The sequence below is a fragment of the Bos grunniens genome, chromosome X (genome assembly GCF_055505025.1).
Source record: "Bos grunniens cultivar Pamir isolate PY7600 chromosome X, Bosgru_T2T1.0, whole genome shotgun sequence".
In the NCBI taxonomy this organism is placed as follows: Eukaryota; Metazoa; Chordata; class Mammalia; order Artiodactyla; family Bovidae; genus Bos; species Bos grunniens.
Window position 1 is genome coordinate 80535325 of NC_141194.1, and position 288358 is coordinate 80823682.

Here is a 288358-nt window from a genome sequence, read left to right on the forward strand (position 1 = left end):
ACTGGGAATAATAAAAGCACCCATGCCACTGGATCGTTTCGTAGATTAAATGAGGATAAATGTCTATAAAGCACCTAGCACACTGAATGGCATTGTGTGCTTAGTCATTCAGTCATGTCCAACTCTTTGTGACCCCGTGGGCTGTAGCCCGCCAGGCTCCTCTGTCCATGTCATGCCCTCCTCCAGGGGATCTTCCCAATCCAGGGATCAAACGAAGGTCTCCTGTATTGCAGGTGGATTCTTTACCAGCTGAGCTACCAGGGAAGCCCAAATTGCATTGTAGTAAAAGCTAATGTTAATTTTCTTTTTCTCTTCCTCTTTTCCACAGGCATGACATTTAGTGTGTGATATACGTTTCCCTACAAGACTTTGGGGCTGTTAGTTGATGATATTTGTTAGATGATGTAAATTTGTAAAATGAAGTATCTTTAATCATAATCAAGTGGTTGATATGAACCCTTGAGCAAAGGCTCATAATTATCAGAAAGATGTGTCAAACTTCAGTATATGAGGTGGGATTTTCTAAGAATGTCTTTACTTTCACCTGTTTTTAAATGAAGACAAAGACTCTCCATGAATCTATCAACTGTTGTGGCACCAAATATTTCTCAATTCTAAAATTCATTTAATGACCATAAAATTCTAACAAGGAGTGTGTTCAGGGAGCATTTTCACTTAAATTACTTGTTTGTTCACTTTTTCAAGTATTTCTAGCTCAGGTGCTAAGAAATATTTGTTACTAAAGACTGTCCAAAGTTTAAAATCACCTCAGTAGATGTTGCAAATTATACATTCAATTGTAATAAAGATATTTGATTATAAAATACTTCACTGAAACACATTTTTATGGATTTTAAACTAATAAAGTTGGAAAGTCTCATCATTCCCCGAAATCCATAGAGGAGGGAAACATTTCTTCAAAGACAAAGTAGTTCTTACAAGTTTTAAAACCTAACAACTTGACTGTATCAGAGTGACTTGACCAGATGAAGTAGTCAAGAGGAAAAAAATTCCAGGACTGGGAAATTAAAAGGATTGTGTTCTAAGCCCATGGTAGTAAACTTGTATGCCCACAGGGGTCAGTAAAATAATGTAAACAAGTGAACTGGGCCAAATGCAGGGCCTCAATAAACAGTTGAACTAACAGTATAACTAATTGGCAGTTACTTGGCTCCAACCGATTGTTGCATGATGGGAATTTGAGTCCAGTATTTCCACATGATCCAATTTAAGAAAATCTGAACATCCAGATTTTTATATAAATTTTCCAATTTTAACACATTTTCAAACAAGTCAAATCTTATAACTTTATGTGGAACCAAAAAATAAAACATCTTCTTGGTTGGCCACTGTGGGACTATAGCCCTTATCTTGTTTAATCATCACTTAGGTGTGTAATCCTAGATAAGACGTCTAAATACTTTGTGCCCCAGTTTGCTTATTTTTGATATGTGGTAGATTGGGAACAGGCAAACTACTGTCTGTTTTGTGAATAAAGTTTTGTTGGAACACAGCCACATTCATTTGTTTGTATGTTGTCTATGGCCACCTGATGTGATGACAGATTTGAGTAGTTGTGAAGGACATGTCAAATAAAGGCCAAAATATTTAATATCTAGCCCCTTATGGAAAAAAAATTGCTGTCCCCTGGGGTAGATCATTAGTTCTTGATGTATTTAAAATGTTGCTGGAAGAGAAAGTAGCAAGTTCTAAACAGGTACACACATGTGACTATTCCTCAAAAAAATTATGAAAATTGTATATTGTATTATTGGCTTCAGTCATTTGACCCTTCCTGTTTCCACCCTCTTTACCACTCTTTGCTCCTTGCCCCTGGATTCAAGCATATGACTTGCTTTGGCTAATTGAATATTAGCACATATGACACAGAGGCTCAAAATAGGCACATGAGTTGGTGCCCACATTTTTCTATCATTATTACCAGGAGAACTGCCAGAGCTGGACTTTTAAACCAAATTTTTTAGGCAAATTTTTTTCTGTAAAGGGACAGATAATAAGTATTTTGGGTTTTACAGACCATAAAATCCTGTGGCAACTACCTCACACTACTTTTGTAGTGAAAAAGCAACTATATACAGTATGTAAACAAATGGGCAGGTCTGTGAGCCAATAAAGTTTTAGTTATAAAACAGGTGGTAGGCAGCATTTAGCCTACTAACCTCTATACTGGAGGAAAAGACACATGTGGAGCATCACTAAATCACCCTGTCTACCCCAGTTGAAACAGCTAACCACAGATGTGTAAGCAAATCCAGACAAGATAAGCAGAATGACTAGTGCAATCTCAGATACATGAACAATACAGTACTTATTGTTTGCCAGTGGAATCTTGAGGTTGCTTGCTGGACAGCAAAAACTAACTGATTATGAAACCAAGTCCTTCTAAAACTGAGTTTCCCTGAAGAGTTTAAGATTTACCTTTCTATCTAAAGTTTTATTCACCTTCTTGTCTTGTTCCTATTCCCCTTAGAATTGAGGATTATCAGAAGGAGGGGTTGAAACTGAGCAGGACCCTGTAGGGCCTTCCCAGGTACACAAGCCCTTTTGTGTTTCCCATTTATTGCTTAAAAAAAAAAAAATAGTCTTCTAGACTTTTTGAAAGTGGCAAAGAGCAGACTCAAGTGTTACCAATTAGAGAGGTGATTAATGCAGAAACAAAGGAAAGGCAATTAAGCAAGAAAAGTAACGGTAGCTTAAACAATACTTCGGTGATAAAACAGAATGACAGGACTTCTAGTTCCTCCTGAAAGGATATACACGACAATCTAATGCATATATTTGAGTTGTTCTGTGGGAAGTAAGAACCCTACCCAGGTAGAGGATAGTGACTATATACCGGGCATAAGCATGTTGATCCCAGACTGATTGAAACCAGAAAGTTGACTAAGATTCCTGAAATATCACTTTGAACACCAACCAATCAGGAAATGGCCCACAAGCTGATCATGTACCCTGCAACCCTCACTCCTAGTGTTGCCTTTAAAAACCTTTCCTTTGAAGCCATCAGGGAGTCCAGGTTAAGTATCAGCTGCCCATTCTCCGTGCCCTGCAATAAATGCTGTATTTTCCTTCACCACAACCCAGTATCAATAGACTGGCTTTGCTGAGTATCAGGTGAGTGAACCTGAGTTCAGTTTGGTAACAATTTTATTAAATAGCCGTCTAAAGGAGAAACTCCTGTGTAAGGGATTTGACAAAACTCAGAAATACATGTACACACATATACAGTGGAACTAAATAGTATTTACAGATACCATATGTCTACACTAGTAAGAGTAATTGAAATTTAGATTGCTTACTATTCTGGATGAAGCACTATGCCAAGCTCTATACATAATTACTAATTCTCAAAACTGCCTTGTAATATAGATTTTAAAAATAATCTGCATTTTCACATGAGGAAATTGATGCTTATCAAGTAAATCTTGGCCAAGGGTGTAGATACATTAAGTATCAGAGCAAAATCTACCTCCAAATTTCTTAAAGTCCAAATGACTGGACATACTATGGGTATCTGAAAAATCAGATACTATTTCGCAGTTCAGTGTTAATCTCTGTATTTCCTTCCAGTATATTATTTTTAAAGTATCTTTTAAGTAGATGAAGTATTTGTAAACATATTGATGGGGAAAATCCTATTAAGACAAAATGTCCATTAAAACATTTCCTACCTTCCAGGATGAATCTTAGGCATAATTGAAAACTGAATAGATTTTCATTGAGTCCAGAATCCTGTCATCAATTGATCTTTTGATAAATCTGTGCCAAAATCTGATTTTTAACTTCTACTGTACAATGGTAGGTCAGTTTCAATTCACATAGTTCAGTATACTTTCTCTGTTATGTTTTAAAAATATATGGTAATGATGCTATTTATATATCCAAAATTTGTATACTTATATTCTTCCAAATAAGCATACAAAAATATATCAGCTATCTCCCAGTTAGTCAGGTCACCCTGGTCTTATGAAACAAAACAAAACAAACAAAAAACACTGCTACAATTATCAAGAAGAACAAACACATTAAAAAGTAAGTAAAAACAGCTCTTGATTAGAGCAAAATTTAAATAGTAAAAATAACTGAGTCTAAAAATATAGAAAATAAGGTATTGAAGCCATCTTTATAATTATTGATCTGTCTTCTGAACCTGAGTTCAGTTTCCGATGTGTCACTATTTTTAAATACACATATATTTTCATGTGTCCACAAGGGATTTTACTAGATTCTAATTTGACTCTACAATTTAGTTGTTTAACCTTGAGCAAATCATTTAACTTCTCTGAGTCTGAATCTCCTAATATATAAAATTAGAAATGAATAACTACTTTAGATTTTGATATGAAAATTAAAATGCTGAGGGATGCCAAGTGTTGGCACATAAAAATTGCTCACTAGTTGTTTTGAACAACAGAATCAGATTCAACAATGGTAGTCAGTTTAGCTGTTTACATGGTGTTAAAAAGTACTTTAAGTGAAACAAATATGTGATTTAGTAAATAATGCATTTGAATATATTACCTTGGACAGAGGGTGTGAGGCATCAAAGTAGCCATCTGTCTGTTTACACAGGGCATTGATGCCAATTGTATACTCAAACATATTTTGGTGTGAATAAAAGTGTTTTTAGAGATAAATGAAAGCTTATGATTGACTCATTTAACTTGTCTCCTGAACAGTAAATTATATGCTATCTGGTTAAAATGTCTAAGGAATAATTATAATGAAGTAATAATGATATGTAAAATGAATCATAATTTTAAGATACATAAAATACTTTAAATGAAATGGATTTTATATAATTAAGACAATAAACAAGTTATTATTTATCTAATGACCACATAATAGGGAGTCAGTGTATAGTGAGGTGGTCTGGAAAAAGTCCAAAACATTTTGAGAATCAGCTATGAATCTAGTTCACCACTTTCGAGCTGAGTGATTTTGGGCATTTTTAAATCCATAGCTTCCTGAATTTTATAAAATGAAAATCACTTCATTCTTTCATTTAACAAATATTGAGAACTGTATGGTGTATACTATAGAGAGAAGGTAGAAAACATGGACAAAACATATATAGATATAGAGATACATAAATATCAAATATCTATCATAATCTACTTAATTTCATACCTTCCTTGGCCTTCCTTGTGGCTCAGCCGGTAAAGAATCTGCCTGCAATGTGGGAGAACTAGGTTCAATCCTTGGGTTGGAAAGATCCCTGGAGAAGGGAAAGGCTACCCACTCCAGTATTCTGTCCTGGAGAATTCCATGGACTGTATAGTCTACAGGGTCGCAAAGAGTCGGACACAACTGAGTGACTTTCACTTTCCTTGTAAAGCTTTTTTCACACTGTCTGGCACTTATTTTGTTCAATAAATGGTTTCATTCTTATTACACCATCTGCTACAAATTGAAAGTTATTGAAAACCTCCAGGGGAAGTTCTGTGTAAATAGTTTGAAATGGTCTGTTTGCATTAAGTACATAACAAAGCATGCCCCAGTTGGTGGTGGGGAACTTTGAATCGTTTATTTTCAGCACACACAAATGAAAAGAGTTGTACTGAGTATATTCTGCTGCTGCTTATTTCCAGATGTCAAGCCCCAAAGCATCTGAATCTGTCACTTCATTACCACGTACTTTGGAAAGGAGCTTGAATATGGAACTATACCTACCAACCCTCTGATCTACAACCTCTTAATTGCTGCAGTACTTGATTCTTTAATGGAACGATAAGTAAACATAATGAAAATTCTAATAAGAGCAGAATGATAATTATTTCTTTAAAAATAACTAACTATACTGTAGTATCATTCTATTAGATTTTGTTTCTTCAAAAGTTTTCTATTTGAGAAACTGGGATATTTGTTCATTTATCCTTGATATCTGATTAGTATAACTGTTGCTGCTACTAAGTCGCTTCAGTAGTGTCTGACTCTGTGCGACCCCATAGACGGCAGCCCACCAGGCCCCGCTGTCCCTGGGATTCTGCAGGCAAGAACACTGGAGTGGGTTGCCATTTCCTTCTCCAATGCATGAAAGTGAAAAGTGAAAGTGAAGTCGCTGTCGTGTCCCAATTTTAGCGACCCCATGGACTGCAGCCTACCAGGCTCCTCCGTCCATGGGATTTTCCAGGCAAGAGTACTGGAGTGGGTTGCCACTGCCTTCACCAGTATAACTAGGCATATTATATATAATAAATATGTTATCTATTTATACTGATAAAATTGGATAAATTGAAGAAAGTGGGGAAAACCACTGGACCATTCAGATATGACCTAAATCAAATCCCTTACTGTTATACAGTGGAAGTGACAAATAGATTCAAGGGATTAGATCCTGATAGACAGAGTGCTTGAAGAACTATGGACGGAGGTTCGAGACATTGTACAGGAGGCAGTGATCAAGACCATCCCCAAGAAAAAGAAATGAAAAAAGGCAAAATGGTTGTTTGAGGAGTCCTTACAAATATCTGAGAAAAGAAAAGAAGAAAAAGGCAAAGGAGAAAAGGAAAGATATAACCATTTGAATGCAGAGTTCCAAAAATAGCATGGAGAGATAAGGACGCCTTCCTCAGTGATCAATGCAAAGAAATGGAAGAAAACAATAGAATGGGAAAGACTAGAAATCTCTTCAAGAAAATTAGAGATACCAAGGAACATTTCATGCAAAGATGGGCACAATAAAGAACAGAAATGATATGGACCTGACAGAAGCAGAAGATATTAAGAAAAGGGGGCAAGGATACACAGAAGAACTATACAAAGTAGATCTTCATGGCACAGACAACCATGATGGTGTGATTGCTTACCTAGAGCCAGACATCCTGGAATGCACAGTCAAGTGGGCCTTAGGAAGCATCACTATGAACAAAGCTAGTGGAGGTGATGGAATTCCAATTGAGCTATTTCAAATCCTAAAAGATGATGCTGATGAAGTGCTGCACTCAATATACCAGCAAATTTGAAAAACTCAGCAGTTGCCATGGGACTGGAAGAGATCAGTTTTCATTCCAATCCCCAAAAAAAAGGCAATGCTAAAGAATGTTCAAACTACCTCACAATTGCACTCATTTCAAATGCTAACAAAGTAATGCTCAAAATCCTTAAAGCTAGGCTTCTACAGTATGTGAACTGAGAACTTCCAGATGTACAAACTGGATTTAGAAAAGGCAGAGGAACCAGAGATTAAATTGCCAACATTCGTTGGATCACTGAAAAAGCAAGAGAATTCTAGAAAAACATCTACTTCTGTTTCATTGATTACACTAAAGCCTTTAACTGTGTGGATCACAAAATACTCTGAAAAATTCTTCAAGAGATGGGAATTTCAGACCACCTTACCTGCCTCCTGAGAAACCTATATGCAGGCAAAGAAGCAACAGTTAGAACTGGACATGGAACAACAGACTGGTTCAAAATTGGGAAAGGAGTACGTCAAGGCTGTATATTGTTACCCTACTTATTTAACTTATATGCACAGTACATCACACAAAATGCTGGGCTGGGTGAAGCACAAGCTGGAATCAAGATTTTGAGGAGAAATATCAATAACCTCAGATATGCAGGTGACACCCCCCTTATGGCAGAAATCGAGGAATTAAAGAACCTCTTGATTAAGGTGAAAGAATACAGTGAAAAAGCTGGCTTTAAACTCAACATTCAAAAAACAAAGATCATGGCATCCAGTACTGCCGGAGTCCAGCTCCAGCAGCCAAGGAATCAACCTGAAGGGGTGAACGGTGTTGGCAGAAGACGATGTAGTCTCTGACTCATAGTAGGGCCTCTAACTCGAAGTATGGGACTACATGTTTATTTCAAGCTTCAGGTTCTCTTTTATACTTTGACAAAAGCATTAGGTCAGAGGTTTGACATTATTTTAGTTTCCCCCACCCAGATTTACTGTACTTAACTTGTGATTACATTGTAACTCATACTACATTCCTCAGTTTATTTCTTATCTTTCTAAATCCTGTTTGCCCCTAGCATATTAAGATCATTATCTCCTAAAAAGGCTTCTAGCTATTCTTAATTAATCCTAAACCCTAAACTCAGCAAACTTCTTTTGCCATAAACATTCCCCTCACAAACAGGTCTCAGATAATAATCCTTCCCATGGCCTCAAGCTTCGGCCTAGGTGCTCATCCTGGGACATTCTTTGTAAAGATCCTTGAACAAATGTCAATGATTATTTTATAGATCATTTTCTGGGCACAACTGTAGAAGGCTTTGTGCTTTCTCATGCTTCTCTCAAGCACCTTAACATTCTTTCCAGCCAACTCCATTGAAGAAAGGAAATAACAAGTCAGAATCACAAGGCCTAACTCCTTCATCCTTGGGCCCTGCCTGGGAGATGAGAGGGTTTGGGGCCGTGCCTCCATTTTGTCAGTAATGCCTAACATGGCTCCTGACACAGTACCATCACTTCATGGCAAATAGATGGAGAAACAGTGACAGACTTTATTTTTTTGGGTTCCAAAATCATTGCAGATGGTTACTGCAGCCATGAAATTAAAAGAGACTTGCTCCTTGGAAGAAAAGTTATGAGCAACCTAGACAGCATATTAAAAAGCAGAGACATTACTTTGCCGACAAAGGTCTGTCTAGTCAAAGCTATGGTTTTTCCAGTAGTCACGTATGGATGTGAGAGTTGGACCATAAAGAAAGCTGAGGGTCGAAGAACTGATGCTTTTGAACTGTGGTGTTGGAGAAGACTCTTGAGAGTCCCTTGGACTGCAAGGAGGTAGAACAAGTCCATCCTAATGGAAATCAGTCCTGAATATTCATTGGAAGGACTGATGCTGAAGCTGAAACTTCAATATTTTGGCCACTGATGTGAAGAACTGACTAATTGGAATAGACCCTGATGCTGGGAAAGATTGAAGGCAGGGGGAGAAGCAACTTGATGGACTTGAGTTTGAGTAAGCTCTCGGAGTTGGTGATGGACAGGGAGGCCTGGTGTGCTGCAGTCCATGGGGTCACAATGAGTCAGACACAATTGAGCAACTGAACTGAACTGATCTATCCTGATGATATAATGGTAAGCAAATCAAATCCAATGTGTGGTTAATTGAGATCTGAAGAATAAATGTTCAGCATTTGACTTGAAGGAAGCAAAGTGGCAAAAGGAGATAGCAACTTGTGCAAAGGTACTGATGTTTACCATGGCTAGAGTATTAAGAGGGAGGAGGAAGACTAGTGAGACATGAAATATAGACGTAGGCAAGGACCAAATCATGCACAGCCCTGTATGGGGAGACACTGAAGGGTTTTAGGTGGGGCATGGCATGATGAAACTCTCATGTCCTGCCTGTCTTCTATCAGAATGGTCTTACTTTTAAATATGCTAAGCCTTTTCATGGAACCATTTTTTTTTTTTTTTTTCCTCTGTTAACAATATTATCTCTGTCAACCACGAAATGGACATTTTCCCTTTTGTCCTCTAGTGTTCCTTTGCACAGTTGATTCTGAACCCTTCCTGACGTAAATTACTTTTGATGAGCATCTGTAGTTATTAAATCCTATGGTTACTGATAAACACTAACTTTCTTAGCTGTAAAAACTTACTGACTTTTTTCATTTATTTCCTTACCATGTACCAAGGCATTAAATGATGTACCCAAGATGCAAAAGGCTTTTTAGAAAAAGCACCCTCATGCCGAATTAAATCAGAATTAAGAAATGAGCACCTTAATATACAATTTTCCTTAATGCTGCCAAGTTCTTTTTAATCTTTTGCTTTTTAAAATTGACCATTTAATGTATATCTCCTTCTATTTTGGCAAAGAAATTATATAGTGATTTTTAGCATTTCTGCCTCTAGCCTTCCCTTCTAGTTCTTTTTTCTTCCTGAAGCTGTGAAGAATCCTCTCTTGTTTCCTGTGGCTTAGTGGTCACTTGTTTTCTGTGACTCTCTTTTCTATGTTGATTTTGGTACATATTTCCTCTGTGCCCCTTTAAACCATCTCATCTGCCCTTCCAACAACAGGAACCCTCCCCATTAGAATCAACTCAGATTTTTTCTATCCATTCTTTGCTGAGGTAACAGGTTTTTTTTTTATTATTATTATTTAATTTATTTAATTAGAGGCTAATTACTTTACAATATTGTATTGGTTTTGCCATGCATCAACATGAATCCGCCATGGGTGTACACGTGTTCCCAGTCCTGAACCCCTCTCCCACTTCCCTCCCCAAACCATCCCTCTGGGTCATCCCAGTGCACCAGCCCTAAGCATCCTGTATCCTGCATCAAACCTGGACTGGTGATTCGTTTCTTATATGATATTATACATGTTTCAATGCCATTCTCCCAAATTATCCTCCCCCTCCCTCTCCCACAGAGTCCAAAAGACTGTTCTATACATCTGTGTCTCTTTTGCTGTCTCGCATACAGGGTTATCACTGCCGTCTTTCTAAATTCCACATATATGCGTTAGTATACTGTATTGGTGTTTTTTCTTTCTGGCTTACTTCACTCTGTATAATCAGCTCCAGTTTCATCCACCTCATTAGAATTGATTCAAATGTATTCTTTTTAATGGCTGAGGTAACAGTTTTTAAAGTTGAGTCAACAGGAAACTTATATATACCACATTTGCTGTGTTTCCCCCTGATAAATTTTCTTATTGTACATTATCTTCATTTTTAAGATCATTTCTTTAGATGCCTTTGATTTGTTCAAATTTAATTTGATGTTTTCTTTATATAGTTTTGTTAACATATAGTAAATGAAATATGTGGTAGCTTGATGGGGAATAAAAATTGGGAAAGAGGTTGGTATGAATATACATGAAGAAGGAAGGAGAGATCCACCGACAGTAGTATATTCAATGATTTAAAGGTTGTAATGGCAGAAAGAATACCTACTTTAATTCTAAAGTAGTAGGATTGGATTGGCAGAGGAAGGAATTTTCATAAATCCCCTTTTTGTATTATTCTTCTGGAGTCTTTCCCTTCAATAAGACTCATTCTGTTTCCCTTTATCTTATTCCCTTAAATGTCTACTGGGTTACTGAATATAGGATGCTCTAACAACTGAGGTAGTAATGCCTGATAATAATGTAATAGATTGAACAAGTCCCTGATAACCTGTTCACTTCAAGCAGTTTCTTCAATGTGTTAGCTTATAAGGAATGAGTAAAGGGAAAAAAATTTACATTTGGTGGCAGAAGTAGTAGATAAATGATATTTATGGACAAAACAATCTTTTAGGTGCCTTACAATTTCTAGCATGTGTCATGAACATGCATAAGTAGCAAGCTGGATTGGCTGTATTCTTTGTCCATATGAAAAAGGAAAAGAATAAGTTGGACTTACTTGCACAAATAGGATGGTAGAGATGAAAATCACCTTGAAGGAAGAAAGAGTATAAAAATCTTGCAAAATAAGAAGTAGAGAAGAATAGCTAGTAACTCAAGAAATCAGTCAATCTTCACCCAGCCTAGTTATTTTCTAGCGTTCAGCCAAGAGGCAGAGCATTAATATTTACAGTGGAATTTAGAAAGATGGTAACGATAACCCTGCCAGAAAGAAAAACACCAATACAGTATACTTACACATATATATGGAATTTAGAAAGATGGTAATGATAACCCTGTATGCGAGACAGCAAAAGAGATACAGATGTATAGAACAGTCTTTTGGATTCTGTGGGAGAAGTGGGGGGGATGATTTGGGAGAATGGCATTGAAACATGTATAATATCACGTAAGAAATGAATCGCCAGTACAGGTTTGATGCAGGATACAGGATGGATGCTGGTGCACTGGGATGACCCAGAAGGATGGTATGGGGAGGGAGGTGGGAGAGGGGTTCAGGATTGAGAACACCTGTACACCCGTGGTGGATTCATGTTGATGTATGGCAAAACCAATACAATATTGTAAAGTAATTAGCCTCTAATTAAAATAAATAAATTAAAAATAAATAAATAAGTAAAAATAAAAGATAAAAAAAGATTTACAGTGGAAAACAATCAATTCTTTTCAGTGAAAAATGAATTTCTACTTCTTCAATCCAAACAATAATTTTCCTGTATATGTTTAAATTTAAATCTCCCAATGTTTACATTAAATGCATATTTTGAAAGTATATAGTTAATGCATATTTTAATTTTGTTTTATCTTGAAATGTACTCAGGCTCTAGAAACTGAATAGTAGATCAACATCAGAAAGAACTAGTTCTCAAAGTATGGTCTGGAAGTGTGACTTTATAATTAGGGGAACATACTATTTTGTACTCAAAAGTTATATTAGGCAAAAAGTTATATTAGGCAAAAATTATATTAGGCAAAATGAAAAAGCATAAAAGAAACCAAGGAATTCTGATTTATAACTCCTATCTTCCTCAAGTTAATTCACAAATAAAGATAAAAAATTAAAGTATTTCTTAGGTTTTAATAATCTGGTAAGTGAACCCCAGGATAACTTGGCAAACTTGCCTTGTCGATACATTGAGATAGAAATTTAAAAGTACATTGTAGAACATTCTGTTCTAAATGCAATGAGGCATTGTGAGTCAAATGGGATCTAGTTCTGTCTCTTCTGCTTCTTCATAAGGGGTGATAGAAAAAATGTCCCTGGGGGAGTAAAGCAAAATTGCTGCAGGGAGGTGTTAGAATTATTTTAACTTAAAGCTATGGCCAAGTTGTAGAAAAAATTTCTTCACCTGTCATCTGTTGCCTGTCCTATGTCACCTGTCACATGTCACCTGTTGTCCATCTGTGTCACATATTGTCTGATGCTTTGTCGAACACCTGTCACCTGATGTCTATGTATCTTTTCTCATTTATCTGTCTATCAAGATATTCCTTGTCACCATTAAGCAGACCTCTGAGAATATCAGCATTGACATGTGCTGGGGACTCTGCCCTTCCTCCTACTGAGCCAAACAGCCTCTTTATCTCTAGACTTTTTCTAAAGTCTACCTGTTTAGACATCTGGTAGTCCCAACTCCATGTTCACTTATGGTAACCTTACTGTGGAGCTTTGTACCTGCCTTTCTAGACCCATAATGTCCCCTATTCCTAATACTTCAAAAGGTCCGGTATCATTTGAAACAGGGATTCAGCATTTTGGTCTTTCAAAGGGCAAAAATTTTCTTTAAAAAATGACAAGTGCCCACACCTTGCAGGGTGATCAGCACATAAATTTGTTCTCATTACTTCACTTGGCAAGCTTTCAACATTTTAAAAGACAAAAATTAAAATTAACTTTGAAGGTTTTTGTAAACATCTGCTCCTGAACTAATGCTGAAAGGGAATTAAATAACTACAAGTATCTAAAGATTAATATTGAGAAAGTTTGGCAATATTTTAAAGAACTATTAAATCAAGACTCCTACAGTGTAGATCTATAGAAATATGTGACAGGATTTGAGACAGCTTAGCAGGGACTAATATATTAAACTCTTTAGTTAGGATTTTTTTGTTGTTGTTGTTCTGCAAATCAGCTTAATTGCCATAGGAAAGAAGCAAAGAAAATCATAACTTCTGTATCAAAGTATTTAATTCACATGGTCAAACAAGGACACTATTTGTGTAATTGCTGTGCTCTCTAAAAAGCTAGAATATTTCCTCTAAATTTATCATGAATTCAACAAGGCAATGTGACTAGTTTCTTACAAGGGGTGGAGAAAAGGAAACTAACAGTCTTTAGCAGAATCTTGTGCTAAGTAAATATCTCTCCCATATTTTCCCAATAAATTCTCATTGATAATTGATAAAATCTGTTGTATTTGGGAAGGAAATAAGCACTACTTTTTATTACATGTAGATATTTTAGCAAATATAAATGAGAGTACAGTGATTGAACTACTATATACTTGGGGTAGGTTTAGGGTTGTTGTATTTGTCAAATAGAAATTCAGGATGATCAGTTAAATTTCAATTTCAGAATAAGCAACAAACAATTTTAATATATATCCCCAATACTGCATGGGATATATACTATATTATTTTATCATTTTTTAATCTAAAATCCAAATTACTGGGCATCCAAAGGCTAAAATATTTATTACCCACATTTGCACTTCTTCAAATAAATCTGGCTATTTTATTCATGAGCTCCTTTGTTTTTATTCCTCTGCATGTGATACTATTCCTTCTGGATGGGGCTGAGATTTCTTTATCTAAGTAGGAATTCTCTGAACCTAATGGTAGAAATTTGGTCTATGCTAGCATATGCGTGGTTTGGAATTACCTTCGCTACATATAGATTTCAAAGCATCCATTAACTGGGAAAAAGATCTAAATTGTATTCAAGTTTCTGTGTGTGTATAGTTTACTATATTGTTCATATGCATGTTGGGGAGTGGTTACTATTATAGATTTTGCTTAGGAACTAACATGATACAAAGTGATTCATTTGTTTTATTTACTTATTTTATAAGATTAGATGCTTTCCTGTTTCTTTACTCCAGATTACTTTTCTTCATTATTATGTAGCGAATTTTGAAATTTTCGTATTAATATTACAGGGATTGCTAAAATAGTCTTAAAGTTAGACACCAATTATGTTTGTATGCTGATTCTTAAATATGAGTCAGCTGAAATATTTGGGGAAAATAGCAGCCTCATTTTCTCTATTTAACTAGTCAGTTGTGACTTGGATTCCTTCCTGAAATAATGAAAGGTATAAGAAGAAGGGCTGCTGCTGCTAAGTCACTTCAGTCGTGTCCGACTCTGTGCAACCCCATAGACGGCAGCCTATCAGGCTCCCTTGTCCCTGGGATTCTCCAGGCAAGAACACTGGAGTGGGTTTCCATTTCCTTCTCCAATGCATGAAAGTGAAAAGTGAAAGTGAAGTTGCTCAGTCGTGTCCGACTCCTAGCGACCCCATGTACTGCAGCCTACCAGGCTCCTCCATCCATGGGATTTTCCAGGCAAGAGTACTAGAGTGGGGTGCCATTGCCTTCTCCAGAGAAGAAGGGAGGAAATAACAATAAGGAGAGATTAGTTTGGATGGTACCTTTTTTCCCCCAAATCGCCTAAATGAATTTCTATTTTGACAATAAATGATATTTATTATACCATGCTGCTACTGCTGCTAAGTCGCTTCAGTAGTGTCCGACTCTGTGTGACCCCATAGATGGCAGCCCACCAGGCTCCCCCGTCCCTGGGATTCTCCAGGCAAGAACACTGGAGTGGGTTGCAATTTCCTTCTCCAATGCATGAAAGTGAAAAGTGAAAGTGAAGTTGCTCAGTCGTGTCTGACTCCTAACGACCCCATGGACTGCAGCCTACCAGGCTCCTCTGTCCAGGGGATTTTCCAGGCAAGAGTACTGGAGTGGGGTGCCATTGCCTTCTCCATAGGAATTTAGTATATTTGCAAAATTTTGTCTGTGCAGTTTTACTAATGTCTCAATATTAGTTTAGGAAGAAAACATTAAATACCTATGAATTTGTTTATGGTATGTAACAAAGTTTTGATTGAATTCCTTCCGTGTGAGGTGAAAATGTATTTAGAGAGTTAGCAAAATAATTAGAAATTTTATCGTTGGTTACAGTATGTTTCTGATAGACACTGTATGGTCTTGTTCAAAAACTATTTTGGGGGGAGTTGGAAAATAGGGTTCTGGCAATGAGAATTTTGTGTCCTCAATGAACAATTTTTATTTTTGCCTAGTTCACTCCTCTTACTGAGATTAAGCTGTTTTAAGTAAATGGTCCCTGGATTGCTTCAGGGCTTTGATTAATTTCCAGAGGTTTGAAAAAATTGTTTTTACCATTTTTTGTTGTTATTTGTGAAGAAATTTTCACTGGTCCCTATGCTGCTGGGACATCAGTCCCAACACTTAATTGAAGAGTGACCTTCTCTGCTGTGGCTAGAGGAATTGTAGAAGGAAAAAAATTGTCTCTCTAGAGCATGAAACAATTATAAGCCCAAGATCCTGTATCAATACCATTAGATACCACCTACAACTTGGTGAGGGGAAAGAGATTCTCTTGTGCATAAAACCCGTATCAAATATAAGTGGGTTTCCTGCCATTGAGATTAGAGGTAAGAATTCTGAGAAAGCCCCACAGTTTGAGGCTCAGGCAATACTATCTGCTTAAGAAGGAAGCTACACAAGGACAACAGATGTTCTTCCCTGTGGCCTCTACCACAAATCTAGCACCTAACAACAAGGTACAGAAGTTTGCTAGTAAGGGAGGGGAAAAAATCAGAATAGTGAGCCACTCTGCACCAGGTGTACAGACATGGTTGGAATCTTAAGACTGAGAACTAACAGTGAAAAGCACCAACTGACAAATCTGCCTCCAGTCGAAGCATAAATCAGTGACAATCTGTGTGTATTGCAAGAAACAATAGCAGCAGCAAAACCAAAACACAGATAAATTTCAGACTAGATTCTTTTAATCTCCTATGCTAGCAGCCTAAACAGAGACATGACTATTTACAGGCAAAAATAACATTTGCCTTAGTCCCTAATATTCTACACATGATATGAAGCATTAAATTTTTAAAAAATTGAGCTCCACAAAGGCAAGAAAAAGTTCTGTTTAGAAAAGACAAATCAGTCAATATAACCAGATACAAAGAAGACATAAGAACTTTGAAACAAGAATATTAACTATGATTAACATATTAAAGGATTTAGAGGAAAAGGTGAACAATTGGATGAACAGATGGGGGTATTTTAGCAGAGAAATAACACCATAAGAAAAATGTCAAATGTAAATTTTAGAAATACAGACATGAGAGATGAATGTCTTCAGTGGGCTGAACACAGCCAAGGATAGAATCTTTAAACTTGAAGATAATTGAGTGGAAATTACCCAAACTGAAAGAAAAATAAGAAATGAACAAAAATAGAACAGAACACCTATGAGCCATGGGACAATATCACAAATTTTTTAATATAGAAGGAGGAGAGAAGGAATAATGCAGAAAAATATTTAGAGATAATGATGAGTAATTACCCCCAAGTAATGAATGAACTGAAACCACAGATCCACAAAGCTTAGAAAACCCCACAAAAGGTAAATAATAACCAAAGCTTCCCATGTTGTGCTAGTGGTAAAGTACCCACCTGCGAAAGCAGGAGACAGATGTGGGCTCGATCCCTGGGTTGGGAAGATCCCCTGGTGGAGGGCATGACAACCCACTTCAGTAATCTTGCCTGAAGAATCCCATGGACAGAGGAGCCTGGTTCAAAGAGTCACAAAAGGTCAGACACAGCTGAAACAGCATCGCATGCACACACATCTAAGTATATTAGCCAGCCAGATGGTTGCATTCAACAACAGAGTGTTTTTCTCCATTTTCTCCAGCTGAAAGTTGGAGAACTATTGTTACAGTTCTCAGGAGGGTCAGGACTTTAGACTTTCTCATTCTGTCCCAGCTACAATTTGCATAGTATAAGTGATGCCAAGACATAAGGGCTCTTTTTTTTTTTTTCTTCCATCCAGCCCCTAATTATAGGGCCTTAAACTCTCCTTGGGTGAAGTGCAATGAGAATACTGAGGCTATGATTGATCACTCTCACCCTGGCTCCATCATAAAGACAACAAAGTTCCCTACTAGGAAGGGCCATTGAAAATATTAGCAAATAGACCTGTTCTACACCCCTGGTTGAGCTCTTATTAACTACAGTGGAAGTTTCACTCAGAAGCCTGCCCCTGTCCCCACCCTTAGCTTTAGGGCCAAGTCTTTGAGATTTTACCAATGGATGGGGAAGACTGAAGATTTCCCAAAAGGAACTTATTTCATTTGCCACAGAGTGTAGGGGAATTCCTAGCCTAAGGAGTCTCTTGAAAACAATGGAAGTTGTGCCAAAAAACAACTGAAGAGGAGACAGGTAGATTCATTAGAGACATAAACTCAACCATAGGCCATCTAGTTTGCCAGAGAGAACCAGAGAATGACGTAGCTAAGAAGAGCCTTCCTAGTGGGAGGACAAATCTCAGAGACTTAAAAAACTATAATTTTAAAGGAGCTTGAATTTAATCAGGTCCATCTGGGAAGTGATTTATGCCCTAGATATTGTCAAAAAAATAAAGCCATCAGCCAGCAATTACTGGAGCTTAAGAGATACTGAAAGAGTCCAGTCAAAACCCTGTCATTTCATAATGACTCTGTACATACCCAAGGCTCAACCCTTCAGTGAAAAAAGTCAAAGTCTTCACACAGGGTGGGAAGGAGTGTCAATACACTTACTAAATAATCTAACCAGACAATACATAAATAAGCAAATGAAAACAAGAAGTCCTAGAAGTTGGAAGACCAGTACTGAGAGTTGCTATGAAGGGTCCAGTCCTCCACCGAAAAGAACCCCAAAACATGAGACATGCCAAAAAATAAACTCATTGTCTGGCCTACACCGAGAGGAACAAAAGACAATGTAAACAACCTGAACATGGATAGATTGGTATTTAACAACAACAACCAAAACACATTAAATAACCAGTACAGTTACAAAAGAATGAAAGGAAACCATACTTAAAAGAGTAAAGGAAGGTATTATATTAAAATCTCATCAAATAGAGAATATCAATAATGAGAAAAATTATTATTATTATTTTTTAAAAGAACCAAATGGAAATTCTGGAGCTACAAGGGATAGTAACCCAAATGGAAATTCACTAGATGGGCTCAACAGTAGATTTATTGGATTTGAATAAATAAAATTGTAGATTGTAGATCAATTGAGATAATTCCATCTGGAAAGAGAAAAATGAATAAGAAAAATGAACGAAGTTTTAAAGAAATGTGGAACGCCATTAGTGTAGCAATACATATGTGATGGATGTGTCAGAAGAGGAAAAAGAAAAATATCCAAGGTAACAACTCATTTTTTCCAAGTTGAAAGCAAAGCTTTAATCCACACATTCAAAAGCCCAGTGAACTTCATGTAGAATAAATACAAAGAGATTCAAAAGCACATGCCTCATAATACAAATGGTGAATTCCAAAGGTAATTAAAATCTTGAATGCAGCAAGAGAAAGAAATTACTTAGCTTTCATTAAATTGTCAAGACCATTAAACAAAGGCACTTGAAATGTATAGCTGACAATGCTTATAAATCACAATAAAATAGTCATTTGAAAAATTTTAGAAAAAGAACCATCACAAACAAGAGGACCTCATTAACAGTTGACTTCTCATTAGAACCAATGTAATCCAAAAGGCAGTGGAACAACAGAGTCAGTGTAGTCAAAGTAAATTGTCAACCAAGAATTCTGTGTCAAGCAAAGCTATATTTCAAAATTGAAGATGAAATAAAGGCATTCTCAGATAAACCAAAAACTGAGAGAATTCACTATTAGCTCACCTGCCTTATAAAAAATACTGGAGGAAGTTCTTGAGGCTGAAAGCAAGTATTCCCAGGCATGAATTCAAACTCACATGAAAAAAGAAAACTGTTGAGGGTAATTGTGTAATTACAAAAGGCACTATAAATAGAGACATCAATAGGATGGTGGATGAGGAGGCTCTAGGCCCTTGTTTCACCACAGAAACACTAAGCAACAAGAAATACACGAGAATAACTTAATAGTAGCTCTAGTAATCAAAGAGCTATGGTAACCAAATCAAAGTCCAATCAAGAAAAACGCCTAGACCTGGTAAAGATCCTTTTCTTTTGGTTCTTTTGCTTGCTATATTTGAATTCCCAGCAATCAGACTTCTTAAGAATGGATTGCAAGTTTAGAAAATTTGAAATTTCTCAACTTATTTGGCTACATATTCTGAATCCATGTGTTATCAACAACTTGAAATGATTTTTCTTGTAAAGATTAGTTTGATATAGTCCAAGTCAACTTTTGTTAAACTTTGTACAGGTGGCTTATCAAAGCTTCCTTTGTACATTTTTCTGCACAGTCCTCAGCAAAACTAGAGAAATGATTCTTGAATTTTAGACTTCTGGTATCCTCATTCTTTGTTTCAGCCTCTTTGTTCCCTATTAAATCCCACAAAACTGTTTTAAAAAGCCCTTCAGATATCCTGTTATTATGAAAGATACTTTTTTGGATCAGATTGACTGTTTCTTAGAAATGCAGACCTAGCAATACAAATAAAGAGCTAATGCAAGGAAGGGAAGGAGGAAGGGAATGAAGGAGGGAGGAGGGAAGAAAGGAAAACAGGGAAGGTAAAGAAAATAATAATGAATGTGTGGGGACTAGCCAACATTCTTTTTGTATTTAATATAGTTATATATAGTAAGAAAGGGACAGGACTCTCACTGCTAGAAAATCAGAGAAGGCAACGCTGCCTTCAGCATGGGACAGAGACACCAATGACTATGACTCATTTACTCATCCACCCACAATCTATTCATACAATTTTTCTCAGTACCTATTATGGATCAAACATTGCAGTAGGTTCTAGGAACACATAAATGAAGTTAAATTATTGCCTAAATGAATTCTTATTTTTTATGAGAAAATATGAACAATAGGAGAAGAATATAATTGTTAAAGATTACACAATTGTGTAATTGCGAGGAAAGATTAAATTTTCTAGTGGATTTCTTATGAAAGTTCATTCTATTCAATTTTAAATAAACCTTACCCAAGTTTATGTTGAATGAATGTCTGATATAGATTTACTTTTCTGTGGTCAACCCCAAGTGTCCTACAACAATAAAAAACATAGATTATACTGAAATTTAGAGGGGGACACAATTTTATTAGCTTGATCATTTTGCTCAGATTCTTAGTACCATATTCAGCTGCCCTTTTCACCTCTGTTTCTTTCAAGGAGGCTGTATCTACTTTGCTTATTGGATCAAATGGATTGTTTAGAAAGCTATGGTTACAATGACACTTCGAAAAATCTAGAAAAACAACTCTTTTGAATGTGAAGACTTTGTTTTCTGATGTCTTTGTTCAAACTTTGCATATGAAGAGAATTGTTGAGAAGCTTTATCCAACACATAGAAATAAGGCAAAAGGAAAGAATGTTCTTTCAATACCATATGGAGGCAATGTTTTTCAGTGTCGTGCAATAATTATTTAAGTTTATATACTTTAACTCACTGCTTACTATTGGTTCAAGGACCCAGAGTTAATGAAATTTCATGTTAATGTGAAAATTTCCTTGGAGTAAGGTCAAGGCTGTATATTGTCACCCTGCTTATTTAACTTATATGCAGAGTACATCATGAGAAATGCTGGGCTGGAAGAAGCACAAACTGGAATCAAGATTGCTGGGAGAAATATCAATAACCTCAGATATGCAGATGACGCCACCCTTATGGCAGAAAGTGAAGAGGAACTAAAAAGCCTCTTGATGAAAGTGAAAGTGGAGAGTGAAAAAGTTGGCTTAAAACTCAACATTCAGAAAACTAACATCATGGCATCTGGGCCCATCACTGCATGGGAAATAGATGGGGAAACAGTGGAAACAGTGTCAGACTTTATTTTTCTGGGCTCCAAAATCACTGCAGATGGTGACTGCAGCCATGAAATTAAAAGACGCTTACTCCTTGGAAGGAAAGTTATGACCAACCTAGATAGCATATTGAAAAGCAGAGACATTACTTTGCCAATAAAGGTCCATCTAGTCAAGGCTATGGTTTTTCCAGTGGTCATGTATGGATGTGAGAGTTGGACTGTGAAGAAAGGTGGGCGCCAAAGAATTGATGCTTTTGAACTGTGGTGTTGGGGAAGACTCTTGAGAGTCCCTTGAACTGCAAGGAGATCCAACCAGTCCATTCTAAAGGAGATCAGTCCTGAGTGTTATTTGGAAGGACTGATACTAAAGCTGAAACTCCGATACTTTGGCCACCTCATGCGAAGTGTTGACTCATTGGAAAAGACTCTGATGCTGGGAAGGATTGGGGGCAGGAGGAAAAGGGGATGACCGAGGATGAGATGACTGGATGGCATCCCCCACTCAATGGACATGAGTTTGAGTGAACTCTGGGAGTTGGTGATAGACAGGGAGGCCTGGCATGCTGCAATTCATGGGGTTGCAAAGAGTCAGACACGACTGAGCGACTGAAATGAACTGGAAAAATGGCAACCCTCTCCAGTATTCTTGCCTGGAAAAGTCCATGGGCAGATGAGCTTGGTGGACTATAATCCATGGGATCACAAAGAGTTGGACACAACTGAGCCAGTGACAGCATGCATGTAAATGCTAAATTTTCTAGTAAAAATGTAAATAATTTACCTTCTATCAAAAATCACCCTTAGAGTTTAGTTTTAATTTTGAAGGACACTCACTACTTTTGGTTTTAACTTAACAATTGTATCCTAGGCTTCTTTTATTAACATTATAGGGGAAGAAACACACTCCAGTACCCTTGCCTGGGGAATCCCATGGACGGAGGAGCCTGGTAGGCTGCAGTCCATGGGGTCGCTAAAAGTCGGACACGACTGAGCGACTTCACTTTCACTTTTCACTTTTCACTTTCATGCATTGGAGAAGGAAATGGCAACCCAGTCCAGTGTTCTTGCCTGAAGAATCCCAGGGATGGCGGAGCCTGGTAGGCTGCCGTCTATGGGGTTGCACAGAGTCGGACATGACTGAAGCGACTTAGCAGCAGCAGCAGCAGCAGCAGGGGAAGAAAACTTTTTCATTGGCCCTTCTTAGGGTCTTTGGGTCTGAAAATTAAACTGATGAAAACTACTTAATGGAAAATCATTTAAATTTATTTAATGTAAGTTTTATGTGACATGGGAGCCTTCATAAGGAAATGACCCAAAGAAACAGATGAGGTTTTTTCATGCTAGGCTTGATGAAGAGTGGACAGATGTGGAGGAATAGGATAGGTTAAAGAGTATGGGGTGAGTATAATAAACTGGGGTAAACTTAGCAAGTTCCGTTTGTTAGAATTCTTCTTAGTCTCCCTTTGTCTTTGGAGATGAAAATGTTCCTTTCCCCCAGGAAGAGGGAGAACACCCTCTCACACGAGGACCATAGGACTTTCTAAGGAGATGGGCAGGGTTGAGGTAGGGGAAGGGGAAGGTCAGAGTGGCCTTCCTGCTTCTGCTGTTCTCGAACTCTTTCAGCTTAAAAATATTCAATACACCAAGATGTCATTTTTGGGGGAGTTGTGGGTTCTGAACCGCATCCACTTGCTTATCAATATCTAGCTTTCCAGATTCTCTTGGAACCAGTTTGCAAACTTACTGGTTCTCACATCAATGAATGATTTGAATAAATATGCGATGTGTTAATTTTACATTTCCATGCATTGTTTTTAAGTTTTGGAATGTTCTAGTTTGTCAAAAAATAAAGGAAAAAACCGACAATGTTTCAAAAAGCTGCCCTGTAAATTATTTTTAAAAGAGCTTCACTTGTTCTAGAATGTGGCCACAGTCGAATTTGTGTATTCATGTCTGAAGAAAGAATGAAATTTAATTTCTCTCCTGCCCTGTATGATGAGCTGCAAGTAAATAGTTGTATTACACAGAAACATATCAGAGAAAAATTGTCCTTTGCCATGCTAATGTCAAGAAAAGTGAATTATATTTTCCTTAGAAGTGAACGATATAATACCAAAATTTTCTATATCATAGGTTTTAAATTTAGAGAGTAGAATAATCAAATCTAAGTTCCCACGAGTGACATTATAAAACAGATTCTATAGGAGTTGAATGCTTCCACTTTAATGAAAACATAATCAAGTACAGAGGTAAACACATTCTACATTATCATAAAATGAAACTCACAATGATAAGAAAAACATGAGATATCTGAAAATGTTGATACTTTATGAATGTTCTTAGATGTTTTTCATGCCAACATTAGTAGGACATCAACTTTGTTTATATTGCTGGAAAAGAAAAGAAAAAATGCTATTGCCTTTAAAACATACAGTAAATTGGGTCTTAGAAAATACAAGTTAACTAGCAAATGTTGTAACTGCCATGTTTTTGCTCAGAATAATAGGGTAAATAGCTTTTATACCAGAAGCTAACTAGTTGATATTTAATATGCATCTTGAGGTACCATTTTTGAGATAAACTACTTTAATAATTAAAAAAAAAAGTTAAGTGTCTGACTGAAGGTTACAAGCCTGACAGCAATACAAATCCTTACTGTTAAATTTTACCTATCTGGCAAAAGAATACACTTCTATTTATAAAACAGGAAAGAAATCTGAACTGAAAAGGAAAATCACTGCCTTTTACTCAGTATTTGTGACCTTGAGAGGAAAAATGGTATCACAAAATACAAATATGAAACCATGTCTTTTCCAACTATATTATGCAAAAGTAGAGTCACTACAATTTGAATAATCAAAATTAAGTATGCCATCAAAGCAGGAAATCCTATAAGTAACTGATCATGATATCCACTTATATAGTCTGCAGTGTCTGTCAGGAGAATGAAATTAGATAATAGGCTTTTTAAGATTTAATTAAAATTACCAATAAAATGATAGGAATAAAGTATTTCCCATATAGCTCAAATGGTTGCAGACATTTAAAAAATATATATTCATTTGGCTGCATTAGGCCTGAGTTGTGGCACACAGATTTCTCTCTAATTGTGGCATGTGGGAGCATGTGGGCTCAGTAGTTGCAGTGCATGGGCTTAGTTGTCCTGCAGCATGTGGGATCTTATTAATAGTTTCCTGATCAGGGATCTAACCCACCTCCTCTGCACTGGAAGGTGGGGTCTTAACTGCTGGACCACCAGGGAAGTCCTGGTTGCAGTCATTTTTCAAAGTTCATTCTCTCATTTAAAAATAATTCATGGAAGCTTAGGAAATAGCCCCTTTGTTTAAAAAGATGACGGAAGTGATACTGCTGCTGCTGCTAAGTCGCTTCAGTGGTGTCCGATTACTGCTACCCCTTAAAGTGAGTATCCTTAGATACTTGCTTCAAAGCATTTAGATTTTGCCTCAAGCCATTTGGAGTTGGCCAACAGTGTACATTTGTACACGTATATTCCATGCTCACAGTAAGGGAGTGTAGAAATAAAAAAATTTCCCTTTTCCCTTCTAGGTTGTTTTGGCTGCTCTAATAATTAAATTGCTATTTCATATTAACAGGAGAAAAATCAAACAAAATTTAATAACATATATACTACTTGTAAACATGAGAAAGACCCAAGAAAACTAACTTTCTGAAATAGCTGAAGCCATTACCATGCATTTGTGCATGCTAAGTCACTTCAGTCGGTCTGACTCTGTGCAATGCTATGGATGGTAGCCCACCAGGCTCCTCTGTCCATGGGATTCTCCAGGAAAGAATACTGGAGTGGGTTGCCATTTCCTTCTCCTGGGGATCTTCCCCACCCAGGGATCAAAACCGTGTCTCTTGCGTCTCCTGCATTGGCAGACAGGTTGGTGCTACCACCACCTGGGAAGCCCCTTCTTCAGCTAAAGGAAAAAGATGTCACAGGTGGGAAGTTAGTTATGGGAAGTGACCATGCAAAGAACAGTAAACAAGAGTAGAGTTGTTTTGCAGATTTAGATCACTACCTTCTCCACTGATTAAAAATTTCTAGAGATTTATTCACGCATCTCTTCCTGGCACGCAGAGGGAGATACTCTTAAAATGGAGATTTCTCTTATAAATATAAATGTTTCTGATAAAAAAGTATATTTCTACCCAGTTTTCACAGATTCTTTAATGTCTGCTGTTTTGCTTTTAAAAACAAGCTTAACATAAACAATACAACAAAGAGGCACATTTTGAGATGGTAAAATTTTCTCCCCTCCAGGAATTTTCATAGGTTTACTAATTGATTAAATTCTACCACTTTATTTGAATTTGTTGTTTTTTAGCCTGGTGAGAAATCTATGCTAATTGAGTAGCAAGATAATATTGAAATCTCTTCCCTCCAACTTATACTATGTTTTAGTTGGACACTTTCTTTTGCTTTTTAATTTTAATTTTTTTTTCAATTTTATTGAGATATAGTTGACATATAACTCTGTATAAGTTTAAGATACACCACATGATCACTTTGCATACATATATTGTGAAATGATTGATGCAATAAGTTTATATCCCTAGTACTTATTTTATAGACCACCTTTATTTTTTTATTTTTATTTTTTAATTTTTTTTATTTTTCTAAATTAATTTATTTTAGTTGGAGGCTAATTACTTTACAATATTGTAGTGGTTTTTGCCATATGTTGATATGAAGCAGCCATGGATTTACATGTGTTCCCCATACTGAACCCCCCTCCCACCTCCCTCCCCATCCCATCCCTCTGGGTCATCCCAGTGCACCAGCCCTGAGCACCCTGACTCATGCATCAAACCTGGACTGGCGATCTGTTTCACATATCTTAATACACATTTTACCACTTTTACTTATTGTCTCCTATTCCACCCATACCCCTGCCTCTCTTAATCCCAAATCTGGTCTGTTTCTCTTGAGTGTTTTTTTTTTTTTTTTCCCTTTAGTTTGCAAAATGTGGTTTTAAATCAGTCCTTTTTTTGAAATTGAAGTATAGTTGACATACAATATAATGTTAGTTTCAGGTGCATGACATACTGATCAAACATTCAAATACATTATGAAATGATCACCACTATTAGTTCAGTAACCATCTGTTACCATACCATACAAATTTATTAGAGTGGAATTGCTGGATGATGCAGTAGTTCTGTTTTCAATTTATTGGTAGCAACAATTTATATTGCCATGAGCAGTGCAAAAAGGTTGCATTTTTTCCCTCCACATCCTTACCAACATGTGTTATTTGTCTTATTGATGACAGCCATTCTGATAGGGCTGAGGTAATATCTCATTGTGGCTTTTATTTACATTAGTTTATTTACATAACTAGTGATGCTGAGCAACTTTTCATGTGTCTAATGGCAATCTGTATGGCTTCTTTGTAGAAATGTATATTGAGGTCCTCTGACTATTATTTAACTGGATTTTTTAAATACTTAATTTTGTGACTTCTTTTGTAATTTGAATATTAAACTACTCTCAGATGTATCATTTATAAATATTTTTTCCCATTTCATAGGCTGTTGATGGTTTCCTTTGCTGTTCAAAAACTTTTTTGTTTGATGTACTTCCATTTATTTATTGTTGCCCTTGCCTGAGGAAACAGATCCAAAAAGTATTGCTAAGACTGATGTCAGATGACACTAATGGTAAAGAACCTACCTGCCAGTGCAGGAGATGTAAGAGATGCCAGCTTGATCCCTGCGTTGGGAAGATTCCCTGGAGTAGGAAATAGCAACCCACTGCAGTATTCTTGTTGGAAAATCCCATGGACAGAGGAGCCTGGCAGGCTACAGTCCATAGGGTCACAAAGAGTTGGACATGACTGAAGCGACTTAGCACACAGCACACAAGACTGATGTCAAAGCATGTGCTGCCTATTTTTTTATTCTAGGAGATTTATGGTTCCAGGTATTATATTTAAGTCTTTAGTTGATTGAGGTTTTTTTTGTATATCATTCAAGGAATGGTCCAGTTTCATTCTTTTACATGTAGCTGTCTAGTTTCCCCAACACCTTTTATTAAAGAAACTTTTTTTCCACATTGTATATTCTTGCCTCCTGTGTCAAAGACTAATTGACCATATAAGTGTACTTTTATTTCTGGGCTTTGTATTCTGTTCCATTGATGTATGTGTTTGTTTTTATGCTAGTACTATTCTGGGCATCCCTAGTGGCTCAGTGGTAAAGAATCTGCTTGTAATGCGAGAGACCTGGGTTCAGTCCCTGAGTTGGGAAGATCCCCTGGAGAAGGGAATCCCCACTCCAGTATTCTTGCCTGGAAAATCCCATGGACAAAGGAGCCTGAAGGACTAAAATCCATGGGGTTACAAAGAATCAGACACGACTGAGTGACTAACACTTTCACTTTTCATACACTGCTTTGATTGGTATAGCTTTGTATGATAGTTTACAATCAAGTAGTGTGACACATCCAGCTTTGTTCTTTCTCAAGATTGCCTTGACTATCCTGGGTCTTTGTGTTTTCATACAAATTTTAGGATTATTTTTTCCAGTTCTCTGAAAAATGCTATTGATACTTTTGTTAGGAATTGCATTAAATCTTTATATTACTTTGACTAGTATGGTCATTTTAACAATATTAATTCTTCTGGTTGATGACCATAGTACACCTTTCCACTGACCTTTGTCATCTTCTATTTCTTTTCAACAATTATAGTTCTTAAAATTACAGGTCTTTCACCTTCTTGGTTAAATGTATTCCAAAGTATTTTTATTGTTTTTGATGCCATTGTAAATAGGATCATTTTCTTTATGTTTCTTTCTGATAAATCACTATTTTGTATAGAAATTCTACAGATTTCTGTATATTAATTTTGTATCCTGCAAATTTTATGAATTCATTTATCCTAATAGTTTTTCTTTTGTAGAGTCCTTAGTGTTTTCTGTATATAGTATCAAGTCATTTGCAAACTGACATTTTTCTTTCCAATTTCAATGCCTTTTCTTTTTCTTATGTAATTTCTGTGGCTAGGATTTCCAATATTATGTTGAAAAAAGTGTTTTGTCTCATTTCTGAGTTTAGAAGAAATGTTTTCAGCTTTTCACCATTGAGTATCCTGTTATCTGTGGGATTGTCATGTATGGCCTATATTATGTTAAGGTTTATTCTACCTATACCCACTTAGTTAAGAGGTTTTTTCACATGTGAATGTTGAATTTGTCAAAAGCTTTTTATGTATCTATTGAGATGATCATATGACTTTTATCTTTCATTTCGTTAATATGGTGTATCTTGTTGATTGATTTACAGATATTAAAATACACTTGCATCCCTAGGATAAATCCCATTTGATCATGGTGTATGATCCTTTTTATATATTTATGGATTCCACTTGCCAGTATTTCATTGAGGATTCTTGCATCTATGTTCACCAGGGATATTGGGATGTAATTCTGTGTTGGTGTGTGGAATCTTTGTCTGAATTTGTTATCAGAATGATAATGGTCTTGCAGAGTGTGTTCTCAAAGCATTATGTATTTACTGGCCCCATCCTGCAAGTTTTATGTTTTTGACAGTATCGTTTGCATCTTTTATTTTGTGTGCTGCTGCTAAGTCGCTTCAGTCGTGTCTGACTCTGTGCGACCCCATAGATGGCAGCCCACCAGGCTCCCCCGTCCCTGGGATTCTCCAGGCAAGAACACTGGAGTGGGTTGCCATTTCCTTCTCCAATGCATGAAAGTGAAAAGTGAAAGTGAAGTCGCTCAGTCGTGTCTGACTCCTATCGACCCCATGGACTGCAGCTTATCCGCTGTTCATGAGATTTGCCAGGCAAGAGTACTGGAGTGGGTCACCATTGCCTTCTCCATTATTTTGTGTATATCTTACTAATTTGTGGATATAATTTTAGTTGTTTCATCTTTTAATTTGCATACTGGTTATATAGTCGATCTGCTAATTTTAGTGAATTTTTCCCTTTACCAGTTATTTTTTTCTTTCATAGTTTTCTTACTTCTAATTATGTTTGTTTTCTGTTTAAAGAAGTCTTTAATGTCTCCTGTGAGGTCAGTTTAACAGTAACTCCTTTAGCTTTTGCTTATCTCAGAAACTCTTTATCTCTCCTTCAACTCTGAATGATAAATTTGCTAGATAGAATATTCTTGGTTGTAAGTTTTTTCCTTTCAATACTTTGAACATGTGCTAATTCCTTCTGGCCTTGTAAAGTTTCTGCTGGAAAGTCAGCTGATAGTGATACCCTGATAACTCAGTTGGTAAAGAATCCACGTGCAATGCAGGAGACCCTGGTTTGATTCCTGGGTCGGGAAGATCCACTGGAGAAGGGGTAGGCTACCCACTCCAGTATTCTTGGGCTTCACTTGTGGCTCAGCTGGTAAAGAATCTGCCTGCAATATGGGAGACATGGGTTCAATCCCTGGATTGGGAAGATCCCTTTGAGAAGGGAAAAGCTACCCACTCCAGTATTCTGGCCTGGATAATTCCATGGACTGTATAGTTCATGGAGTCACAAAGAGTTGGACACAACTGAGCAACTTTCACTAGGTCACTATATGTAACTAGTTGTTTTAACTTGCTCTTTTTAAGATTCTCTCTTTAAGTTTTGACATTTAATTATATTTTATCTTAGTGTGGGTATCTTTGAGTTCATCTTGCTTTGGATGCTCTATGTTTCCTTTACATAGATATGCATTTCTTTCACCAGCTTAGGAAAGTTTTCAATTATTGTATCTTCAGAAAGGACAGATTTTCTGTCCTTTTCTCTCTCTTTTCCTTCTGCTGCTGCTGATGCTGCTAAGTCGCTTCAGTCATGTCCGACTCTGTGCGACCCCATAGATGGCAGCCCATCAGGCTCCCCCGTCCCTGGGATTCTCCAGGCAAGAACACTGGAGTGGGTTGCCATTTCCCTCTCCAATACATGAAAGTGAAAAGTGAAAGTGAAGTCGCTCAGTCCTGTCCGACTCTTAGTGACCCCATGGACTGCATGCAGACTACCAGGCTCCTCCATCCATGGGATTTTTCAGGCAAGAGTACTGGAATGGGGTGCTTTTCCTTCTAGGACCCCCATAATGTGAATGTTACTACACTTGATGTTATCCATGATGTTCCTTAAACTACCCTCATTTTTTGGTTTATTTTTTCTTCTTGTTGTTCAACTTGGGAAAATTCATTAACCTTTCTTCCAGATTTCTGATCCTTCTGTGCCATCTAATCCACTGTTCATTCTTTCTAGCATAGTTTTCTTTACTATGTTCTGCAGCTCTGATTGGTTCTTTCTTATATTTTCTCCTTGTTGAAATTCTCAATCTGTTCCTCCATTCTTCCCTTGAGCTGTTTAAATTTTTATGATCATTACTTTGAATTTCTTACCTGGAAGGTTGTTTTCCTCTGTTTTTTTTTTTTTTTTTTTGTAGTTCTTTTTGTGGGAATTTTTGTTGTTCTTTCATTTGGACCATATTCCTTTGTCTCCTCATTTTTCCCAATTCTCTGTATTCTATGTATTAGCTAAATCAGCTACATCTCCTAGTCTTAAAAGAGTGGTTTTGTATAGAATGTGTCCTGTGGGATCCAATAGTTTGTTCCCCTCAGTCACCAGAGCCAGGTGATCCAGGAGCATCCCCTGTGTGGACTGTATTTGTCCTTCTGTTGTAGTGAGGCCACACTTGTTGCAAGGCCATTATTATGTGGGGCTGTCCCTGAAGCAGCTGGCTGTAAGGACTGGTCACAACTGTCGCTAGTTCTCTGGTGTGCAAGGCTGGCCCTTGGAGGGGCAATGTTGCTATCTAAGGCATCTGTTGGTTCTGGCAAGGTAGGGAGCCCCTTTAGAATGTGGCTCTGGTGCTTGTCAGGATTGATGCAGCATGGGGTTACAGTGAAGGGGCTCCACTGCTGGCTGAGGCTGCCAGCTAGGACTATGGAGATGGGGGACTGTTTTGGAGGGGCTATGCTTTTGATTAAGAACAGCTATTGGTTCCTGGTGGAGTAGGGGGAGCCACTTTGCAGGAGCCCTGGCTGTCAGATCCATAAGTTAATACAGATCAGATTGAGTGGTGTTAATTGATTAGATGGGAAGAGAGAAATTATATCTGCCAGTGCTAGGACAGCTTGGTAGAGGATGAACCATAAATAAACCAACAAAAAATGGTACCCATCAGCTCTTCTGTACCCACAGAAAGTTCCAACAGATCCCTCTGCCCCTTAAGCATATTCTAGAATTAGTCAATGAATCTCCACCTATGACTCAATTGCTTTTCAGACTGCTACCTCTGAGCTAGGATATGGTTGACTGAAGTTTTGCATCTGCTTTTTAAGAACAGAGTCTTGGTTTCCTGCAGCCCTCTGGCTCTCTTGGATGTAAGCCCTATGAGTTTCCAAAGCCAGATATTATTGAGGCTAGTAGTCTTCCTGGTGCAATTTACCTGGCCTGGGGAACCCAAGTACTGCATGGAGCCCTCAGTTCAGAGGAGCCTCTTAAGCTGTGGCATCTCTTCTGCATTATGGGATGCAGTGCTGGGAGAGTGGGGCCTGGCCAGACTGTATCTCTGCCCCTCTTACCTATCTCATTGTGGCTTTTACTTTTTACTTGTGGAAGATCTTTTGTTAGTCTTCAGGTAATTCTCAGAAATAGACTGTCCATATATAGTTGTAATTTTGGTGTATTCCTAGGAGGAGAACCCAGGATCTTCATACTCTACCATCTTGTCTCACCCTCTTGAATATAACATATTTAAAGTTAGTTTTCATTCTTTCCAAATTCTCTTTAAACATTTTGATATCTCCAGTTGTTTTTATAACTGATAAGAAAAATTCATTTTGCACACTCCAATAAAAATTGGAATTTCCCAGCAATGCTGTCTTACTCTACAGTGTCATTTTTCTTAACAGGTACAACATTGGAGGAATTCAAGTTATAATTTTTTCCTCAAACCCCACACCAATAATTTCTGCCTGCTTGAATAAAGCTATTCCATGGCCATTTACCCAGCTCTAGTTGTCATTGTAGATATGGTACTATGAATAGAAAAACATTATTCATTCGTTAAATCATTCCTTTTACTTCATTATCATCCCATACATATGCCATCATACTGGATAGGATTTTTAAAGACATTCTAAATGCTAATGATAGCTTTTTCTAACAGCACTTTGAGTATGTTAAATAGCTTGCAGTTTGCATCCCATCAAAAACACAAAGCAACAAAGTATCACATTGAAAAAAATGTGTTTTTTTTTTTCATTTCCATTATTAAAAGTACCAGTTAGTTCTAAGATATACAAGTGTCACAGACAACTGGCCTGGCCCTAGGAAAAAAATATAGTTCTTTATAGAACTGTAACTCTCTAAAAATAATCTTTAGAAGATTTCCAAGATAAACAGTATATCCCTTTTCTTGAATTTCCCAATTCAGAAAAGTAAAGTTGTTCTAATTTAATCTCAGAGCATCAGAGTATGGCTGATACTTCTTGATACATAAGTATATTAAATATTAGCATATCTTTTTCTACATGGAATTCCAGACCCTTATTAGCCCCTACCCTGAAAAACATATTTGATGTGGAAAAGACAAAATAATTGTCTTTAGGCATAATGTTATAGTTAGTGTATTTTTAGAATGCAGTAGGATCTGATACCTGTGATTTTTTACTTTAAAAATATTGCTTTTCCTTTGGGCTGAGTGAGTATTTGAAAGCTCACTATCAACATTTTGTTTTTAATTTTAGCTCCTTAATGGAATTAGTTAAGAGAATAAAAATAATTTTTAGAGTCTACAATCATAAATGCAAATTTTCAGTCTCATATAATGTAAAAAATAAAATGAAGAAAAAATTTACTGTTGTCCAATATATTTATTTATATTTTCTGTTCATCTTTTTGGTTTTTCTCTCTTTTAGAATAGTTGTTCAGAATTTGTTTTTGATAATTAGAGATTTTTCTTTAAGCTTCAAAAGTTATATAATACTTCATATTATATTTTAAATTCTTATCAAATTTGGAAAACCTGTATAGTTTTTTTCCTATATAAGTTGTAAGATAAAATGGAATTTTCTGCCTACTAGCTTCTGTTGGGCTTCTATTGTCTATATACTAATGGTACTGGGTGAAATAATTTCTCTCCCTGCATTTATGTCATGATAGTTGAGTGACAGGATAAGCAGGAGAATTCATCAAATTCTTCCTACACTGAGACAGTTAGCAATAGCTTAACTATCACCAGAATAATTGGCAAACACAAACATATCCCACTAAAACCAAACTAAATATGTCACCCTATCTGTTACCTCTTCTGAACTGGATTCTAAAATTATCTGGAGCCATTCCAATATGAGGGAAAGTGACAACTAAGTCAAATGACAACAATAAAACAATTTGGTGGCAAGTTTGATATCCTTTATTTAAGGGAAAAAATCCATGAATTGGGAGAGTATATGCCTCATAAGCAGTAGATCAGTCCTCTAGAGGGATTTTTGCGCAAGAGTGAGTTTTACGAGCATTAAAAACAGCAACATGGAAACTGCATCACTGGCTAGGAGGTCAGTGATTTCCTGGTAAGTCTAGTGAGTTCTGTTTTGTAGGGTAAGATACGCCAGCTAAAGTTGAGTTGGAAAATTGTGATAGGGATATACATTTTCTTGACAGGGGCCTCCCATAAACGTAGGTTGACTTAGATTTAGGTTTGTGACATGGTCAGGCCATTGGGGCAGCCTACATTCTGTGTGTTCAAATGTAGGAATTAACTCTATCAAGCAGAATTCTAAGTAACATTGTTCTTTAAACAATTGGAGTTAAATTATCTTTGTAATGCCTTCATTTTCCCTGATTTTTAAAAGCTAAGAGCTCCCAATACCTTCTCTTGATTGTAAGTTAAGTTTTTCTTAACAAAGATATAGCTTTTTATAGGCTACTGCTCTGTATTTGGATTTTCTTTGGTTGGATGGAAGATTTGTCAGAGACTGGTTTCCATTTTATGCTCTTCTCATCTCCATCTTACATTTTCAATACTAACTGGTGATTACTAGAATAATATTCCATACTTAGGCTTTACCTGAGTGTTGCTGCTCAAATTATACATTTGTTACCACATATGAAGCTATAGTACCTCATTTTGTACAAAAATTACCCTTTATCTTTAGGATAAACTGCCCAATTAGATGGGGCCTCTGAGGGCAAGCTTTTCTAGGTAAAGGGAAGCAAAATACCATCACTAGTGAAAAGATATAAGCTTTGGACAATTGTATGGTTGGATAACTTAGATGTCATAGGGCTTAAAATTTATAATTTAAATTTTGATTTTGCTTTATATTTGATTACCAACAGTATCTAATAGAGAGTGACAACAATGATTTTTATTAACCTTAAATTATAAAGGTCTCTTCTTATTTCCCCCAAAGGAGTACCACAGCTCCCTATCAAATTTAAAACTGAGTGCAACGACAAAGTCTGCACAGGCTCCTCTGAGTTCTTTTTCAACTAGACCTCAACTATTAGAGTTCTATGTTCATGTGCGCATTGTCAAATTTTAGTCAGAATCCCAATTAGTTTAACAAGAATCCCCCATCCTCTGTATTTGATCACTCTTGATATCTAGTTGGGTCCCTTATGTTTCACCCTCTCCTGAGTGATGTCTAATCAATCATCCTGGCCTGCTTTCAGCAAGAATCCTGTTAAGTCAGTTTAACCAGAATCACCCCTTACTCATGATGTTTCCTCTAGGTAATTTTTCACCCACTTGATCACAACTTGTTCCTTGACTGTATTTCCCATTTTTTCTTGTATTCAGGGTTGAACCCAATCTTTCTCCCCCACTATAATATCCCTCTACCTATCACAATAGTTCCCCTTTGAATAAAGTCTTCCTTACTATCTTTAGCAAGTATCATGAATAATTTTGTCTTTTACAAAAGTACAATAGAAAAGCAAGGATATTTTGTGGGCATTTGGAATAAAAAAGGGAAAAAAACCACGTATGTAACAGCCAAAAATTATTATTTATCTAAGGTTTTTTGTTTCTATAATAGTGTTCATTCTGTATTCCAGACATTCCTACACACACTGAAGGGATTTCCCAAATCACTGTTCTCTTTAATGTCATTGAAGACTAGCCTTTAACCTCTAAAGTTCTGCCAGGTTTGAAATAGCTTGAATCAAACACTGGTTCAAGGGGTTTAATATAAAGAAGTTGAATCAAAGTTTCAGAACTGAATCTAGATTCAACATCATAGAACTAAGAATATGTTTAGTTATATTTTCTAGCATCTATCTGCCAGAGTATATTGTAAAGATGGGTATCCTTATCATGATTAATAAATTTAAAAGTAAATAAAGTCATAACCAAATTGCTGGCAGAAATGTTTCCAATAAAATCTTTGTGACATCTATTTTTGTGTATTTCAAAAACTGTGTTTGTTTCAAAATGTATCGTTAGGATTCCTGGTCATGAATTTTTCTAAAATAATCTGATTGGATTAGCATAAAAACACAGCAAACATTCAATGAATCATAATACTTATATGGAGTTACAGAAATATTACTTCAAATCTAATAACTTTTAGTACATTATCCCACATTCAGCTATTATACCAAAATGAAATGGTTGTTTCTAAAAAATTTTAGAGAAGACACCACAATTCAAAACATTTTAAATAATCTTTTCTTTCTACATTTTTCTGATTATAAAAGTGATATATTTTTATGAAAATATACTTAAAACAGTGGAGAAATATATAAGGCAAAAAATGAAAAGTAATCTGTAATTTTCACCCAAAATAACCACTTGAAATAGTGTTTCAAACTCTGGACAACAGAGGTAAGAAAAAGCTTAGGAAGCGGATTTTTTAAATTAAAACTTTCTTGCTTTGATTGCTCAGACATTAAGAATCTACCTGCAATGCAGGAGACCTGGGTTTGATTCCTGGGTTGGAAGATCCCCTGGAGGAGGGCATGGCAACCCACTCCAGTATTCCTTCCTGAAGAATCCCCATGGACAGAGAAGTCTGGCAGGCTACAGTCCATGGGATTGCAAAGAGTCAGACACGACTAAGCCGTGTTTCTTGGTGAGATTTGAAGAAACAAAAGCTTATTGAATAAATCAAAATCAATTGTTTTTTTGCTAACACATTAAAATTCATTTTGTTATTTAAGGAATTTCTACCTTTGAAAATGATCCTTGTGTTCTTAATATACCAATATCGAGAAATTGTTCTCTTTAAGCATTAAAATTTTGCATATGACAGCACCTAGGATACACTTTCATTGTAGTATGATTTTTAACATAATGCAGTGATTTTCTAAAGGAAATTTCAATCAAAATGAAAGTAGGACTTAGCAAAATATCTCGATCTTGAAAATTATGAGGCTCTATTTGTAGTTGTTTTGCAACTAGCTTCACCTTTCTCTGGCTCCATTTCTTCATTTTTTTAAATGATAAAATTATCTGCCATGGCCAGTTTATAAAAGTGTTATCAGTAACAGATGAGTTAAAGATTAGAAAATGTTTTGAAATGATTTTAAGGAAAAAAATGAACAACCATAGTCTTTCTTTTAATTTTAATTGCAATATTGGTTATGTTATTTTTGTTACTTGGAGCAAACATTCTATTTGCTAATCTCATTATGCAAATCTAAAAAGTTACAGCAAATGTCCTTAGAGTACAAACATCCAGGAGAGAAGAACTAGTACTTTTCCTCAACATGCAAACCACTATAAGATATAAAAGAAACACAAGATCTCAAGGAGGTGAGTTTATACTCTACCACTTAATAATTATTATGATCTTGGGCAATTCACATTACCAGTAAAGATCTTGACTGCCTCATCTTAAAAAATGGGGATAACTGCCACCTTCCAAACTACCTCAAAAAAGTATTAGAAGGTGTAAATGAAGTGATGTATGAGAAAGCATATTGAGTTCTCCAAAGTGCAGTCCTAACATAAGGGGATTTCAACTCTACAGTTAAAATACTCTATTGTATCCTGTACTCCATGGTGGAAATATTATAGAGATTCTGAATTTCATTTTCCTTTCTCTAAAGGTTACTATTTTTTTTAATATGGGTAAATAGTTGATTTGTCTGAACTCAAAACCTAAATTCAGAAACATTAGTTCTTCTAGCTTTCACTTGGCAGCTTGAATTCTGTCTTATGTATACATTGTTCAAAAGTCAGTCAGAGATTTAAGTTGACCTTGTATATATAATTAGATAGAGCTCCTTATTTATGTTTTTTTCTTTTATGGAATTTTCTCCCCTACTTTTCAGATGCTGTGATTATCCCAGATTTTGTTTTTTGGTTAAGCCAGGAAAGCTGTCAGGTTTCTATGTGCATTTTGGTCTTCCAGCACTAGACTTGGACTTCTTTTCAGGCTAAACGCCATACAAAATGGGATACTCATTACTATTCCTTCTATCCAGCTGTCAACTCTATCATCTTTCTTCATCATAACCTTACTAGAATGTGAAACCGTATTGAAGTCAGAGACAGGGCATTCTGAATAAAGGCAGGAAATACATTTCACTCAGGTGAGAAAAATCTCAGTGGAAGAAACCCTTGCTTTGGCAGGTTAGTGGAAAAAGCAGAGACTTGCCTGAAAACAGATTGCTGCTGGAAATTCCCAAACCCACTCATAGTTACTGGAGAGGTGTAGGCACTAAGAAACCATCTGATTTTTTTTTACCAGGTTTAAAATGAGGAATGGATTCAGAATTCTTTTCTGGATCAATGATACTTTGGTTCCTATGTTTCTGTTTATGTAGTAAATACATAAATAGCAACTGCCTAGTGAGAGTGGCAGAGCAGTAAAGAATCCACCTGCAGTGCAGGAGATCTGAGTTAGATCCCTGGGTCAGGAAGATCCCCTGGAGAAGGAAATGGCAACCCACTTCAGTATTCTTGGCTGGGAAGTGTCATGGAAAGAGGAGCTTGGCAGGCTACAAGTCCATGGGGTCACAAAGAGTTGGATATAACTTAGCAACTAAATAATAAGTGACATTTCCATAGACTCCTCAAAATGTGAGGTCTGGAACAGAATTCTTCCTTTCCTCTTTTTTTTTTTTTTTTTTTTACTGCAAGTTCACTATTCATCAGTATCCCTGCTGCTAAGTCGCTTCAGTCATGTCCGACTCTGTGCGACCCCATAGACGGCAGCCCACCAGGTTTCCACGTCCCTGGGATTCTCCAGGCAAGAACACTGGAGTGGGTTGCCATTTCCTTCTCCAATGCATGAAAGTGAAAAGTGAAAGTGAAGTCGCTCAGTCGTGTCCGACTCTAGCGACCCCATGGACTGCAGCCTACCAGGATCCTCTGTCCATGGGATTTTCCAGGCAAAAGTACTGGAGTGGGTTGCCATTGCCTTCTCCACATCAGTCAGTATCCCTACCTATAGCTTATAGACAACCCAGAAAATTCCATTCAAATTTTCAAGTTGCATAACATCAAAAATCACTACCTAAATATAAAACGATGCTGGCTTGCTGCACAGAGGGCTCAGAGTTTTGTAAACCATAAGCTTTGACTGTGGACATGGAGATTTTTCTGATGTACGACTTACCACTTCACACCTAGCCTCCATCCCCAGTACATGATACATTTGTTTATAGCCTATTTTTGGAAGCTTCCATTTCCTGTTTGAACACATTCCTATCACTATACCCCCATCCCTTAAATCACTCTACTTTCATCTATTTGTTTCATCTATTAGTCCAAAATTTTAGGACTTCTCTCTTCTTTCCTTCAACTGAATCTCTTGCTTCTACTTCTAAAATGAATCCTGAATATAACACTTGTGTTTACACCTACCCGTTATCAAGCCATATCTTTCGCCTTGAGTACTGTAACATCTTCTTGTAGAAGCCTGCCAATTTCTACTGTGGATCATCTTTGTTCTACTCTTCACAAAGTAGGCAGAATTACATACATTTTAAAATTTCTTTTAGTAAATACTTGGCAGATAAAAAATAAATATATGTAAACTTTAAAGAATTACACAAGAGTATCAGTTATGTACCTACTACCCAAATTAAGAAAACAAAACAAAACAGTGTCTCTGTGGTTTCTTTGCTGATCTCATACTTTGTTCTCCTAACTCTGAGGTAATTTACTACTCTGAATTTTGAGTTTGTCATTTCCTCTCACTTATTTTTGTTTATTACAGACTGTGATCTTACTACCCTATCATCAATAAGTGGAGTTTATTTACCCTCCCTTAGATGATGGACTAGTGTTTGTGACTTGCTGAACCTTTATGTGGTAGCAGAAACATTCTGTGACAAATAAGCTTAGTTTGAAAAAATCTTGAGGAGTTTTTTTTTGCCTCTTGACATACTCCTTTTTTTGCTGTTCTCTCTCAGGACACATCCTCTCAGAATCCAGTTGACATGTTGTGAAAAGTTGATGACATGTGAAGTTTTATGCATTCTCTTTGAAAGACAGTCCTCGGTGAACCCAGTCTTTGAGTTGAAACAGTTCTTGCAACAGATATGAATGAAAAAAGACTTCAGATGACTTCAGTCCCCAATTGTTCAAGTTATCCTAGCCATTCAAGTCTTTCAAGTTGAGGCTCCAGCTATCTCAGAGGAAAACTAAGCCATCCCTACTGTGCCTTGTCTGAATTCTTGTCCCACAGAATCCATGAACATAAAAAAACAACAACAACAAAACAAACTGATATCTACTTTTTGTCACCATGTTGGGCAAGACTTTTATGTACGATTTATAACCTGAACATCTTTTTATTCAGTAATCTCTCTACTGTTCTACCACTTTTCTCAGCTGTCATCCTTTTACTGAACTATATTTGGCAGAATCTCCTTTAGTTAGATTCAGTCAGTAGCAAATGTTCTCTGTCTTCTTTTCCACTCTTGAGAAGTATAGATTATATCATCCTCATATCCTTTTTTCCTTATTGCCTTTTGTGTCCCAAATCTGGATAATCTCTAGGCATATATCTTCTAGCTTACTGATTCTCTCCTAAGCTGAGTCAAATCTGATATGCTGTCCATGAGTCATTATTTTGTATTATTATATTTAGTTATACAGATATTTTCCAGCCTGCTTGACTAATTTTATCGTCTTTTACTTGGTAATAACATTTTCAAAAGTTTAAAAATTATTTAAAATTTCAAATATACAGCACATATTTTGAACCTTAGAATTGTACTATCTGAAGATATTGCATGTGTGATTTGCTGTTTGTTTCTGCTGACTCTTGGTCTTAGTATCTTGTTCGATTTTTAAATTTTTGTGTTCTACCTTGCATGTACTGTGGTACTAGTGATTTTTCCTTAAAAAGGTACCCATTGTCATTTCTTGGGTGCATGAGTGAATATGAATTCCTCTAGATTAATTTTTATGGTTGCTTCTGGTCTGGTCATGCTTTTGTGAACACTACCAGTTGTAGAGTACTTTAATTCTAGGAATGAATTGTTTTTAGACCAGAAAGGTAATGAAATTCTGGATAAAAGCCCATACATGTCTTGCTCATGGTTATAAATTCTAAAAGAAGTTATTTCCTTCTTCTGCAATATACTTATCCTTGAAGATCACTGAGTAAAGAAATTCATTTTTTCTATCTCCTTTCTCCCTCTCCGTGAGACTAGATTTTTACTGGTCTATCAAATTTACCATGTCTTTCCTAAACAATCTTTGACCTATTGTTAAGCCTTTGTAGCAAACATTTAAGGTATTTTCTTTTCTTTTTTTTTTTTTTTTCAGAAACCAAGATATTTTATTTAATAGAAATTTTTAGCCTTAGCTATTATTCATGTGTAGTTATAAATTTAACATGTGAAAATAGACTAAGGATAAGGTAAAAATGCAACTAATATCTAAGTCCAAACACCCTTGATTTTTTTCAAGTTTTAGATTTTCCATTTAATTCTTTTTAGTAGTTTCTATTCTTGGTTAAGCTTGCTTATATTCCATATACTGTGTGTATATTTTTATTTATGTACTTGAATATAGTTATAATAGCTGTTTTAAAATCTTTCTCCGATAATTAAAATTTCTGATTGTCTTGGTGTTAAGATTCTTTGGCTACCTTTTCTTTTCATCAGTCTTATTTTCCTGTTTCTTCCTGTAACTAGTAATATTTTATTGTATCTTGTACTCTATGGTTGAAGTATTATAGAGATTCTGGATTTTATTTTCTCTTCTCTGAAGGTTAATAATTTTTGTTTATTTGGGTAAATATTTGATTTGTCTGAACTCAATGCCTAAACTCAGAAACATGTTTAGTTCTTCTAGCTTAGCTTGGCTGCTCGAACTCTGTCTTATGTACACATTGTTCAAAAGTCAGCCAGAGATTTAAGTTGATCTTATATACAGAATTAGAGCTCCCTATCTATGGATTTATCTTTCATGGAATTTCCTCTCTTATTTTTCAGCTGCTGTGATTATCCCAGATTTTGTTTTCTGGTTAAGCCAGGAAAATTGTCAGGTTTCTATGTGTATTTTGGTCTTCCAGTACTAGACTTGGGACTTCTCTTCAGGCTAAATGCCATACAAAATGGGATAATCACTAATACTCCTTCTATCCAGCTGTCAACTTATCTTCTTTGTTCACCTGCCAATGTCTTCAAGTAGTTTTTTTTTTTTTTTTAATGTGTTTTTTAGAGTTTATAGTTTTTTTTCCCTTAATTTTCAGGATGATTAGTCTAACATATTCTATTCAGCCACTTCCAGAAGTACAATCTAGAGATTAAATTAATATTCTAGACTGGCTTATTTCTAAATCTCTCAGAATCGATTTATTTCGTTGGCATTAATGGTTTCTGTGGGGGTCTTATAACAGTCTTTATAATTTGAGTGGGCCCTGAAATTTATGAAATCTAAAGACTGGGCCCTTTACATTTATGAGATTTATGATGTTTAGAAAGCTGAGTGCCAAAGAATTGATGCTTTTGAACTGTGGTGTTGGAGAAGACTGTTGAGAGTCCCTTGGACTGCAAGGAGATCAACCAGCCCATCCTAAAGGACATCAGTCCTGAATATTCATTGAAAGGACTGATGCTGAAGTTGGAACTCCAATACTTTGGCCACGTGGTGTGAAGAACTGACGCATTGGAAAAGACCCTGACACTGGGAAAGATTGAAGGCAGGAGGAGAAGGGGACAACAGAGGAAGAGATGGTTGGATGGCATCACCAACTTGATGGACTTGAGTTTGAGCAAGCTCCAGGAGTTAGTGATGGACAGGGAAGCCTGGTGTGCTGCAGTCAATGGGGTTGCAAAAAGTCAGACACAACTGAGTGACTGAACTGAACTGAGATTTATGACCTGTCTCTTAAGCCCCATGAGGCCATGAAAACTAAAATTCAAGTTCATCATATGTGGAAAATTCTCTTCATGTATAAGTTTATTTCTGTGCTCATCTGTTTCCTACTATCATTAATTTAAAAAAATTGGAGTATAATTGATTTACAAGGTTGTGTTACTTTCAGGTGTATGACAAAGTGAATCAGTTATACATATATACACTTCTTTTTAAGATTATTTTCCCATATAGGCCATTACACAATATTGAGTAGAGTCCCCTGTGCTATGGAGTTGGTTAATGTTGGCTATCTATAAAATAGATAGCCTGAGACTAAGCTAGAACTGTCCTTGAGTGTCTCCTGTGGAGGTACAGGTCAGCAGTGGCCTGCCACAGGGGCAGGAGCTCTGAGTACAGCAGACCAGGGTATGGCATAAGCCCTCCTGGAGGATGTCACCATTATCCCCAGAATGGAGCCACCAGAACTTACACAGGACTGGGAAAACAGACTCTTTGAGGACACAAACAGAACCTTCTGTGCAACAGGACCCAGAAGAAAGGAGCAGTGACCCCAAAAGAGACTGACCCAGACTTACCTGTGAGTGTCCACGAGTCTCTGGGACAGGCGTGGGTCAGCGGTGGCTTGCTGCAGGGTCGGGGTCACTCAGTGCAGCAGTGTATGCATGGGACCTTTTGAAGGAGGTCACCGCTGTCTTCATTACCTCCACCATAGTTTGGCTTCAGGTCAAACAACGGGGAGGGTACAGTCCCACCCATTAACAGAAAATTGGATTAAAGATTTACTGAGCATGACATCACCCATGAAAACAAGACCCAGTTTCCCCTTCAGTTAGTCTCTCCCATCAGGAAGCTTCCATAAGCCTCATATCCTTCTCCATCAGAGGGCAGAAAGACGGAAAACCACAATCACAGAAAACTAACCAATATTATCACATGGACCACAGCCTTGTCTAACAGAGTGAAGCTATGAGCCATGCCAGGTAGGGCCACACAAGATGGACAGGTCATGGTGGAAAGTTCTGACAAAATGTGGTCCACTAGAGAAGGGAATGGCAAACTACTTCAATATTCTTGCCTTGAGAACCCCATGAGCAGTATGAAAAGGCAAAAAGATAGGACACTGAAAGATGAACTCCCCAGGTCGATAGGTGTCCAATATGCTACTGGAGATCAGTGGAGAAAAACTCCAGAAAGAATGAAGAGACAGAGACAAAGCAAAAACAGCACCCAGCTGTGGATGGGACTGGGGATGGAAGCCAAGTTCGATGCTGTAAAGAGCAATATTGCGTAGGAACCTGGAATGTTAGGTTCATCAGTTCAGTTCAGTTCAGTTCAGTAGCTCAGTCGTGTCCGAATCTTTGCAACCCCATGAATGGCAGCATGCCAGGCCTCCCTGCCCATCACCAACTCCTGGAGTTCACTCAAACTCACATCCATTGAGTCAGTGATGCCATCCAGCCATCTCATCCTCGGTGGTCCACTTCTCCTCCTGCCCCCAATCCCTCCCAGCATCAGAGTCTTTTCCAATGAGTCAACTCTTCGCATAAGGTAGCTAAAGTACTGGGGTTTCAGCTTTAGCATCAGTCCTTCCAAAGAACACCCAGGGCTAATCTCCTTCAGAATGGACTGGTTGGATCTCCTTGCAGTCCAAGGGACTCTCAAGAGTCTTCTCCAACACCACAGTTCAAAAGCATCAGTTCTTCGGCGCTCAGCTTTCTTCACAGTCCAACTCTCACATCCATACAGGACCACTGGAAAAATCATAGCCTTGACTAGACGGACCTTTGTTGGCAAAGTAATGCCTCTGCTTTTCAATATGCTATCTATGTTGGTCATAACTTTCCTTCCAAGGAGTAAGCGTCTTTTAATTTCATGGCTGCAGTCACCATCTGCAGTGATTTTGGAGCCCCCCAAAATAAAGTGATGGGACCAGATGCCATGATCTTCGTTTTCTGAATGTTGAGCTTTAAGCCAACTTTTTCACTCTCCTCTTTCATGGAGAAAGAAGATGATGAAGAAAAAACCTCAAAGCATTTCCAAGCAACTGATTAAAGTTTAATTTTTTGAAAGCCATTGTAATTTTAGATTTCTTCATTTTTTTTTTTTTGGTCTTTTAAAAAATTCTTAATTTCTACAAGGAGTTCTTTTTTTCTTTATTAACTGTTGAGATTATTCTTCCATACCTCCCAAAGCAAGGGAATATATATTCTCTTAAGTCAGTGGCCTTCAGATAGGGTATTAATTCTGTCCTTGTTCTTCCATTTGGTGTAAGTAAATTGCTCTATGAGTCATCTAATAGGTTCAATGTGGATTTGGATAACGGAACATTGGTTAAAACAAAAACAAAACAAAGTATTGCTTTCCAATTATGCAGCAAATCACTTTAGCCCCAAGGATACAAAATGTTTACTTAGCAGTTGGGGGAATTTCTTGATGTTATATTAACACTAGGTGGGCTTTCCTAGTGTTCTTTGAATCCAATTATATCTTAAGTGATCAATTTTAATTATATCTTTTCCAATTTTCAAAATGTTTCCATTATGATCATAAAGGAAATAAAAACACTCTCCATTTTATAATCTGATCAGACAGACTCTCTATGAAACTTAAAGGCATCTAAATAACACTTATTATCCTCACCAACAGGAGAGAGAATTTCAACTGTAGTTTCAACCAAGGAATATTTGGATAGATAATTAAATGTTGTAAAGTTAGTGATGAAATTGACAGTGAGGAATAAAATGGAATTTTAAGAATTTCTAGCAAAAGTTTTCAGAGAAGACAATGGCACCCCACTCCAGTACTCTTGCTTGGAAAATCCCATGGATGGAGGAGCCTGGTAGGCTGCAGTCCATGGGGTCGCTATGAGTCAGACACGACTGAGTGACTTCACTTTCACTTTTCACTTTCACTTTTCACTTTCACGCATTGGAGAAGGAAAGGGCAACCCACTCCAGTGTTCTTGCCTGGAAAATCCCAGGGACGTGGAAGCCTTGTGGGCTGCCGTCTATGGGGTTGCACAGTCAGTTGCATGACTGAAGTGACTTAGCAGCAGCAGCAGCAAAAGCATTTAGTAAGTACCATACTATAAGCTAGTACCTAACTCTGTACTTAGTGAAGCCTTTTTTTTATAACTGTACAAAAGCCTTGGAGATAAGATAAATTAGAAATATTTGGGCTTAATCTTTGCACAGTACCATAGTCAGTAATATGGTAATAAAATTTCTGTAAAAAATGGCATACCAAATTAAATCAGGAAAAATTCACAATAAAAAGAAAAATACTCTCAACATATCTGACTGTTGGTGTAGGGAACAGGGAAAGCTCTTGCAAATTCAGTTTAAGAGACTAAGGAAAAACTGTTCCTTGGAGTGGCCAGTGAAAAGGAAGAAATTATTTAGCAATTTGAAGATGGTGCAACTTGGCCTTCTAATATGGCGAGTCACAGTCCATGGCTTACTTGGCTCAGGATGCTATAATAAAGTACCATAGACTAGGTGGCTTATAAAGAACAGAAATACATTATTAATATTGCTCACAGTTCTGGAGACTGGGAAGTCTAAGATCAAGAGGACAGCATGATTGGGTTCCACTGAGAACCCTCTCCTGGGTTGCAGACTGTGACTTGTATCCTCACATGGTGAAAATAAGGCTGACTAGATTGCTGGAATCTTAATCCCATTCATGAGGGCCTCTCTCTCATGAGGTTCCCAAAGCTCCAAATACTATCACTCTTGAGATTATGGTTTCAATATATGAAATATTTTGGGCTTTAATTTTTATAATCACAAGCGAATTGTAATTATTTCTGGTCACTTTGAACAGGGGAATTTAACTGATGATCCAAAGGTGAAGTAGTTCTTATCTTTATTTTCATAATGTGATCCTTATTTTTTTTCTGCCATCTGAAATAAATATTATTAATAAGAACAAATAGTACCTGAGTATGAATTATTAAAAGATAAATGAATGGTAATTCAATTAATTTTAGTATAAGAGCTTCAAGCTTTAATGTATGTTTTAATATTTCATTCAAAAGCTAAAATGTCATTACATGTACATTTTAATTGAAATCAATACACTTAAGCTTTCACTCATGATTTCCTGATGAGAAACACGGTGCTACCTTGACTACTCAACTGTTAACCAATTATAAATTTAAAACTTTATTTTAATTATTATGAATTGCCTAAAAATGTAAATAGTAAAATTATTGTATGTCTAGAATTATTAACAATATCGTCCAGATAAACAAATGAAGGAAGTTGTCTCACGTTGGTATTTTTATTATATTTGTCTTGGGATATAAAGGTTGATTGTCCTAATAATAGCTTCTGAAATAGTGAAGAAGTAAAACTAAAATGTTTCATTGGTAGTCAGAAGAACAGAATGTTATAATATTTTATGTATATATGAAACAGATATGTAAAATGGATATATAGTATATATATAATTAATATATATAACTGATATGTAATATATATATAACTGATAATATATTTTTAAACATAACTATATATATAATATATATATTTATATAAAACATACCAGTTTTATGAATGTATCAGTTCAGTTCAGTCGCTCAGTCGTGTCCCACTCTTTGCGACCCCATGAATCGCAGCATGCCAGGCCTCCCTGTCCATCACCAACTCCCGGAGTTCACTCAGACTCACGTCCATCGAGTCAGGGATGCCATCCAGCCATCTCATCCTCTGTCGTCCTCTTCTCCTCTTGCCCCCAATCCCTCCCAGCATCAGAGTCTTTTCCAATGAGTCAACTCTTCGCATGAGGTGGCCAAAGTACTGGAGTTTCAGCTTTAGCATCATTCCTTCCAAAGAAATCCCAGGGCTGATCTCCTTCAGAATGGACTGATTGGATTTCCTTGTAGTCCAAGGGACTCTCAAGAGTCTTCTCCAACACCACAGTTCAAAGGCATCAGTTCTTCGGCGCTCAGCTTTCTTCATAGTCCAACTCTCACATCCATACAGGACCACTGGAAAAACCATAGCCTTGACTAGACTGACCTTTGTTGGCAAAGTAATGTCTCTGCTTTTCAATATGCTATCTATGTTGGTCATAACTTTCCTTCCAAGGAGTAAGCGTCTTTTAATTTCATGGCTGCAGTCACCATCTGCAGTGATTTTGGAGCCCCCAAAAATAACATCTGTCACTGTTTCCACTGTTTCCCCATCTATTTCCCACGAAGTGATGGGACTGGATGCCATGATCTTCGTTTTCTGAATGTTGAGCTTTAAGCCAATTTTTTTCACTCTCCTCTTTCACTTTCATCAAGAGGCTTTTTAGTTCCTCTTCACTTTCTGCCATAAGGGTGGTGCCATCTGCATATCTGAGGTTATTGATATTTCTCCTGGCAATCTTGATTCCAGTTTGTGTTTCTTCCAGTCCAGCGTTTCTCATGATGTACTCTGCATATAAGTTAAATAAGCAGGGTAACAATATACCGCCTTGACGTACTCCTTTTCCTATTTGGAACCAGTCTGTTGTTCCATGTCCAGTTCTAACTTGCTTCCTGACCTGCATACAGATTTCTCAAGAGGCAAGTCAGGTGGTCTGGTATTCCCATCTCTTTCAGAATTTTCCACAGTTGATTGTGATCCACACAGTCAAAGGCTTTGGCATAGTCAATAAAGTAGAAATACATGTTTTTCTGGAACTCTCTTGCTTTTTCCATGATCCAGAGGATGTTGGCAATTTGATCTCTGGTTCCTCTGCCTTTTCTAAAACCAGCTTGGACATCAGGAAGTTCACGGTTCACATATTGCTTAAGCCTGGCTTGGAGAATTTGAAGGATTCAATAAATTTCAATTTCTCTTCATTTCCTTGATAATACTCTCTGCAAAAAGGGTAGTGTCTTATGATAGTATCATTCCATTTGCTAAAAATATTTTATGTATATTAAGATTATAACATGGGCTTCCCTGGTGGCGATAGTGGTAAAGAACCTCCTTGCCAATGCAGAAGACATAAAGTGATGTGGGTTCAATACCCGGGTCAGGAAGATCCCCTGGAGGAGGGCAAGGCAACCCACTCCAGTATTCTTGCCTGGGGAATCCAATGGACAGAGGAACTTGGTGGGCTACAGTCCATAATGTTACAAAGGGTTGGACACGACTGAAGCAATTAGCACAATGCAAGATTATAACATAAAGAGTATAAATTATAAGTGTATAGTGTGCTGAATTTTAAAAAGGTGAATAAGTCTAGGTAATCAGTACCTGTGTTAATAAACAGAACCCCAGAAAACACCCCCATGCCCTCTTTTATTCACTAATCCTCAGGGATATTTTATATAAATAAGTACATACTCTTCTGTTTTTGACTTTATATTGCCTTAAAATCATGTTTGTTAGATACATCTATGTTTTTTGTAGTTGTAGAGCATTCTTGGTTTTCCAGTGTTTGTACCAATTTATACTCCCACTTTGGCCACCTCATGCGAAGAGTTGACTCATTGGAAAAGACTCTGATGCTGGGAGGGATTGGGGGCAGGAGGAGAAGGGGACGACAGAAGAGGAGATGGCTGGATGGTGTCACCGACTCGATGGACGTGAGTTTGAGTGAACTCTGGGAGTTGGTGATGGACAGGGAAGCCTGGCGTGCTGCAATTCATGGGGTCGAAAAGAGTCGGATAAGACTGAGTGACTGAACTGAACTGAACTGATACTCCCACGAGCAGTGCATTAAAGTTTCAACTTTAGATTGAAAGTAAAATAATAGCCATGGATTAAAATAGAGTAACAAAATGCAAAGCACATTAATTAGAGGCAGCAGGCATTAATGAAAGAACCCTGGAATGACTGGTTTCTTAGGTTCTAGTATAGGCCCTTCCAGTAATTCTCTATGTGATCTTGGGAAAAACCTATTAGAGCATAGATTTAACATCTTTGATTCAAGCATTTGAAGAGTTATGGCTCTTCTCTTTAGGAAAATAATTCACATGCAAACACAATTATAAATATATAGTTTTGAGGGTGGAATTCATAGAGCCCACAATGGGAGTGGTGACTAGGACTTATCATGAACCATGGCTAATAACATCTGAACTAAGGAACAATATGGCTGAGTAGAAAGATCCTGGGCTCACATCCTCCCCTGGACGTGCCAAAACTACAACTAACTAACTACAGATAAACTAATTCTGAGAATGACTTGAGTAAGTAAGTAAGTATTAGTTGCTAAGTCATGTCCAACTCTTTGCGACCCCATGGACTGCAGCCCACCAGGCTTCACTGTCCATGAGATTTTCCAGGCAAGGATACTGGAGTGGGTTGTCATTTCCTTCTCCAGGGGACCTTTCCTGCACTGCAGGCAGATTCTTTACTGACTGAGCTACAAGGGAAGACCGAGAATGACCTGAAGACTAAAAGAACAGGTTTTCTATCACTAAAGATAAAAAGGAAAAGTCATTCTAAGGTGGGTAGCAGGGACAGAAATATAGTCTGGCTAGGACCCACACCATCAGTCACAACTGTGGCTCATTGTTGGAGGAGAGATCATAGTCTTGGAGGTTCCTGTGAAAGCCTAGGGTTCCAACCTCACATTGGGCTACTCAGCCTAGGAAACATGCACTAGGAATATGAGCCCCCATCACACTTGGCTTTGAAAACCAGTGGCACTTATGTCTGGGAAAACTGGAGGGCTATATGAAAAGGATACTCCACTCTTAAGGGGCACATGCAAAAACATTTGCTCCAAATTCCCAACATAGAAGAACCTCTTTGTAAAGCATCTAGATCATATGTGGAGATTCACTGACTAATTGTAGAGTGTGTGCTTGAAGGGCAGGGATCTGTTGGAACTTTCTATGGGTAAAGAGATGGTGGACACCAGTTATTGTTGTTGTTTATTTATTTGTGGCTCACCCTCTGCTTAGCTAGCTCAGTACTGGCAGGAATCATTTCTGACTCTCACCATCTAACCAATGGCATCACTTGAGCTGCCCTGAGTTCAACTACAGATCTGGACACACCTAGAGTTCCTCCAAAGTGGCCCCCTCACCCTGAAAAACCGAGCAGCCATATTTAGCCAGCAGTGGAACCCCACACACACAGCGCCAAGCATCCTTGTGCCCCACCAGTCACAGTTGTCAACATCGGCTAGCAGTGGAGCCCTTCTAAAATAGCCACCTACCCTGCTAGACCTAGTGTATGCTCTTGGTCCATATCAGCAGCCCCATAAATTGGCTCCTGACCTCTGGGTCGACCCTGCACATGTGAGCATTAAACCAGACCAGAGCCACAGCCAGAATTGCACACTAGTGTACCCATAACTAGGCAGTGCAGTCACAGCAGGAGGACACATGCAGCCCACATAGGGGAAATCGTGGAGTTCCTGGCTCTCAAGAGTAGATGAGACCATGCAACTTGGTCCCACATGGCACCTGCTACACAAAGCGACTCCTTCAAGAACGGGAAACGTAGCTGACCTAATAATATATAGGAATAAACACAGGGCAAATAAGGAAACAAATATATTCCAAATGAATGAACAAGATAAAACTTCAGGGGGGAAAAAAACTAATGGAGAAAAACAATGTTCTAGATAAGGGGTTGAATGTAACGATCATAAAGATAATCAGTGAACTCAGGAAAACAGTGGAGGAAGAGAGAATTACAGCAAAGAGGTTAAAAATATAAAAAGAGCCAATCAGAGCTGAAGAATACAATAACAGAAATTAAGAAATACTGGCCAATATCACTGATGAACATAGATGCAAAAATCCTTAACAAAATTCTAGCAAACAGAATCCAACAACATATAAAAAAGATCATACATCATTACCAAGTGGGCTTTATCCCAGGGAATCAAGGATTCTTCAATTATCGCAAATCAATCAATGTGATACAACACATTAACAAATTAAAAGATAAAAGCCACATGATTATCTCAATAGATGCAGAGAAAGCCTTTGAAAAAAAAGCAACATCCGTTTATGATAAAAACCCTTAAGAAAGCAGGAATAGAAGGAACATACCTCAACATAATAAAAGCCATATATGAAAAACCCACAGCAAACATTATCCACAATGGTAAAAAATTGAAAGCATTTCCCCTAAAGTCAGGAACAAGACAAGGATGCCCACTCTTATCACTGCTATTCAACATAGTTTTGGAACTTTGGGCCACAGCAATTGGAGCAGAAAAAGAAATAAAAGGAATCCAGATTGGAAAAACTGGATTAAAACTCTCACTGTTTGCAGATGACATGATCCTCTACATAGAACACCCGAAAGACTTAACCAGAAAATTACTAGAGCTAATCAATGAATAGAGTAAAGTTGCAGGATAAAAATTAACACACGTAAATCCCTTGTGTTCCTATACACTAACAATGAGAAAACAGAAATAGAAATTCAGGAAACAATTCCATTCACCATTGCAACGAAAAGAATAAAATACTTGGGAATAAATCTACCTAAAGAAACAAAAGACCTATATATAGAAAACTATAAAATACTGGTGAAAGAAATCAAATAGTACACAAATACATGGAAAAATATACCAAGTTCATGGATCAGAAGAATAAATATAGTGAAAATGAGTATACTACTCAAAGCAATCTATAGATTCAATGCAAATCCTATCAAGCTACCAATAGTATTTTTCAGAGAATTAGAACAAATAATTTCACAATTTGTATTGATTACAAAAAACCTCCAATAGCCAAGCAATCCTGAGAAAGAAAAATGGAACTGGAGGAATCAACCTGCCTGACTTCAGGCTCTACTACAAAGCCACAGTCATCAAGACAGTATGGTACTGGCAAAAAGACAGAAACATAGATCAATGGAACAAAATAGAAAGCCCAGAGATAAATCCACACACCTATGGACACCTTATCTTTGACAAAGGAGGCAAGAATATACAATGGAGAAAAGATAATCTCTTTAACAAGTGGTGCTGGGAAAACTTGTCAACCACGTGTAAAAGAATGAAACTAAAGCAGTTTCTAACACCATACACAAAAATAAATTCAAAATAGATTAAATATCTAAATGTAAGACCAGAAACTATAAAACTCCTAGAGGAAAACATAAGCAAAACACTCTCTAACATAAATCATCACAGGATCCTCTATGACCCACCTCCCAGAGTAATGGAAATGAAAGCAAAACTAAATAAATGGGACCTAACTAAACAAAAGCTTTTGCACGATGAAGGAAACTATAAGCAAAGTGAAAAGACCGCCTTCAGAATGGGAGAAAACAATAGCAAAGAAGCAACTGACAAAGAATTAATCTCAAAAATATACAAGCAACTCCTGCAGCTCAATTCCAGAAAAATAAGCGACCCAATTTAAAAATGGACCAAAGAACTAAACAGACATTTCTCCAAAGAAGACATACAAATGGCTAACAAACACATATAAAGATGCTCAGCATTACTCATTATCAGAGAAATGCAAATGAAAACCGCAATGAGGTACCATCTCATGATCAGAATGGCTGCTATCAAAAAGTCTATAAACAATAAATGCTGGAGAGGGTAAAGAGAAAAAGGAACCCTTTTACAACTGTTGTTGGGAATGCAAACTAGTACAGTCACTATGGAGAACAGTGTGGAGATTCCTTTAAAAACTGGAAATAGAACTGCCATACGATCCAGCAATACCACTGCTGGGCATACACACTGAGGAAACCAGAATTGAAAGAGACACGTGTATCCCAATGTTCATCACAGCGCTGTTTATAATAGCCAAGACATTGAAGCAACCTAAATGTCCATTGGCAAATGAATGGATAAGAAAGCTGTGGTACATAAACATAATGGAATATTACTCAGCTATTAAAAAGAACGCATTTGAATTCATTCTAATGAGGTGGATGAAACCAGAGCCTATTATACAGAGTGAATTAAATCAGAAAGAAAAATACCAATACAGTATATTAATGCATATATATGGAATTTAGACAGATGGAAACAATGACCCTATATGTGAGACAGCAAAAGAGACACAGATGAAAAGAACAGACTGTTGGACTCTGGGAGAAGGCGAGGGTCAGATGATTTGAGAGAATAGTTTTGAAATATGTATATTATCATATGTGAAACCTATCGCCAGTCCAGGTTCGATGCATGAGGCAGGATGCTCAGGGATGGTTCACTGAGATAACCTTGAGGGATGGAATGAGAAGGGAGGTGGGAGGGAGTGTCAGGATGGGACATGTACATCCATGGCTGATTCATGTGAGTATATGGCAAAAACCACCACAATATTGTAAAGTAATTAGCCTCCAATTAAAATTTTAAAAAATTTAAAAAAAAAAGAAGAACTACACTAGAGGGAACCAACAGAAGAGTAGATGATGCAAAAGAATGGACCAGCAGTGAGGAAGACAAGCTAGTGAAATCATGCATTGGAACAGCAAAAAAAAAAAAAAAATGAGGATAGTTTAAGGGATCATTTGAACAGTATCAAGTACACTAATATTCACATTATATTTTAGGAGTCCCAACACCTAGACACAGTATAATTAACATGTCAAAACTTAAAGCTAAAGATAGAACTTTCAAGCAGTTAGAAAAGGAGAACTAGTTACATATAGAGGAACCCTTCCAAGATCATCAACTGCCTTTTCAGCAGGAACTTTACAGGCCTGATGAGAATGGCATGACATATTCAAAGTACTAAACAGAAAAAAAGAAAAACCTTGCAACCAAGAATATTCTGACAAGGTTATCATTCAGAATTGAAGGAGAGATAGAGTTTTCCAGGTAATCAAAAGAAAAAGGAGCTTATCAATATTAAACTGACCTCACAAGAAATGTTAAAAATATTCTATTTAAAACATCTTTTAATAGAAAACACCAAAAGTACAAATATTAAAAATTATGAAAGGTAAATAATTTCACCAGTAAAAGCAGAAATATATTATATGGTTAGTGGATCAACCAACTATAAGGTATAAACAAAAAAAAGGCAAAATTAGTAAATGTATATATCTAAAACAATTATTTAAGAGATACACAAAATAAAAAGACTTAAAAAAATAACATCAGGAGTGTAAAATGTTGTGTTGGGAGTAAAAATGTAGCGCTTTTAGAATGCACTCAAATATAAGCATGAACTTATACTGCTATATAAACATGCTATATAAGAATCTCATGGTAACCACAAAACAAAAACTTATAATAGGGGGAGGCATCAAGATGGCAGAATAAGAGGATGCAGAATTCTCCTCACAAGTACATCAAGAATACATCTACAAATGGAACAATTCTCATAGAGCACCTGCTGAACATTGGTGAAAGACCTTGGACACCTAAAAGGACAAGAACCCCCCCGCCACACACACACACACACACACACAACCAACTATACTGAAAGAAAGAAAAAAAGGAGAGAAAATGGGAAGGGACCAGTACCCCTGGCAGGGAACTGAAGGTAAGGACAGGTTTCTGCACTCAGAAAAGCTTATTGAGGTGGGGAAATCACCTGAGGCAGAAAGCGACCTTTGGGAGATTATAAGGGAATGGAGCAAACAGACAATGAAAGATAGGACAAAGCCCCAGCAAGTCCAAATTCCACTAGCGAAGCAAATTCCACTAGATTTTTAATGCTCAAGAATAATCTTCTTTGGAAGAAGACCTAAATAGAAATCTCTCTAAAGAAGACATCAGTTCACTTCAGTTCAGTCACTCAGTCATGTCTGACTCTTTAGACGCCATGGACCACAGCACACCAGGCCTCCCTGTCCATCACCAACTCGCAGAGTTTACCCAAACTCATGTCCGTAGAGTCGGTGATGCCATCCAACCATCTCATCCTCTGTCGTCCCCTTCTCTTCTTGCCCTCAATCTTTCCCAGCATCAGGGTCTCTTCAAATGAGTCAGCTCTTTGCATTAGGTGGCCAAAGTACTGGAGTTTCAGCTTCAGCATCAGTCCTTCCAATGAACACCCAGGACTGATCTCCTTTAGGATGGACTGGTTGGATCTCCTTGCAGTCCAAGGGACTCTCAAGAGTCTTCTCCAACACCACAGTTCAAAAGCATCAATTCTTCGGTGCTCAGCTTTCTTTATGGTCCGACTCTCACATCCATACATGACTACTGGAAAAAACATAGCCTTGACTAGATGGACCTTTGTTGGCAAAGTAATATCTCTGCTTTTTAATATGCTGTCTATGTTGGTCATAAATTTCCCTGCAAGGAGTGTGCGTCTTTTAAGTTCATGGCTGCAGTCACCATCTACAGTGACTAAGGAGGCACCAAAAATAAAGTCAGCCACTGTGTTCACTGTTTCCCCATCTATTTGCCATGAAGTGATGGGACCAGATGCCATGATCTTCGTTTTCTGAATGTGGAGCTTTAAGCCAACTTTTTCACTCTCCTCTTTCACTTTAATTAAGAGGCTCTTCAGTTCTTCTTCACTTTCTGCCATAAGGGTGGTGTCATCTGCATATATGAGGTTATTGATATTTCTCTCACCAGTCTGGATTCCACCTTGTGCTTCCTCCAACCCATTGATTTTCATGATGTACTCTGCATAAAAGTTAAATAAGCAGGGTGACAATATACAGCCTTGACGTACTCCTTTTCCTATTTGGAACCAGTCTGTTGTTCCATGTTCAGTTCTAACTGTTGCATCCTGACCTGCATACAGATTTCTCAAGAGGCAGGTCAGGTGGTCTGGTATTCCCATCTCTTTCAGAATTTTCCACAGTTTATTGTGATCCACAGTGTCAAAGGCTTTGGCATAGTCAATAAAGCAAAAATAGATGTTTTTCTGGAACTCTCTTGCTTTTTCCATGATCCAGCGGACGTTGGCAATTTGATCTCTGGTTCCTCTGCCTTTTCTAAAACCAGCTTGAGCATCTGGAAGTTCTCGGTTCATGTATTGCTGAAGCCTGTCTTGGAGAATTTTGAGCATTACTTTACTAGCATGTGAGATGAGTGCAATTGTGCGGTAGTTTGAGCATTCTTTGGCATTGCCTTTCTTTGGGATTGGAATGAAAACTGACCTTTTCCAGTCCTGTGGCCACTGCTGCTGCTACTGCTAAGTCACTTCAGTTGTGTCTGACTCTGTGTGACCCCATAGACGGCAGCCCACCAGGCTCCCCCTTCCCTGGGATTCTCCAGACAAGAACACTGGAGTGGGTTGCCATTTCCTTCTCCAACGCATGAAAGTGAAAAGTCAAAGTTAAGTCACACAGTCGTGTCTGACCCTCTGCGACCCCATGGACTGCAGCTTTCAAGGCTCCTCCATCCATGGGATTTTCCAGGCAAGAGTGCTGGAGTGGGGTGCCATTCCGACTGCTGTTATCCAAATTTGCTGGCATATTGTGTGCAGCACTTTCACAGCATCATCTTTCATGATTCGAAATAGCTTAACTCGAATTCCATCACCTCCACTAGCTTTGTTCATAGTGATGCTTTCTAAGTTCCACTTGACTTCACGTTCCAGGATGTCTGACTCTAGGTCAGTGATCACACCATCGTGATTATCTTGGTCGTGAAGATCTTTTTTGGACAGTTCTTCTGTGTATTCTTGCCACCTCTTCTTAATATCTTCTGCTTCTGTTAAGTCCATACCATTTCTGTCCTTTATCGAGCCCATCTTTGCATGAAATGTTCCCTTGGTATCTCTAATTTTCTTGAAGAGATCTCTAGTCTTTCCCATTCTATTGTTTTCCTCTACTTCTTTGCATTGATCACTGAGGAAGGCTTTCTTATCTCTTCTTGCTATTCTTTGGAACTCTGCATTCTGATACTTACATCTTTCCTTTTCTCCTTTGCTTTTCACTTTTCTTTTCACAGCTATTTGTAAGGCCTCCCCAGAAAGCCATTTTGCTTTTTTGCGTTTTTTTCCATGGGGATGGTCTTAATCCCTGTCTCCTGTACAATGTCATGAACCTCAGTCCATAGTTCATCAGCCACTCTATCTATCAGATCTAGGCCCTTAAATCTATTTCTCACTTCCACTGTATAATCATAAGGGATTTGACTTAGGTCATATCTGAATGGTCTAGTGGTTTTCCCTACTTTCTTCAATTTAAGTCTGAATTTGGTAATAAGCAGCTCATGATATGAGCCACGGTCAGCTCCTGGTCTTGTTTTTGCTGATTGTATAGAGCTTCTCCATCTTTGGCTGCAAAGAATACGATCAATCTGATTTTAGTGTTGACCATCTGATGATGTCCACATGGACATCATGTACTTCAAGTGTTTCTTGACTTCCTACTTTTGCATTCCAGTCCCCTACAATGAAAAGGTCATCTTTTTGGGGTGTTAGTTCTAAAAGGTCTTATAGGTCTTCATAGAGCCATTCATCTTCAGCTTCTTCAGCATAACTGGTTCGGGCATAGACTTGGATTACTGTGCTATTGAATGGTTTGCCTTGGAAATGAACAGAGATCATTCTGTTGTTTTTGAGATTGCATCCAAGTGCTGCATTTTGGTCTCTTTTGTTCCTCTACACAGAAAACCCTAAAGATACCACCAGAAAATTGCTAGAGCTAATCACTGAGTATAGTAAAGTTGCTGGATATAAAATTGACATGCAAAAATCCCTTGCATTTCTATACTAACAATGAGAAAACAGAAAGAGAAATTAAGGAAACAATTCCACTCACCATTGCAATTAAAAGAATATAATACTTGAAAGAATATAATACTTAGGAATACATCTACCTAAAGAAACAAAAGACCTATATATAGAAAACTATAAAAGAGTTATGAAAGAAATCAAATGTGACACAAATTGATGGAAAAATATACTGTTTATGGATCAGAAGAATCAATACAGTGAAAATGAGTATACTACCCAAAGCAATCTATAGATTCAATGCAATGCCTATCAAGTTACCAATGGTATTTTTCACAGAGCTATAAAAAATAATTTCACAATTTATATAGAAATACAAAAAACCTTGAATAGCCTAAGTAATCTTGAGAAAGAAGAATGGAACTGGAGGAATCAACCTGCTTGAGTTCAGGCTCTATTACAAAGCTACAGTCATCAAGACAGTATGGTGCTGGCACAAAGACACAAATATAGATCAATGGAACAAAATAGAAGGCCCAGAGATAAATCAACACACCTATGGAAACCTTATCTTTGACAAAGGAGGCAAGAATATAGAATGGAGAAAAGACAATCTCTTTAACAAGTGTTGCTGGTAAACTGGTCAACCACTTGTAAAAGAATGAAGCTAGAACACTTTCTAACACCATACACAAAAATAAAATGGATTAAAGATCTAACTGTAAGATCAGAAACTATAAAACTCCTAGAGGAAAACATAAGCAAAACACTCTCTGACAAAAATCACCTCAGGATCCTCTATGACCCACCATGCACAGTAATGGAAATAAAAGCAAAAATAAACAAATGGGACCTAAGTAAACTTAAAAGCTTTTGCACGATGAAGGAAACTATAAGCAAGGTGAAAAGACAGCCTTCAGAACGGGCGAAAATAACAGCAAATGAAGCAACTGGCAAAGAATTAATCTCAAAAATATACAAGCACTTCCTGCAGCTTAATTCAAGAAAGATAAATGACCCAATTAAAAAATGCGCCAAAGAACTAAACAGACATTTCTCCAAAGAAGACATACAGATGGCTCACAAATACATGAAAAGATGCTCAACATCACTCATTATCAAAGAAATGCAAATCAAAACCACAATGAGGTACTATCTCACACTGGTCAGAATGGCTGCTATCAAAAAGTCTGCTGTTGCTACTGCTGCTAAGTCACTTCAGTTGTGTCCAACTCTGTGCGACCCCATAGACATCAGCCCATCAGGCTCTGCTGTCTCTGGGATTCTCCAGGCAAGAACACTTGAGGGGGTTGCCATTTCCTTCTCCAATACATGAAAGTGAAAAGTGAAAGTGAAATTGCTCAATCGTGTCTAACTCTTAGTGACCCTATGGACCACAGCCCACCATGCTCCTCCATCCATGGGATTTTCTAGGCAAGAGTACTGGATTGGGGTGCCATTGCCTTCTCTGATAAAATGTCTACAAACAATAAATGCTGGAGAGGCTGTGGAAAAAAGGGAACCCTCTTACACTGTTGGTGGGAATGCAAACTAATACAGCCACTATGGAAAAGGGTGTGGAGATTTCTTTTAAGAAAATGGAAATAGAACTTCCATATGACCCAGCAATCCCACTGCTGGGCATACACACTGAGGAAACCAGAATTGAAAGAGACACGTGTACCCCAATGTTCATCACAGCACTGTTTACAATAGCTAGGACATGGAAGCAACCTAGATGTCCATCAGTAGACAAATGGATAAGAAAGCTGTGGTACATATACACAATGGAATATTACTAAGCTATTAAAAAGAATGTTTTTGAATCAGTTCTAATGAGGTGGATGAAACTGGAGCCTATTATATGGAGTGAAGTAAGTCAGAAAGAAAAACACCAATACAGTATATTAATGCATATATATGGAGTTTGGAAAGATGGTAACAATGACCCTATATGCGATACAGCAAAAGAGACACAGATATAAAGAACAGAGTTGTGGACTCTGTGGGAGAAGGCAAAAGTGGGATGATTTGAGAGAATAGCATCAAAACATTTATATTACCTGATGTTGAAGCTGAAACTCCAATACTTTGGCCACCTGATGCGAAGAGCTGACTCATTTGAAAAGACCCTGATGCTGGGAAAGATTGAGGGCAGGAGGAGAAGGGGATGACAGAGGATGAGATGGTTGTATGGCATCACTGACTCAATGGACATGGGTTTGGGTGGACTCCGGGTGTTGCTGATGGACAGGGAGGCCTGGTGTGCTGTGGTTCATGGGGTCGCAAAGAGTCAGACACGACTGAGTGACTGAAGTGAACTGATGTGAAATAGATTCCAGTCCAGGTTCGATGCATGAGACAGGGTGCTCAGGGCTGGTGCACTGGGATGACCCTGAGGGATGGGATGGGGAGGGAAGTGGGAAGGGGATTCAGGATGGGGGACACATGTACACCCATGGCTGATTTATCTCAATGTATGGCAAAACTGCTACAATATTGTAAAGTAATTAGCTTTCAATTAAATAAATTAATTTTTTTAAAATATGGAATCACATAGTATGTAGCTTTTTGAGATGTTTTTCTCTGTAGCGTTTGTGTTCCTCAAGTTCATTCAAGTTGTTGTATGTATCAATAGTTCATTAATTTGATGTATGACTAGTATATTCCTTAGTAAGAATGAACCACAGTTGATCCATTCTCCCATTGGAAGAAATACAGGCTGTTTCCAGTCTGGGGCTCTAACACATAAAGCTGAAGTGAACATTCATGCTTAAATTTTTATGTGAACATAAGCTTTCATTCCTTTGGGCTAAAAAACTGCTGCCTAATTCAACATCATGAAAATGTATTCCTTTTTTTCTCAGCATTTTATACCTTCAGCTCTTACATTTAAGTCTCTGATCTATTTTGAGTTAGTTAATATTTACATATGGTATAAGGTAGACATCTAAATTCATCTTTTGCATGTGTATATACAATTGCCCCAGCACCATTTTTCAAAGTATATTGTTTGTCATTGAATTTTCTTGGCACCCTTGTCAAACATCCATTGACCAGAATATAACGGTTTTCTTTGGGGCTTTCCATTATGTTCCTTTCATCTTTTTTTCTATTTCTGTGGCAGTGCTAAACTGACTTGATTACTGTAGCTTTGTAAGAAGTTATGAAATCAGAAATTGTAAAACTTCCAATTATATTTTTTTCAAAGTTTGGCTGTTTTGGGTCCTTTGTGTTTCCTTATCAGTTTTAGGATCATCGTGTCATTTTCTACAAAAAGGCCTCTGGGATTCTGACAGGTATTTCATTAAATCTGTAGATTAACTTGGGCAGTATTGCTGTCCTAACAAAATTAAATCTTGCAATCCATGAACATATGATGTCTATTTATTTAAATTTTCCTAAACTACATTCAACATTTTTGTTTTGTAGTTTGTATACAAGCCTTGTATTTCTTTTGTTGAACATATTTTTCCGATTTTTGAATGAATTATTTTCTTAATTTTTGATGTTTTCTGTCTACTATGTATCAGTTTAGTTCAGTCGCTCAGTCGTGTCCAACTATTTGTGACCCCATGGACTGCAGTACGCCAGGCTTCCCTGTTCATCACCAACTCCTGGAGCTTGCTCACATTCGTGTCCATCGAGTTGGTGATGCCATCCAACCATCTCATCCTCTGTTGTCCCCTTCTCTTCTCCTGCCTTCAATCTTTCCCAGCATCAGAGTCTTTTCCAATGAGTCAGCTCTTCGCATCAGGTGGCCAAAGTATTGGAGTTTCAGCTTTAGCATCAGTCCTTCTAATGAATATTCAGGACTAATATCCTTTAGGATTGACTGGTTGGTTCTCCTTGCAGTCCAAGGGAATCTCAAGAGTCTTCTCCAATACTACAGTTCAAAAGCATCAATTCTTCAGTGCTCAGCTTTCTTTATGGTCAAACTCTCACATCCATACATGACCACTGGAGAAAACATAGCCTTGACTAGATGGACCTTTGTTGGCAAAGTGATGTCTCTGCTTTTTAATATGCTGTCTAGGTTGGTCATAGCTTTTCTTGCAAGGAACAAGTGTCTGTAATTTCTTGGCTGCAGTCACCACCTGCAGTGATTTTGGAGCCCCCCCCAAATAAAGTCCAAGTCTAGTACATATAAATACACCTAATTCTGTGCATTGTTTATGTATCCTTCAACCTTGCTGAAGTTATTTTTAGCTTTGGCTAGAACTTCAGTGTTGAAAAGAAGTGGCAAGAACAGACATCCCTGTTTTATTTCTCAGATTATTGACAAATTTTCAGTCTTTCATAATTAGTATGATGCTAGCTGTAGATTTTCTATCAATGCCTTTATCAGGCTTAGAAATTTCCCTTCCAGCTGGTGTGAAATGGTACCTCATTGTGGTTTTGATTTGCATTTCTCTGATAATGAGTGATGTTGAGCATCTTTTCATGTGTTTGTTAGCCATCTGTATGTCTTCTTTGGAGAAATGTCTATTTAATTCTTTGGCCCATTGTTTGATTGGGTCGTTTATTTTTCTGGAATTGAGCTGTAGGAGTTGCTTGTATATTTTTGAGATTAGTTGTTTGTCAGTTGCTTCATTTGCTATTATTTTCTCCCATTCTGAAGGCTGTCTTTTCACATTGCTTATAATTTTGAGTATATATATATTTTTTAGATAATGAAAGGAATTTGAATTTCAGATGTATAATTGGTTATTAATTTTATTGAAGTTGCCTTGTAGTAAGTCTCTTTGCTCTCAATGCTATCAAGATTCTCTCTTTGTTTTTAAACAGCTTGATTATGAACGTGTATTTGTGGGCCACTTTGAATTTACCTCATTTAGAGTTTGTTGAGCTTCTTGGATATATGTATAAATGTTATTCATCAAAACTGGGATTTTTGGTCAGCATTTCTTCAAATACTCTTTTTGCCTCTTTCTTCTAAGAATCTAACTATATGTATGTTGGTGGGCTTGATGATTTGCCACAGGATTCTGAGGCTTTGTTTATTTATCAACATTACTTTTTTTCTGTTCCACAGGCTGAATAATCTTTATTAACTTAAATTCAAGATGACTGCTTATTTATTCTGCCAGCTCAAATCTCAAATTGAGTCCCTCTAATAAACTATTTTATTTCAGTTTTTGTACTTAAAACTCAAGATTTGTATTTTCAAAATAATTTAATTATGTGTGATAAGTTTCTAGTAAACATAATACATAAAAGCCTCTTCAGTTCAGTTCAGTTCAGTTCAGTCGTTCAGTCGTGTACGACTGTTTGTGACCCCATGAACTGCAGCATGCCAGGCCTCCCTGTCCATCACCAACTCCTGGAGTCCACTCAAACTCACGTCCATTGGGTCGGTGATGCCATCCAGCCATCTCATCCTGTGGTGTCCCCTTCTCCTCCTGCCCCCAATCCCTCCCAGCATCACAGTCTTTTCCAATGAGTCAACTCTTCGCATGAGGCAGCCAAAGTATTGGAGTTTCAGCTTTAACATAATTCCTTCCAAAGAACGCCCAGGGCTAATCTCCTTTAGAATGGATTGGTTGGATCTCCTTGCAGTCCAGGGGACTCTCAAGAGTCTTCTCCAACAACACAGTTCAAAAGCATCAATTCTTCGGCGCTCAGCTTTCTTCACAGTCCAACTCTCACATTCATACATGACCACTGGAAAAACTATAGCCTTGACTAGACGGACCTTTGTTGGCAAAGTAATGTCTCTGCTTTTCAATATGCTATCTAGGGTGGTTATAACTTTCCTTCCAAGGAGTAAGCATCCTTTAATTTCATGGCTGCAGTCACCATCTGCAGTGATTTTGGAGCCCCCCCCCCAAAAAAATAAAGTCTGACACTGTTTCCCCATCTATTTCCCATGAAGTGATGGGACCAGATGCCATGATCTTTGTTTTCTGAATGTTGAGCTTTAAGCCAACTTTTTCACTCTCCTCTTTCACTTTCATCAAGAGGCTCTTTAGTTCATCTTCACTTTCTGCCATAAGGGTGGTGTCATCTGCATATCTGAGGTTATTGATATTTCTCCTGGCAATCTTGATTCCAGCTTGTGCTTCTTCCAGCCCCGTGTTTCTCATGATGTACTCTAATTATCAATAACACACATAATGCTAAGAGAGTAAATTTTTAAAATTTTCACTTCACCAAAAAATTTTTAACTATGTGGGGTGATGAATGTATTAACTTTATTGTATTCAGTTCAGTTCAGTTGCTCAGTCATGTCCAACTCTTTGCGACCCCATGAATTGCAGCATGCCAAGCCTCCCTGTCCATCACCAACTCCCAGAGTTCACCCAAACTCTTGTCCATCGAGTCAGTGATGCCATTCAGCCATCTCATCCTCTGTCATCCCCTTCTCCTGCCCCCAGTCCCTCCCAGCATCAAAGTCTCTTCCAATGAGTCAACTCTTTGCATGAGGTGGCCAAAGTATTGGAGTTTCAGCTTTAGCATCAGTCCTTCCAAAGAACACCCAGGACTGATCTCTTTAGAGTGGATTAGTTGGATCTTCTTTCAGTCCAAGGGACTCTCAAGAGTCTTCTCCAACACCACAGTTCAAAAGCATCAGTTCTCCGGTGCTCAGCTTTCTTCACAGTCCAACTTTCACATCCATACAGGACCACTGGAAAAATCATTGGCTTGACTAGACAGACCTTTGTTGGCAAAGTAATGTCTCTGCTTTTGAATATGCTATCTAGGTTGGTCATAACTTTCCTTCCAAGGAGTAAGCATCTTTTAATTTCATGGCTGCAGTCACCATCTGCAGTGATTTTGGAGCCCCCCAAAATAAAGTCTGACACTGTTTCCACTGTTTCCCCATCTATTTGCTATGAAGGATGGGACCAGATGCCATGATCTTAGTTTTCTGTTATTGTATTAACACATATCAAATCATTTCACTGGGTACCTTAAACATATACACTGTTATATATTAATTGCATCTCAATAAAACAGGAAGAACCCCCCCAAAAAATTTATTTAATTTGCAAACAGCAATAGTGAATGCGTGTATATCCGCCCACCCACCAAAATAAAGGAACACATGTTATCTCCATGTGTATGTATAAATGGTGTTTATCAACATAGTGTTTCTACTGTGTATGTTTTACTTTTGGGAACTACATTGATGAATGCTTAGAGAGATTACATATTTTTATATTATAAGCAATATTATATGTGAATATTCCTATATGTGCTTTTTAAAAAATTTATTTATTTTAATTGGATGTTAATTACTTTACAATATTGTATTGGTTTTGCCATACATCAACATGAATTCGCCACAGGTGTACACATGTTCCCCATCCTGAACCCCCCTCCTACTTCCCTCCCCGTATCATCCCTCTGGGTCTTCCCAGTGCACCAGCCCCAAGCATCCTGTATTCTGCATCGAGCCTGGACTGGCTATATGTGCTTCTTTTCATACTTTTGAAATTGTTCTTTGAATGGAATTATCTATTTATGGTAAATTTCTAGTAGAGTTGCTCAGTCAGTGAATCTACAATATTTATACATATATTGCCAAAATGTTTTACAGCAAGATCAAATCAATTTTTACTTTGATCAATACCAAATGACATTGTTTACTTCCTCCTCCTTTTCCCAATATACTGGGTAAAAGAGTAATCACACTCTTGGTTAATCTATATTGATTAGTAATGAAATCAAATAAGTTTATAGCTTTAAAATATTTTTGTATTTTTCTCTTTTTCATTCTTTTTTATACAATTGCCTGTACATGCCCATTGTACATTTTCTGATAAAGTATTTTTCTCTCCTGGATTTATAACATTGTAACAGACTTTTGTATATACAACATAGAAGAGCTTTTTAATATGCAAATGTTTCCCAGATAGTAATTTGCATTTAAATTCTGCTTATTTCCATCTTTGGGCATACAGTATATAGCTGCTTAACATGTTCATATAATACAATGTCTTTTTTGAATTTTTTTCTTCTAATTTTATTGAAATATAACTGACGTAGAGAACTGTATGAGTTTCAGGTGTACGGCATTAAGATTTTACTTATATATATATAATGAAATGATTACCAGAAAAGCTTAGTGAATATCCATCATGAGATAAATACAAAGTAAAATGATTTTTCCTTATAATGATTATTATCAGGATTTACTCTTTTAACAACTTTCATATAAAACATACAGCAGTGTTAATTATACTAAATCATGTTGTATATTACATCCCTAGTGCTTATTCATCTTAGAAGTAAAAGTTTGTTAAGTGTTGACTGCTGCTGCTGCTACTGCTGCTGCTAAGTCACTTTAGTTGTGTCCGATTCTGTGTGACCCCATAGATGGCAGCCCACCAGGCTCCCCCTTCCCGAGATTCTCCAGGCAAGAACACTGGAGTGGGTTGCCATTTCCTTCTCTACCTTCATCTAATTCTCTGTTTCCCAACCCCCACCTCTGATAACCACAAATCTGATCACCTTTCTCCATGAGTCTGTTTTTTTAAGTATAATTTACCTACAACAGTATATTAGTTCCTAGTGTATTTGAAATTTGACATTTGTATACATTGCAAAATCATTACCATGATAAGTCTAGTTACCGTCTGTCACCATACAAAGATACTATATTATTACTGACTACATTCCGCATTCTGTAAATTTCATCCCTGTGACTCATTTCTTTTGTAACTGCTAGTTTGAACATCTTAATTTCCCTCATCTATTTCACTCATCTCCTCACCTTTCACTCCTTTGGCAACTACCTGTTTATTCTCTGAATCTAGGACTCTGTTTCCATTTAGTTATGTCTGTTCACTTGTTTGGTTTCTAAGATACCATATGTAAGTGAAATCATGCAGTATTTGTCTTTGACTTATTTCACTTATCATAATGCCCTAGAAATCCATCCAAGTTGCTGCAAATGGCAACATTTTGTTCTCTTTTTATGACTGAGTAGTATTCCATTGTATATATCCATTTATCTTTATCCATTAATTTATGAGCATTTAAAATTGGCTATTGTGGATAATGCTGCAATAAACATAGTTGTACACATATCTTTGAATGAGTTTTTTTGTTTTCAGTGGATAAATACCCAGGAATAGAATTGCTAAGGTCATATGCTAGTTCTATTTTTAATTTTTTAAGGAATCTCTATACTGTTTTTCATAGTGGTTGCACCAGTTTACATTCCCATCAACAGTGCCAAGGTTTCCTTTTTCTCCACATCCTCACCAACACTTATTTGTTGTCTTTTTGGATAATAGCCATTCTGACAAGTGTGAGGCCGTAGCTCACTGTGGTTTTAATTTGCATTTCCCTGATGATTAGTGTTGTTGAGCATTTTTTCATGTGCCTGTTGGTCATTTGTCTGTTTTCTTTGGAAAAAATGTCTTTTCAGGTCCTCTGCTCATTTTCAATCAGTTTTTTTTTTTTTTTTGATGTTGAGTTCTAGGAGTTATTTGTATATTTTTGGATATTAACCCTTTATCCAATATATTGTCTGTGACTATCTTCTCCTAGTCAGTAGGTGGCCTTTTTATTTTGTTGATAGTTTCATTTTCTGTGCAAAAACCTTTTTAGTTTGGTATAGTGCCATTTGTTTATTTTTGCTCTTCCTTGAAGAAACAGATAAAAAAATTATTATTAAAATTGACATGAAAGATGGTACTGTGTATGTTTTCTTCTAGGAATATGTTTTGTTTCAGGTCTTGGATTTAAGTCTTTAATCCATTTTCACTTTGATTTTGTAAGAAAGTAATCCAGTTTGATTCTATTACCTGTAGCTATCCAGTTTTCTCACCATCATTTATTGAAGAAGTTGTCTTTTCCCCATTGTATATTCTTGCCTCCTTTGTTATAGATTAATTCACCAAATAAGTGTGAGTATATTTCTGGGTTTTTTATTCTGGTCCACTGATATCTATCTGTCTGTTTTGTGCTAGTACCATACTGTTTGGTTACTGAAGCTCTGTAGTATAGTAGAAATCAGGAAACATAATATCTCCAAATTCGTTATTCTTTCTCATAATGACCTTGGCTATTTAGGATCATTTGTGTTTTTACACGTATTTTAGAATCATTTGTTCTAGCTCTGTGAAAAATGCTGTAGGTGTTTTGATAGAAATTGTATTGAGTCTGTCAATTTCCTTGGTTACTATGGTCATTTTAACAATATTAATTCATCCAATTTATGAACAAGATATATCTTTCCATTTGTTTGTGCTATCTTCAAATTCTTTAATTAGAGCTTCTTTTATTTCCTTAATTAGATTTATTCCCAGGTATTTTATTCTTTTGATGCAATTGTAACTGGGATTATTCACTTAATTTCTTTTTGATAGTTAGTTGTTAGAGTGTAGAAATACAATAGACTTCTGTGTATTAATTTTGTATCCTGCAACTTTTCTGAATTCATTTCTTTCTGTGGATTTTTGGTGGCATCTATAGGATTTTCTATACATAGTATCATGTCAGCTGCCACTTCCACTGTATAACTGTAAGGGATTTGATTTAGATCATACCTGAATGGCCTAGTGGTTTTCCCTACTTTCTTCAATTTAAGTCTGAATTTTTCAATAAAGAGTTTATGATCTGAGCCACAATCAACTCCTAGTGTTGTTTTTGCTGACTGTGTAGAGCTTCTCCATCTTTGGCTGCAAAGAATATAATCAATCTGATTTCCATATTGACCATCTGGTGATGTCCATGTATAGAGTGGTCTCTTGTGTTGTTGGAAGAGGGTGTTTACTATGACCAGTGCATTCTCTTGGCAAAACTCTGTTAGCCTTTAACATAAATAGATGTTGAATTTTTGTTGCAAGCTTTTTCTACATCTATTGAGATGATCATATAATTTTTATTCTTTGTTAATGTGGTGTATCTGAATATCATATCAGTCGTTCTCTTAATGGTCTCTATCTTTAATGCCATACATAGAATGGCAGTTGTCTTCTTCTTTATATTTAAATATTCACCAATATTTACTGGCTCTTTATTTTTTTTCATTTTAGCCCTTTGCCTTTTTTTACATCTGGAAATTATTTATATATACTATATGAAAAAGGGATTTAACTTTTGATCAAATTATTAACTAGTTTTCCACCTATTAAATGATTCATATTTTCCCACTGATTTTAAGCTACCTTTAGCATATACTAAGAACTTGCATGTAATTGCAACTGTTTCAAACTTTCTACTCTATTCTAAAATTTTTTCTTGCGGCAATGACATTTTAAGTTTTGTTTTTTTTTCCTTTTATAGTATGTTTTGGAAGTCTGCCACTAATTTTTATTATTCTTAAAAGCATTTCCACACATTTGTTATTTTTCATTTCAAATAAACTTAATCATTTAAAATATTTATGTCCTTTAGTAAAATTTTTAGATCTTTATCATGAGTCTGGCATGTTACCTAGTTTTATATCTAGGTACTTTCCTTTATTTCTGTGTAATATGAAGGAGATTTATTCTATAATTCTGATAAAGAAAAGTTCTTGGTTTTTCATATTTAACTCATATAAAGTACTTGAATTGATTTTAAAAGTTCTTTAGTCTGATTTTTTTTGTGTTTTCCTTGTATTCAGTCATAATGTCTGCAACTAATGGTAATTGATAGTTATATCTTTTATATATTCATGTATTTACTTAACCTTACTGCATTGATTAAAAATCTACAACACATATTTTCCTATAATAATCAAAGTGCTATTATACCCAATTATCTTTTTTCCTTTTTTAAAAATCTTTTCTCCTTTGACTTAATGAGGGTGTCTGTAGTATTTTATAAATAAGATATTGTTTATTTTATGTTTAGAATATGCATTTTATAATATCAAGGATTATTCTTTGCACTCCTAATTTGTCAAAATTTTAATTTTTTTCAACTAAGAATGGATTTGGAATTTATCAAATAGGTTTTTAGTATCTTTCAGTACAGTTTTTCTTCTGTGATATGCTAATATAATTAATCATATTAAATCAGGCTTCCTAATATTTTTCCATTCATGCTTTTATTTTCTGATATGTGTTAAAGAGGTTTTTTTTGTCTTTTTAATTATTCAAACATTTTAAATGTTTAAAAGGGATAACCTTGATATAAAAATATATTGTGAAACAGCAGATGTGCAAATATGATTGCCTTTAAGTTTTATGGAAATGCATAATCAGGATCTTTGCTGGATGAGGTTGATCTGTAAAAGACAAGAGGAAAGCTGGAATATAATGCCATTTCTACCCCTACTTGTCTTCATTTCTTTACCTCTAAAGAAGTGTTCTGTTAAAATATTTCACTTATTTAGATGTTGTTGTATAAGTGGTTGTAAGAATTTGTATGAGTATTTCTGTCTGTCTATGCCTATCTATGTGCATACAATGTATACAGTATTTTTTGTCCTAGAACATAAATTTCCTCTTCTCCTCCAGCCTATCAGTGTTGCTCTCCAACTGATTCTGGGCCCCACTAAAACTTTTTAGGGTTTCCTAGGCTACATGTCTTTATTTATCTTATCGAATGGCTGTACTTCTTTTTCCTAGTCTTAGAAAATAAGAGAATCTAAAAACCAACAGAAGCTACTGTATTGAACACAATGGAGGTTTTTGTGGGAATGTAAGACTGTCACCTGCGATTGACTCAGTTTCTTTTCAACCGTGTCCCACTCTGATCTGTCAGTCTGATCCTTAATCCTTAGCTCATTTATTCTTTTGTAATAAGTTAACTGAGATAAAGTAAGTAAATGATTCAGTTAGCTTTCTAAGTGTTATTCAAGCACCATTATCATCTATATTTTTATTTTTCCCAGTGAATTTCTTAAGTGTTCTTAAGAAAGTTAGCTTAGAATTTATTTAATTTTATAAGGAAAATGACTAAACATCATGGTTTAAAGCATATTATTATTGATAAAACACACATTTGTTGCTGTTTCTTACCCTAGACTTTTTTTTCCTATCACAGCAGATGATTATTGTTGTGGCAAAACATTCAAAATGAACAAATTTCAATGTGATATCTATAAACATCTATGCATATTTTAATTCAAAATGTAGTGCTTTCTTTTCTTTTTAAGAGCTCCAATTATAAATTATTTGTCACAAAATATAATTTAGAAATAAATCCAATTGTTAATATATATCAACTTCATGTTTGTAAAACAAAAGAAAAAACTCTTTGTAAAGGTGCAAGAAAAAGAAAAGAAAAGAAAATGCATTAATATTTATCTTTCATGAGACTTTAATTCTACCTGCAATGTATGCTATAATATCATATCCAATCAGGTAACCATTTAGACTTAAAATAAATTTTAAGACTTTTTTCTTGCTATTTTTCTGTCATTTGTTTAAAACTTCAAGTATAAAAGAAATAATAAATGACTGTGTATATAGGAATTAACGTTCCTTGTTTCTTATGTTTTCTGAGATTGTCAAGAGAAACTAAAACTAAACTGAATCAGTAATATTTTTAATACGTTCTTATATTGTAGTTGGTTTTGATAAAAAAGTAGCAATGACATAATGTTTGTTTAATGGTGATGTATATCACATTTAAAAGACATACTTATAAGATGGCCTTATTTAAATTTGACTTTAGTTTGAAAAAATTCAGAGCTACCTGGAAGCAGATTTATATGGTATTTTTATCACTAGAGCAGAAGATTGTTTTGCCACTGTTGTTAACATTTGTGGTATTAAAAACAAAAGAGAGAGTAATTTAAATTCAAACAGACTCTGCTACAGCTTATTTGTCCAGACAGAAATTACTTCTGAATTTAATTACCTTGTATCAAAGAATGATCATAGAAATTAAGTCTGCAACATCAATGTCAATTACTTTTTCTTTTTAAGGGTTAGCTAGAATACTAAATAGAAGTCATTTATAATAGCATTTCCATTGTTTTTCCAAAGAATGCACATAGAACAATATGAATATAAATAAGCAAAGTATTTCTCACTCATTGTCCCTAATAATTCCTTATTTCTTTTACAACTTTAGCCTTTTACTTAGTGTTTCACAAATTGCTTTGTGATTCACATGCATTAGTAGCACTTAAGGTATCAGTTAAAATGAAGACTTCTGAGTTCTGTTTCAGGTGGGCTAAGTCAGAATCTCTAGATGTGGGCCTGGGAATATTAATTTTTCATTTCCCAGGGTGATTCTGAGACTCAGTAAAGGTTGTGAACCACTCTTTTAACGGTACAGGTTTTGAAAATATCCTCTACGTATTCCTCTTGACACAGCCACACCCATATGTATGCTAATAGCTCCAAAACCTTTATCTGTAGCAAGAATCTCTTATGACAGCCAGACTATATTTAATTCTTTATCACTCCACATGACTCACAGCACACACACACATACATACTGCTCCCCCTTTGATCTGTGCTCCTCTTGAAATCAAATGCCAACCACCCATCACAACATGATGCCAACCACAATGACTTAATCACCAAGTCTTGTCAGTTCTATTTTTTCATGTATTTTAATCTATCTACTTCTCTCTTGATGGATAACATCAACATCTTCTTCACTGATTTCCCTAGTTCTTTTTGGTCCCTCTCCAAAATTTTCTCTAAGCAACAGCAATAGTAATCCTTTTAAAATACAGATATGATCATGTAACTTCCCTGCTTAAAACCCACTTCACTGGTCCCCTATATACATCAAGATAAAAGTTCACATTTACTAAATTCTCATAACTACTCATCATCTTCGTCTTTATTTTTCTGTTTATCTTATCATTCTTCCATCTCTCCATTGGTACATTTTGTTCCAGCCTTAGAGAAATAACAATTTTCAGTTTTAGGAATAAGCTATGCTGTCTCTTTTCTCCATACAAGGTATCAAGTCATTATGAAAATTTCCACTTACTTGTTTCATTTTCTAGATGTAAATTGTTTACCTCTCTGTCCCCAGTGCCAAACACAGTTCCTAATACATAGTACCAGCTCAGAAATTCTTCTTGATTGACTATATAAATGAGTAACAATGTTTATTTGTATATATTAATAATACATAATATAGCATTTAAAGACATGGATTCTGGAAACATTCAGTTAAACTCTGGCTTTGTGACTTATATAGCCTTAAAAAAACTTAAATTTCTCTGTGTGTTATATCACTAATCTTAAAAGAGTTATAATAATAGGCTCTATCCCTTGAGACTTTCATGAAGACTCATATATGAGAAAATACATACAAAATTGTTAGAAAGTGTCGAGCACACAGATGGTACTCAATAAAGTAAAAAGTGAAAGTCTCTCAGTCTTGTCTGACTCTTTGCAACCCCATGGACTGAAGCCCGCCAGGTTTCTCTGTCCATGGAATTCTCCAGGCAAGAACACCGGAGTGGTTTCCCTTCTCTAGGGTATCTTCCCAACCCAGAGATTGAACCCTGGTCTTCCGCATTGCAGGTGGATTCTTTACCAGCTGAGCCACCAGGGAAGCACAATAACTCAATAAATGTTAACTACAATTTTTCTTTCATGCTTCAAGATTTATTCCCCACCTCTAAGATAATTAATCATTTTATCTATTTTAATTTTTTTTCTTATGCTCTCAGCTATCATCTTGGAAAATTCATATTAATTTTAGTCTATCTATTAATATAATAGATGTCTCTCCATACCCTATTTCAGTTTAGAAGTTCTTCTCTGTATCTTTCCTAATTGACATTGTTAGGTATGATGAGCAGAATTTTAAATAATATCCTTGATGAGTTGATATACTCAAAAGAAAAATATGTTTAGTTTCTATAGAATTTCCTGATAGTATGGAATACTTCCTTATCTTGGTAACTATATCAATATTTTGGGGTAATAACTTCAGGGAACAGAATATCAGAACATTAAGATCATAATAATTTCTTGGAGGCATAATTGATAGTTCTAACCTACGTATCAAATCCTGTGCTTGAATAGGAGTTTTGCTGACAACAGAAGGATTTTTTTGTTATTTATGTTGAAGAAAATTAATAAATGTTTCAGTCTTTGGGCAGACCTATCCCAATATACTATTTCTCACTTGGTCAGTTTTTTAAAAGATTTATTAAAGCTAAGAGGTTAAGTTTTATAAGATGAAGGAGATGGAAATTTTATATAAATTTGTATGTAAAAATTTATAGTATTTTATAAGATTTGAATCCTGATTTTGCTTTGCCTATTTCAGACTGTATATTATCATTTCAGAAATTTCCAAAATAATAGTTTCCTAAATAATATACTTTTTAAAATGTTTCACAGAAATCATATAAATTAAAGGTGTTAAGGGACAGTTTAACTTTTTCCAAAACAAATAAAAGAATTAGCAGTTTAGACACAGAAAAGATCTCAGAAATTGTCTATCCCAATTCACAGACATACAGAAAGAGGACCAGAAGATTTTTATGACCTAGCAATGTCACACAGCTGGACAAGCGTCAAGATCAAACTTGTGTGCTCCAAATTTATTGTTTCTGTTAAACAACAATACTAATCATATTGGTTTATTATAATAGGAAATATTTATAATTAGAAACAACAATGGCAGAATTGACATGGAGGGGAGAACGCTACAGCACAACCTAAAATGACCAGGAGACATAATTATAACAAAAGAATTTTTATAATGAGGTAAAGTTTATATCTTGTTAAGAACTTTAGCAATACCCATATACATCAAAAAGTTCTGAAATTGGTCTTTTATTGGGGAGGACAAGCATTTATATGCAGGGCAATAAATAAAAATTATTTTGAAATTTTAGAGGGAGGTTTATTTTTAAAATAAATCTTATAAAATTCTGTAAATAGCAATTATCTTATAAAATGAACAACCACAATCTGAATATGTATCTACCCAAGGAGATTTCAGCATGTCACTTGAACAAATATATATGTGTGTGTGTGTATGAATTTTGTCACAGTGGTGACAGCAGTAAGAGAAACTTCCAGCACCTATCTCCAAGGAAACTGCATGGAGCCAATCTATCCAGAAGTCGTGACCTCTCTCACAGGGAAAAGGACATCAAGTAAGTGCCTTGCTACTCCAGTTGTGTAGGCCATAGCTAGAGAAACCCAGTTCTCACCAACAGTACCCCAAGTACTGAGATGGAACCTCTGTGACTGAAAGGAGACAGGAGTTGAGAGAAAGACAGATGAGAATTTCAAAGGGCATTAAAGGGATTTCATTCTGTCAACCTAGAAGCCTCTGGTAGTAACACATCCTGGGATCTCCCTACTAGAGCACCCCAGAAACTCTGAGTGCTAAACACTTGCCTCACTCAACTTTGTGGATGGCTCCTTGTGCATGGGCTGTGTGGCATGGTGAGAGAGAACTCTCGTAGATAGGGAGTATACTCTTAAATCAGGCATGGTCTGTGAGCAAGGGAGAAACCACAGACTTGAGCTATAGAGCAAGCTTCTGAAAAAAGAGAAGTTTTCAGTAGCCATACTGGCGAGTTGTAAGAATCAGAGAGGACATAAAAGCTTAAGAATTCTGCCACAAAAGGGAACAGTTAAAGTGGATCAGGTATATCCATACAAAGTTGGAGAAAAGGAGGTTCCTTAAGAAACTAAGAAACTAAAAACAGAGCTACCATATGACCCAGAAATCCCATTCCTGGGCATATATCCAGAGAAATATATGGTTCAAAAGGCTACATGCACCCCAATATTCTTTGCAGTGCTGTTTACAGTAACCAAGACATGGAAGCAACCTAAATGTCCATGGACAGATAAATGGATTAAAAAGCTGTTGTGTGTGTGCATATATATATATAGGCTTTCCAGATGGTGCTAGTGGTAAGGAACCTGCCTGCCAATGCAGGAGATGTAAGAGATGTGGGTTCAATTCTTGGGTCAGGAAGATCCCTTAGAGAAGAGCATGGCAACCCTCTCCAGTATTCTTGCCTGGATAATCCTATGGACAGAGGAGCCTGGCGGGCTATAGTCCATGGGGTTGCAAAGAGTTGGACACTGAGGCAACTTCTCACTCTCAAACTTACATTCACTCTCTCTCTCTCTCTCTCCCCTGATGGCTCAGATGGTAAAGAATCTGTCTGCAATGTGGGAGACCTGAGTTTGATTTGTGGGTTGGGAAAATCCCTTAGAGAAAGGAATGGCAAATCACTCCAGTATTCTTGCCTAGAGAATTCCATGGACAGAAGCTACAGTTCATGGGGTCACAAAGAGGCAAACACAACTGAGTAACTAACACTTTCTTGCACTTTCATACACACACACACACACACACACATACATACATGCATATATACTCACATATATAATGGAATATTACTCAGCCATGAAAAAAAAATGAAATGATACCATTTGCAGCTACATGAATGGACCTAGACACTATCAGACTGAGTAAAGGCAAATACTAAGTCAAAGGCGGATATCATATGATATCACTTATATGTGGAATCTTCGTCTAGTCAAGGCTATGGTTTTCCCTGTGGTCATGTATAGATGTGAGAGTTGGACTGTGAAGAAGGCTGAGCACGGAAGAATTGATGCTTTTGAACTGTGGTGATGGAGAAGACTCTTGAGAGTCCCTTGGACTGCAAGGAGATCCAACCAGTCTAAAGGAGATCAGCCCTGGGATTTCTTTGGAAGGAATGATGCTAAAGCTGAAACTCCAGTACTTTGGCCACCTCATGCGAAGAGTTGACTTATTGGAAAAGACTCTGATGCTGGGAGGGATTGGGGGCAAGAGGAGAAGGGAACGACAGAGGATGAGATGTCTGGATGGTATCACTGACTCGATGGACATGAGTCTGAGTGAACTCCGGGAGTTGGTGATGGACAGGGAGGCCTGGTGTGCTGCAATTCATGGGGTCACAAAGAGTCGGACACGACTGAGCGACTGATCTGATCTGATCTGAAAGTGTACAAATGAAGTTATTTACAAAACTGAAATAGAGTTACAGATATAGGAAATAAACTTATGGTTACCAGGGGGTAAGGGGAAGGGGCAGATTGGGAGTTTGGGATTGATATGCTGCTATATTTAAAATGGTTCAGCAACAGAGACTTACTGTATAGCACAAAGAACTCTGCTCAATAGTCTGTAATAACCTAAATGTGAAAGTAATTTGCAAAAGAACAGTTACATGTATGTGTACGACTGAATCTTTAAGTTCTTTTTTAAAAAGACATTTAAAAGTATTAAAATTAAAAATTAAATGGAAATAAAAGACAGGAGACAAAAAATGCTGGGAAGGATGTAGGGAAAAGGAAACCCATGTACACTATTGGTGGGAATGTAAATTGTTACAGCCACTATGGAAAACAGTATGGAGGTTCCTCAAAAAAATTAAAAATAGATCTACATATGAGCCAGCAATAAGTTTCTGGGTATATATCCAAAGTTTTCCAAATTTGCTGGCATATTGAGTGCAGCATTTTCACAGCATCATCTTTCAGGATTTGAAATAGCTCAACTGGAATCCCATCACCTCCACTAGCTTTGTTCATAGTGATGCTTTCTAAGGCCCACTTGGCTTCACATTACAGGATGTCTGGCTCTAGGTGAGTGATCACACCATCGTGATTATCTTGGATGTGAAGATCTTTTTTGTACAGTTCTTCTGTGTATTCTTGCCATCTCTTCTTAAATATCTTCTGCTTCTGTTAGGTCCATACCATTTCTGTTGTTTATTGAGTCCATCTTTGCATGAAATATTCCCCTGGTATCTCTAATTTTCTTGAAGAGATCTCTAGTCTTTCCCATTCTGTTGTTTTCCTCTAATTCTTTGCATTGATCACTGAGGAAGGCTTTCTGATCTCTCCTTGCTATTCTTTGGAACTCTGCATTCAGATTCTTATATCTTTCCTTTTCTCCTTTGCTTTTTGGTTCTCTTCTTTTCATAGCTATTTGTAAGGCTTCCCCAGACAGCCATTTTGCTTTTTTGTATTTCTTTTCCATGGGGATGGTCTTGATCCCTGTCTCCTGTACAATGTCACACACCTCCGTCCATAGTTCTTAAGGCACTCTATCTATCAGATCTAGCCCTTTAAATCTATTTCTCACTTCTACTGTATAATCATAAGGGATTTGATTTAAATCATACCTGAATGCTCTACTGGTTCTTCCTACTTTCTTCAATTTACTTCTGAATTTGAGAGTAAGGAGTTCATGATCTGAGCCACAGTCAGCTCCCGGTCTTGTTTTTGCTGACTTTATAGAGCTTCTCCATTTTTGGCTGCAAAGAATATAATCAATCTGATTTCGGTGTTGACCATCTGGTGATGTCCGTGTGTAGAGTCTTCTTTTGTGTTGTTGGAAGAGGGTGTTTGCTATGACCAGTGCGTTCTCTTGGCAAAACTCTATTAGTCTTTGCCCTGATTCATTCTGTATTCCAAGGCCAAATTTGCCTGTTACTCCAGGTGTTTCTTGACTCCCTACTTTTTAAAATATCACAAAATTTACTGTTTTTAGTCAGGATCAAGTCATTTTTCTTGTATAAACACAAGTTGGATTGATGGAAACTTTCAGCTTTTAGAATTCTGAAAAATGTTGATTTTGACAATTTTTGCCTGTTTCTTCATTGCTTTTATGGAGGAGGAGTGTTTAGACCATTCAGATATGACCTAAATCAAATCGCTTATGATTATGCAGTGGAAGTGAGAAATAGATTTAAGGGCCTAGATCTGACAGAGTGCTTGATGAACTATGGAATGAGGTTTGTGACATTGTACAGGAGACAGGGATCAAGACAATCCCCATGGAAAAGAAATGCAAAAAAGCAAAATGGCTGTCTGGGAGGCCTCACAAATAGCTATGAAAAGAAGAGAAGTGAAAAGCAAAGGAGAAAAGGAAAGATATAAGCATCTGAATGCAGAGTTCCAAAAAATAGCAAGAAGAGATAAGAAAGCCTTCCTTAGTGATCAATGCAAAGAAATAGAGGAAAACAACAGAATGGGAAAGACTAGAGATCTCTTCAAGAAAATTAGAGATACCAAGGGAACATTTCATGCAATGATGGGCTCAATAAACGACAGAAATGGTATGGACCTAACAGAAGCAGAAGATATTAAGAAGAGATGGCAAGAATACACAGAAGAATTGTACAAAAAAGATCTTCACGACCCAGATAATCACGATGGTGTGATCACTCACTTAGAGCCAGACATCCTGGAATGTGAAGTCAAGTGGGCCTTAGAAAGGATCACTATGAACAAAGCTAGTGGAGGTGATGGGATTCCAGTTGAGCTATTTCAAATCCTGAAAGATGATGCTGTGAAAGTGCTGCATTCAATATGCCAGCAAATTTGGAAAACTCAGCAGTGGCCACAGGACTGGGAAAGGTCAGTTTTCATTCCAATCCCAAAGAAAGGCAATGCCAAAGAATGCTCAAACTACCACACAATTGCACTCATCTCACATGCTAGTAAAGTAATGCTCAAAATTCTCCAAGCCAGGCTTCAGCAATACATGAACTGTGAACTTCCTGATGTCCAAGCTGGTTTTAGAAAAGGCAGAGGAACCAGAGATCAAATTGCCGACATCCACTGGATCATGGAAAAAGCAAGAGAGTTCCAGAAAAACATCTATTTCTGCTTTATTGACTATGCCAAAGCCTTTGACTGTGTGGATCACAATCAACTGTGGAAAATTCTGAAAGAGATGGGAATACCAGACCACCTGACCTGCCTCTTGAGAAATCTGTATGCAGGTCAGGAAGCAACAGTTAGAACTGGACATGGAACAACAGACTGGTTCCAAATAGGAAAAGGAGTATGTCAAGGCGGTATATTGTCACCCTGCTTATTTAACTTACATGCAGAGTACATCATGAGAAACGCTGGGCTGGAAGAAGCACAAGCTGGAATCAAGATTGCTGGGAGAAATATCAATAATATCAGATATGCAATGACGCCACCCTTATGGCAGAAAGTGAAGAGGAACTCAAAAGCCGCTTGATGAAAGTGAAAGTGGAGAGTGAAAAAGTTGGCTTAAAGCTCAGCATTCAGAAAACGAAGATCATGGCATCTGGTCCCATTACTTCATGGCAAATAGATGGAGAAACAGTGGAACCAGTGTCAGACTTTATTTTTGGTGCCTCCTTAGTCACTGCAGATGGTGACTGCGGCCATGAAATTAAAAGACGCTTACTGCTTGGAAGGAAAGTTATGACCAACCTAGATAGCATATTCAAAAGCAGAGACATTACTTTGCCAACAAAGGTCAGTCTAGTCAAGGCTCTGGTTTTTCCTGTGGTCATGTATGGATGTGAGAGTTGGACTATGAAGAAGGCTAAGCACCTAAGAATTGATGCTTTCGAACTGTGGTGTTGGAGAAGACTCTTGAGAGTCCCTTGGACTGCAAGGAGATCCAACCAGTCCATTCTGAAGGAGAGCAGCCCTGGGATTTCTTTGGAAGGAATGATGCTAAAGCTGAAACTCCAGTACTTTGACCACCTCATGCAAAGAGTTGACTCATTGGGAAAGACTCTGATGCTGGGAGGGATTGGGGGCAGGAGGAGAAGTGGACGACAAAGGATGAGATGGCTGGATGGCATCACTGACTTGATGGATGTGAGTCTGAGTGAACTCCGGGAGTTGGTGATGAACAGGGAGGCCTGGCATGCTGAGATTCATGGGGTCGCAAAGACTTGGACATGACTGAGTGACTGAACTGAACTGACCTGTTCTTAATGTCTCAGAAGTCCCTATTTCCCCATTCTAGGAGAACCATGGATGGTTATGTTTGGTGAAATTTGAATTTCTCTAATTTTCATTTTTTAAAGTCACATTTATTTTCTTATATTTCTCTTCTAAGTCTTTCTAGTTTTCTTTCCCCTTCAGGACTACTTCCCCTTAGTTCACAAAGCATTGTCATAATAGCTACTATTAGTGGGTTTTATTTATTGGATAATTATAACATTTGGGTCATCTCAGGGTGAATTGTGTTTTCCCTTGAGAATTTGTCAAAATTTCCTTGTCTTTGATATTGAACATATTTTAATTGTCTCTTGGACATTTTTAATATACAAAGATTCTGAGTCTTTAAAAAATCCTGTGAGTTTTTTTAGATTGTCAATTGAACCAGTTAGATTTAGGCCACGTGTTTCAGCTTGCCTTCTTTTGGCTGTGATTCTAATTTAAGTTCAGTTTCCAAAGCTTTAACAGTACTGTTTGGATCTGTCCACAGAGACTTTGGGTATGCTGTATAGGGTCATATATGATGCACAAACAATTTGGATATGAGTCCAGAATACATTGGCAACTTTATGGGATCCCATTTTCAAGTCCCTTCTTCTCCCTGATCTCCCTCACATTCTCCATCTCACAAAGGTCCTGCCTCTTGGTTATTGCACTGTAAAACCAGGGTGTTTTTACTTTCTGCTTTGTCACAAACTTCTATATCTGGCTATGTTTCTAGGGTCAAGTGGCAGGAGGGTAGAGAGAGAATAAGCAACAGACTTGCCCCCACACTATCTTTGGGCCACAGTTCTTCCAATAATAGAGAAGAATTTTCTGTCCTCAGAGTTTTAGGTGCCTGCTTGCCTATTGCTGTACCACTACAACAGTGCTGTAGTACCAGGAATGGGGCTTGTGACATTCTCCTTCCCCTGACTCAGCCCAGAAAGAGATGACTTCTGAACTTCTATCTGTACTTGTTGCAATTCCAGGAAAAGGCCATATTTGAGTCTAAGTCGGGACCTACAGAAGTGAAAAAAGAAGAAAAATTGGTGATTCAGTGCCAGATTGTTCATTCTTCCAGTTCTGATTTTTCCCAGCTCCATCTTGCTACCATTTATTTTTCAGACACCCCACATAGCTTCTCCATTCAATCTAAGGGATTTTAGTTGCTTTCAGTATAGGGGAGAGCCAGAGTGGAGTATGTTTACTCTGTTTTCACAGGAACTGACACTCTGTTATTTTTTGAGACATTGGAAATCATTTCTGTTATTAGTTAGAAATATTCTGTAAATTCATTCAAGCTTACCATATAAAAAAATTGTGTGCAATGAACTTATGATGGTGTAAATAGCATCCTTGATTTTAAAAACTGATTGAAAAACAGCACTCTTAAAAAAAGGAGGATTGAAAACTTATTTCCAGGGACATATTTTTATTCATATGTTACAATATGGGATGAAATAAGTTCTTCTACTCTCCCTTTGCAGTTATGAGTAAGCCCATCCACAATATACCTCTTCTTTAGTTTGCTGTGACTTGAAGTGAAAGTGAAGTGAAGTTGCTTAGTCATGTCTGACTCTTTGTGACCCCATGGACTGTAGTCTACCGGGCTTCTCTGTCCACGGGATTTTCCAGGCAAGAGTACTGGAGTGGGTTGCCATTTCCTTCTCCAGGGGATCTTCTGACCCAGGGATCTAACCCAGGTCTCCTGCATTGAAGGCAGATGCTCTACCCTCTGAGCCATGAGGGAACTGTGACGAGGACCTAGTCAAATAAGTATTAGTCGCTCAGTTGTGTCTGACTCTTTGCGACCCCATGGACTGCAGCCCACGAGTCTCCTCTGTCCATGAGATTTTCCAGGCAAGGATACTTGAGTGGCTTGCCATTTCCTTCTCCAGGGGATCTTCCCAACCCAGGGATCAAACCCAGGTCTCCTGCACTGCAGGTAGATCCTTTACCGACTGAGCTACAAGGGAAGCCCTGGTCAAATAATGCTTATCATTAAATATTCTCCCATGTAATCTCAGACATTCAAAACACATATGAAGACATCTCCAGTGAAATTGTACTGGTAGCCCTAATACTAATAAGTATGTGAGTTTTACACACAAGATCATTATTCTAAAGCTTAAATTTCTCATTTGTGTAATATTACAAATAGGAATTATGTTCTTGGGGAAAATCCAAGGGAGCTCTCACACCCCTAAGTGAGGACAAAATAATCCAAATGCAAACAATGCTCAAATTGATGATTTTATGCAAGTTCAGTCTGAACTACTGCCTAGATTAGTTTTTATCTGTTTTGGGGGTCAGGGACCTTTTAAAAAATCAAATGAAACCTAGGTCCATCTTCCTAGAAAAATGTATATAGATAGGTGTGTATATAATATTTACATACATTTTCAGAGGTTCCATATACTCCTAAAGCCTAGATTAAAAATAAAAAAAAACCCTTGCCGAGACCTGGGTTCGACCCCTGGGTCAGGAAGATCCCCTGAAGAAGGAAATGGCAACCCACTCCAGTACTCTTGCCTGGAAAATTCCTTGGATGGAGGAGTCTGCAGGGCTACAGTCCATGGGGCCCCAAAGAGTTGGATACAACTGAGCGACTTCACTTTCACTTTCTTTCTTGCCCTAGAAATGAAAATTCCATAAATTCGTATTTTCAGCCCCTCTTTCTTGAGTTCCAGACTTTTATTTTTGATTATGTATGAGAAAACTCTGCCAGCTGTTTATGAATACTGCAGCCACCTCAAATTGAACTGTCATACCAAACTTGCCACTTTACCCCATTTTTCTTTTCCCAGTTAATGGATTCACCATCTACCTAGTCACCAAAACTAAAAGCCTAGGAGTCATTTCTACTTTAAAAAAAAATTAATTTCAGCTGTTCCTTTTCACTGTAAAAAAATTATTTACTTGTTTATTTTTGATTGCGCTGGGTCTTCGTTGCTATATCCAGGCTTTCTCTAATTGTGGTGAGTGAGGGCTACTCTTCATTGCTATGCATGGGCTTCTCATTGCAGTGGCTTCTCTTGTGGAGCATGGGCTCTATAGGGCATGGTCGTTGTAGCACATGGGCTCAGTAGTTGTGACTTGCAAGCCCTGGAGTACAGGCTCAGTAGTTGCTCTGTGGCTTGTGGAATCTTCTTGGACCAGGGATCAAACCTGTGTCCCCTGCACTGACAGGCAGATTCTTATCCACTGTACCACCAGGACAGTCCCCTAAGAGTCATTTCAGAATCATCTCACACACACCTTGCTTACAATCAAAACTAGCCCTGTGCATTGTGCCTACTAAGTACAGCCTAAATCTATTCCCTCATATTCATTCCCACGGAAACCTGACAGAAACCCTCATTATGTTCTATCTCATCTATTGTAGAGGGTTCTTAAATTGGCTTTCTGCCTCAATTCTCCCATATGCATAATATCCTTCACACTATTGTCAATTATATTTCTAAAACATGAATTTGAATATTGCATTCTCCTTCTGCTGCTTAAAGCAGTGATTTGCAGAAATAAAATAGAAATCAGCAGATTCCTGTTTATCAAGTGAGATGTCTTGTGGAAGCTCAATATATTAAACAGAAAAAAAAAGGGATAATACTGGTTCAACATATTATTTACCAAACATGCCATATTATGAATCTCCCCATGTGTGGGGAGCCTGTTTAAAGTAGCACTGGTCAAAGACTCACTTTAGTCTTACTCAGGCATAAGTTCCATAGAAACTTAGGGCATAGCAATCCATATGGTTTGCAAGTGCCAGGTGATTTTTACAAACAAACAATTTTGTAGAGGGATGGTATGGGGAGGGAGGAGGGAGGAGGGTTCAGGATGGGGAACACATGTATACCTGTGGCGGATTCATTTTGATATTTGGCAAAACTAATACAATTATGTAAAGTTTAAAAATAAAATAAAATTTAAAAAAAAAGACCGAAAAGGTAAGGAAAAAAAAAAAATACTGATTGAATTAGGCCTAGGCAGCAAATCTAAGTAATTTAAAATGACAGAAAATGGGACATCACAATTTGACGCTGATTTATTTTTTAACCTACTTTCTTTTATGCAGCATTTGACTATTCACAATTCTTTGAATTTTCCACAATGCATCTTGGTTGACATACCTTTGCATATCCAATTTCCTACTCCCAATGCCTTTCCTCATTTGTTGTTTTCTTGTCCTTGGAAAAATGAGAAGAAAGGTCGACTTCTCTGTGAAACGTTCCGTAACTCTTTCTTTATAGAACTTATCATATTATACATCTCAGTTTCTACCATCAGCTTGATGGCAAGTACTATGTCTTATCTCTATTTGTGTCTTTTACACATAGCACAATATTCCAATACATAAAACCACTCAATTTTGCGTGTTAAATATTGAATTCATAAATTCATAAATCAATGAATCAATCCATGAATTGATATTAAGGATACCTATGGATCCTTACTAAGGATCCAACTAAGGATAACAACTAAGGATAATAAATATCTTACTTAAAAAAGAAAATATAATTATTTGCAAAAAGTAAAGCATAGGGCTTACATTATTTAGGCCATAATTTATTTTAAAACACTTTGATATAAATCAAGTAATGAAGACATGGATGTGGGTCAACATTAATGTATAACCCAGAAGGAGTTGGTTAGCATCTGGAGTACTCTTATTTGGGGATCCACATTCCTGTAGTGGAGAGTTATCATTCCAAGGGTATGCTTCAAGTTTTGCAAGTATTTCTATCTAGATGTACAGCATAGGATTCTTTAATTAGCATAAGAAATACGTTTTTTTTTTTTTTAATTTTTAGTCCTTGATGGTTATCCATTTTATCTTTTAAAACTTATTTTGTATCAATGTATAGCTGATTAGAGAAGGAAATGGCAACCCACTCCAGTATTCTTGTCTGGGAAATCCCATGGACAGAAGAACCTGGCAAGCTACAGTGCATGGGGTTGTAAAGAGTCAGATATGACTGAGCAACTAAGCAGAACCAATTAACAACCAATGTTGTGACAGTTTCAGATGAATAGTGAAGGAACTCAGGCATACATATACATGTATCCATTTCCCCCAAACTCTCCTCCCATTCAGGCTGCCGCATAAGATTGAGCAGAGTTCCATGTGCTATACAGTATGTCCTTGTTGGTTATCGATTTTAAATATAGCAGTGTGTACATATCCATCCCAATCTCTCTAACTATCCCTTCCTCCCATCCTTCCCATCTGGCAACCATAAGCTCATTCTTGAACTCTGTGAGTCTTTCTATATTGTAAGTTCATTGGTATCATTTATTTTTAGATTCCACATATAAGGGATGTCATACAGTATTTGTCCTCTGTCTGACTTACTTCACTCAGCATGACACTATCTATTGTTCAGTCTTTCAGTCGTATCCGACTCTTTACAATCTCATGGACTGCAGCACACCAGGTTTCCCTGTTCCTCACAATCTCCCAAAGTTTCCCAAGTTCATGCTCATTACATTGGTGATGCCATCCAGCCATCTCATCTTCTTGGTAGCTTACAGTGAATGGTGTTGGATTCATGATCTCCACAGATTTAACTTCGGGACCAGGGACCAGGTTTGATCACTCAAGGGCTTTTGTACAGCAGAGTTTTATTAAAGTGAAAAGGGACAGAGAGAGCTTCTGACATAGACATCAGAAGGTGGGCAGAGAATGCCCCCCTTGCTAGTGTTAGCAAGGGAGTTATATACGTTTTAAATTTGTTATTGCAATAAATCTAAAGAATGTCTCAAGGTTGTAAAGATTTTACTAGACTCACTCCCACAATATGCATTTTAAGATAACAGGATTAGTCAGAAGGTTTTCAAGAAGCAGAAACTTGTCCTCAAGCAGGATACATTATTGTTATAAATTCTTACTAAGGAATGTAGGAAAAAAACTTTGTCTCTTCCTCCTCCTTGAGAATTTCACACCCCTATCTCCTCCTTGAGAGCCCCAGACCCCTTTCCTCTCCTCAGGGACCCCAGACTTCTTATCACCCTGCCTAGGAATTGATTCTCTCACTCTGACACCATCTTCTCCTTCTGCCCTCAATCTTTCCCAGCATCTGGGATCACTACCTTGTTGTGGCGAAGGGGCTTGTGTAACTCAATGAATTTATGAACCATGCCATATAGGGCTGCACAAGACAAATGAGTCATAGTGAAGAGAGTTCAGAAAAAACATGGTCCACTGAAACTACCCCAGTGTACTTACTGTGAGAACTTCATGAACTGTGTAAAAAGACAATGATACTCTCTAGATGTATCCGTGTTGCTGCAAAGGACATTAAGAAATAAGTTTTTGTTGATAATATTAGAATAGTTCAAAATTCTAGGTGGCTGGAAAGTTGAACTGCAAACAGATCAAACCAGTCAATCCTCAGAAAAATTAACCCTGAATATTCATTGGAAAGACTGTTGGTAAAGCTGAAGCTCCAATACTTTGGCTACCTGATGTGAAGAGCTGACTCATTGTAAAATGCCCTGATGCTGGGAAAGATTGAGTGTGGCAGAGGATGAGATGGTTAGATAGCATCACCAACCCAATGGACATGAATTTGAGCAAACTCTGAGATAGTAGAGGACAGACGAGCCTGGTGTGCTGCAGTCCATGGGGGTGCAAAATGTCGGTCATGATATAGTGACTGAACAATAAGAACAAGAAAGTTGTACAGGAAACTCCAACCCTTGTGAACAAGGATCTGGGAAGCTCAGTCACCTGATCACTTCAAGAAACCTCACTAGATCCAAGACACTGGACTGACACGAATCCTCCACCTTAAATATAGAAATCTTGTTTTATGAAATTAGAAGACTTGCTGATCCTGCCATCAGAACATTGGTGCATCCATTTCTAAAGTAAAATTTACACCTTACGTGCAAAATGTTATCTAACTTTTTTAAGAGATAAATGATAAGGACTTCAAAGTACATGGAAGAACAGATTGTATGACTTTTCTTTTTTGTCTGATAATGTATGGCAGAACTCAGCCAGATACTAGCTTTCATTGTAATATGCCATCTGGTAGTGAGGTCATCAGAAGAATATATATAACTCCTACTTATATTTCCCTACAACTTTTTTATTTTGAAAAATATTGAACTTACACAAAAGTTCCAAGGATAATATAATGAACTACCACATATCCTTCACCTAGATTTACCAGTTACGAACATAAGATTATTTCACATTTGAGCATTTTCTCTTTTTTATATGTGTGTGTCTCCCCAAACCCCATATGTACTTGGTGCTTACTTTGAGAGTATTGTGTCTTGTTCTTCAGTTGCTCAGTCATGTCCAAATTTTTGTGACCTCATGGACTGCAGCACTCCAGGCTTCCCTGTTCTTCACTATTTCCCAGAGGTTGCTCAAACTCATGTGCATTGAGTCGATGATGCCATCCAACCATCTCATCCTCTGTCACCCCCTTCTCCTCTTGCTGTCAATCTTTCCCAGCATCACTCTTTTCCATTGAGTCAGCTCCTCGCATCAGGTGTCAGAGTATTGGAGTTTCAGCTTCAATCCTTCCAATGAATATTTAAGGTTGATTTCCTTTAGGATTGACTAGTTAGATCTCCTTGCTGTCCAAGGGACTCTCAAGAGTCTTCTCCAGCACCACAGTTTGAAAGCATCAGCTCTTTGGTGCTTAGCCTTCTTTATGGTCCAGCTCTATTATCCATAGATGACTACTGGAAAAACCATAGCTTTGACTAGATGGAACTTTGTCAGCAAAGGAATGTCTGCTTTTTAATACACTGTCTAGGTTTGTCATAGCTTTTCTTCCAAGGAGCAATCATCTGTTAATTTGCTGGCTGCAGTCACCATCCACAGTGATTTTGCAGCCCAAGAAAATAAAGTCTGCCACTGTTTCCATTTTTTTTTTCTCATCTATTTGCCATGAATTGATGGGACCAGATGCCATGATCTTAGTTTTTTGAATGTTGAGCTTTAAGCCAGCTTTTTCACTCTTCTCTTTCACCTTTATTAAGAGGTTCTTTAGTTCCTCATCACTTTCTGCCATAAGAGTGGCATCATCTGCATATCTGAGGTTATTGATATTTCTCCCACAAGTCTTAATTCCAGCTTGTGATTCATCCAGTCCAGCATTTCGCATGATGTACTCTGTATATAAGTTAAATAAGCAAGGTGACAATATACAGCCTTGACGTACTCCTTTCCCAAGTTGGAACCAGTCTGTTATTCCATGTCCAGTTCTAACTGTTGCTTCTTGACCTGCATACAGATTTCTCAGGAGGCAGGTAGGGTGGTCTGGTATTTCCATCTCTTTGAGAATTTCCCACAATTTGTTATGATCCACACAGTCATTTTAATCTAGTCAGTTAAGCATGAAGATGTTTTTCTGAGACTCTCTTGCTTTTCCTATAATCCAAGGGATGTTGGCAATTTGATCTCTGGTTCCTCTGCCTTTTCTAAATTTAGCTTGTACATCTGAAAGTTCTCAATTCACGCACTGTTGAAGACTAGCTTGAAAGATTTTGAGTATTACCTTGCTAGCATGTGAAATGACTGCAATTTGTGCAGTAGTTTAAACATTCTTTGGCATTGCCTCTCTTTGGGATTGGAATGAAAACTGACCTTTTTCACTTCTGTAGCCACTGAGTTTTCCAAATTTGCTGGCATATGAGTGCAGCACTTAACAGCATTGCCTTTTAGGATTTAAAATAGTTCAGCTGGAATTCCATCACCTCCACTTGTTTTGTTCATAGTAATGCTTCCTAAGGCCCACTTGACTTCGCACTCCAGGATGTTTGGCTCAAGGTGAGTGATCTCTCAATCATGATTATCCAGGTCATTAAGACCTTTTTTATACAGTTCTGTGTATTCTTGCCACTTCTTCTTAATATCTTCTTCTCCTGTTAGGTCCTTACCATGTCTATCCTTTATCGTGCCCATCTTTGCATGAAGTGTTCCCTTTGTATTTCTGATTTTCTTGATGAGATCTCTAGTCTTTCCCATTTTGTTGTTTTCCTCTATCTCTTTGCAGTGATTACTTAGGAAGGCTTTCTTATCTCTCCTTGCTATTCTTTGGAACTCTGCTTTCAGATGAGTGTATCTTTCCTTTTCTTCTTTGCCTTTCACTTCTCTTCTTTTCTCAGCTACTTTTAAGACCTCTTCAGACAACCATTTTGCCTTCTTGCATTTATTTTTCTTGGAGATGGTTTTGGTCATTGCCTCTGGTACAATATTATGAATCCACCCATAGATCTTCAGGCACTCTTTTAGATCTAATCCCTTGAATCTGTCACTTCCACTGAATAGTTGTAAGGGATTTGATTTAGGTAATATCTGAATGGTCTAGTGGTTTTCCCTACTTTCTTCAATTTAAGTCTGAATTTTGAAATAAAGAGCTCATGATGTGAGCCGCAGTCAGCTCCTGGTCTTGCTTTTGCTGACTGTATTGAGCTTCTCCATCTTTGGCTGCACAATATATCTATCTGATTTGGGTATTGACCATTTGGTGATGTCCATATCTAAAGTTGTCTCTTGTGTTTTTGGTAGAGGTATGGTGTCTATTTCATAATAATTCACTCCTAAATTCTTCACCATGTATCTTCTAAAAACAAGGTCACAAGAGTGACTCTTATTATAACAAGACTATAATAATAATACTTAACACTTTAATATAATACTGTTGTTTAATATACAATCCATACCTATATTTCCTCAGCTGTCCTTTATAGATGTTTATTTCTGTATTAATAATCAAATCAAAGAAGTGTTTTCATATTCTGTTTAGTGTCTTCAATCTAGAGCAGTTACCTAGCCATTTTCTCTTTTTTGTTTTTCTCCCATTTGTTTTTCATGGGACTGACGTTTTTGAGAACTATACACAAATTGTTTTCCATATTATCTATCACTAGTCTAATGGCTTCATGATTGGATTTAGTATGAACATATTTGACAGAAATACACATAGATGATGTTTCACTCTCATTACATCACATCAGGAAGCAATACTGCCCCATTATTGATAATGTGAAGTCGGAGCACTTGATTAATATGGTATCCAAAAGATTTCTCTTGTAGAAGTGGCTTTTTCCTTTGTAATTATTAAGTGACCTGTCAGGTGATATATTTAGACTATGTGAATATCTTGTTCCTCAAGCCTCTGTCCATTGATTTGATATTTTTGACTGAAGCAATTATTACGGTGGTGTTTGTAAAATGTTGGTTTAAAAATTCTATCTTTTTAATATAGTATGACAGAATTTTCTATAAAGAACTTTTCTCCCAACTCATCCCTTTTAATGTCACTATATATTCACGAGGATTTTTTAATTCAATGTGTTTCAACCTATTGCTATTATTATAATTTTTAATAGTCAAATTGCTTCAAAAATGATTTAGTGGATTCCTCTTCAAATTGGCCCCCATAGCCTTATACTACATCACTTCATACTTTCCCTCCCCATACTTTCCCTCCCCAGACTAAATAAGCTCTTTCTCCGAGGGGTCATGGTTCTCTGAATGGACAGTAATATTTAGAAACTAAGATCTGTACAATAGGTGTCCTTAGTGTTCCTGGGATATTATTGCTCTTAGAACTTTTCACTGAGCAAGGCTTTTAGTTCATGAGTTCATACTAATACCTCTAATATTAATCCCATAGCTGAGGATTTTTCTTCTTTATAACCTATTCCATATTTATATTTTCCTTTTCCTCCTTTAGAACTCTATTCCCTCCTAAATATCAATATATTTGCTTAATTCTATAGTTTGCATTTGTTTTATAATTACTCCTGCACACAACTGCCAACAAAAAACCTAGTAAGTGAAGTTCTTGATGTCTTTGCAGTTCTTCATGGTTTTATAATATATTGCAGTGGAAGATATATGTAGTCAGAGTAATATATTCAAGTGTTACTTGGTTTAATTCTATGTGTGGTTTTATAATTTGATTAATAATTGCATCCTTTATTTTATAGCTTAGATGTACCAGCTTTTGTTCAAATAATCTTCCAAATGTGTGCATTTAGGTTGTTTCCAATATTGCTGTGATTATAAATAATGCCACAGTGAATAAACTTGTGCATATGTCTTTTCCCCCTAATCACTGTAGAAATGCCTTGAAGTGGGATTGTTGATTCAAAAGGCAAACACATATTTACTTTTGTTAAATATTGCTGAATTTTCCACCATAAGATTAATACTATTTTGCATTCCCATTGGCATTATATGAGAGTGAATCTTTCCCCACAACCTTGTCAACAAGCTTACTGTCAAGCTTTTGAAATTTTGCCATACTAAGAAATGAGAAATGTTATTCAGTGAAGCTTTGATTTGTATTTCTCTTCTAAGTGGAGTTTACTGTATTTATGTATGTTTAAGGCTAATTGGTTTGGGGGCTAATTTCAGTGTTATTTCTTCCCTTTTTGGATTTCCCTGGTGGCTCAGTGGTAAAGAATCCACCTGCAATGCAGAAGACCCGGGTTTGATCCTTGGGTTGGGAAGATCCCCTGGTAGAGGGCATGGTAACCCACTCCAGTATTCTTGCTTGGAGAATCCCCAGGGACAGAGGAGCCTGGTGGGCTGCAGTCCATGAAGTCACAAAGAGTGCTTAGTAAGGCGTGACTAAGCACAGCACAAGGTACATCTTTTGTATGAACTATCTGTTGGGGTGTGTGTATGTGTTAGTTGTTTGGTCATGTCCGACTCTTTGCGACCCCATGGACTGTAGTCCACCAGGCTCCCCTGTCCAAGGGATTCTCCAGGCAAGAATACTGGAGTGGGTGGCCATTCCCTTCTCCAGGCTATCTGTTCATACCTGCTGTGTATTCCCTATTTTAATGAGTTTTTGATGGTTTCCTCTACTTTATGTTGTGAGACTGATGATCCTTTATCTCACATCTCACTTTCCCTTTAGTTTCCAATGCAGTAAAATATCAAAAGCATTATGAATCGCCTAATTTAGTTAGGCTGATGCAGAGCAAGTTAGTTTACTGATCCTAGCACACTGTGACTTCTAACTCAAATAAGAGGTGGCGAGATCAAGTGGACTTATTAAGAAAACCTTAATTTAAGTCCTCAGTTTGCTTATCTGTCTTGGGGAAAAATGCTGCTTACAATTTAGAATTTTTTGAATTTTAGAAAAATAATAGTTGCATAGAATATATCTTATATTACGTATGAGAGTACCACATAATCAAATACATAAATATTTCTGAAGCAAAACATATGAATATTTATACTACATGGGATACATAAAAACCATAGCTAGACACACATCAGCTCAGGTCAGGTTTTGGAATCAGATTAGTTTAGATAATACCAGGTTTTGCCACCAAATTATTTAAGAGTAAAGTTTCCAGAGGTTTTTTTTTTTTTTTAATTGTGGGTAACAGATTTGTTTTTGTTGTTTACTTATTAAGTCGTGTCTGACTTTTTGTGATCCCATGGACTGTAGTCCGCCAGGCTCCTCTGTCCATGGGATTCCCCAGGCAGGAATAGTGGAGTGAGTTGACACTTTTTTTCCCAGTGGATAACAGATTATAGATCTATAATTCATTGAACCAGTCATTTTTGTGTTGTATTTAGTTCAGTTCAGTTGCTCAGTCATGTCCAATTTTGCAACCCCATAGACTGCAGCACACCAGGCTTCCCTGCCCATCACCAACTCCTGGAGCTTTCTCGAATTCATGTCCATCGAGTCAGTGATGACATCCAACCATCTCATCCTCTGTTGTCCACTTCTCCTCTTGCCTTCAATCTTGCCCAGCATCAGGGTCTTTTCCAATGAGTCAGTTCTTTGCATCAGGTGGCCAAAGTGTTGGAACTTCAGCATCGGTTCTTCCAGTGAATATTCAGGACTGATTTCCTTTAGGATTGACTGGTTTAATCTCCTTGCAGTCCAAGGGACTCTCAAGAGTCTTCTCCAGCACCACAGTTGGAAAGCATCAATTTGGCGCTCAGACTTCTTTATGGTCCAACTCTCATATCCATATTGGCTACTGGAAAAACTATAGCTTTGACTATATGGACCTTTGTTGGCAAAGGGATGTCTTTGCTTTTTAATACGCTGTCCAGGTTTGTCATAGCTTTCCTTCCAAGGAGCAACTGTCTTTTAATTTTATGGCTGCAGTCACTGTCCATAGTGATTTTGGAGCCCAAGAAAATAAAGTCTGTCACTATTTCCATTTTTGTGTATTGTTTGAGAAGGTTGTGTATTATTAAATAAATCTTTAAGAGAATCATTAAAAATTCAGGTAAAATGTCTGTTTAAGGAGGGAGGAGGGAGGGCGGTTCAGGATGGGAACACGTGTATACCTGTGGTGGATTCATGTTGATGTATGGCAAAACCAATACAATATTGTAAAGTAATTAACCTCCAATTAAAATAAATAAATTTATATTAAAAATAATAAAGCAAAAATATTATAAAAGTAAATTATTTAAATAAGGCTGACAGTATTAAATTACTTTGTTAAACCTCACAATCCTACCTAATCATATGAATATGGAATTATGTTCAGTGTTTGCTTAGAAATTTGAAATTACATAAAATATTTTTTCTTATTTGGGACATATTTAACATGAGTTTTTATAAAGATACATAATAACTTTCTTTCCTCCCAAATTATATATTTATTTCATTACTTGTTTATTATTGTTGTTTCTTAAGAGTTATTTCAGTCACAACTGTATCTCTAGTACTTAGAATAATATCTGACTGGCTGTAATTGCTTGACAATTATTTTTGAATGAATTCATAAATGAAAAGATACCATAAAGAGCAGACATAATGCAGGGAAACAGATATTAATTTTTCAACTTTATGTGCCATAAAACAATAGGTTGTAAACAATAATACAAAGAATAATGTTACTTTACCTCTCACTCTATCCCAATTCAGATTTTTCTAGAAATAAATTCATGTCTCTAGAGAGTGACCACATACTTCCCTTGCAAAGAGGAAGAAGTTAGCATTGCTTGAACAGGTGGAAGTTATTTATCTCAAGATGCCCTTATCTTATGTCCTTTTTTCCCCATCATCATCCCTAAAAGTAGATCGTTAGAGAAAAACTAAAACATCAACTTCTGTTATATTTTGGCTATATCTTCGATTTGTTGAGATGCCTTGGTCTACTAATATACCTTTTCTTTCTTTAAGTATTTGCTTTATTTTTCAGATTATAAAATAATACATGTTCATGACAGATTATTTAGAAAAATTATAAACCATTTGGAAAACAAGGAAACATAGGAAGAAGGAAAAGTAATCCACAGTTTTTCTCTCCTCAACAATTCATAGTGTTTTGGTATATTTTCCTCTATTCATTATTCTCAGCATAGTATTTTTAAATATACCATATAACATTTAAAATCTTCTTTAATTAATTAATTTATTTTAATTGGAGGCTAATTACTTTACAATATTGTAGTGGTTTTTGCCATACATTGACATGAATCAGCCATGGGTGCACTATAATCATGTTCTGTATTATTACAAAATTTAAATAAACATAATTTTACTCAAAAACATAATATTCCATCTTATGGAAGTATCAAACATTTCTTAATTTTCCCTTTATCAGACATTTTAGTTGTTTCTGTTGTTCATATATTATAATGCTTTAAAGAAAGTTTTGTAAATATTCTGTTCTTGCCATTGTTCGCTTAGTCTCCCAGATGTGAAATTACTGTCAAAAGGAAGATACATAGACAAGTTACATTCTTAAGAATGTCCATAAAGGCAGGAACTCTGATAGATATCTAGCCCTATGAGGTCATTTTAAATCCCAACAAGTATCTCATAACATGAACCTGGAAACATATCCAAGAGGAATCCCATTACCCACTTGCAATATATGGCATTCTTCTGAACTACTAATTATATCCTTTGAAATTGAGGTAATTTTTGTTAAGCAATGAAGGATCTGAATGCTTGTTTTCAAGACCGTGCTAAAAAATTGCCAGAGATATGTCTTCATGTTTGCGTTTAGTACTTTCAATTTACTCTTTATTTCACTGATAGTGTTGTTATGCTATGTCTTAAAACAATTGTATTTCACTTTTTCAATACAAAGGATCATAAGAGACTACCGTGAATTCTCAATCTATTTGATTTTCCCTGGGGGTTCTGAAAACTGTTGCATTTTGGCTTACTGTTGCACATTTGCCATCTAGTGGCTAAAGTGGGAAATTGCAGACTTACACCCTCTTCGGCTGGGGGAAGAACACAATATTCACAAGAAATCCATAGGGGTGGAAAGCAAAAACTATCAATAATACTCAGTAGGAATGGGTAGGATTGCTTTATAGGGAATACCCAGATTCAGTTAGGAAAAGAGCCTACCCTAAAAGGAGGTAAGGCTCAGAGAATATCATACAGAGGATTTCCCCAGCAAATGCTACTTCATCATCCCTATTCCCAAGCTCACACTCTTCTCAGTGAAATCAGGTTCAAAGGGATATTAAAGGCAGCTTTTAAGTGTAAAACAATTCATCCAAGGCACCATGGTGTGATGGATGGGTGGATGGATGGAAGGAAGTATTTTGCTTTGGCTAGTATTTCCTAGCTGATTGTTTGAAGATGAGCCCAGATCTTGTATTTACCCTCCTATAATGTTTTCTCTATTCTCCCTCTTTGTGTGTGTGTGTGTGTGTGTGTGTGTGTGTGTGTGTGAAGTCGCTCAGTCGTGTCCAATTCTTTGCGACCCCGTGGACCGCAGCCTACCGGGCTTCTTCGTCCATGGGATTCTCCAGGCAAGAATACTGGAGTGGGTTACCATTTCCTTCTTCACCCTCTTTGTAGTTTGAGTTAATTTCTCAACAAGTAGAACATGTGGCTAAAAAAGAGCATTTGCCCAGAATTACTGTTCCTTGTGGTCATGGTTTAGTTGCTAAGTCATGTCCGACTCTTGTGACCTCATGGACTGTAGCCCACCAGGCTTCTCTGCCCATGGAATTGTCCAGGCAAGAACACTGAAGTGGGCTGTCATTTCCTTCTCCAGGGATCCTTCCTGACCCAGGGATCAAACTGGGGTCTCCCACATTGGAAGCAGATTCTTTACCAACTGAGCCACCAGGGAAGCCCTAGTTTTCCTTAGAATTAGATATATCTGGTAACTTTCTCTCTGCTCCTTAACTTTTTTCATATTATCCCAAACTAGTGGAATGACATAATTCTGAGAACATGGGTCATGCAAATTATGAGATTCTGTCTATTGATATGCAATAAAATGCTTGGATTTAAATAAATAAAGGTAAAGAGGCAGGTGAAATACAAGTAATAAAGGGATGAAGTAGTGAGTAGATGGGCATTCTTTCAAAAATTGTGAAAAAGGCTAAGAGCTGAACTGATGTTCAAATTTGACAGGACTTTTCCTTTGCTTTCAGACATGTAGGCCTGGGGAAGGATGAAGAAAATATTATATGTGGGTTAAGTTAGAGGCAGTGAAATGTTTCAATAACAGCAGATTTATTAAAAAAATATAGTGTTTGAACCATTTCTGGGTAGACAGTTACACATGGTTTTATTTACAAACTATGAAAAAAACAGTAAAGTGGTCAAATGCAGAGGTCCTCACGTTATCACCCCAAAGTATTTTGTTACATGTATTCCAAAATCATTCACCCATGCATTTATTCATTCAACAAGGACCTACTAAGTTTACTTCAAAGTTAAAACAAAAAACAGACCTTTTGATTCAACAAATCCATTGCTTAGAAATTACTCCTTGACTATACTCACAGACAAGATATGGTGATCAGTATTTTCACTGAACACTGAAATAGCAAAAAACTGTAAATGATCATCAGTGATGATTAGGTTAAACTAAAGGTAAAATAAAATTTATCTTAAAAAAATTTATCTTAAAAATCAAAGTACAATAGAATACTTTGCCCCTATTAAAGAGAACGGAGCAGAGTTCTGTATGCTTATACAGAAAACTCTTTAAATTGTAAAACATGAAACCAAGGCAATGAATACAATAATATTTTTGTACATATGCATACACAAATATATAACCATATGGTTTCAGACATTCATTATGATAGTTTCTCACTGCTGGAGGTTACTTAAAAGTGCAAGAAGTAAAACCAGGACAAAGCCCTATTAAGTAAGATTATAAAATTTAAGACTGTTAAAGCCTAGTTTACAAAAGCTTGATCTGTTTACCCCATCTGTACCATCTTTGAAAATAAAATAGTAAAGAAAAATATGAAGTATTCACAAATACTTTTTTGAATGAACTATCATGTCTAGAAGAATAGTAGCATTTTGACAGGATGAACTAGGGCTCCAGGATCTGATTTTAGCACTTAAAATGGGACCAAAATTCAGGTGCTGGCGTTTGTAGCCAGCATCTTCTTATCATGGGGCTTCCTAGGTGGCTTGGTAGTAAAGAATCCACCTGTCAGTGCAGGAGATGTGGGTTCGATCCCTGGGTCAGGAAGATCCCCTGGAGGAGGAAATGGCAACCCATTCCAATATTCTTGCCTGGAGAATCCCATGGACAGAGGAGCCTGGTCCATGGGATCACAAAGAGTTTGACAAAATTGAGCAACTGAGCATGCATGCATGAGCTCACATCTATTTTTTTTTTTTCTCTTTGAATTTTTATTGGAGTATAGTTGATTCACAACTTCTGCTACTTTCTTCTGTACGGCAAAGTGAATCAGTTATAGATATACACATATCCACTCTATTCTAGGTTCTGTTCCTATATAGATCATTACAGAATATTAAATAGAGTTCCTTGTGTTATACAGTAGGTCCTCATTAACTATCTATTTCATATATAGTAATGAAAAGCTGAAACTCCAGTACTTTGGCCACCTCATGCAAAGAGTTGACTCATTGGAAAAGACCCTGATGCTGGGAGGGATTGGGGGTAGGAGGAAAAGGGGATGACAGAGGATGACATGGCTGGATGGCATCATCGACTCGATTGACGTGAGTTTGAGTGAACTCGGGAGATGGTGATGAACAGGGAGGCCTGACGTGCTGAGATTCATGGGGTTGCAAAGAGTTGGACACGACTGAGTGACTGAACTGAACTGAACTGAATGTGTATATGTTAATCCCAATCGCCCAACTTATCCCTCCCCTTTCCCCCCTGTTAACCATAAGTTTGTTTCCTACATCTGTGTATGCTTATTACAATTAATATTCATTGAAAGAAATTGAATGAATAATACTTGCTGATTGCTTATTTTAGTTACATGTAATGTGCTAAGTACTTAATCTTTACAACTATCCTATGAGATAGATACTATTATGATTCTTACTTTACAAATGAGAAAACACACTGTCATGCCCTAACTAGTGGTGACTTCTTCAAGCATTATAACTATGAACTAGACTCAGTTTGCCTCTTTATTCTTTTATTAAAATGTCTCTGTCCTATGCATTATTCTTTCAGGAGCGTGTAGATTTTTTTCAAAGGTGATAAATTACTCTGTATGAAGTTATTTAAGCTTGATTGGAGGTTAACATGTCATTATTTACTTATTTAACAGAAGGTTGTACAAACACATAATATATTTAGTTGTGCATTAATTGATCAATTTACATGCTAGGCACTAGAGATCTCTCTTCTTTTGGCACTTACAGGTTTGTGACGCATATAGACATTAATCAAATAATTCACAAAAACATATAACTTTAAACTCTGATAAATGCTATGAAAATAAAACAGGTCAGTCAATGCCTGTATGGAATATTAGATAGAGCTTTCCTGGAGAAGCAAAATGTATCTCAACATATGAGGGACAAGTAGAAGTTAACTAAGCATATTGGAGGTGAGGCCATTTCCCTCCTGAGAACATCAGGGGCAAAGACTCAGGAGTGGCTGGAAGCCAAGTGATCTAAAAAGAAAAGGCCTGAGCACTACACTGAGAATTGTGAGTGAAAGAGACTGGAGAGGTAGGCAGAGACTGAAACCCATATGCAACCTGGGAGAAATAAACCCAAATCAAGCAATTATACAGATAACTATAGCTCATTTTGTTAAGTGCCATAAATGAGATAAATACTACAGCAACATGTAAGGGAAAACTGTAAAACATGCTTTGAGATTCAGGTAAGACTTCCCAGAAATGGGAGCTATGAAGGATAACTAGACTAGAATGAGAAGAGGTAGAAAGGCCTGGATATGGGAGATAGCATGGTAAGTCTAAGAAACTGAGAGTGGCCTTATTATAATGAATGCTGACTTTGGCTGACAGTAGGGGAGGATGTTTGGGACATGAGTGGATATAGGAAAAAGGCTTATGGGGTCATTCAGGCTGAAATAAGATGAATAAAGGCAGTGACACAGCAGGGGAAGAAAATAAGTGACAGATTATATAGATAATAAACAGGAAAAATGACTGCTTGGTGAATTATTGTGAAGGAATAGTGTGAAGAAAAAAGAGTCAGATTTCCAACTGGAGTTACTGAGTGTCTTGAAATGCCATTCATTGTGTTACAGTGAATGGGGAACAACATAGGAAGTATGAGTTGAAGGAATTTGGGGCATGTTAAACGCCATGCTTCTATGGGACACTCATGAACGTGTCCGATTGAGAGATCTGTATCTACCTCTGCAACTGAGAATAGACATGGAGGCAGGAGTTAAAGGTTAGGCATCATCCATATATTGAAGGTGTGGAAATGAAAGTATTCATGAAAAAAAAGAGGGTTTAGAATAAACATTTGAAAATAATACCATTTAAGGGATGGGAAGGAAATGAGGAGCTGTTGAAAGAAAGGAATTAAGTAACTAGAGAAAAACTAGGAAATGAGTCGTCATATAATCTAAAGAAGACATTGTAAGATAGATGGAATGATCAACATTGATAAATGTAGCAGAGAAGTCAAAGACGATAAGTCCCCTACATAGAAACCTTCAAGTGTGTTCACGTGTCCAATCAAGTAAGTTAGTTCACATTGTCTACTGTACATTGTCATGTGTGTGCATCCTCTACAAGTGGTTTTGTGCTTTTGTGTACTTTACTGCACAGTACTGTATAGAGTACAGTAGTACAGTATCCTTATTTCAAGCCCATGATGTCCAGAAGCAAGCATAAAAGCAGCAATGATGTAGCTGGTACTACTACGAGTCCCTCTTTACCAGCTGTTGTACTGTACTACTGTACTTATAAAATTACTATACTGTAAGATTTAAAATGTCTTTATTTTTTGTGTTTGTTTTTTATGTATTATTCGTGTGAAAAGTGTTATAAACTTGTTACAGTATGGTACTATATAGCTGATTATATTAGGTAGGTACCTAGGCTAACTTTGTTGGACTTAACGAACAAATTGGATTTATGAACTTGCTCTCGGAACAGAACTTGTGTGTATGTAGGGGACTTACTGTAAGGTAAATACAGAAAAGTAACCACTTGTACACAAAAGAGAAGTTTTACGTGACCTTTACATAAGCAATATCATAGAAGTAGCTGACACTGCGGGTAGTGGGATTAGAAATAAGTAGGAAGGAAATAAGACGGTGAGAATAAATAACCCATTCATAAAGTTTGGTTGTAAAAGTTATGAAGCACAAGCAGTGGAATTTCCTTCTCTTTCTCCTCTCCCTGTCCTCTTTCCTTCTTCCTTTCTGTTTCTTCCTTTTTCTTGTTTTCATCTCATTTCTTACCTTTCCTTCCCTTTTCTTTTTTAAATATATAAATGATAAGGGAATATATAAACAATAATGGGAAGGAGTCAGTATAGAAGATGGTGAAGGTCAAAAAGAGAGAAGGATAAATTGATTGTTGAGATTGGTTGCTGAGAATGATGGAGTGAACTGAAGTCAAATTATAGATGAAAAGATTGTTACTAAGAATGCAGGGTTCTGCTTTGATTCTAAAAAGTGAGGCGGAGGAAAATATACTGCTAATATTTTAGATTTCACGGTAATGCCTTAACAGAATATCTTTCTTTTCTTTTCTCAATAAGGGAAAATTCATGTTTATCAAAGGGAGACTAATAGGTGGTGGCAGACATTTGAGGAGAATGGACTAAAGGCCCTCTGGAGAATAGGAGAGAGGGAAAATGAAGGAAAGAGAAGTGTTTGGTAGTGTTTATGGCTCAGTTTAAATTGGAGACTTTAAATCTGTATTGGAAGCAGGTGATATGGTAGTGTGTTTTATCTGATGTTCAGGAATCAGAAAACAATACAGAGAATATTAAGTTAGATCCAGGTGTGGAGACAGCACATGACTGTGAAGTTTCATTAAAGTACCCTAGAAACATTCACATTGTAATCTAAACAGCATAATTTGTGAACAACTTGCAAAAGCATGTACAATGGCTCTGGCAAGACTGGTTCTTGCCAGGTGAATGCGGTGAAAGGGTAAAGAAGAAGGAGGGTGGAGAATATTCTGAAGACAGTAGAATGACATTCCATGGAAACTAAGCTAGACAGGGAAGGGGTTAATGACAGGAGGGGAAAAGTAAACGGCTAAAGCATACTGGCTGTGCCTATGAGGACAAGTGTAATGAACATTCCCATGGTATGTCTTGTGCATCTCAAGAGGGCAATTCCAATATTCCCTTCTGAAGGCCCTAACACTGTCCCTTGACCTTACTCATTTTGATATATGGCATGGTGCTGGGTCTCAAATAAGATATTGCTAGATACCAAGTAAGCTTGCAACATTCAAAGAAAATGACATTAAAGGTACAGCCTCTGAAGAAGAGAATAAAAAAGCAAACAAAAAAGCTGAGGATTTTGGAATAGAGTATCTATATAAATGAAAAAAGGGACCCCAAACTTTGTCCTTCAGTTTTCTCATTTTCAAATGCTTAATTACTGTAGTTTCAGAAGTGCAATAATTTGGCAAATGCTTCATTTGTCAAACTTATCTCCCTGTTAAAATGTGAACTTAAAGAGGTACATTAGACTTAAAAATAAATAAAAACAAAAAATCTGTATTGAGTTTTCAGGAAGATAAATGTAAAGTTATTAATCAAAATATGTGATTAAGACATTTATCAGCCAAATTGGTATTATTTGCTCTATTGAGATTTATGAATTTATTTTCAGAATTAAAATTCTCAGTATGATGGTGAAGAATGATAATAGACCTTAAAAACATAATTCAACATACTTTTTAAATTGGGAAACATGATTTAGCATATCACTTTTTTAAATTTGTAGTCTAAAATGTTTTGAGTATATGCCTAAATCATTTTGCTGTTCAATTTCCTTTGTTTCTGCTATATGCAAATAAACTATCAATCAAGGATTTCACAGTCAATTCCTTTAGGTTGAATGGTTGGAGAGCCTAAGATGGGATTCTGACCCTCGTATCTTTATCCAAATCATATAAATCATACCTGTGGATTTTCTTCCCAACTACCACTAATTTAGAGTCACAGTAAAATAATTGAATCGTTAACAGTTTGACAAAAATCATTTATTTGAAGTCACACAGTTCAAAAAAAAAAAAAAGAAATTTCTCTAAAAGAGAAATTGAGTTATTTTGTGTGTATGTACATGGACCAAAGATAAAATTCATTTTCCTACCTTTAGTCTCTCTCAGAATCTTAGTAAGAGCTGAAAAGAACATGGGAAGCTCTTTTTTTGTTGTTCAGTCGCTAAGTCGTGTCCAATTTTTTGTGACCCCATGGACTGCAGCATGCCAGTCTTCCCTGTCCTTCCCTATCTCCCAGAATTTGTTCAGATTCATTTCCACTGAGTCGGTGATGACATCCAAGTCATCTCATCCTCTGTCACCCCCTTCTCTTCCTGCCCTCAATCTTTCCCAGGATCAGGGTCTTTTCTGATGAGTTGACTCTGCATCAGGTGGCCAAGTATTGCAGCTTGTTTCAGCATCAGGCCTTCCAATGAATATTTATGACTGATTTCCTTTAGGATTGACTGGTTTGATTTCCTTGCAGTCCAAGAGACTCTCAAGAGTCTTCTCCAGGACGACAATTTGAAAGCATCAATTCTTCAGTGCCCAGCTTTCTTTATGGCCCAACTCTCGCATCCATACATGGCTACTGGAAAAACCATAGCTTTGAATGTATGAACCTATGTTGGCAAAATGATGTCTCTGCTTTTTAATACACTGTCTAGGTTCATAACTTTCCTTCCAAGGAGCAAGTGTCTTTTAATTTCATGGCTGCAGTCACTGTCCACAGTGACTTTGGAGCCCAATAAGATAAAGCCTCTCACTGTTTCCATTTTTCTCCCCATCTATTTACCATGAAGTTATCTGCTACTGAAAGACCAGTAAGAAACTCCCAAGTAAACATTTTGTGTGTGTATAAAATGTTTGAACTTAATCCTGTTTGACAATCTTCCTCAATGTGCGTTAGAATAATTTGAATGTGTAAGCAATAAAGTTCCCTGGAACACAATAATATAATTTTCCTCACTAGAACTAAATGAAGTAAAATGTCTGGTTGGTGGGAATAGAAGATAATCATTTAACAATTTTAGAAGGTGAGTTTTACATACACTATTTGCCAATTTGTATATGTAGTAGTTTACAAGGAAATGCAAAAGAGAAAGCCATAATCTTGATTTTCTCCCTCTTGCAGATACCTATATCTACAACTTTTCATGAAGCTTTTGTTGTATATAATTTTCAAGTTTTTTGACCGTGGCTTGGGGGAGCTTGTAGGATCTTAGTTCCTCAACTAGGTATCAAACACATGCCCCTTGCATTGGAAGGTGGCCTAACCACTGGACAGCCAGTGAATTCCCTGAGCTATTTTCTTAAATGGGGTTTCAAAGAACCATGTGGTTGTATAAGTCACTGAGAATATACTAAAATTGAAGAAAAATTGTTCAGCATATGTGACAAAGACCTTCCTTCCTTTTTACAACCCTAGATTCTTTTCTTCTCTGATTTGAATTGTCACCCACAAAGAAATATATCTATATGATTGCTTTATATATACCTATACACATGCACCAGCATGCACATACACACACATCTACTTTTCATTAATTTTAATTTCCTTCTAAGGACATCAATTTTATAATTTGGAAACATAAACTAGTAGAAGGAAATTGTAGTTGAATTCCAGCTGGAAATCCTACTTTATTAAACAAATATCTTGTTACACATCTTTAGCTTGTTTACAGTTCTGTCCAAATGTTTGTATGGCATTGTGCCGACTCATCAAATCTGCCAGTTTTACAGAGGCACTTACTGTTCAGAAAAGATGGATCCAGATGGGTTATCTGGATAATGGCATGTCAGGGAATGTTTAACAGGAGGATTCCTACTTGCTGTTTCTCACAAGTCCTTTGTTTCTTTTCTTTTTTTTTTTTTTTATGTATAACTTTATTTTTTTTTCTTTTCTTTTTCTTCCTTTATTTTATTTTTAAACTTTACATAATTGTATTAGTTTTGCCAAATATAAAAATGAATCTGCCACAGGTATGCATGTGTTCCCCATCCTGAACCCTCCTCCCTCCTCCCTCCCCATACCATCCCTCTGGGTCGTCCCAGTGCACTAGCCCCAAGCATCCAGTATCGTGTATCGAACCTGGACAGAGTGAAGTAAGCCAGAAGGAAAAACATAAATACAGTATACTAACGCATATATATGGAATTTAGAAAGATGGTAACAATAACCCTTTGTTTCTTTTTAAGCAGAACAGCAGGATGCTCCTAGAAACTGGGGTCATTATGTGAGACAGGCTTGAATCTCCTTTAGTAAACATTCTCTTTAGGATAAAACTGCTTAGTCTCGATCCCCTTTCTTGAGATATGGATTGTCTCCTGACCTTGTGACCATCATCATCCTTTGTTCCCTTGGTAACCGTTACTGTACATTTGGTTTTCTGATCTTTATCATTGATGAAAGAAACTTCTTGTACTACAGCCTATATATACTCACAGAAAAATCATTAAAGCACCTTTGCTCCATCAGAGCTAGGGTCCCCGTGTCTATCTTTCTTTCTTTCTCTCTCTCTCTCTCCTCGGCTGATTCCTTGGAGCGCAGAGACCCGTCTTGCTCACTCTCCTGCCCAGGCTTCTAAAACTCTCTCAAGAAAGCACCCTGTGCCTTCACCCCCCTCTAGAGGGCGCCCGGTGCCTTTGTGAGAGACGCCAAGTCCTGTGTCAAGGACTTCATTGGTTTTCTGCGTAAACCAGGGAGTATCAGCCTCTTTCTCTCTTTCACTTTCTTATCGTCGCCTCTGAACCACCAGGTTCCGGTCCATTAAATGACCCCAACAATGGCATGCATATTATCACCTTGGAAAAATGCCATCTGTCTGTGATAGACTCACATTGGTAGCCTGTGTTTTCTTAATTAGACCTTTGTTGTGTCACTGGCTACATATATAATCTTTCATTATCAGGGTGAAACCACCATGGGTTTCATGATCACTTCAACACAACTTAGTCTGGAACTCTAAAAAGTGCATGGCAAAACTGTGCATAAAGAGCATATATGTAAGAAAATATTACAACTTTGTGGGAAAGATAAATAATAATTTACAACAAACCAAACAATATGGGTTAGGAAGATCCCCTGGAGAAGGAAATGGCAACCCACTCTAGTATTCATGTCTAGGAAATCCCATGTATAGAGAAGCCTGGTGGGCTACAGTCCAAGGGGTCACAAAAGAGTTGGACATGACTTAGTGACCCAATAACAACAGCACACAATAAAGGTCCATGACTGCCACAATAGCACATGGTCTCCATACTCATACAACATTCTTTGGTGGCTTTTTGTTTGGAAGAGGAACAAGGAGGAAGGACTACAGATGGACTTTATGTAATTTGTATGAATCTGAAATAAAGTTCAACAGGAACAGAAAGTGAGCTTAAGCCTGTTACGTTATGAAGATAGGAAGGAATATATAATGGCACTGTCAACTTGCAATCAGTAATGTTGAATCCAACACTTCCCTCAAAGGCACTGTATCAAATCTATTTCAAAGAATTGGATGGTTTGTTTTCTAATCTTTCGTACATCTATTGAGAGTTGCTGACCATGCTGAGAAATGTCTTCATTTTTTAAATGTATTTTTAAAGTTTGTGTTTTATATGTAGAAGTATAGTGATTTACACAATATTGTGTTTCAGGTGTACAGCAAAGTGACTGCTATACATAAACAAAAATCTATGCTTTTTCAGATTCTTTTCCCATATAAGTTATTACAGAGCATTGAGTTGAGTTCCTTGTGCTATACAGTAGGTCCTTGCTGAACCTACTACAGTGTGCCTATGTTAATCCTTAACTCCTAATTTATCACACCCCCCACACCTTTCTGCTTTGGCAACCATAAGTTTGTTTTTTAAGTCTATGAGTCTGTTTCTGTTTTGTAAATAAGTTCATTTGTATCAGTTTTTAAGATTCCACATATTAGTGATATTATAAGGTATTTGTCTTTGTCTGACTTCACTTAGTATGATCATCTCTAGGTCTATGAATATTGCAGAAAATGGCATTATTTCATTATTGTTATTTTTTTTTTGGCTGAGTAATATTCTCTCTATGCTAAGAGATAATGTCTATTTCTTTTCTTCTAAGAAATACAGTTATATTCTACATTGGCATATTAATGTATAAGATTACTCTGAGCATTTCATATCAAATACTGTTGTGGTTCAGTCACTCAGTCATGTGACTCTTTGCCACCACATGGAATGCAGCACTCCAGGCTTCCCTGTCTTTCACCAACTCCTGGAGCTTTCTCAGACTCGTGTATGAGTCGGTGACGCCATCCAACCATCTCACCCTCTGTTGTCCCATTCTCCTCCTTCCTTCAAGCTTTCCTATTATCAGGGTCTGTTCTAATGAGTTGGCTCTTGGCATCATGTGGCCAAAGTATTGGAGTTTCAATTTCAGCATCAGTCCTTCCAATGAATATTCAGGAATGATTTCCTTTAGGATTGACTGGTTTGATCTCCCTGCAATCCAAGGGACTCTCAAGAGTCTTCTCCAACACCACTATTCAAAAGCATCAGTTCTTCAGTGCTCATCCTTCTTTATAGTCCAACTCTCACATCCACCGATGACTACTAGAAAAACCATAGCTTTGACTATACAGACCTTTGTTGGCAAAATAATGTCTCTGCTTTTTAATATGCTGTCTAGGTTGGTCATGGCTTTTCTTCAAGGAGCAAGCATCTTTTAATTTCATGGCTGTGGTCATTATCTGCAATGATTTTGGAGCCCAACAAAATAAAGTCTGTCACTGTTTCCATTGTTTCCCCATCTATTTGCCATGAAGTGATGGGACCAGATGCCATAATCTTCATTTCTTGAATGTTAAGTTTTAAGCCAGCTTTTTAACTCTCCTCTTTCACTTTCATCAAGAGGCTCTTTAGTTCCTCTTCAATTTCTGCCATAAGGGTGGTGTCATCTGCATATCTGAGGTTATTGATATTTCTCCTGGCAATCTTGATTCCAGCTTGTGCTTCATCCAACCTGGCATTTTGCATGATGTACTCTGCAAATAAGTTAAATAAGCAGGGTGACAATATACAGCCTTGATGTACTCCTTTCCCAATTTGGAACCAGTCTGTTGTCCCATGTCCAGTTCTAACTGTTGCTTCTTGACCTGCATACAGATTTCTCAAGAGGCAGGTAAGGTGGTCTGGTATTCCCATCTCTTTTAGAATTTTCCACAGTTTGTTGTGATCTACACAAAGACTTCAGGTTAGTCAATGAAGCAGAGGTAGATGTTTTTCTGGAACTCTTGCTTTTTCTATGATCCAATGGATATGACAGATTGATCTCTGGTTCCTCTGCCTTTTCTAAATCCAGCTTGAACATCTGGGAGTTCTTGATTCATGCACCATTGTAGCCTAGCTTAGAAAATTTTGAGCATTACTTTGCTAGTGTGTAAGACAAGTGCAATTGTGTGGTGGTTTGAACATTCTTTGGCTTTGCCTTTATTTGGGATTGGAATGAAAACTGACCTTTTCCAGTTCTGTGGCCACTGCTGAGTTTTCCAAATTTGTTAGCATACTGCGTACAGCACTTTCACAGCATCATCTTTTAGGATTTGAAATAGCTCAACTGGAATTTCATCACCTCTGGAATTCCAACACCTCCACTAGCTTTGTTCATAGTGATGCTTCCTAAGGTCCACTTGACTTTGTACTCCAGGATGTCTGGCTCTAGGTGAGTGATCACACCATCGTGGTTATCTGGGTCATTAAGATCTTTTCTGTATAGTTCTTCTGTGTATTCATGCCACCTCTTCTTAGTATCTGCTGTTTCTGTTAGGTGCACATATTTTCTGTCCTTTATTGTACCCATCTTTGCATGAAGTGTTCCTTTGGTATCTCTAATTTTCTTCAAGAGATATCTAGTCTTTCCCATTCTATTGTTTTCCTCTGTGTCTTTGTATTGTTCACTTAGGAAGGCTTTCTTATCTCTCCTTGCTATTCTTTGGAACTCTGCATTCAAATGGGTATATCTTTCCTTTTCTCCTTTGCCTTTCACTTGTCTTCTTTCCTCAGTCACTTGTAAGACCTCCTCAGACGACCATTTTACCTTTTTGGATTTCTTTTTTCTTGGAGATGGTTTTGATCACCACCTCCTATACAATGTCTTAACCCCCGTCCATAGTTCTTCAAGCATTTTGTCTATCAGATCGAATCCCTTGAATCTATTTGTCACTTCCACTGTATAATGATAAGGGATTTTATTTATATCGTACCTGAATGGCCTGGTGGTTTCCCTACTTTCTTCAATATAAGTATGTTCAACCCAATATACTGGGCTGAATTAAAATATGTTTATGCATATCTAAGTCAGATTGAAAACAAAATAGAGCCTTGGATGTCACTCAAGTTTCTCATTATCGAAGAGAAAGTGTTTAGTAACTGGTCACAAATTATTTACCTAATTTATATTTGTACCCCCTTATCCTAAACCAACTTTTTAATATAGATGATTAAATTAGCTGTAACATGTCTAATATTTTAAAAAATTATCTTCCTGGGGTAAAATGTCATGTTTGCATATTTGTATGAATTAAAGATATTACTTATGAGTGAAAGTCTTTCAGTCGTGTCTGACTCTTTGCGATCCCATGCACTGTACAGTCCATAGAATTCTCCAATCCAGTATACTGGAGGGAGTAGCCCTTTCCCTTCTCCAGGGGATCTTCCCAACCCAGGAATTGAACCCAGGTCTCCCACATTGCAGGTGGATTCTTTACCAGCTGAGCCACAAGGGAAGCCCAAAAGAGGTTACTTAATTCTCAATAACTGTAACTTTTTAATAAGTAGAAAAAATTACACTTCTTAAGAAATCTTAGAGGATTCCATACCTGGGCATGATCCCCAATTCTGGCCAGGGTAGGAGCCTTTTCTCCTGTCTCTGAAAAAGTCTCCTTTAAAAATTTTCCTCATCTTTAAGCTAAAGACAAAACTGTCACAGCATTTTTTATAATACATTGGGTTGGCCAAAAAGTTTGCTCATGTTTTCCATATGATTTTGTAGAAACCCAGTATAATATCATACATAATATAATATGCCTGTAGGTATACTGTCATTCAAAATAAATTTTTAAAAAATAATCTATGTATTTAATCTCTTCTTTGCCAAAGACTATTATTACAAAAATAAGTTAATAATCAAGTGATCATGAAATTATATATATATATATATATATACACACACACACTGTTTTATATTTATTTTTTATTTATCTGACACAGGTAAAATTTGCTGAAAGCGTAAGTAAAAGTTTCATAAAGAAAGTGAAATTTAAAAATGAGTAGAGATTTATTAAGCATAGAAAGGGAAAAATAATATAATTTTGATTATGTTAATATATTTACTTTAAAATTTTATGAAATTATTAAGTTTGTGACTTGCACGCTTATGAAAGATTTATTTTAAGTTGATATAAGGCTCATAACATAATTTGATGAACTTTTGTTCTTTGTGTAATAATTGGGAAAACAAAGTGATAATGGTAAAACTGCTTGAAACAACGCCTCTTTCAGTGACTTGAAAGAGTAAAACTTAGTTTCTACTGTGAGATAAAAACAGCCATGACTAGGTATCTCTGAATCTTAATTTTGCTGTAGAATTTTGTTTGGGGAAAATTGCTTTATAACTAACCTAACACAACAGAATTAAAAGACGCTTACTCCTTGGAAGGAAAGTTACAGAGACACTACTTTGCCAACAAAGGTCCATCTAGTCAAGGCTATGGTTTTACCAGTGTATGTATGTGAGAGTGTATGTCATGTATGGATGTGAGAGTTGGACTATAAAGAAAGCTGAGTGCCGAAGCACTGATGCTTTTGAACTGTGGTGTTGGGGAAGACTCTTGAGAGTCCCTTGGACAGCAAAGAGATCCAACCAGTCCCTCCTAAAGGAAATCAGTCCTGAATCTTCTTTGGCAGGACTGATGCTGAAGCTGAAACTCCAATACTTTGGCCACCTGATGCAAAGAACTGACTCATTTGAAAAGCCCCTGATGCTGGGAAAGACTGAAGGTTGGAGAAGGGGACGACAGAGAATGAGATGGTTGGATGGCATCACCGACTCAATGGACATGGGTTTGAGTGGACTCCGGGAGTTGGTGATGGACAGGGAGGCCTGGCGTGCCGTGGTTCATGGGGTCTCAAAGAGTCAGACATGACTGAGCGACTGAACTGAACTGAACTGAACACAACAGGATTACTGATCTCAAACATGGCTGCCTGTAAAAAGATTATTTAGTGGGCTTTTCCAAAAAATGAGGCTTTTTACAGAGCCTCATCAACAGATATTCTAATGCATAACCAAAGTTGAGAACCACTGGTCTAGATGATCTAAAACCTCTTCTCTTTTGAACAATCTAGTATTGTATGCTGTGTCAAATTAATGTAAAATATATTAGTAAAAGTTATTTACATGTGAAATTCAATTAAAAATGCTTATAGGTTTCTCAAATATGATAAAATCACTCCCTTAGATCAGTTATTTGGCAAAGGTAGTAACTGATAGAGTTTCTTAGGAAAATATCATTTTCAGTTTCCTATTCTACCACTTCATGGAAAAATTTTGTAGTATTACCCAGCTAAATTGGTACAAAAGTAAAATTCAGTTATGTATTCAAATTGAGAAGCAAGTAGCAAGGGTAACTTAATTGAGTGGGTTAGTTTGGATTCTCTCTTTTGTGTTAGTATATGTTCAACTTATTAATAGCTAAAAATATGCATCATTTTCCATAAAATTTACATTCTGAGAAATTTTCCTGGAAAATTATTAGTACAAAGATTTCAGTTCTCTCTTATTTTCTGTTTAAACATGATTCTGCCTCTACATGGCAGATAAGCAGAGAGTTGTCAGCAGCATCAACATGAGTATACAGCCAATGTTATTCACCAATGGTCAACTATCTACTTAGAGGTTAGGGTAATGAGGCTACTAAATAAATAATTTTAAGCTTGCAAAATAGCTAAGTGGTTCTTAATATGTTATATACACATTCCTGATGTAGTTCTTGTAAATAGACAACTTTAGGAGTAAAAGTTTCCCCTTGGTATGTATTAATTTTCTTGGCTCTTCTCGTATAATACTTGCTGGAATTGAAGAAGATGCTTGGCAGCCGCTGGGTCCATTCTACCTCAGAGACGGTGTATATAATTGGCAGTAGATTCATTGTCAAGAATTTGGACATTTTTCAGTCAAGCTGATCTACCTGACAATATTCCTAATATTAATTTCATTTTTCAACCAATGTTTTTGATTGCCTGCTATGAGTGAGACATAGTTAATGATATAAATCATGACTGAATCTTTAAACACATATATTTTAGAATCAGAAAGACCCAGGTTAAATTCCTAGTTCTTCCGTTTATGTGCATTTGTTCTTGACCAATTTGCCTAAATTATTTGACCATTTCCTCATCTGTAAAACTAGAGATTAAAAATAACCACTTCACTATGTTTCTGAAAGGGTTTAGAAAATGTATGTGACCACACACAGCAGAGTTTTTAACACAAAGCAGACATCCAATCAATACCAAGTTCATTATTTCTTATGAAATTATCTACAGTTTTATCTTAGAAAAATTTTATTCAACAAATCAGATAATTTGTTTAACCAAGTTTAGTAAAAATTAACAGTATCATCTGCTAACCAGTACTTGCATATAAGTAAGTATTGACCCATTCCAAACAGCACATGAAGGAATAATGTCTTTAGTATAATAAAGAAATACTTAAATGAGAAGAAACAACATACTAGGGAAAAATGGATGTGAACAAGAAATTCAAAGAGAAAAAACATTTATGGATAATAATCATATAAAATTATTCAGTGTAACTGAAAATTAAAGATAAATTATTGGTAAGGATGTCAGAAAAATCCCAATATATGTATTTTGCAAGCAGTATAAACTGGTATAGCATCTTTGAAGAGAAATTTGGCAACATCTGTCATGTTATAAAATGTGTATACACCTTTGACTCATATATCTATGCAAGGATATTCCTTGCAGAAATGTTTGTAAGAACAAACATTAGAAGCAACTACATGTCCAGCAGTAGAGGATTAATTAAATAAGATAAAAAGGTGCATAAAGCTAGGGATAAATCCAAATCATGTTCTATCAATTTAAAAAATATTATTGAACTTTTTGGAGTATACATTTTGGTCCTTTAAGAGCTATAATCTGAAAAGAGCATATATACATATTTCTATAAGAAATTTAATAAAATTATTAAACATCTATAAATAAATTAAAATTAGGCATAAGGAAATATTTTTATAGTGAGTAAAATCATTATATTTAGTGAAAAATACTCTGCCAAGGTTTTAATATTCTAATTATTCCAATATGGTAACAGAACGCAGCACCCAATGCTTTTATGAAAAAGGAAGTTTTAGAAAGTCCAATAGGCTAACATTATATTGGTACTTTTACAGGGTAAGCATCAAATAATTCTTACAAATTGCATTTCTATTTTTGAAATTTAGAAACAATTCATTAAAATGCTTATATTTTTATAATCTGCTTTACTTATTTAAAACCAAGTCATATTGCCAAAATTTAAGAGAAATTACATTGGGGACGTTAGAACACTGAAATTTCAGTTCATCCTACATCAAACAGTTGGAAAGGTTAACACAAATGCAATACCATTAAATATTTAGTTCCTTGTATTTTATTTCACAGTATGTGTTCATATCTGTCAGATTTGAGTAATAGGATAACAGGATAGGTTTGTCTTCTGAAACATGATACTGACCTAGAAGTCATTATGTAAATGTCAAAAGCTAACAATGTGATCATACAAAATTAATTGTTTCTCAGGGCCACAGTTATCAATAGAAAAAAATCCTAGGATAACTTTTGATATGATTTCTTATAAATATTTCCCCAGTTTACTTGTTATATAAAATGATTTGGATGATATGGAGAAAAACAGACTGTAAGAAAGTGAAGCTTTTAGCCCAATTCTGTTTTCTTTTTGACTGGTTGCTTTATGGCTGGGATTTTAGAAAAGATATCTTTAATGAGGACTTTTGGGAAATGTCACTATTTGTTGCGGGTCACAATCTCCCCTCCCCTCATGTCACAGATTAAATTTCGATAAATTCTGGAAAAAGTGATACTTATCTTTTTAAAAAACATTTATTTATTTTTGGTTGCACTGGGTCTTCATTGCTATGCACGAGTTTTAGTTATGGAGAGCAGGGGCTACACTTCGTTGCAGTGCATGGGCTTCTCATTGCAGTGGCTTCTCTTATTGCAGAGCACAGGCTCTAGGCACGTTGGCTTCAGTAGTTGCAGCATGTGGGATCAGTAGTTGCAGCTCACAGACTCGAGAGCACAGGCTTAGTAGTTGTGGTGCACAGGCTTAGTTGCTCCATGGCATGTGGAATCGTCCCAAATCAGGGATTGAACCTGTGCCCCCTGCATTGACAGGTGGATTTTTATCCACTACGCCACCAGGGAAGTCTGGCAATACTTATCTTTAATGGTCTCAATAGCATTATTATATCTTCCTGTTCATTTCTGCCTCTCTTTCAATGTCTTGCTTCCTCTGTTAATGTCTAATCCTGTCACTCTGTTCTACATTAGGTGTCTCTGAGAAGCAGTATTTTTCTTTAAAAACACACACACACACACACACACAAAATTCCTTCGTAGTAACACAAAAATCCTTCATAATCCTTCAGAGTAATTAATTTTTTATTTTTTAATATAAATTTATTTTAATTGGAGGTTAATTACTTACAATATTGCATTGGTTTTGCCATACATTGACATGAATCCACCATGGGTGTACATGTGTTTCCCATCCTGAACCCCCCTCCCACCTCCCTCCCCAGACCATCCCTCTGGGTCATCCCAGTGCACCAGCCTTGAGCACCTTGTCTCATGCATCAAACCTAGACTGGCGATTCGTTTCACATATAATATACATGTTTCAATGCCATTCTCCCAAATCATCCCACCCTCGCCCTCTCCCACAGCGTCCAAAAGACTGTTCTATACATCTGTGTCTCTTTTGCTGTCTCACATACAGAATTATCATAACCATCTTTCTGAATTCCATATATTTGCGTTAGTATACTGTACTGGTGTTTTTCTTTCTGGCTTACTTCACTCTGTATAATAGGCTCCAGTTTCATCCACCTCATTGAAACTGATTCAAATGTATTCTTTTTAATGGCTGAGTAAAGATGGGAATACCAGACCACCTGACCTGCCTCTTGAGAAACCTATATGCAGATCAGGAAGCAACAGTTAGAACTGGACATGGAATAACAGACTGGTTCCAAATAGGAAAAGGGGTACATCAAGGCTGTATATTGTCACCCTGCTTATTTAACTTATATGCAGAGTACATCATGAGAAATGCTGGGCTGGAAGAAGCACAAGCTGGAATCAAGATTGCTGGGAGAAATATCAATAACCTCAGATATGCAGATGACACCACCCTTATGGCAGAAAGTGAAGAGGAACTAAAAGGCCTCTTGATGAAAGTGAAAGAGGAGAGTGAAAAAATTGGCTTAAAGCTCAGGATTCAGAAAATGAAGATCGTGGCATCTGGTCCCATCACTTCATGGGAAACAGATGGGGAAACAGTGGAAACAGTGTCAGACTTTATTTTTTTAGGCTCCAAAATCACTGCAGATGGTGACTTCAGCCATGAAATTAAAAGATGCTTACTCCTTGGAAGGAAAGATATGACCAACCTAGATAGCATATTGAAAAGCAGAGACATTACTTTGCCAACAAAGGTCCGTCTAGTCAAGGCTATGGTTTTCCCAGTGGTCATGTATGGATGTGAGAGTTGGACTGTGAAGAAAGCTGAGTGCCGAAGAATTGATGCTTTTGAACTGTGGTGTTGGGGAAGACTCTTGAGAGTCCCTTGGACTGCAAGGAGATCCAACCAGTCCATCCTAAAGATCAGTCCTGGGTGTTCATTGGAAGGACTGATGCTGAAGCTGAAACTCCAGTACTTTGGCCACCTCATGCGAAGAGTTGACTCATTGGAAAAGACCCTGATGCTGGGAGGGATTGGGGGTAGGAGAAGTGGATGACAGAGGATGAGATGGCTAGATGGCATCACCGACTCAATGGACATGAGTTTGAGTGAACTCTGGGAGTTGGTGATGGACAGGGAGGCCTGTGTGCTGTGATTCATGGGGTCACAAAGAGTCGGACATGACTGAGCAACTGAACTGAACTGAACTGAATTGAATATTCCATTGTGTATATGTACTACATATTTCTTATCCATTTATCTGCTGATGGACATCTAGGTTGCTTTCATGTCCTGGCTATTTTATACAGTGCTGCGATGAACAATGGTGTACCCATGTCTCTTTGAATTCTTGTTTCCTCGGTGTGTATGCCCAGCAGTGGGATTGCTGGGTCGTAAGGCAGTTCTATTTCCATTTTTTTTTAAGGAATCTCCACACTGTTCTCTGTAGTGGCTGTACTAGTTTGCATTCTCACCAACAGTGTAAGAGGGTTCCCTTTTTGCCACACCCTCTCCAGCATTTATTGCTTGTAGACTTTTGGATAGCAGCCATTCTGACTGGCATGAAATGGTTCCTCATTGTGGTTTTGATTTGCATTTCTCTGATAATGAGTGATGTTGAGCATCTTTTCATGTGTTTTTTAGCCATCTATATGTCTTCTTTGGAGTAATTAATTTTAAAATTAACTTTTTAATTTCACATTTGTTTGTTTACTTTGTATCCTTCTTCTTTGCTGAATTCACTTACTAGTTCTTGCCATGGTTGTGGATTTATAGGATAATGTACACATCAGTACACACTCTTTTACTTCTTCCTTTCTAAGTGATTTTTTAATGTATTTCTTTTCTTTTTTTTTGCTTTAGTATAATGACTTGAACCTCTAGGACAATGCTGGACAGCAATTGTGTGAGTGTGCATTCTTGCCTTGTTCCCAGTCTACAGGGCAAAATACTCATATTTGCACCATCAAGTACAATATTAAGTTTTCTGCAGATATTCTTTATCAAATTGAGGGTGATTTTCTTAAAAGGGTTTTTTTGGGGGAATTGGATTTTTATCAAGTGCTTTTTTTTAATCCATTGATATTATCATATGGTTTTACTCCTTTAATCACATGATATACTGGTTTTCATTTATTGATTTTCCTTGTCAAGCATTTCTGTATAAAGCATACTCAGCTACAAGGTGTTAGCCTTTTTATATACTGGTAAATTTGGTTTGCTTTAATCCATACTGACAATCTCTGCCTTTCCTTTCTTTTCCTTTTGATGTCTTCTTTTGTGTTAAATTGAATATTGTTAGCAGATAGACCACTCAGAAAATCATTGCAGTAATCCAGGCAAGAGGTAAAAGTGGCTAGGATCAGGTGAAATTGGAGAAAGGGATCAGATCTGAGACATATTTTTGAGGTAGAATTGATAATTCTTACATATGAATTATACATACATATATATGTATATACATAATATATGAAATAATATCTGAACAGTAGCATACTGCTTGTTTGAACATAATAGGCAGTCAAAAGATGTTAGTTTCCTCTTTTACATGATCCCTGGCAACATTTGTAACTCCAGTTAGACTAGTCTCCTAACTGTCCCATCAAACACACTATGTTCACTCATGTCTTTATTTGCCTTTTATTATGTTTAATTTCTACATCCTCTGTTTAAGAGATTAATTTCTTGTCAATTGCTTTGTTTGCAAATATTTTCTCCCATTTTGTGTGTTGTCTTTTCATTTTTGTTTATGGTTTCCTTTGCTGTGCAGAAGTTTTTAAGTTTAATTAGGTCCCATTTATTTATGTTTTTATTTTCATTACTACAGGAGGTAGATAAAATCAATTTATGTGAAAGAGTGTTCTGCCTATGTTTTCATCTAACAGTTGTATAAGTATCTTGTCTTACATTTAGGTCTTTAATTCATTTTGTGTTTATTTTTGTGTATGGCATCAAAGAACGTTCTAATTTCATTTTTTTACATGCAGCTGTCCAGTTTTCCAGCACTATTTATTGAAAAGACTGTCTTTCATTGTACCATCTTAACCTCCTTTGTTGTAGATTAATTGACAATAGATATGTGGATTTATTTGTGGGCTTTCTATCCTGTTCCATTGATCTATATTTCTGTTTTTGTGCCAGTACCATAGTGCTTTTTGATGACTGTAGCTTTGTAGTATAGTCTGAAGTCAGGGAGCCTAATTCCTCCAGTTCCACATTTTTTTTTTTTTAAACAAGATTGCTTTGACTATTAAGGGTATTTTGTGTCTATATACAAATTTAAAGATTTTTTTTTTGGTCCTAGTTATGTGAAAATTCCCATTGGTGATTTGACATGGATTGCATTGAATCTCTAGATCGCCTTAGGTAGTATAGTCATTTTGACAGTATTGATTCTTCCAGTCCAAGGACATGGTGTATTTATCCTTCCATCTGTATTCACTTCAATTTCTTTTATCAGTGTCTTACAGTGTCTTACAGTCCTTAAGTAGGTTTATTTCTAAGTATTTAATTCTTTTTGATGCAGTGACAAATGGAATTGTTTCTTTAATTTCTCTTTCTGATCATTCATTGCTAGTATATAGAAATGAAACAGATTTCTGTGAATTAATTTTGTATCCTGCAACTTTATCAAATTCACTGGTGAGTTCAGTAGTTTTTTCTAGCATCTTTAGGATTTTCTATGTATAGTATCATGTCATCGGCAAACAGTGACACTTCTCTTCTTCTTTACTAATTTGGATTCCTTTCATTGCTTTTTCTATGGTTACTATGGCTCGGACTTCCAAAATCATGTTGAATAAATGTGGTGTGTGTGGAAATTCTTGTCTTGTTTCTGGTCTTAGAGGAAATGCTTTCAGCTTTTCAACACTGAATACGATGTTAGCTGTGGGTTTGTCAATGTGGCCTTTATTATATTGAAGTTGTTTCCCTTTATGTCCACTTTCTGGAGAGTTTTTGTAATAGATTGGTGTTGAATTTTGTCAAAAGCTTTTTCTGCATCTGTTGAGATGATCATATGTTTCTTATTCTTCAATTTGTTACTGCTGTGCATCACACTGATTGATTAGTGTGATAATCATTATTAGAGAAATGCAAATCAAAACTACAATGAGGTATTACCTCACAGAATGGCCATCATCAAAATAATATATGCTGGGGGGGGTGTGGTGTGGAAAGAAAGGAACCCTCCTACAATGTTGATGAGAATGTATATAATGTATATAATACATTGGTCAGATTTTTTAGCCAACTAGTAGGGTAGTTGGCAAAGGAGAAGAATAATAAGAGGAAATGGTGCTTTCTTCTTAGGATTTTAAAACAATAAATCACTGTCTATGTTGTATCTATGCAGCTGTCTCTGTCCTATTACTGTATTGTAAGAGGAATGAAATGTACATAGTGCACCAAACTTAATGAGGTAAACCAGGAATGTTGTTCCTTCTAAAACACTTATTGTAGCAGCATCAGTAGCCTGTCTCTAAAAAAAGAATGGCTTTTTGTAGCTTCCAGTGCCTCACCAAATAGCTTAAATTTCTCATAGGCTAATAACATCGATGATTTATTTTCAGTAGGCAATTCAAAACCGAAAATTTATTCACATCAAACAAATGCAGCTAAGTGAAGTTAAGATACTAATAGAAGTAGGAGTATTAATAAAATTGTCTTTTCACCTTGTTTGTAGTTGCCTTTGCTGTGCAAAAGCTTGTAAGTTTAATTAGGTGCCACTTGTTTATTTTTGTTTTTATTTCCATTACTTTAGGAAGTGTGTCATAGAAGATCTTGCTTTAACTTATGTCTTCAAGTGTTCTGCCTATGTTTTCCTCTAAGAGTTTAATAATTTCTGGTCTTATGTTTATGTCTTTAAGCCATTTTGTGTTTATCTTTGTGTATGGCTTTAGGTAGTATTCTAATTTAATTCTTTTTGCAAACAGCTGTCCAGTTTTCCCAGCACCATTCATTGAAGAGCTATCTTTGCCCCATTGTATATTCTTTCTCCTTTGTCAAAAATAAAGTACCCATAAATGTGTGGGTTTATCTCTGGGCTCTCTATCTTGTTCCACAGGTCTATATTTCTGTTTTTGTGCCAGTACCATACTGTCTTGATGACTGTAGCTTTGTAGTGTAGTCTGAAGTCAGGAAGGTTGATTCCTCTAGCTCCATTCTTCTTTCTCAAATCTGCTTTGGCTATTCAGGATCTTTCATGTTTCCATATGAATTGTGAAAATTTTTCTTCTAGTTCTGTGAAGAATGACATTGGTAATTTGATAGTGATCACACTGAATCCATAGATTGCATTTGGTGGTATAGTCATTTTCACAATATTAATTCTTCCTACCCAGGAACACGGAATATCTCTTCATCTGTTTATGTTGTCTTTTATTTCTTTCATTAATGTCTTATAATTTTCTGTGTACAGTTCTTTTATCTCCTTAGGTGAGTTTATTCCTAGATATTTATTTTTGTTGCAGTGGTGAATGGGATTGATTCCTTAATTTCTCTTTCTGAATTTTCATTGTTAGTATATAGAAATGCAAGTGATTTCTGTTTATTGACCTTGTATCCTGTGACTTTGCTAAATTCACTGATTAGCTCCAGTAATTTTCTGATAGTTTCTTTTGGGTTTTCTATGTATAGTATGAAAATCCCATGGATGGAGGAGCCTGGTGGGCTACAGTCCATGGGCTCTCTAAGAGTCGAACACGACTGAGTGACTTCACTATCACTTTTCACTTTCATGCTTTGGAGAAGGCAATGGCAACCCACTCCGGTGTTCTTGCCTGGAGAATCCCAGGGACAGGGGAGCCTGGTGGGCTGCCATCTATGGGGTCGCACAGTGTCGGACATGACTGAAGCGACTTAGCAGCAGCAACAGGATCTATAGTATCATGTCATCTGCAAACAGTGAGAGTTTTACTTCTTTTCTGATCTGGATTCCTTTTATTTCTTTCTCTTCTCTAATTGCTGTAGCTAGAACTTCCAAAATTATGAAGAATAATAGTGGTGAGAGTGCACACCCTTGTCTTATTCCTGATCTTAGAGGGAATGCTTTCAGTTTTTCACCATTGAGAATAATATTTGCTGTGGGATTTTCATATATGGCTTTTACTATGTTGAGGTAGGTTCCTTCTATGCCCATTTTTTGAAGCATTTTTATCATAAATTGATGCTGAATTTTGTCAAAGCCTTTTTTTCATGTATGTGATGATCATATGGTTTTTATCTTTCAATTTGTTAATATGGTGTATCATGTTGATTGATTTTCATATATTGAAAAATCTGAGTAATGGAAATAAAAACAAAAATAAACAAGTGGGACCTAATTAAACTTAAAAGCTTTTGCACAGCAAAGGAAACTACAAACAAGGTGAGAAGACAACCCTCAGAATGGGAGAAAATAATAGCAAAGGAAATGACTGACAAGGAATTAATTTCCAAACTATACAAGCATCTCATACAACTCAATACCAGAAAAGCAAACAACCCAATCAAAAAGTGGGAACATAATCTGAAGAGACATTTCTCCAAAGAAGACATACAGTTGGCTAACAAGCACAGGAAAAGATGCTCAACATCACTCATTATTAGACAAATGCAAATCAAAATTACAATGAGATATCACCTCACACCAGTCAGAATGGCCATCATCAAATTGTCTACAAACAATAAATTCTGGAGAGGGGGTGGAGAAAAGGGAATACTTGCACTGCTTGTAGGAATGTAAACTGATACAGCCACTATGGCTGTATGGCATGGAGATTCCCTAAAAAGTTAGGAATAAAAAAAAAAAGCTGGGAATAAAACCACCATATGACGCAGCAATCCCACTCCTAGACATATACCCTGTGGAAACCAAAATTGAAAAAGACACATGTACCCCAATATTCATTGCAGCACTATTTACAATAGCTAGAACATGGAAGCAACCTAGGTGTCCATCACCAGATGAACAGATAAAGAAGTTGTGGTACATATATACAATAGAATACTCATGGTGGTTTAGTCACTAATTCGTGTCCAACTCTTGCGACCCCATGGATCATAGCCTGCCAGGCTCCTCTGTCCATTGGATTCTCCAGGCAAGAATACTAGAGTGGGTTGCCATTTCCTTCTCCAGGGGATCTTCCTGACCCAGGAATCGAACCCAGGTTTCTTGCTTTGCAGGCAGATTCTTTACCAACTGAGCTACAAGAGAAGCCTCTCAATGGAATACTAGTCAGCCATAAAAAGGAACACATTTGAATATATTCTAAAGAGGTCGACGGACCTAGAGTCTACCATACAAAGTGAAGTAAGTCAGAGAAAGAAATATAAATATTGTATACTGACGAATATATATGGAATTTAGAAAGATGGCACTGATGAATTTATTTTCAGGGCAGCAATGGAGAAACAGACATAGAGAATGGACCTATGGACATGTGGGGAGAAGAGAAGGCAGGAGGGAAGATATATGGAGAGAGTAACATAGAAATTTACAATACCATATGTAAAATAGATAGCCAATGGGAATTTGCTGTATGACTCAGGGAACTCAAAGAGGGGCTCTTTGACAGGCTGAAGGGTGGGATGGGGAGGGAGATGGGAGGGAGGTCTGGGAAGAAGGGGACATGGGTGTGCCTGTGGCTGATTCTTGTTGATGTATGACAGAAAACCACAAAATTCTGTAAAGCAAATATTCTTCAATTTAAAATAAAAAATAAAATAAAATAATCTGAAAGAAACATCATATGTGTTTGACAAGAGAAATATGATATTGTTTAAAATCACACAATGCAATGACTGAATTGCATTAAAGTGGCCCATTATACCTTTAAACTTATTAAAGGTAAAAGGAAAATGGAGAGTCAAATATAGCTCTTAAAAGATGGTGATATAGGAAACTTGGAATGGAGGGTTATCTGACAGATGTCATCCAAAGCTTTAGCTAATCATCAAGGTAGGGAAGTCCAAGCAAGTGAGTTCAAGTTCAAGGGCATCAGCCTTAAGTCTGAGTAATGCTGTCTCAGAATAAAGGAGATGTTTTGCAAGCATGAGGCATAACACTATATAATTTTTGTATTCTATGTGTTATGTTTCTCAGTTGGCACAGCAAGAGCTCTGACCTTTTAAGTTATCCTTTACTGAGCCAGAAAAATGAAAGGCCAGTCAAATTTTTGAGGAGGAATGAAGAAGAAAGGAAATATTTCGCAAGTGTACCCCCTCCCTTCTCTGATAACAAGCATCCTTTCAGTCCTAGTTAACAACTTGTGCAATTTTTAAATCTGTGAAAAGTAGGGAGATACCAGGTACTGTCCCTCTTTCTCTGAAACATGTTATTTCCTAGATCCCTTCACTATTCTTAGTATGTCAAAGACTTTACCTATTTAATAAGGATTTAAAATATAAAAAATGAGAACTAATTGTTCTCAATTATTAAATCATTTTAAACTGACACTGAAAGTCCTGATAATTTGACAACCTTATGGTCAACTTTTACACTTGTAGCTCTCTCTCTACCTTATAATGGAGAGAACTTTTCACCATTAACATGGATATTACTGTCAGGTATAAGACACATTAGAGTATAGTGTTAAAGTGTTTGGATTCTGTAATGTAATTTCCTAGGTTCAAAACTCAGCACTACCGTTTATGAGCGTGTGACCTGAAGCAATTTATTTTAATCAGCCGCTGGGTAGTTGGATTGTTTCCAGTTTATTTATTTATTTTTTTATCAACTCATGCATAGTTCTCATTGGTTGATAGTGACATAACAGGATGATATCACAGGGGTTAACATTATTAATCCTAAGGATCCAGTAAGCCTTGAGGGCTACTTGTAGTTAACATCTACTATTTACCGGGGATTTTAGTACCTGTAAAATAGCTCAGGAAATGTGCAGATACTGTTATTTAGGCACTTCAGAGAGGAGCAGCAGAAGATATGGGGGAAGGATCTGTACCATGAAGGCTCCAGAGGGTCCTGCTCAGTTTTGGTGATACTGATATACCTATTTAATTAATTTGTCCATTTAAATGTTGTTTTTCTTATTATTCAGCTATCAAAATATTTTACATGTTCTGGATATAAGACCTTTAACTGTTATATCAGGACTTAGCATTTGTTTCCTCTATAAACTGTCAGACAGTAAATATTTTTTTGCTGTGTGGGTCATATATTTCCCATAACTCTGCCATTGTAGCATGTAAGCACCCACGGACAATACATAAACATAAGGTCATGCCTGTGTTGCAGTAAAACTTTAGTTATATAAAAATAAACTGGTGCATGAGCTGTAGTTTACTGACCCTTGAGTAAAATAATTTGGAAATTCATTCTCCAAGTTATTCCAGTCTCTAGGTTCTCTTTCCATTTTCTTTTCTTTTCTTTTTTTTTTTAATTGTTCCTGTTATTGAAGATTTACTAGCAGAGTTGGTAAATGCCTCAGGTTTGGAAAAATAGCATATTTTAAAATCTTATAACAAATTATCTTTCAGATCAGATCAGTCGCTCAGTCATGTCCAACTCTTTGCAACTCCGTGAATCGCAGCACGCCAGGCCTCCCTGTCCATCACCAACCCCCGGAGTTCACTCAGATTCATGTCCATCGAGTCAGTGATGCCATCCAGCCATCTCATCCTCTGTCATCCCCTTCTCCTCCTGCCCCCAATCCCTCCCAGCATCAGAGTCTTTTCCAATGAGTCAACTCTTCGCATGAGGTAGCCAAACTAATGGAGTTTCAGCTTTAGCATCATTACTTTCAAAGAATTCCCAGGGCTGATATCCTTCAGAATGGACTGGTGGGATCTTCTTGCAGTCCAAGGGACTCAAAAGAGTCTTCTCCAACACCACAGTTCAAAAGCATCAATTCTTTGGCACTCAGCTTTCTTCACGGTCCAACTCTCACATCCATACATGACCACTGGAAAAACCACAGCCTTGGCTAGACAGACCTTTGTTGGCAAAGTAATGTCTCTGCTTTTGAATATGCTATCTAGGTTGGTCATAACTTTCCTTCCAAGAAGTAAGCGTCTTTTAATTTCATGGCTGCAGTCACCACCTGCAGTGATTTTGGAGCCTAAAAAAATAAAGTCTGACACTGTTTCCACTGTTTCCCCATCTATTTCCCATGAAGTGATGGGACCAGATGCCATGATCTTCGTTTTCTGAATGCTGAGTTTTAAGCCAACTTTTTCACTCTCCTCTTTCACCTTCATCAAGAGGCTTTTTAGTTCCTCTTCACTTTCTGCCATAAGGGTGGTGTCATCTGCATATCTGAGGTTATTGGTATTTCTCCCAGCAATCTTGATTCCAGCTTGTGCTTCTTCCAGCCCAGCGTTTCTCATGATGTACTCTGCATATAAGTTAAATAAGCAGGGTGACAATATATAGCCTTGACATACTCCTTTTCCTATTTGGAACCAGGCTGTTGTTCCATGTCCAGTTCTAACTGTTGCTTCCTGACCTGCATATAGGTTTCTCAAGAGGCAGGTCAGGTGGTCTGGTGTTCCCATTTCTTTCAGAATTTCCCACAGTTTATTGTGATCCACACAGTCAAAGGCTTTGGCATAGTCAATAAAGCAGAAATAGATGTTTTTCTGGAACTCTCTTGCTTTTTCCATGATCCAGTGGATGTTGGCAATTTGATCTCTGGTTCCTCTGCCTTTTCTAAAACCAGCTTGAGCATCTGGAAGTTCACGGTTCATGTATTACTGAAGTCTGGCTTGGAGAATTTTGAGCATTACTTTACTAGCGTGTGAGATGAGTTCAATTGGGCGGTAGTTTGAGCATTGTTTGGCATTGCCTTTCTTTGGGATTGGAATGAAAACTGACCTTTTCCAATCATGTGGCCACTGCTGAGTTTTCCCAATTTGCTGGCATATTGAGTGCAGCACTTTCACAGCATCATCTTTCAGGATTTGAAGTAGCTCAACTGGAATTCCATCACCTCCACTAGCTTTGTTCGTAGTGATGCTTTCTAAGGCCCACTTGACTTCACATTCCAGGATATCTGGCTCTAGATGAGTGATCACACCATCGTGATTATCTGGGTCCTGAAGATCTTTTTTGTACAGTTAAAACACATATTTTCCTACTGTTAGATGTAGTGTTCCATATATGTCCTTTAAGTCAAATTAGTTGGTAATGTTGCTTAAGTATTCTATATCTTAAATAATTTTCTGTGTAGTTTCTGGTGAGAAAGGAATATTAAAATTTCAAATTTAGGTTTTGTAATTATACTAGAATATGGAAATGTCCAAGTATAATTACTGTTATATCTATCTCTAATTTCAGTTCTTTGTTTTTTTTTTCTTTTTGCTTTGTATATTTTAGAGATCATTTTTACTTGAAGGGTAATTGCTTTACAATATTGCTTTGGTTTCTGCCATACAGCAACATGAATTAACCATAGGTATACATATGTCCTCTCCCTCTTGAATTTCCCTCCCACCTCCCACCCATCCCTACCCCTACTAGGTTGTTACACAGCACTGGTGTGAGTCATACAGCAAATTTCCATTAGCTATCTATTTTATATATGGTAGTATATATGCGTTCATGTTACTCTCTCCATTTGACTCACCCTCTCCTTCCTCCCTCCCGCCTTGTCTATTAACCTGTTCTCTATGTCTGCATCTCCATTCAATTTAGTCACTCAGTCATGTCTGACTCTTAGCGACCCCATAGACTGCAACACACCAGGCCTCCCTGTCCATCACCAACTCCTGGAGTTTACTCAAACTCATGTCTATTGAGTTGGTGATGTCATACAACCATCTCATCCTCTGTCATTCCTTTCTCCTCCTGTTTTCAATCTTTCCCAGCATCAGGGTCTTTTCCAATGAGTTAGTTCTTTGCATCAGGTGGCCAAAGTATTGGAGCATCAGCATTAGTCTTTCCAATGAATATTCAAGACTTTTTTCCTTTTATATGGACTGGTTGGATCTCCTTGCAGTCCAAGGGACTCCCAAAAGTCTTCTCCAACACCACAGTTCAAAAGCATCAATTCTTCAATGCTCAGCTTTCTTTATGGTCCAACTCTCACATCCATACATGACTAACAGAAAAACCATAGCTTTGACTAGATGGACCTTTGTTGGCAAAGTAATGTCTCTGCTTTGTGATACTCTGTCTAGATTGGTGATAGCTTTTCTTCCAAGGAGCAAGCATCTTTTAATTTCATGGCTGCAGTCACCATATGTAGTCATTTTGGGGCTGCCCAAAATAAAGTCTGTCACTGTTTTCTTGGTTTCTCCATCTATTTGCCATGAAATGATGGGACTGGAGGCCATAATATTAGTTTTTTGAATGTTGAGTTTTAAGCCAGCTTTTTCACTCTCACTTTCATCAAGAGGCTCTTTAGTTCTTCTTCACTTTCTGCCATAAGGGTGGTGTCATCTGCATATCTAACGTTATTGACATTTCTCCCAGCAATTTTGATTCCAGCTTGTGCTTCATCCAGCCTGGCATTTCTCATTATGTACTCTGCATATAAATTAAATAATCAGTGTGACAATATACAGACTTGACATACTCCTTTCTCAATTTGGAACTAGTGTATTGTTCTGTGTCTGATTCTAACAGTTGCCTCTTGGCCTGCATGCAGATTTCTCAGGAGGCAGGTAAGGTGTCTGTTATTCCCATCTCTTTAAGAATTTTTCACAGTTTGTTGTACTCCTCACAGTCAAAGGTTTTGGTGTAGTCACTGAAGCAGAAGAAGATTTTTTTCCTGGAATTCTCTTTCTTTTTCTATGATCCAATGGATGTTGGCAATTTGATCTCTGGTTCCTCTGCCTTTTCTAAGTCCAGCTTGAACATCTGGAATTTCTCAGTTCACATGCTGTTCAAGCCTTGCTTGGAGAATTTTGAGCATTATTTTGCTAGTGTGTGAGATGAGTGCAGTTGTTCAGTACTTTGAACATTCTTTCACTTTGCCTTTCTTTGGGAATCAAATGAAAATTGACCTTTTGCATTCCTGTGGCCACTGCTGAGGTTTCCAAATTTGCTGTCATATTGAGTGCAGCACTTTACAGCATCATCTTTTTAGGATTTGAAATAGTTCAGCTGGAATTCCATTGTCGCCCTCCAAATAGGTTCATCAGTACCATCTTTCTGGATTCAATACATATGTGTTAATATACAATATTTGTTTTCTCTTTGACTTCACTCTATAATAGGCTCTTAGTTCATCCACCTCATTAGAACTGACTCAAATGCATTCCTTTCATAGCTGAGTAGTATTCCATTGTATATATATATATACACCACAACTTCTTTATCCATTCATCTGTTAATGGACATGTGGGTTGCTTCCATGCCCTACCTATTGTAAATAGTGCTGCAATGAACTTTGGTGTTCATGTGTCTTTCAATTTGCTTTCCTTAGTGTATATGCCTTGAAGTGGTATTGCTGGGTCTTATGGTAGTTTTATTTCTAGTTTTTTTAGGGAATCTCCATGCTATCTTCCATAGTGGCTATATCGATTTACATTCCCACCAACAGTGCAAGAGGGTTCCCTTTTCTTTGGAGATTATTCTTAAGGCACATACACATTGGTATTGTGTTATTAATAAATGTCCCTCTTTATCTCCTTAATTAATTATAAATTATGTCTCACTAATAAATGCCTGTCTTCATTTTGGTTTAAAAAAATAGAAGCCACAATTTGAGTATCTTCCTAAGCTAAACACTCATAGCTATGTAACCAAAACTTAAAACTGTCCTGGTTTATCTGAAATGGTGACTCTGACCTTAAAAAAAAAACTTAAGGTTTATTCATGTTAATAAGACCTTGAATCTTCCTAGCCAATAAGCTACAAACAAGTAACTTTATGCATAGCTACCATCCTAAAAGGAATGTAAGTTTCTAGTATTGTAAACTCCTCTCCCCATGGGATTTTCCATGCAATAATACTGGGAGAGGCTGCAATTTTCTACTCCAGGGATCTTCCTAACCCAAGGATCAAATATGCATCTCTTACATCTCCTGCATTGGCACAGGGATTCTTTACCACTGGAGCAACCTGGGAAGCCCTCAAAATTTTAGTAACTAATCACAATAGAAAACAATCATTCATGCTCTATAAACTGTGCTGTAACTGCTGAGCCTGAGCTTCTTAAACTCTTTTAGTTTTGGAGTCTCTCTGTTCAGTTTGTTTCTCATTCAATTACATATTCATATAAAATAAAGTTCTCTGAATTGTCTTTTCACAAAAAGTATTTTGTCTGATATTCATACAGTGACCCAAACTGACTTATGCTTGCTATTTGCATAGAGGATCTTTTTCTATGATCTTGCTTTCAAATTACTTGTATCTTTGAATATGTGGCTCTTGTAGAGAATTTATATTTATATCTCAATTTTTATCCATTTGAAAATCTCTGTCTTTTGGAGTTTTAGTCTATTTACTTGTTTGTTGGAGTATAATTGCTTTAAAATGTTGTATTTGTTTCTGCTGTATGGTGAACTGATTCAGCTATATGTATCCATATATCCCCTCCCACTTTGACCTCCCTTTCACCCCCTTCCACACCCAACCCTCATCGCAGAGACTGAGCTGAGCTCCCTATGCTATACAGCTGCTTCCCACTTGCTATCTGTTTTACACATGGTAGAATATGTAGGTCAATTCCATTCCTAATTCATCCCACCCACCCCTTCCTCAACCTTCCTCCTCACCCTCACCCTGTGTCCATACATCCATTCTTTATTCCCGTGTTTCTATTCCTTCCCTGCAAATAGGCTCATATGTACCATATGTACAAGTTGGTTCCTGTGACACTTTGACATGCCCCACCCTCTTGTGTTCCAAACACTGCCTAACTTCCTGAAACTGTGAGATGGTTCAGGCTCATCTTGTATTTTCCCTACCTCAGCCCTTGGATCAGTCATTTCTCCAAAGAGCTCTGGTTTCTTTTATTGGAAAATGGCATTTAGCAACTGTGTTACACACGTTTCTGAAGTTTCATTGTATTTCTAGACCCTCTTAGCAGACAGAGCTAGGACATATATGTGGATTAACTCATGTATACAAACACATTGCTAAATCTAACTACCTATGTCTCTTCATTTATTTACCTATGTGTATATGCGCTGAAGAATTGATGCTTTTGAACTGTGGTGATGGAGAAGACTCTTGAGAGTCCCTTGGATTGCAAGGAGATCCAACCAGTCCATTCTGAAGGAGATCAGCCCTGGGATTTCTTTGGAAGGAATGATGCTAAAGCTGAAACCCCAGTACTTTGGCCACCTCATGCGAAGAGTTGACTCATTGGAAAAGACTCTGATGCTGGGAGGGACTGGGGGCAGGAGGAGAAGGGGACGACAGAGGATGAGATGGCTGGATGGCATCACTGACTCGATGGACGTGAGTCTGAGTGAACTCCGGGAGTTGGTGATGGACAGGGAGGCCTGGCGTGCTGTGATTCATGGGGTCGCAAAGAGTCGGACATGACTGAGCAACTGATCTGATCTGATCTGATATGTATGTATTCATTTATACTTACAATAAAATACACATGGGTTCCATTGATATTGCAGGCTCTAACAGTACCACACATTCATTTTAGCTTTTCCTGCTTGTTAGTAGATTCTCTAGCTGAGAGTGAGAAATTAAGCCTTCATTACCCACAATATGTTTACTTATTTCTGTGACTCTAGAAACATAATTGCTCACCCATATCCTTTGAGGAACAGCTTTACCAAGTAAAGTACAAGATTTATGTACAGTTGCTTTTAAAAATTTAGCCTTACAGTATTCAATCAAAGCACTATTTTGCAAGGATACTTTGGTCAGCTCCTTTTCCCCACTCATTTCAGTGAGGCTGTACCATAATTTTCCAGATAGACTTACGTGCTACAGTCTACATTTCATCCTGGTTTCCTCTCGACATCCTAGTTAATTTTTTTAAATTTACATGCATCAAAGATTATTCTTTGTGGTACATGTGTCTATGGATTTTGATACATGAATGCAGTCGTGTATTCATCACTACCACATCATACATAATGTTGCTTTGTAACCTTTGTCTGCTAATCCTCACTGCTGGACAGTTTTTTTTGATGGCTTCATTTTCTGAGTTTGTATCACACTTTTCTGTTTCTTTACATGTCAAGAAATTTTTGGTTAAAAACTGGCAACTTTAGATCATATTTTGTAATGACACTGGAATGTGTTCAGCTGAAGATTACTATTTATTTACTATTGTTGCTGTTATTCAGTTGCTCAGTCATGTCTGACTCTTTGTGATGCCATGGACTGCAGCACACCAGATTTTCCTGTCCTACACTATCTCCTGGAGTTGGCTCAAAGTCATGTTCATTGAGTGGATGGTGCCATCAACCGTTCTCATCCTCTGTTGCCTCCTCCTCCTCATCATCATCATTGAGTCGCTCAGTCATGTCTGACTCTTTATGACCCCATGGATGGTAGCACGCCAGGCTCCCCTGTCCTTCACCATCTCCTGGAGCTTGCTCAAACTCATGTCCAATGTGGCGGTGATGCCATACAACCATCTCATCCTCTGTTGTCTCCCTCTCCTCCTGCCTTCAATCTTTCCCAGCACCAAGGTCTTTTCTAATGACTTGGCTGCTCACATCAAGTGGCCAAAGTATTGGAACTTCAGCATCAGTCCTTCCAATGAATATTCAGGACTGATCTCCTTTAGGATTGGTTTGATCTCCTTGCAGTCCAAGGGACTCTCAAGAGTCTTTTCCAACACCACAGTTCAAAAGCATCAATTCTTTGGCACTCAGCCTTCTTTATGGTCCAACTCTCACACCCATGTATGACTACTGGAAAAACCATAGCTTTGACTACACACAACTTTGTTGGTAAGATGACGTCTCTGCTTGTGAATATGCTGTCTAGATTTGTCATAGCTTTTCTTCCAAGGAGTATGCGTCTTTTAATTTCATGGCTGCAGCCACCGTACACAGTGAATTTGGAGCCCAAGAAGATGAAATCAGTCACTGTTTTCATTTATTCCCCATCTATTTGGCATGAATCAATGGGCCTGGATGCCATAATCTTAGTTTTTGAATGCCGTGCTTAAAGCCAGCTTTTTCTTTCCGCTCTTTCACTTTCATCAAGAGGCTCTTTAGTTCCTCTTTGCTTTCTTCCATTAGAGTGGTATCGTCTACATATATGAAGTTGTTGAAATTTCTCCCAGCAATCTTGATTCCAGCTTCCGCTTCAACCAGCCTGGAATTTCTCATGTATGTCTATATATTGTCACCATGCTTATTTAACTTATATACAGAGTACATCATGGGAAATGCTGGGGTCGATGAAGCACAAGTTGGAATCAAGATTGCTGGGAGAACTATCAATAACCTCAGATATGCAGGTGACACCACCCTTATGGCAGAAAGTGAAGAACTAAAGAGACTCTTGATGAAAGTGAAAGAGGAGAGTGAAAAAGTTGGCTTAAAGCTGAACCATCAGAAAACGAAGATCATGGAATCTGGTCCCATCACTTCATGGCAAATAGATGGGGAAAGAGTGGAAACAGTGGCAGACTATTTTCTTGGGCTCAAAAATCACAGCAGATGGTGACTGCAGCCATGAAATTAAAAGACGCTTACTCCTTGGAAGAAAAGTTATGACCAACCTAGACAGCATGTTAAAAAGCAGAGACATTACTTTGCCAACAAAGATCGGTCTAATCAAGGCTATGATTTTTCCAGTAGTCATATATGGATGTGAGAGTTGGACTATAAAGAAAGCTGAGCACTGAAGAATTGATGCTTTTGAACTGTGGTGTTGGAGAAGACTCTTGAGAGTCTTGGACTGCAAGATGATCCAACCACTCCTTCCTAAAGGAAATCAGTCCCGAATATTCATTGGAAGGAATGATGCTGAAGCTGAAACTCTGATACTTAGGGTGCTTGATGTGAAGCACTGGCTCATTGGAAAAGACCCTGATGCTATGAAAGATTGAGGGCAGGAGGAGAAGGGGACAACAGAAGATAAGATGATTGGATGATATCACTGTCTCATCGGACATGAGTTTGAGTAGGCTCTGGGAATTGGTGATGGACAGGGAAGCCTGGCATGCTGCAGTCCATGGGATAAAAAAGAATCGGACACGATTGAGTTAGTGAACTGTACTGCATTAAATCTGTAGATTACCTGGGGGTAGTGCAGTCCTTTTGACAATACTGATTCTTGCAGTCCAAGGACATGATATATCTTTCCATCTGTTTGTGTCATCTTTGATTTCTTTCATCAGTGTGATATAGTTTTTGAGTACAAGTCTTTTGCCTACTTCAGTTCAGTTCAATTCAGTCGCTCAGTCATGTCCGACTCTTTGCAACCCCATGAATTGCAGCACACCAGGCCTCTCTGTCCATCACCAACTCCCAGGGTCTACTCAAACTCATGTCCATTGAGTCGGTGATGTCATCCAGCCATCTCATCCTCTGTCATCCTCTTCTCGTGCCCCCAATCCCTCCAAGCATCAGAGTCTTTTCCAATGAGTCAACTCTTCGCATGAGGTGGCCAAAGTATTGGAGTTTCAGCTTTAGTATCAGTCCTTCCAATGAACACCCAGGACTGTTCTCCTTTAGGATGGACTGGTGGGATGTCCTTGCAGTCCAAGGGACTCTCAAGAGTCTTCTCCAACACCACAGTTCAAAAGCACCAATTCTTTGGCACTCAGCTTTCTTCACAGTCCAACTCTCACATCTATACATGACCACTGGAAAAACCATAGCCTTGACTAGACGGACCTTTGTTGGCAAAGTAATGTCTCTGCTTTTCCATATGCTATCTAGGTTGGTCATAACTTTCTTTCCAAGGAATAAGCGTCTTTTAATTTCATGGCTGCAGTCACCATCTGCAGTGATTTTTAAGCCCCCCAAAATAAAGTCTGACACTGTTTCCACTGTTTCCCCATCTATTTCCCATGAAGTGATGGGACCAGATGCCATGATCTTAGTTTTCTGAATGCTGAGCTTTAAGCCAACTTTTTCACTCTCCACTTTCACTTTCATCAAGAGGCTTTTTAGTTCCTCTTCCCTTTCTGCCATAAGGGTGGTGTCCACTTAGGTAGATATATTCTTAGGTATATAGAGTATAGGCAAGTTCTTAAAAACAGGAAGCAGATTAATAGTAGCCAGGAACTGGGGCGATGGGGAAATGGAGATGGGTAAACTCCTTAATGGACAGTGGTTTCCTTTCAGGGTGATGAAAATGTTCTGAACTTAGTGGTTATAGCTGTATAACATCATGAATTTGATAAATGCCATTGAACTATACAACTTAAAATGGTTTAAATGGTTAAATATTGTTACATGTATTTTGCCACAATTATAAAACTCAAAGCAGGGAAAAGTAGTTCTCATTTTCTTGTGTTCTTTAAATATTCTTTTTCTGAGCTCCTGTTTGTTTTTGTTGGTAGGGTTAGTGGTATATCAGGTAACAGTGACATTGCTGAAAAGGGAACATCACCAATGCCATTGGAATCTGTGTCAGTACCCTTTGCATATGCCTAGATTTCAAGTGCTAGTTCTTTCTTTTGTTGAGACACATTTCTTGGTTTTTGGTAGATTTCTCCACTGAGGAGCTCTTTATGACAGTTTCTAGTTATGAACAATATATTTCCTCATTGATTCCTTATGACCACTTTTCATCCAGGTCCTAGTGTCTGACACAGTGTCTAATATTTGGATTATCAATGATGCTGGCGGTTCTCTTGGGCAGAATCCATTTAAGGACAACCTAGTTTTTTGTTTTTTGTTTTTTTTTTTTTAATCCCCAGAGGACCATGGTAAATATATACCTTTACCCCATCACTGGTGGAAGTGAAGCTCACTCTGATCACATTCTCCATATCTCTCTTTTCTCTGCATCTAGGGGCTTGTCAAGTCAAAACTTACATGCCATTAGTCTTTTTTCACAAATAAAGTTTTCAGTATTACTTACACAACTTGGTGATAGGTGTTTTCTGTTGCCAGGCCACTGTTACAAATATCTTAGAATTTTACAATACTTTAGCATGTTTGGGCCTACTGTCTTACTTAAGCATGTCAGGTTACTTGACCCCTATGCCATTGTTGTCCTAACTTTTAAATCTTTGCTGAAACTGAGTCCAGAGGACAAGTCATTTGTAACAACATGTTTTGTTAATAAAAATGGTCCCCTTGATATTTTTCTTGGCAAATACTGTTTTCTTTTTGTTCTACATATCAATTTAGCTTTTGCTCAACTTTTGTTGCATTTTCACAACCATTATTCTGCTTAGGAAACTAAGGAACTTCCTTAAGATCTACCTTTCAGAAAGTATTGTAAACAACAGTTTTCCCTTAATTTTTTTCCCCTGACAATTCTCTCTCCATGATTTTTTTTGTTTGTTTCTGTGAACTATATTGACTCTTGCATGATAAAGACTCTGTGCTTAAGAACACACCTTGGAGCACTCACCTCATGGATCTTTAAATTATGATTTTAAGTTTTTCCCCATGAAGTGTTCTCATCTTACATTCATCGGAATTGTGCCCTGTCAGTCCCATGCCAGCTGTACAGTCCTTCCAGTAGGATTTTCTGATGAACCTTATAGTTAAACCTGTACATCATCTTTCCCACCTAAACATGTCTGAATAATACCACAAATAATTTTTAATATAAATTTATTTAATTGGAGGCTAATTACTTTACAATATTGTATTGGTTTTGCCATACATCAACATGAATCTGCCATGGGTGTACACATGTTCCCCATCCTGAACCCCCCTCCCGCCTCCCTTCCCATACTATCCCTCTGGGTCATCCCAGTGCACCAGCCCCAAGCATCCTGTATCCTGCATCAAACCTGGACTGGTGATTCATTTCACATATGATATTATGCATTTTTCAATGCCATTCTCCCAAATCATCCCACCCTCTCCCTGTCGCACAGAGTCCAAAAGACTGTTCTTTACATCTGTGTCTGTATTGCTGTCTCACATACAGGGTTATCGTTACCATCTTCCTAAATTCCATATATATGCGTTAGTACACTGTATTGGTTTTTTTCTTTCTGGCTTACTTCACTCTGTATAATAGGTTCCAGTTTCCTCCACCTCATTAAAACTGATTCAAATGTATTCTTTTCAATGGCTGAGTAATACTCCATTGTGTATATGTACCACAGCTTTCTTATCCACTCGTCTGCTGATGGACATCTAGTTTCCTTCCATGTCCTGGCTATTATAAACAGTGCTGCAATGAACATTGGGGTACACATGTCTCTTTCAATTCTGGTTTCCTTGGTATGTATGCCCAGCAGTGGGATTTTGGGGCCGTATGGCAGTTCTATTTCCAGTTTTTTAAGGAATTTCCACACTGTTCTCCATAGTGGCTGTACTAGTTTGCATTCCCACCAACAGTGTAAGAGGGTTCCCTTTTCTCCAACCCTCTCCAGCATTTATTGCTTGTAGGCTTTTGGATAGCAGCCATTCTGACTGGCATGAAATGATACCTCATTGTGGTTTTGATTTGCATTTCTCTGATAATGAGTGATGTTGAGCATCTTTGCATGTGTTTGTTAGCCACCTGTATGTCTTCTTTGGATAAATGCCTGTTCAGTTCTTTGGCCCATTTTTTGATTGGGTCATTTATTTTTCTTGAATTGAGCTGCAGGAGTTGCTTGTATATTTTTCAGATTAATTCTTTGTCAGTTGCTTCATTTGCTATTATTTTCTCCCATTCTGAAGGCTGTCTTTTCACTTTGCTGATAGTTTCCTTTGTTGTGCAGAGCTTTTAATTTTAACTAGGTCCCATTTGTTTATTTTTGCTTTTATTTCCAATATTCTGGGAGGCGGGACATAGAGGATCCTGCTGTGATTTATGCCGGAGAGTGTTTTGCCTATGTTCTCCTCTAGGAGTTTTATAGTTTCTGGTCTTACATTTAGATCTTTAATCCTTTTTGAGTTTATTTTTGTATATGGTATTAGAAAGTGTTCTAGTTTCATTCTTTTACAAATGGATGACCAGTTTTCCCAGCACATACTTGTTAAAGAGATGATCTTTTCTCTATTGTATATTCTTGCCTCCTTTGTCAAAGATAAGGTGTCCATAGGTGCGTGGATTTATCTCTGGGCTTTCTATTTTGTTCCATTGATCTATATTTCTGTCTTTGTGCCAGTACCATAGTGTCTTGATGACTGTGGCTTTGTAGTAGGGCCTGAAGTCTGCCAGGTTGATTCCTCCAGTTTCATTCTTATTTCTCAAGATTGCTTTGGCTATTCGAGGTTTTTTGTATTTCCATACAAATTGTGAAATTATTTGTTCTAGCTTTGTGAAAAATACCATTGGTAGCTTGATAGGGATTGCATTGAATCTATTGATTGCTTTGGGTAGTATACTCATTTTCACTATATTGATTCTTCTGATCCACGAACACAATATACTTCTCCATCTATTTGTGTCATCTTTGATTTCTTTCATCAGTGTTTTGTTGTTTTCTATATATAAGTTTTGTTTCTTTAGATAGATATATTCCTAAGTATTTTATTCTTTATTTTGCAATGGTGAGTGGAATTGTTTTCTTAATTTATCTTTCTATTTTCTCATTATTAGTGTATAGGAATGCAAGGGATTTCTGGGTGTTGATTTTATATCCTGCAACTTTACTATATTCATTGATTATCTCTAGTAATTTCCTGGTGGAGTCTTTAGGGTTTTCTATGTAGAGGATCATGTCATCTGTAAACAGTGAGAGTTTTAATTCTTCTTTTCCAATCTGGATTCCTTTTTTTTCTTTTTCTACTCTGATTGCTGTGGCCAAAACTTCCAAAACTATGTTGAATAGTAGTGGTGAGAGTGGGCACCCTTGTCTTGTTCCAGACTTTAGGGGAAATGTTTTCAATTTTTCACCATTGAGGATAATGTTTGCTGTGGGTTTGTCATATAAAGCTTTTTTTATGTTGAGTTATATTCCTTCTATTCCTGTTCTCTGGAGAGTATTTATCATAAATGTATGTTGAATTTTGTCAAAGGATTTCTCTGCATCTATTGAGACAATTGTATGGTTTTTATTTTCCAATTTGTTAATGTGGTATATTACATTGATTGATTTGCAGATATTGAAGAATCCTTGCATCCCTGGGATAAAGCCCACTTTGTCATGATGTATGATCTTTTTAATGTGTTGTTGGATTCTGTTTGCTAGAATTTTGTTAAGGATTTTTGCATCTATGTTCATCAGTGATATTGGCCTGTAGTTTTCTTTCTTTGTGGCATCTTTGCCAGGTTTTGGTATTAGGGTGATGATGGCCTCATAGAATTAGTTTGGAAGTTTACTTCCTCTGCAATTTTCTGAAAGAGTTTGTTTCTTTGATGACCAGGCAAATACTGTTCAAACTTGTCTGGGAAGTTCTGACTGAACCACTGATTTCACTACATATTGCACCTTTGGATTTCCATTTATTTTGGTCTTTACAAAATGTTCTGAATGGAAAAAAATTCAATTCATTGGAAGACGGTAAAATGCACTTGGAACAGTTCTTTGTTAAAAACATAAACAAAATTTGGGAAGGTGGAATTACGAAGTTGCCTGAAAGGTGGCAGAAAATAATGGAACAAAACAGTGAATACATTGTTAAACAAAGTTCTTGGTGAAAATGAAAAATGTCTTTTTTTTTAAATTTTATTTTATTTTTAAACTTTACAATATTGTATTAGTTTTGCCAAATATCGAAATGAATCCGCCACAGGTATACCTGCGTTCCCCATCCTGAACCCTCCTCCCTCCTCCCTTCCCTACCCTACCCTCCCTCTGGGTCGTCTCAGTGCACCAGCCCCAAGCATCCAGTACCGTGCATCGAACCTGGACTGGCGACTCATTTCATACATGATATTATACATGTTTCAATGCTATTCTCCCAAATCTCTCCACCCTCTCCCTCTCCCACAGAGTCCATAAGACTGATCTATACATCGGTGTCTCTTTTGCTGTCTCGTACACAGGGTTATTGTTACCATCTTTCTAAATTCCATATATATGCGTTAGTATACTAAATTGGTGTTTTTCTTTCTGGCTTGCTTCACTCTGTATAATAGGTTCTAGTTTCATCCATCTCATTAGAACTGATTCAAATGTATTCTTTTTAATGGCTGAGTAATACTCCATTGTGTATATGTACCACAGCTTTCTTATCCATTCATCTGCTGATGGCAATGTCTTTTAATTTTATTTAAAAATTGAAAGAACTTTTGGGACAAGTCAATATCTAATCAACAAGGATCTATGACATAGCACAAGGAACTCTGCTCACTATTCTTTAATGACTTGAATGGGAATAAAATCTGAAAAAGAATAGAGATATGTATAACTGAATCTCTTTTCTGCACTAATACAATATTTAAAATCAACTATAGTCCACTATAAAATAAAAATTTTTTTAAAAAGGATTTAAGGTTTATGCTGCTTTGGCTCAGTTCACTTCAGTTGCTCAGTCATGTCCAACTCTTCTCAACCCAATGAATCGCAGCACGCCAGGCCTCCCTGTCCATCACCAACTCCCGGAGTTCACTCAAACTCACATCCATAGAGTCAGTGATGCCATCCAGCCATCTCATCCTCTGTTGTCCCCTTCTGCTCCTGCCCCCAATCCCACCCAGCATCAGAGTCTTTTCCAATGAGTCAACTCTTCACATGAGGTGGCCAAAGTAATGGAATTTCAGCTTTAGCATCATTCCTTTCAAAGTAATCCCAAGGCTGATCTCCTTCAGAATGGACTGGTTGGATCTCCTTGCAGTCCAAGGGACTCTCAAGAGTCTTCCCCAACACCACAGTTCAAAAGCATCAATTCTTCGGCACTCAGATTTCTTCACAGTCCCAAATCTCACATCCATACATGACCACTGGAAAAACTATAGCCTTGACTAGATGGACCTTTGTTGACAAAGTAATATTCCTGCTTTTCAATATGCTATCTAGGTTGGTCATAACTTTCCTTCCAAGGAGTAAGCGTCTTTTAATTTCATGGCTGAAGTCACCATCTGCAGTGATTGTGGAGCCCAAAAAAATAAAGTCTGACACTGTTTCCACTGTTTCCCCATCTATTTCCCATGAAGTGATGGGACCAGATGCCACGATCTTCATTTTCTGAATCCTGAGCTTTAAGCCAATTTTTTCACTCTCCACTTTCACCTTCATCAAGAGGCTTTTTAGTTCCTCTTCACTTTCTGCCATAAGGGTGGTGTCATCTGCATATCTGAGGTTACTGATATTTCTCCCAGCAATCTTGATTCCAGCTTGTGTTTCTTCCAGCCCAGCATTTCTCATGATGTACTCTGCATATAAGTTAAATAAGCAGGGTGACAATATATAGCCTTGACATACTCCTTTTCCTATTTGGAACCAGTCTGTTGTTCCATGTCCAGTTCTAACTGTTGCTTCCTGACCTACATATAGGTTTCTCAAGAGGCAGGTCAGGTGGTCTGGTATTCCGATCTCTCAGAATTTTCTACAGTTTATTGTGATCCACACAGTCAAAGGCTTTGGCATAGTCAATAAAACAGAAATACATGTTTTTCTGGAACTCTCTTGCTTTTTCCATGATCCAGCGGATGTTGGCAATTTGGTCTCTGGTTCCTCTGCCTTTTCTAAAACCAGCTTGAACATCTGGAAGTTCATGGTTCACGTATTGCTGAAGCCTGGCTTGGAGAATGTTCAGCATTATGTTACTAGCGTGTGAGATGAGTGCATTTGGGTGGTAGTTTGAGCATACTTTGGCATTGCCTTTCTTTGGGATTCAAATTAAAACTGACCTTTTCCAGCCCCGTGGCCACTGCTGAGTTTTCCAAATTTGCTGGTATATGAGTGCAGCACTTTCACAGCATCATCTTTCAGGATTTGAAATAGCTTAACTGGAATTCCATCACCTCCACTAACTTTTTTCATAGTGATGCTTTCTAAGGCCCACTTGACTTCACATTCCAGGATGTCTGGCTCTAGGTGAGTGATCACACCATTGTGATTATCTTGGTCGTGAAGATCTTTTTTGTACAATTCTTCTGTGTATTCTTGCCACCTCTTCTTAATATCTTCTGTTTCTGTTAGGTCCATACCATTTCTGTCCCTTATCGAGCCCATCTTTGCATGAAATGCTCCCTTGGTATCTCTACTTTTCTTGAAGAGATCTCTAGTCTTTCCTATTCTGTTGTATTCCTCTATTTCTTTGCATTGATCAGTGAGGAAGGCCTTCTTATCTCTTCTTGCTATTCTTTGGAACTCTGCATTCAGATGCTTATATCTTTCCTTTTTTCCTTTGCTTTTTGCTTCTCTTCTTTTAATAGCTATTTGTAAGGCCTCCCCAGACAGCCATTTTGCTTTTTTGCATTTCTTTTCCGTGAGGGTGGTCTTGATCCCTGTCTCCTGTACAATGTCACAAACCTCTGTCCATAGTTCACCCAGCACTCTATCAGATCTAGTCCCTTAAAAGTTTTTCTCACTTCCACTGTATAATCATAAGGGATTTGATTTAGATCATACCTGAATTGTCTAGTGGTTTTCCCTACTTTCTTCAGTTTAAGTATGAATTTGGCAATAAGGAGCTCATCATCTGAGCCACAGTCAGCTCCTGGTCTTGTTTTTGCTGGCTGTTTAGAGCTTCTGCATCTTTGGCTGCAAAGAATATAATCAATCTGATTTCTGTTATGACCACCTGGTGATGTCCATGTGTAGAATCTTCTCTTGTGTTGTTGGAAGAGGGTGTTTGCTATTACCAGTGTATTCTCTTGGCAAAATTCTATTAGCCTTTGCCCTGCTTCATTCCATATTCCAAGGCCAAATTTGCCTGTTACTCCAGGTGTTTCTTGACTTCCTACTTTTGCATTTCAGTCCCCTATAATAAAAAGGACATCTTTTTTTGATGTGTTAGTTCTCAAAGGTCTCTTAGGTCTTCATAGAACCATTCAACTTCAGTTTCTTCAGCGTTACTGGTTGGATCATAGACTTGGATTACTGTGATACTGAATGGTTTGCCTTGGAAACGAACAGAGATCATTCTGTCGTTTTTGAGATTGCATTCAAGTACTGTATTTCGAACTCTTTTGTTGACCATAATGCCTACTCCATTTCTTCTAAGGGATTCCTGCCTGCAGTAGTAGATATAATGGTACTCTGAGTTAAATTCACCCATTCCAGTCCATTTTATTTGGCTGATTCCTAGAATGTCGATGTTCACTCTTGCCATCTCCTGTTTGACCACTTCCAATTTGCCTTGATTCATGGACCTAAAATTTCAGGTTCCTATGTAATATTGCTCTTTACAGCATTGGACCTTGCTTCTATCACCAGTCACATCCACAACTGGGTATTGTTTTTGTTTTGGCTCCATCCCTTATTTCTTTCTGGAATTATTTCTCCACTGATCTCCAGTAGCATATTGGAGATCAAGCGTGGGCAGCTGCGATGGTGCACAAGTGCGGCCAAGAGGAGCTACCCCACGTCCAAGGTCAGGGGCAGAAACCTGGAGAACCTCATGCCCACGGGGCAGCAGCCAAGAGAAGCTAACCCATGTCCAAGGTCAGGGGCAGCATCCAAGAGTGCCAGGCTGCGATGGTGCAGGAACCACCAAGAGGAGCTACCGCACATCCGAGGTCAGGGGCGGCAGCTGGGAGGAGCAACCCTACGTCCAAGAAGTGGTGGCTTCACGGGCACAGAAGGGCCTAGAGGAGCTACTCCACGTTCAAGGTCAGGAGGGGCGGTGGTGAGGAGATACCCCTCGTCCAAGGTAAGGAGCAGCGGCTGTGCTTTGCTGGAGCAGCCGTGAAGAGATACCCCACGTTCAAGGTAAGAGAAACCCAATTAAGAGAGTAGGTATTGCAAGAGGGCATCAGAGGGTAGACACACTGAAACCATAATCACAGAAAACTAGTCAATCTAATTACACTAGGACCACAGCCTGTCTAACTCAATGAAACTAAGCCATGCCCTGTGGGGCCACCCAAGATGGGTGGGTCATGGTGGAGAGGTCTGACAGAATGTAGTCCACTATAGAAGGGAATGGCTAGCCACTTCAGTATTCTTGCCTTGAGAACCCCATGAACAGTATGAAAAGGCTGCTTTGCCTAGGCCCATACAATAATATGATGTAACAAGAAAGAAATATTTTAATAACTTACAACAAGGCAAATGTATACAAAATCTTTCCTGGATTAGTTAATTCAGTAGTATATCAGCGTCAGTATACTATATTCTCATACTTGTTTCTAAATTTACAGTATGGATGAAACTCACACAGTATTGTCCAAAGGCAGAGAGTTTCTCCATAATAAGTGGAAGAAAATCATTTGAGAAGCTCTCTTGGAGTCACTGCTTTATGTCTCATTGGCTAGTGTTGGATCACACACATTCACAGAATGACCATTATTATCTTAGACTAAGGAAACTTCAGTCTCTGGGGCTGGGAGGGAGGAGGGTCATCTTATCTGAGCACAAAAATCAGAATTCTATCAGCAATAAAGTACGGAAGTGAGGATAAATTTGGAGCAGGCAATGAATAGTGTCTGCTGTAGTGTACTGTGACTAAAAAGACCCTTTGTTGTCTGACTCAAGCCGATTCCGCTATCCTCATCTTCTCTGCTCACCCATCTATATTGGTATTCACTGTGTTCAACTTGAGTCTTTAGTCTTCCTGCTTCCTTTGCCTAGGATATGGAGGAAAATAGTTGTATATAATCAACATTGTCTGCCAAAACCCATTTCATGTCTGTTATTTTAACATCCAAATAAGTCAACTGAGTCAGGAATCAGAAACTCAATTATATTTTGATCTTCCTAAAGCTCCTCACTTTAATAATCTTGCTCATGATCTCTCTCATGATCATCTATCTTATACTGATCCATTATTTATTCCCTGGGTCGGGAAGATCCCCTGGAGAAGGGAATGGCTACCCACTCCAGTATTCTTGCCTGGAGAATTTCATGGACAGGGGAGCCTGGCTATAATAACAGGGTATGATTTGGGCAAAAGAACAGAAAAAAAATGTAGAAAGAGAATGAATTAACTTGAGAGGAAAATATAAGCCAAAGCATGTCCAAGTTTCAGTATTCAGGCAGTAGGAAATCAGAGCCCATAGTCCAGTTAAGCCATGTATTTTCATAAACCTCAGCACGAAACTTCAGAATGGCTCTGCACCAGCTCAAAAATATTAGCAAATGGGCTCTTTTGAAACAGACAAACCAGGGTGCCCTGGAGTTAGGCTTCAGAGGCTCACTCATGCCCAGCCAGTTTGCAGGATAATGGTAGTAAGCCCAGATGGTCCACGTACTGTGTTGCCTATATTGTACCAGATGGCTGTGGCCTCTGACATTCAAATATCTTATTGAGACATCCATTTTCATTATAAGTTCCCCCACTAAAAAGCAAAAAGCAACCAAAAAGAAATCAATCCTCTTCTGAACTAAAATCAGATATTAAAATAACCATTATCTTTTATCATGAATTAGGTACTTTTAATGACACCCCACTCCAGTACTCTTGTCTGGAAAATCCCATGGATGGAGGAGCTTGGTAGGCTGCAGTCCATGGGGTCGCTAACAGTCGGACACGACTGAGCGACTTTACTTTCACTTTTCACTTTCATGCATTGGAGAAGGAAATGGCAACCCACTCCAGTGTTCTTGCCTGGAGAATCCCAGGGACGGGGGAGCCTGGTGGGCTGCCGTCTATGGGGCCGCACAGAGTCGGACATGACTGAAGTGACTTAGCAGTAGCAGTAGCAGTTTATCTTATTATTGCTTGAGGTATCACAATATGCTTCCAGAACCAGAAGTGAGAAGTTACTTTAATTCAAACACACCATCTGAAAGAAATTGATCATCTGTGTTTAAATATGTGGACTTAAATGTTCAGGTCTAAATATTTGCACAGGTGTTTTTATTTTATACTTTCTATGTTTAAAATGATTTTTGCTCTTTTATTTTTGCATCTAAATGAAAATATGTCTAATAGGACACATAGGGTTATGGGTCTCTCAGGTGGTGCTAGTGGTAAAGAAACTTCCTGCCAATGCAGGAGACATAAGAGACACAGGTTCAATCTCTGGGTCAGGAAGACCCCCTGGAGGAGGGCATGGCAACCCACTCCAGTTTTCTTGCCTATAAAATCCCATGGACAGAGGAGCCTAGTGGGCTACAGTTTAAAGGGTCACATTGAGTCAGACATGACTAAAGCAAATTAGCACTCATGCACATGGGATTATAAGTGAATTAATCAGAAAGAAGTGATCAATATTATGAGCCTTATGTTCAGTTTCTTATGTACTTAACAATGTACCCCTTAAGCCTTGCACCCAAATCCTACTTCCATCTTCAGATTTGCTGGCTACATTATATTTATGTCAAAATATAGCTTACTGTTGTCCTTTGCCATTGGATCAAATGCTTTGAATTCTTTATTTTTCTATTTCAGAGAATTTATTTTTTATTTATTATTTGGAAATCAATAGTTTAAGGAGTGAAGTGCTTAAAATGAAACTATTCAGTGGAACTGCATAGGCTATAAACAGACCTATGGTTGGGTTTGATATTCAGCAAGCCTAAGTTCCAGTTTACTCATCAGTAAAGTGAAGATAATAACACCTATTTAAAAGGTTTTAATGATTGAGCACTTATGAAACATAGTTCAGTTCAGTCACTCAGTCGTGTCCGACTCTTTGTGATCCCATGGACTGCAGCACACCAGGCCTCCCTGTCCATCACCAACTCCCAGAGTTTACTTAAACTCATGTCCATTGAGTTGGTGATGCCATCCAACCATCTCATCCTCTGTTGTCCCCTTCTCCTCCCACCCTCAATCTTTCCCAGCATCAGGGTCTTTTCAAATGAGTCCGTTCTTCATATCAGGTGGCCAAAGTATTGGAGTTTCAGCTTCAACATCAGTCCTTCCAATGAACACCCAGGACTGATCTCCTTTAGGATGGACTGGTTGGATCTCTTTGGAATCCAAGGGACTCTCAAGAGTCTTCTCCAACACCACAGTTCAAAAGCATCAATTCTTCAGCGCTCAGCTTTCTTATGTTTATGAAACATAGGGGAATACTCTAAAACTCATCTTGTGAGCCCAGCATTACCCTGCTAGTAAAATAAGACAAGGATACTACAGGAAAACAGAATTATAGGATAATAACCCTGAAGAACATAGATGAAGAAATCCTCAACAAAATCTTAGCAAACTGAATTCAACAGTGTATTAAAGGGAGGACATATCTTGATGAAGTGGGATTTTTCCCAAGAGTGAAAGGAGGGTTCAATATCTGCAAATCAATTAATGTAACCTGCCACATTATCAAACTGAAGAATGAAAACCATATAATCATCTCATGGATGCAAAAAAAGCTTTCGATAAAATTCAACATCCATTTATGAGAAAAACTCTCAATAACATGGGTATAGAGTGGATATGCATGCCTGCATGCTTAATCACTCAGTCGTGTCTGAGTCTGCGACTCCATGGGCTGTAGCCCACCCATCTGTACATGGGGGTTCTCTAGGCAAGAGTACTTTAGTGGGTTGCCATGCCTTCCTTCAGGGTTGAGTGGATATACTTCAACATAATAAAGGCCATATACAATGCCCACAACTAACATCATACATAACAATGAAAAGCTGAAAACATTTCTTCTAAAATCAGAAACAAGGCAAAGACATCCACTCTCATCACTGCTATTCAACACAGTATTGGATCTTCCTATATAGATCAATTTGGCAAGAAAATAAGGAATAAAAAGTATCTGAATCAGAATGAAAGAAGTAAAACTATCTCTATTTGCAGATGACATGATATTATGTACAGAAAGTCCTAAAGATGCCACCAAAATACCATTCAAATAATAAATTCAGTCTAGTTGCAGAATATAAAATCAATATACAAAAAAATCTGTTTCATTTTTTACATTAATAAACTATCAGAAAAAGAAGCTAAGAAAACAATCTCATTTACATTTTCATGAAAAAGTAAAAAGAAAAGAAAATATCTAGGAATCTATTTAACCAGGGAGTTGAAAATTTATATGTTAAAAACTATAAAATATTGATGAAAGGAAATGAAGAAGGCACAAATAATTCCATGCTCAGAGACTGGTGGAATTAACATCAAATTGTTCATATTACAAAGCAATCTATATTCAATGAAACCCCTATTAAGATTCCAATGGCAACTTTTAAAGAAATAGATCAAACAATCCTAAAATCTGTATGGACCCACAAAAGACCCTAAATAGCCAAGGCAGTTTTGAAAAAGAACAAAGCTAGAGGCATCACACTTCTTGATTTCAAACCATATTATAAAGCTATACTAATCAAAACAGTATATGAAAGTGAAGTGAAAGTGTTAGTCACTCAGTGCTGCCCAACTCTTTGTGACCTCATGGATTGTAGCCCACCAGGCAGTGTTAGTCACTCAGTCCTGCCCAATTCTTTGTGACCTCATGGACTGTAGCCCACCAGGCTCCTCTGTCCATGGAGTTCTCCAGGCAAGAATACTGGAGTGGGTTGCCATTTCCTGATCCAGGGGATCTTCCCAACCCAGGGATGAAACATGGCTCTACCACATTGTAGGCAGACTCTTTACCCGCTGAGCCACCAGGGAAGCCCTATAGTATTGCATAAAAATAGTCACAAAGGGACTTCCCTCGTGGTCCAGTGGTTAGGATTATGTGCTTCCACTGCAAGAAGCACAGGTTTGATCCCTGATCAGAAAACTAGCATTCCACATGCTGTGCAGTACAGCCTAAAAAAAAAAAAAAAAGACACAAGGATCAGTGAAATAGCACAGATATAAACCCAGGCATATATGGTCAATTAATTTATGATAAAGCAGTCAAAGATATACAACAGAGAAAAGATGGTCTCTCCAGTAATTGATGCTGGGAAAACTGGACTGCTGCTGCTGCTGCCAAGTCACTTCAGTTGTGTCCAACTCTGTGCGACCCCATAGATGGCAGCCCACCAGGCTTCCCCATCCCTGGGATTCTCCAGGCAAGAACACTGGAGTGGGTTGCCATTTCCTTCTCCAATGCATGAAAGTGAAAAGTGAAAGTGAAGTCGCTCAGTCGTGTCCGACTCTAGCGACCCCATGGACTGCAGCCTACCAGGCTCCTCCGTCCATGGAATTTTCTAGGCAAAAGTACTGGAGTAGGGTGCCATTGCCTTCTCCGGGGAAAACTGGACAGCCACATGCAAAAGAATGAAACTGGATCCTTGTCTTACTGAATCCATCTGCAATACCACTGCTCCTAGTCTAGTCCAATCTACCATCTTCTCTCATCTGCAATACTGCATTGCCTCCTAACTGGTTCTCCCTGCCTTCACTCTTGCCCCCTTTCAATACATGGTCTACAAGGTAGCTTAAAGAATGTTTTTTTTTTTTTGCAACATATAAAATTACATGTCATCCCCATTCTCTCTGCTCTAAGTGAAAAAAAGAAATAACCCCTCTTTGCTAGAGCCTTAAAAACTTCACATGATAATATTAGGTTCCTGCCTCCCTCTAAAAGTGTCTTTCATATACTTTCCTTCAATCTAGGGTCTCCTCTCTATTCATGGGTCAAAGCATGTCTTTCCTAACTCTGTACTTGCTGGTCCCTCAGCCTAGAATATACTTTCCTAAAGTGTAAAATGACTGTCCCATTCTCATCACTAAAGCCTCAGCTTAAGTTTTGCTTCTTTAGAGAGGATATTTTGTATGCTGTATGAAGCAGTGATGAATGTGCTTGTCTCAGATCTCTAATAGCAGGGTGCAAAACTGATCATTTTCTCTCCACGTTCCTCCACTCTGAAATCATCACCACCTTGGCACCAAGGTCACAGTTCACATGTGCTGCTCCCAGCCAATGCCTGGATGTAACAGGGATGCTAAGTCAGGATCCTTGTTAAGAGATACAGGACTCCTCTGACCGGTGTCTTTGGCTTGAAGACTCCACATCAGTCAAGATTTTAGTAGAACTTTGATTCTACAATTTTCTCTCCTTCTCTCTCTTCCTCACAGAAGTTAGAACTGCATAGGCATCACCATCAGGGCCTCTCAGCCTCCTCTGACTCACTCTACATTCTCTCTCACAGGTATTTTTCCCAATAAACATCTTATACTTCTCAGCTCACGTTAGTCTCTGTTTCTCAGAGGAACAAGCCTAACAACCATCTCTAGATGACCTTCTCAGTCACTATCTCATTTACTTGTTTATATTCTCCAGAGCCTTAGTGTAACCTATAATTATTACTTGTATCTTCGTTTGTTGTTGTCCTTCCCACTCCACTGTAAGCTCCATGAAAATCCTATTTTTATTTATCTTTTGTCAGCAGCATAGCGTGTGGCACTAATTAGGTATTCAATAGATAACTGTTGAATCAATTAATCTATTCATGAAATATTGAGTGGAAAAAAAAGGATATAGACTAAGGTTTTAATAGTTGTCACTATAGTGAGGAGAGTAAAATTAGGGTACAGTATTAAAACATAAATGTCCAGTTTTACTCTCAAATTTTTAACAAAAGTACATTTTTCTCACTTAATTTGTACTTTGGAAGAAAGTAAACTGGTAAGATAGGTAAAAATAAAAAGAAAATATTAACTTATATGAAACCATACAAACTGAATTTCAAGTATAAATGAAAATAATCCATTTTTCATTCAATATTATAATAATCTTTTTAATGAGATTTTAAAATTTATTATGAACATATATAAAATCCCTCTAATGACTTTAAAGTAAACTGCATGCTTACTTCACAAATCCATAATCTAAAAAAAGAAAAAGAGTAAGGAATAGAATATGGCAGGGAAGGAAGAAAATTGCTTTTAGGGTCATTGTATAATAAGATAGAAAGTAGTGCCTAGACTTCTCTAACCCTCATTTATGGTCTTATGATACTTAGAGAAAAGCTCCCCCAAAGAATTAATATTAGATTTTAAGAAAGGCAAGTTGTCAAGAGAACACTAGGATGTTATCCTAAACATATGCTACAGAACATTCAGTGAGATTATACAACTGCAGCAACAGAACAGGGTAGGTAGGAAAAGGTTGTCTAACAATTCAGTACTACTGGATGCCTACTGTATATCAGCTGTTGAGATAGAAAATTTGGATAATGAGAAAAACAAGTCAGAGAGCTCTTAAACTCATAGAACTTCATTTATTGAAGAAGTTTGGTATGAATGAAAATGCATACATATAAGTGCAGTAAATTTGATATGTGTGTTCAATCGTGTCTGACTCTTTGCGACCCCATGGACTGTAGCCTACCAGGCTCCTCTGTCCATGGAATTTTCCAGGCAAGAATACTGGAGTGGGCTGCCATTTCCTCCTCCAGCGGATCTTCCCAACCCAGGGACTGAACTGGCATCTTTTGCACTGGCAGGCGGATTCTTTACCACTGCACCACCTAGGAAGCCAATAAGTTCTATAGGGTGTAATAAATGCAAGAGTAGTAATTGTAGAAAGGAAAAGTCTCACTTAAATTCCTTGTGGAGAGATGTTGGAGAGCAAAGTGTTAGGAGCTGAAGCTAGAGAAAGAGGCCAAGGCAAGATTTGGAGGGGCTTTGGATATAAGTCTAAGTAATTTGGAATTTTTATTAGAGGTCATTGGTCCCCTAAGTTTTGATTGTGCATCCCTATCACTTAAAGTAACTGAGTATAGACGTTCAATGAATGTACATTTTTATATATTCATGAATTGATAAAAATTAATATGCTATGTACATTGTAAAGCACATAGAAGAGAAATTTTAAGATGAGGCACATTTAATATAAAAAGAAACTACACTATTTTCCCTAAAATAGCATAGTCTTGATGACCACTTTGGATAATGAGTCTTAAGGGGGACAGTAAAATGATCAGATTTTTATTTTAAAGATTACTGATGGCAATGTGGATAGACTGCAGTTACTAATATAAGAATTTAAGGACCAGTTTTGTGCTTATTGTACTTTTGGTGATGAGCAATTGGAAATAACTTGATTTTTAGGGAAATAAAACATTGGGGGTAGATTTCAGAAATACTTTCTAATAGAATAGTTATGGGGATTTGAATGATTGGATGTGGTTGGATAGGGTCAGTGCAAGGATGATTTGAAGATGCTATCTAGCAATTTAAGATCCATCCCAAATTCCTTATTTTGATATCTGGTGCCAACAGATATCAAACAATAAAACAAGAAAAACAACATCAACAACAAGAAAAGAAAGTTAAAAAGTGAGCAGAGTTGAAATTGTCATGGGGATGGATTTCATTTTGGTTTTCTGAATTTGAAGTACAAATGTCGTCAGTTCAGTCACTCAGTTGTGTCCGACTCTTTGCAGCCCCATGGACTGCAGCATGCCAGGCTTCCCTGTCCATGACCAACTCCTGGAGCTTATTCAAACTCATGTCCTTCAAGTCAGTGATGTCATCCAACTGTCTTATCCTCTGTAATCCCCTTCTCCTCCTACCTTCAATCTTTCCGAGCATCAGGGTCTTTTCCAATGAGTCAGTTCTTAACACCAGGTGGACAAATGTCACATACAGGTGGAAATGCATGACAGGAAGGTGGGCTCGCAGAAATTAAGTTTAAAGCAAAAATGTTGATAAGAGACCTACTGATAGTTGAAATCATGGAGATAAATATCACAGGCTTTCTAGAATATACTTTGAAATTGCTCCTATCATCATTCATAATTAAATTCAAAATCCACATTTAACCAGGTGTTCTTAATGCTGTACTTAAAATCAGCTAGGGAACCTTTATAGGGGGCGGTCCTAAGATGACAGAGGAATAGGATGGGGAGACCACTTTCTCCCCCACAAATTCATTGAAAGAACATTTGAACGCTGAACAAATTCCACAAAACAACTCCTGAATGCTGACAGAGGACATCAGGCACACAGAAAGGCAGCCCATTGTCTTCAAAAGGAGGTAGGAAAAAATATAAAAGATAAAAAGAGAGACAAAAGAGATAGGGATGGAGATCCATCCTGGGAAGGGAGTCTTAAAAAAGAGAGGTTTCCAAACACCAGGAAACACTCTCACTGGTGAATCTGTGGTGAACCTTGGAACCTCAGAGGGCAATATAACCGGGAGGAAAAATAAATAAATAATTAAACCCCACAGATTATGTGCCTAAGGGCAACTCCCAAGGGAGAAGCAGCACAGAGGCTTGCATTGGCCACTAGCAAGCGGGGACTGGACATGGAGGTGCAGGCTGCATTGCTTAGGGTGAGGACTAGGCATGAATGTCTGGAGGGCAATCTGAGGGAACTAACTTGAGATAGCAACCCAGACTGTGGGATAGCTATCCCGTGAAAAGCCCTAACCTAACACACCACCAGGCCTGCTCACAGAACAAAGGACTGAGCAGAGCTAGCTTGCTGTGGACTGGCCCATCCCCTGCCAGAGACAGGCAGGCGAGGGCAGCCAGAGCCAGAAAGGGGCAATCACGGCCCCAGAGAGGCATCATCTACCAAACTGCAAGCAGACTTCCTTGCTAACCAAGACTTCTTGGGATTCTGGATGGTTAACATCCGCTAGGAGGTTTGCAGCCAGATATCAGCTCCCCAGAAGAGACATGTGGCACACCTGAGAAGGTGTGCCGGTTGTACACCCAGAAAACCTAGTGGTGGGGATGGGGGAAACAATAAGCCACAGCTTCCAACTGGGGGCGACTGCACTCGTCAAGCACCTGGTCACCTGAGCTGCTCGGACCTGGGAAGGGCACAAAATGCAGGCCCAACCAAGTCTGTGCCTTTGTGGAGTACCCAACAACCTGAACCTGAGTGGCTTAGACCTCAGAAGTGCATGCAACCCAGGTCCCGCCTCAGACAGTTCCTGGCAGAGCAATCTAGAGCCTGAACAGTGTAGACTGGGAAAGCACACACGCCTTGAGCAGGGGCAAATCCAGTGTGGCAGAGACACTGCAAGCACTCCCCACACACGCCAGTGATATTTGTTTGCAGTGTTCCTTCCTCGCCACAGCACGACTGGTCAAGTAATCCTAAAAAAGTGACCACCACCGCTCCCTGTGTCAGGGCGGAAATTAGACACTGAAGAGGCCAGCAAACAGAAGAAGCTAAAATAAACAGAGGGAACTGCTTTGGAAGTGACAGGTGCAATAGATTAAAACCCTGCAGTTAGCACCGACAACATAGGAAGGGGCCTACAGATGTTGAGAAGTATAAGCCGGATCAAGGAACTATCTGAAAATGAACTGACCCCACACTGTCCACAACAACTTGAGAAAGTCCTAGATATATTTTAACTATTGTAATTTTTAATTAAAAAAATTAAGTCCTCTATTACTCCTTTAATTTTCATTTTTATAACCTACTATTAATTTGCAGGAAAAAAAGACCCTATTTTTAAAGCAAACTTCATACATATATATATATATATATATTTATAATCTTAGTGGCTTTGTTTTTTTCTTTCTTTTTTTTCCCTTTAATATTGTATTTTTGAGATTGTAACCTTTACTCTAGATTTTTAATCTTTACTTTTTGGTGTTTGTTATCATTTTTTTACCTTTAAGAACCCAATCTTCAGTACCCATTTTTACTTGGGAGCAAGATTACTGGCTGGATTGCTCTCTCCACCTTTGGACTCTCCTTTTTCTCCACCAGGTCGCCTCTTTCTCCTCCCTCCCCCTTCTCTTCTCTACCCAACTCTGTGAATCTCTTTGTGTGTTCTGGACTGTGGAGAACACTTAGGAAACAAATTACTGGCTAGATCAGTATCTCTCCTTTTGATTCCCCCTTTTATTCTCCTGGCCACCTCTGTCTCCTTCCTCTCTCTTATCTTCTCTGTGTAACTCCATGAACATCTCTGAGGGATCAAGACTGTGAAGAGCACATAGGGAAGTGATTACTGGCTAGCTTGCTCTCTCCCATTTTGATTTCCCCTCTTCTCCTGGTCACATATATCTCCCTCCTCCCTCTTCTCTTCTCCATGTAACTCTGTGTACCATTCTGGGTGTCCCTCACTGTGGAGAAATTTTTCGTCATTAATCTAGATGTTTTATCATTGGTGCTGTACAGATGGATAAGTCTTGAGGTTACTGTAAGAATGAGACTGAAAACCAGAGGCAGGAGGCTGAAGTCCAAATCCTGAGAACACCAGAGAACTCCTGACTCCAGGAAACTTTAATCGACAGGAGCTCATCAAACGCTTTCATATCTACACTGAAACCAAGCACCTTTTTCTCAAGTGCACGTGGAACCTTCTCCAGGATAGATCACGTCCTGGGCCAATAAATCTAGCCTTGGTAAATTCAAAAAACTTGAAATCATTCCAAGCATCTTTTCTGACCACAATGCAGTAAGATTAGATGCCAATTACAGGAGAAAAACTACTAAAAATTCGAACATATGGAGGCTGAACAGCACATTGCTGAATAACCAACCAATCACAGAAGAAATAAAAATATGCATAGAAATGAATGAAAATGAAAACAAAACAGCCCAAAACCTATGGAACACTGTAAAAACAGTGCTAAGGGGAAGGTTTATAGCAATACAGGCTTATCTCAAGAAGTAAGAAAAAAGTTAACTAAATAACCTAACTCTACACCAAAATCAACTAGAAAAGGAAGAAATTAAGAGCCCCAGGGTTAGTAGAAGGAAAGAAATCTTAAAAATTAGGGCAGACCACCAACAAGTCCATTCTGAAGGAGATCAGCCCTGGGATTTCTTTGGAAGGAATGATGCTAAAGCTGAAACTCCAGTACTTTGGCCACCTCATGCGAAAAGTTGACTCATTGGAAAAGACTCTGATGCTGGGAGGGATTGGGGGCAGGAGGAGAAGGGGACGACAGAGGATGAGATGGCTGGATGGCATCACTGACTCGATGGACGTGAGTCTGAGTGAACTCCGGGAGTTGGTGATGGACAGGGAGGCCTGGCGTACTGTGATTCATGGGTTTGCAAAGAGTCGGACACGGCTGAGTGACTGATCTGATCTGACCAAATCAAACAAAAGAGGAAGAGATAGGGAATCTACCTGATAAAGAATTCTGAATAATGATAGTGAAAATGATCCAAAATCTTGAAATAAAAATGGAATCACAGATAAATAGCCTGGAGATAAGGACTGAGAAAAGGCAAGAAAGGTTTAACAAGGACCTAGAAGAAATAAAAAAGAGTCAATATATAATGAATAATGCAATAAATGAGATCAAAAACACTCTGGAGGCAACAAATAGTAGAATAATGGAGGCAGAAGATAGGATTAGTGAAGTAGAATGGTAGAAATAAATGAATCAGAGAGGAAAAAAGAAAAACGAATTAAAAGGAATGAGGACAATCTCAGAGTGCTCCAGGACAATATTAAACGTTCCAACATTCGAATCATAGGAGTCCCAGAAGAAGACAAAAAGAAAGACCATGAGAAAATACTTGAGGAGATAATAGTTGAAAACTTCCCTAATATGGGGAAGGAAATAATCACCCAAGTCCGTGAAACCGAGAGAGTCCCAAACAGGATAAACCCAAGGCGAAACACCCCAAGACACATATTAATCAAATTAACAAAGATTAAACACAAAGAACAAATATTAAAAGCAGCAAGGGAAAAACAACAAATAACACACAAGGGGATTCCCATAAGGATAACAGCTGATCTTTCAATAGAAACTCTTCAGGCCAGGAGGGAATGGCAGGACATACTGAAAGTGATGAAAGAAAATAACCTACAGCCCAGATTACTGTACCCAGCAAGGATCTCATTCAAATATGAAGGAGAAGTCAAAAGCTTTACAGACAAGCAAAAGCTGAGAGAATTCAGCACCACCAAACCAGCTCTTCAACAAATGTTAAAGGATATTCTCTAGACAGAAGACACAAAAAGGGTGTATAAACACAAACCCAAAACAATAAAGAAAATGGCAACAGAATCATACTTATCAATGATTAACTTAAATGTAAATGGGTTGAATGTCCCAATAAAAAGGCAAAGACTGGCTGAATGGACAGAAAAACAAGACTCCTAAATATGTTGTCTACAAGAGACCCACCTCAAAACAGGGTACACATACAGACTGAAAGTGAAGGGCTGGAAAAAGATATTCCATGAAAATAGAGATCAAAAGAAAGCAGAAGTAGCAATACTCATATCACATAAAATAGACTTTAAAACAAAGGCTGTGAAAAGAGACAAAGAAGGACACTACATAATGATCAAAGGATCAATCCAAGAAGAAGATATAACAATTATAAATATATATGCACCCAACATAGGAGCAGTGCAATATGTAAGACAAATGCTAACAAATATGAAAGGGGAATTTAACAATAACACAATAATAGTGGGAGACTTTATACCCCACTCACACCTATGGATAGATCAACTAAACAGAAAATCAACAATGAAATACAAACTTTAAATGATACAATAGACCAGTTAGACCGAATTGATATATATAGAGCATTTCACCCCAAAACAATGAATTTCACCTTTTTCTCAGGTGCACACGGAATCTTCTCCAGGATAGATCACATACTGGGCCATAAATCTAGCCTTGGTAAATTAAAAAAAAAAAATGAAATCATTCCAAGCATCTTTTCTGACCATAATGCAGTAAGATTAGATCTCAATTACAGGAGAAAAACTATTAAAAATTCCAACATATGGAGGATGAACAACACGCTGCTGAATAATCAACAAATCACAGAAGAAATCAAAAAAGAAACCAAAATATGCATAGAAATGAATGAAAATGAAAACACAACAACCCAAAACCTGTGGGACACTGTAAAAGCAGTGCTAAGGGGAAAGTTCATAGCAATACAGGCATACCTCAAGAAACAAGAAAAAAGTCAAATAAATAACATAACTCTACACCTAAAGCAACTAGAAAAGGAAGAAATGAAGAACCCCAGGGTTAGTAGAAGGCAAGAAATCATAATAATTAGGGCAGAAATAAATGCAAAAGAAACAAAAGAGACCATAGCAAAAATCAACAAAGCCGAAAGCTGGTTCTTTGAAAGGATAAATAAAATTGACAAACCATTAGCCAGACTCATCAAGAAACAAAGGGAGAAAAATCAATAAAATTAGAAATGAAAATGGAGAGATCACAACAGACAACACAGAAATACAAAGGATCATAAGAGACTACTATCAGCAATTATATGCCAATAAAATGGACAACGTGGAAGAAATGGACAAATTCTTAGAAAAGTACAACTTTCCAAAGCTGAACCAGGAAGAAATAGAAAATCTTAAAAGACCCATCACAAGCACGGAAATTGAAAGTATAATCAGAAATCTTCCAGCAAACAAAAGCCCCGGTCCAGACGGCTTCACAGCTGAATTCTACCAAAAATTTGGAGAAGAGCTAACACCTATCCTACTCAAAGTCTTCCAGAAAATTGCAGAGGAAGGTAAACTTCCAAACTCATTCTATGAGGCCACCATCACCCTAATACCAAAACCTGACAAAGATGCCACAAAAAAAGAAAACTACAGGCCAATATCATTGATGAACATAGATGCAAAAATCCTTAACAAAATTCTAGCAATCAGAATTCAACAACACATTAAAAACATCATACACCATGACCAAATGGGCTTTAGCCCAGGGATGAAAGGATTCGTTAATATCCACAAATCAATCAATGTGATACACCACATTAAGAAATTGAAAAATAAAAACCATATGATTGTCTCAATAGATGCAGAGCAAGAGTTTGACAAAATTCAACATCCATTTATAATAAAAACTCTCCAGAAAGCAGGAATAGAAGGAACATAACTCAACATAATAAAACTATATGTGACAAACCGACAGCAAACATCCTCAATGGTGAAAAATTGAAAGAATTTCCCCTAAAGTCAGGAACAAGACAAGGGTGCCCAATTTCACCACTGCTATTCAACATAGTTTTGGAAGTTTTGACCACAGCAATCAGAGCAGAAAAAGAAATAAAAGGAATCCAAATTGGAAAAGAAGAAGTAAAACTCTCACTGCTTGCAGATGACATGATCCTCTACATAGAAAACCCTAAAGACTCCACAAGAAAAGTACTAAAGCTAATCAATGAATATAGTAAAGTTGCAGGATATAAAATCAACACCAAAAAATCCCTTGCATTCCTATACACTGATAATGAGAAAATAGAAAGAGAAATTAAACAAACAATTCCATTCACCATTGCAATGAAAAGAATAAAATACTTAGGAATATATCTACCTAAAGAAACTAAAGAGCTGTATATAGAAAACTATAAAGCACTGCTGAAATAAATCAAAGAGGACACTAATAAATGGAGAAATATACCACGTTCATGGATCAGAAGAATTAATATAGTGAAAATGAGTATACTACCCAAATCAATCTATAGATTCAATGCAATCCCTATCAAGCTACCAAAGGTATTTTTCACAGAGCTAGAAACAAATAATTTCACAATTTGTATGGAAATACAAAAAAACCTTGAAAAGCCAAAGCAATCTTGAGAAAGAAGAATGGAACTGGAGGAATCAACCTACCTGACTTCAGGCTCTACTACAAAGCCACAGTCATCAAGACAGTATGGTACTGGCACAAAGAAAGAAATATAGATCAATGGAACAAATTAGAAAGCCCAGAGATAAATCCACACACCTATGGACACTTTATCTTTGACAAATGAGGCAAGAATATACAATGGAGAAAAGACAATCTCTTTAACAAGTGGTGCTGGGAAAACTGGTCAATCACTTGTAAAAGAAGGGAACTAGAACACTTTCTAACACCATACACAAAAATAAACTCAAAATGGATTAAAGATCTAAACATAAGCCCAGAAAGTATAAAACTCCTAGAGGAGAACATAGGCAAAACACACTCTGATATAAATCACAGCAGGATCCTCTATGACCCACCTCCCAGAATATTGGAAATAAAAGCAAAAATAAACAAATGGGACCTAATTAAAATTAAAAGCTTCTGCACAACAAAGGAAACTATAAGCAAGGTGAAAATACAGCCTTCAGAATGGGAGATAATAATAACAAATGAAGCAACTGACAAAGAATTAATCTGGAAAATATACAAGCAACTCCTGCAGCTCAATTCAAGAAACATAAACGACCCAATCAAAAAATGGGCCAAAGAACTAAACAGGCATTTATCCAAAGAAGACATACAGATGGCTGACAAACACATGAAAAAGATGCTCAACATCACTCATTATCAGAGAAATGCAAATCAAACCCACAATGAGGTACGATTTCATGCCAGTCAGAATGGCTGTGATCCAAAAGTTTACAAGCAATAAATGCTGGAGAGGGTGTGGTAAAAAGGGAACCCTGTTACACTGTTGGTGGGAATGCAAACTAGTACAGCCACTATGGAGAACAGTGTGGAGATTCCTTAAAAAATTGGAAATAGAACTGCCTTATGACCCAGCAATCCCACTGCTGGGCATACACACTGAGGAAACCAGAATTGAAAGAGACACGTGTACCCCAATGTTCATTGCAGCAGTGTTTATTATAGCCAGGACATGGAAGCAACCTGCTGCTGCTGCTGCTGCTGCTAAGTCGCTTCAGTCGTGTCCGACTCTGTGCGACCCCATGGACTGCAGCCTACCAGGCTTCTCCATCCATGGGATTCTCCAGGCAAGAACACTGGAGTGGGTTGCCATTTCCTTCTCCAATGCATGAAAGTGGAAAGTGAAAGTGATGTCACTCAGTCGTGTACGACTCTTAGCAACACCATGGACTGCAGCCTACCAGGCTCCTCCATCCATGGGATTTTCCAGGCAACAGTACTGGAGTGGGGCGCCATTGCCTTCTCCTGGAAAAAACCTAGATATCCATCAGCAGATGAATGGATAAGAAAGCTGTGGTACATATACACAATGGAGTATTACTCAGCCATTAAAAGAATACATATGAATCACTTCTAATTAGGTAGGTGAAACTGGAGCCTATTATACAGAGTGAAGTAAGCCAGAAAGAAAAACACCAATACAGTGTACTAACACACATATATGGAATTTAGAAAGATGGTGACGATAACCCTGTATGTGAGACAGCAAAAGAGACACAGATGTATAGAACAGTCTTTTGGACTCTGTGGGAGAGGGAGAGGGTGAGATGATTTGGGAGAATGGCATTGAAACATGTATAATATCATATAAGAATCAAATCGCCAGTCCAGGTTTGATGCAAGATACAGGATGCTTGGGGCTGGTGCACTGGGATGACCCAGAGGGAAGGTACAGGGAGGGAGGTGGGAGGGGGGTTCAGGATGGGGAACATGTGTACACCCGTGGCGGATTCACGTTGATGTATGGCAAAACCAATACAATACTGTAAAGTAATTAGCCTCCAATTAAAATAAATAAATTTAAATTTTAAAAAATGAAGAAATTAAAAAAAATAAAAATAGAACACTCTGGACCACATTTACATATTAAGGTGCAGGGACTATGAACACAAAGGTGTTGAAGATGCAGAAGAGAGAAGATAATATAGTACTTTCTCAGCTAACCAGGATGCTTGAGTTAGAGTCTAACCGTTGGCTATTAGATACTCTCTTTTATTTCATCTTTTTTGGTTGAAAATACTGTTTAAATTGCCAAATTCACCTTCATGTCCTCGTAAATGTATTCTACTAGAAGTTTCCAACATATCTGAATCATAATACGCATGTGGATAGTGAGATTTGTGATCAAATATTTTAAATAATTTTTACAATGCTTTTTCAGAAAATCTTACTTCAGTATGCTATATGAGAAACTACTCAGTCTTTCCTAAAGTTTTTTGATCACAGAGTTCCCTAAATCTGCCAAACATGAGATCACCTTAGGACAGCAGTCTCCAACCATTTTGGCACCAGGGACAGGGTTCATGGAAGACAGTTTTTCCATAGACTTAGGGGTTGGAGGGGATAGTTTCAGGATGATTCAAGTGCATTACATTTATTGTGCAATTTATTTCTATTATTACTACATCAGCTTCACCTCAGATCATCAGGCACTAGATCCCAGAAGTTCAGTCAGTTTAGTTGATCAGTTGTGTCTGATTCTTTGCAACCCCATGAATCACAGCACGCCCGGCCTCCCTGTCCATCACCAACTCCTAGAGCTCACTGAGACTCATGTCCGTGGAGTCAGTGATGTCATCCAGCCATCTCATCCTCTGTCGTCCCCTTCTCCTCCTGCCCCCAATCCCTCCCAGCATCAGAGTCTTTCCCAATGAGTCAACTCTTCGCATGAGGTGGCCAAACTACTGGAGTTTCAGCCTTAGCATCATTCCTTACAAAGAAATCCCAGGGCTGATTTTCAGAATGGACTGGTTGGATCTCCTTGCAGTCCAAGGGATTCTCAAGAGTCTTCTCCAACACCGTAGTTGAAAAGCATCAATTCTTCGGTTCTCATGTTTCTTCACAGTCCAACTCTCACATCCATACATGACCACTGGAAAAACCATAGCCTTGGCTAGACGAACCTTTGTTGGCAAAGTAATGTCTCTGCTTTTGAATATGCTATCTAGGTTGGTCATAACTTTTCTTCCAAGGAGTAAGCGTCTTTTAATTTCATGGCTTCAATCACCATCTGCAGTGATTTTGCAGCTCAAAAAAAATAAAGTCTGACACTGTTTCCACTGTTTCCCCACCTATTTCCCATGAAGTGATGGGACCAGATGCCATGATCTTTGTCTTCGGAATGTTGAGCTTTAAGCCAACTTTTTCACTCTCCACTTTCACTTTCATCAAGAGGCTTTTTAGTTCCTCTTCACTTTCTGCCATAAGGGTGGTGTCATCTGCATATCTGCAGTTATTGGTATTTCTCCAACAATCTTGATTCCAGGTTGTGCTTCTTCCAGCCAAGCATTTCTCATGATGTACTCTGCATAGAAGTTAAATAAGCAGGGTGACAATATACAGCCTTGACGTACTCCTTTTCCTATTTGGAACCAGTCTGTTGTTCCATGTCCAGTTTGTATAGGTTTCTCAAGAGGCAGGTCAGGTGGTCTTGTATTCCCATCTCTTTCAGAATTGTCCACAGTTTATTGTGATCCACACAGTCAAAGGCTTTGGCATAGTCAATAAAGCAGAAATAGATGTTTTTCTGGAACTCTCTTGCTTTTCCCATGATCCAGAGGATGGTGACAATTTGATCTCTGATCCCTCTGTCTTTTCTAAAACCAGCTTGAACATCTGGAAGTTCACGGTTCATGTATTGCTGAAGCCTGGCTTAGAGAATTTTGAGCATTACTTTACTAGCTTGTGACATGAGTGCAATTGTGCAGTAGTTTTAGCGTTCTTTGGCATTGCCTTTCTTTGGGATTGGAATGAAAATTTACCTTTTCCAGTCCCGTTGCCACTGCTGAGTTTTCCAAATTTGCTGGCGTATTGAGTGCAGCACTTTCACAGCATCATCTTCCAGGATTTGAAGTAGCTCAACTGGAATTTCATCACCTCCACTAGCTTTATTCATAGTGATGCTTTCTAAGGCCCACTTGACTTCACATTCCGCTTTCGCAGCTGCCTGCTCTCTGTGTGCCATGGCAGCCATCTGCGCTCTCTCCCAGAGGTTAGGGACTCCGTTTGAGGAAGCTATTATCATGTAACACACATGGAAAACAGCATTCAAATCACTAGGTTGTCAGTTTTTACATCAATTTGCCAGAAAATAAAATATCAATCATATATAATGATAAATACTTATTTTTCACATTTGCATTTCAACTTATCTAGGCTGGCTGGATGGTAACAATCGGGTTTATCATTTTCCATGTGTTCTTCACCTTCCTCTGGAACAAGTGACCTAATTGCAGCATGGTTTTTCCATGGCAATGACATAAGCAAAAGAGGACACAACCAATTTTGTGAACCCAGTTCAAATACCTATTTTGTGTTATGTTACAGCTGCTCACATCTCATTATCCAAAATAACTCATATGACTAAGTCCAAAGTTAGAGGGCTGGGAAATATATGCACCATTTTGTAGAGGAACTGTAAGATTACATGGAAGAGGATGAGGCTACAGGGTGTGAGGAAGAACTGAGGCTAGTAATTCAATCTACCAGAGTTCTTGCAATAATCATTTTGAATGAGGCTGAATGTAGGAATCAGGACACCTAAGTTTACAGTGTTTCTAAATTAAGGTTCTATTGACATTTTATATTGTCCAAACTTTCCTAGATGTTATCAGATTTTAGCATTCCTGACTTTCACCTACTTAATGCCAATAAGCATCCCAACAAAATTTTCCAAATACTTTCTGGGGAATCAGTAACATCCCTAGTTGAGACATACTATAGGACCGGTGCCCTGGAGGCAACATGCACTCCTCCTGGGTGTTCTCTTCACACCCCAGAGCCGGGGGTTCTCCCTGCCTCACTATCTTTGCTTCTCTACATCCAACATTCCAGTAGAATGCTGAGATTATACTTTTTAATAATTATATAAACTTTGGCACAAAATTCATCATCTTACATTTCTCAGCCATAAGAAAGCAGTGAGAATTAACAAACTTTAAATTTTGCTTCAGTGTTAACATTTGATGAATTGAAATATAAAATTAAAAAATAGAGAAATATAAATGATAGAGGCAACTATAATGTGTCTGGAAAACAGAATATACTCTGCAGGCCATATCCCAAATCACCCTGGGAGTATATGGTTCCCTTCTCATACTTTAAGATGACAGTAACAAGCTAAAGAATGCCAGAGGAAAGCAATTAGAATGATCACTTAGGACTGAAAAACATGTCACATTAATAACTTTTGATCCAAATGAGGACACTTAGTTATGAAATAAAGGATGAATTTATGAAAAGAGAGCTGGAAAATGAGGATAAAAGCCCAATAACAGTTTAATTTGTTCATTAAACATATCATTTTTGAGTACCTGACATGTGTGGGATGTGATGTTGGGCCTCTTGAAATTTATAATATAAAATAGATTTAATGTTGTTAAGTCGCTTCAGTCGTGTTCAACTCTGTGCGACCTCATAGAGGGCAGCCCACCAGGCTCCCCCGTCCCTGGGGATTCTCCAGGCAAGAACACTGGAGTGGGTTGCCATTTCCTTCTCCAATGCATGAAAGTGAAAAGTGAAAGTGAAGTTGCTCAGTTGTGTCTGACTCTTAGCGACCCTGTGGACTGCAGCCTACCAGGCTCCTCCATCCATCGGATTTTCCAGGCAAGAGTGGGGTGCCATTGCCTTCTCCATAGATTTAATATCTATTGCCAAAGGGGCAAAGCTAGAGGCGTGGGGGGCAGGGGGAAGGCAGATAAACAACTTTCGTCTCAACATAAGACAGACGGACATAATTAGTAGGTAGTCTGAAAAAGAAATATGTGATTTCAGGAGTCACTGAGGCTCCCATCATTGGAGATATTCAACTATTCAGAGAGTAAATATTAATCTTATTTATCTTTGCATGCCTGGTAACTTAGCACATGCTGGTCACAGGGTAGGTCAGTAGGAGTTCCTTGGATAAACAAATACATCAAGTGGGTGACAAAAAAGTGTTTCTTTCTAAAGTTATCCAACTCACAGATTTTGTGACTTAATGAGAAATGGAACCCACAGAGTCACAGTTCCTTGCTTTTTCTGACTTCAAAATTTTCCTTATACAGTATGTTAAAAGGAAGTATATCTTCAAAGGTTGAGGACAATATGGGAGAAAAAACAAAGTTATCCAAGGTTAGCCAGATGGGTATATAAATAGGCTGGGCTTTGCAAGGTATATCTGGAAGGGGGCTGAGGGTATTCATACAACTCACCATTCTCTTTTGCCTACCATCTGTAGTACTTTGAGAAGCACTAAGTTTTCTAGAGAAATTACCCTAATTTTCCATTTCCTTCATCACTTTTGAATTAATACAGCAGAATGTTTCTTATCATTACTTTTAGTCAAACAGATAAAATATCAGAAGAAAACAAGTTAATTATGGGCTACAGTTAGTAAGATTTTAATCAATATTTTCCTTACTAAAAATGTAGGAAAAGATGTTATTGATTGGAAGCAAACAGTTGCCAGACATAAGAAAATGAGTGGGAACCCATGTTTGAGTCACCCAAAGAAAACCTCAAAGTTAGAATGACTCTTGATACCACTTGATTATTCAAATATATTTTGTATTTCCATAACACATAAATTTTAGTTCCAAAACAGAAAATGAAGTTTAAAATACAATCTCTTGTCAAATTAACCATTGTTGTAATCTGAGGTTAGGGCTGAGTCAGAATTATATTGAACTTAAAACATAACTCATAAAAAAAAAAAAAAGAGATAACTCATGGATGTTCAGTCATCTCAATTTATTTACATTTATTTAGGATGTACCACAACACTAGAAATATGCTCATGCTGTGGGCAATGAAAAGGTAGATGGAACTTATTTTGTATTTATGGCTATGATGAAATAACAGAGACTGGATTTATCTTCCCACTGATAATTACTACAGAATTAGGTCAAATATATGAAATAACTATTTTCACACACTGGACAACAGACAGCACAGCAAAAATAAATGAGGTTACTCCTACGATCATACTGACTTTTTGCCTGAAGGCACATTCCACACCACACAGAAGACAAGGGATCACATACAGAACAGAGTGGATCTGTGAATTGAAGGGACAGAGATTAGGGAAGCTGAATGCACATACAGAACATACAGGGTAGGGTTCTGAGAAGACAGAGCTAACCAGCAAAAGAACTCCAGAATTTTGCTTGATAAAAACAGTCTTCAAAAATTAAAGCAACATCAATACTCAAATAAATGAAAAATGAGAGACTATTTCACCAGCAGACCTACACTAAAGAAACACTAAAAGAATTTTATCAGGCTAGAGCAATACTATGTTGTTGTTGTTTAGCTGTTAAATTGTGTCCTGCACTTTCATACTCTATGGATTGTAGGCCTCCAGACTCCTCTGTCCATGAGATTTCTCAGGCAAGAATACTGGAGTGGGTTGCCATTCCCTTCTCCAGGAAATCCTCTCAACTCATGAATCAAACCCATGTCTCCTACATTGCAGGTGGATTCTTTACTGCTGAGCCACCAGAGGAGCCCAAAGCAAAATTATACTTGATAGGAAATCAAATCAAAAGAAAGGAATAATGAGAGATAAAAAAGTAATATGCATGTAAATATAAAACACTTGTATTGGCTTTTCTTAATATACATAAAAAATTTTATTGACTACTTAAAGCAAATATAATAAGGTATTCTGGGCTTAGACATGCACAGAAAAATATGTAATAGCAATAACAAAAATGACAAGAGGGCTTAAAAATACTGCTATAAGATATTCGACTGTATGGAAAGTCGTATAAGACTAATTCAAAGAAGATTGTAAGTAAATGATATATAATGTAATTAATAAAATAAATGCTAATCTGCAACATATCAATGAAAATGGCAGAATGAAGACATCTGAAAATCAACAATAACACTGGCAAGAAAAAGGTCAGAATCAACATTTCCAGGATGCTGAAAATTAACTGGAGGCTTGTAGCAATCCACGGAGTATTTATTCCAGAAAATAAGCTGACTCTCAGTAAGAACTGTCAACTCTGTGGCTTTTTAACTGTTTAATTCCAATTCCCCTCTCCCACTTTCACCGAGGTCCTAGTAGTTTTGAAAATCAATGGATGTTGGTGAAAGTGAGATAAGTGAATAGGAATTGAACAACCCACAATCATGGTGAAAAACGACAGTCTGGCAGCCACTTTTAAATCCTCATTTCCAAAAAACTTATCATTATTTCCCTTGTCTCATGATTCCCTGGAAGATCCCACTTGCCAGCCAAGCCTGTTTTTATTTGACCTGACCTGAAAGTGAAAAAGCTTTTCCCTGGAGTGTTTGTCAGAAACATTTAGAGGGGGCTTCCCTGGTAGCTCAGTGGTGAAGAATACACCTGTCAATGTGGGAGACACAGGTTCCATCCAGGATGATTGCACATGCCCTGGAGCAACTAAAACCGGGCGCCACAACTATTGAGCCTGCACTCTAGAGCCCACAAGCTGCAAGTACTGAGCCCACGTACAACAACTACTGAATCCCGTGTGCCCTAGAGCCTGTGCTGCACAACAAGAGAAGCCACTGCAATGAGAAGACTGTACACTGCAACTAGAGAGTAGCCCTCGCTTGCCACAACTAGAGAAAAGCCTACACAACAACGAAGACTCAGAGAAACCGAAAAAAAAAAAAAACCACTTAGATGAAGTTGTTTAAAATAAGAGCTGCCTAGAGTGGTGCATGTCTACTGGGGCGAAAATGGGTAGCCCAAAACTTTAAAACAAAAGCCTGGGAAGTGAAATGACATACAGTCTTTGGAAAGCTCTGACATATTACTGGCAATCTATAAGATGACATGAATGCACAGGGTGTGTGCATGCCCAGAGCAGAGCACACGCTCAAGAAAGACCCGGCAAGACCCTAAGCAATCATTACAATCCTAGCCACAAATCTGTGCTACAATTAGCTATCTTAGCAAAGTAATGGAGCAAAGCTTTCTATATTAATGACACTGACTTGGTACCAGTTTTAAGTAAAATGTTATATTATTGATTTTAATACTCTGGACCAGCACTAAGAAAATGACCCCCAAAAGTATATTAAAGAAATGGCAAGATAATGAAAACAGTACATTTGAAACTATCTATTTAAAATCACATGTTAAATGATTCCATTTATAGGAAATGTCCAGAATAGGCAAATCGATAGAGACATAAAATAATCCATTGTATCTAGGGCTAAAGGGATTGGGTAAATGGGGAGTTGACTACTAATGTGTTTGGGATTTTGGGGGGGGGGACAATGAAAATGTTCTGAAAGTAGATAGTGGCAATTTGTATGCAACTTTGTAAATATATTAAAACCAATGAGTTACATAATTTTAAAAGGTTAATTTCATCACTTTCGTTAGCTGCTCAATCGTTTCCAAATCTCTGTGACCCTGTGGACTGTAGTCCGCTAGGCTCCTCTGTTCATGGAGTTCCCAAGGCAAGAATACTGGAGTGGGTTGCCATTCCCTTCTCCAGTGGATCTTCCCAATGCAGAAATTGAACCTGGGTCTCCTGTATTGTGGGCATATTCTTTACTAAATTATATCATTTTAAAATCATTATACAAATCTGTAATACTAATTAAATAGCCAATAAATAGAATAAATGGGGCTATAAATCCTCTAATCCCCGTCCCCCCCCCCAAAAAAAAAAAAAAAAAAAAACAGGCAGGAAAATAGAAAACAGGTACCAAGAACAGATGGGAAAAAATAGAAAATAAAGCATAAGAAAACATTGTTCAACCAGTAAAATTGAAGATCTAATTGGCTTTATTAGGTGATTTGTGAATCAGATGCATCCCACCTAACAACTAGAAGGGTAATCTGAGGGGTTGTACAAAACAGAAGGTTTTTATAGAGAGAAGGATAAAGTAACGAACCTATTAGCAAAAGAAAAAGAATATTATTTTTAGGCCAAGACATCTTTTTTTGAGGGGGGAAGGGAAAGGTAGGGGGTTTATTATGCAGATTGCTTCTTCTTCCTCTGAGTGGATATAGAGGGTCCATGTTGCGGGTGACCTCATTGGTGCTGACCAAAAAATTCAGGACTGGTTGATTAAGATTATGTTTCTGGTGAAAGTCAAAACTGCAATTAGTTTAGTTGTTTAATCTACATGTGCTATCATGGGCTTTAGCACAAATTGTGTCATTTTGGGCCTGTGGTTTTCTCTTTAACATTCCTCAATCCAAGATGAGAGTGCTACATATAGAAAAGTCAAGGGATGGGTCAGAATCTAAACTGTGATGTATTCATAAAACAATGTGGTTTTGAGAGTGGCACTGAGTCATAGAGATATTGTCAAATCTGGAAGATGAGATTCTAGTTTTGTTTTGTTTTTTCAATTGCACTTGGGATGAAAGTATTCACGATGAATGAGGTTGCTTGGCTTTAAAATAAGCTATGCTTCAATAAGAAGCAAGAAGTATTAAATACATTCATAGTCTAAATGTGTGCTTTCAATTTCATGAAAAAGTGGGAAACATGCAGTAATTAAAAGGCAGAAAGATATGAAATGATGGGAGATCATATTTGAAATATTCAGATGTTACAACAAGACAAACTAGATTAAAGACTTACTGAGCATGGCCCTGCCATCAGAAAAAGACCCAGTTTCTCCCTCAGTCAGTCTCTCCCATCAGGAAGCTTCCATAAGCATCTTATGCTTCTCCAACAGAGGCCAGACAGACTGAAAACCACAAGCACAGAAAACTAACCAATCTGATCACATGGACCACAGCCTTGTCCAATTCAGTGAAACTATGAGCCATGACGTGTAGGGCCACCACGGGTCATGGTGGAGAGTTTTGATAAAACATGGTCCAAAACAAAACAAAACAAAACAAAAACATGGTCCACTGGAGAAGGGAATAGCAAACCACTTCATTATTCTTGCCTTGAGAACCCCATTAACAGTATGAACAGGCAAAAAGACAGGACACTGAAAGATGAACTCCCCGTGTCAGCAGGTGTCCAGTATGCTACTGGAGATCAGTGGAGAAATAACTCCAGAAAGAATGAAGAGACAAAACCAAAGCAAAAACAACACCCAGTTGTGGATGTGACTGGTGATAGAAGTCAAGTCTGATGCTATAAAGAACAATATTGCATAGGAACCTGGAATGTTAGTTCCATGAATCAAGGCAAATTGGAAGTGGTCAAACAGGAGATGGCAAGAGTGAACATGGACATTTTAAGAATCAACAAACTAAACTAGACTGGAATGGGTGAATTTAACTCGGATGACCATTATATCTACTACTGTGGGAAAGAATCCTTTAGAAGAAATGGAGTAGCCATCATAGTCAATGAAAGGGTCCAAATGCAGTATTTGGATGCAATCTAAAAAATAATAGAATGATCTCTGTTCATTTCCAAGACAAACCATTCAATATCACAGTAATCCAAGTCTATGACCCAACCATTAATGCTGAAGAAGCTGAAGTTGAATGGTTCTATGAAGACTAACTAACACCCAAAAAAGATGTCTGTTTCATTATAGGGGACTGGAATTCCAAAGTTAGGAAGTCAAGAAGTACCTGAAGTAACAGGCAAATTTGTCATGGAGTGCAGAATGAGGCAGGGCAAAGGGTAACAGAGTTTTGCCAAGAGAACACACTGCTCATAGGAAACACCCTCTTCCAACAACACAAGACTCTACACATGGACATCATCAGATGTTCAATACTGAAATCAAATTGATTATATTCTTTGCAGCCAAAGATGGAGAAGCTCTATACAGTCAGCAAAAACAAGACTGGAAGCTGACTGTGGCTCACATCCTGAACTCCTTATCGACAAATTCAGGTGAAATTCCTTGTTTTGGGGTGAAATGTTCTAAAGATATCAATTAGGTCTAATAGGCCCATTGTATCATTTAAAGTTTGTGTTTCCTTGCTAATTATCTGTTTAGTTGATCTATCCATAGGTGTGAGTGGGGTATTAAAATCTCCCGCTATTATTCTGTTACTGTTAATTTCCCCTTTCATACTTGTTAGCATTTCCTTACATATTGCAGTGTTCCTATGTTGGGTGCATATATATTTAGGATTGTTATGTATTCTTCTTGGATTGATCCCTTGATCACTATGTAGTGTCCTTCCTTGTTTCTTTCCACAGCCTTTATTTCAAAGTCTATTTTATCTGATATGAGTATTGCTACTCCTGGTTTCTTTTGGAGTGAAATATCTTTTTCCAGCCCTTTACTTTCAGTCTGTATGTGTCCCTTGTTTTGAGTTGGGTCACTTGTAGACAGAATATATAAGGATCTTGGTTTTTGTATCCATTCAGCCAGTCTTTGTCTTTTCGTTGGGGCATTCAACCTATTTACATTTAAGGTAATTATTGATAAGTATGATCCCGTTGCCATTTACTTTGTTGTTTTGGGTTTGAGTTTATGCACCTTTTCTGTGTTTCGTGTCTGGAGAAGATCCTTTAACATTTGTTGAAGAGCTGGTTTGATGGTGCTGAATTCTCTCAGGTTTTGCTTGTCTGTAAATCTTTTGATTTCTCCTTCATATTTGAATGAGATCCTTGCTTGGTACAGTAATCTGGGTTGTAGGTTTTCCTCTTTCATCACTTTAAGTATGTCCTGCCATTCCCTTCTGGCCTGAAGAGTTTCTATGGAAAGATCAGCAGTTATCCTTATGGGAATCCCCTTGTGTGTTGTTGTTTTTCCCTTGCTACTTTTAATATTTGTTCTTTGTGTTTGATCTTTGTTAATTTGATTAAAATGTGTCTTGGGTGTTTCACCTTGGGTTTACCCTGTTTGGGACTCTCTGGGTTTCTTGGACTTGAGTGAGTATTTCCTTCCCCATTTTAGGGAAGTTTTCAACTATTATCTCCTCAAGTATTTTCTCATGGCCTTTCTTTTTGTCTTCTTCTTCTGGGACTCCTATGATTCGAATGTTGGGCTGTTTCACATTGTCCCAGAGGTCTCTGAGGTTGTCCTCATCTCTTTTAATTCTTTTTTCTTTTTTCCTCTCTGCTTCATTTATTTCCACCATTCTATCTTCCACCTCATTTATCCTATATTCTGCTTCAGTTATTCTACTATTGCTTCCCTCCAGAGTGCTTTGATCTCATTTATTGTATTATTCATTATATACTGACTCTTTTTTATTTCTTTTAGGTCCTTGTCAAACATTTCTTGCATCTTCTCAATCCTTGTCTCCAGGCTATTTATCTGTAAGTCCATTTTGTTTTCAAGATTTTGGATCATTTTTACTATCGTTATTCTGAATTCTTTTTCAGGTAGACTCCCTATCCTCTCCTCTTTTGTTTGGTTTGGTGGGCATTTATCCTGTTCCTTTACCTGCTGAGTATTTCTCTGCCTTTTCATCTTGTTTAGATTGCTGTGAATGGAGTGGCCTTTCCGTATTCTAGCAGTTTGGCGGTTCCTCTTTATTGTGGAGGTTCCTCCCTGTGGGTGGGGTTGGATGAGTGGCTTATCAAGGTTTCCTGGTTAGGGAAGCTTGTGTTGGCATTCTGGTGGGTGGAGCTGGATCCCTTCTCTCTGGAGTGCAACAAAGTGTCCAGTAGTGAGTTTTGAGATGACTATGGGTTTGGTGTGACTTTGGACAGCCTGTATATTAAAGCTCAGGGCTATGTTCCTGTGTTTCTGGACAATTTGAATGGTATGTCTTGCTCTGGAACTTATTGGCTCTTGGCTGGACCTTGGTTTCAGTGTAGGTATGGAGGCTTGTGGATGAGCTCTTACAGATTAACCTTCCCTGGAGTCAGGAGTTCTCTGGCATTCTCAGGTTTAAGCCTCATGCCTCTAGTTTTCAGTCTTATTCTTACAGTAGCCTCAAGACTTCTCCATCCATACAGCACCAATGAAAAAAATTTAGGTTAATGGAGAAAAGATTCTCCACAGTGAGAGACCCCCAGAAAGGTTCACTGAATTACATGGAGAAGAGAAGAGGGTGAATCTAAAGGGGAGAGAGCAATCTAGCCAGTAATCAAATCCCTGAGTGTTCTCCACAGCCTGGAACACCCAGAGAGGTTCATGGAGTTACATAGAGAATAGAAGAGGGAGGAAGGAGATAGAGGTGACCAGGAGGACAAGATGGGGGGGGGGGGTCAAAAGCAGAGAGACTGATCTAGCCAGCAATCAGTTCCTTAAGTGTTCTCCACAGCCCAGTATACCCAAAGAGATTCACAGAGTTGGGTAGAGAATAGAAGGGGGAAGGAGGAGATAGAGATGACCTAGGGGAGAAAAACGAGAGTCAAACAGGGGAAAGGGCAATCAAGCCAGTAATCACACTCCTAAGTAAAAATGGGTACTGAAGATTGGATTATTAAAGGTACAAAATTGAGAACAAATACCAAAAAGCAAAGATTAAAAATCTAGAGTAGAGGTTAGACTCTCAAAAATACAATATTAAAAAAAATCAGAAAAATTATAAAAAATACATATGAAATTTGCTTTAAAAATAGGGTCGTTTTTGGCAAGGTAATAGTAGGTTATAAAAATGAAAATTAAAAGAGTAATAAAGGACTTAAAATTTAAAAAACATTAAAAAAATTTTTTTAATGATAATAGTAAAAATATATCTAGGAATTTATCTGGAGCTGTTGCAGGCAGTGTGGAGTCAGTCCAGTTTCAGATAGTTCCTTGTTCCAGCTTATACTTCTCAAGGTGCATAGGCCCCTTCCAATGTAGCTGGTGCTAACTACAGGGTTTTAATCTGTTGCATCTGTTACTTCCAAAGTGGTTTCCTCTGTTTATTTTGTCTTTTTCTGTTTACAAGTCTCTTTAGTGTCTCATTTCCACCCTGAAACAAGGGGGCAAAGGTGGTCATTTACTTAGGCTCACTTGTCAGTCGTGCTGTGGGGAGGGAGGAACACTGCAAACAAATATCACTGGCGAGTGTGGGGAGTGCTCGTAGTGTCTCGGCCGCACTGGGTTTGCCCCCGCTCACAGTATGTGTGCTTTCCCAGTCTACACTGCTCAGGCTCCAGGTTGCTCTGCAAACGAACTGTCTAAAGCGGGCCCTGAGTTGCGCGCACTTCCCAGGTCGAAGCCACTCAGGTTCAGGTTCTCGGGTACTCCACAAAGGCACAGACTCAGTTGGGCCTGTGTTGTGTGCCCTTCCCAGGTCCGAGCAGCTCAGGTGACCAGGTACTTGGTGAGCACACTCTCCTCAGGTGGAGCAGTGCATCTTATCACCTCCCTGGTCCCAGCCACTTGATTTCTTGGGTGTGGAGCAGGAGCGCTGTCTCAGGTGTGCCATGTGTCTCCTCTGGGGAGCTGATCTCTGGCTGCGACCCTCCTGTTGGATGTCAACCATCTAGGATCCCAGGAAGACTTGGTTAGCAGCTGGGAGCCTGCTCACAGTTTGGTAGAGGATGCCGTCTCTGGGACTGAGATTACCCCTTTCGGGGCTCTGGCTGTCGCTCACCTGCCTCTCTGCTTCTGGTGGGGGATGGGTCGGTTCACAGCCGGCTAGCTCTCCTCTGGTATTCTCTCATTCTTTTGTTCTGTGAGTGGGCTGGCAGTGATTTAGATTAGAGCTTTTCACGGGAAAGTGTTCTCTCTCTTTTTTTTTTCTCTCTCTGGCTATCCCACAGTTTGGGTTTCTATCTCATGTTAGCTCCCTCAGATTGTCCTCAGGGCATTCAGGCATGGTCCCTACCCTAAGCAATGCAGCCCACACCTCCCTGTTCAGCCCCCGCTTACTGGTGGCGGATGCAAGTGTCTGGGATACTTCTCTGCTGGGAGTTGCCATTAGGCACGTAATCCGTGAGTTTTATTTATTTTTTCTCCAGGTTATGTTGCCCTCTGAGATTCCAAGACTCCTGACAGACCTGCCGGTAAGAGGGTTTCTCGGTGTTTGGAAACTTCTCCTCTTTTATGACTTCCTCCCTGGGATGGATCTCTGTCCCTAACTCTTTTGTCTTTCTTCTTATCTTTTATATTTTGTCCTACCTCCTTTTGAAGAAAATGGGCTGCTTTTCTGGATGCCTGGTGTCGTCTGCCAGCATTCAGATGTTGTTTTGTGGAATTTGCTCAGCATTCAAATGATCTTTCAATGAATTTGTGGGGAAGAAAGTGGTATCCTCATCCTATTCCTCCGCCATTTTAGGACCACCCCCTATAATGGCATTTCTATCAAAGATTCATCTCCTTTTATGTTATTCCATTATAATAGAATCTGTGTTTGTTATCTCTCCTAATATAGATGTATAATTCTCTTTCATATATCAGATGTTTGTTAAGCACCTACTATGTGTCAGAGCTTTGCAGGCACTGGACATACTGCAGTTAAAAAAAAATATCCTTGTCCTCATGAATTTTTATTTTATTCCCAAGTTAGGTAGAGATATACAATAAGCAAAGAAGCCAAATATATAATCACTAAGAGCTATGGAGAAAAAACAGAGAGTGAAAGAACTCAATTAACTAAATATAGATGGAATCAGAATGAACACTACTTGTTCTATGTTTTTCAGTTTTATCATTAATATAGGAAATCTGAGATTGTGTGGAATTGATATTGAGAAGGTCATGCCCAGAATTACATCTTGTTATTAATCAATGCATTGTTTAAAGTAGACATGCTGAGTTTTTTGCCACATCCTCAAAATATACATAGTGTATACATACACTATTCTTTTTTAAAATTGAAGTATAGCTGATTTACAGTGTTCTTTGTTTTTATTTTTTCAACTTTTTATATTCAATTTTAACCACAGTATTAATGGCAGAATTGTTTTGCCCTGATGGATATCTCTTTGCAGAATCTTAGTAAGTTTGAGATTAGAAACAAAAACTTCACTGAGATGTATGTGGTCTTACTTCTTTTGCACATTTCTTACTGGATGTTTTAAATTATAGAAAAATAGCACAGTGGTTTTTTAAAAAATGACAACATATCTTATTCATGATTAACTCTGTAACTGCACCAAAGAAGCCCATTTTCCCACTGTTAGTTTTGCATGCCAAAAATCTCATATAATTAATCATTTCTGTGGAATGTATCCTTACAATTTGTAACTGAATGGAACCTATGAATTTGGTAATTTTCTAGTAGAAAATCACAGACTCCAACCCAGATCTACTCAATTAGCAGTCTGCACTTTAACAACATCTCCAAGTGATTCATTTGCAAATTCAGTCTGGAAAACACTAATACATTGCAATATTCTAGAAAGGAAAAGAATAAAATATTATAATGGACAGATTAAGATTAGGCCATGGGCAGAATAACTGCAGCTTTGACTATCGTTGGCTTTGATCATCTGTCTCGAAAAGGAGAAAAAAAAGAGCTAAACTGAGATGTAAACAAGAATATCACCCCCTACTATCACTTGTAATCAATGATAGGATGCACCAACATTTCCTTAAGTAGACCTATACTTGTTAAACATTTGAACATCCATGGTAAGACTTCCCTGGTGGTCTAGAACCTGTGCTGCTGCAGGGGGTGTGAGTTTGATCCCTGGTCAGGGAACTAAAAAACCGCATGCCACAGTTCAGTTCAGTTCAGTTCAGTTGTTCAGTCATGTCTGACTCTTTACAACTCCATGGACTGTATCATGCCAGACTTCCCTGTCCATCACCAACTCCCAGAGCTCACTCAAACTCGTACCCATCAAGTTGGTGATGACATCCAGCCATTTCATCCTCTGTCATCCCCTTCTCCTCTTGCCTTCAATCTTTCCCAGCATCAGGGTCTTTTCCAATGAGTCCATTTTTCGCATCTTGCGGCCAAACTATTAGAGCTTCAGCTTCAGCATCAGTCCTTCCAATCAATATTCAGGACTGATTTCCTTTAGGACTAACTAGTTTGATCTCCGTGTAGTCCAAGGGTCTCTCAAGAGTCTTCTCCAACACCACAGTTCAAAAGCATCAATTCTTCGGTGCTCAGCTTTCTTCATAGACCAATTCTCAAATCCACACATTTCTAAAAAATATATATAGATTTGACTAGATGGACCTTTGTTGGTAAAGTAATGTCTCTGTTTTTCAACATGCTGTCTAGGTTGGTCATAACTTTTCTTACAAGGAGCAGGCATCTTTATATTTCCTGGCTTCAGTCACCATCTGCAGTGATTTTGGAGCCCCAGAAATAAAGTTCCTCACTGTTTCCATTGTTTCTCCATCTACTTGGCATGAAGTGATGGGACCAGATGCTATGATCTTAGTTTTCTGAATGTTGAGTTTTAAGCCAACTTTTTCACTCTCCTCTTTCACTTTCATTAAGAGGCTCTTTAGTTCTTGGATTTCTGCCATAAGGTTGGTATCATCTGTGTATCTGAGTTTATTGATATTTCTCCCAGCAGTCTTGATCCAGCTTCATCCAGCCTGGCATTTCACATGATGTACTCTGCACATAAGTTAAATAAGCAGGGTGACAATATACAGCACTGACATACTCCTTTCCCGATTTGGAACCAATCGTTTGTTCCATGTCCAGTTCTAACTGTTGCTTCTTGACCTGCATACAGATTTCTCAGGAGGCAGGTCAGGTAGTCTGGTATTCCCATCTCTTGAAGAATTTTCCACAGTTTGTTCTGATCCACACAGTCAAAGGCTTTGGCATAGTCAATAAAGCAGAAATAATGTTTTTCTGAATCTCTCTTGCTTTTTTGATGACCAAACGGATGTTGGCAATTTGATCTCTAGTTCCTCTGCCTTTTCTAAAACCAGCTTGAACATCAGGAAATTCACAGTTCACGTGCTATTGAAGACTGGCTTGGACAATTTTGAGCATTACTTTGCTAGTGTGTGAGATAAGTGCAATTGAGTGGTATTTTGAGCATTCGGGATTGGAATGAAAACTGACCTGTTCCAGTCCTGTGGCCATTGCTTTGTTTTTCAAATTTTCTGGCATATTGAGTGCAGCACTTTCACAACATCATCTCTTAGGATTTGAAATAGCTCAACTGGAATTCCATCACCTCCACTAGCACTGTTCGTAGAGATGCTTCCTAAGGCCTACCTGACTTTGCCTTCCAGGATGTCTGGCTCTTGGTGAGTGATCACACCATCGTGATTATCTGAGTCATGAAGACCTTTTTTGTATAGTTCTTTTGTGTATTCTTGCCACCTCTTCTTAATATCTTCTGCTTCTGTTAGGTCCATACCATTTCTGTCCTTTATTGAGCCCATCTTTGCATGAAATGTTCCCTTGGTATCTCTAATTTTCTTGAAAAGATATCTAGTCTTCCTCTTTCTATTGTTTTCCTCTATTTTTTGCACTGATCACTGAGCAAGGTTTCCTTATCTCTCCTTGCTGTTCTTTGGAGCTGTGTATTCAAATGGGTGTATCTTTCCTTTTCTCCTTTGCCTTTCGCTTCTCTTCTTTTCACAGCTATTCATAAGGCCTCCTCAGACAACCATCTTGCCATTTTGCATTTCTTTTTCCTGAAGATGGTCTTGATCCCTGACTCCTGTACAATGTCACAAACCTCCATCCATAGTTCTTGAGTTACTCTTTCTTTCAGATCTAATCCCTTGAATCTATTTCTCACTTGCACTGTATTATCATAAGGGATTTGATTTAGGCCAGACCTGAATGGTACAGATGGTGATTGCAGCCATGAAATTAAAAGACACTTATTCTTTGGAAGGAAAGTTATGACCAACCTAGATAGCATATTCAAAAGCAGAGACATTACTTAGCAAACAAAGGTCCGTCTAGTGAAGGCTATGGTTTTTCCAGTGATCATGTATGGTATGGATGTGAGAGTTGAACTGTGAAGAAAGCTGAGTGCTGAAGAATTGATGCTTTTGAACTGGTGGTGTTGCAGAAGACTCTTGAGAGTCCCTTGGACTGCAAGGAGATCCAACCAGTCCATCCTAAAGGAGATCAGTCTTGGGTGTTCACTGGAAGGACTGATGCTAAAGCTGAAACTCCAATACTTTGGCCACCTCATGTGAAGAGTTGACTCATTGGAAAAGACCCTGATGCTGGGAGGGATTGCAGGCAGGAGGAGAAGCGGACGACAGATGATGAGATGGCTGGATGGCATCACCAACTCGATGGACATGAGTTTGAGTAAACTCCGGGAGTTGGTGATGGACAGGGAGGCCAGGCGTGCTGTGATTCATGGGGTCGCAAAGAGTCAGACACGACTGAGCGACTGAACTGAACTGAATGGTCTAGTGGTTTTCCCTACTTTCTTCAATTTAAGTCTGAATTTGGCAATAATAAGTTCAGGATCTGAGCCCCAGTCAGCTCCTGGTCTTGTTTTTGCTGATTGTATAGAGCTTTACCATCCTTGGCTGCAAAGAATATAATCAACCTTATGTTGGTATTGACCATCTGGTGATGTCCATTGGTAGAGTCTTCACTTGTATTGTTGGAAGAGGGTGTTTACTATGACCAGTACATTCTCTTGGCAGAAGCCTTTGCCCTGTTTCATTCTGTTCTCCAAGGCCAAATTTGCCAATTACTCCAGGTATTTCTTAACTTCCTTCTTTTGCATTCCAGTCCCCTAAAATGAAAAGGACATATGGTTGGGTATTAGTTCCAGAAGGTCTTGTAGGTCTTCATAGAACTTTTAAACTTCACTTTCTTCAGCATTAATGGTCAGGGCATAGACTTGGATTACTGTGATATTGACTTTTTTTTGTCTTGGAAATGAACAGAGATCATTCTATCATTTTTGAGATTGCATCCAAGTACTGCATTTCAGACTCTCTTGTTGACTATGATGGCCACTCCATTTCTTTGTAGTAATTGCTGCCCACAGTAGTGGATATAATGGTCATCTGAATTAAATTCACCCATTCCAGTCTAGTTTAGTTTGTTGATTCCTAAAATGTCCATGTTCATTCTTGCCATCTCCTGTTTGACCACTTCCAATTTGCCTTGATTCATGGAACTAACATTTCAGGTTCCTATGCAATATTGCTCTTTACCGCATTGGACCTTGCTTCCATCACCAGTCACATCCACAACTGAGTGTTGTTTTTGCTTTGGCTCTGTCTCTTCATTCTTTCTGGGGTTATTTCTCCACTGATCTCCAGTAGCATACTGGGCACCTACTGACATGGGAAGTTCATCTTTCAGTGTCCTGTCTTTTTGCCTTTTCATATCGTTAATGGGGTTCTCAAGGCAAGAATATTGAAGTGGTTTGCCATTCCCTTCTCCAGTGGACCATGTTTTGTCAAATCTCTCCACCATGACCCGTCTGTCTAAGGTGGCCCTATACGGCATGGCTCATAGTTTCACTGAATTGGACTAGGCTGTGGTCCATGTGATCAGATTGGTTAGTTTTCTGTGCTTGTGGTTTTCAGTCTGTCTGTCCTCTGCTGGAGAAGGATAAGATGCTTATGGAAGCTTCCTGATGGGAGAGACTGACTTAGAGGGAAACTAGGTCTTGTTCTTATGGGTGGGGCCATGCTCAGTAAAATTTTAATCCAATTTTCTGTTGTTGGGTGGGGCTGTGTTCCCTTCCTGTTATTTACCTGAGGCCAAACTATGGTCATAGTAATGAAGATAATGGTGGCCTCTTTCAAAATGTCCCAGGCCTGAACTGCTACAATCAGGGCCCCCAATCCTGCAGCAGGCCACCACTGACCCATGCTTCCACTGGAGACTCATGGACACTCACAGGCAAGTCTGGATCAGTCTTTGTGGGGTCACTGCTCCTTTCTCCTGGGTCCTGTTGTGCACAAGGTTCTGTGTGTGCCCTCCAGGAGTCTATTTCCCCAGTCCTGTGTAATTTCTGGCAGGTCTATGGTGGGATTAATGGCAGCCTCCACCACATGATGTAGCCAAATAATAATTACAAAATTAAAAATTGTGAATGAGGAGCAGGCTACAAAATAGAAAAAAAAAAAAAAACATTGTATTGATGAACCCATTAATTGACATAATATATTTGACACATTTCTCAAGTCAGCAGTTTCTAAAGTTGTTCTTACTGTATTGAGGGATATGGGGGAAGAAGAAGAAATGGCGAGGGGAGGGGGGAAGGCTAGACAGGGAAATGGTAGGCAACCTCATCCTTGGAGGCTGAGTGGGTCTTCAGGAGTTAATTTAACAATTTAAAATACTGGAGTGGGTGGCCATTTCCTTCTCCAAGAGATCTTCCCAACCCAGAGATCAAACTCACATCTCCTGCATTGCTGGCAAAGATGAGGAACAACAGGGACTCTCATTTGTTGTTAGTGGGAATGCAAAATGGTAGTCACTCTGGAAGCAATTTCTTACCTAGGTAAACATTGTCATACCATACGATCTAGCAATTATGCTCCTAGATAGTCAACCAAATGATTTGAAAGCTAATGGCTACACAAAAACATGCACATGAATTTTATAACAGCTTCATACATTCTCTCTCTCTCTCTCTCTCTCACACACACATATTGGAAGCAACCAGTGTCTTTTATTAGATGAATTGATAAACTACGGTACATCACCATGATAGAATACTATTCAAGAATAAAAAGAAATGTGCTCTCAAATCACAAAAAGAAATGGATGAAACCTGAATGAATGTTACTAAGTAAAATAAGCTAGTCTGGAAAAGATTATACACTGCATGATGTCAATTATAGGACATTCTAGAAAAGACATTCACTGTAGAGTGAATAAAAAGTATCAGAAGCTTTTATCTTCTGCTTCAGAATAGTTTTATTACTTTGGATACAGTACGTCAACACTCAATTATGCCTCTTCTGCTTTGACACACAAATCCACTCAATCAGGGTCTTCCTTGCCCCATACCTCATATATTGTAATGTCTATTGTGTGCTGCCGAGGTCCAGCCCTGGCTGATCCAGGGTATTCGAAGGGGAGACGGCATCGGCAACTATTTAAATATTAATTAGAGATATAAAGAGTAATAGAATGAGGATAGCTCAGTAGGAAAATTCAGTGGAGAAAAGAGGCTGAGTAGCTTGGTTTACGCGGAAAATCAATATAACCTGTGACACCAGGTTAGCTCTGACCACCGAGGCCTCAGGCTCCCTCTCGAAAAGTGGAAGGTGCCCCACCTTAGATAGCTTCTTGAGTGGGTCTTAGAAGCCCAGGCAAATAAATGGTCGCGGAGGACCTCCGTGCTCCAGATGGAGACTCAGCTGGAAATTGAGGAGAAGAATGACATGGGGAGACCAAGCTTTGGTGAGCAAGGCCCGTAGCTTTATTTTCAACAGGGGCTTTTATACCCTAAGTTACACATAGAGGATAAAAGGGGATGCAAAGTCAGCAGTCTTTGATCCTTATCAAAAACCAGGGTTTCTTTCCTGCAAATTTATCGTATACAAATGGTTTAGGTGATTTACATCATCTTCTGGCCAGAAGGCCTATTAACATTTTATGACTCTTGACAAAGGTTTGTCAACCGTAAGACTTATTTTCTCTAAGAGTAATTATTTTAAGGTTTGGTGCCATCTTCCGAAGGTGTTAGATAAAGTTGCATTCCTATAGGGCAGAGGTGCACTGGGTTTACAACAAAGCAAAGAATTTATTACCTTAAGGGTCTAAAGTTGCTAGCACCAAGGCCACTACTTATTTTTTCTACATACCAACTATATTAATTAATACACATTCAAGGATACAATACAGGGGATGTGGAAACTTGGCAGCAAGCATTGGCTCATCAATGAAATCTTTTACTAGTTTTATTCTGACAGTTTCTAACTCTCTGAGAGGCTCTAAGCTATTTGAATATCTTAAGCTTCCCGTGCCTCTCGAGGCTGGGAGACTGTAAACAATCGTATGCATAGCTGTAGGAGTCCGGGTAAACTTGTCAGGCGAGTTAGAGAGCTATCTGAGGGGTTTGGATTTAAACACTCCTAATGCCCAGGAACTTTATTAATTGGAGCTGTAAGTTAACTCTTTGTCACAGAGAGTGAGATGGTGGTGGGGGGCAGCCCCCAGTAGTCAGAGGTGAGAGCACAAAGCAATAAAGTAGGCAGACTCTGGTTTTTTGGGGGTAGATGTTCAAGAATATCCAGGGGGACTTCTGAGGCTTGATCCCGCCTTTGCGTATGCCGAGCCTCCTTCCTCATGACCTTTGTCACAAGTGGAGTGCCTCTCGCCGACTCCCGGCAGTGTGCATCTGCAGGGATCTCAAGATTGGGACAGTTGCAGTTACCACTGGTTACCGCGGCGAGTTTCAGATTCTGCACCCTGGACACAAAGTTCACAAGGTCCCTTTTAAGCCGGGTTAAGGCACCGAACATACAGTCTTTGTTGGGGGAAACCTTTTTTTTGTCACTGTCTCCTGGAAACTTCAGTATCACGAATAGCAGGAGGAGGAGAAAAAGCCAGTACAACTTGCCCCTAAGCCAGCCTTGGGCATGCTCTAGTTGATTCTGGCGAATTGAAAAGTGCCTTGCACTGGGCACCTTCCCCATGAGATCTACGGCTTCATCTCTCAGAGCATAAAACACATAGGCACACAAAAAGGAGACACACATAGGCACACAAAAAGGAGACAAAAATAGGCCAGAAAAAGAACCATATTACAGACTGCATCGTGAGCTGAGATGAAGTGGCTCATGGTGTGCTGGTCTGCCCTCACACGTGGAGATTGAGGACCAGGCAGGGCTAGGTCTTTGGTGATGTCACAGAGGGCCCTGCCCTGGCCAGAACCCATGTGCCATTGTGATGACTTCAGAGCAGAGGATGAGGCCTGTCAGGTTCAACTTGGAGTAGGGCTTAAAGGGAAATTGCAACATTTCCAGTGGTTGATGGAAAAAGTCACATTTAAGTAAATTGTTTTTCAGTGGCTCAGTCATGTCCAACTCTCTGTGACCTGATGGACAGCAGCACGGTAGGCTTCCCTGTCCTTCACCATCTCCCGGAGCTTGCTCATATTCATGTCCATAGAGTCAGTGATGCCATCCAACCATCTCATTCTCTGTTGTTCCCTTCTCCTCCTGCACTCAATCTTTCCCAGCATCAGGATATTTTCCAGTGAGTCAGTTCTTTGCATCAGGTGACAAAACTACTGGAGCTTCAGCATCAGTCCTTCCAATGAATATTCAGGACTGATTTCCTTTAGGATGGACTGGTTGGATCTCCTTGCTCTCCAAGGGACTCACAAGAGTTTTCTCCAACACCTCAGTTCAAAAGTATCAATTCTTCAGCGTTCAGCTTTCTTTATGGTCCAACTCTCACATCCATACATGACTACTGGAAAAACCGTAGTTTTGACTATATGGGACCTTTGTTGGCAAAGCACTTTTTCTGCTTTTTAATACACTGTCTAGTTTTGTCATAGCTTTTCTTCCAAGAAGCAAGTGTCTTTTAATTTCACGACTACAGTCACCATCAGCAGTGATTTTGGAGCCCATGAAAAAAAAATCTGTCATTGCTTCTACATTTGAATAAATATCTGGTGACAAAACAATTCTCATATATGCTCCTGGAAAATTGGCTTGGATTTGGAATGTTTACTGGTTCTCTAGCATCTTTATATTTTATATCACTAAAGTGCAAAATTATTAATATTCTTATGTTTCATATTTAGATCATAGCAAAAGACTCGATGAAAGTGAAAGAGGAGAGTGAAAAAGTTGGCTTAAAGCTCAACATTCAGAAAACAAAGATTATGGCATCTGGTCCCATTACTTCATGGGAAATAGATGAGGAAACAGTGGAAACAGTGTCAGACTTTATTTTTTTGGGCTCCAAAATCACTGAAGATGGTGATTTCAGCCATGACATTAAAAGACACTTACTCCTTGGAAGGAAAGTTATGACCAACCTAGATAGCATATTCAAAAGCAGAGACATTACTTTTCTAACAAAGGTCCATCTAGTCAAGGCTATGGTTTTTCCAGTGGTCATGTATGGATGTGAGAGTTGGACTGTGAAGAAAGCTGAGTGTTGAAGAACTGATGCTTTTGAACTGTGGTGTTGGAGAAGACTCTTGAGAGTCCCTTGGACTGCAAGGAGATCCCACCAGTCCATTCTAAAGAAGATCAGCCCTGGGTGTTCTTTGGAAGGAATGATGCTAAAGCTGAAACTCCAGTAGTTTGGCCACCTCATGCGAAGTGTTGACTCATTGGAAAAGACTCTGATGCTTGGAGGGATTGGGGGCAGGAGCAGAAGGGGACAACAGAGGATGAGATGGCTGGATGGCATCACCGACCCTATGAATGTGAGTTTGGGTGAACTCTGGGAGTTGGTGATGGACAGGGAGGCCTGGCATGCTGCGATTCATGGGGTCGCAAAGAGATGGACACGACTGAGCAACTGAACTGAACTAAACAGGATATGAGCCTAATGAAAAAAATACAATTATATCTCTACTTTGCCAGAACATATTCTCATCTCCAAGAGGAAATTACCCTCCAAATCATTTTGTGTGTAGCAAGTTTGCACTCATTATTTACATTCTTCATTTAGCAGAAGGCTTGCCTGATATCTTTGGGCCACTCAGGAATCACAAGAATACATTCAAGTCTGTCAGTGAAAACTACTGAGGAAAATAGTATTTACCAGTTTCCCACAAATAAGAAACTGAACTGACAGCTTACTAGTCAATATCATTTAAAACAATACATTGTGAAGGAGATTTCATATTACATTGTTTCTTCCTGGAGTGTAGAAAATGGATTTTTACTGCAAAGCCACATAAAGACTCTCTGAAAGCTGAGAAAGTGGAATTGCCACTTTAATCTATGCTTAAGCAAATGATGACAGTTTTAGTCTGGCTTGAATGCCTAGGATTCACTTTTTCCCCTATGTTCCTAGCATCAAGGGTTATGAGGCAAACCTTTGATTTTACAGTGGTGCTCTTTTATGTGCTCCTATCAAGAAATTAATAGTCCAGTTCCTGCCATCAAAACCATTATATCCCTCTTTGCCTGTATAAAAATTATTGAACCTAACATATCAAGCCCAAGTATTAGTGAGTCTTCCCATTAAGCGAGACTTTTCTGTGCCTTATTAAAGTACTTACCACCAATTATCTTTCTATACAAGCAGTTAATTATGTCTATTATATCTAAATATATAAACCAGGAATAGAGAAAACAGAGAATTTGGTTGTTTTCTGATCATAATCCTTTAGAATCCCTTGAGAGCAGGGAATGTTTAATATTCACTTAGCATCTCAGTGCTTAGAACAGTACTTGATAAGTGAGTATTCAAGAAATTCATATCCAATAACTGAATATATTGGGTTGATCAGAAGTTCATTCAGATTTTTCCATAAGATGCTATGTAAAAACCTGAATGAACTTTTTGGCCAACCCATAAAAATGAAGTGAAGCACTTCCACTTTAAGACTGTTCATCATAAGTGGTTTCACTGATTTTCTTTCAATTTTCATATGTGTGTATGAATGTATGTGTGATTTTACAGAAAAAAAATGTAGTTTCAAACAGCAATTATTACAATTCTTCTGTTTAAGGCCAATGGTATGAAAATAGAACTAATCTTTTCTGTGAGTCTTATGTCTTTATCTCTGGGAAAGCAATAGTCATTTCTCCTGAAATCAAGGACGCAGTGTGAGGATCATTTCCCACTCATTTCCACACATCCAAAACATAAAGTCTACTGCCACTGTTTTATAATTTCCAAGTTCTTTTCCCTGTCACTCTATCTATATACCCTGTTCATGCTCTGGTTACCAAATTACTTTGTTACAAGCTTCATTCTGACTTTATTTGCTCTTGTGTCTGTGTGACAGCATAATGAAATGGCCAGCACTAAATCAGCTTTTTTTTTTTAACCTCATCATACCTCTCCTCGTGTTTTTATGATGGTTTCCTATTATGCTGTAGGTTATTGAAATATTTACTTTCTACAGTCACCTTAAGCAAAATACACTACAGGGCAGGATAGGATGTATGTGCACATATGTGTGTGTGTAGATAAAAAAGAATGTGGTCCTCAACCTTTAGAAAATTATCATCTATAGGGAAAAGTATATACACACACACATACACATATGCTTAAAGGCATATTTGCAAACCAGTTGTCTAAAACTCCCTTATATGCTCATAAAAATTGAATCCAAATATGTTTAGATACAGATACATGGATGTAGATAACATAAATGTGTGTGTAAATATAAATGTATGTATGTATAAGTGTATGAATCTAATGGAAAACAGTGTAATCTAAGTGAAATCCAAATGTGTGTATAGATAGTACACACACACACACACACACACACACACATATATATATATATATATATATATATATATATATGTAGTTCAGAGCTAATTAGAAATATTACTTTTTGATGATAAACTGACCTCATGTCATCTGTAAATGGTACTTCCCTCCTCTTATTCTGACACTCTTTTTTGATGCCAGTCTTAAATGCAAAAGAGTCTATAATATAATTAATTTTAGAGTTTGGATTGTTGAAGGATCAGAAATAAAAATGTGATCAGCATTAATTCATACTAGTTAGGGAATTTGTTTTGTAGAAGTAAGTTTGATTGAATTTTAATATTGTGACTTTGTGAAGCTCTTAGTCTAAGTTCTCACTTCTTCCCAATATGTAATTTCTTATAGTCACTTTTTTTATTTTATTATTTTAATTAGAGGAAAATTGCTTTACAATGTTGTCATGGTTTCTGTGATACAATATGCAAATCAGTCATAATTATACATACATCACCTCCCTCTTGAGCCTTACAGCCCTTTAAGCTGACATTTACCATGGGCAATTTTACTTTTATAGTTTTTTTCTAATTTTCTTGCTCCTTGGAAGAAAAGCTATGACCAACCTTGACAACATATTAAAAAGCAGAGACATTACTGTTCCAACAAAGGTCCATCTAGTCAAAGCTATGGTTTTTCCAGTAGTTGTGTATGGATGTGAGAGATGGATCATAAAGAAAGCTGAGCACCAAATAATTGATGCTTTTGAACTGTGGTGTTGGAGAAGACACTTGAGAGTCCCTTGGACTGCAAGGAAATCCAACCAATCCACCTTAAAGGAAATCAGTCCTGAATATTCACTGGAAGGACTGATGTTGAAATTGAAACCCCGATACTTTGGCCACCTGATGAAGAGAACGATTCATTTGAAAAGAGCCAGATGCTGGGAAAGACTGAAGGTAGGAGGAGAAGGGGACAACAGAGGATGAAATGGTTGGATGGCATCACCGGCTCAATGGACATGAGTTTAAGTAAGCTCTGGGAGTTGGTGATGGACAGGGAGGCCTGGCATGCTACAGTCCATGGGGTCGCAAAGAGTCAGACACGACTGAGCAACTGACCTGACTGAACTGAATCTTCTAATTTTCTTATATCAACCCTGGACTAATCTTCAACTGGCCAACTCACTTGCTATTTTCTTCATTTAAAGATTTTATGTTTTGCTTTATTTTCTTTAACAGAAAGAAGCACCAGAAATTGATTGTCTTCTCCAAAAAATTTTAAAAATTGAACAAAATAAACCAGCTATCTGGATTATGGTTTAACAATGTAGTAGACACAATAAAATCAAAATAATTTGTAAATCAAGTGAACACATTTACCAAATTTTATTAGTACAGATGAGAGGAAACATTCATTTTAACAAGGATAACACAGTAAGTTTAAATATTTATCTTGCCTACCAGGTAAACTGATATGAGGAGTGGTAGCATATATGAATAATAAAAAAAAGCTTGATTTGTAACCACAACACCTGAGGTAGAGTCTTGGTTCTACATGTCCTAGTTATGTGATTGGATAAAAATTGTTTATTTTATCTATCTGGGCTTCATTGTCTTCCTATAAAAAATGGGTCCATAATTATTTTATGCTCACAAAAATTTTCTGAGGAATAAGTGTGATCATAAATGAAAAACTGTTATAGTTGTTAAGAGGTAAGCATAAGCAATGAATTATTTTTCCTTGGAAAAATCCCTGTATGCAATGTTTGCCATTCATGGAGAAGAAGAAAAAAAAAATCTTTCTAAACGTTGTCTGGGCTCCTTGGTGCTCTTCTAATGAGGTATTTGATCAAAGGTAGCAATATGCTGCAGGAAAAGCAGCTGATAATATCTGAGTAATGTTCTGTCCCCTCTAGATACATCTTCCTCCATCAGTGGGCTTCAGGTCACAGCCTGTGTCTCAGAAGGCAGAATTAAGTAAGTGCTTTGCTTTATACCAGGCTTTAGTTGACAAAAAAGAAAAACAGCCTTCTAGATCATACTTGTTTTGGGGAGAGGAACATTTCTTCACAGTCACATTTTCTAAGCATAATTTACATTCTAAGCCAAGCTAATTGTGATATTTTGACAAGAAAAAAAAAAAATACTATGGGGCAACTGAAAGAGGATTTTCATGCTCAAGATTTAAAAACAGGATGGTAATACTGAAAACTTTAACATTTTATGTCACTATTCTAAATTCTTATAGCATATTGTGTCTACCAAATAATGTTACATTTTATTGCAAAGTTTGTATGATTCTCTAGTTGTTTTATAAATTTACAGTAGTCATGATTGTCAGAAAGGGGACTCAAGTGACCAGCTGTGCTAATTGGGTAAGACTTTTTCTGTTCTCAATCTCATCATATATAGAATGAGGGAGTTTATATAGAATAAGAGGTTGATACAAGTATTCTGTGGCACTGTCTTATTTGGCTAGCATAGTGTTACATATTTTAAAATATACACTCTGCAGGTCAACAACAAGACCTTAGCACTGGTTATTGTCTTATATCCTGCCATTTCATAAATTTATATTACCTATGTGATCCTTAGAGATATTATAATTTTGGATTTCTGCACTAGATCATATTTTAATTTCTTTTCAGTGCAAACATTCTATGAGAGTAGTAAAATAAAACACAATCTAGATCTTGAAAATTGCAGATAATTTAACAAGAAACTTCTGATATTGTCAATATGGTCATCAGATTTAATATGAAAAATATAAACTAAATTTTTTTTTAAAAATTGGATATAATTTTAAAACTTTACAGCAGAGTTTATAAGAAATAAGAATAAAAAGTCCTTTGCAAAGGAGAAGAAGGATAAAGAGAAGGAGGGAGAGAAAAAGAAAAAGAGGAGGAGAAAGGGGAAGAAGGAGGGAGAAAAGAATAGGCAGAGGAGAAGAACAGAAAGCTAAAGATGTAAGCAAATTAGTTAGCACTACTCAAGGTCTGTCCAGGAAAAGAGAACTGAGAGGAAAGTATTAGTTGCCTATTAGATAATAAATTTGAAGTTAGTTAGGTATAAAAACCATGTAGACGTATGATTCAGAGCCTTGGGGAAAAAGAGGGAGTTGGAACTGAGATCTCTGCATAAAGATAAGACCCACAAAGTCCATACTTTAAGTAAAATTGGAAACAATGTTAAAACCCATCAACTGGCAACAAGAGATAACAAGTGATTTTATTGGTCTGAATTGAGGAAAGTAAAAACTTTCCATTAGAATTTAGAACCTTTGTCCCATTCTTTATTTGAAGAGTGGGGTTAAATGGAAACAGGTAGTACTTATATGTTCTAGGCACCCAAGAAATTGACATAAATTTGATTCTGAGTCAGGGGTGATCTAACAGTACCTGATACAAGTAAATGCAAAAACACTCTGGAGGGATATTCTCATGACCAGAGTGACAAGGGATTCTCACGGGAAGAAATAAGCCTCATTTAACATGAGATAATTTTTTAAAATACAGAACATGCAATGAAATAATGCAATCATTACACATGCTTGACAATGCTTCTCCTGTTTTTTCTTTTTGGTGCCTGCTCAGAATTTGAGGCAACAAAAGAACAATCTGAGAGACCATATAAATACCTATTTATTAAACACATAAAAGAAAGGATTGAAAGCTTAAGAGAAAAAAATGTACATGTAAATAAAAAATAAGTTGTTTTGACCAAAATAAGAATCAAGTGAAAATACACTCTTTGGTATAAAATATTTCAAGGAATGGGTTAAAATATAAAATTAGACAAGAATGGTAGAATTATTGGATATAGAATGCATAGTTGGGAGACTTCTTGTTTCTGGTCAGTCATGGAAGAAGCTGGAAGTCACCACTGCATCCTACAAACAAAGAAAAAGGTGAACAAACTTAAAAATCAACAGCTCCTCTTATATCAGAGAAGTGAGGTTACAGGGCCAACTATTGTCCAGCAAAATGAAGAGAACAGGCAAATAAAGAGAACTGCAACTTACTGAAGCAGAAACTCATAAGCATAGACCACTATAGGAAGCAATACTGAGGTAGGGAAATCTGAACTATGATGAATTTCTGGAGGCTCAGTATGAAAAAGCCCAACAAATACAAACTCCAGGGGAACCAGCTATATACGACCCCAACACTTTTATGAATTTCACCTCCAGTGCTTCTGGCAGAAAGAGGGGGAAAGGAACTCCTTTGAAATATGGCACAGCATTCTGTTCTTCTCAACAAAGCCTGCCCTCAGGAGAAAATACTTAACCAGAGCCTAGCCTCTAGGGGTTTTATCAGAGAATCTAGCAAGGGAGTGGGAAATACCAAATTCTAGCCCACTCTACCCATTCTGTCCCACTCAAGGAGGGGCAATGATGGGAGCTGAGAAGTTCATATGAAGTTCACTGTCCACAGTACAGGTTCACTGAAAAGTGAGACCTACTTATACGATTATAAACTACTTCTCCATTCCCAAGCTTCCCTAATAGCTCAATAGGTAAAGAATCTGCCTGCAATGCAGTAGACCCAGGTTTGACTCCTGGGTTGGGAAGATATGCTGGAGAAGGGATCGGCTATGCACTCCAGTATTCTTGGGCTTCCCTAGCGCACAGCTGGTAAAGAATCCGCCTGCAATGCAGGAGACCTGGGTTTGATCCCTGGTTGGGAAGATCCTCTGGAGAAGGGAAAGGCTACCCACTCCAGTATTCCAGCCTGGAGAATTCCATGACCTATACAGTCCACGGGGTCACGAAGAGTCAGACACAACTGAGTGACTTTCACTTTCTCCATCCCCAACACCTTATCGCCACATTGTGAAAGTGAAAGTCACTCAGTTGTGTCCAACTCTTTGCGACCCCATGGACTATACAGTCCATGGAATTCTCCAGGCCCGAATACTGGAGTGGGTTGTCATTCTCTTCTCCATTGCTAAAGAGCTATTTATAGCAGTTCCTTTTACCCACTACATCCTGTCTGGTTATCAAGGGAAAAAAAAAAAAAAAAAGAAGACATACTAAAAAGCAAAAAACAAAACAAAACAAAACAAAAACCACACCAAAAACCAGAGTTTAAAGAGAGACCATACATCACAAGCAGACTTAGATATAGCAGGGATGTTGGAATTAGCAGACTGGGAATTTAAAACAGTTATGATTGAGGTGCTTACGGCTCTAAAAATAAACTATACAGTATGCAAGAACAGATGGGCAATGAAAGCAGAGAGATAGAAATTCTGAGAAAGAATAAAAAAAAATTCTAGAATTCTAAAACACTATCACTGTTTAAACACTGAGACAGTGAACAGTGAGAGACTTTATTTTTGGGGGCTCCAAAATCACTACAGATGATGACTACAGCCATGAAATTAAAAGATGCTTGCTCCTTACAAGAAAAGCTATGACCAATCTTGACAGCATATTAAAAAGCAGACACATTACTTTGCCAACAAAGGTCCATCTAGTTAAAGCTATGGTTTTTCCAGTAGTCATGTAGAGATGTGAGAGCTGGACTATAAAGAAAGCTGAGCACCAAATAATTGATGCTTTTGAACTGTGGTGTTGGAGAAGACTCTTGAGAGTCCCTTGGATTGCAAGGAGATCAAACCAGTCAATCTTAAAGGAAATCAGTCCTGAATATTCATTGGAAGGACTGATGCTGAAACTGAAACTCCAATACTTTGGCCACCTGATGGGTAATACTGACTCATTGGAAAAGACGCTGATTCTGGGAAAGATTGAAGGGAGGAGGAGAAGTGGACAACAGAGGATGAGAAGGTTGGATGGCATCACCGACTTGATGGACAAGAGTTTGAGCAAGCTCCTGGAATTGGTGATGGACAGGGAAGTCTGGTGTGCTGCAGTCAGAAAGATTTGGACACAACTGTGTATCTGAAATGAAATCAATAACAGAAATAAAGAATGCTTTTTATGGGCTTAGTAGATTGCACACAGCTGAGAAAAGAATCTCTGAGCTTGAGGATATCTGAGCAGAAACCAATAAAACTGGAAATTGAAGAGGCAAAAGCTTGGGAAAAAACCAACAAGAAGAGAATATCAAAGAACTGGGGGACACCTGCAAACTATGCAACATATGCATAATGAGAATACTAGGAGAAGAAAGAGAAAAAGGAACAGAACAAATATTAAATAATGAAAGAATTTCCCCAAATTACTGTTAGACACCAAATTACAGATCCAAGAAGCTCAGAGACTATCTAGATGCAGGATAAATTCAAAATACAACAACAACTTGACCTACACATATCATTTTAAAAATATAGAAATGCAAGAATATAATATGCAGTATAGTACAATAAAGATGTAAACTTTATTGGCATAGTTTAAGAGTTAAGAAAAGCATGATGAAAACAAAATCCAATATACCTCTTGTAGGAGATCTTGAAGAAGAGGGTGATTGAGGTAGAGGCAGTATTCAAAAAGATGACAGAAAGGTTTTCATAATGATGAAATACATGCATCCTGAGACTCAAGAAGCACAATTAGACTGCCAGAAAAAAAAATGTACTTAGATGCATCACAGTGGAATTGTAGAAGAGCAAAGGAAAACAACTGATTCTAAAGTCAGTTCAGTTCAGTTCAGTTCAGTTGCTCAGTTGTGTTGGACTCTTTGCAACCCCGTGAATCACAGCACGCCAGGCCTCCCTGTCCATCACCAACTCCCGGAGTTCACCCAGACTCACGTCCATCGAGTCCGTGATGCCATCCAGCCATCTCATCCTCTGTCATCCCCTTCTCCTCCTGCCCCAATCCCTTCCAGCATCATAGTCTTTTCCAGTGAGTCAATTCTTCGCATGAGGTGGCCAAAGTACTGGGGTTTCAGCTTTAGCATCATTCCTTCCAAAGAAATCCCAGGGCTGATCTCCTTCAGAATGGATGGGTTGGATCTCCTTGCAGTCCAAGGGACACTCAAGAGTCTTCTCCAAAACCACAGTTCAAAAGCATCAATTCTTCAACACTCAGCTTTCTTCACAATCCAACTCTCACATCCATACATGACCACTGGAAAAAGCACAGCCTTGACTAGATGGACCTTTGTCGGCAAAGTAATGCCTCTGCTTTTCAATATGCTATCTAGGTTGGTCATAATTTTCCTTCCAAGGACTAAGTGTGATTTTGGAGCCCCCCAAAATAAAGTCTGACACTGTTTCCACTGTTTCCCCATCTATTTCCCATGAAGTGATGGGACCGGATGCCATGATCTTCATTTTCTGAATGTTGACCTTTAAGCCAACTTTTTCACTCACCCCTTTCACTTTCATCAAGAGGCTTTTTAGTTCCTCTTCACTTTCTGCCATAAGGGTGGTGTCATCTGCATATCTGAGGTTACTAATATTTCTCCTGGCAATCTTGATTCCAGCTTGTGTTTCTTCCAGTCCAGCTTTTCTCATGATGTATTCTGCATATAAGTTAAATAAGCAGGGTGACAATATACAGCCTTGACGTACTCCTTTTCCTATTTCGAACCAGTGTGTTGTTCCATGTTCAGTTCTAACTGTTGCTTCCTGACCGGCATACAGATTTCTCAAGAGGCAGGTCAGGTGGTCTGGTATTCCCATCTCTTTCAGAATTTTCCACGGTTTATTATGATCCACACAGTCAAAGGCTTTGGCATAGTCAATAAAGCAGAAATATATGTTTTTCTGGAACTCTCTTGCTTTTTCCATGATTCAGCAGATGTTGGTAATTTGATCTCTGGTTCCTCTGCCTTTTCTAAAACCAGCTTGAACATCAGGAAATGATACTGCATGCACAAGGTAAGAGAAACCCAAGTAAGACGATAGGTGTTGCAAGAAGGCATCAAAGGGAAGACACACTGAAATCATACTCACAGAAAACTAGTAAATCTAATCACACTAGGACCACAGCCTCGTCTAACTCAATGAAACTAAGAAATGCCCATGGGGCAACCCAAGATGGGCAGGTCATGGTGGAGAGATATGACAGAATGTGGTCCACTGAAGAAGGGAATGGCAAACCACTTCAGTATTCTTGCCTTGAGAACCCCATGAACAGTATGAAAAGGCAAAATGATAGGATACTGAAAGAGGAACTCCCTAGGTCAGTAGGGGCCCAATACCCTACTGGAGATCAGTGGAGAAATAACTCCAGAAAGAATGAAAGGATGGAGCAAAAGCAAGAACAATACTCAGTTGTGGATGTGACTGGTGATAGAAGCAAGGTCTGATGCTGTAAAGAGCAATATTGCATAAGAACCTGGAATGTCAGGTCCATGAATCAAGGCAAATTGGAAGTGGTCAAATAAGAGATGATAAGAGTGAATGTCGACATTTTAGGAATCAGCGAACTAAAATGGACTGGAATGGGTGAATTTAACTCAGAGTACCATTATATCTACTACTGAAGGCAGGAAACCCTCAGAAGAAATGGAGTAGCCATCATGGTCAACAAAAGAGTCCGAAATGCAGTACTTGGATGCAATCTCAAAAACGACAGAATGATCTCTGTTCGTTTCCAAGGCAAACCATTCAATATCACAGTAATCCAAGTCTATGCACCAACCAGTAATGCTGAAGAAGCTGAAGTTGAATGGTTCTATGAAGACCTACAAGACCTTTTAGAACTAACATCCAAAAAAGATGTCCTTTTCATTATAGGGGACTGGAATGCAAAAGTAGGAAGTCAAGAAACACCTGGAGTGACAGGCAAATTTGGCCTTGGAATACAGAATGAAGCAGGGCAAAGGCTAATAGAGTTTTGCCAAGAAAATGCACTGGTCATAGCAAACACCCTCTTCCAACAACACAAGAGAAGACGCTACACATGGACATCACGAGATGGTCAACACCGAAATCAGATTGATTATATTCTTTGTAGCCAAAGATGGAGAAGCTCTATACAGTCAACAAGAACAAGACCAGGAGCCAACTATGGCTCAGATCATGAACTCCTTATTGTCAAAATCAGACTTAAATTGAAGAAAGTAGGGAAAACCACTAGACCACTCAGGTATGACCTAAATCAAATCCATTATGATTATACAGTGGAAGTGAGAAATAGATTTAAGGGCCTAGATCTGATAGATAGAGTGCCTGATGAACTATGGAATGAGGTTCGTGACATTGTACAGGAGACAGGGATCAAGACCATCCCCATGGAAAAGAAATGCAAAAAAGCAAAATGGCTGTCTGGGGAGGCCTTACAAATAGCTGTGAAAAGAAGAGAAGTGAAAAGCAAAGGAGAAAAGGAAAGATATAAGCATCTGAATGCAGAGTTCCAAAGAATAGCAAGAAGAGATAAGAAAGCCTTCCTCAGCAATCAATGCAAAGAAGTAGAGGAAAACAACAGAATGGGAAAGACGAGAGATCTCTTCAAGAAAATTAAAGATACCAAGGGAACATTTCATGCAAAGATGGGCTCGATAAAGGACAGAAATGGTATGGACCTAACAGAAGCAGAAGATATTAAAAAGAGATAGCAAGAATACACAGAAGAACTGTACAAAAAAGATCTTCACGACCCAGATAATCATGGTGTTGTAATCTCATCTAGAGCCAGACATCCTGGAATGTGAAGTCAAGTGGGCCTTAGAAAGCATTACTATGAACAAAGCTAGTGGAGGTGATGGAATTCCAGTGGCGCTATTTCAAATCCTGAAAGATGATGCTGTGAAAGTGCTGCACTCAATATGCCAGCAAATTGGGAAAACTCAGCAGTGACCACAGGACTGGAAAAGGTAAGTTTTCATTCCAATCCCAAAGAAAGGCAATGCCAAAGAATGCTCAAACTACTGCTCAATTGCACTCATCTCACATGCTAGTAAAGTAATGCTCAAAATTCTCCAAGCCAGGCTTCCTGATATGTGCACCGTGAACTTACTGATTCTAAAGTCAATGAGCAAGAAAAACACAAATTTCATACCAAGGACTGAAAAGTGACTTGACAGTTCAGTTCAGTCACTCAGTCGTGTCCAACTCTGTGACCCCATGAATCGCAGCACGCCAGGCCTCCTTGTCCATCACAAACTCCTGGATTTCACTCAGACTCACGTCCATCAAGTAGGTGATGCCATCCAGCCATCTCATCCTCTGTCGTCCCCTTCTCCTCAGTAGACTCATTCAAAAATGTATTCCAACATGTCTATGATATTCACAAAATTCTGTGGGGAAAAGAACTACTTTGATTCATAGTATCTACTATGTATGGTATTTCAGTTAGAAAGATCTGATTTTTTAAGTAAGAGAGAAAGTTATAATTCTAAGTGATGGTTTGATAAATGACAACAGCAAACAGTCTCTCTCTTTCTCTCTCTCTCTCTCTCTCTCTCTCTCTCTCTATATATATATATATATATATATACACACACACACACTCATTTTAAGCTATAGAATAAAGCTGATTATAATAAATTCTCAAACCACCAGGTAGAACCTTCATTTCCTTCCCATTCAAAATATATCACAGTGCTCATGAGTGAGAATGCCATTAATTTACAGACAATCTTGGGCCTTTTCTACATTGTAAAAGTGAAATAAACCATTACTGTACTAATTATATGAACAGTAGCAAATTACACATCAATATGACTTAATACCACATTTGAAAATTGCCGGAGTCCAGCTCCAGCAGCCAGGGATTCAACCTGAAGGGAGGAATCGTGTCGGTGAGTAATGAGACAGCCTCTCAGTTTTCTTGGACAGCCTATTTATTTCAAGTTTAAGATTTTCTTTTATACGTTTACAAAAGCATAAGGTCAGAGGTTTGACATTTTCAGTTCCCCCTCTCCCAGATTTATTGTGTCCATAAATCATTGTTGCTCTTCAAACAGAGTTCCTGCTGCAGTGATTTTCTCGGAATCAGCCTTACCATCTATTATCTACTTCTAATGTGTCTTATAGTTAACTTGTGATTACATTGTAACTCATACTACATTCCTCAGTTTATTACTTATCTTTCTAAATCCTGAACATCCTAAGCTCACTATCTCTTAAAAAGGCTTCAAGCTATAGTATCTCTAAGATTCCTAACCTCTATAAGCTATAGTAAAATATGCTACCATTACAACATTCCTTAAATCTTTAACTTATAACTATTTTAATTATTTCTAAGCCCTAAATTTAGTAAACTCTTTTGCCATAAACATTCTCCTCACAAATAGGCTTCAGATAGAAATCCCTCCCATGGCTTCAAGCTGCAGCCTATGTGCTCATCCTGGAGCACTCTTTTGTAAAAGTCCTTAAACAAATGTCAATGATTAACTTTATGAATTATTCTCTGAGCACAGCTGCAGAAGGCTTTGTGCCTTCTCATGCTCCTCTCAAGAACAATAAGCACCTTAACATCCCTTTTCAGTCAACTCAGCCAAGGAGAGGAGAAAACAAGTCAGAATCACAAGGCCTAACTCCTTCATCCCGGGTCCGTGCCTGCAGGACAAAGAGAGGGGGTTGGGGCCATGCCTCCATTTTATCAGTAATGCCTAACACGGCTCCCGACAGAAAATTATGTGCATAAAAACACATCCAGCCTTAACAGAGACCCTTAGTAGTTCAGATACTTCTGTTGAAGGCTAGGGATACAGTTGTTTTTAAAATATATTTATTTCAGTACATTATAGGGACTGGTAGAGAATAAGAGGATAAATAGCATATTTTTAAATTGAGAAATCTAACAACAAGGTTAGAGCATTTTCTTGATTTGTTATCCCTTGTCCTTTACAGCTAAAAAGGCTTGGAGTTCTGAATTAGACAATATTGATCACTGAAGTAGTTCTATTCAGCAGCTTTATTTACACCACTTAAATGCCAAACACTCTTTTCATTAATGTCCACATGAGGCTTAGGTCTCTTAGTTACAAATGTACTCTTAATTCTTGAGTGTTTCACATTATTGATCAAAAAGGAAAAGAAAGGTATGCTTTTTGTTTGTTTGCTCCTTAAATCCACATCAAACATAATTCTAAATATTAAAAAAAAAAAGCTTTGAACATATTTAACTTTAATATCCTTTGAATATTTGGGGCTTTCTTTCATAGATATCTAAATGATTCTAAAAATCTAACTACAATGTATGGGCCACATATGGATGATGGGGTGATGGGGAGAGGGAGTTAGAATAAAAACCAAAAAAAATCAGTCATTTATTATCACAAACATATTTCCAGAAAGTGAATAAATGTTGACCATATGTACAATCCATGAAATATGCCTTATTAATAGCATAATTTAAAACTTTTGTGCTTTTATAATAGTATGACTTATTAAGCAGTAAAAGAAAGGTTTTTTAAAAGATCAAAATATAAGTGTGGATGTCTCAATTTCTCTTTATAGCTCTATACATCTCTGTATTATATAGTTTTTTAAGTTCTGATAAATATAACAATATTCTAAACAGTATTTTTATACTTTGTAGTGGGCTTCTTAATGCATAATAATACTCATTTAACATGTATTTTGTTTGCTGTAACTGTACAATTTTATCAGGTTGTTTTGTCTGCTATAAATGTTTATTTATTTACATTTAGCCTTTGTGATTACTTATGCCAAGTAAATTTTTGCTAAAGCCAAAACATCAATATTCTTGGAGTAGTATAACAAAATCAAGAATCTCTACAACATAATGTTCCAAATATCAAGGGAATAAGCCAAAGTTATCTGACATATGAAAGCCAGTATAACATGCCCCATCTCAAAGGAAAATGTAACCAACAGATGCCAGTCCTGAGATTATCTAGCTATTGGAATTATTAGGCTAGGGTTTTAAGACATTCCTTATAACTATGCTCAGTGTGTTAAAAGAGAATATGTTACAATTAATGAAAAAAATGGGAAATCAGAGTAGAGATATACATAATATAAAAGAAACAATTGCACATTTTAAAACTAAAAAAAATACAATACCTGAAATTAAAATTTTACTGGTTGGTCTTAATAAATAGAATAGATATGACAAAAAAGAATCAATGAACTCTACATAGATTAATAAAAATCATCTCATGCAAAGTGATATGGCTTAAAAGCCAACTGACAAATAAAAATAGAATTCTAAAAATTATTAACTAATCCAGAAAATGCCAGGCAAAAAGGAACATATAAAAAAAGATAGGGAACCAATGTGAAACAAACAATAAAATAGTAGGTCTGAATCAAAATATATAAATAATTATCCTATGTTAATAGCTTAAATACTTCACATGTTATCCATAGAAACTCATTTTAAATATAAAGGCAAATAAATTGAGAGTAAATACATAGAAATCTTTAATAGATTCCCCAGTGAACCCACATGGGTCTAAAGATTTCTTTTGGAGAGCTTTCTAACTTTTCAATTTTTAATGCTTATAGGATAATTACACTTGTCAATTTCATCTTGTTATTTAAGAGTTTTTGATGAATTTATTCATTACTTGTACTCATAGAAATAAAGTTATTTATACTGCTTTCTTATGCTATGGTGAATGTATCCCCCTAAGATCCATATGTTGAATCCTAATAAAACACCCAAGGTGATAAAATGAGAAGGTGGAGATTTGGGAGGTGATTAAGTCATGAGGGCAAAGCCTTCATTACTAGGATTAGTGCTCTTACAAAAGAGTTTCCAGAGAGATCCTTTTCTCCTTCCACAGTTTGGGAAAAAGAGAAGTCTGAAATCTTACCCAAACATGCTGGTACCCTGTTTCTTGGACTACCAGACTGCAGAACTGTTTAAAATAAAATTATGTTCATCATTAGCTGCTCAGTATGGCATTTTTATAGCAGCCCAAATGGACTGAGATACTTATTACTTATTATCCTTTTAATTGTTACAATATATCTAATGATATTTCATGTTTGACATTACTCATTTGTGTCTTCACTCTTTTTATCTTTGTCTGACTTGCTAGAACATTATCAATGTTATTATTTTCAGGAACCAGCTTTTGATTTTATTGATTTTTCTGTGTTGGTTTCTTATTTTCACTGTCATTTATTTCCACTCTTATCTTTATTATTTCCTTCATTCTACTTATATATGGCTTATTTTCTCTTATAGTTTCTTGAGGTTGAAACTTGGACTTTTTAATTCAAGAACTCTCACTTCTAATGTAAGTATTAATGCTATAAATTTCCCTTTTGGTATTGTTTACACTCAAAGAGTCTATGTTGATATTCATTTGTACTTTTGAGACTTTATTTTTGACCACACAGTGTTTTCAGATATTTTTTCTTTCCAAGAGTTTGGAGATTTTATTATTGTCTTTTTTGTTGTTGATTTCTGGTCTAATTTCACTTTGGTCAAACAATATACTCTGTATGATTTAAATTTTGTTCAATTTATTGAGTTTGTTTTATGGCCCAGGATATGACATATTTTGGTGAATATTCCATGGCTATTTGAGAAAGTATTCATTTTGCTATCATTAAGTGGGGAGTCCTTATGTGACAGATTATAGTGCTTGATGATATTAGGCAGTTCTATTTCTTTGTTGATTTTCTGTCTAGTCTTTCTAATAATTATGGAGAAAGGGTGTTTAAGTCTTAAACTATAATTGTGGATTTGATTATTTCTCATTTTAGTTCTGTCAGTTCTAGCTTTATGTATTTGAAACTCTGGTGTTTGGTGCATACACATTAGGGATTGCTATATATTTTAGTGGACTGATCTTTTTATCATTATGTAATATCCCTCTTTGTCCCTGTAGTTTTCTTTGCTATAAGGATCTATTATATGTGATATTAATGTAGATATTAATATTTATGTGATATATCTTTCACATGCTTTTATTTTCAACCTGCCCATGTCATTATATTTGAAATTAGTTTCCTGTAGACAGTACACAGTTGGGTCATGTTTTCTTATCCTCCCTACCTCTCTATTCTTAATTGGTGAATTTAGATAATCTATATTTGAAGTAGTTTTTTTAAGCCTGCTATTTTATTATTTGTTTTGTGTTTGTTCCATTTCTCAATGCTCTGCTTCTCCTTTCTTGGCTTCCTGTGAGTTACTTGAACACCTTGTAGAATTCTGTGTTGTTTCATTTATATGGTGCTGTATACATTATAGTTTTCTTAACTGTTGCTATTTTCTTTTCTGTTGCTGTCACTTTTTCATTTTTTTACCACTATTTTTACATGTCTCCTGAAAGACTGAAGCATAGTTTTTCCTAAAAGATAACATTAATAGGATCAATATACCATGACACATATGTATCAAAGTGTTATTTCTTTATTCTAACTTGGGGTAGTAGAAACTACAGGTAGGCAGTCTCTGGTGACATCTGCCTTCTCCCTTCTCCAATGTCAGTGATTTTGAACGATTCTACTCTACTTTTACTTCATTTATCCATTAAAAAGTTTCCTTTCAGGTTTATTAAGATGTATTAATAATTGACATACAGCACTATATAAGTTTAAGGTATACAGCATGATGGTTTGACTTACATATGTCATTTCATGATGACCACAATATGTTTGGTGAACATACATTATCTCATAGATACAAATAAAAGAAAAAAAGTTTTTTCATTGTGATGAAAACTCAGGATTTACTCACTTAACAAGTTTCATATATCACATGTGTGTATGCTGTGCTAAGTCATTTCATTTGTGTCCAACTCTTTGCACCTCTGTGGACCATAGCCACCAGTCTCTTCTGTCCATGGGATTCTCTAGGCAAGGATACTAGAGTAGGTTGTCATTTCCTACTCCAGGGGATCTTGCTAATCCAGGGAACAAACTCTTATGTCTCCTACATTGGCAGGCGGGTTGTTTACCACTAGCACCACCTGGGAAGCCCCATATATAACATTCAACAGTATTATATTTATCATTGTTATATATTACATCCTTAGTACTTATTTATCTTATAATGGAATCTTGTACTACTTGATTGCCTTCATCTAATTATTATTCCCCTCACCCCCTTCCTTTGGTAACCAGAAATCTCATCTCTTTTGAGTTTGTTGTTTGTTTGTTTAAGTATAATTGACCCACAACACTATGTTAGTACCTGGTACACAACATAGTGATTCCATATTTCTATATATTACAAAATAATCACTGCTCTGCCTTTAAGTAATAGTCTTAAGTATTTCTTTTAGATATGCTGAATACCATATCAGATGATGATATAATTTTTATTTCATTCATTAAATATGATTTAAGAAACTCATGGGGTTAGGGATCTTGTGTTTTATTTACTCTTATCATTACTGATTCTATTTTTTTCATTTCTCAATGTCTCAGTCTTCTGTTATCCTTTTCTTTTTGTTTGGAGAGTTTGTTTTAGCCATTCTAATAGGAGAGATATGCTAATGACAAGTTCTTAGTTTTCCTTTGTCCAAGAATGTCTTGATTTCCCCTCTGTTCCTAAAGGATATTTCACTGAGTATAGGATTTATAGGTAACATTTCTTCTCATTAAGTATTTCAAAAATGTTTTGCCACTTTCTTCTGGACTTTATCATTTCAGACGATAAATCCAGAGTCATTTAAATGTGTGTTCCTATATAGGTAATGTGTCAGTTCTCTCTGATTTTTAGCTATTTTAAAAATTGTCCTTCATTTTCGGAAGTTTAATTATGAAGTTTATACTGAGGACTTATTTGGATCTATCTTTTTGAATATTCGTTTGCTTTTTGAACCTGTAGAATTATTTCTTTCACTACATTTGGTAACTTTTCAGCTATTGTTTCTTCAAATACATTTTTTTTTCTGCCACAATCTCTTTTTCTTGTCCTTATAAGACTCCAGTGAGACAAATTCTAAATTTTTGATTCTTACCCACACAAGTGCCTGAGGCTACATTCATTAGTTTTTCCACACTAATTTCTCTGTTTTTCCAATTGAGTAAACTCTTACTTTGTCTTCAGATTCATTACTTTTAACTTTATCATCATCACTCTACCATTGAGCTCATACAGTAAGTTTTCAAATTTTAGTTATTGTATTTTTAATTCTATAGTTTTAATTCTGTACTTTTTAATACTTTATAATAATTTTTATTTTATTTCTTTGCTTAGATTTTCTATTTTTTAAGTTGAATTTCAATAGAACTCATCATTGTTTATTGAAATATTTTTATGATGGCTGTTTGAAAATCCTTTTCAGATTATTTTAGTGCCTGATTCTTTCCATTTTTTCATCAGTTGACAGTCTTTTATCACTCAAGTGGTGTTTGTCATGGTTCTTGGCATGACAAGTGATTTTATATCTTGGAAATTTTGTTTATTATGTTAAGAGACACGATGCTATTTAAATATTCTATTTCAGCACACAGTCACCCTGTTTAAGTTTAGCACATAGGTCTTGGTATACTTTTGAGATCTGCAATTCCAAGGGAATTTTAGTTGTTGTAGCCTTTACAGTGTTATTGCAGTCTGCTTTGTTATTCTGGTGCTCCCATTCAAACCCACAGGTTTCACATAGGCTGTATGATGCTGCTTAGTAGGATAATTTTTCTTTCTTTTTTTTTTCTATTTATGTCTGCTGATACTTTGGGCTGCAGGCCTCTCTAATCTCCATTCTTTAATATATGAGAGAGAAAAATACAGGGATCTCACCACGGTATCTTTCCTCATTTTACAAAGTCCTTAGCCTGTCTGACTCCTTTCCACCTTTGAGAATCCTTTTGTGACTGATTATTGAATTATTTTGAGATATTGAGTTGCATTTAGAGAGGAAAAGCTGAAAAGAGTGAATCTATGCCATGTCATGAAAGGAGTTTGAGTGTGTCTCCTGTAAACATCATTAATCTGAATTTAAAATAAAAATTTGTTCTGAGAATCTATTATTTAACAAGCCATGATAATTTTCCTAAGAAATTTGAAAATTTTCATCCCATTATATTCTTGCTTCCTTATGCATCTCATTATTTTTTGTTGACATATCTGTGGTCACCATAATTATAGCTCTTTCATAGAAAATTTGTCATTATTACATGGATGTTTTAATGAGTTTCTGTTTGTCTTTAATGTCTTCAGTTTAATCATGAAACATGAAAACATTTCAGACTTTGGATTGGGAAAGTATTTCCACAAGGCCATTTTTATTTGCTTTTACCAAGTAACTCAGTGGTATTAATATTCAGGATATATTTTAATGTCAATTTCTCATCCTGGGAGTCTCTGTCTCAGATACTATATCATTAATGCTAAACGTACATATTAAGATCCATATTTCAAATAATCAGTTTTTTTCTTCTTTCATCCACACGCCAGGACAAGAAAGACAAATTTCATTGTCTCTGTGCTGATAGACATAGTTTTATCTGCTCTCTGTTTTAACAAATAATATAGTCTTTCTTGTTTGCTAATTTTATTTATAAATCTCAGTTCTAACTTTCTATTTTCCTAAAACTTCATCTCAGGGCAGAGATAGGGGAGAGTTAACCCAAATCTTGATATTACTGAAATTGGCATTCCTTTCCCACACACAATAAGGGCAGCTGCAATATATCTCACTCATTTAATGCTCAAGTTTTAATTGTCATTATTTTCAAGGATTTTCTTTTTTATCTTAAAAACACAAAAATAGATGAAAAGTTATAACATGCTCATGGATTGGAAGAACTAATACTGTTAAAATGACAATACTATGCAAGTCAATCTTTAGATTTAGAGAAATTCTTATCAAAATATTTACAGCACTTTTCACAGAACTAGAAAAAATAACCCTCAAACTTGTATGGAAACACAGAAACCCCAATTAAGACTGAAGGAAAAAGCTGGAGGTATCATGATCCCTGATTTTAAACTATAATACAAAGCTACAGTAATCAAAAGAGTATGGTAGTGGTACAAAAACAGACACATAGTCAATGTTCACATAGAATGTCCAGAAAAAACTACACACATCTATGGTCAATTAACCCAAGACAAAGAAGGCAAGGATATACAATGGGGAAAAGATAGCCTCCTTAATAAATGGTGTTGGGAAAATCAGATAGCCCCACACCAAAGAATCAAACTAAAGTTCTTTCTCACATCAAACATAAAAATAACTTCAAAATGCTTGATGAATGTAAGACCTGAAGTCATAAAATTTCAAGAAGGAAACATAGGCAGTACTTTTTTAAAATTTAACATTGGTTTTAGTAATTTTTTTTTTTTTGGTTATATCTCCTCAGCCAAGATAAACAAAAGCAAACATAAACAAATGGTACTACATCAAACTGAAAAAAAATTTTTTTTTCTTCACAGTGAAGAAAACTATATACAAAACAAAAAGGCCAGCTACTGAATGGGAGAAATATTTGTAAATAATATATCTTATAAGGGGTTATATCCAAAATATACAAAGAACACATACAACTCAACATCAGAGAAACAAGTAACCTGATTAAAAATAGGCAGAAGACCTGAATAGGTATCTTTCCAAAGAAGACATACAGATGGCTATTAGGCAGATGAAAAGATGCTCAATATCACTACTCAACAGGGAAATGCAAACCAAAATTATAATGAGATATCATCTCACACTTACCAGAAAGACAAAAAATAACAAGTGTTGGTGACAACATGGAGAAAAAGAGCCCTTCATGCACTGTTAGTGGGAAGGTAAACTGGTACAGCCACTAGGGAAAACAGTATGGATATTCCTCAAAAAATTAAAAATAGAACCACCATCTGATTAAGTAATTCCAGTCCTGGATATTTATCTGATTAAAATAAAAACACAAATTAGAAAAGATACATGCACTCAATATGCCCATTGCAGCATTATTTACAATAACCAATATATGCAAGCAACCCAAGTAACCATCACTTGTTGAGTGGACAAAGATTTGTTATATATATACATAATGGTATATTATTCAACCATAAAAAATAATAATAATAATGAAATCTTGCCATTTGCAACAACATAGAAGGACCTAGAGAGTATTATACTAAGTGAGATAAAGTTAGAGAAAGACAAATGCTGTATGATTTCACTTATGTGGAATTTTAAAAACAAAACAAATAAACATACATAAGAAAACAAAAACAAAGTCATTAGCACAAAGACCAAACATGTGGTTGCCACAGGGGAGGTGGGTCAGGGGAAGGAGAGAAATAGGTGAGGGGAATTAGAGGTAAAATCTTCCAGTTACAAAAATTGTGAGTCAAGTGTGGGTAGTATAGTCAGTAATTATGTCATATCTTTGTATGGTGACAGATACTAACTAGATTTCTTGTGGTGATCATTTTGAAATGCATATAAATATCAAATTACCATGTTTTCTAACTGAAACTAACATAGAGTTTTAGGTCAATTACACTTAGAACAAATAAACCAGCAAACAAAAAAAAAATCAGAAAAAAAAGATAAGATTTGTGAATACCAGAGGCAGGCATGGAGGGCTAGGGGGAATTAGATGAAGGTACAAACTTCCAGTTGTAAGATATGTAAGTACTAGGGATATAATGTACAACATGGTAAAGATAATTAATGCTTATATATATGTGGAAGTTAAGAGTAAACCCTAAGAGTTCTCATCACAAGGGAGAAAAAAGTGGATGAAGTAGGTATAGGAATATAAGTAGCCCACTTAATTGGGTGAGATTGATTGACCAATTTTAAAATATTCCAGCAAAATTTAGAAATACTCAGACAGAGTAGTGATAAAGAAAAAATTTGGATTAGGGCAATCTTAGTGGTGAATGAGTATATTGTATTTTTGAGAAAACTATTATTTATGGTATTTGTTCATTTAATTATTTTAAAAAATATGACACTTTTGGTTGGTTTCAAGATGACAGTGTTTTGTTGTACATTCTATTCTCTTCTTGGAAGTCACCCTAAAAGCAACAAGAAACAGGAGAAAGATACATGCAAACTCTGATTTTTTTTAACTCTATTCAGAGAAAACCTTGAAATGAAAAATGACTGGAATGTGTTCCAAACAATGAAATCAAGCACGATTGTAGAAGAAACTAAACGAAGAAATATAGAACCACAAAGCTTATAAAGTCAGAAATTTTCAATTTCCTAATATAAGGTGGGTATTTTGATGTGTGAAATGAGAGCTCCTCAATTTCAACAGCAAGAAAATTATGCATACACCAGTATTGTGAGTTTCTCTAGATCTGGTTTGCTTCCACAAAATCGAAGAGGTAATAATGGAACAAAGAAACACACAGACAATTCAAATTTCCAGGAAGCAACCTATATTTGTGGCATTCTCATTGGTATTGGTATTCATATATCAAGATGTATTGCTTATGTCTGTCTATTTCTTTGGGCCAGAAAAAACAATAAAAGGTAACAGAACACTGACAAAATCCTTAGACACAAATAAGTAACTCTTACCTTGGAGTAGAGCCCTATCCCCTTTAACAAAACTTCCAGGAAATAGCTTGTCTAAAAACAAACAAACAAACAAACAAAAAATAATAAACCTCATTCAAAAGATTTAAAAAAATTCACAACACACAGGTAAGAAATATGAAAGACAGTGACGGGAAAGGTGCATGGCAAGTTAAAAAAAAAAAAAATTTACCAGAACAATATTGCAACAAAAGACATGAGAACTGTGGCAAAATATTTCACCAAAAAATTTTTAAAAAATCATCAAAGCCATATTCTCTCTAGAAGAGCATAAAGAAGATACAAGAACTATTGTGATATATAGAGAGATAATAGGTGATACTATGTTCTTCTGTAACACTTCAAAAAAAAAATTAGAGAAACACATCACAGAAATGAAAGCAAAATTAGAACTATCTCAAGGAAAAATAAAACTAGGTACTACAATCAACCCACTGAGTTACAAATATAGTAGGAAAAAAAGCAGAATTTGGAAAGTGCTATTAAAATCAAATTGTGAACATCCTTTGGATCATAGAAAAAGTAAGAGAATTCCATAAAAACATCTGCTTCATTGACTACATTAAAGCCTTTGACTAAGTAAATCACAACAAACTGGAAAAAAAAACTAATTTATTTTGATTGGAGGCTAATTACTTTACAATATTGTATTGGTTTTGCCAAACATCAACATGAATCCGCCACGGGTGTACACGTGTTCCCAATCCTGAACCCTGCTCCTACCTACCTCCCCATACCATCCCTCTGGGTCATCCCAGTGCACCAGCCCCAAGCATCCTGTATCCTGCATCGAAACTGGACTGGTGATTCGTTTCTCATATGATATTATACATGTTTCAATGCCATTATCCCAAATTATCCCACTGTCTCCCTCTCCCACAGAGTCCAAAAGACTGTTCTATACATCTGTGTCTTTTTTGCTGTCTCACATACAGAGTTATCATTACCCTATTTTTAAATTCCATATATATGCAATACTATACTGTATTTGGTGTTTTTCCTTCTGGCTTACTTCACTCTGTATAATGGGCTCCAGTTTCATCCACCTCATTAGAACTGATTCAAATGTATTCTTTTTAATGGCTGAGTAATACTCCATTGTGTATATGTACAACAGCTTTCTTATCCATTCAGCTGCTCATGGACATCTAGGTTCCTTCCGTGTCCTGGCTACTATAAACAGTGCTGCGATGAACATTGGGGTACACGTGTCTCTTTCAATTCCAGTTTCCTCAGTGTGTATGCCCAGCTGGGGGATTGCTGGATCATAAGGCAGTTCTATTTCCAGTTTCTTAGGGAATCTCCACCCTGTTCTCCATAGTAGCTGCACTAGTTTGCATTCCCACCAACAGTGTAAGAGGGTTCCCTTTCTCCACACCCTCTCCAGCATTTATAGCTTGTAGACTTTTGGATCGCAGCCATTCTGACTGGTGTGAAATGGTACCTCATGGTAGTTTTGATTTGCACTTCTCTGATAATGAGTGATGTTGAGCATCTTTTCATGTTTTTGTTAGCCATCTATATGTCTTCTTTGAAGAAATGTCTATTTAGTTCTTTGGCCCATTTTTTGATTGGGTCGTTTATTTTTCTAGAATTGAGCTGCAGGAGTTGCTTGTATATTTTTAAGATTAGTTGTTTGTCAGCTGCTTCATTTGCTATTATTTTCTCCCATTCTGAAGGCTGTCTTTTCACCTTGCTTATAGTTTCTTTGGTTGTGCAAAAGCTTTTAATTTAATTAGGTCTCATTTGTTTATTTTTGCTTTTATTTCCAATATTCTGGGAGGTGGGTCATAGAGGATCCTGCTGTGATTTATGTCAGAGAGTGTTTTGCCTATGTTCTCCTCTAAGAATTTTATAGTTTCTGGTCTTACATTTAGATCTTTAATCCCTTTTGAGTTTATTTTTGAGAATGGTGTTAGAAAGTGTTCTAGTTTCATTCTTTTACAAGTGGTTCACCAGTTTTCCCAGCACCACTTGTTAAAGAGATTGTCTTTTCTCCATTGAATATTCTTGCCTCCTTTGTCAAAGATAAGGTGTCCATAGGTGTGTGGGTTTATCTCTGGACTTTCTATTTTGTTCCATTGATCTATATTTCTGTCTTTGTGCCAGTATCATACTGTCTTGATGACTGTGGCTTTGTAGTAGAGCCTGAAGTCAGGCAGGGTGATTCCTCCAATTCCATTCTTCTTTCTCAAGATTGCTTTGGCTATTCGTGGTTTTTTGTATTTCCATACAAATTGTGAAATTATTTGTTCTAGCTCTGTGAAAAATACCATTGGTAGCTTGATAGGGATTGCATTGAATCTATAGATTGCTTTGGGTAGTATACTCATTTTCACTATATTGATTCTTCCAATCCATGAACATGGTATATTTCTCCAACTATTAGTGTCCTCTTTGATTTCTTTCAGCAGTGCTTTATAGTTTTCTATATATAAGTCTTTAGTTTCTTTAGGTAGATATATTCCTAAGTATTTTATTCTTTTTGTTACAATGGTGAATGGAATTGTTTGTTTAATTTCTCTTTCTATTTTCTCATTATTAGTATATAGGAATGCAAGGGATTTATGGGTGTTGATTTTATATCGTGCAACTTTACTATATTCATTGATTAGCTCTAGTAATTTTCTGGTGGAATCTTTAGGGTTTTCTATGTAGAGAATCATGTCATCTGCAAACAGTGAGAATTTTACTTCTTCTTTTCCAATTTAGATTCCTTTTATTTCTTTTTCTGCTCTGATTGCTGTGGCCAAAACTTCCAGAACTATGTTGAATAGTAGTGTTGAAAGTGGGCACCCTTGTCTTGTTCCTGACTTTAGGGGAAATGCTTTCAATTTTTCACCATTGAGGATAATGTTTGCTGTGGGTTTGTCATATATAGCTTTTTATGTTAAGGTATGTCCCTTCTATTCCCGCTTTCTGGAGAGTTTTTATCGTAAATGAATGTTGAATTTTGTCAAAGGCTTTCTCTGCATCTACTGAGATAGTCATATGGCTTTTATTTTTCAATTTGATAGTGTGGTGTATTACATTGATTGATTTGTGGATATTGAAGAATCCTTGCATTCCTGGGATAAAACCCACTTGGTCATGATGTATGATCTTTTTAATGTGTTTTTGGATTCTGATTGCTAGAATTTTGTTAAGGATTTTTGCATCTATGTTCATCAGTGATATTGGCCCGTAGTTTTCTTTTTTGGTGGCATCATTATCAGGTTTTGGTATTAGGGTGATGGTGGCCTCATAGAATGAGTTTGGAAGTTTTCCTTCCCTGAAATTTTCTGGAAGACTTTGAGTAGGATAGGTGTTGTTAGCTCTTTTCTAAATTTTTGGTAGAATTCAGCTGTGAAGCCGCCTGGTCCTGGGCTTTTGTTTGTTGGAAGATTTCTGATTATAGTTTCAATTTCCATGTTTATGATGGGTCTGTTAAGATTTTCTATTTCTTCCTGGTTCAGTTTTGGAAAGTTGTACTTTTCTAAGAATTTGTCCATTTCTTCCACGTTGTCCATTTTATTGGCATATAATTGCTGATAGTAGTCTCTTATGAGCCTTTGTATTTCTGTATTTTCTGTTGTGATCACTCCATTTTTATTTCTAATTTTATTGATTTGATTTTTCTCCCTTTGTTTCTTGATGAGTCTGGCTAATGGTTTGTCAATTTTATTTATCCTTTCAAAGAACCAGCTTTTGGCTTTGTTGATTTTTGCTTTGATCTCTTTTGGGTTTTTTTTTTGCATTTATTTCTGCCCTAATTATTATGATTTCTTTCCTTCTACTAACCCTGCGGTTCTTCATTTCTTCCTTTTCTGGTTGATTTAGGTGTAGAGTTATGTTATTTATTTGACTTTTTTCTTGTTTCTTGAGGTATGCCTGTATTGCTATGAACTTTCCCCTTAGCACTGCTTTTACAGTGTCCCACAGGTTTTGGGTTGTTGTGTTTTCATTTTCATTCGTTTCTATGCATATTTTGATTTCATCTTTGGTTTCTTCTGTGATTTGTTGATTATTCAGCAGCGTGTTGTTCATCTTCCATATGTTGGAATTTTTAATAGTTTTTCTCCTGTAATTGAGATCTAATCTTACTGCATTATGGTCAGAAAATATGCTTGGAATGATTTCATTTTTTTTTAAATTTACCAAGGCTAAATTTATGGCCCAGAATGTGATCTATCCTGGAGAAGGTTCCATGTGCACTTGAGAAAAAGGTGAAATTCATTGTGTTGGGGTGAAATGTCCTATATATATCAATTAGGTCTAACTGGTCTGTTGTATCATTTAAAGTTTGTGTTTCTTTGTTAATTTTCTGTTTAGTTGATCTATCCATAGGTGTGAGTGGAGTATTAAAGTCTCCCACTATTATTGTGTTATAGTTAATTTCCCCTTTCATACTTGTTAGCATTCATCTTACATATTGTGGTGCTCCTATGTTGGGTGCATATATATTTATAATTGTTATATCTTCTTCTTGGATTGATCCTTTGATCATTATGTAGTGACCTTCTTTGTCTCTTTTCAGTCTTTGTTTTAAAGTCTATTTATCTGATATGAGTATTGCTACTCCTGCTTTCCTTTGGTCTCTATTTGCATGGAATATCTTTTTCCAGCCCTTCACTTTCAGTCTGTATGTGTCCCTTGTTTTGAGGTGGGTCTCTTGTAGACAATATATATAGGAGTCTTGTTTTTGTATACATTCAGGCAGTCTTTGTCTTTTGGTTGGGGCATTCAACCCATTTACGTTTAAGGTAATTATTGATAAGTATGATCCTGTTGCCATTTACTTTATTGTTTTGGGTTCGAGTTTATACACCCTTTTTGTGTTTCCTGTCTAGAGAATATCCTTTAACATTTGTTGGAGAGCTGGTTTGGTGGTGCTGAATTCTCTCAGGTTTTGCTTGTCTCTAAAGCTTTTGATTTCTCCTTCATATTTGAATGAGATCCTTGCTGGCTATAGTAATCTGGGCTGTAGGTTATTTTCTTTCATCACTTTCAGTATGTCTTGCCATTCCCTCCTGGCCCGAAGAGTTTCTATTGAAAGATCAGCTGTTATCCTTATGGGAATCCCCTTGTGTGTTATTTGTTGTTTTTCCTTTGCTGCTTTTAATATTTGTTCTTTGTGTTTGATCTTTGTTAATTTGATTAATATGTGTCTTGGGGTGTTTCGCCTTGGGTTTATCCTGTTTGGGACTCTCTCAGTTTCTTGGAATTTGGTGATTATTTCCTTCCCCATTTTAGGGAAGTTTTCAACTATTATCTCCTCAAGTATTTTCTCTTGATCTTTTTTTTTGTCTTCTTCTTCTGGGGCTCCTATGATTCGAATGTTGCAGCGTTTAATATTGTCTTGGAGGTCTCTGAGATTGTCCTCATTTCTTTTAATTTGTTTTTCTTTTTTCCTCTCTGATTCATTTATTTCTACCATTCTATCTTCTAATTCACTAAATTTATCTTCTGCCTCTGTTATTCTACTATTTGTTGCCTCCAGAGTGTTTTTGATCTCATTTATTGCATTATTCATTATATATTGACTCTTTTTTATTTCTTCTAGGTCCTTGTTAAACCTTTCTTGCATCTTCTCAATCCTTGTCTCCAGGCTATTTATCTGTGATTCCATTTTTATTTCAAGATTTTGGATCATTTTCACTATCATTATTTGGAATTGTTTATCAGGTGGATTCCCTATCTCTTCCTCTTTTATTTGTTTTGGTGGGCATTTATAATGTTCCTTTACATGCTGTATTCCTGTCTCTTCATCTAATTTTATTGTTGCATTTGGGGTAGCTTTTCTGTATTCTGGCAGTTTGTGGAGTTCTCTTTATTGTGGAGTTTCTTCGCTTTGAGTAGGGTTGCATCGGTGGCTTGTCAAGGTTTCTTGGTTAGGGAAGCTTGTGTTGGTGTTCTTGTGGGTGGAGCTGGATTTCTTCTCTCTGCAGTGCAATGAAGTGTCCAGTAATGTGTTTTGAGATGTCAGTGGTTTTGGAATAACTTTGGGCAGCCTGTATGTTGAAGCTCAGGGCTGTGTTCCTGTGTTGCTGGAGAATTTGCATGGTATGTCGTGCTCTGGAACTTGTTGGCCCTTGGGTGGTGCTTGGTTTCAGTGTAGGTATGGAGGTGTTTGATGAGCTCCTATCGATTAATGTTCCCTGGAATCAGGAGTTCTCTGGTGTTCTCAGGATTCGGACTTAAGCCTCCTGCTTTTGGTTTCAGTCTTATTTTCACAGTAGTCTCAAGACTTCTCCTTCTATGCAGCACTGTTGATAAAACATCTAGGTTAAAGATGAAAAGTTTCTTCACGGTGAGGGACACCCAGAGAGGTTCACAGAGTTACATGGAGAAGAGAAGAGGGAGGAGGGAGTTAGAGGTGACCCTAATGAGATGAGGTGGAATCAAAAGAGGAGAGAGCAAGCTAGCCAGTAATCACTTCCTTGCACTCCACAGTCTGGACTGCTCAGGGATGTTCACGTAATTATACAGAGAAGAGAAGAGGGAGGAAGGAGACAGAGGTGGCCAGGAGGATAAAAAGGGGGAATCAAAAGGAGGGAGACAGATCCAGCCAGTAATCAGTTCCCTAAGTGTTTTCCACTCTCTGGAACACACAGAGATTTATAGAGTGGGTAGAGAAGAGAAGGGGGAGGGAGGAGACAGAGGCAACCTGGTGGAGAAAAAGGAAAGTCCAAAGGAGTAAAGAACAGTCTAGCCAGTAATCTTGCTCCCAAGTAAAAATGGGTACAGAAGATTGGGTTCTTAAAGGTACAAAATTGATAACAAATACTAAAAAGCAAAGATTAAAAATCTAGTGTAGAGGTTGGATTTTCAAAAATACAATGTTAAAGAAAAGAAGAAGAAGAAGAAAAACAAAGTCACAAAAATTATTTAAAATATATATATATATATATATGAAGTTTCCTTTAAAAATAGGGTCTTTTTTTTTGTAAGTAATACTAGGTTATAAAAATGAAAATTAAAGGAGTAATAGGAGACCTAAAAATTAAAAAAAAAAAAAGTTTAAAAACAAGAAAAAAAAAGAATGATCGTAAAAATAGTAAAAATATATCTAGGACTTTCTCTGGTGTTGTGGGCAGTGTGGGGTCAGTTCATTTTCGGATAGTTCCTTGGTCCGGCTTATATTTCTCAAGATCTATAAGCCCCTTCCTATGTAGTTGGTACTAACTACAGGGTTTTAATCTATTGCGCCTGCCACTTTCAAGGCAGTTCCCTCTGTTTTAGCTTCTTCTGTTTGTTGGTCTCTTCAGTGTCTGATTTCCGCCCTGACACAAGGGGGGCGGTGGTGGACACTTTTTTTTTTTTTTTTTTCACGCTCACTTGTTCAGTCGCACTGTGGGGAGGGAGGGACGCTGCAAACAAATAACACTGATGTGTGCTTGCAGTGTCTCAGCCACACTGGGCCTGCCCTCGCTCACAGCCTGTGTGCCCTCCCTGCATAGACTGCTCAAGCTCTATGTTGCTCTGCTGGGAACCATCCGAGGCCGGCCCTGGGCTGCATGCACCTCCCAGGTCTAAGCTGCTCAGGTTCAGGCACTCAGGTAGTCCTCAGAGGTGCAGACTCCATTGGGCCTGCGTTTTGTGCCCTTCCCAGGTCTGAGCAGCTCAGGTGATGAGGTGTTTGGCGAGTGTGGTCGCTCCAACTTATAGCCTCTCCCATCCCTGCTGCTCGGTTTTCTGGATGGATGTACAACCGGCACACTTTCTCAGGCGGATGATGACTGTCCAGAACCCCAGGAAGTCTTAGTTAGCATAGAAGCCTGCTTGAAGTTTGGTGGATAATGTCTCTCTGGGGCTGTGATTGCCCCCTTCCGGCTCTGGCTGCCTATCACCGGAGGGGGATGGTCTGTAGCCGGTGAATTCTGTTTAGTCCTTTGTTCTGTGTGCAGTCCTGGTGGTGTCTTAGGGCTTTTGGCGTGGTAGCTATCCCACAGTATGGTTTGCTAGCCCAAGTTAGTTTGCTGTGATTACCCTCAGGGCATTCAGGCCCGATTCTTACTCTATGCAACGGAGCCTGTGCCTCCCTGCCAAGACCCTGCTTGCTAGTGGTGGATGCAGGCATCTGCGCTGCTTCTCCACTGGGGGAGTTATCGTTGGGCTCGTAATCTGCAGGTTTTAATTATTTATTTATTTTTCCTCCCTGTTATTTTGCCCTCTGTGCTTCCAAGGCTCACCATAGACTCGACAGTGAGAGTGTTTCCTGGTGTTTGGAAACTTCTCTCTTTTTAAGACTCCCTTCCCAGGGACGGAGCTCCGTCCCTGCCTCTTTTGTCTCTTTTTTTTTGTCTTTTATATTTTTTCCTACATCTTTTCAAAGACTGTGCTACTTTTCTGGGTGCCTGATGTCCTCTGCTGGCATTCAGAAGTTGTTTAGTGGAATTTACTCAGCGTTTAAAAATTCTTTTGATGAATTTGTGGGGAAGAAAGTGGTCTCCCTGTCCTATTCCTCTGCCATTTTAGGACCGCCCTCCTGGAAAATTCTTTAAAAAATAGGAATACCAGACCACCTTACTTGCCTCCTGAGAAACATGTATGCAAATCAAAAACAAACAGTTAGAACCGGACATGGAAAAATGGAGTTGTTCAAAATGGGGAAAGTACATCAAGGCTGTATATTGTCACCCTATTTACTTAACTTACATGCATAGTACATCATGCAAAATGCCAGGCTGGATGAATCACAAGCTGGAATCAAGACTGCCAGGAGAAATATCAACAACCTCAGATATGCAGATTGTTGTTGTTGTTCAAGTACCCTATGTCCAAGGGCAACAAGACAGTAGGAGGGGTGCAATCTCATTTAAAAATCAAACCTCATACCCACTAGAGACTCTTGGAGGGCACAGGCAATAACTTGTGTGCACCAGGACCCAGGGAAAGGAGCAGTAATCCCCACAATAAACTGAGCCTGATCTGCCTTTGAGTGTTTGAGGGGCTTCCCTGGTGGCTCAGAAGATAAAGTGTCTTCTGCCTGCAATGCAGGAGACCTGGGTTCGATCCCTGGGTCGGGAAGATCCCCTGGAGAAGGAAATGGCAACCCACTCCAGTACTCTTGCATGGAAAATTCCATAGACGGAGGAGCCTGATAGGCTACAGTCCATATGGTCGCAAAGAGTCGGACACGACTGAGCGACTTCAATTCTTTCTTTCTTTTGAGGAGGAATGGGTCAGCAGTGGCCTTCCACAAGGATAGGGCAGCAGCAGTCCTGGGAGGCACAGAGTGTTGCATAAGCCCTCTTGGAAGAGGTGGCCATTAGCCCCACTATAGAGCCGCCTAGCAGGTGACTTCACCCCACTCCAGTACTCTTACCTGGAAAATCCCAAGGACGGAGGAGCCTGGAAGGCTGCAGTCCATTGGGTGGCTGAGGGTCGGACACGACTGAGCGACTTCACTTTCAATTTTCACTTTCATGCATTGCAGAAGGAAATGGCAACCCACTCCAGTGTTCTTGCCTGGAGAATCCCAGGGACAGGGGAGCCTGGTGGGTTGCAGTCTATGGGGTCACACAGAGTCGGACATGACTGAAGCGACTTAGCAGCAGCAGCAGCAGCAGCAGGTGACTTACAGACTCGAGAATAATTATACCAAAGAAGTTCTCACAGTGTTGCAAAAGTTCTAGGCCCCATAATAGGTATGCAGATGTTATCACACTAATGGCAGAAAGCTAAGAGGAATTAAAGAGTCTTTTGATGAAAGTGAAAAAGGAGAATAAAAAAGCTGGCTTAAAACTAACTCAGCATTCAAAAAACTAAGGTCATGGCATCCAGTCCCACTCAGTTCACTTCAGTTGCTCAGTCATGTCCGACTTTTGTGACCCCATGAATCACAGCACGCCAGGTCCCCCTGTCCATCACCAACTCCCAGAGTTCACTCAGACTCACGTCCATTGAGTCAGTGATGCCATCCAGCCATCTCATCCTCTGTCATCCCCTTCTCCTCCTGACCCCATTACCTCCCAGCATCAGAGTCTTTTCCAATGAGTCAACTCTTCGCAAGAGGTGGCCAAAGGACTGGAGTTTCAGCTTCAGCATCATGCCCTCCAAAGAAATCCCAGGGCTGATCTCCTTCAGAATAGACTGGTTGGATGTCCTTGCAGTCCAAGGGACTCTCAAGAGTCTTCTCCAAAACCACAGTTCAAAAGCATCAATTCTTCAGTGTTAAGCTTTCTTCACAGTCCAACTCTCACATCCATACATGACCACTGGAAAAACCATAGCCTTGACTAGACGGACCTTTGTTGGCAAAGTAATCTCTGCTTTTCAATATGCTATCTAGGTTGGTCATAACTTTTCTTCCAAGGAGTAAATGTCTTTTAATTTTATGGCTGCAGTCACCATCTGCAGTGATTTTGGAGCACCCCAAAATACAGTCTGACACTGCTTTCACTGTTTCCCCTCTATTTCCCATGAAGTGACGGGACCAGATGCCATGATCTTCGTTTTCTGAATGTTGAGCTTTAAGCCAACTTTTTCACTCTCCTCTTTCATTTTCATCAAGAGGCTTTTTAGTTCCTCTTCACTTTCTGCCAGAAGGCTGGTGTCATCTGCATATCTGAGGTTATTGATATTTCTCCCGGCAACCTTGATTCCAGCTTGTGCTTCTTCCAGCCCCATGTTTCTCATGATGTACTCTGCATAGAAGTTAAATAAGCAGGGTGACAATATACAGCCTTGACGTACTCTTTTTCCTATTTGGAACCCGTCTGTTGTTCCATGTCCAGTTCTAACTCTTGCTTCCTGACCAGCACACAGATTTCTCAAGAGGCAGGTCAGGTGGTCTGGTATTCCCATCTCTTGAAGAATTTTCCACAGTTGATTGTGATCCACACAGTCAAAGGCTTTGGCATAGTCAATAAAGCAGAAATAGATGTTTTTCTGGAACTCTCTTGCTTTTTCCATAATCCAGAGGATGTTGACAATTTTATCTCTGGTTTCTCTGCCTTTTCTAAAACCAGCTTGAACATCTGGAAGTTCATGGTTCATGTATTGCTGAAGCCTGGTTTGGAGAATTTTGAGTATTATTTTGCTAACATGTGAGATGAGTGCAATTGTGCAGTAGTTTGAGCATTCTTTCGCATTGCCTTTCTTCTGGATTGGAATGAAAACTTACCTTTTCCAGTCCTGTGGCCACTGCTGAGTTTTCCAAATTTGCTGGCATATTGAGTGCAGGACTTTCACAGCATCATCTTTCAGGATTTGAAATAGCTCAACTGGAATTCCATCACCTCCACTAGCTTTGTTCATAGTGATCCTTTCTAAGGCCCACTTGACTTCACATTCCAGATGTCTGGCTCTAGGTGAGTGATCACACCATTGTAATTATCTGGGTCGTGAAGATCTTTTTTGTACAGTTCTTCTGTGTATTCTTGCCACTTCTTCTTAATATCTTCTGCTTCTGTTAGGTCCGTACCATTTCTGTCCTTTATCGAGCCCATCTTTGCATGAAATGTTCCCTTGGAAGAGATCTCTCGTCTTTCCCATTCTGTTGTTTTCCTCTATTTCTTTGCATTGATCACTGAGGAAGGCTTTCTTATCTCTTCTTTCTATTCTTTGGAACTCTGCATTCAGATGCTTATATCTTTCCTTTTCTCCTTTGCTTTTCACTTCTCTTCTTTTCACAGCTATTTGTAAGGCCTCCCCAGACAGCCATTTTGCTTTTTTGCATTTCTTTTCCATGGGAATGATCTTGATCCCTGTCTCCTGTACAATGTCATGAACCTCTGTCCATAGATCATCAAGCAGTCTATCATATCTAGGCCCTTAAATCTTTTTCTCACTTCCACTGTATAATCATAAGGGATTTGATTTCGGTCATACCTGAATGGTCTAGTGGTTTTCCCTACTTTCTTCAATTGAAGTTTGAATTTGGCAATAAGGAGTTCATTATCTGAGCCACTGTCAGCTCCCAGTCTTGTTTTTGCTAACTGTATAGAGCTTCTCCCTCTTTGGCTGAAAAGAACATAATCAATCTGATTTTAGTGTTGACCATCTGATGATGTCCATGTGTAGAGTCTTCTCTTGTGTTGTTGGAAGAGGGTATTTGCTATGACCAGTGCATTTTATTGGAAAAACTCTGTTAGTCTTTGCCCTGCTTCATTCCGTATTCCAAGGCCAAATTTGCCTGTTACTCCAGGTGTTTCTTGACTTCCTACTTTTTGACATCTTTTTTGGGTATTAGTTCTAAAAGGTTTTGTAAGTCTTCATAGAACCATTCAACTTCAGCTTCTTCAGCATTACTAGTTGAGACATAGACTTGGATTACTGTGATATTGAATGGTTTGCCTTGGAAATGAACAGAGATCATTCTGTCATTTTTGAGATTTCATCCAAGTACTTCATTTCTACTTCATGGAAAATAAATGGGAAAACAATGTAAACAGTGAGAAACTTTATTTCTTGGGCTGCAAAATCACTGCAGACAGTGACTGCAGCCATGAAATTACAAAACACTTGCTCCTTGCAAGAAAAACTATGAGAAACTTAGACAGCGTATTAAAAAGCAGAGACATTATTTTGCCGACAAAGGTCCATATAGTCAAAGTTATGGTTTTTCCAGTAGTCATGTACAGATGTGAAGGCTGGAACATAAAGAAGGCTGAGTGCCAAAAATTACATGGTTTTGAACTGTAGTGCTGGAGAAGATTCCTGACAGTCCCTTGGACAGCAAGGGGATCAAACTAGTCAATCATAAAGGAAATCAATCCCGAATATACATTGGAAGGACTGATGCTGGAGCTGAAGCTCCAATACTTTGGCTACCTGATGTGAAGAGCTGACTAACTGGAAAAGATCCTGATGCTGGGAAAGATTGAAGGAAGGAGGAAAAGAGGACAACAGAGGATGATATTGTTGGATGTTATCACCGACTCAATTGACATGATTTTGAGCAAACTCTGAGAGATAGTGGAGGACAGAGGAGTCTGAAAAAGAAAACCAAAATGCATTATTGGTAGCAGTCCATGTCAGGCCAAGTGAATAAAGAATAAATATAGAAAACCTATATAGCACAACTGGTAAGGTAGATTTTTTGGTATGTATCATATTCTATACCATGAAATAAAGAATGAGGACTTCCCTGGTGGTCCAGTGCTTAAGACTCTGTCTTCCAATGCATGTCTGATCCCTGGTCAGGGAACAAAGGTCCCACATGCCGTGGCATGCAGCCAAAAATTAAAAATAATAAAATACAGAATGTATTTTGTATTAAAGGACCTCTGAAATATCTTCTAAGAACTGAATATTTTGCTAGAAGTGAAACATCATTTTTCAACGTATAAGAAATGCAAAACAATGTGAATATTCATTAATTACAATCCAATAAAGTGGAAGGTAATGACAAAACCAGGAAACAAAAAATCCTTCTTTAGACACATTCTCTTAAACAATTCAAAAGAAATTGAAATCTTGTGTTAGGATATATAACACACGATCAAAAGAGAAATACTAGATATCAGAACCTATGTGATGCGTGTAGAGTACTGCCCAATTAAATCCCAGTCTTAAATACTTATACAAACTAAAAACTAAAAATATGTGAATCATCAAACCCAAAAGTTAAGGAAAAAAGACAAATAGAAGGTAAATCAGAAGAATTAAAAGGCCTTAAGAATTAATGGGTTTAAAAAAAAAAAGTTGGTTCTTTGAATAACAATAAAATTGAGAAGCAGGTAGCTAATCTAATCAACATAAAACATAAAACTTTTAAAAATGAATAATGATGAAATAAGCACAGATAAGGAATAATGAGACTACTCTGTTCAACTGTGTGCAAATAAATTCAAAGACCACAATGAATAGATAATCATTGCAAAAAATACACCAAAACTCACTCACAAAGACATTAAAAAATCTATCACAAAACATGCATTGCATGTGTGTGCTTCAGTCGTGTGACCCAATGGACTGTAGCCTGCCAGGCTCCTCTGTCCATGGGGATTTTCCAGGAAAGAATACTGGAGTGGGTTGCCATGCCCTCCTCCAGGGGATTTTCCTAACTCAGGGATGGAACCCGCATCTTTTACCTCTCCTGCATTGGCAGGAGGGTTCTTTACCACTAGCACCACCTAGGAAGCCCAAAACATGCATTCAGTTCAGTTCAGTTCAGTCGCTCAGTCGTGTCCGACTCTTTGCGACCCAGTGAATCACAGCACGCCAGGCCTCCCTGTCCATCACCAACTCCCGGAGTTCACTCAAACTCACGTTAGGATTCAATAATTGCACAACATTTCTATTTCTTGGAATTCATCTGCAGAAAAATTACATATAGGAGAAATAAATGTATGTACAAATTAGTTTATCAAAGAATTGTTTGTAAAACCAAATAATTTGAACAATAAAGGAAAAGCAGCAACAACAAAACTTCTTTATCAAGAGAGGAGCTGAAAATTAAGGGTTGATTGAAATACTTGGGCTCTAAATCCTAGTCTTTACCTCCTGCAATCTACCCAAAACAAAACTGGAAGATCCTGGTATTTTTCTATTATACTTAGTCACCTTGTCATTTAGTTTCAAAGTGAAATGAGAAGGTTAATATGGAGGAGAAAAAATGGAATATATTTCAAAAATTCAAATAGAACCTTTTAAAATGAAAGTTATTATGAATAAAACCAAGTTTCAAATTTTACACAAAGTTTTCAAGTTTTAACTCACAAAACACACATAGATTTTTGAATACAAAGAAAAAAAAAAACTTCCTATGGACACCAATATGCAGCACATACCAAGGAGTAATTGAATCTTAATTCAGGTTTAATAACTCTTTCCAGTTTGGAAACTTTTAGCTACAGTTTCTGTGTGCTGTGGAAATGAAAGAATTCTAACAGACCTTTTCCACATCAATTATAGTCAGCATTTAGGAAGCAAGAGAGAACTTTTATGAAGTAGAACAAGGTTTGGTAAATCCCAACTTTCCTTGATATTTTATTAACACATCATTGAGAAAAGTCAGTCTTCGAATCTAATTTTTTTTTTTTTTAGGAAGTTAAAGCAATTTGTACTCTAACTTGCTCTGTTTGGTGGCATATAATTTGGGCCTCATTGAACCATTGAGGAGGTACTCCTTGTAATTATCTAATGTTTATAAGGTCTGTTTTGTTTCTGTTCCCCCCCACCCCCCCACCCCCGCCATTTCCAGCATTGTAAATAGCTAGCTCTGTAACATTGGATGACTCATATTTTGATGTCCAAGTCTGAATCTTTCCAAATTGGGTTGATAAAATCAATGACTTAAAGCCATCTCTTTGTAATCTTCTTAACACAATAATGTTTAAGAAATGGATAGTCTTAGATTCTTAAACAACCTCTTAGACTCTAGCAATACAAGTTAAAGTGACTTAACCTGCTGAAGAAAAAGTAAAAATGCATTAACAGTTCTAGCCTATCAGGAATCATTTGAGTTACATCTAAGCACAGGAGCTGCTTTAATTGTATCATATACAATGATTGGCTTGTTATGATCGTCATGTCTATTACATGATCCTTTTATAATTAGTGTTAATTGCCTAATGAGTGATTAAGAACAAATTATTTTCAGTATTTATTATTTGACTGTGCCAGGTCTTAGTTGCAACATGTGGAATCTTAGCTGAGGCATGTGAAATCTAGTTCCCTGACCAGGGGTTGAACCTAATCCCTCTGCATTCGGATTGCAGAGTCTTAGGCACTGGACCACCAGGGCAATCCCAGGGCCAATTATTTTAGATTAGTCAAAGTGTTCACTTTTTCCCAGTTTTTTGCATTTCCTTTATCTTCACTAATCATTCTGTTTAGAAAGCAAAAACCAAGATTCTTACCCAGAATAAGCACTTTATAAAAAACTCCTTGTATTCCTCAGTATCTTTCATGTACTCTAGAAGCTATCTCACTTGATAGTCTTTGGGAAATTTTTCATCTTTAATCTACAGTCTTAAAACCTGCCATGCTTTTTCTTGTCTTGTTTTGTTTTAACAGATTTAATGAGTTGTAATTGATATATAGGGCCTTCCTTAGTAGCTCAGATGGTAAAGCAACTTCCTGCAATGCAGGAGACCTGGGTTCGATACCTGTGTCAGGAAGATCCCCTGGAGAAGGAAATAGCAACCCACTCCATTATTCTTGCCTGGAGAATTCCATGGACAGAGGAGCCTGGCGAGCTACAATCCATGGGGTCCCAAAGAGTTGGACATGACTGAGCGACTAACACGCACACACTGAAATGAATATTGGGTGTATGTGTCTTTGCAGAATTGATATATAGTAAGCTGTATATGGGATTCTGTGGTGGCACTAGTGGTAAAGAACCTGTCTGCCAATGCAGGGGACACAAGAGACCCGAGTTTGATCCCTGGGTCTGGAAGATCCCCTGGAGAAGGGAATGTCAACCCGCTCCAGTATTCTTGCCAAGAGAATCCTATGGATAGAGGAGCCTAGCATGCTACAGTTCATAGTATTGCAAAGAGTTGGACACAACTGAAGCAACTTAGCATGTAGGCACACAACTTGTATATATTTAAAGTGTACAATCTGATACATTTTGACAAATCTATATACCCATGAAACAGTGACCACAATCAAGATAATGAACATTCCATCCATAACTCCCCAAAGTCTCCTCCTGCTCTTTTGCCTCTCCTTGTACCCTTGCTTCCCCAAGCAACCACTGATTTGATTTTTGACACTAGAGGTTAATTTGCATTTACTCTAAGTTTATATAAATGTAATCATACGTATGTACTCTTTTCTTGTCTGTCTTCTTTCACTAAACATAATTATTTGAGATACATCTATGTTGTTGGGTAATCAGTATCTAATTCCTTTTTAGAGTACTACATTGCAAGTAGTATTACATTACATGAAAATACCACAATTTGTTTATTAATTCACCTGTGGGCAAATATTGGGTTGCTTCTGTGTTTTTGGCTATTCCATATAAAGCTGCTATGAACGGTCATGTACAAGTCTTTGTATGGGGATAAGCTGTCATTTTTTTGTGTGTTCTGTCTAGGAATGGAATGTTGAATCATATAGTAGGTAGATATCTTTAACTTATTTTTAATTGAGGTAAAATTAACATAACATTAAAGTAGTTTCAGGTTTACAACATAATGTTTCAATATTTGTATATATTGTAAAATGATCATAATAAGACTAGTTAACATCCATCACAATACAGTTACACATTTTTTTCCTTGTGATAAGAATTTTTAGGATCTACTCTCTTAACAACTTTCAAATATGCAATAGAATGTTAGTAACTATAGTTGCCATGCTGTACATTACATCACCATGGCATTCATTTTATAACTGGAAGTTTCCATCTTTTGAATCATTTAAACTATTTTGTTTCCCACCCCCACCTCCTGCCTCGGATAAACACCAATGTGTTCCTGGTATCTAACAGTTGTTTTTTAAAAATATTTTTATTGAAGTATTATACATAGCATTTATCATTTTAGTATTTTTAACTGTGCAGTTTTGTGGCTTTAAATACATTCACACTGGCTTGCAATCATAACCATGATCCATCTTCAGAACTTTTCGTCTTGCAAAACTGAAACTCTGCAGTCATTAAACTCTAACTTTCCATTCCCTTCTCTTCTAGACTCTGGCAGTCACTATTCTACTTTCTGTTTCTTTGAATTTGACTACTCTAGGTATGTCATGTAAAGAGAACCACACATTATTTGGACTTTTGAGGCTTGCTTTATCCCACTAGGCAGAATATCTTCAAGGTTCATCTATCTTACAGCATGTGTTAGAATCCCCTTTCTTTTTTAAAATGATAATAATATTCCATTGTACGTATATGCCACTTCATTTTTATCCATTCATCCATTGATGGACATTTTGGTAGCTTCCACATTCTGGCTGTTATTAATAATGGTGCAATGAACATGAGTGTACAAATATTTGTTTGAGTCCCTGATTTCATGTCTTTGGGGTATATGCTCCAGAAGTGAAATTTCCCCATCATATAGTAATTAAACATTTAATTTTTTAGGAATTGCCACTATATTCTTTTTACAGTGGCAGCCCCATTTTATAATCCCACCAGAAATGCATGAGGTTTGCAATTTCTCCACATCCTTACCCTTAAAAAAAAAAAATAATAGCCTAATAGCTGTGAATAACCTTAGTGACTACTGATTAAATGAAATGAATGAAAATTGAATGATGTTCAGTGTTGTTTAAGAGCCTTTAAACCCTTTTTCAAACAAACTGCTATGTAAAACAACATGGTCATTCTGTTGAAAGTAAAGGTGTGGGCATCAGAACTCTGACAGTTTTCCAGGCTCTCGGCCCTGTTCCTCTCCCTGTGTTACCCTAAACGGACACCTGAAAGCAGTCCACAACATCAAATAGTTTGAAATATCACCACTTAAGTATTTAGAATTGTGACTTCTGCTTTGGTAAGTAGTGTAGCCACCATTTGATTCAGTGAAGTTAGTTTCAAAAATTAAGGCAAAGAATTCACAGCAATCAGAGAAGAAAAAGAAATAAAAGGAACCCAGATTGGAAAAGAAAAAGTAAAACTCTCATTGTTTGCAGATGACATGGTTCTCTACATAGAAAACTCTAAAGATACCACCAGAAAATTACTGAGCTAATCAATGAATATAATAAAGTTGCAGGATATAAAATTAATACACAGAAATCCCTTGTATTCCTTAACACTAACAGTGAGAAAACAGAAAAAGAAATTAAGGAAACAATTCCATTCACCATTGTGACAAGAAGAATAAAAGATTAGGAATAAATCTACTTAAAGAAACAAAAGACCTATATATAGAAAACTATAAAACACTGATGAAAGGAATCAAAGATGACACAAACAGATGGAGAAATATACCATGTTCATGGATTGGAAGAATCAATATAGTGAAAATAAGTATACTACCCAAAGCAATCTATAGATTCAATTCAATCCCTATCAAGCTACCAACAGTATTTTTCAGAGAACAAATACAAATAATTTCACAATTTGTATGGAAATACGAAAAACCACAGATAGCCAAATCAATCTTGAGAAAGAAGAATGGAACTGGAGGAATGAACCTGCCTGACTTCAGACTATACTACAAAGCTACAGTCATCAAGACAGTATGGTACTGGCACAAAGACAGAAACATAGATCAAGGGAACAAAACAGAAAGCCCAGAGATAAATCAACACAACTATGGACACCTTATCTTTGACAAAGGAGGCAAGAATATACAATGGAGAAAAGACAATCTCTTTAACAAGTGGTGCTAGGAAAATTCGTCAACCACCTATAAAAGAATGAAACTAAAACACTTTCTAACACCATCCACAAAAATAAACCCAAAATGGATTACAGATCTAAATGGAAAACCAGAAACTATAAAACCCTTAGAGGAAAACAGGCAAAACACTCTCTGACATAAATCACAGAAGGATCCTCTATGACCCACCTCCCAGCATAATGGAAATAAAAGCAAAAATAAACAAATGGGGCCTAATTAAAATTAAAAGCTTTTGCACAACGAAGGAAACTATAAGCAAGCTGAAAAGACAGCCTTCAGAATGGGAGAAAATAATAGCAAATGAAGCAACTGACTAAGAATTAATCTAAAAAATATACAAGCAGTTCAATACCAGAAAAATAAATGACCCAATCCAAAAATGGGCCAAAGAACTAAACAGATATTTCTCCAAAGAAGACATATAGGTGGCTAACAAACACATGAAAAGATGCTCAACATCATTCATTATCAGAGAAATGCAAACCAAAATCACAATGAGGTACCATCTCATGCCAGTTAGAATGGCTGCTATCCAAAAGTCTACAAACAATAAATGCTGGAAAGAGCATGGAGAAAAGGGAACCCTCTTAACTGTTGGTGGGAATGCAAACTAGTACAGCCACTATGGAGAACAGTGTGGAGATTCCTTAAAAAACCTCGAGATATAACTGTTATATGACCCAGCAATCCCACTGCTGGGCATACACACTGAGGAAACCAGAATTGAAAGACACATGTACCCCAATGTTCATTACAGCACTGTTCATAATAGCTAGGACATGGAAACAACCTAGATGTCCATTGGCAGATGACTGGATAAGAAAGCAGTGGTACATATACACAATGAAATATTACTTAGCTATTAAAAAGAATGCATTTGAGTCAGATCTAATGAGGTGGATGAAACTGGAGCCTATTATACAGATTGAAGTAAGTCAGAAAGAAAAACACCAATACAGTATGTTAATGCATATATATGAAATTTAGAAAGATGGTAACAATGACCCTATATGTGAGACAGCAAAGAGACACAGATATAAAAAACAGACTTTTGGACTGTGTGGGAGAATGGGAGGGTGGGATTTGAGAGAATAGCATTGAAACATATATATTACCATATGTGAAATAGATCACTAGTCCAAGTCTGATGCATGAAACAAGGCACTCAAAGCCAGTGTACTGGGACAACCCTGAGGGATGGGATGGGGAGGGAAGTGGGAGAGGGGTTCAGGATGAGGGACACATGTACACCCATGGCTGATTCATGTAAATGTATGGCAAAAACCACTACAACACTCTAAAGTAATTAGCCTCCAATTAAAGTAAATTAATTAATTTTAAAAAAGACAGCCAATGGAAAATATTGATGTAAGAGGACAGCTCATAATAAATGTATTGGCACTGTATTAATGTTAATTTTCACTGTAGGTATTACCTGGCTAAATGGCTAACCAGAAGGACTGCAGGCACAAGTCAATAAAGAAGGTGAAATGCTGGGAAAAAAAATAAGGCAAAGAATTAAAAACTTGAAGATTTAAAGCTGTTAAATATCTTGTGTAATCTTTCAAGTGCCCTCACAGTTCCTTGGTACGTCAAAGTACTTGGCAAATCCATATTATCCCCTAATCCTTTCAAATTGACTTGAAACGCCCTCACATCATTTAAAAAGTAATTTCGAGCTGATGAAGCTTTTACTGTTCTTGTATTTTAAATCTGAGTAGGCTGGAATCTAAATTGCTTGAACATCCAGTCATCCTTATATGCATGATTTTCCAACAAATATACTCTATAGGAGCCCCTATTTACTGGGGCCCCCATATTGCATCATTTTCTTAGTGAAATCCAGATTCATGAATGCTTTCTTAATATGTATGCATAAAATTGTTTCTGAGTTAATCAAACAGTTAAAGATACAGCATAGTGTAACGGTTGACAGCATGGGCTATGGAACCAGACTGCTTGAGTTAGATTCATGTTTCTAATTACTTTGCCATCTTAGGTGAATCAGGCAATTGATCTGGACCTCACCTTTCATTAGAATCTATTTCATAGAATTGCTATGAAGACAGTCGTTTAGTTGCTCAGTCATATCTGACTGCAACCACATGGACTGTAGCCCACCAGACTCGTCTATCTATGGGATTTCCCAGGCAAGAATATTGGAGTGGGTTGCCATTTTCCTCTAAAGGGGATCTTCCTAACCCAGAGATCAAACCCACAACTCCTGCTTGGCAGGCAGATTCTAAACCACCAATCCACCAGGGAAGTGATGAAGATTTACTATACTAATATTTATAAAGTCATTAGAACAATGCTTGGCATATGCTAACACCATAAGTAGAATTAGATAAAATTTCCTTCTTTGTGGACAAAAGATATGTAACAGTTATGAAAGGTTGTTGCTGAACCATGAAAAGATGCCTGGATTCTTGGCCTCCAGAGGAGAAGAATTTAACCCGGGGCCAGAGATGTGGCTTGATCGCTCAGAGCTTTTTTATAATAAAGTTTTTTTAAAGTATAAAAAAGAGAGAAAGCTTCTGACATAGACATTAGAAGAGGACAGAAAGAGTGCCCCCTTGCTAGTGTTAGCAGTGGAGTTATATACTCTCCAATGAATCAAAAGAATGTCTGGAGGTTGTAAAGACCTCACAAGACCTACTCCCATAATTTATATTTGAAGATAACAGGATTAGCCAGAAGGTTTAATCCAGAGACTGTCCTTAGGCAGGATACATTATTGTTATATAATGCTGGTGCTTCTGCGTGTCACCTGTGACAGACTACGCAGAAGTGCGGCCAAGAGGAGCTACCACTCACCCAAGGTCAGGGACGGTGACCAAGAGTTCCAGGCTGCGATGGCACAGGAGTGGCTGAGAGGAGCTACCCCACGTCTGAGGTCAGGGGTGGCAGCCGAGAGGAGCTACCACATGTCTGAGGTCAGGGGCACCTGTCAAGAGGAGCAAACCCAAATCCAAGAAGCAGTGGCTGCGCAAGTGCAGGAGGGCCGAGAGGACCTACTTCACATTCAAGGTCAGGAGGAGCAGCCATGAGGAGATACCCCTCCTCCAAGGTAAGAAGCAGTGGCTGTGCCTTGCTGGAGCAGCTGTGAAGAGATACCCCATGTCCAAGGTAAGAGAAACCCAAGTAAGATGGTAGGTGTTGCAAGAGGGCATCAGATGGCAGACACATGGAAACCATAATCACAGAAAACTAGTCAATCTAATCACATAGACCACAGCCTTTAACTCAATGGAATTAAGCCATGCTGTGTTGGGGCCACCTAAGATGGGCGGGTCATAGTGAAGAGGTCTGACAGAATGTGGTCCACTGGAGAAGGGAATGGCAAACCACTTCATTATTCTTGCCTTGAGAACCCCATGAACAGTATGAAAGGGCAAAATGATAGGATACTGAAAGAGGAACTCCCCAGGTCGGTAGGTGCCCAAAATGCTACTGGAGATCAGTGGAGAAATAACTCCAGAAAGAATGAAGGGATGGAGCCAAAGCAAAAACAATATCCAGTTGTGGATGTGACTGGTGATAGAAGCAAGGTCCAATGCTGTAAAGAACAATATTTGCATAGGAACCTGGAATATTAGGTCCATGAATCAAGGCAAATTGGAAGTGGTCAAACCAGATGGCAAGAATGAATGTCAATATTCCAGGAATCTAGAGACATTCTAGCGAACTAAAATGGACTGGAATGGGTGAATTTAACTCAGATGACTTTATATCTACTACTATCAGCAGGAATCCCTTAGAAGAAATGGAGTAGCCATCATAGTCAACAAAAGAGTCTGAAATGCAGTACTTGGATGCAATCTCAAAAATGACAGTTTGATCTCTGTTCATTTCCAAGGCAAACCATTCAATATCACGATAATCCAAGCTTATGCCCCAACCAGTAATGCTAAAGAAGCTGAAGTTGAATGGTTCCATGAATGCCTACAAGACCTTTTAGAACTAACACCCAAAAAAGATGTCCTTTTCATTATAGGGGACAGGAATGCAAAAGTAGGAAGTCAAGAAACACCTGGAGTAACAGGCAAATTTGGCCTTAGAGTACGGAATGAAGCAGGGCAGAGGCTAATAGATTTTTGCCAAGAGAATGCACTGGTCATAGCAAACACCCTCTTCCAACAAACACAAGAGAAGACTCTACACATGGACATCACCAGGTGGTCAATACCGAAATCAGATTGATTATATTCTTTGCAGCCAAAGAGGGAGAAGTTCTATACAGTCAGCAAAAACAAGACCAGGAGCTGATGGTGGCTCAGATCATGAACATCTTATTGCCAAATTCAGACTTAAATTGAAGAAAGTAGGGAAAACCACTAGACCATTCAGGTATGACCTAAATCAAATCCCTTATGATTATACAGTGGATGTGAGAAATAGATTTAAGGGACTAGATCTGATAGACAGAGTGCCTGATTAACTATGGACAGAGGTTGGTGACATTGTACAGGAGACAGGGATCAAGACCATCCCCATGGAAAAGAAATGCAAAAAAGCAAAATGGCTGTCTCAGGAGACCTTACAAATAGCTGTGAAAAGAAGAGAAGCGAAAAGCAAAGGAGAAAAGGAAAGATATAAGCATCTGAATGCAGAGTTCCAAAGAATAGCAAGAAGAGATAAGAAAGCCTTCCTCAGAAATCAATGCAAACAAATAGAGGAAAACAACAGAATGGGAAAGGCTAGAGATCTCTTCAAAAAAATTAGAGATACCAAGGGAATGCAAAGATGGGCTCAATAAAGGAGAGATAATGGTAAGGACCTAACAGAAATAGAAGATATTAAGAAGAGGTGGCAAGAATACACAGAAGAACTGTACAAAAAAGAGCTTCACGACCTAGATAATCATGATGGTGTGATCACTCACCTAGAGCCAGACATTCTGTAATGTGAAGTCAAGTGGGCCTTAGAAAGCATCACTACGAACAAAGCTAGTGGAGGTGATGGAATTCCAGTTGAGCTATTTCAAATCCTGAAAGATGATGCTGTGAAAGTGCTGCACTCAATATGCCAGCAAATTTGGAAAACTCTGTAGTGGCCACAGGACTGGAAAAGGTAAGTTTTCATTCCAATCCCAAAGAAAGGCAATGCCAAAGAATGCTCAAACTACCACACAATTGCACTCATCTCACATGCTAGTAAAGTAATGCTCAAAATTCTCCAAGCCATGGTTCAGGAATTTGTGAATCATGAACTTCCAGATGTTCAAGCTGGTTTTAGAAAAGGCAGAGGAGGAAGAGATCAAATTGCCAACATCCTCTGGATCATGGAAAAAGCAAGAGAGTTCCAGAAAAACATCTATTTCTGCTTTATTGACTATGCCAAAGCCTTTGACTGTGTGGATCACAATAAACTGAAAAATTCTGAAAGTGATGGAAATACCAGACCACCTGACTTGCCTGTTGAGAAATTTGTATGCAGGTCAGGAAGCAACAGTTAGAACTGGACATGGAACAACAGACTAGTTCCAAAGAGGAAAAGGAGTACGTCAAGGCTGAGTATTGTCACCTTGCTTATTTAACTTATATGCAGAGTACATCATGAGAAACGCTGGGCTGGAAGAAACACAAGCTGGAATCAAGATTGCCGGGAGAAATATCAATAGCTTCAGATATGCAGATGACACCACCCTATTGCAGAAAGTGAAGAGGAACTAAAAAGCCTCTTGAGGAAAGTGAAAGAGGAGAGTTAAAAAGTTGGCTTAAAGCTCAACATTCAGAAAACTAAGATCATGGCATCTGTTCCCATCACTTCATGTGAAATAGCTGGAAAATACAGCTGTAATATACATGCATACATGCATGCTTGCCGGGAGCCAGCGTGAGGAACTCCGACCGTTGCAAAGATCATGAGGAAGGAGGCTTGACATACGCAAAGGCGGGATGGAGCCTTAGGAGTCCCCCTGGAAATTCTCGAGCATCTACCCCCAAAACCAGAGTCTGCCTACTTTACTGCTTTGTGCTTTCACCTACACCTCTGACTTTACGGGGGGCTGTCCCCCACCACCTCTCTCTGAAAAAGAGTTAACTTACAGCTCCAGTTAATAATAATTCCTGGGCGTGACAGGAGTGTTTCAACCTACAAACTCCTCTGAAGGTTCTCTAGCCTGCCTGACAGGCTTGTCTGGCCTCATGTGATTGTTCACAGCCTCCCAAACATGAGAGGCACGAGATGCTTTAAACCTTCTAAAAACAGGTTCTTTAGAGAAGTTAGAAAACTATTAGTATAAGTATAGTGGGCTGATTAGAAATTGTATTGGTGAAGGGTTTTTCATTTGTTGAGCCAATGTTTGCTGCTAAGTCTCCACATCCCCTGCCCTTATACACATTAATGAATATATAGAAGAAATAAGTATTAACCTTTGATATTAATCATGTTAGACCTTAGGCTAAGCAAATTCTTTCCTTAATTAAAATCCACTACACCCTCACCCTATAGGAATGTAACTTTATCTGGTATCTTCGGAAGGTGGCATCTGTTTTAAGAATAATCACCCTTGGAGAAATAAGTGTTCTGGTTGACTGACCACTGTCACAAGGAGAGGGTCATAAATTGTCAGCAGGCCCCCTGGCCAGAAGATGATGTAACACCCCTAAGACCTCTGTATACATTTGTATTAAGCACCTGACTTTAATAAAAGTCAGGACTGCTGACCCCGCATGACTTTTGTATAATATCTCAGTGTATAAAAACCGACCCTGGAAAAATAAAAAATGGGATCAGTTCCTAGAAAGACTGGTCTCCCCATGTCGTTCTTTCTCTCACCTTCTGGCTGAAATCCCATCTGAAACGTGGAGGCTCGTCAAGCCTACTAATTATGCCTGGGCTTCTAAGATCTGACCAGGGAGACCTTAGTGTCTCCTCTCCTTCAGGAGAACGGGAGGACGCCTGCAGCCTACGTAGGTGACATAAATTCCTTGCCTTGGAATTTTATTAGCTTTCCACGTAAACCAAGTTATTCAGCCCCTTTTCTCCACTGAATTTTCCTGCTGAGCTATCCTCACTTAACCACTCTATAAGCCTCTAGTTAATATTTAATCTAGCAGTTGTTTCCTGATCGCCAAAGCCATCTCCCCTTCTAATATTCCTGGATCCACTGAGACTGGACCCTGGCACATGCTAAGTCACTTCAGTTGTGTCTCTTTGCCACCGTATGGAGTGAAGCTCACCAGGCTGTTCTGTCCATGGAGAGTCTCCAGATAAGAATACTGAAGTGGATTGCCATGCTCTCCTGCAGGGGGTCTTCCCAACCTAGGGATTGAACCAATGTCTGTTATATGTCTTGAATTGGCAGGTTTTTTTTTTTTTTTTTTTTTTACCACTAGTGCCACCTAGGAAGCCCTAAATGAGAGACTCATATCCGAGGCAGGTTGATAAGAAGTCTAGGGGTCCCCAAGGAGAGAGGGGTCTGGAATTTTCAAGGAGGAAGAATGGACAAACTTTTGTTGCCTCTACATTCCTTAGGATTATATAACAATAATATATCGTGCTTGAGGGCAGGCTCTGGATTAAACCTTGTGGCTAATCCTGTTATCTTAAATGTAAATTATGGGAGTAAATCTGGTGGGTCTTTCACTTCAGTTCAGTTCAGTCCTTTAGTTGTGTCCAATTTTTTGCAACCCCATGAGTCATAGAACGCCAGACCTCCCTGTCTGTCACCAACTCCTGGAGTTTACTCAAACTCATGTCCCTCGAGTCGGTGATGCCATCCAGCCATCTCATCCTCTGTCGTCCCCTTCTCCTTCTGCCCCCAATCCCGCCCAGCATCAGGGTCTTTTCCAATGAATCAACTCTTTGCATGAGGTGGCCAAAGTATTGGAGTTTCAGCTTTAGCATCAGTCCTTCCAATGAACACGCAGGACTGATCTCCTTTAGAATGGATTAGTTGGATCTCCTTGCAGTCCAAGGGACTCTCAAGAATCTTTTTCAACATCACAGTTCAAAAGCATCAATTCTTCAGCGCTCAGCTTTCTTCACAGTCCAACTGTCACATCCATAAATGACCACTGGAAAAACCACACCCTTGACTAGATGGACCTTTGTTGGCAAAGTAATGTCTCTGCTTTTCAATATGCTATCTAAGTTGGTCATAACTTTCCTTCCAAGGAGCAAGCGTGTTTTAATTCCATGGCTACAGTCACCATCTGCAGTGATTTTGGAGCCCAAAAAGATAAAGTCTGACACTGTTTCCCTAGCTATTTCACATGAAGTGATGGGATCAGATGCCATGATCTTAGTTTTCTGAATGTTGAGCTTTAAGCCAACTTTTTCACTCTCCTCTTTCACTTTCCTCAAGAGGCTTTTTAGTTCCTCTTCACTTTCTGCAATAGGGTGGTGTCATCTGCATATCTGAGGTTATTGATATTTCTCCCAGCAATCTTGATTCCAGCTTGTGCTTCTTCCAGCCCAGCGTTTCTCATGATGCATATAAGTTAAATAAGCAGGGTGACAATACTCAGCCTTGATGTACTCCTGTTCCTCTTTGGAACTAAGTCTGTTGTTCCATGTCCAGTTCTAACTGTTGCTTCCTGACCTGCATATAGGTTTCTCAAGAGGCAGGTCAGGTGGTCTGGTATTCCCATCTCTTGAAGAATTTTCCACAGTTTATTGTGATCCACACAGTCAAAGGCTTTGGCATAGTCAATAAAGCAGAAATAGATGTTTTTCTGGAACTCTCTTGCTTTTTCCATGATCCAGCAGATGTTGGCAATTTGATCTCTTTCTCCTCTGCCTTTTCTAAAACCAGCTTGAACATCTGGAAGTTCACGGTTCATGTATTGCTGAAGTCTGGTTTGTAGAATTTTGAGCATTACTTTGCTAGCATGTATCATGAGTGCAATTGTGCAGTGTTTGAGCATTCTTTGGAATTACTTTTCTTTGGGATTGGAATGAAAACTTACCTTTTCCTGTCCTGTGGCCACTGCTGAGTTTTCCAAATTTCCTGGCATATTGAGTGCAGCACTTTCATAGCACCATCTTTTAGGATTTGAAATAGCTCCACTGGAATTCCATCACCTCCACTAGCTTTGTTCGTAGTGATACTTCCTAAGTCCCACTGGACTTTGCATTCCAGGATGTCTGGCTCTAGGTGAGTGATCATATTGTCCTGATTATCTGGGTCATGAAGATCTTTTTTGTACAGTTATTTTGTGTATTCTTGCCACCTCTTCTTAATATCTTCTGCTTCTCTTAGGTTCATACCATTTCTGTTCTTTATTGTGCCAATCTTTGAAAAAAAAATGTTCCCTTGGTATCTCTCATTTTCTTAAAGAGATCTCTAAAGAATTACTAGGTAACATTTTCTGTTTGTTAGCAAGAGTATTTTTAACCTAATTAGCATGGTCGTTAAAGGCATTTCTTTCCCAGTTAGATGGTGGCATATTTAAAAATCCCAGAAAGGGAGATCTACTTCATTGTATCTTCTGTGTCTTTGCTGAACTATTCTTATGAACTTCCTGATGCTAAGATGGAGTAAGAATTAGTCTTGAAAAATCCCTGTACAGAAGAGAAAATTGGCACGCTTTCTAAATCTAGCATAAGTGCCTAAGTCAAATGAACTGAAAAAGTACTGAAAACTATTTTTATTATTAAAAAAAAACAAAACCAAAAAACAAAAAACTATAGTCTATGCAGTGCTAATGTAGGAGACTTTTGCTAGCAAAATCTTATTGTCTCAGTTCAATTAGATCTCCTAACTCAGGGGCCTCTGTTATAAAATCAGTGTCAACAACATATTCAAGTAAATAGAACTGATGTAAATAAGATTTTGAAAGAAAAACTGGTCTCTAGACAAGTAAGAATTGATATATATCAAAGTAGGACTTTAGAAGGGAAGCCAGCTATTTTGTTCAGAATGTAAACCTTACTAAAGACAATGCAATGTAATTGAGTTAATTGAATTTTTAAAAATTCATGATTTCACTCACAGAAATAGACTAATTTCTGCTTGATCCCTATTTACACTGGTTGCTGCAGTTTAAAAAATAAAAAAAAAATAAATAAAAAATGTTGGACAGGTGAAAAAATAAATTTGTAGAATATAAAAATAAAATAGCAATATATTGTTATTTGCTCAATTTTTTAAAATATAAATTTATTTATTTTAATGGAGGTTAATAACTTTACAATATTGTAGTGGTTTTTGCCATACATTGACATGAATCAGCCATCAGTTTTCATGTGTTCCCCATCCTGAACCCCTCTCCCAACTCCCTCCCCATCCCATCCCTCTGCGTCATCCCAGTGCACCAGCCCCAACACCCTGTCTCATGCATCGAACCTGGACTAGTGATGCATTTCACATATGATAATATACACGTTTCAATGCCATTATCCCAAATCATCCCACCCTTGCCCTCTCCCACAGAGTCCAAAAAACTGTTCTATACATCTGTGTCTCTTTTGCTGTCTCTCATATAGTGTTACCGTTACCATCTTTCTAAATTCCACATATATGCCTTAGTATACTGTACTGGTGTTTTTCTTTCTGGCTTACTTCACTCTGTAAAATAGGCTCCAGTTTCATCCAGCTCAGTAGAACTGATTCAAATGGATTATTTTTATTTTTATTTACTTATTTTAGGAAAAAACTAACAAACTTTATTTTGATCAACTAAATTCCAATAGTTTATGACAAGGCTCTTTCCTTCCCCTTTTAGTTACTCATTCAACAACAATTTTTTAAAATTATTTTTTAATATAACTTTATTTATTTTTTAAATTTTATTTTATTTTTAAACTTTACATAATTGTATTAGTTTTGCCAAATATCAAAATGAATCCACCACAGGTATACATGTGTTCCTCATCCTGAACCCTCCTCCCTCCTCCCTCCCCATACCATCCCTTTGGGTCATCCCAGTGCTCTAGCCCCAAGCATCCAGTATTGTGCATCGAACCTGGACTGGCATCTCGTTTCATACATGATATTTTACATGTTTCAATGCTAAACTTTATTTATTTTAATTGGAGGCTAATTACTTTACAGTATTGTATTGGTTTTGCCATACATCAACATGAATCTGCCATGGGTGTACACGTGCTCCCCATCCTGAACCCCCCTCCCATCTTTCTCCCCATACCATCCCTCTGGGTCATCCCAGTGCACCAGCCCCGAGCATCCTTTATCATGCATCAAACCTGGACTATTGATTCATTTCACATATGATATTATACATGTTTCAATGCAATTCTCCCAAAACATCCCACCCTCGCCCTCTCCCACAGAGTCCAAAAGACTGTTCTATACATCTGTGTCTCTTCTGCTGTCTCACATACAGGGTTATCATTATCATCTTTCTAAATTCCATATATATGTGTTAGTATACTGTATTGGTGCTTTTATTTCTGTTTACTTCACTCTGTACAATAGGCTCCAGTTTCATGCACCTCATTAGAACCGATTCAAATGTATTATTTTTAATGGCTGAGCAATACTCCATTGTGTATATGTACCACAACTTTCTTATCCATTCGTCTACTGATGGACATCTAGGTTGCTTCCATGCCCTGGCTTTTATAAATAGTGCTGTGATGAACATTGGGGTACACGTGTTTCTTTCAATTCTGGTTTCCTCGGTGTGTATGCCCAGCAGTGGGATTGCTGGATCATATGGCAGTTCTATTTCCAGTTTTTTAAGGAATCTCCACACTGTTTTCCATACTGGCTGTACTAGTTTGCATTCCCACCAACAGTGTAAGAGGGTTCCTTTTTCTCCATACCCACTCCAGCATTTATATATTGCTTGTAGACTTTTGGATCACAGCCATTCTGACTGGCATGAAATGGTACCTCATTGTGGTTTTGATTTGCATTTCTCTGATAATGAGTGATGTTGAGCATCTTTCCATATGTTTATTAGCCATATGTATATCTTCTTTGGAGAAATGTCTGTGTAGTTCTTTGGCCCATTTTTGGATTGGGTCGTTTATTTTTCTAGAATTGAGCTGCAGGAGTTGCTTGTATATTTTCAAGATTAATCCTTTGTCATTTGCTTCATTTGCTATTATTTTCTCCAATTCTGAAGGCTGTCTTTTCACCTTTCTTATAGTTTCCTTCATTGTGCAGAAGATTTTAATTTTAATTAGGTCCCATTTGTTTATTTTTACTTTTATTTCCAATATTCTGGGAGGTAGGTCATAGAGGATCCTGCTGTGATTTATATCAGAGAGTATTTTGCCTATGTTTTCCTCTAGGAGTTTTATAGTTTCTGGTCTTACATTTAGATCTTTAATCCTTTTTGAGTTTATTTTTGTGTATGGTGTTAGAACGTGTTCTAGTTTCATTCTTTTACAAGTGGTTGACCAGTTTCCCAGCACCATTTGCTAAAGAGGTTGTCTTTTCTCCATTGTATATTCTTGCCTCCTTCGTCAAAGATAAAGTGTCCATAGGTGCGTGAATTTATCTCTGGGCTTTCTATTTTGTTCCATTGATCTATATTTCTGTCTTTGTGCCAGTACCATACTGTCTTGATGACTGTGGCTTTGTAGTAGAGCCTAAAGTCAGGCAGGTTGATTCTTCCAGTTTCATTCTTCTTTCTCAATATTGATTTGGCTATTCGACGTTTTTTGTATTTCCATACAAATTGTGAAATTATTTGTTCTAGTTGTGTGAAAAATACCATTGATAGCTTGATAGGGATTGCATTGAATCTATAGATTCCTTTGGGTATTATACTCATTTTCACTATACTGATTCTTCCAATCCATGAACATGGTATATTTCTCCATCTATTTGTGTCCTGTTTTATTTCTTTCACCAGTGTTTTATACTTTTCTATATATAGGTCTTTTGTTTCTTTAGGCAGATATATTCCTAAGTATTTTATTCTTTCCGTTGCAATGATGAATGGAATTGTTTCCTTAATTTCTCTTTCTGTTTTCTCATTGTTCGTGTATAGGAATGCAAGGGATTTATGTGTGTTATTTGTATATCGTGCAACTTTACTATATTCATTGATTAGCTCTAGTAATTTTTTGGTGGAGTCTTCAGCGTTTTCTATGTAGAGGATCATGTCATCTGCAAACAATGAGAGTTTTATTTTTTTCTTTTCCAAATTGGATTCCTTTTATTTCTTTTTCTGCTCTTATTACTGTGGCCAAAACTCCCAAAACTATGTTGAATAGTAGTGGTGAGAGTGGGAACCCTTGTCTTGTTCCTGACTTTAGGGGAAAATGCTTTCAATGTTTCACCATTGAGGATAATGTTTGCTGTGGGTTTGTCATATATAGCGTTTATTATGTTGAGATGTGTTCCTTCTATTCCTGCTTTCTGGAGGGTTTTTATCATAAATGGACATTGAATTTTTTCAAAGGCTTTCTCTGCATCTATTGAGATAGTCATATGTTTTTTATCTTCAATTGGTTAATATGGTGTATTAAATTGATTGATTTGCAGATATTGAAGAATCCTTGCATCCCTGGGATAAAGCCCACTTGGTCATGATGTATGACCTTTTTAATATGTTGTTGGATTCTGTTTGCTAGAATTTTCTTAAGGATTTTTGCATCTATGTTCATCAGTGATATTGGCCTGTAGTTTTGTTTTTTGTTGCATCTTTGTCAGGTTTTGGTATTAGGGTGATGGTGGCCTCATAGAATGAGTTTGGAAGTTTACCTTCCTCTGCAGTTGTCTGGAAGAGTTTGAGTAGGATAGGTGTTAGCTCTTCTCTCAATTTTTGGTAGAATTCAGCTGTGAAGCTGTCTGGACCTGGGCTTTGGTTTGCTGGAAGATTTCTGACTATAGTTTCAATTTCCATGTTTGTGATGGGTCTTTTAAGATTTTCTATTTCTTCCTGGTTTAGTTTTGGATAGTTGTATTTTTCTAAGAATTTGTCCATTTCTTCCAAGTTGTCCATTTTATTGGCATATATTTGCTGATAGTAGTCTCTTATGATCCTTTATATTTCTGTGTTGTCTGTTTTGATCTCTCCATTTCTAATTTTTTTTTTTTAATTTGATTCTTCTCCCTTTGTTGCTTGTTGCTAATGGTTTGTCAATTTTATTTATCTTCTCAAAGAACCAGCTTTTGGCTTTGTTGATTTTTCCTATGGTCTCTTTTGTTTCTTTTGCATTTATTTCTGACCTAATTTTTAAGATTTCTTTCGTTCTGCTAACCCTGGGGTTCTTAATTTCTTCCTTTTATAGTTGCTTTTGGTGTAGAGTTAGGTTATTTGGTTGACTTTTTTCTTACTTCTTGAGATAAGCCTGTATTGCTATGAACCTTCCCTTTAGCACTGCTTTTACAGTGCCCCATAGGTTTTGTGTTTTTGTGTTTGCATTTTCATTCATTTCTATGCATATTTTGATTTCTTTTTTTATTTCTTCTGTGATTTGTTGATTATTCAGCAGCGTGTTGTTCAGCCTTCATATGTTGGAATTTTTAATAGTTTTTCTCCTGTAATTGACATCTAATCAAACTGCATTGTGATCAAAAAAGATGCTTGGAATGATTTCAAGTTTTTTTATTTTACCAAGCCTAGATTTATGGCCCAGGATGTGATCTATCCTGGAGAAGGTTCCGTGTGCACTTGAGAAAAGGTGAAATTCATTGTTTTGGGGTGAAATGTCCTATAGATATCAATTAGGTCTAAGTGGTATATTGTATCATTTAAAGTTTGTGTTTCCTTGTTAATTTTCTGTTTAGTTGATCTATCCATAGGTGTGAGTGGGGTATTAAAGTCTCCCAGTATTATTGTGTTATTGTAATTTCCCCTTTCATACTTGTTAGCATTTGTCTTACATATTGCAGTGCTCCTATGTTGGGTGCATATATATTTATAACTGTTATATCATCTTCTTGGATTGATCCTTTGATTATCATGTAGTGTCCTTCTTTGTCTCTTTTCACAGCCTTCGTTTTAAAGTCTATTTTATGTGATATGAGTATTGCTACTCCTGCTTTCTTTTGGTCTCTATTTGCGTGGAATATCTTTTTCCAGCCCTTCACTTTCAGTCTGTATGTGTCCCTCGTTTCAAGGTGGGTCTCTTGTAGACAGCATATTTAGGAGTCTTGTTTTTGTATCCATTCAGCCAGTCTTTGTCTTTTGGTTGGGGCATTCAACCCATTTACATTTAAGGTAATTATTGATAAGTATGATCCCTTTGCCATTTATTTTGCTGCTTTGGGTTCGGGTTTGTACACCCTTTCTGTGTTACCTGTATGGAGAAGATCCTTTAACATTTGTTGGAGAGCTGGTTTGGCGGTGCTGAATTCTCTCAGCTTTTGCTTGTCTGTAAAGCTTTTGATTTCTCCTTCATATTTGAATTAGACCCTTGCTAGGTACAGTAATCTGGGCTGTATGTTTTTCTCTTTCATCACTTTAAGTATGCCCTGCCATTCCCTCCTGGCCTGAAGAGTTTCTATTGAAAGAACATCTGTTATCTTTATGGGAATTCCCTTGTGTGCTATTTGTTGTTTTTCCTTGCTGCTTTTAATGTTGTTTTTTTTTGGTATTTGTACTTTGTTAATTTGATTAATATGGATCTTGGGGTGTTTTGCCTTGGGTTTATCCTGTTTGGGACTCTCTGGGTTTCTTGGACTTGAGTGACTATTTCCTTCCCCATTTTAGGGAAGTTTTCAACTATTATCTCCTCAAATATTTTCTCCTGGTCTTTCTTTTGGTCTTCTTCTGGGACTCCTATCATTTGAATGTTGGGGCATTTCACCTTGTCCCAGAGGTCTCTGTGTTTGTCTTCATTTCTTTTAATTCTTTTTTCTTTTTTCTCTGTGTTTCATTTATTTCCACCATTCTATCTTCTACCTCACTTATCCTATCTTCTATCTCCGTTATTTTACTCTTGGTTCCCTCCAGAGTGTTTTTGATCGTTTTTATTGCAGTATTCATTATATATTGACTCTTTTTTTTTTTTCTTCTAGGTCCTTGTTATACCTTTCTTGCATATTCTCAATCCTTGTCTCCTGGCTATTAATTTGTAACTCCATTTTGTTTTCAAGATTTTGGATCATTTTCACTATCATTACTCAGAATTCTTTATCAGATAGATTCCCTATCTATTCTTTTTCTTTTTTCTTTTTTTGGTTTGGTGGGCATTTATCCTGGTCATTTATCTGTTGAGTATTTCTCTGTATTTTTGTCTTGTTTATATTGCTGTGTTTGGGGTGGCCTTTCCGTATTCTGGCAGTTTGTGGTTTCTCTTTATTGTGGAGGTTCCTTGCTGTGGGTTGGGTTGGATAAGTAGCTTGTCAAGGTTTCCTGGTTAGGGAAGCTTGTGTTGGTGTTCTGCTGGGTGGAGCTGGATTTCTTCTCTCTGGAGGGCAATGAAATGTCCAGTAATGAGTTTTGAGATGTTAATGGGTTTGGTGTGACTTTGGGCAGCCTGTATATTGAAGCTCAGGCCTATGTTCCTGTGTTGCTGGAGACTTTGCATGGTATTTCTTGCTCTGGAACTTGTTGGCCCTTGGGTGGTGCTTGGTTTCAGTGTAGGTATGGAGGGTTTTGATGAACTTTTATTGGTTGATATTCCTTGAAGTCAGGAGTTCTCTGGTGTTCTCAGGATTTGGACTTCAGCCTCCTGCCTCTGGTTTTCAGTCTTATTCTTACAGTAGCCTCAGGACTTCTCCATCTATACAGCACGGATGACAAAACATCTAGGTTAATGATGAAAAGTTTCTCCACATTGAGGCACACCCAGAGAGGTACACAGAGTTACATGTAGAAGAGAAGTGGGAGGAGGGAGATAGAGGTGACCAGGAGGAGGAGAGGGACAATCAAAAGGGGAGAGAGCAAGCTAGGCAGTAATCACTTTCCTATGTTCTCTCCACAGTCTGAATTCTTCAGAAATGTTCACAGAGTTACACAGAGAAGAGAATAGGGAGGAAGGAGACAGAGGTGGCCAGGAGGATAAAATGGGAAATCAAAAGGAGAGAGACAGACCCAGCCAGCAATCAGTTCCCTACGTGTTCTCTACAGCCTGGAACACACAAAGAGATTCACAGAGTTGTGTAGAGAAGAGAAGGGGGAGGGAGGAGATAGAGGGTATCTGGTGGAGAAAAAGGAGAGTCAAAAGGCAGGGAGAGCAATCAATCCAGTAATCTCGCTCCCAAGTAAAAATGGGTACTGCAGATTGGGTTCTTAAAGGCACAAAAATGATAACAAATACCAAAAAGAAAGATTAAAAATCTAGGGTAGAGGTTACATTCTCAAAAATACAATATTAAAGAAAAAAACAAAGTCATAAAATTATATATATATATATATGAAGTTTGCTTTAAAAATAGGGTCTTTTTTTGCAAGGTAATAATATTAAAATGAAAATTAAAGGAGTAATAGAGGACTTAACAAATTTTTTTTAATTAAAAAAATGATAATAGTAAAAATATATCTAGGACTTTCTCAGGAGCTGTTGCAGACATTGTGGGGTCAGTTCATTTTCAGATAGTTTCTTGATCTGGCCTATACTTCTCAAGATCTATAGGCCCCTTCCTATGTAGTCAGTGCTAACTATAGAGTTTTAATCTATTGCACCTGCCACTTCCAAAGCGGTTCCCTCTTTTTATTTTAGCTTCCTCTGTTTGCTGGTCTCTTCAGTGTCTAATGTCTGCCCTGACACAAGGGGGCAGTGGTGGTCATTTTTTTTAGGCTCACTTGTTCAGTCCTGCTGTGGCAAGGGAAGAACACTGCCAACAAATATCAGTGGCGTGTGCATGGAGTACTCGCAGTGTCTCGGCCACACTGGGTTTGCCCCCACTCATGGTGTGTGTGCTTTCCCAGTCTATACTGCTCAGGCTCTAGGTTGCTCTGCTGGGAACTGTCTGAGGTGGGCCCTGCATTGCATGCACTTCCCACGTCTAAGCCGCTCAGGTTCATGTTTTCGGGTACTCCACAAAGGCACAGACTTGGTTGGGCCTGCGTTTTGTGCCCTTTCCAGGTCTGAGCAGCTCAGGTGACCAGGTGCTTGGTGAGTGCAGTCGCCCCCAGTTGGAGGCTGCATCTTATTGCCTCCCCCATCCCAGCGGCTCAGTTTTCTGGGTATACAACGGGTGCGCCTTCTCAGGTGTGCCGACTGTCTCTTCTGGGGAGCTGATCTCTGACTGAGACCCTCCCGGCAGATGTCAACCATCCAGAATCCCAAGAAGTCTTGGTTAGCAATGAAGCCTGCTTGCAGTTTGGTAGATGACGCCTCTCTACAGCCGCAATTGCCCCCTTCTGGCTCTGGCCTCCCTTGCCTGCCTGTCTCCAGCAGGGGATGGGCCGATTCACAGCCAGCTAGCTCTGCTCAGTCCTTTTCTCTGTGAGCGGCCCTGTCTTAGGTTAAAGCTTTTCAAGGGATAGCTATCCCACAGTCTGGGTTGCTATCTCAAGTTAGTTTCCTAAGATTGCCCTCAGGGTATTCAAACCTGGTCCTTACCCTAAGCAATGCAGCCCACGCCTCCCTGTCCAGTTCCCTCTTGCTAGTGGCAGATGCAAGTGTCTGTGCTGCTTGTCTGCTGGGAGTTGCCATTAGGCATATAATCTGTGGGGTTTAATTATTTATTTATTTTTCCTCCCAGTAATGTTGCCCTCTGAGATTCCAAGGCTCACCAGAGACCCACTGGTGAGAGTGTTTCCTGGTGTTTGGAAACTTCTCTCTTTTTAAGACTCCCTTCCCAGGACAGATCTCCATCCCTACCTCTTTTGTCTCTTTTTACCTTTTATATTTTGTCCTTCCTCCTATCTAAGACAATAGGCTGCCTTTCTGGATGCCTGATGTCCTCTGCCAGCATTCAGAAGCTGTTTTGTGGAATTTGCTCAGCGTTCAAATGTTCTTTTGATGAATGTATAGGGGACAAAGTGATCTCCCCATCCTATTCCTCTGCCATCTTAGGACCGCCCCCACCTCCCTTCAATTTTGATGACCTGAGACAAAGTCCTGATTTCCCTGCCCAAGTTCCAACTTTACTTACAAATCAGAATCAGTTCCGTTGAGTTTAGTTCAGTCACTCAGTCATGTCTGACTCTTTGCGACCCCATGAATTGCAGCACACCATGCCTCCCTGTTCATCACCAACTCCCGGAGTTCACTCAGACTCACTTCCATCGAGTCTGTGATGCCATCCAGCCATCTCATCCTCTGTCGTCCCCTTTTCCTCCTGCCCCCAATCGCTCCCAGCATCAGTCTTTTCCAATGAGTCAACTCTTCGCATGAGGTGGCCAAAGTACTGGACTTTCAGCTTTAGCATCATTCCTTTCAAAGAAATTCCAGGGCTGATCTCCTTCAGAATGGACTGGTTGGATCTCCTTGCAGTCCAAGGGATTCTCAAGAGTCTTCTCCAACACCACAGTTCAAAAGCATCAATTCTTTGGCACTCAGCCTTCTTCACAGTCCAACTCTCACATCCATACATAACCACAAGAAAAACCATAGCCTTGACTAGACGAAACTTTGTTGGAAAAGTAATATCTCTGCTTTTGAATATGCTATCTAGGTTGGTCATAAATTTTCTTCCAAGTAGTAAGTGTCTTTTAATTTCATGGCTGCAGTCACCATCTGCAGTGATTTTGGAGCCCCAAAAAATAAAGTCTGACACTGTTTCCACTATCCCCATCTATTTCCCAAGAAGTGATGGGACCGGATGCCATGATCTTCAAAAATCAACTAACCAATATTCTCAAATTACTGAATGTCTTACCTGCACTTCAACAGAAGAGTTTTCATTTTTAAAAGGCCAGAAAGAAAAATTAATCCAGGGTAGTGAACCCCTGGTGTCAGTATACATTCACCTCAATTTCATTAATTTACTGCCTCTACACATAATGTTTCATACAAGAATGAATCTTCAATCAAGATTATAGCCTTTATGCCTTCCTTAAGTATAAAATCATGCAATTTGGCACATTCCTTGAATCATGGGGAAAAGGAAGACTCTGCTGTTCAAGTATTAAAATAAAATGGATTGGGGAGCAGTCTCTCCATGGGAAATATCTGTATCTTTAGCTTAATTTTGCTATGTACCTAAAACTGCTCTTTAAAAAATCAAATATACTCAATAAACAAATAAATGTCACCCTCTGTTAATCTTCAGCTACCTTGAAATTCAAATAACTAGAATGCACTGACCCTAAATATGCACCACTTAAATATGGCTTTTCCTTTTTTTATGTATTTCAAGTCAAAATGATAGATTACCAGCCCTCTGTACTTTAGGTATGAGTCCTACATCAACTGAGGCTGATTGAGAATTCTAGTGAATGTTCTTGAAGCTGTACAGCATTTGGCAGTGACAAATACATTCAGCTGACAGTAATAGAGACTTATCAACACTTGGGATATTGAGTTTCATTCATCCAACACTCATATGAGGAACAGTTTCTAAAACAGTTTTTCATGCATTTACTTTCCTCTGCCAGGAAAGAAAAAAGTATTCTGAGTATGTTTGGGCTAATTTAGGAGTTAGTTTCAGACATCTCAGTTCTGATATTCCCTTCCTGCCCCCAATAGCTAAATATGCCTTCTGTTTCTTTGCATGGCTTTTGCAGCAGCCTGAGTAGACCCTTCTTATTAAGGTCCACTTGACTTCACTTTCCAGGATGTCTGGCTCTAGGTGAGTGATCACACTATCATGATTATTTGAGTCATGAAGATCATTTTGTATAGTTCTTCTGTGTATTCTTGCCACCTCTTCTTAATATCTTGGGCTTCTGTTAGGTCCATACAATTTCTGCCCTTTATTGTGCCCATCTTTGCATGAAATATTCACTTGGTGTCTCTAATTTCCTGAAGAGATCTCTAGTCTTTCCCATTCTGTTATTTTCCTCTATTTCTTTGCATTGACCACTGAGGAAGGCTTTCTTATTTCTCCTTGCTATTCTTTGGAACTCTGCATTCAAATGGGTATATCTTTTCTTTTATCCTTTGTCTTTCACTTCTCTTCTTTTCACAGCTATCTGTAAGGGCTCCTCAGACAATCATTTTTCTTTTCTTTTTCTTGGGGATGGTCTTGATCCCTCCTTCCTGTACAATGTCACGAACCTCTGTCCATAGTTCTTCAGGCACTCAGTTTATCAGATCTAATCCCTTGAATCTATTTCTCACTTCCACTGTATAATCGTAAAGGATATGATTTAGGTCACACCTGAATGGTCTAACGGTTTTCACTACTTTCTTCAATTTTAGTCTGAATTTGGCAATAAGGAGTTCATGATCTGAGCCACAGTCAGCTCCCAGTCTCGTTTTTGCTGACTGTATAGAGCTTCTCCATCTTTGGCTGCAAAGAATATAATCAATCTGATTTCAGCGTTGACCATCTGGTGATGTTCATGTGTAGAGTCTTCTCTTGTGTTGTTTGAAGAGGGTGTTTGCTATGACCAGTGAGTTCTCTTGGCAAAACTCTGTTAGACTTTGCCCTGCTTAATCTTGTACTCCACGGCCAAATTTGCCTGTTACTCCAGGTGTTTCTTGACTTCTTAATTTTGCATTCCAGTCCCCTATAATGAAAAGGACATCTTTTGGGGGTGTTAGTTCTAGAAGGTCTTGTAGATCTTCATAGAACCATTCAACTTCAGCTTCTTCAGCATTACTGGTCGGGGCATAGACTTGGATTACTGTGATATTCAATAGTTTGCCTTGGAAACGAATAGAGTTCATTTTGTCATTTTTGAGAGATTGGATCCAAGTACTGCATTTCAGAATCTTTTGTTGACTATGATGGCTACTCCATTTCTTCTAAAGGATTCTTGCCCACAGTAGTAGATATAATGATCATCTGAGTTAAATGCACCCATCCCCATCCATTTTAGTTCGCTGATTCCTAAAATGTCAATGTTCACTCTTGCCATCTCCTTTATGACCACTTCCAATTTGCCTTGATTCATGGAACTAACATTCCAGGTTCCTATGCAATATTTCTCTTTACAGCATTAGATGTTACTTCCACCACCAGTCACATCCACAACTGGGTATTGTTTTTGCTTTGGCTCCGTTTCTTTATTCTTTCTGGAGTTATTTCTCCACTGATCTCCAATAACCTATTGGGCAGCTACCAAAATCTTACTTAGGTTAAGTAGGGTAGCCTAGATTCCTAGAGTAGAGAAAGCCTAAGGTATAAAATGTTCTATATGTTCCTTCCATGAAATATTATAATAAACAAAATATTTGCCACATAATTAGTTTTAAGGACAATAGTCATGAAGCTGATTTTTGTTAAAATGTTGTTCCAATCCTAGAGCCAGGCTATTACCATGGGTTAAAATAGTTTAAAAGCAATATATTAAGCTAAAAGAATATGATAGATTAAAAGAATGAAACATATTTATGAAGAGAGTTATAAATAATTTTATAGCCTTTTTTATCAGAAAACTTATGAATGTATACTGAAGTGAAAAGCATCTATATCTTTTTCATGTAGTCTAATGGAGTATAGCCCAACAGAGGTTACTGGCAGTTTGTTTGCATTCATTAATCTGGACAGAAACAGATTTTCAGCAATTGAATTCTATGTTGCTTACCATTATTCCATGAACACATTTCAAAGTCCTATACTTACATTGCCTTTCCAGGGTTGTTGAAGAGAAAATATTCCTGGCATCATTTGGAATTGGCATTGCCAATATTTTAAATTCCTGGCATCTTTCCTAAGCTTATTAAAGTGCTGTATTTGCCTTCCAAGTGCCACTTTTTCACCAGAACACACTCATAATTTTACCTTAAGTCTATGACAGCTCCTATGTTTTAAAACAGCCAGCGTTTTGCTTTGTACATATAACAAGGGAATAAATAGCCCATTGATGAATAATTCTCATTTCTATAGGATGAAGCTATTAAGCAGAAAGCTTCATTAGACCTGCTACCACTGTTTTAGAGATGAGAAAAATAAATAATTTTCAAGGAGATATACTGAACCTCTATAGTAATACTCATTAACTGCAGGTACAGGGCTATAGGGTTTAAAATCTATTCCAATAAATTAGGGGGAAAAAAAGTCTGTTCTAAGTGAATTATTTTAATGAAGCTTAGCTATGTTACAAGCAGATGAGAAAAATACAAAGTGAACTGATGAAATAATTCTCAGCCAAATAAATGAAATATGAAGTCAAGCCTATTAAAACACCTGTCTGGAGACAAAGGATTACAGATATAGTAAAGATATTCCATATGGTGGAAAGAGATGGAGTGGGGGAGAGAGAAAGAAAGAGTGAGGGGGAGAACACAAGATAACTAAGTGTATGGTTGTGGACTGCATTTGGTCTACAGGGTAAGTGAAAGTGAAAGTCACTCAGTTGTATCCGACTCTTTGCAACCGCAAAGACTATGCAGTCCATGGGATTCTCCAGGCCAGAATACTGGAGTGGGTAGCCTATCCCTTCTCCAGGGGATCTTCCCAACTCATGTCACCCACACTGCAGGCGGATTCTTTACCAACTGAGCCACCAGGGAAACACAAGAATACTGGAGGAGGTAGCCTATCCCTTCTCCAGGGGATCTTTCTGACCCAGGAATCGAACCGGGGTCTCCTGCATTGCACGTGGATTCTTTACTAACTGAGCTATGAGGGAAGCTCTCTACAGGGTAATGACACATGGAATATTGAAGTTCTTTATGATGGAGGTTTTATGTATACCTAGTATACAGTGCATACTTCCTCTGTCCTCAGCAGATTATACACTACTTGAGGTGTAGGAATCCCTTCATCAAACCTTTCTTGTATTCTTCCCTGCACCCAACACAAGACATGTCACATAGCCAGTGCTTCATATATCATTCTAGAATGAACAGATTTATTACTTCTCTCAAGACAATGGCTATATAGTTTCTTGGAAGGACACAAGCTTCTGAGATAGACACTATTGGATGCTGCTGCTGCTGCTGCTAAGTCACTTCGGTCGTGTCCGACTCTGTGCGACCCCATAGATGGCAGCCCACCAGGCTCCCCTGTCCCTGGGATTCTCCAGGCAAGAACACTGGAGTGGGTTGCCATTTCCTTCTCCAATGCAGGAAAGTGAAAAGTGAAAGTGAAGTCGCTCAGTCGTGTCTGACACTCAGCGACCCCATGGACTGCAGCCTTCCAGGCTCCTCCATCCATGGGATGGATTTTCCAGGCAAGAGTACTGGAGTAGGGTGCCATTGCCTTCTCCGCACTATTGGATAAAGAGATACAAATTCACCAGCTGTGTCATGTTCAGAAATTTCTTGACAAAGCTAATACTCAGTTTCTCAGCTATAATACTGGCAAAAATATTAATAATTCTAAATTACCTCAAAAGCTTGTTGTAAGATAAGATAACATTCATGAACTATCTAGCACATCTCCTTCTTTATCAGTGAACATAAGCAAAAAATATCCACTTCTCTTTATCTGTTTTTTTAAATAAAAATCAAATAATTTCAGAAATGACTTAGAAAGATGTTAACAGGAAAAAAAAATAGGAAAAATATCATGGAATAGAATGATGCAGAACAAGTTAGTTCCAGATAATAATAATATCTTCATGAAACTAATGGGAGGGCTAAGTGAGGATAATGTAAATTAAAAAATTACTGCAGTACCTAGTTAGAAGTTGATGCTTAATACATGATATTTATTACTGGAGTATATTATTCAACCAAAGTACCTCATTAACCTGAACTCAACTTTTAATACTTTCTACAGCTCTAAAATTATAATTAAGAGGTAATATTGCCTAACTACATTTATGATCTATCCAAGGCAGTATCTGCAGACCCTTGAACATAAAGTATTTATGGAGAGCTTTCAGATTTATTCTCAGCTTATATTAGTGTGTCCTCTGGATTACTGCTCAATAGAGACAAAGGCCACCACTAACTATACTCCTGAGGGAGAAGGAGGGAAACAGTGCCAGCACTACAAGAAAAAGAAAAGGAAAAAAACGCTGGGGATAGGAAATCTAAGTCTCTATTTTTCCAAACATTTACAAAAGCAGAGAAAACCGTGTAATCAGCTCCAGTGTCCACATGACCCAGTTTCAAAGATCAGCAAAATTTTGCCAATTCTGTTTTCTCTATCAGCTCTTAATTCTGTATGTTTAGGTGATGGGATATTTTAAAGATAACAGGATTCATGTCATTTCACCCACAAATTTTTAAGGATGCATGATATAGGCGTTTTACTAATATTAGCACCATACCATTATCATACCCCTCCATATAATGCTAATTCCACATTATCATCAATGTGTGCTGTGCTAAGTCACTTCAGGCGTGTCTGACTCTTAGCGAACCTATGGACTATAGGCCTCCAGGCTCCTCTGTCCAAAGGATTATCCAGACAAGAATACTGGAATGGGTTGCCATGCCCTTCTCCAGGGCATCTTCCTGATCCAGGGATTGAACCCAGGTCTCTTATGTCTCCTGCATTGGCAGGCTGGTTCTTTACCACAGGCGACACCTGAGAAGCCCCATTATCATCAATACTCAGCCCATATTTAAATTGATCTAATTTTCTCAAAACATCTTTACAGTTGGTTTTGTTCCAATCAGGATTCCAACAACATCAATACATTTAGTTGCTAATTATCTTAGGTCTCTTTTATTCTAAAAGAGTTATTTCCTTTTCTTTGGAAATATGAATTGTAATGTGAGTAAATTTGTGACCCTAATTCACAGATGTTGCCTGGAACTGGAAAGACAGAAAGCTAGTTAGGATGGCTCATTGTAGATGCTCAGATATGATGACCATTATCTGCTATTCAGTGAGCACTGACCCAAGTAAGATGGTATGCACCGAGAAAGAGAGGGTATCAGAGGGCAGACAGACTAAAACTACAATCACATACAACAAGCCGATCTGATCACATGAACCACAGCCTTGTCTAACTCAATGAAATTAAGCCGTGCCATGTAGGGCCACCCAAGATGGATGGGTCATGGTGGAAAGGTCTGACAGAATGGGGTCCACTGGAGAAGGGAATGGCAAACCATTTCAGTATTCTTGTTTTGAGAACCCCATGAACAGTATGAAAAGGGAAAAAGATAGTACACTGAAAGATGACCTCCCCAGGTCAGTAGGTGCCCAATATGCTACTGGGGATGAGTGGAGAAATAACTCCAGAAAGAATGAAGGGATGGAGCCAAAGTAAAAACAACACCCAGGTCTGGATGGGACTGGTGATAGAAGCAAACTTCGATGCTGTAAAGAGCAATATTGCATAGGAACCTGGAATGTTAGTTCCATTAATCAAGGCAAATTGGAAGTGGTCAAACAGGAGATGACAAGTGTGAACCTTGACATTCTAGGAATCAACAAACAAAGATGGACTGGAATGGGTGAATTTAACTCAGATGATCATTATATCTATTACTGTGGGCAGGAATCCCTTAGAAGAAATGGAGTAGCCATCATGGTCAACAAAAGAGTCCAAAATGCAGTACTTGGATGCAATCTCAAAAATGACAGAATGATCTCTGTTCGTTTCTAAGGCAAACCATTCAATATCACAGTAATCCAAGTCTATTTCCTGACCAGTAACGCTAAAGAAGCTGAAGTTTAACAGGTCTATGAAGACCTATAAGACCTTCTAGAACTAACACCCAAGAAAGATGTCCTTTTCATTATAGGGAACTGGAATGTAAAATTAGGAAGTCAAGAAACACCTGGAGTAACAGGCAAATTTGCCTTGGTGTACGGAATGAAGCAGGGCAAAGGCTAATAGAGTTTTGCCAAGAGAACGCACTGATCACAGTAAATACCCTCTTCCAACAACACAAGAGAAGACTACACATGGATATCATCAGATGGTTGACACTGAAATCAGATTGATTATATTCTTTGCAGGCAAAGATATAGAAGCTCTATACAGTTCGCAATATACAGGAGCTGACTGTGGCTCAGATCATGAACTCCTTATTGCCAAATTCAGACTTAAATTGAAGAAAGTGGAGAAAACCACTAGACCATTCAGGTATGACCTAAATCAAATTCCTTATGACCATACAGTGGAAGTAAACAATAGATTTATGGGACTAGATCTGATAGATAGAGTGCCTGAACTATGGATGGAGGTTCATAACACTGTACAGGAAACAGGAATCTAGACCATCCCCAGGGAAAAGAAATGCAAAAAAGCAAAATGACTGCCTGAGGACGCCTTACAAATAGCAGCAAAAAAACGGAAAGCAAAAAGCAAAGGAGAAAAGGAAAGACATACCCATTTGAATGCAGAGTTCCACAGAATAGCAAGGAGAGATAAGAAAGCCTTCCTCAGCCATCAGTGTGAAGAAATAGAGGAAAACAATAGAATGGGAAAGACTAGAGATCTCTTCAAGAAAATTAGAGATACCAAGGGAACATTTCATGCAAAGATAGGCTCAATAAAGGACATAAATGGTAGGAACCTAACAGAAGTGGAAGATATTAAGAAGAGGTGGCAAGAATACACAGAAGAACTGTACAAAAAAGATCTTCACAACCCAGATAATCATGATGGTGTGATCACTCATGTAGAGCCAGACATCCTGGAATGTGAAGTCAAGTGGGCCTTAGAAAGCATCACTACGAACAAAGCTAGTGAAGGTGATGGAATTCCAGTTGAGCTACTTCAAATCCGGGAAGATGGTGCTGTGAAAGTGCTGCACTCAATATTCCAGCAAATTTGGAAAACTCAGCAGTGGCCACTGGACTGGAAAAGGTCAGTTTTCATTCCAATCCCAAAGAAAGGCAATGCCAAAGAATGCTCAAACTACCACACAATTGCCCTCGTCTCACACACTAGTAAAGTGATGCTTAAAATTCTTCAAGCCAGGCCTCAGCAATACGTGAAACGTGAACTTCAGATGTTAAAGCTGGTTTTAGAAAAGGCAGAGGAACCAGAGATCAAATTGCCAACATCTGCTGGATCATCAAAAAAGCAAGAGAGTTCCAGAAAAACATCTTTTTCTGCTTTATTTACTATGCCAAAGTCTTTGACTGTGTGGACCACAATAAACTGTGGAAAATTCTTAAAGAGATGGGACTACCAGACCACCTGACCTGCCTCTTGAGAAACCTATAGGCAGGTCAGGAAGCAACAATTAGAACTGGACATGGAACAACAGACGGGTTCCAGATAGGAAAAGTATATCAAGGCTGTATATTGTCACCCTGCTTATTTAACTTATATGTAGAGTACATCATGAGAAACGTTGGGCTGGAGGAAGCACAAGTTGGAATCATTATTGCCAGGAGAAATATCAATAACCTCAGATATGCAGATGATACCACCTTTGTGGCAGAAAGTGAAGAAGAACTTGATGAAAGTGAAAGAGGAGAGTGAAAAAATTGGCTTAAAGTTTAACATTCAGAAAACGAAGATCATGGCATCTGGTCACATCACTTCATGGCAAATAGATGGGGAAACAGTGAAAACAGTGGCTGACTTTACTTTTCTGGGCTCCAAAATCACTGCAGATGGTGATTGCAGCCATGAAATTAAAAGATGCTTACTCTTTGGAAGGAAAGTTATGACCAACCTAGATAACATATTGAAAAGCAGAGACATTACTTTGTCCACAAAGGTCTGTCTAGTCAAGGCTATGGTTTTTCCAGTGGTCATGTATGGATGTGAGAGTTGGACTATAAAGAAATCTGAGAATCAAATAATTGATGCTTTTGAACTGTGGTTTTAGAGAAGACTTTTGAGAGTACCTTTGACTGCAAGGAGATCCAACCAGTCCATCCTAAAGGAGATCAGTCCTGGGTTTTCATTGGAAGGACTGATGTTGAAGCTGAAACTCCACTTCTTTGGCCACCTGATGCGAAGTACTGACTCATTTGAAAAGACCTGGATGCTGGGAAAGTTTGAGGGCAGGAGAAGAAGGGGACAACAGAGGATGAGATGGTTGGATGGCATCACCGACTCAATGGACATGGGTTTGGGTGGACTCCGGGAGTTGGTGATGGACAGGGAGGCCTGGCGTGCTGCGTTTCATGGGGTTGCAAAGAGTCAGACACGACTGAGTGACTCAACTGAACTGAACACTCAGCTTTCTCCACAGTCCAACTCTCACATCCACACATGACCACTGGAAAAACCATAGCCTTGACTAGATGGACCTTTGTTGGCAAAGTAATGTCTCTGCTTTTGAATATGCTACCTGGGTTGGTCATAAGTTTCCTTCCAAGGAGTAAGCGTCTTTTAATTTCATGGCTGAAGTCACCATCTGCAGTGATCTTGGAGCCCCAAAAAATAAAGTCTGAAACTGTTTCCACTGTTTCCCCATCTATTTCCCATGAAGTGATGGGACCAGATGCCATGATCATCATTTTCTGAATGTTGAGCTTTAAGCCAACTTTTTCACTCTCCTCTTTCACTTTCATCAAGAGGCTTTTTAGTTCCTCTTCACTTTCTGCCATAAGGGTGGTTCATCTGCATAACACTAACGAACACTAAAACAATTAGTTGACTGTACCTACTGAATGTAAATATGTTCCTCTTTAAAATGAAGAACAGAAAAACCGATTAATAGCCATCTTATTTTTGTTGCTAAATCTCACTCCTGTGTATCATGGTTGCTTCACTGTTCCACTTCAGCTTTTAGAGTCAAACAGGATATATCACTGAAATGGGTAATATACCAGTGATTTTAAAAATTCGGTTGATTTCTTTCTTCCAGAACTACACTCTGGAGAAACTTTGCTCCAAGCTCTTACTCTGCAGCTTGATCCAGATCTCATTCTTCCATAAAAATTTTAGCTTCCAGGGAAATGTAGCTGATAAATTCTAAAATGATCATTGCTCTTCACTGTTTAACACATTTTCCTTAGCCACTGTCTATTGCCCTCTAGCTTATAAAGGCTTGACAATGTCCTGAATGATATTATTAATGTGAATCTTGCAGTTTTCTATAAAATGAGCCAAAAGTTATTGTATTCACAGCTCGTCATCAGAGTGGATTGTTAGAGATAAGCAAAGTTCATCCCTAGAAGAACAGTTGTTTCTGGACCACTAGCATATCACTTTGCATAGAAATTGAATTCACACTTTATACATCTACACTAGAGTTTTATATTCCCCTAACTGACATCAATTATCTGGTGTATTGTATTCTTCATCAAATATTTTCTTTAGGTTTGCTTTCATACTGGCATTCAAAGTTCTCAAAAATCTTACCCAGAGGTAGAATTCTGTGAAGCTAACAGGATGTAATCTCTGGGTTCTTCACCTACATGGATCCATTTCCAGCCCTGGGAAGGCCTTAACAATGTACTCATATAGCCATGCGTTTCTGAAATTTTTGAAGAATTATCATAAAGTATATTCAGTTAAAACCACTGCTGCATTCTCCTCTGATTTTGCTTCATGTCAGATGGCATTGGAGGTATTATAGTTATAGGCTTTTTTACAAACTGACTAAACAGAAGTTGACAAGCAATCTGAAGCTGACAAAAATAACCTAAAATTCATAATTTGCCATTATAATGAGGTCATTGATAAATGTGCTAACGAGTGCCATCAATTCAAAGAGTGGTAGGATCATTCACTACCCAGGAAAACTTGATGTGTCAAGAAATTTTCAATTTACATATAAAAAAATTTCAATAGTAGTTTTATCAAATTTGACAGTAATCCTAAAATGATTATATGACATTATTTATAATGAGTTGAAAAGCTGAAACAATCTGTTTTAAACTAGCAATGATAAAAATAAATATCACACTATAGATAAAAAGCAATAATTTCTCTGTTTTTTCCACAGACATTGATATTATAAAGCCATTGTCTTTTGAAGAGGTGATCAACAAATATCAGGCAAAATTTGTATGAAGAAAACTAGTGTAGAGGTGTTCAAGCCACGATTTAATAAAAAAGTTATTTTTCTAGAGTTTAAAAACGTCAGCTTTCTAAAATTTGAAGTTTATTGAGATTTATTTTTTAAATATTTTTGTTCATATCAAATATTGCATTCAAAATTTCATCACATTTCTCTTAAAGAAGGCCCCCAATTATATTAACTGTAGAACCCACCAAATCTAGATGAACCCCTGATCTGACACTCACTACCCAGTTAAAATTATCCCCCCCTATTTCCCAACATGAACCGTCCATATCAGTCACACCAATTGCCACACATGAGATAAGCCAAGTTCCTTATCATCCCTCAAACATGCCATGAGTTTGAGCAAACTCCAAGAGATGGTGAAGGACAGGGAAGCCAGACATACTGCAGTCCATATAGTCGCAAAGAGTTGGACATGACTGAGTGACTGAACAACAACAATAGTATATGCACACACACATAATTAAAAAGGAAACAGTTTAAACAAAAGTCAGGATTAATAGCCATAAATAACAGTTATGATTTCTAGTTTCTGTCAAATGCTCTGACCCCAAGTCTACTTTCTGTTTATTAAACAGAAAAATTACTAAATGTTGGAAAGATGTTAGACTCACTAGTGCCAAACAGATTTGTTCCTGAACATAATCCATTCATTCATATAATTTATATTTGTTTTCTTTCTCCTGTGTGTCTGGATACACACGATACCTGGTTTCATTGGAATTCTACTGGGAGAAAATGAGGGAAAAACAATCAATGCAAATAAGTATACAAGTTATTTTGAGCTAGAAAAAATTCATTGAAGAAAAGAAAATGGAATAATATAAGTGAAATTGGGATGACATTTGTTTATGGACAATCAGAAAAAATTTTTAAAGATAGCTTTCTCACTAATTTTTTAAATTAATTTATTTATTTTAATTGGAGGCTAATCATATTATTTTAGTGGTTTTTGCCATACATTGACATGAATCAGCCATGGGTGTACATGTGTTCCCATCCTGAACCCCCCTGCAACCTCCTTCCCCATCCCATCCCTCAGGGTCATCCCAATGCACCAGCCCTGAGCACTCATGCATCGAACCTGGACTGGTGATCTATTTCACATATGGTAATATACATGTTTCAATGCTATTCTCTCATATCACCTCACCCCCACATTCTCCCACAGAGTCCAAAACTCTGTTGTTTATCTCTGTGTCTCTTTTGCTGTCTCACATATAGTGTCATTGTTACCATCTTTCTAAATTCCATATATATGTGTTAATATACTATAGTGGTGTTTTTCTTTCTGATTTACTTCACTCTGTATAATAAGCTCCAGTTTCATCCACCTCATTAGAACCGATTCAAATGTATTATTTTTAATCAGATCAGATCAGATCAGTCGTGTCTGACTCCTTGAGACCCCATGAATCGCAGCACGCCAGGCCTCCCTGTCCATCACCAACTCCTGGAGTTCACTCAGACTCATGTCCATCGAGTCAGTGATGCCATCCAGCCATCTCATCCTCTGTCGTCCCCTTCTTCCTCTTGCCCCCAATCCCTCCCAGCATGAGAGTCTTTTCCAGTGAGTCAATTCTTCACATGAGGTGGCCAAAGTACTGGAATTTCAGCTTTAGCATCATTCCTTCCAAAGAAATCCCAGGGCTGATCTCCTTCAGAATGGACTGGTTGGATCTCCTTGCAGTCCAAGGGACTCTCAAGAGTCTTCTCCAACATCACAGTTCAAAAGCATCAATTCTTCGGCGCTCAGCCTTCTTCACAGTCCAACTCTCACATCCATACATTGTTTTTAATGGCTGAGTAATATTCCATTGTGTATATGTACCACCACTTTCTTATCCATTCGTCTGCCAATGGACATCTTGGTTGCTTCCATGTCCTAGCTATTGTAAACAGTGCTGTGATGAATATTGGGGTACACATGTCTCTTTCAATTCCAGTCTCCTCAGTGTGTATGCCCAGCAGTGGGATTGCTGGGTCATATGGCAGTTCTATTTCCAGTTTTTTAAGGAATCTCCACACTGTTCTCCATAGTGGCTGTACTAGTTTGCATTCCCACCAACACTATAAGAGGGTTCCCTTTTCTCCACACCCTCTCCCGCATTTATTGTTTATAGACTTTTGGATGGCAGCCATTCTGACAGGTGTGAGATGGTACCTAACTGTGGTTTTGATTTGGATTTCTCTGATAATGAGTGATGTTGAGCATCTTTTAATGTGTTTGTTAGCCATCTTTTTGTCTTCTTTGGAGAAATATCTGTTTAGTTCTTTGGCCCATTTTTGATTGGGTCATTTATTTTTCTGGTATTGAGCTGCAGGAGCTGCTTGTATATTTTTGAGATTAATTCTTTGTCAGTTGCTTCGTTTGCTATTATTTTCTCCCATTCTGAAAGCTGTTTTCACCTTACTTATAGTTTCCTTCTTTGTGCAAAAGCTTTTAAGTTTAATTAGGTCCCATTTGTTTATTTATTTATTTATGTATTTTTATTTCCATTATTCTTGGAGTCACTGACTTATGTTCGTAAAACTTAGTACTGTGTATGATCTGAAATAATCCATATATACCACCAAGGCACATGCCTTTTATGTTGGCAAACACTAGACCATATTTACATTTTGAAGTAGATCAGTTCAGTTCAGTCTTTCAGTCATGCCTGACTCTTTGTGAACCCATGGACTGCAGCACACCAAGCTTCCCTGTTCATCACCAACTCCCGGAGCTTGCTCAAACTCCTGTCCATAGAGTCGGTGATGCTATCCAACCATCTCATCCTCTGTCATCCCCTTCTCCTCCTGCTTTCAATCTTTCCCAGCATCATGGTCTTTTCCAATGAGTCAGTTCTTCGCCTCAGGTGGCCAAAATATTGGAGTTTCAGCTTCAGCGTGTCCTTCCAATGAATATGCAGGACTGATTTCCTTTAAGATTGACTGGTTTGAAGTAGATAGATCTGGATAAAAGTCTCAGCTCTACCCTTTACCAGGTGTGAAATCTTGCCCAAATTCTCTCTATATACCTCAGATTCCATATCAGAAAAATGAAGACAATCAAAATAAAAATCATAGGATTGTTACAAAGAATAAATAAGAGAAAGAAATGAATATGCTTTGCAGAATTCCTGATACATTATAACCAGCCTTTTGCAAAAGTCCTATGACAATTTTACTATTTGACAATTATCAGGTCCTTTGGATAAATAAAAGGAGCCTTTGGTAGTTAGAAATTGGCAGAGGCTGTACATTTCCTTCCTGCAAAACCTCACTACCAAGTGGTATGTTTTATGGAAAGCAGGTTTTCAAGTGTACAAATATCTATAAGCACCAAACCCTCATAATTGTGTGTAGCTCAGGGTAATTCTCGCTCTGAATGAGACACACAGACTGACAGTTTGCAGCAAAGATTTACTCTGTGAAGATATTATGATATTCCTGCAGCAAGAAGAGCCAATGTGGTAGTCTCATCATGTGGTAGAGTCCTCTGTGAAGTACACGGATACCAAATCAGTGGGGTTTTAGATATTGAGTTCTGTACAGAGTATTATTGATTGCTGGCCTTGTCAGATTCTTATGCATGGTTCTAATAAGGGGAGCAAGATTGTATTATCTTTCCAACCAGCCTTCTCTCTTGAACACCACTAATGAAACATGCTTCTAACATCTCATTCTAAATACAAACTCTCTGGTGTAGATTTTATAAAAAATATCAGAAATGTTAAATATTTTATTTTTTTTTTAATTCCAACTTAAGTTACCTCAAGTGATAATTAAGTTCAATGACTTTGTCATAATTTGTGCGGACATGTTCAAAATTGGGAAAGGAGTACTTCTAGGCTGTATATTGTCACCCTGCTTATTTAAATTATATGCAGAGCAAATCATGCAAAATGCTGGGCTGGATGACTCACAAGCTGGAGTCAAGTTTGCTGGGAGAACTGTCAACAACCTCAGATATGCAGATGATACCACTCTAATGGAAAAAAGCAAAGAACTAAAGAACCTCTTGATGAGTGTGAAAGAGAGTGAAAAAGCTGGCTTAAAACTCAACATTCAAAAAACCAAGATCATGGCATCTAGTCCCATCACTTCATGGCAAATTGATGGGGAAAAAGTGGAAACAGTGACAGATTTTATTTTCTTCAGTTCCAAAATCACTGCAAACAGTTACTGCAGCCAAGAAATTAAAAGATGCTTGCTTCCTGGAAGGAAAGTTAAGACAAACCTAGACAGCATATTAAAAAGCAGAGACATCACTTATACTAATGTTTGTATAGTCATGTACGGATGTGAGAGTTGGACCATAAAGAAGGTTGAGTGCCAATGGATTGATGCTTTTGAATCGTGATGCTAGAGAAGGCTCTTGAGAGGCCCTTGGACAGCAAGGAGATCAAACCAGGCAATCCTAAAGGAAAAGAACCCTGAATGTTCATTGTAAGGGCTGATGATGAAGCTCTAATACTTTGGCCACCTGATGCGAAGAGCTGACTCTCGGAAAAGACCTTGATGCTGGGAAAGATTGAGGGCATAAAGAGAAGGGGGTGACAGAGGATGAGATGGTTGGATGGCATCACAGATTCAATGAACATGAATTTGACCAAATTCTGGGAGATAGGGAAGAACAGGGAAGCCTGGTGTGCTGCAGTCCATGGGGTTGCAAAGAGTTGAACACAACTTAGCAACTGAGTGACAAAGAAAGAGTTTCCCATGTTCTTTCATGCTGTTACTAAGGTTCTGAGAGAGAATGAAGGTAGGAAAATAAATTTTGTCTTTTGTCTTTGGTCTACACATACACAAACACACACACACAAAATAACTCAATTTCTCTTTTAGAGAAATTTCTTTGATTTTTTTTTTTTTTTTTGACCTGTGGGACTTCAAATAACTGATTATGTCAATCCTAAAGGAAATCAACTCTGAATATTCACTGGAAGGACTGATGCTGAAGCTCTAGTACTTTGGCCACCTGATGCAAAGAGCCGACTCATTGGAAAAGACCCTGAGGGTGGGAAAGATTGAGGGCAAGAAGAGAAAACAGCAACAGAGAATGAGATGGTTAGATAGCATCATCAACTCAACGGACATGATTTTGAGCAAACTCTAGGAGATAGTGAAGGACAAAGAAGCCTGGTGTGCTTCAGTTCATGGGGTCACAAAGAGTCAGACACGACTTAGAGAGTAAACAACAATGAAATTGTCATATTTTTCACACATTTATATCACTGTATATGCTTAAGTATTTTTAAAGTAAAATACTCCATAATATAACAGCTCAATAATATTAGCTGTTATTTTAAGTATATTAAAAATATAGGTTAGAACCTTTGTTGTGATAATTAGAACTAATATAAAGAAAAATCCAATTATCCTATTATTAGGTAATTGTCTATTGTTCACATCCCTAATGACTGTGAAAGTTAAGGAAGAACTGATTAATTCTTTCTGGTTACCCACTAATCAGAACATTAGCCTTCATGAACCTGCAGACCTGTTGGATAAAAAGTAGGTGTTTAATATATCCCTACTTTTGTACACATGAGAACAGTTCAAAAATACTTATTATTGATATTATTATGACTGCTAGTATTTTAAATGGAAAAAATGAAAATTAATAGTTCTACTTCACAATTTCCCTTCTAGTTTTACTTGTTTCTAGTAGAAACAGCAAGATATACAAAAGAAATATAAAAATCACTAAGTCCAGCTTTGCCACTGGTTACCTGTGTGATTAGACACAAGTCTCAGCTTCTGTGCTGAGAAGCACAGAATGTCCTAATCTATAGAGTAAGGAGGATACCCACTCCCCCTAACTGGCAGAGATGTTTTGAAAAGAAAATGAAGTTATACATGAGGACGGTTATTGACAAATTTTAAAGCACTATACTAATATAGGCTATCATTATGAATATTTTTATTTTGGTTTTATTAGTAATAAGACAGCATAATAACACAAGAGCCAATGGTAACAGCATTACTGACAGTAATCCAATTAGACATCAGTGGATGGAAGAAGCTAGACTACAAAAATATATCAGCATGTATAAAAGTCACTCATTTTTCATAAACACCAAAATGAAAAAAAATTCCTTTTCCTTGAATTGAGAAGCTGATGCTATTTTTTATAGACCTGCAATAAACTATTCACTAGTTTTCCATCTCTAACTTTTTATATTTATATTCAAAACACTAGCTGATTCATTTCTTGATATTTTTGAGTTCTATTTGAGTACCCTCTAAGGACCAATCATGGAGGATGTGTAGCTGCCTATAAGCTATGCTATTGAAAGCTCAGAAGTTTCTTTTTAAGAATATTTAGACTGGATTAGCTATTCCCTTACACTAGAGGATAAATATATTAGTAACCATACTGTAGGGATTTATTTGTCAATTTGATGTCATTATGCAGGAAGCAAGTGTCCTGAGAAATTGATGACAATGGATTGAATGAAAAAATGTGGTGATAGCTCTAAAGTGATATCTTAGTCTAGTAAAATGTAAGGGAAGTAGAAGAAGAGAAAAGGGTCAGCAGGGGTCTGTTTGTGAATATCAACTGACAGGATGAAGAGATGGAATGAACAGAGGGCCAAATTGACATACTTTGCAATTTTGCTTGAGAAAAACTTTTAGAATGGAATTCAGTAATCAGTTGACTCAAAAATTCAATTTGCCTCCATTTCCAAGTGGTGATCTGCCTTGAGAATCCCCAAGCATCCAAAGACAGGGAGGCCATCTCAGGATGAAAAAGCTCTCAATATAAACTTTACTTCCTCTACAATTTGGCCTCTAGCCAGCCTTGTAAAGATGTATTACACAGAATATAGTATTTAATTAAAACACATCATGTAATGCTCTGTGTGAAGTTAGTATATCAAGTAAATACCCACCTACTAATGACTATGATAAAATTCTAAGATATACAGGGTAAAAAAGCAGAGAGATTAAGAACCCAGGAACCCACATATCTCATAATCCTCTCTTAGTATTGCTCATTTGTATGCACTTATATCTTCACACTTGGAGAAGGAAATGGCGACCCACTCCAGTATTCTTGTCTAGAGAATCCTGTGGACAGAGGAGCTTGGTGGCCTGCTGTCCATAGGGTCGCATAGAGTTGGACACAACTAAAGTGACTTAGCATATCTTCACACTACAGGATCAGGGGTCAACCCTGACCAAGGCAAACTGTACATAAGGAGACATGTCTATCACTGAATGAGATTTTGAATTATTCCTGTTATTGTGAGTTGAATATCCAATATCCTTAAACATCTCTTTTAAACCATATGTATCCAATTTGTGCTACTGAACAAGCCAAGTCTTGGTTTTTGATTATTTATTGGAACTGAAGTCTTGTTTGTATTCTAAATACTAGATTCTGGAGCATGTTTGATGCCTTGATGCCTTAATATACTTTCTACATATTGCCAACTACCTTTCTCTATATTTCCTCCATTTGCAAGGTTTTTGCTCAAAATTGAATATACCACTTACAGACATATCTTGTTACAATAAATCTTAAATTATCAATCACCACTTTCTGAAGACTCTTGTTTCTGTGACTTTCACTCAGATCAGATTATCTAGGACTCCACTGCCAGCCAAGCTCAAGCACAATTTAACCACATTTGATTGAATATTTTAATTTAAACTGAAAATTGTCCCTTTCAGGAAATTAATCTTCTGGTTTTGTCAGCAAATCATCCCCAGTTTACTTGTTTATCTACCCTTCCACCACTAACTTTGAAATTGAGCCTACATGGGTTATTGCACTCACCCTTAACAGTCATTTTTCTATTCTTAATCACAGTACGTACACAAATTTTCTATGATGCCCTATTGCTCTTACAATCCAAAAGTATACATCATGTTTATTTTCTTCACATTTTCTAAACAGAAGATTAATTTATAACCACATGTTATTTTCAAGAACTATTTACAATGAATATACTGATATCATAAAAGGAAGTGACAAGGAAGCTAAGAAAGAGAGGGAGGGAAATAATTATTTCTTTTTATAGGGAAGGAGGGAGGGAGAGATTGAGAAAAGGGAGGGAGAAAGGAAGGAGTAGAGGGAGAAAGGAAGGAATGAAGGAAAGTTGGAATAACCACAGAGAAAACCTTAGTATTTTTGCTTGTTGGCTTGGATCTCCAAGTATAATTCAAATGGAACATAAAAATCTATATGACATTAATGTCAAAATATCTCCTTTGATGAGAACTCTCTTTGGTATTTTTCAGCTGGAACTAAAAAGCACACTGCTCTCTGTTCAAGGAACATACTTATTCTATGTAAGACATCACTAATGCAGAAATAAAAATTTTAACATTAAAAATTTATATTTGTGATTTACATTAATTTCCATAGGGTAGTACATGGCATTATTTGTTCTTATGATTAAAGAACTCATTTCTTTAATAAACACAGCCTTATATCCCTCCCAGAAAACAGAAAATTGTTTTATGCCAACATTGTGGTTACTCTGGGATTGACTGAATGTCCTGATGGATGTGAAGAGCCCTTTGCAGACTGGGAGGCACCAATTTCCATTGTCTGATTAAAAAATTGTTTTGCAGAAACGTTTTGTATAGGTTATGATTGCTTTTACTTATAAATAACAATGTACCTGATCCTTAATCTAATGATGTTTAAGCAAAAAAAAAATTAAAAAAAATAAAAACACTGCCTTGGATGGCAGAGGAGAAAATGCTAGCACAAGTAGGAACATAAAACATTAAGGTGTAAATTATATTTAAAAATGTTTAGAAAAAGAGCTTAGAAAACAGATTTCATATTACTATTTAAGATCTGAAGTATAATTATATGATAATAAGTTATTTCCTTATATGCTACATCAACTGACTCTGACAGCAGCTCCCAAATTTGAAATCCACCCAGATTTGCAGCAATGTCAATAATGTGTATAATCTTACAAAGTGACTGTGTGAAGCGAATAACATATTTATTTTGGTTGTGATTTTCAATTACATTGGTTTACTAAACATTACCCCATAAACCACTAAATTGTGTAAACAAAGACAGAGAATGTATCCATGGACAAGAATGCCAGCTTCTACTCTCATGTGAAACTGTAAAAATATTAATTTCAAAGCCATGTAAAAATTGGGAAAGTATCATAAGAAAAATATATTGAGCCTAAATAATATTCTATTTTACACTTTAAGATTTTCTTCTTCTTAGAACTATTTAGTGTAAGCTAAACTAAGGATGGTATGTAAAAGTAAGATTCAAAGATTCTAAGGTTGTAGCCAAGAAAACTTCACTTTGTTTATAGACAAAAGGCTAATTATGACCATAAAACAACCAAAACAGAGAGTAGGCTACATTCCAAGGGGGAAATAACAAAACTGGTATAAATTCAGGTTCATCAGATCTCTCCTTCCCAAAAGGGGACTTCAAATGGGTAAAAAAAAGATTAAAGTATCTTTGTAATTAAGACAATATCTCAATCATATAACACAACTCTGAGGAGTGTCATCTAGATATAAAACATTTGGAATTAAATTAAAAGAATATATTAAGAATCAACTACAGAAAGGCCAGTATAATTTATTGGTATATAAGCAGAAGAAAATATGAAAAACCTCCATTTTTCAAACTGAATGGACAACTGAGAGTATTATGTTGGCTAGGAAACAAATTGAGAAAATATGATTGTAATGTTGAAATGCAATTAAAGTAGAAAATTGTCCATTTTTTAATTGGTAAAAACTAAGCTACTGGAATGGAAGACAAGAACAAGTACATAAAAAATAATGTATCAAAGGACAAAGAAGAAAACTCATTAAGAAAAAAATGGATACTCATATAATGGGGATTCAAAAATCTAGATAACTGATATGTTTAATGAAACGAAAGAAAACAGATACAGCAACAACAAAAATATTCACAAGTATAGTGTGTATTAGTCGCTCAGTCATGCCCCACTCTTCGTGACCTGATAGACTGCAGTCCATCAGGTTCCTATGTCCATGAGATTTTCCAGGCAAGGATACTGGAGTGGGTTGCCATTTCCTTCTCCAAGGGATCTTCCCAACCCAGGGATCGAACCCGAGTCTCCTGTACTGCAGGCAAATTCTTTACCAACTGAGCTACAAGGGAAGCCCATTCACAAGTACAGAAGAAGGAAATCTAGAAATAACAAAAGTCCTGAGTCCACAAAGCAAAAGACTTCACTGTCACAAGAAAAGTTTATAATGGCAAATAATAATAATAATAAAGCACACACACACACACAAAGATATCCCTTATTATATAACCCGAGGTGAAGGAATATTATATATACCCAGACATAAGAAAATGGTTACCTGCTGAAGCATTAAGATATTTTTGGTGACAAGTAAAAGAATACATGGTTTAGAACTGATTCAAATGTATTCTTTTTAATGGCTGAGTAATACTTCACTGTGTATATATACCACAGCTTTCTTATCCACTTATCTGCTGATGGACATCTAGGTTGCTTCCATGTCCTGGCTATTATAAACTGTCTCTAATTAAAATAAATAAATTTAAATTAAAAAAAATACATGGTTTAAAAATAGTTGTTTCAATCCAACCAATAGGTGTTGATTATTCATTTGTTTGTGGCTTTTTTCCCTCACATTACAAGAAATTTGAAATAGGCTCCTCCACAGTTGGTACAGTGGTTCAATGCTATCCACAAGGATCTGGGCACTTTGTGTCCTTTCACATGATCATACTCAGAAGGAAGACTTTTGTCCTCAGTTTTTTTTCTCTCATGGTCACTTGGCTATCATATCATCCCACATCATGTCATCATATAACCACATCCAAAAGCAGGAACAGAGGGTAAACACTGTCTCCTAATTTGTCTTACTTACCTACTTGTTTATATATTTGACTATAGAGATTTTATTTTAGAAGTACAAAGGATTTAGGTGCAATAATGTGGGACACTTTACAGTTTGCTTCATTTAAGTTCAAAATTAAGTCCATACTGTGGTTCAGTAAGAACTATATAAACGGTTAGAATGGCTGAGGTACTCATTTTGTCTGTGAAAAGAAAAGGCAAAGAAACAAAGAATCTAACACACATGCAGGTTTTTCCATACCACCTTCAATGCTAACTTGGTTCAGAGGGAGAGTAAAAGCAGGCAAGAAAGAGCAGCCATAGATTATTGGACAGCTAGCAGCATCACACTTTTCAGCAACAATTCATCAGAGTTTGAAGCAGTTTTTAGTAAAACCATTACAACAAATTCCCCAAAGGACCTTTAACCACCTCAAGCTAACACCCAATTAATTTTAACATTGGTATAAAATTCAATTTAAACAATTAGAAAAAGGAAAAATGATACCATTTATGCTTCTATAGTGTGATTAACCTCTTAGATACTTGCATCACCTAGAAGTCTAATCGCGTTTGGATGTAATTTCCATTTCTAATGGCAATCTTGTCACAACTGGCAGATGATACAGTAATGCTGAAAAAGCCTCTATATAATCTTGTTAAATTAAAAGATGCTTGTTCCTTGGAAGAAAAGTTATGACCAACCTAGACAGGTTATTAAACAAGACATTACTATGCCCATAAAGGTCCATCTAGTCAAAGTTATGGTTTTTCCAGTAGTCATGTATGGATATGAGAATTGGACTATAAAGAAAGCTGAGCACTGAAGAATTGATCCTTTTGAACTGTGGTGTTGGAGAAGACCCCTGAGAGTCCCTTGGACTGCAAGGAGATCCAACCAGTCCCTCCTAAAGGATATCAGTCCTGAATCTTCTTTGGCAGGACTGATGCTGAAGCTGAAACTCCAATACTTTGGCCCCCTAATGCAAAGAACTGACTCAGTTGAAAAGACCCTGATGCTGGGAAAGATTGAAGGTGGGAGGAGAAGGGGACGACAGAGGATGAGATGGTTGGATGGCAACACCGACTCAATGGACATGAGTTTGAGTAAACCCTGGGAGTTGGTGATGGACAGGGAGGCCTGGTGTGCTACAGTCCATGGGGTTGCAAAGTTGGACATGACTGAAAGACTGAACTGAACTGAATCATGTTTTAAAGATCCCAAAAGTTAGAATCAGTAAATCCCACAGAAATTCATTCTTGCCTTTAAGAACATTTGATTTTTCTTTTTTTTTTTTTTTTGAAAGGGCAGAACCTAAATTCTGAAACCAAATGTAGAAGTCAGAATTGGTGGTTCTCAATGACAGTGAGTCCCACTCCAGTACTCTTACCTGGAAAATCCCATGGACAGAGGAGCCTGGTAAGCTGCAGTCCATGGGGTCACGAAGAGTCGGACACGACTGAGCAACTTCACTTTCACTTTTTAAATTCATGCATTGGAGAAGGAAATGGCAACCCACTCCCGTGTTCTTGCCTGGAGAATCCCAGGGACAGCAGAGCCTGGTGGGCTGCCGTCTGTGGGGTTGCACAGAGTCAGACACGACTGAAGTGACTTAGTAGTAGTAGTAGTAATGACAGTGAGTAATTTCCTAGGCAATACGATGGGAAGGAATAGGATATCCAGGGATGGTTTTTCTTGTTGGCTCTTAGGCCTCACTCATTTTCATCTCGCACATCCTGCAAAACTTTATTCTGCTCTTTACCATCACTCTGCATGTCTGAATTCAGTAGTGTCAGATTATCATATAACATGCATGGTGTGTGGAGCCTTTATATCTTTCGTACTCAGCATTTTCAGTTCTTCAGTTGTACCATCAAGAGTTGATTTTCCTAACCTGCAGGCATAGCCAGGGGAATTAAAACTTTCATAGTAGAAAAAAATGAAGCGGACTCATAGATAAAGAGAACAAACTAGTGGTTAACAGTTGGGGGAGGGGCAATATGGGCGTGGGGGGCTGGGAGGTACAAACTATTATGTGTAAGATAGGCTCAAGGATGTATTGTAAAACACAGTGAATATAGCCAATATAATAACTGTAAATGGAACCTAAGCATAAAAATTGTATAAAATTTTATCTTCCCAACCCAGGGATCAAACCCAGGTCTCCCGCATTGCACGCAGATTCTTTACCAGCTGAGCCACAAGGGAAGCCCAAGAATACTAGCGTGGGTAGCCTATCCCTTCTTAAGGGGACCTTCCCAACCCAGGAATTGAACCAGGGTCTCCTGCATTACATGCAGATTCTGTACGAACTGAGCTATCAGGGAAGCCTTTTAAAAATAAAAATAAAAGAATTTCATAGTTCAGATGCGCAGTTGTGTCCAACTCCTTGTGAATCCATGGACTGCAGCATGCCAGGCCTCCCTGCCCATCACCAACTCCCGGAGTTTGCTCAAACTCATGTCCATTGAGTCGGTGATGCCATCCAACCATCTCATTCTCTGTCATCCCCTTCTCCAACCTTCAGTCTTTCCCAGCATCAGGGGTTTTTCAAATGAGTCACTTCTTTGCATCAGGTGGCCAAAGTATTGGAGTTTCAGCTTCAGCATCAGTCCTGCCAAAGAAGATTCAGGACTGATTTCCTTTAGGAGGGACGGGTTGGATCTCTTTGCTGTCCAAGGAACTCTCAAGAGTCTTCTCCAACACCACAGTTCAAAAGCATCAATGCTTTGGCACTCAGCTTTCTTCACGGTCCAACTCTCACATCCATACATGACTATTGGAAAATCCATAGCTTTAACTAGATGGACCTTTGTTGACAAAGTAATGGCTCTGCTTTTCAATATGCTGTCTAGGTTGGTCATAACTTTTCTTCCAAAGAGCAAGCATCTTTGAATTTCATGGTTTCACTCACCATATGCAGTGATTTTGGAGCCCCCCAAAATAAAGTCTGTCACCGTTTCCACTGTTTCCCCATCTATTTGCCATGAAGTGATGGGACCAAATGCATGATTTTAGCTTTCTGAATATTGAGTTTTAAGTCAACTTTTTCACTCTCCTCTTTCACTTTCATCAAGAGGCTCTTTAGGTCTTATTCACTTTCTGCTATAAAGGTGGTATCATCTGTGTATCTGAGGTTATTGACATTTCTCCCAGCAATCTTGATTCCAGCTTGTGCTTCATCCAGCCCAGTGTTTCTAATTATATACTCTGCATAGAAGTTAAATAAGCAGGGTGACAATATAAAGCCTTGATGTACACCTTTACCAATGTGGAACCAGTCTGTTGTTCTTATGTCCAGTTCTAATTGTTGCTTCCTGACCTGCATACAGATTTCTCAAGAGTCAGGTCAGGTGGTCTGGTATTCCCATCTCTTTAAGAATTTTCCACAGTTTGTTGTGGTCCACACAGTCAAAGACTTTGGCATAGTCATTAAAGCAAAAATAGATATTATTCTGGAACTCTCTCGCTTTTTTGATGATCCAACAGATTTGGCAATTTGATCTCTGGTTCCTCTGCCTTTTCTAAATCCAGCTTGAACATCTGGATGTTCACAATTTACATACTGTTGAAGCCTGGCTTGGACAATTTTGAGATTTGCTTTACTAGCATGTGAGATGAATGCAACCTTGTAGTAGTTTGAGCTTTCTTTGTCACTGCCTTTCTTTGGGATTGGAATGAAAACAGACATTTTGCAGTCCTGTTGCCACTGCTGAGTTTTCCAAATTTTCTGGAATACTGAGTGCAGCACTTTCTCAGTATCATCTTTTAGGATTTGAAATAGCTCAACTGGAATTCCATCACCAAAATTGATAACAAGACGTAAGTAAACAGGATGCATTGGTAGAAATTCTGTCATTTCAATATCATTAGCAGCTTTAAAGCTACCAGGCTATTCTTTGAAGCCTTCTTCCTGTGGCAAATTCAGCCAAATACCTGTGTTAGTCCCCTTTCATTCTACCATAGAAAACCTTGGACTTACCAATGTTAGATATGTTCTATATGTGTCTGCTAAAAATACTATCTGATTACTATTTATTTTTCCAATCAAAGAACACAGTATATCTTTCTGTTTGTATCTCCTTCAATTTCTTCTACCAGTATTTTATAGTTTCTGGAGTACATGTCTTTTCCTCCCTTAGGCAGGTTTATTTCTAGGTATTTTATACTTTTTGACATGATAGTAAATGATATTGTTCCTTAATTTCTCTTTCTTAAATTTCATAATTAGTGTATAGAAATGCAACAGACTTCTATATAGTATAAATTCCCTTTGCAAACAGTGACAGTTTTACTTTTTTTTTTTTTTAATATTTTTTAAAAATGATTATACAACTTAAGGCAATCTGAAGATTCAAAGCAATCCCTATCAATTTACCAATGCATTTTTTACAGAACAAGAACAACAAAAAAATTATTTTGTAGTGAAACAAAAAGGACCCCAAATGGCCAAAGCAATTTTGAGAAAGTAAAACAAAGCTGGAGGAATCAGGCTCCCTGACTTCAGACTATGCTACAAAGCTACAGTGATCAAAACGGTATGGTAATGGCACAAAAACAGACACATAGATGAGTGGAACAGGATAGAAAGCTCAGAAATAAACCTATGTATATATGGTCAGTTATTCCATTAATGAAGGAGGTAAGAATACACAACAGAGAAAAGGCAGTCTCTTCAATAAGTGAAGCTGGAAAACACAGCCACTTGTAAAAGAATGAAATTAGAACATTCTCTAACACCATATACAAAAACAAACTGAAAATGGATTAAAGATCTAAAAATAAGACCAGATACTATAAAACTCCCTGAGGAAAACATAAGCAGAACACTCTTTGACGTAAATCACAGCAATGTCTATTTGGATCCATCTCTTAGAGTGATGGAAATAACAACAACAACAACAACAAAAACACTAGGATAAACAATAATGAAAAAATATGAAAAATAATATATATATAAACAATCTCTTTGCTGTACAGTAGAAATTAACATTGTAAAACAGCTATATTTCAATAAAATAAATTAAAATAAATAAGTAAATGGGACCTAATTAAATTTAAATGCTTTTACATAACAAAGGAATCATAAAGAAAATGAGAAGACAACCTAGAGAATGGGTGAAGGTATTTGCAAATGATGCATCCAACAAGGGATTATTTCCACAATATATAGACAACTTATACAGCTCAATATCACAAAAACAAACAAATGTTAGTTACTCAGTTGTGTCCAACTTTTTATGATCCCATGTACTGTAGCTAGCCAGGCTCCTTTATCCATGGAATTCTCCAGGCAAGATTACTGGAGTATGTAGCCATCCCATTCTCCAGGGGATCTTCCTGACCAGATATCAGACCTGGGTCTCCCACATTGCAGTCAGATTCTTTACCATCTGAGCCACAAGGGAAGCACAAAACCAAATAATACAATCAAAAGATGTGCAGAAGAATTAAAGAGACATTCCTCTGAAGAATACATACAGATTGCCAACAGTCAGTTCAGTTGTTCAGTCATGTCTGACTCTTTGTGACCCTATGGACTGCAGCACACCAGGCCTCCCTGTCCATCACCAACTTCCAGAGCTTGGTCAAACTCATGTCCATCGAGTCAGTGATGCCGTCCAACCATCTCATCCTCTGTTGTCCCCTGCTCCACGTGCCTTCAGTCTTTCCCAGCAGCAGGGTCTTTTCCAATGAGTTAGTTCTTTGCGTCAGGTGGCCAAAGTAATGGAGTTTCAGCTTTAGCATCAGTCCTTCCAATGAATATTCAGGACTGATTTCCTTTAGGATTTACTGGTTGGATCTCCTTACTGTCCAAAGGACTCTCAAGAGTCTTCTCCAATACCACAGTTCAAAAGCATCAGTTCTTTGGCACTCAACTTTCTTTATAGTGCAACTCTCATATCCATACATGACTACTAGAAAAACCATAGCTTTGACTTGACAGACCTTTGTTGGCAAAGTAATGCCTCTGCTTTTTAATATACTGTCTAGGTTTATCATAGCTTTTCTTCCAAGGAGCAAACACCTTTTAATTTCATTATTGCAGTGACCATCTGCAGTGATTTTGGAGCCCAAGAAAATAAAGTCTGTCACTGTTTCCACTGTTTTCCCATCTATTTGCCATGAAGTGATGGGATCAAATACCATGATCTTAGTCTTTTTAATTTTGAGTTTTAAGCCAGCTTTTTCACTCTTTTCTTTCACTTTCATCAACAGGCTCCTTAGTTCCTCTTTGCTTTCTGCCATAAGGGTGGTGTGACCTGCATATCTTATGTTATTGATATTTCCCTGGAAGTCTTGATTCCAGCTTGTGCTTCATCCAGCCCCACATTGTGTGTGATGTACTCTGCATAAGTTAAATAAGTAGGGTGAGAATATATATACAGCCCTGATATACTCCTTTCCCAATTTGGAACCAGTCTGTTGTTCCATGTCTGGTTCTAACTGTCCCTTCTTGACCTTCATACAGATTTGTCAAGAGGCAGGTCAGATGGTCTCGTATTCCCATCTCTTGAAGGATTTTCCATAGTTTGTTGTGATACACACACTCTAAGGCTTTAGTGTAATCAATGAAGGAGGAGTAGGTATTTTTCTAGAATTCTCTTGCCTTTTCTATGATCCAGTGGATGTTATCAATTTAATCTCTGATTCCTCTGCCTTTTAAAATCCAGCTTGAACATCTGGATGTTCACGGTTCACATACTGCTAAAGCCTGGCTTGGAGAATTTTGAGCATTACTTTGCTAGCATGTGACATGAGTGCAATTCTGCAGTAGTTTGAGCATTCTTTGGCACTGCCTTTCTTTGGGATTGGAATGAAAACAGACATTTTCTACTCCTGTGGCCACTGCAGAATTTTCCAGATTTGCTGGCATATTGAGTGCAGTACTTTCACAGCATCATCTTTCAGGATTTAAAATGGCTCAACTGGAATTCTATCACTTCCATTAGCTTTGTTCATAGTGATGCTTCCTAAGGCCCACTTGACTTTGCATTCTAGGATGTCTGGCTATAGGTGAGTGATCACACCATCATGTTTATCCGGGTCATTAAGATTTTTTTTTTTTTTTGTATAGTTCTTCTGTGTATTCTTGCCACATCTTCTTAATATCTTCTGCTTCTGTCAGGTCCATACCATTTCTTTCCTTTATTGTGCCCATCTTTGCATGAAATGCAAACCTACAGATTGCCAGCCGGCATATGAAAAAATTCTGAACATCACTAAGTGTTAGACAAATACAAATCAAAACTACAATGAGTTATTACCTCATTCCAGTAATAATAGCCATCATCAACAGTGTAAAAATGTCTTAAAATAATAAATGCTGGATATGATGTCAAATAAAAGGAACCCTCCTATACTGTTGGTGGGAATGTAAATTGGCACAGCCACTATGGAGAACAGTATGGAGGTTCCTTAAAAAGCTAAAATTAGAGCTACCGTATGGTCCAATTATTCTACTCTTAGACATATACTCAAAGAAAACTATCATTCAAAATGATACATGCACCCCAATGTTATCTGCAGCACTATTACAATAGCCAAGACATGGAAGCAACCTAAAATATTCATCAACAAATGAATAAAGGACACACACACACACACACAACAGACTATTAAAAAGTCTGTTTTTTTTAATCCATAAATAAGAATGAAATCATGCCATTTGTAGCAACGTGGATGGTCCTAGAGATTATCATACTAAATGAATCCAGACAAAGACAAATATCACATGCTATCATTTATATGTGGAATCTAAAAAAAAAGATACAAAATGAGCTTATTTACAAAACAGAAATATACCCACAAACATAGAAGACAAACTTTTTGTCACCAAAGAAGAAAGGGAAGGATAAATTAGGAGTTTGGGATCAGCATATAAACACCACTATATATATATATATATATATATATATATATATATATATATATAATATTAATATATATATAAAACAGATTACCAAGAAAGGCCTATGGTGTAGTACAGGGAACTATGCCCCAAATTTTACAATAACCTATAAGGGAAAAGAATCTAAAAAAGAAAAAATGTATATATATACACATATACATATATACACATACTATATATAACTACTTCAATTAAAAAAGAAAAGCTATATGATGCAGCATTTCCACTTCTGGGTACACTCAAACATATTGTACACCTCTGTTCACAGCAGCATTATTTGCAACAGCCAAAAGGTGAAAACAACCCAAGTGTCCATCCGTGAATGAATGGACAAATCAAGGTGGTATATACATAAAATGGAATATTATTTAGTGTTAAAAAGAACCAAAATTTTGACACATGCTACAATATTAATGAAGACATACTAAGTAAAACCAGACACAATAGGACAAATATATGATTCTAATAGTAGACATACCTAGAATAGTCTAAATTATTAAATGTGAAAGTCACTCAGTCATGTCCAACTCTTTGCAACTCCATGGACTATATAATCCATGAAATTCTCCATGCCACAATACTGTAGTGGGTAGCTATTCCCTTCTCCAGGGGATCTTCCCAATCTAGGGATCGAACCCAGGTCTCTGACATTGCAAGCAGATTCTTTACCAGCTGAGCCAGTCTAATTTATAGAGAAAGAAAATAAGAACAGAGGATATCAGGTACTGAGAGGGGGAAAAAAATGATGAGTTACTGCTTATTAGGTACAAAGTTTCAGTTTCAGATGATAAAAATATTCTAGATATGGGTAGTGGTGAGGGTTGCACAACAATCTGAATGTACCTACTGCACTGAACTATGCTTAAACTTAGTTACATATGCTTTTTGTGCTCAGTCACATCAAAGTCTTGGTGGCCCCATGAACTGTAGCCCACCAAGCTCTTCTGCTCCTCCAGGCTCCTCTTTCCATGGAATTTTCTAGGCAAAAATACTGAAGTGGGTTGCCATTTCCTATTCCAGGGGGTCTTCCCAACCCAGGGATTGAACCTGTGTTTCTTGCATCTCCTACATTGGCAGACGGATCCTCTCCCACCAGCACCACCTGGGATATATGGTTTACCACAGTGCAAAATGTCAGTCTTTATCCAAACCAAGATTGTAAGCATGAATTGTGATTGGAATTATAATCGATAGTCAGCAGAATCCTTGCCATGGCCAAACTCTAGTCAGGCTTCTCTGAGCCTTCTTATTAATTTGGCCTCAAGCTTAGCATACAAAAACTGCATACATGATGCCTGTCCACACCTTCTACTGATTAAAAGAGTTGGAAAAACACTAGCATAGTTGCTACCAGCTCAAAGCTGCATCTCTAGGATGATGACTCCATCCCCCTTAAGTTCCCGCCTGGGAAAGCTCAAGGCTGCCAGAAGAATTTACTGTTTGTTGCAACCAACACCTGAAGATAGAACTCCTATCTCTGAATCTCAATGAGATGATAGGAGCTTAACTTTAATAAGTGCCAGGTAACAGACAAAGATGACAATTACATTAACCAGCCCACTTTTCCACTTTTTGTAAATTTCCACTACTTTGACACCACTCAAGCCTCCACTATACTTTCTCTCCATTCCTTCATTATCCATTTAAAATGCCCAGTTGTTTTTGCACGAATTGAATTCAGTTCATGCTGAAGTTTTTTCCCTATTGTAATAGTATTACGGAATAAAATCCTTCTGTCTTTAATTAGTGTCTGACTTTATCGTTGACTGTGATAAAGAGTATGGAGGGTAGCCAGATAACCTTGTTTCAAATACCAGCAGGGACAGAACCTTGGTTAAATCTTATACCTCCTTTGTATCTTATTTTAGTCATGGGAAAATAGGGATCATAATAGTAGGCTTATAGACAGGACTACATGAACTAATCCACGTAATTAACTTAAAACAGTGCCTGGCACATACTGAAGGCTACATGATGGTTTTACTTTTCACAATCACTGTTCCTCAGCAACTTGTTTCAGAGGAACTGGTAGGCAACTGACAAAGGGATAAATATTTGTAACATTTACATAAAACAATGGGTTGTATTAAAAAGTTCTTATGAATATAAAAATTGAATGTTCTGATCAAAATATTTGCAAAACTCAGGTAAAGACAACTCATAACATAACCAAAGTTTGTCAATAAATACATAAAAATATGTTTGACCAAGTGAAAGACAAAAACAAAAAATCTTATTAAAACAAAAAAAAACCCAGAAAAGAGATATCATTTGTCTCCTATTAGGCTGACAAAGAAGAAACAGTAAAACCAAAAATTAAAAGATCAATCATTGGTGAGTTTGTATGAAAACGAATACTCATGCTTGGTCTATTAACAAGTTATGCTGTTTTATTTAGTGAGTAAAATTCACTGACTAGAAAAAATGTCCACAACACAATGATGCATGAAAAAAACAGACTGTGAAACAGCATGTAAAATGTGGTAGATACATCTGGTTGGCAGTATTTCACTGATACAAAAAAAATGATTTAGTTTCTTCTATTATTTGAAATTTTATAAGCATTTTTTAACTGAAAAGAAAAATGCCTTAATCTTAAGTAGTAGAGGAAGAGCAAAAAAAGTTTTTAGGACTGAAGCAGTGCCTGCAAGAAACTCACTTCCCCAGGATTATGTAGGAGGAACATTGGCAAATAACATTGTACTGGAGTTCAGTTAGTAATTTACTAAGGTCCTTATAAATGCACCAAGAGAATTAACTGATCATAGCAAATACCCTCTTCCAACAACATAAGAGACGACTTTACACATGGACATCTCCAGATGGTCAATACTGAAATCAGACTGATTATATTCTTTGCAGCTGAATATGGAGAAGCTCTATACAGTCAGCAAAAATGAGACTTGGAGCTGACTGTGGCTCAGATAATGAACTCTTTATTGCCAAATTCAGACTGAAATTGAAGAAAGTAGGGAAAATCATTAGACCATTCAGGTAGGACCTAAGTCAAATCTCTTACAATTATACAGTAGAAGTGATGAACAGATTCGAGGGATTAGAACTGATAGACAGAGTGCCTGAAAAACTATGGATGGGGGTTCATGACATTGTACAGGAGGCACTTATCAAGACCATACCCAAGAAAAAGAAATGCAAAAAGGCAAAATGGTTGCTTGAGGAGGACTTACAAATAGCTGAAAAAAGAAGAGAAGTGAAAGGCAAAGGAGAAAAGGAAAGATATACCAATATGAATGCAGAGTTCCAAAGAATAGCAGGGAGAGATAAGAAAGCCTTCCTATGTGATCAGTGAAAAGAAACAGGAAAACAACAGAATGGGAAAGACTAGAGATCTCTTCAAGAAAATTAGAGTACCAAGGGAACATTTTGTGCAAAGATGGGCACAATAAAGGACATAAATGGTATGGAACTAACAGAAGCAGAAGATATTAAGAAGAGGTGGCAAGAATACACAGTAGAACTGTATAAAAAAAGATCTTAAAGACCCAGATAGCCATGATAGTGTGACCACTCACCTAGATCCAGACATTCTGGAATGTGAAGGCAAGGGGACCTTAGGAAGCATCACTACAAACAAAGCTGGTGGAGAGAATGGAATTCCAGCTAAACTATTTCAAATCCTAAAAGATGATGCTGAAAGTGTTGCACAAACTCAGCAGTGGCCACAGGAAGGGAAAAGCTCAGTTTTCATTCCAAATTCAAAGAAAGCAATGCCAAAGAAAGTTCAAACTACTACACAATTGCACTCATCTCGCATGCTAGCAAAGTAATGCCTAAAATTCTCCAAGCCAGGCTTCAACAGTACATGAACCAAGAAATTCTAGATGTTCAAGCTGGATTTAGAAAAGGCAGAGGAACCAGAGATCAAATTGCCAACATCCGTTGGATCATAGAAAAGGGAAGGGAGTTCCAGAAAAAACATCTACTTCTCTTCAGTGACGATGCCAAAGCTTTTGACTGTGTAGATCACAACAAATTGTGGAAAATTCTTCAAGAAATGGGAACACCAGACCACCTGACCAGCCTCCTGAGAAATCTGTATGAAGGTCAAGAAGCAACAGGTAGAACTGAACATGGAACAATGGGCTGGTTCCAAATTGGGAAAGAAGTACTACAAGGCTGTATACTGTCACCCTGTTTATTTATTTATTTTTTTAATTTTATTTTATTTTTAAATATTACAATATTGTATTAGTTTTGCCAAACATCAAAATGAATCCGCCACAGGTATACCCGCATTCCCCATCCTGAACCCTCCTCCCTCCTCCCTCCCCTACCCTCCCTCTGGGTCGTCCCAGTGCACCAGCCCCAAGCATCCAGTACCATGCATCGAACCTGGACTGGCGACTCGTTTCATACATTATATTATACATGTTTCAATGCTATTCTCCCAAATCTCCCCACGCTTTCCCTCTCCCACAGAGTCCATAAGACTGATCTATACATTGGTGTCTCTTTTGCTGTCTCATACACAGGGTTATTGTTACCATCTTTCTAAATTCCATATATATGTGTTAGTATACTGTATTGGTGTTTTTCTTTCTGGCTTACTTCACTCTGTATAATAGGTTCCAGTTTCATCCACCTCATTAGAACTGATTCAAATGAATTCTTTTTAATGGCTGAGTAATACTCCATTGTGTATATGTACCACAGCTTTCTTATCCATTCGTCTGCTGATGGGCATCTAGGTTGCTTCCATGTCCTGGCTATTATAAACAGTGCTGCGATGAACACTGGGGTACACGTGTCTCTTTCCCTTCTGGTTTCCTCAGTGTGTATGCCAGGCAGTGGGATTGCTGGATCATAAGGCAGTTCTATTTCCAGTTTTTTAAGGAATCTCCACACTGTTCTCCATAGTGGCTGTACTACTTTGCATTCCCACCAACAGTGTAAGAGAGTTCCCTTTTCTCCACACCCTCTCCAGCATTTATTGCTTGTAGACTTATGGATTTCAGCCATTCTGACTGGCGTGAAATGGTACCTCATGGTGGTTTTGATTTGCATTTCTCTGATAATGAGTGATGTTGAGCATCTTTTCATGTGTTTGTTAGCCATCTGTATGTCTTCTTTGGAGAAATGTCTATTTAGTTCTTTGGCCCATTTTTTGATTGGGTCATTTATTTTTCTGGAGTTGAGCTGTAGGAGTTGCTTGTATATTTTTGAGATTAGTTGTTTGTCAGTTGCTTCATTTGCTATTATTCTCTCCCATTCTGAAGGCTGCCTTTTCACCTTGCTAATAGTTTCCTTAGTTGTGCAGAAGCTTTTAAGTTTAATTAGGTCCCATTTGTTTATTTTTGCTTTTATTTCCAATATTCTGGGAGGTGGGTCATAGAGGATCCTGCTGTGATGTATGTCGGAGAGTGTTTTGCCTATGTTCTCCTCTAGGAGTTTTATAGTTTCTGGTCTTACATTGAGATCTTTAATTCATTTTGAGTTTATTTTTGTGTATGGTGTTAGAAAGTGTTCTAGTTTCATTCTTTTACAAGTGGTTGACCAGTTTTCCCAGCACCACTTGTTAAAGAGATTGTCTTTAATCCATTGTATATTCTTGCCTCCTTTGTCAAAGATAAGGCGTCCATAGGTGTGTGGGTTTATCTCTGGGGTTTCTATTTTGTTCCATTGATCTATATTTATGTCTTTGTGCCAGTACCATACTGTCTTGATGACTGTGGCTTTGTAATAGAGCCTGAAGTCAGGTAGGTTGATTCCTCCCGTTCCATCCTTCTTTCTCAAGATCGCTTTGGCTATTCGAGGTTTTTTGTATTTCCATACAAATTGTGAAATTTTCTGTTCTAGCTCTGTGAAGAATACCATTGGTAGCTTGACAGGGATTGCATTGAATCTATAGATTGCTTTGGGTAGTATACTCATTTTCACTATATTGATTCTTCCAATCCATGAACATGGTATATTTCTCCATCTATTAGTGTCCTCTTTGATTTCTTTCACCAGTGTTTTGTAATTTTCTATATATAGGTCTTTAGTTTCTTTAGGTAGATATATTCCTAAGTATTTTATTCTTTCTGTTGCAACGGTGAATGGAATTGTTTCCTTAATTTCTCTTTCAGTTTTCTCATTATTAGTGTATAGGAATGCAAGGGATTTCTGTGTGTTGATTTTATATCCTCCAACTTTACTATAATCATTGATTAGTTCTAGTAATTTTCTGGTGGAGTCTTTAGGGTTTTCTATGTAAAGTATCATGTCATCTGCAAACAGTGAGAGTTTTACTTCTTCTTTTCCAATTTGGATTCCTTTTATTTCTTTTTCTGCTCTGATTGCTGTGGCCAAAACTTACAAAACTATGTTGAATAGTAATGGTGAAAGTGGGCACCCTTGTCTTGTTCCTGACTTTAGAGGAAATGCTTTCAATTTTTCACCATTGAGGATAATGTTTGCTGTGGGTTTGTCATATATAGCTTTTATTATGTTGAGGTATGTTCCTTCTATTCCTGCTTTCTGGAGAGTTCTTATCATAAATGGATGTTGAATTTTGTCAAAGGCTTTCTCTGTATCTATTGAGATAATCATATGGTTTTTGTTTTTCAATTTGTTAATATGGTGTATAACATTGATTGATTTGCGGATATTGAAGAATCCTTGCATCCCTGGGATAAAGCCCACTTGGTCATGGTGTATGATCTTTTTAATGTGTTGTTGGATTCTGATTGCTAGAATTTTTTTAAGGGTTTTTGCATCTATGTTCATCAGTGATATTGGCCTGTAGTTTTCTTTTTTTGTGGGATCTTTGTCAGGTTTTGGTATTAGGGTGATGGTGGCCTCATAGAATGAGTTTGGAAGTTTACCTTCCTCTGCAATTTTCTGGAAGAGTTTGAGCAGGATAGGTGTTAGCTCTTCTCTACATTTTTGGTAGAATTCAGCTGTGAAGCCGTCTGGACCTGGGCTTTTGTTTGCTGGAAGATTTTTGATTACAGTTTCAATTTCCGTGCTTGTAATGGGTCTGTTAAGATTTTCTATTTCTTCCTGGTCTAGTTTTGGAAAGTTGTACTTTTCTAAGAATTTGTCCATTTCTTCCACGTTGTCCATTTTATTGGCATATAATTGTTGATAGTAATCTCTTAATATCCTTTGTATTTCTGTGTTGTCTGTTGTGATCTCTCCATTTTCATTTCTAATTTTATTGATTTGATTTTTCTCCCTTTGTTTCTTGATGAGTCTAGCTAATGGTTTGTCAATTTTATTTATCCTTTCAAAGAACCAGCTTTTGGCTTTGTTGATTTTTGCTATGGTCTCTTTTCTTTCTTTTGCATTTATTTCTGCCCTAATTTTTAAGATTTCTTTCCTTCTACTAACCCTGGGGTTCTTTATTTCTTCCTTTTCTAGTTGCTTTAGGTGTAGGGTTAGGTTATTTTTTTGACTTTTTTCTTGTTTCTTGAGGTGTGCCTGTATTGCTGTGAACTTTCCCCTTAGGACTGCTTTTAAAGTGTCCCACAGGTTTTGAGTTGTGTTTTCATTTTCATTAGTTTCTATGCAAATTTTGATTTCTTTTTTGATTTCTTCTGTGATTTGTTGGTTATTCAGCAGCGTGTTGTTCATCCTCCATATGTTGGAATTTTTAATAGTTTTTCTCCTGTGATTGAGATCTAATCTTACTGCACTGTGGTCAGAAAGATGCTTGGAATGATTTCTATTTTTTTGAATTTACCAAGGCTAGATTTATGGCCCAGGATGTGATCTATCCTGGAGAAGGTTCCATGTGCACTTGAGAAAAAGGTGAAATTCATTGTTTTGGGATGAAATGTCCTATAGATATCAATTAGGTCTAACTGGTCTATTGTATCATTTAACATTTGTGTTTCCTTGTTAATTTTCTGTTTAGTTGATCTATCCATAGGTGTGAGTGGGGTATTAAAGTCTCCCACTATTATTGTGTTATTGTTAATTTCTCCTTTCATACTTGTTAGCATTTGTCTTACATATTGTGGCGCTCCCTTGTTGGATGCATATATATTTATAATTGTTATATCTTCTTCTTGGATTGATCCTTTGATCATTATGTAGCGACCATCTTTGTCTCTTTTCACAGCCTTTGTTTTAAAGTCTATTTTATCTGATATAAGTATTGCTACTCCTGCTTTCTTTTGGTCCCTATTTGCGTAGAAAATCTTTTTCCAGCCCTTCACTTTCAGTCTGTATGTGTCCCCTGTTTTGAGGTGGGTCTCTTGTAGTCAACATATGTAGGGGTCTTGTTTTTGTATCCATTCAGCCAGTCTTTGTCTTTTGGTTGGGACATTCAACCCATTTACATTTAAGGTAATTACTGATAAGTATGATCCCATTGCCATTTACTTTATTGTTTTGGGTTCAAGTTTATACACTCTTTTTGTGTTTCCTGTCTAGAGAATATCCTTTAGTATTTGTTGGAGAGCTGGTTTGGTGGTGCTGAATTCTCTGAGCTTTTGCTTGTCTGAGAAGCTTTTGATTTCTCCTACATATTTGAATGAGATCCTTGCTGGCTATAGTAATCTGGGCTGTAGGTTATTTTCTTTCATCACTTTCAGTATGTCTTGCCATTCCCTCCTGGCTTGAAGAGTTCCTATTGAAAGATCAGCTGTTATCCTAATGGGAATTACCTTGTGTGTTATTTGTTGTTTTTCCCTTGCTGCTATTAATATTTGTTCTTTGTGTTTGATCTTTGTTAATTTGATTAATATGTGTTTTGGGGTGTTTTCGCCTTGGGTTTATCCTGTTTGGGACTCTCTGGGTTTCTTGGACTTGGGTGATAATTTCCTTCCCCATTTTAGGGAAGTTTTCAACTATTATCTCCTCAAGTATTTTCTCATGGTCTTTCTTTTTGTCTTCTTCTTCTGGGACCCCTATGATTTGAATGTTGTAGCATTTGATATTGTCCTGGAGGTCTCTGAGATTGTCTTCATTTCTTTTAATTCGTTTTTCTTTTATCCTCTCTGATTCATTTATTTCTACCATTCTATCTTCTAATTCACTAATCCTATCTTCTGCCTCTGTTATTCTACTATTCGTTGCCTCCAGAGTGTTTTTAATTTCATTTATTGCATTATTCATTTTATATTGACTCTCTTTTATTTCTTCTAGGTCCTTGTTAAACCTTTCTTGCATCTTCTCAATCTTTGTCTCCAAGCTATTTATCTGTGATTCCATTTTGATTTCAAGATTTTGGATCAATTTCACTATCATTATTCAGAATTCTGTATCAGGTAGATTCCCTATCTCTTCCTCTTTTATTTGGTTTGTTGGGCATTTATCCTGTTCCTTTATCTGCTGGGTATTCGTCTGTCTCTTCATCTTGTTTAAATTGCTGAGTTTGGGGTGTCCTTTCTGTATTCTGGCAGTTTGTGGAGTTCTCTTTATTGTGGGGTTTCCTCGCTGTGTGTGGGTTTGTACAGGTGGCTTGTCAAGGTTTCTTGGTTAGGGAAGCTTGTGTCAGTGTTCTGGTGGGTGGAGCTGTATTTCTTCTCTCTCCTTTTGAAGACTTGGGTTGCTTTTCTGGGTGCCTGATGTCCTCTGCCGGCATTCAGAAGTTGTTTTGTGGAATTTCCTCGGCGTTTAAATGCTCTTTTGATGAATTTGTGGGGGAGAAAGTGTTCTCCCTGTCCTACTCCTCCGCCATCTTAGCTCCTCCTACCACCTTGTTTATTTAACTTATATGTAGTGTACATCATGCAAAATGCCAGACTGGAAGAAGTACAAGCTGGAATCAAGATTGCTGGTAGAATTGCCAGTAACCTCAAATATGCAGATAACACCATCCTTATGGAAGAAAGCAAAGAAGAACTAAAGAGCCTCTTGATGAAAGTGAAAGAGGAGAGAAAGATAGCTGGTGTAAAACTCAACATTCAAAAAAACTAAGATCATGGCACCCAGAACCATCACTTTGTGGCAAATAGATTGGGAAACAGTGGAAACAGTGACAGACTTTATTTTCTTGGGCAACAAAATCACTGCAGATGGTTACTGCAGCCATGAAATTACAAGACACTTGCTCCTTGCAAGAAAAGGTATGACAAACTTAGACAGAATATTAAAAACCAGAGACATTACTGTGCCAGCAAAGGTCCATCTAGTCAAAGCTATGGTTTCTCCAGTAGTCATGTATGGATGTGAGAGTTGGACCATAAGGAAAACTAAGCACTGAAGAATTGATGCTTTTGAACTGTGGTGCTGGAGAAGACTCTTGAGAGTCCCTTGGACAGTAAGGAGATCCAACCAGTTCATCCTAAAGGAAATCAGTCCTGAATCTTCTTTGGGAATACTGATGATGAAGTTCAAATACTCTGGCAACCTGATACGAAGAACTGACTCATTAGAAAAGACCCCGATACTGGGAAAGATTGAAGGTGGTAGGACAAGGGGATGACAAAGGATGAGATGTTTGGATGGTATCACTGACTTTATGGACATGAGTTTGAGTAAGCTCCAGGAGCTGGTGATGGATAAGGTGATAGATAAGGTGACAGATAAAATGAAGTAAGCTGGTGATGGAGGGACTGCTGGCATGCTGCAGTCCATGGTGTTCTAAAGAGTTGGGCATGACTGAATGACTGAACTGACTGAAGGGAATGACTGTCCTTAGAAAAATTTGGAGAAACATGATACTGTTCAAAAAGATTGGGACCTACAGTATACACTACTATGTATAAAATAGATAACTCACGAGAACCTACTGTATAGCACAGTGCTGACCTAAATGAAAAGGGAATCCAAAAAAGAGGCAATATACAATTAAGTGTCTGTTAGTGCATGGTTTCTGCACTCAGTCCCCTAGCAGAGGTGCTGGTGTCGTCCTTTCAAACTAGGAATTCTATTCTGAAGGGCCAAGGTCAAGGTTTCTGCAGTGCAGCACCCTATTAGCAAGTGAGACTGGACTATGAACTGGGGGGGGGGGGGGGGGGGAGGGGCGGCGGGGAGAGAGATCAAGCCCTGAGACTTTGGAGTTTGAGCACTGACTCCAAGATACTAGATGACCAGAGAACTAACCCTAAGTTAAGTTAAGTCGCTCAGTCATGTCCGACTCTTTGCGACCCCATGGACTGTAGCCTATGAGGCTCCTCAGTCCATGGGATTTTCCAGGCAAGAGTATTGGAGTGGGTTGCCATTTAACCTTAGCAAGTATCAAATGGTGAGAACTCACACAAAGGAATCCAGTTGACTACAAGACCTGGCATCATCCAACTGTCAGTAGCACCCTGTATAGGATGCCTCACTAAACAACAAACAAACAAAAAAAATACAAACCCAATCATCAGTAGATGGGATTACCACCTCACTCAGACCTATCAGAGAAAAAACAAACAAAACAAACAAAATAAAAAAACTCAGCACATATCTCAAACCTATACAGAGCTTACACAAACCACTGGACCAACCTTAGGAGGGCAGAAATCAAAAGGAAGAAAGAATTCAACCTTAAGGCCTGAGAAAAGGAGACCTCAAACATGATAAGTTAAAAAAAAATAATAATGAAAAGGCAGAAAAATACTACACAAATGAAGGAAAAAACTAGAAACACAGAAGTCCAAATAAATGAAGAGGAAATAGGCAAACTACCTGAAAAAGAAATTAGGATAATGATAGTAAAGATGATCAAAAACCTTGAAAACAAGAGGGAGAAAATGCAACAATCAACAGAGATCTAGAAGAAGTAAAGAATAAACATACAGAGACAAACAACACGCTTACTGAAATTAAAAATACTCTAGAAGAAATCAACAGC

General features: G+C 37.7%; 1 pseudogene; it reads right to left on the reverse strand.

Annotated features, from left to right (window-relative positions):
- Positions 1 to 30961: 30961 nt before the first annotated feature.
- On the reverse strand, positions 30962 to 193135 carry LOC147340759 (uncharacterized; annotated as a pseudogene).
- Positions 193136 to 288358: the final 95223 nt, after the last annotated feature.